Source organism: Paroedura picta, chromosome 1, assembly GCF_049243985.1.
Source record: "Paroedura picta isolate Pp20150507F chromosome 1, Ppicta_v3.0, whole genome shotgun sequence".
NCBI classification, from domain to species: Eukaryota; Metazoa; Chordata; class Lepidosauria; order Squamata; family Gekkonidae; genus Paroedura; species Paroedura picta.
The window spans coordinates 75,256,167-75,500,387 of record NC_135369.1 but is presented as its reverse complement, the minus strand read 5'-3'; the positions used below and the strand labels follow the sequence as shown (position 1 = coordinate 75,500,387).

General features: G+C 43.0%; 5 protein-coding genes and 1 long non-coding RNA gene across 11 annotated transcripts; 2 read left to right on the top strand and 4 right to left on the bottom strand.

Annotated features, from left to right (window-relative positions):
* Positions 1-8,991: 8,991 nt before the first annotated feature.
* On the bottom strand, positions 8,992-61,896 carry STRN (striatin). 3 transcript variants are annotated; one of them, XM_077343877.1, is made up of 19 exons: positions 61,360-61,896; positions 51,508-51,611; positions 45,661-45,734; positions 43,217-43,295; positions 40,256-40,423; positions 36,022-36,157; positions 34,985-35,120; positions 32,219-32,329; positions 29,038-29,124; positions 28,375-28,518; positions 25,707-25,843; positions 22,266-22,441; positions 20,215-20,262; positions 18,962-19,083; positions 18,393-18,560; positions 14,412-14,552; positions 13,186-13,293; positions 11,445-11,531; positions 8,992-11,347 (listed from the first exon to the last, which is right to left on the bottom strand). In XM_077343877.1, the coding sequence occupies exons 1-19, from the start codon at positions 61,651-61,653 to the stop codon at positions 11,178-11,180; spliced, it is 2,490 nt and encodes an 829-aa protein (XP_077199992.1). In that variant the 5' UTR covers positions 61,654-61,896; the 3' UTR covers positions 8,992-11,177. The 3 variants fall into 3 exon arrangements, with proteins under 3 accessions (XP_077199992.1, XP_077199999.1, XP_077200004.1); XM_077343884.1 differs by lacking the exon at positions 29,038-29,124 and having other exon boundaries at positions 61,360-61,894; XM_077343889.1 differs by lacking the exons at positions 29,038-29,124; positions 32,219-32,329.
* A 10,782-nt stretch (positions 61,897-72,678) lies between these two features.
* On the bottom strand, positions 72,679-134,753 carry HEATR5B (HEAT repeat containing 5B). Of its 3 annotated transcripts, none has more exons than XM_077343816.1 (36): positions 134,621-134,753; positions 133,105-133,262; positions 131,409-131,620; positions 128,287-128,395; positions 126,473-126,622; positions 125,531-125,702; positions 124,955-125,112; positions 124,079-124,328; positions 122,033-122,188; positions 121,157-121,407; positions 120,232-120,343; positions 119,115-119,267; positions 116,492-116,591; positions 115,690-115,799; positions 113,382-113,545; positions 112,256-112,431; positions 111,243-111,348; positions 108,495-108,685; positions 108,024-108,183; positions 104,531-104,720; positions 103,451-103,620; positions 100,993-101,137; positions 98,836-99,075; positions 97,084-97,335; positions 95,048-95,229; positions 94,320-94,388; positions 93,651-93,830; positions 90,042-90,282; positions 85,833-86,093; positions 85,540-85,667; positions 83,866-84,010; positions 82,464-82,733; positions 81,220-81,444; positions 79,593-79,744; positions 74,940-75,153; positions 72,679-73,199 (listed from the first exon to the last, which is right to left on the bottom strand). In XM_077343816.1, exons 2-36 carry the CDS (start codon positions 133,228-133,230, stop codon positions 72,895-72,897), a joined length of 6,225 nt encoding a protein of 2,074 aa, XP_077199931.1. In that variant the 5' UTR covers positions 133,231-133,262; positions 134,621-134,753; the 3' UTR covers positions 72,679-72,894. The 3 variants fall into 3 exon arrangements, with proteins under 3 accessions (XP_077199931.1, XP_077199943.1, XP_077199937.1); XM_077343828.1 differs by lacking the exon at positions 134,621-134,753 and adding an exon at positions 134,323-134,342; XM_077343822.1 differs by lacking the exon at positions 134,621-134,753 and adding an exon at positions 134,140-134,268.
* A 40-nt stretch (positions 134,754-134,793) lies between these two features.
* GPATCH11 (G-patch domain containing 11) lies at positions 134,794-151,412 on the top strand. Of its 2 annotated transcripts, XM_077343864.1 has the most exons (10): positions 134,794-135,034; positions 135,978-136,048; positions 136,538-136,764; positions 137,670-137,711; positions 137,810-137,930; positions 139,190-139,280; positions 143,406-143,510; positions 148,178-148,259; positions 149,768-149,842; positions 150,010-151,412. In XM_077343864.1, the coding sequence occupies exons 2-9, from the start codon at positions 135,999-136,001 to the stop codon at positions 149,821-149,823; spliced, it is 774 nt and encodes a 257-aa protein (XP_077199979.1). In that variant the 5' UTR covers positions 134,794-135,034; positions 135,978-135,998; the 3' UTR covers positions 149,824-149,842; positions 150,010-151,412. The 2 variants fall into 2 exon arrangements, with proteins under 2 accessions (XP_077199979.1, XP_077199971.1); XM_077343856.1 differs by having other exon boundaries at positions 149,768-150,024.
* LOC143823882 (interferon-induced, double-stranded RNA-activated protein kinase-like) lies at positions 147,215-234,519 on the bottom strand. The gene is made up of 24 exons (XM_077310618.1): positions 234,057-234,519; positions 232,110-232,228; positions 224,425-224,514; positions 221,170-221,296; positions 217,853-217,947; positions 215,859-216,015; positions 213,036-213,155; positions 194,968-195,108; positions 194,486-194,646; positions 189,692-189,831; positions 184,056-184,176; positions 182,291-182,505; positions 180,753-180,879; positions 178,797-178,870; positions 177,352-177,403; positions 175,307-175,341; positions 174,978-175,049; positions 172,189-172,308; positions 167,457-167,576; positions 163,411-163,591; positions 160,391-160,525; positions 156,749-156,847; positions 154,175-154,237; positions 147,215-154,084 (listed from the first exon to the last, which is right to left on the bottom strand). The coding sequence occupies exons 1-24, from the start codon at positions 234,253-234,255 to the stop codon at positions 153,974-153,976; spliced, it is 2,874 nt and encodes a 957-aa protein (XP_077166733.1). The 5' UTR covers positions 234,256-234,519; the 3' UTR covers positions 147,215-153,973.
* On the top strand, positions 195,173-198,927 carry LOC143840375 (uncharacterized). The gene is made up of 4 exons (XM_077343844.1): positions 195,173-197,170; positions 197,733-197,816; positions 197,996-198,079; positions 198,359-198,927. Exons 1-4 carry the CDS (start codon positions 196,549-196,551, stop codon positions 198,856-198,858), a joined length of 1,290 nt encoding a protein of 429 aa, XP_077199959.1. The 5' UTR covers positions 195,173-196,548; the 3' UTR covers positions 198,859-198,927.
* Positions 199,359-200,956, bottom strand: LOC143840391 (uncharacterized). Its single transcript, XR_013232165.1, has 3 exons — positions 199,816-200,956; positions 199,577-199,696; positions 199,359-199,445 (listed from the first exon to the last, which is right to left on the bottom strand). It is a non-coding gene; the product is annotated as an uncharacterized LOC143840391 (long non-coding RNA).
* Positions 234,520-244,221: the final 9,702 nt, after the last annotated feature.

Sequence of the window (244,221 nt, the reverse complement as noted above, 5' to 3'; positions counted from 1 at the left end):
GAACCAACTCTTCTTCTTCTAATGGAAATCCTCTTTTATGGAGATGCCATTGATGAAGCCCACTGTATCCAACATATGTACTCTAGCATCATGCCCTGTCTAGCAACCATTAGTCTTATTCGTCTAACTAGAGAAACAGCCAGGATTATTCTACCTTCTTTTACCGTTACAGTAGTTTTTACTATTTAACAGTGGGGATAGGCTAATGACTTTAAAAAACCCCAAACTCCTATGCTTTTACAGTCTACATTCCAATGACATTCTCAAGGCTGGTTGAATTGAGATTTAGATTCCACCATTCTTCCACATAAGCCTTCAAGTCAGCTTAAAAAAATAAAATACTTGAGCAAACTTGTGTTGACCTTCCACTCTAAAATGAATGCTCTCACCCTGCACCTGTCATACATGCCAGAAAGCCAATATGTCTGGAGGTGCAAAACAAGCTTTCCGTGGAAGTACCTGCCCAACTTCAGAATGAAGCAAGAACCTGTGCGCTGGGGAAGCAGGGCTAATCCTGTCCCACTTTTCCTCCACAGGCTGAATGTCCATTTTTATCTGTGTTTTAATGTTAAGGTTTAGATTCCACCATTCTTCTCCGTTAGCCTTCAAGACAGCGTAAAAAAAAAATATTTGAGCAAACTTGCATTCACCTTGTAATGAGAATATTCACAGCATGGGGAGGAGGTTCACAGGCTAATGAGACTGCCTCTTGCCAATGGCAGTCCTGGTCTAGATACTGAAACAACAGCATGCCCTCCAAGAAGGAAGTGCCTATTAAATCAAGCAGACTTAATGATAGAGACCAAAAGACTGAACCCCAGCATGTTTTTCAGCACCGGTTTTACCCCTAAAGCAAATACTTTTGAACAGATTTATAGGGATGAACATGAATTGGTTTACAAGCCAAAATCTGGCATGAGCATGGCCTGGTTTATAGCTCCTGAACTGATGTTTGGAGAAGGCAGGTTCCCTGAACATTTATCAGACTTTTGTATGGTTTGGCTGTTTGAGCTACTTAAAACAGCTGAACAGGATCCACTCATCAGTGAGTCATTTCACCTGTCCATTTTACTCCCCCCCCCCTCCCAAGCAGGAGGAAGTGACATGGACCAATGGAATGGCTCACAGCCATTTAAGCTTAACCACTTGGCCGGTCCACCTGTTAACTGTTAGAAGAGATGTTTATATCTAACTTTTAATTACTTCTTTCTTGATAGATTTCCATACTACACTGAAATATATGATGGATTTTTATGTCTATGATCTGGTTCACATGCATTATGGCAATATTATGGCCTAATCTGCATGCACAAAAGGGTCAGACAAACTGTCATATATCCTCCTATCAGCTCAACAATCCTGCCTGCTGCCAGTAATCAAGTGAACAAAGAACTAATGTTACTTGTGTATATATATAAACAGAGATTATTTAGTAATCTAAAAGAAAATACTTGGATACTATAAATTGCAGGTACTAAGGGAATTTCAAGTAAATCCATAGGCAAAATGTGTAATGGTGTTTGTAGTTTTGATGTACACTAAAAAAGAAAGAAAAAGGAACAGAGGGAGAGGCTCTTCAGCAATCCTTATCCTGTCAGTTTATCTCTACAAAGAGTTTGACAAAAGCCTTTTTGGACTTCATACAGCCCCAGGCATTAAAGGACAAGCCATACAAGGTATTAGGGCCAATTTTTAATGGAAGAATCTATGTGTATTATTTGCCCATTTCTAAACAGCCTGGACTTTTCTAGTATCCCGAGAAATGATCTGAATTTGTAATTCAGGAGCACCAACCAGCACAAACCAAGAATGATTTTTCTTGCAAGAGATACTGAGATCTGAGCACAGCCTCATCTATTTGACAAACCATTCTCAAAACAAGTGAATCATCTATTCCTCACATTGCTTAACTACTGAAGCCCTAATTCCACAAAAGCAACACACAGGGAACAAAATCATTCACAAGTCTGTAGAGCAATTGGTGGCTTGTAAAAGAAGATTACAGCTATCTTGACTTTCATATGGTGTCCATAGATTTCGTACACACATTTTGGGGGCAGGGGAAGAACACAAGAGGTGTTGAAAAATAGTATTTATTAGCACCGAATTTACATAAATACATAGTACAAAGGACATTTATTTGCTGCTGTAATATTTTGCAAAGCCGCTCTGTATATTGTTACTTCAGGAAGGTCCATTCAATTTTACTCAACATAGAATGCAGGAACTGTACACAGAAATCCCATTTTACTTCACAGCTGACCAGTAAAACTGCCTTCATTACTACCTTGGCATTTCCTCATTTAAACTGTGTATTTAAAAAGATTATCTATGTATACATAGGAATATTTTATTCATATTAGCAAGCAAGCAAACAAGTTTACTCAAGATATTTCACAAACCATTTTGCCGTGGGCTGCTTTTCAAAGTGGCCAGTTTTAGAGGTTTTAAAATGATCGCACACATTTCTCTGTGGGCATTTTTTCTGATGAATCCTACGAAGTTTGAGAAACATCAGAAGGAGCTATTTTAAGTTTTTTAACTATACATTGATTTCTTCAGATATACAAATAAGCATTGGATTATTAATAGCAGATCAACTATTGTTCAGTTAAATTATGGGATGAAGAATCTTTCTGGGGCTGAAACTACTAACACATACCAGCAACATTTGGTTGGATCTTGGGATGCTCTTCTCCCAAACAAGGAATCTTTTGCTAGGGCAAGACTCCCCAGTGAAGTCAGTCTTTGGATTTCAATCACAGCTTTATTAATTCTAATGTAATGGGAACATCACAGTACTCCTCCATACTCACTGCCCTCAAATGGCTTAACTTATTCTAGTCAAACTTTAGACGAGTCAATATATCAAATGATTCCCCCCCACCCAGAAGTTTTTTTAAATTATAGTTAATCATAACAAAGACTAACTGGATTAATCAATATCCTAATATTACCCATTAATTTTCCTGTCCCTAAACATTACAAGGCTGACTTTATTTAATTAAAAGGTTCTTTCCGCTCACACTCAGCACAGGGGGTTTCTCTCAGCTGATGACTATATAAAGACTAACATGCACCAGCACAGCATATCTAGACAAGTGCATTTTAATGTACTGAGGCAGTGGTCCCCAACCTTTATTAGGCTGGGGACCGGCAGGGCATCGGGCCGCGCCCGCGCGGGCCACGCCCACGCTTCGGGCCGCGCCCGCGCATCGAGCCGCACCCGGCCGCGCCCGCGAGCCGCGCCCGCGGATCGGGCCGCGCCCGCGAGCCACGCCCGCGGATCGGGCCGCGCGGGCGCGGCCTGCACGGGCGCAGCCCGGCCCCGATTCCTTCTCCCCGCCCTCCCGCAGTAAGTAGCTTCCCGGGCCGCAAGCTTGCGGCCTGGGAAGTTTTTTACTGCAGGGGGGGGTGGGGAGAGGGAGCTGCGGCCCGGCGCCATGGCCTTCGCGGCCCGGCGCCGGGCCGCGGCCCGCAGGTTGGGGACCACTGTACTGAGGTACCCCTAACCATTCACGCATCATAGAATGACCATGATACATCTCACCGTGTCCTTAAATTAACCCGGTCTATATTAACATTTCATTGCCTGCTTCCATCACAATCATCCCATGCACAACCATTCCTCCCAGTAAACATGTTACATTTACAACAGTCATGTGACCCTTGATGTACCTGATAAAGGCGCTTTGGTTCACAAAAATGTATGCCCACAATAAAATTAGTTTGTCTTTAAGGTGTCACAAGAGACTCTTTAGATACAACCCTAAGGAATGAGTTAAACCCTGACTTGTGAACATATGGTTTAGAACATATATATATATATATATATATATATATATATATATATATATATATATATATATATATATATATATATATATATATATATATATATATATATATATATATATATATATATATATATATATATATATATATATATATATATATATATATATATATATATATATATATATATATATATATATATATATATATATATATATATCTAACTTCTATTTGGTTTGATAGTACATTTTTAAGTGGCTTCACCTCCCTTTAAACAGTGCCTATATCCTTTTTTAGAATGGAAACACGGTTTCAAAATACAAGCGGTAAATAATAAAATGTGTTGCTTAAATTCAAATTGCTTACAGCACACTGGTGGTGGTGGGGTTATGGAAGCATGAATGATAAGAAATAGCTATCAGCACATAGCAAAACCCAAACTAGCTTATTAAAAACACTTCAGCCCAGCAACACATCCAAATATCTGTGAGAGCTGACCACATTTTCACACCAGATACAATGGAGTTGGACATTCTTAGCCATTCCTCATGGCTTCCCAGTTATTCAGCAAGACCATGAAGTCTTATGGAAATTATTATCAAGACCAAGTTAAAATATCTCGATGCAACTCCCTTTTCACTGTAACTACCCCAAACATATGACCGCAAAGTTATTCTGTGCTCTTTTCAGTTTGCTAAGATGCAGGGCTTCAGAGTGCCACTGACTGTAGTATAAGAGAACCTTTCAGTTAATTTGGACTGCTCAGTTACAAGACCCTACTTATTAACATGTTTTATCTGGTTTCAAAACTGTCCTGTCCTAGAATGGCATGGATGCAATGGCACCGAAACCCGTGTTTATCATAAACACCTGACTATGGCAGAAAATATTTTGGAAGGCACCCACTCAGAAATCCAATCACATTCAAAACATTAATTCCTAGAACAATTTTTTTAAAAAAGGTCTTGAAAGTCTGACCAGTAGTCTTTATATAATATCTTTGGTTGCTATTTATTAAGTTCTCCATGTAGGTAATGAGCATATTTGACTTGGCAAGAAGTTATTTCCCTTTCTTTAAAGAATTCCAACAAACCCAACTGTGCAACTCTTCTGTGCTTCGTGTGCTGGAGTCAGGGCATACATTGCTGCCAGACTTGGAGCAAGCCATGCGAGGACCCCTGCTTTCAAATCAAGCAACTGCATACAAAAATGCAGGATTTTAAGATCTTCCATTTCCAGGATCGAAGCACAATTTTTAAGTACCAAAGTTTACTACACCTCTATCACATGAGTCACAGAAAGAAATAATTCTTCTGTCGCATCACAGCATGCCTTTAAATCTGCTGATTCACTATCATCTCATCTAGCCAAATTCATTGCAAATAATCAAGCAGATTTGCATTAACTATGCAGCAGAAAATTGTTTTTTTTTCATTTGCCTCTTCTAGAGTCTTGTAAATAGCTGTAACCCAGCATATCTAGGTTTAATTGCAACTAACCAAGCCAATTTGCATTAACTGTGCAGCGGAAAATTGTTTTTTAGATCTGCCTCTTCTAGAGTCCTGTAAATAGCTTTAGCCCAGCGTATCTAGCTGCATTCTTCAGACTCATCTGTTAAGTGAGCCAAACAGATATGATGTTGGGAGGTCTGCAGTATCTTCCCAGCATATTTTTATCAGGTTAATAGAATGGCATGGATGCAAGGCCCCAAATCAGACTGGAGCTGCAATACAGAGGTAGAAAAGTTCAATCCTTTCACAGATTTGCTAATTACAGCTGTTGCTAGTAACCCCAAGCAGCAAAAAAATGGTAAATGGAATAACTGTCTTTTCTACCTAACACGGAGAGGTCAATTAATAAAACTATGTGGGGAGTAGAAGGGCTAAACTACTACTTCTTCCAGTGTTCCAGTCCTCCTAATCCTAATGTCCATCCCATGCAACATTGGTTTGCATCTGACAATACCCACTTAAGAAAAACTTAAGTAAAACAGACCTCACAGGGTTGGACTTCTGTTTCCCATGCAGCTCACGGCGTTCCCTGAAATACCCATAAGCATATACAAAATAATTTACAAGGCAGATTCTACAGCCAAGATTCAATTAGCTATTTAGGTTTGCCCTGACTCTGCAGCATTTTTCCCTTTGAATAATTCCCATCTCTTACCATTTTTTAAACTGTTTTGAAACACTTTTTGAAACAGACGGAAATTTCCAAAGCAGTTTTCAATCTGGTAGTAACCAAAGTAAGGGGCTGCTCTTCGAAAACTAACTTGTTATCATGGAAATAAAGTCAATGATCTTTGGATCCTCATTTAAATACCAGGTATCTGTGAACACAATGTTTACTAATTTGATGGGGAAAACCAGAAATAACCTCTCAAAGCCAAGGAGTAGCACAAGTTTAATAGCCTCTTCAACAAAGGAAGAAAAATAAAATGCTGTTGAATAAATTTTATTGACTTCAAATACTAATGGCAGAATGGCAGAGGGGGCACTGTGATAATGTAACTTTATGGTATTTAGTATCTGAATTAGCCAAATCTTATATATATATATATATATATATATATATATATATATATATATATATATATATATATATATATATATATATATATATATATATATATATATATATATATATATATATATATATATATATATATATATATATATATATATATATATATATATATATATATATATATATATATATATATATATATATATATATATATATATATATATATATATATATATATATATATATATATATATATATATATAATTAATATGGGGAATCCATACTAGGAATGCAGTACAAGGCTGGAGATAAACCAAAAATTATATATAAATAGCTCTGCTTCGATTAATATGCCAGGGTGAATATAAATGTAATAAGACAAGAGACAAGCGCACATAGTAAGGATGGCCTGGACACTCATGCACCATTGGAGATGCAGCAGGGTGAGGCCAAAAGGAGGATGAGGGTCCAGCTGCTGTACGGTCTGCTGTGTGGGCACGGGCAGCCAGGGGCAACACATGTCCCGTGCAAAGTCTGGGTGGGCAGAGAGGGCTGAGTAAGGCTCCCTATTTAAGGGGCTGCCCATGTGCTTGGCCCCCTCTTCCCCTCTTCCTGGCAGGTGGCAACGACACTTCAGCTCTCATTCGGCTTAGCACTCTGCAGTGATTTCTCCAAGTGGCTCGTTTGGCTGAGCTGGAGACTTCAGTGCAGGGTCCTGGGGTGCTCCCCTACAGGCACCGGGATCAGCAGTGGCTGATTCCATTGGTTATTGGGTCTTCCTCCTCATGGGAGTTGCCGGGAGCAGCCTCGTGCCAACGTCAGCTTGCACAGTCTAGGGATCCATTTCGGCTGCCTTTCCACAAAGCATGGAGAAGCCATGCTGCTGGGAACACAAGAACACATGGTAAAGCACTCCTAGTTTTTTTCCAGTTTGTACAGAGCTATCTTATACTAAAAAACAGCCAATAGGCTCTAGTGGGCAAACTTCCCACCCATGGTATCTGAAGTTCTTGAACTGAAGGCTGAATCCAGGCAAAGCGGATACTCTGCCACTGTACTATGACGACTTTAAGAACACAGGTGAGCCAATTTATTTTTGAACACATCACTAACTCCTAGACTATGAAAAGCCACTCTGTCAAGGGGGGAGTTTTAGGCTCCTTTCCCACAATGTTTTTTTAATTTGTGAGAAGTTTTATGAAACCTTTAGCAATGAAAACTTTACTACCCCTATCTGTATTCAAAGTGGGATGGTCCCAGGAGAATTATCACACGTAATTTTTCTGAATGTGTTGAGAGGCAAAGCCTCTTCAACATTTTTCAATCCATCTACATTTTTCACAAAAATGTATAAGAAAGATCATAAGAGGGGGCAAAGGTATGTTTTCACAGGTGAGGTTTCACATCTTTTAAATTGCTGTTACTTGCTTTTGAAATCTGTGCTGTCTGGAATATACCTTTGATTTGTTCTGCATTCTGTTCTGCATTGCTATTCACATGCAGTGCAAGATTACCTCAAAAGCACTTTCCAGTATCTCATGTGCAAATGGTCCAACATCTCCTGCAGTTTCTATGGAATGCTGTATAAGAGAAACCAGACACGGAACCATCCTTGGGCCATTTGCAGCTTGGGTGGCACTGCTAACACTGGCCCTGATAGTTCCCTGGTCTGCCAATGTAAACTAATTGGGATCGGCATCACCCATATAGCTTGTTGGTGTGACAAATAAATAGGTTCTTCTTTGCAGAAGTGCTCAGAGTTTTGGACCGTGATCCACCAAATGCCAAAATAATGTTATATTTCATTTCCAAGGGGCAGATATTTACAGAGAGTCTGAGAAAACAGAGGGAAGAGAATATTTATGCAGCAACTGTGGTGCAACCGTGTATGCACAATAATAGGCTGGACCCAGACTAAACTTCCCAGTAGCAGAATGGAACTTTCCTGCCTTTCCCCTCCCACTGCAGCTCACTGATCTCCACAAAATGCTGTTCCTGGGGCACAGAAGGTCCCAAGGAATTATATGAGGGCGTCTGAGGAATCAGTGAAAATGGCCAGTTCAATCAGAATCCAACCCAATGTTCCTTCTAAGCTCCTGAATACATATTTACTATTCAGAGACCAAAGTCCCAAGAGACAACTTGGATGTGTTCAGACTCCTTGAAGGTAGGACATCAGTCTGACAACAATTCTTTTCAATGAAGGCAGTTCACTAATCAGCTATGACTGAGTGACAGAGAAAAGGGGGGAAAGGTAGAATGAAGGTTCAGTAGTCTGGTTCAAGTGCTTATAAATGCACAAAAGAGATGCAACTCAATTTGGGTCAGGCAAGTAAAATTTAAAGTGATGTCTTCTGCATCTCTAACTGGTAAAGGAATCTCAGAGAAATATTATTACGTGTACAGTATGCCATCTACAGAATGGAAGCAGGATACCAAAGAGCACAAATACAGAGCCTACACAACTGCATGGTAAGGCTATTTTTTGATTTCCAAAAGGCACCTCAGCCTCTAGCTATTTGCCTCTTAATAGTAACTTCATTTGGAGTAAGAACTCGCTAATCAGGATGAAATAGCTTTCAATCCACATTTGAGTAGTAACTTCTTACATTCATACTTTAACCAAAATAAAAGTCTTAAAAACAAGCATGCTGACTTATTAAATGTACAGTGGTTTAAACATCAGCAACTATGTATTACATTGCTTAATCGAAGAGAACAATACTCAATACATTTTAATCTTTGTAATCACAAAGCTTCAAGAACTTTTAATACTAAAACATTAAAATTACCAATAGAATATTCCCTTAAATGTATTTTAATACATACTGTTTACAATCTATATCTATATATATATACCTATATATAATCTCTTTCTCTCTTTATATATATATATCTGTACATACACATAATATACACAATTTCAGGTATGTTTTTTCCAGGTAAACCATTGCAATACCCTTAAAAAAATAAAAGGACATCAAGAAGACAGGGGCATGTACAGAAAAAAGGTCACATATAGATAAATGCATATTTATGCAATTCAACTTTCCACTTTGACTCACAATATGTGGTAACATGATGCCTAAATATTTTAAGTTACTAGTATAATTTTACATCTAAAAGTATTGTTTTCATTTAAGGGAACATACTGCACATAAGTATCAAGGGGAGAAGATATCTATCAGCAGGTTCTTCACATATTATCGTGTTTTGAATGCAGCATGCAACGTCTTCAAACCAAAAGGAAACAATCATTTAGAGCTCCACAACAGAGCATCAAATGTTTTAATCTGAATTCTTCATTCCTGGTTGATGTTTCATTATGTTTCAGATAAATTTGTAGATGTCTAAATTCTTTTACACAAGTGATAAACTTTCAAGAGTGTAAAATTACTACTAAAAAGTGATTCCAGCTACCTATTCCTAACCCAGAAAGTCTCCTGAATTAAGTCATGATGTAGACTACCTTTCCCACCTGTGATCATTTCCATCTAGGGCTGCCATAACCTCACACAATTAATGACAAAGAACACAATCACATTAAAATTTCAGAGATATAAGTAGTTGCACAAAAATAAAACACAAATCTTTCCAGCATTCCAGTATTCTGGAGCAGTTTACACACCAGGTGGATGTAGTGGATTTTCCCTTCTCACTCACATATACACACTTGCACATACAATGGCATGCACCATTGTTTCTGAGGGTATAGTTCATGCTGCTGTGCAGTACAAGGGAAGCAACCATGTGGGCCAACTTGCTGGACTGGAACATTTTCCCCACTCAATCAGCAACCCACAGGGAGGATACAGATCAAGCAGGAAAATCCTATGTGCAAAGCTAAATCAAACAAGTAGTCCTTCACAGCAACAGCCTGGGAGAAGCTGACTCAACTCTGGGTCTATAGGGAACAGAGTGCTGAGCTCACGTGATAGTGATGCTTCATTCAAGACACAACAAAATTGTTGTTTAGATGCAGCTAACATGCTTTGCAAGAGCAAGGCCTTTTGCAGCCTGCATAGATATCCATGTTCTGTTTAAGAGGGGGAAAGTTCAAAATTTTACTAAGCTTCACTCTAAATGGACCAGATTATCAACATCTGAAATAAATCACATCTCTTGTAAACAACGCATGACCTTGGGTATCATAGGAAGCTGGATTATCGGCTAAGCTGTGGTCCCAGCCACTTCTCAAGACATTCTTCCAAAGGTTTAAATAAAACATACATTTTGTGCCTTTCCATATCTGCTTTTAATACAATATACTTAGGGGAACATATTACCACATTAATATTTTTAAATATTTAATTTCCTAAATCCAATCCACCTAGAGTTACAGCCAGCAGGCTAAAGTTAAATCAAGTATTATTTCATGTAGATCATCCAGAAGGAAAAAAACAAAAATGAGAAGATAGGATGATATTGATCTGGTGTATCCAGGAATCACATGAATCACCAGCATTTAACATTATTTAACTGAAGCTTGTGAATAAAATACTTCAGCTGAGGAATAGGCAGAGAAGCTATCTGCTTCCTTGTCAACAACTCTGCCCTGCTGATATAGTTAACACAAATTATTGGGGGGAGAGGTTGTCTCCTTTTGCCACAGGCCTGCCTGGACAAATCAACACTCCCAAAAAAATTTTTTTTAAAAAATGGTTCTGCTCTGGACTGTTTGAAATCATTTCCCAGTTGAGCTCATATAGCTACCCTTTAATTTAGAAAAGAGCACCTTGCAAAACAAAACAAAAACTAGACCATTACTAACATTCACTTGAATTAAAGGGCAAGACTGTTGCCCTTGTCTTTTGTACAGCTTTATATACACACAGCAGCTAGAAGGAAGTATTGCGTCATACAAAGACTTTAGCAAGAGCATCTGCTCCTCCACTGGCGATATAACATTTGGAGGGGTGAAATGCCACATCATGAATGGATTCGTCATATTTTTTGCGATGTGCCGTAAACTCTTGAATGCAAGTCTTGCTTTCGAGGTTCCATAAGCGTATTGAACAGTCATGGCCTAAGTTAGGGAGGGAAAAAATGGGACGGGGGTTAATATTTGTAGCCAACCTTAAACTTTTTAGGATATCTAAGGAACAAACACTAAATGTACTTACTGCCAGACATCAAGTACAAGCCATTTGGGTCAACCGCTAAACTTGTGACTGCATCCAAGTGCGCAACCATGGAATGGATCAGTTTTCCTTTGCAATTAAAGATGAAATGTGATGTTACAACCTGTTTTCACAAGTTAATGTGTTACAGAACTATCAAGAGATTATGGTAATGAGATATTTATGCTTAAAAAGTTAAACCAAGTCAGTTCTTCCTGTTGAGAAAGGTACTTCCAATTCTGATTCTTCTGGAAAGATCTGGCTTTATTTCTTTACCAGCCAGTGTCCTTTAAGCTGCATTTCCCAATATTTTGGATAACTAGGCAGCTTTTGCCTAGATTAAAAATGAAGGCACACTTCACTGTTAAACACTGTATACCAGGGGTAGTCAAACTGCGGCCCTCCAGATGTCCATGGACTACAATTCCCATGAGCCCCTGCCAGTGAATGTTGGCAGGGGCTCATGGGAATTGTAGTCCACAGACATCTGGAGGGCCACAGTTTGACTACCCCTGCTGTATACTGTCAACTACCTTAAGAAGTACACGGAGATATTGGAACAGCAGATAAGGTGTATCCCCCTCCCCAATTTTACCCACTCTTTTGCCTGGTGACAGTCAGGGATGGAGCAGTTCATTTGGTATAATGGAGTTGTTACTACAAGTCATCAGAAGCTTTTAGTTGTAGCGAAAGTGAAACTATGTCACCGCTCATATATTTAGCAGCTGTAAGGCCAGAGATAATGACTGGGGAAGGCACTGGCAAACCACCCCGTATTGAGTCTGCCATGAAAACGCTAGAGGGCATCACCCCAAGGGTCAGATATGACTCGGTGCTTGCACAGGGGATACCTTCACCTTTACCTTTAAGGCCAGAGAGCAAGGGAAACACAACACTACAAGGAGCTACCACACTCTGTTGGACCATGGTGGAGGCATTCAACAGGGTGGGTTATTTTTACCAAAGGATTCAGATACGAAGTTTGGGAGTTCATGTCCTAAACCATGTTACTGTCATTTTCAGTAAAATGCAGTAAAAATAATGGTGGTTTCTCATACACACCATAAGTAGGTAGAAAATGCATGCCTAATATGAGTTATGCCTATGTTGAATTATGAAGAGAATACACAACTCAGAGTTTATCATCATTAAAATAAAATAGGCGCCACTTCCCTGCACTGAGTTGCTGTTTTACAACCATGCCTTGAAAAATACATCATTTAAGTTACCCAGTGGCTCAGGTTTTAACAAAGCAGTCTTAATTGTTACAAAGTTTCCATTATGAAAAATTTAGCAAGAGATACTTATTCTGAAATATATTTATCAGAGTAATGCTGTTGTCTGCTGTCCAATTCATAAGTACTTGCAAATGCAGACAAAAGTTGGGGCATTAAGATCAAAGGTAAAGAACTTGTGGCAGATTTTCAAAAAGATACATGTAGAAAACCATCCATAGCCCCTGAGGGTGTCACATAGTAGAGAAGATTTAGAGAAGGAATTAGCTCTTCCAACCTCCTCTCTGGTCCTACATACTTTTTGCTTTTATTCGACAAAGATAAATATCAGGAATTGCTACGTGGGATACTATAGCCTTAATAAAAAATACTGCATGAACTGCACTGTTCAGCTGACAGATCCTTATTCCTCTTTATTTTACAAGTCAGAGAATCTGTAAAACCTAGTTTAAAGCACTTTCTATACTAGCTTTTTAAATATTATATAACCCTTAAAAGAAAATGCTTACCTGTATTATTATCATAGAATTTGATGTGTCTGTCCTCATGGGCAGTGATACTAACCGGAAGAGTTGGATGGCTGATTACTTTGTTTATTTGGCAAGAAGAGCTAGAAGCTAAGAAAAACACAATACAAAAAATGAAGCTCACAAATGTTGAGCTATAGGAGCTGATGACTAATGGATCAATCTAGCAAGCCAAGCTGGTTCCAAATACAAATTTCATTATTTATTTTATTTTTATATCGCCTTCCCTTGCTGCTCAGGATGGTTTACATTTGAACTTGTGATACTGAATGGAAATATAGAATTATAGATAAATACACATACATACATACATACGCTTACCTCAAAGTTCACTTCCAGCTAATGTGTTAAGGATAGAACTACTGCTAATGCCTAAATTGCATAAATGTGCAACATGGTCCCAGTTAAAGTGAGACACTGGTTTTTGTCTCTGTACAGCTGATTTATACACTGCAGAAAAGTGAAGAACATGACATTGATATGAGAGACCTATGCTTTCTGCTTTAGTGTGCACAGAAGGGATTTGTACACCCCACCTCCACATGCCTGCAGATAACTACTGGGGAAAACAGACACCATTATGGGCAAGATTACAAAGTCCTATTTCACACATTGTGGCCAAAGCATTAGCACATCTGCACTTCCCATTTTTCTGTAATATACAAACAAGCTCAGTCTCTCCTCCACCTGTGCATAATGGAGTCCTTCCACCAAGCCTTCAGTCGAGGCCAATAAACCAACTCCACCAATCACAGCCCCAGAGGCCCCTCCCACCACAAACGGTTATTGTTATTGTTATACTGTTATATTGATTTTGATATTGATTTTGTGAATTCTATGTGAATTTTCAAAAATGTTTTATGTAAACCGCCCAGAGCCGTAGGGAAGGGCGGTATAAAAATATAAACAAACAAAAAAAACAAACAAACTGTACCCTGTGGATGAAGAGCTGAACCATGGTGCAGCCAATAACACTATAGTGGAGTATAAAATCAGAATGTTCTACTGTTAATTGTTCTATCGTTACAAGTTATACCGTTAGTAATTGTTATATGTTCAAAAATCATGATTCTTTTTGTATTGTATCACTAACTTCAATGTAAACCGCCCTGATCCGCAATAGGAGGGTGGTATATAACTATAATAAAATAAATATCAATTATAACTCATAAATGCTTACACAACACAACAACATTCTGGATACCCACTAGTATCTATGTTAGATTCCAAGGTGAGAATCCGTTGTCTTGTTTCCATGTTAAAAATGCTTGTATTTCCACTGTTAAATGATGCTACCATGTGGCTTGGGTCACTGCTTACAAGGTCCACCGATGATGGAATTCCCATCTCTATACAAAAAAAGGTGTCAGAAAGTATTACACACAGCTCATTAGTTTGAGGTCTTCTCCTCCTATAATAAATAAAAAAAACATATACAAGATTAAAACATTACACTTTCTGCCAGCCGTGACCTCGATCAAGTCCCAGATGGGGGAGGTTTGGCAGGAGCAGGTCTTCCATCGACAGCTATTAGCCTCGACCATAAGCCCAGTGGAATGGCTCTGTCTTGCAGGCCCCGTGGAACTGATTTAGGTCCCACAGGGACCTGATCTCTCCTGGGAGCTCATTCCACCAGGACCTTTTTGGCCCTGGCCCAGGTTGAAGGCAATTTCACCTCTTTTGGGCCAGGGAACCTGAGCAGGTATCGTTGTGAAGATCTCAACACTTTTTAGGGCTTATAAGGGAAAAGGTGGTCCCAAACTGTTAAGGGCTTTAAATGTTAGAACCAGTACCTTGAACCTGATTTGGTCACCAATTTGGAGCCAATGCAGCTGGTTGAGCACTGGTGTTATATGTGCTCCATGATGAGTCCCTGTCGGGACTCTTGCAACTGTATTTTGGACCAGTTAGAGTTCCCGGAGCAGTCTCAAGGGCAGCCCCGCTTACAGTGAGTTGCAGATGTCTAGTATAGAGGTAACTGTCGCACGGATCACACTGGCTAGGTCCAGCTGTGAGAGGTACAGTGCAAGCTGTTTCGCCTGACACAAATGAAAAAACGTCAGGAGAGCTATCTTCATGATTAGGGCCTCCATTGTTAATGACGGATCCAGAGTCATGCCGACCTTTGACGGTAGGTACCAGTGTTAATTGTACTCAGTCAAATTCTGATACGGCTACCCTGTACCCTGTGGTATCATCCAGCTCAACCAGAGGACCTCCATCTGGACTCAACTTCAGCTGGCTCTGCTTAAGCCAATCCACCACAGCCTCCAGGCACCTGGTCAGATTGCCTGGGGGTGTTGATGGATGATTATCCATTAACAGCTGGATGTCATCTGCATACTGGTAACAACCCAGCCTGAAACTCCAGATCAACTGGCCAAGGGGGCACATACAGATATTGTTCCATACACTCACACACATACATGTGCTTTCTTGGTTGTGGGCTCCCCCCCCTCCCCCTGCAATGGCCTCAAGGTTCCTATGTTCCTATCATTTTGTGAACTATGTAAAATGGAGATTCAGGTGGGTAGCCATGTTGGTCTGATGCAGCAGAACAGAGTATGAGTCCATTGGCACTTTTAAGACCAACACAGTTTTATTCTGGGTGTAAACTTTTGTGTGCATGCACTCTTCTTCAGATACATCAAAACAGAAGTCACCAGCTATTACATATAAGTAGAGGGTGGGAAGAGCCAAAGTACATAACTTATTGATGCAATATTACTAAGATTGGATTAAGACAATTGGTAAGACCTGTTAATAGCAGATTAGCATACAGCATAATACAAGAGTTTATAAATGCGAGAACTGAGTGAGAAATGGATGTTCTGAAGGTTTCATTGTCCTGAAAGTTTTAATAACTTGTAATTTAGCAATCTCCTATTCTAGTCTGTTTTTGAAATTCCTTTGCAATAAATCAGCAACTTTGATGCCCGCCATTAAAGACTGAATTGTACTCTTACAGGGTTGAAGTGTACTCCTACAGGTTTTTCGGTTTTGTGATTCCTGATGCCAGATTTGTGTCCATGTTTCCTTTGGCATAGGGTCTGACCTGTTTGCCCTATGTAGAGTACTGAAGGGCATTGTTGGCATTTAATGGCATATACAATATTAGAAGATGAGCAAGTGAATGAGCCTGAGTTAATGTTGTTAGGTCTAGTAATTATGTTCACTGGGTGTATATGGCAGCACAGTTGGCATCTAAGTTTATTGCAAGCTCTGGTACAAATCTGTCCATGTACAAATTTGATATTGTATCATTGTGGATGAGTTGTTTAAAATGGGGGGGTGCAAGAAAAGGTGTCCCCCCCCGCAGTAGTTATGAAAGAGAAAGGTCATTACCCAGTAGCAGTTGTAAATCGCTGATGTTTTGAATTGTTTTGAGTTGACTTAGTGAATAAATGAACTGAAATTCATTTACAGGAAGGGTACTAGTGATGGTGATGAGCAAAAATAGCTTTAAAGCGGGGAGAGAAATTCATGGAGGAGAGGTCCATCAACAGCTACTAGCTATGGTGACTGAATGGAGCATCCATGTATCCCCCATGTTGTATGTAAACCGCCTTGAGCCATACGGAAGGGCGGTATAGAAATCAAATAAATAAATAAACAAATAAACAAATAAACAAATAAATAAATAAATGATAGCAGACATCTGTCTAAAAGTGCTGGGAGACACTCTATTCTCTGATTGTTTGGCCCTCCAGGCCAACGGTGTAAAATAGGATGCTGGACTAAATGGACCACTGGCCTGACCTAGCAATATCTTATGTTCTTAAATTTTTTCCATGGGTCCATGAGCATGTAGCCTTCACAGGCAGAAAGATCAAACATATTTTCTTTACAGCTAGATTCTAGTATAACATTTAAGTAGTTTTTATTGCCCTGTGATGTACAAGCAGCGGTTCAACCTTCAGGTAATCAAACAGAATCATGGGATTACTCCAGTGTAAGCAGTTTAAGTAGTGCACCGATAAAGACTAAAGGGAACAATTCACTTCCTCATGGCTACAATTTATTTCCAACCCTTGCCCACCAAAATCTCAGTAAGGTACCCAAAGGTACCCTTTGTTTGATAGAGTTGATAGGGACTGACTTTTTAATGTAAGTACTAAGAAAAAATTTCTAATTTGCTACTTATTTCACAAAAAGAAAAACATTAAAGGGTAAAAATACAGTCAATTGTCATGGAATTTTCTTTTGTATTTTTGTTGCAGAAAATTAATCTTTACCTAAATAATATTTTGGGAAAGGTCAGTAGAAATTAAATAAAATGCTTACCATATATACTCGCATATAAGCCAGCCAGCATATAAGTCAAGGCACCTAATCTCATCACAGAATGCTGGAAATACTTATTGACTCACATATAAGCCAAGGATGGTGTTTGGACAGTGGCTTTTTATATCATGTGTTCCTTCCCTTCTTCTTAGCCCGGTGTACTGTTTCCTCCACTTTTCATTCCTTCCTCTAGGGGTGTTTCCTCCTTCTGCTCTCTGTTCTCCCTCTGAGACAAAGGCTTCATAGCTTCCCTCAGCAGCAACACATGCTAGCCTCGTTAAGGTAGTGAGGGGGGAAGGTGGAGACTGTTCTTTCCCTTCCCTTTCACTGTCCCTCCCGGGCTTGCTGCATCTCCACTTCATTCCTGCCTCTGCTTCTTCAGGTAAGTATACTTGTCTCCCATCCCCGCCCTCTTGTCTTGTCTGGCAGCTGTTTTTTTAAATACCCGCATATAAGCCGAGGGGGACTTTTTCAGCTTTAAAAAAAGGGCAGAAAAATCCAGCTTATATGCAAGTATATACAGTACTTCTAATATTCCTAAGGATCAGAGTAAAGACACAGTTGAAGGACATGTGAGTGAGAGTACATGAGTTTGGTATACCCAAGTATTAATAAAGTTGTGTGTGTGTGCATGCATGCACGTACACCCTTTCCTCAACCAAAGAAATGGTAATATGTCTTACTCTGATCCTGCGAGACATTTTATAAAAATCAATGTTAACACTCTTAGAAATTGTGTGTTTTCTTAAGATTGATTGAGGTTGTGATAGTAGGAATCTATTTCTTTAATAAATAAGCTAAGAAGTAATGATCCACCTGAACTATGTCAAAAAACAGATATAAACAGAAATTCCAATAGCAACATTATTTTTAACAGCTCTAAGATTCAGACCGCGATTCTTTACCTTGATTATCATTAAATATGTTCAATGCTGGAGAGATCTCCAAAGCTTTCCATAACCGTATAGTGCCATCTGCTGAGCAGGAGAGCAAGCGCTGATGTGTTGCACTGTAAACCAAGCCCCACACTGCATCTGTGTGGCCTATAAACGCACCTCTTAAGACGGAGGGATCTGTGAACACACATTTTAAGAATGAAAGCAAGTATACCTAAACTTCTAAAAGTCACCTTGTGCTCTTCATTAACTTGAAAAATCCCAGTTTTCATTGTAGTAATTTTAAGATTCTGTTCTTGATAATATTCATCTTGCCTCCAAAATCATCCCATACATTTTGATCTTATTACATATCTTTTCCCCCATAATAGACTCTTGTCTGATCTCCAGCTGCTTCCAAACAACAGGACTGTCTCACATGGTCTCTTATGTGACATTTGCAACTCATCTAGTTCATATTACATTGTTTCCCTCCATACGCCTACTTTCGCTTTCATACTGAGTGCCACTGTATTCAACAAGTTATCACATATGTTTAATAAGCACAAGCAAAGCCTGACAAAAGAAGGGATACTCACCGTAGGAATCATATGGATCAATATTTGGATTTGTAGTATTCCAACCTTGGATGAGACCATCGGTTCCACCACTGAAACACTGCTCCCCAGTGCTACTCATTACCACACACAGAACTGGACTACTGCGGGAAGAAAGGTGCAAAAATGGCTTAATTGACAGATTTTATTGTTGTTGCCAGCTTGCCAACATCACAAATGCACATATGAAGCCATCGTTATATACATAATTTTTTCTAGATGCCTTAGAAAAGAAATGGCAGGCTGGTTCACAATACATTTTCTGGGCACAGAAACTGGGCTGGCTCACTGACATTTCTTTGTGAATCCCACAGAGAACACAGTGAAGGCAAAGTTTCCACACTCTCAAACTTCCTCTTATAGACACACTCTTATATGTCACTAATAAGAGTCACATCACTTGTCTAGGAGGCAAGTAACTTTAGAAAACCTGTGACTTGAGTGCTTTCTTCCAGATCCAAGGATATGCCAAAACTAACTGCTTCCCCCACACATCATCACCCTTCATAGTTTTTTGCCCAGCATCTAGCCACATGTTCTCAACCCTCTTAAACTGATTTACAATTTCTCTTTCACTGCTCTAATGTCATCCCTCTATTTTAATTCGCCTTGTGTCAAGCATCAACAGCAAATCCAGTCTTGATTCAAAAATGTTTACCCCACTGCCCTCTGTTCCTTACTGTATTTCTTTCCTCATTTACTTAGTTACTTTTGGCCTCCATTGTCAAAATTCCCTGCTGCAAACACTGGCATACCAGCTGTTACTTAAAGGTCTGAGAATCCTGACAGCCTCCTGTCCCATCTTGTATGTTTCTTTTGTTCCATTTCTTCAGCAAAGTGTTCTCTGAAAAGCTTATTCTGCCTGCTTAACAGTTCTCTTCTTGCTCATCCCTATCCTATTAATCTACTGAAAACAGTAAGTTTTCCAAGTAAGAATTATGCCTATATTCTGCATAGCACCTTGGAAAATGCGGGTCCTAAGCCATTATCAGGCAAAAATATCAACAATACAAGTCATCACAACTGGCTACTTCAGTTCAGTCTGTGGCCAGAACACAGCTTATTTTCACATCATTCCCAAAACCGTTTCAAGAAGCACTACAGTACCAGAGAAATGAAATCTGAACATCTGAACATTTGCAATAAAACACAATTCAGCTCATAAAAATGGTTGCCATACTCTTCCTTGAGTGTGTGGGGGGGACACTCCTTTTGTTCTTAAACATTTTACTTACTTATGTGCCCTGAAAGTGTATATAGGTTCAACATCGAGAGAAGCACTCCTAAATAAAAACAAAGAAATTAGGTTGTTCAAAGGTTTACAGGACATGAATCACTGATGAGTACTTGATAAGTACCTGAGCCTTCAGGGAGGGCAGTATATAAATATAATTAATTAATAAATAAAGTTTTTGAGGTAACTTGCAAATTGTCTTAAACTTCACACTAAAACTTTCTAAACTTTCAAATCTTTCTCCTTATCTAAGTACCAGCTTTACTTCACTCTCTTTCCTTTTTATGTATGGGTAATAAGATAATTATTCCTTAATCTTGTGTGTTAAATTCTGGTGATATTGATAGTTACTCAACTGAAAAAAAGCCCTTCTAAATAAGCACTAAAGAACAGTTACAAAATGGATGTGATCAACAACCAAATGCTTTGTCATGTAATAAGAAAATTAATGTGACTCTTAAGAAGTTGATTAATAGCATACGGTTCAATGGCTACCTATAATAAATGGTTTAACATTTTATTTTTAAAATAAACATTAACTAATAATCCACAAGACTTATTCCTCTTACTTACAGACTATGGGAAACACATTCCTTCTGCTCCTTATTTATTTGCTTCAATATGACCATTTACGCACTGGGAACTTCGGTGTCCCAGCTTCCGTGCAGGAGCCCAAATCGGGGGCGGATGAGTTGCACCGGGCCAAATGCTCCTCCTTGTGGGTGCAGGAAGAGGTGGGGCAACCTTCCACGAGTAAAACTCCAACCTGCAGCCCGGCATGAAACCTCCAGTGCGTAAATGGTCTATAAGTGTATATAATCACATGGGTTTACAAAGCTGCCAACATCTAACTTAGTATCTTGCATAGAAAGTCATCCTACACTAAACTGGCTGGTACTAATTCTAAAAAATATATGAATTCTGTATTTTGTGTTCTTAAAGCAGTAAGATAGGTTTTATGCACACATACAACGATATGGGCTAGATATCAGGAAAAAAAATTTCACAGTCAGAGTAGTTCAGCAGTGGAATAGGCTGCCTAAGGAGGTGGTGAGCTCCCCCTCACTGGCAGTCTTCAAGCAAAGGTTGAATACACACTTTTCTTGGATGCTTTAGGATGCTTAGGGCTGATCCTGCGTTGAGTAGGGGGTTGGACTAGATGGCCTGTATGGCCCCTTCCAGCTCTATGATTCTATGATTCTGTGATTTCAATTTCTCTAACAATATCCATGTTTCCTTTGGCAGTGAAAGGGACCGAATGGGACTTTCCCCTCAGCTTCAGGATTTCTGGAAAATGTATATGTACAGATTCAATTGAAGGAAAAAGGATAATGGGGGATCCTAAAAGGAAAAACAAAGGTGTGGAGATTTCTAAATTGTTTCCTGATCCTGCCATACTTCACAAGCCTCTTCACAAGAAGATTCTTTAGGATGTCTCTATTGCACCAGTTGAAGAAGAACTGAGAGGGAAAGTCCTGACCCTCCTACAGGGGTATTTACAATACAGTTACTCGCCTCCTGGTAGGTGGGGAAAGTGCCAAAGATCCTTTTCAGCTTAGCTTTTGAATCTTTCCACAGGTTCAACTTCCTGTTAGGGCAATACACAGATACCATAAAGAACCACCACGTTTCTCCAGTGGGAGATTAATCATCTCAGACACAGCCTACAGTTTTCATTTCAATGTTGCTGTTGTTAGGTGCAGAGTCGTGTCCGACCCATCGTGACCCCATGGACAATGATCCTCCAGGCCTTCCTATCCTCTACCATTCCTCAAAGTCCATTTAAGTTTGCACCAACTTCTTCAGTGACTCCATCCAGCCACCTCATTCTCTGTCGTCCCCTTCTTCTTTTGTCCTTAATCGCTCCCAGCATTAGGCTCTTCTCCAGGGAGTCCTTCCTTCTCATGAGGTGGCCAAAGTATTTCAGTTTCATCTTCAGAATCTGGCCTTCTAAGGAGCAGGCAGGGCTGATCTCCTCTAGGACTGACCTGTTTGTTCGCCTTGCAGTCCAATCTGCAAATTTCAATGTATCTTTACCCAAAATGAACTTACTTTTTTGCTGGAGAAGTTTTCTGTAGATTCCACATTTTTAATGTGTGGTCCTCTGATGCTGTAATTAACACTGGTTCAACTGGATGGAAAGCTAGACCTCTTATTCCATCAAAATGGCTTCTTAAGGTAAACTTGGGATTCCAAGTCTTCCTCAGGGCATCTTTATTGTTGGCTATCTGTTTTAACAAAAGCAGAAACCTATAAATTTGGGGAAGGGTGAGGGGAAAATATCAACCAATAATAACATATTTACGTTCCTGTTCATTAACAACTACTGTAACACTGGCTACTGGAAGAGAGTAAAATGGAGATGTGATATCTTCCACGCCCCATTTGATGCTATTTCTGCAGGGGTGGCCAAACTGTGGCTGTCTAGGTGTCCATGGACTACAATGCCCATGAGCCCATGCCAGCATGGCCATCGTAGTCCATGGGCATCTGGAGAGCCTCAGTTTGGCCACCCTGTATCACAGCAACACTACTGACATATAAGGTAACAAGCATAAAAGCAGCAAAAGTGCTGTACATACCAAACCTGCTTTCTAACTCTGAGGTTTATATAGCCACATGAGATATGAATTCAATTCAACATGCCTAATGAATAGTTGCAGATCACAGTTATGGGTTCTAACTTATTATCCTTCCTGCTGACCTCAGCCTCTCATAAAAGTTCCCTTGGCTTTGAAAGCTTAGATTTGCCCTTACTCTTTCTGGGACACCCTGTACATATGCTTGGTACTGAAAGTGCCAGTTGTCAGTCCTGCAATTTTCTCATCACCCACATCATTTCAAGGATGCTTATGTGTGTTCTCTCTTCATCCCACCTTCCTACTACACCATTTGCACAGAAGGTGGTTTCTTTAAATATCTACATGGTTGTTTGATTCTTTTCCCTTCTTAAAACACTCTTTGCCATGGTGCCTGTCAAAAGACTTCAGCTGTTCACACAGCTAGTAACCAGCAATAAGCCCCCTCACCGGCAACGAACCCACAGTAATGAGCAATCATTAAAATGGTCCCGTATTACAAAAGCCTGTGGGTCATTCTAGAACCTAAACAACTTTTTCTATAAATAAAGAAACTGTGTCAAGTGTTACTCTATATGCACACAAGAGCTTGCTGTATCTAACCAGGCAGTTTCCAATAGCGCAGGGATCAGCACAGCATAGGAAACCATTTAACAACTTATGGAGACAGTCTTCATAGGAAACAGAAATAAATTATGACTGTGAGAGTACTCACGGAAGTAATTCATTCTTAACACATAAGTGTGTTTTCTATTCTCTCTCTCACACACAGGAAACAAAGTTCAGGAAGACATGGAGACAAGGAATATAAGGATGGTCTTTAACTAGTTAGGTGCTCTACAACCTTTGCTCTTGCCCTCTCAACAATCCTGTAATTAGATCACTATTATTCCCAATAGGCATATTGCTTCACATAACGCATTATCACTGTGTGGAACTGGCTGCCACAGATGGCATGAGGGCCACCTCTCAGATGACTTTAAAAGGTGGTTTGCCTAAATTCTATGCTGGATAGGCCCATCAGTATGTACTAGATGTAATGCCTAGTGCTGACAGGCAACAGCAGCAGAAAGTTTTGCGCCTTCTGGAGCATTGGATCAGCCACAGGAAATGGAGATCTTTCCTGCATGCTCGCCTTACTCCTGATTTTCTTGATTTGTAGGCACTGGAATCGGTCTCGGCATGGTTCTTACACATGTCTAACCTCTGTGAACATTTTCACAGTTGTTGTTGTTATTATTATTATAATTTATTGGATTTGTTCCTGCCATTCCCGGCAAGCCATCTCATGGTGGGTTACATAATAAAACTCCACAAAACAATAAAATCCCATTAAAACCCCATTATAAAGTAAACAATTAAACAACATGGTTGAGTCATTTTCTCCTGCATATGCCTTTAATAATGAGGCACCCCCCCATATTTTTTAAAAGACCCTAAAATATTGATATGATATTATACTGATAGTTGAAGCATGTTCTCTGAATTTTGAAGTTTCTTTTTTTTTTAAGTAAGTCTCTAGGCTTTCCCCCATAGAGATATATGATAAAATGCCTATTTTCATAAAGGAAAAGGCTAAATAATATATATTTTAAAAAAGCTGGGGATTCAGAGAAACTTTACTGCTTAAACTTTACTTCATTACAACTATATGATGATATATCGATATTTTAGGGCTGTTTCAAAAAATAATAAAAACTGAAACCTCTTCTCTTGCAGAAGAAGGAGTGGTTTGAGAATAATGATAAACCAATCACTGAAAAACGGACTAGAGGTAGATGGGAGTGGGTGGGACAAGGAAAAACAACAGAATCATGATACACAAGGAAAAAGTTGATACAAAATTGACCACCAGAAAAAGACTGGGGTAAAAATGGTTTCAAAAGATTTTTAAAAACAAAACAAAACAGGTAATTAAAAAGAAACAGCAGCAAAACTAAAGATACAGAAATGTTTGTAGCATGGGGATGGACATAAGCCATGAATTTAAATTCGTCATAATGTTCTATCAATGGTTCAGGAACAAAAGTTCATGGGGGATCTATAGTCACAAACTTCTACAAACTTTTGAAATAGTTTACACCAGTTTGTGGATGGAGCAGAAAGCGGGGTTTTAAAAGAACTGTAAATTTCAGCATTATGCTCCCAATGAAAGCTACAAAAACACCTGAGTGGCAGGAATATGTTTTTGCGGGTTGTCTTGTGCAGTCCCTTTCAGTTGATAGGAGTTGCACAAGAGAGCCCAAAGCTGGACCATTGGGGAGACTTTCACTTGTGGGTTCAGCTCCATTGGGCTGTTTTGTGTAGCCTGGTTTAAAGGTGCCCAATGGTGGTTGGTACAAAGCCTGTTTCCTTTTAAGATTGCTAATATAGTCACTAGCCCAAGCACTTGTGCCTGTAACACCTGCTATCGTTGTAGATCAAGGTGTTAATAGGTTTGATTTTTCTATTCTGATAGAAAAGGGAGAAGAAAACAATGCTGCTGCCTTCTTCCTCACTGCAGCCCACAAACCTGCATAGGTCCCGTATCCTCACGAATCAACTTTCTCAGAGCTGGAAGTTGCTGGGGGGGGGGGGGGAGAAGAGGAATGGAAAGCTGGGAAGATTAATAATCTTTATCTAATCAAATTGCTGGATTGTTTATCGGCAGACAAGAAAAAGATCTCACTAAGCTCTTCCACCTTTCCTATTGACCTCAACATACAGAATCACTTAAACGTGTTGCATGTATAGAAAGGGCGTGTACAGATCTGTCCTCTCACCAAGTATAGAGGGTAAACACCTGCACATCAGAGCATGTAAATTGTATCTTTTAGAAACTACCTCATTAACATCACTTATCACAAGTCTCTGATGATAAGACATACGATTCTTAATAAACTGACAAGTAGAAATATTGTGAATTACAACTTACATCATACGTCAGTGAATCGGCCTCATTAGCTACTGTAAGACCTGCCAATTCTCCAAGACCAAGTTCACTTTCAAGAGCCTCATCTGCTCCCATAATGAAAGATTTTCCAGATGAAGGAGGGAATGTTAAAGCTTCCACTGAAAGAGAGAAAATATACATATTCCATAGTTCCCAGAGCTGTGTATTACATTGTTGCTTGCATACCATTTCTAGGAAATTCATTTTAGTAACCTCATCAAAAACGGTTTATTAAGAATGTAGGAACACATACTTGCCAAATATACATTTTTAAAATGCATGTGCCTCAGAACACTTGCAACACAATTAGGCAATAGTGTATAACTAAGTGCATAAACATCAGAGCAGAAACTTTTTAGGGCCATTACATTCTTGACCAGTAAGGGTCTTAGTCAAAAGTAAAAAAAACAAACAAAAAATTCTTACTAGGACAGCCCTGTCTATTTCCCTCCCTCTGAGGCAAGATTTTCCTTCTAATTTTACGTTTGTCAAGTCCCCACTGCTGGGTGACAGAGAGGTAGATTCAGGTTGGGAAACTCCCAGAAATTTGGAGATGGAGACTAGGAGGGACAGGGATCTTAGTGCCGTCCAATGCCATAGAATCATTCATCAAAATCATCCATTTTCTCCAGGGGAAATGATTTCTGTAGTCTGCAGATGAACTCTACTTCCAGGAGAACCCCAGATCCCACTGCAAAGCTGGCATTCCTAACCATTTTTCTTTCCTTTTACTGGCTGCGCTGTGCTAGTGATGCGTTTTCTTCTTTGCTGAAGAAAAATCACCTCGAGGTGACATTGTCAGAAGCCATTTTTCTTAAATGGCACGAGGCATTTTGAAATTCAAAAATAATAACAATATTTTATTTAAGTTAGAAAGATAGGTAAAGGTCAGGTGAAATCAAGGGTTGAAATTTCTGAAGTAAAACCAGTGTATACGCTGACTTTCATTCTTTCAGGCTAGAGAGTTTCTTAAGCTTTTCACAGGAACAAATCTTTATGTTGAGAAGCTTTTCTTCCAGTGTTTTCTCCGAACACTTTAGTACATATTCCTTGAGTAATCTCTAACTCCTGTGGTTTCCAGAAGGCTGGTACATCTTTTCAAGTACCCAAACCCCTTCTCTTGAAACACTAGTACTCATCTTGAGTTTTTAACAGACTCTTAAGGTCTCTAAAGACAGTTTCCAACCACACCAGACCAGGGTGTGTCTTCCGAGCTAACTTTCTATCTGAATGGGTAGGGACATTTTCTTATCACTTTGGCCCAAATGGGGGTCTTCATCTGTTCCACAAACTTCCCTGCCAGCTTTCTCCCAGTTCTCTGTGTTAAAACTGCTTTCAGTCAGGCCTGAATTCTGAAACTGTCAGTATTTGACTCTTTTCAGCTAGGGTTGAAATCAGAATGACAGTACTCAACTCAGTCAAGGCAGAAATCTGACTGGCTGCCTTCTCAGCATGCAGCTCTCAAATCGTTCTCTGCTCAGCTCATGCTTACTACTCAGATTCCTTGGAGCAGCCTGTCACTCAAGCCTCTCTCGCTCTGTGAAGAACTTTGCACAGTCCTTCAACTGTTTGTACAGCATTACTAAGCTTTAAAAAAAGTGTAGTCCATCATATTTGCATCAATAAAAATCAAAACATAACAGTTTAAACCAAAATTCTCATATCTTTCCTGCTTTTTCATTCCCCCACCTGCACCTGCCATAAAGTTTCTACTGAGAAGAAAAATTGGAAAAAAGTTATATTGGGGACTTGGGCTGCAGCAAGAAGAAATGAACAGAGCTCCCCCTCCCATCATCAGAGCAAAGTTTGTGAATAAATAGCCTTGGAAGAGAGGAGAGAGGGATACATTTTTTACAGATAGTTCTGAAATTCCTTCCCTCTTTCATACTGGTTGTTAAATTAAACTGTTTAATACAAGTTTCACTGTTAAATATGGTTATATTTGAATCAAGATGTTTATTGAACTGCATTGCTTTATGAGAGTTACAATGTAAACTGCCCTGAGCTGAAAGGGAGGGTGGTATATAAATTTAATTAATCAATCAATTAATTAAATAAATATATTTTATTAGAGGAATAGATTAGTACAAGGAAGGGACTATTTAACACTTTCTTCTCTCACCACCTGCCCACATACATTTTCACATTTTTATCTAGCAGCCTGAGAACAGCAATTTTTGGTGGGAAAGTAACACAAGTGTTCGGGCCTCCTGGGTGTTGTGGCTCACCAGCTTGTGGCTCCCCTCACCCCCATCATTCAAGGCTCCAGGCTCTCCTCCCACCCAGGTTGGGATGTGGCTGCCCATCCTTTCCTGGCTAGGATTTCAACCCGACCCCCTCCCGAGGCTGAGGATGGGAGCATTAGCCAATCCCTTTCCAGGACACTATGCTACAGCAACCTGAAAGCCATCATAATCACCAAAATTAGTGGGATATGTTGATTTAAAAAAGTGTTGCCTTTTATTGGTTATTAGCTGAACCAATGATCTTCAGCGCTCCTGAGGAGCTTCTATGAAAACCAACATGAAATACAAAGTGTCTCTTAAGGCCAAACAGAAATTATTCTGGGGAAGTTCATCTATGGCACTCCCATTTGTTTCCTTTTAAACTGCTGTGGCACAAGCTTTCTCCCCAGACATGCAGTACTGACCTTCATCTGTTCTGTTGATCTCATGTTCAATAAGTCGTGAAGTGCTTGGTCTCGTAGTTGGTACAACTGATGGCTGTAATGACGGCAGATCATCAACATCTCTCAAATTAGCAAGCATATCTTGTAGTTTTGACCTGTTGGGCCCTGGTTGAAACACAAAAAGTTGCAAAGGTTCATGTAAAATTTATTAAAGGTAATTCTGTATTAAACATGTTATTCTGACAACTATCAATGGACGCTATCTTTAGCAAACATGTGAAACCTTAAATAAAATGAATGAGCACTTCTGGCCAGCAGTAAACTAAGTTTATGGCATGAAATAAGATGCTTGAAAAAGGAAGTGATGAATGCAACTGAAATTCTGCACATACATTTCATGGACTTGCATGACAATGTAAAATACATCCAATTGACAGCAAACAATAAAACAAAATGGTTTTTACTTTTCCAAAACTTGCAAATACATGTGCATTACATTTTTGTACACAAGTTCTGAAACTTACACAATATTTGTGTGGTTATTTTAGCTTGGTTGTGCCACACTTTAAAGAATGACAATTACTTTAAAACAAAAACAAAAGCAAAACAAATCAAGCAAGAGTCACTATTTTGTTCTCCCTGAAGCTACATGTGGTGAAGAACCATGCCCTTCTCAACACTTACCTGCATTTTGCTCCATCACTTTCCCACATCCCTGCTTTGATTGTTTTATATAGGACTGAGGCTGAAACATATCTTCGGTAGTTTTTCCTGTTGTAAGTTTAATTAAGAATGGGAAAATGTCTTACCCACAGTCCATAACGGTTTGTCCTAGTCTAGTAAATAACAAAGCTATTCCTAAAGTGTAATCTAACATGGCTGTACTTCACACACTTCACAAGGACTTTTCATTACAGTCTTGCAAAATCAGATGTTTCCTGAAGTCAGAAACACTGCTTTATCCAAACCCTGCCAAAATGACAATAATTCTAAATCACAACCTGGCACAATTAATATTTGCTTCAAATAAGCTGCACAGGATTTTGCAAGACTGTATCACTGCCTGCAAAAACACACAAAATTCTATAGGCATGTGCATTCATCACTGATTAAATTCTACAGGCTTTACAGCACAATATTTAGGTTTAAACTCCACTTTGGATTTCACCTCTTAAACTTCTTATCTAACAAAGCCAACAAGTCAGTTTTAAATTCTTCTAGATTATATGGAATTAATGTATCTTCAAAAAGTGTTTGTCCTGAACAGATGCTTGATTTCAATAATGGCAAAAACGCTACTTGACTATTAGAATTCATGGGTCCAACAAGAATAGTAACTGTTCATAAAACAGTGTTTGGTGAAGTGGAGAGGGACAACAAACTCTAACCTTTAATTAACTGCCTTTATTGAAACATTTAAATCTCTAGTTGAGAAAGCTGTGTGAGGATGGTAATAAACAATCTAGCCATTCAAACAGCAATACTCAGTAAGTGATCAAAGAACTGAGTCACAGAGTCCCAAAGCACTCTGCCTTAGACCTGAAATATTTACTGTTCTAGTTTTATAACAAAGGCAAGAAGTCATTTTGTGCCCATGGCAGCCATTGGCACAACCTTCATACACGCCCATGTCTTTGTCTTGGTGAGTAACAAGTTGTGCAAAACTAGCACAGTCCACCATGTCACACCTCCCCGTTTTGCAGTCCTAGTCAAGGAACAGAGTGTGAGGTTTATACTGAGCCTTGGTGTCTTTAATGTGGTAGGACCCCAAGCTGTGCAGCCCTCTTGTATGCCCCAGGACCACAGCCTGCATGGCCACAAAATGCTGCCACCTATGCCATTTTCTACATACAGTCATATTCACGGCAAGCCATCAAGTGAAGCCCCAAACTGGGAAAGCCATATTGAGGAATATATGAAAGATGGATGAGGTATCATCTTTATCCAAAGTGGACAATAGGAATTAAATAAAGGGTCTTTTTCATCGATGTTAAGAACAGCTGAAGAAACAAGGATGACAGCACTGCCTTCATAAGCTCATGCCAGGACCATTAATACCCTTTCCAAAGTTGATAAGACTAGGCTAGGACCTGCAATAAGGATCTTCAAACAATATGCAGTGGAGCGTATAAAACAGATTAGGCCACAGTTGACTAGGTAAACTGGAAAAAGCCTCAGTATTTTAAAAACTGGGGCAGGGGTATGGGATCTGCTGACAACTGTTAATCCTAGGTACAGTTCCACAAAAGTGAGTTACACCCCAGTTATTGCTCTTAGGGCAAACAATATGAAGTGTTTCGGAAGAATGAATGGCAGTTATGTCTCTTCTGGCAACTTCCCACATCTCAGTCTTGAGGGATCATAAGAGATCCTACTCTTTATGGTCCTAGATAATATGAAGATCACCTTTTCACATATTTGTAAGAAAATAATGGATAATTCCTCCTAAGAGTTGAGCAACAATTTCTGCAACAATCTCCACTGTCTAGTGTGCCTTCTACCATTGGTTAGCTTTTAATATTCCTAACAATTGATTTTTTTTGTCATTGTTCCATGTTGGTATAGAAAGAGGTTCAACTATGAAAAATTATAATTTTAATAAAATTGCACTGTATAGCTTGTTACAGGTATAGCCTATGAAAAATGCTAAAACGTAGTATTTAATAAGATAATCATATACCCTATCATAGAGGAGAAAGCTTACATTTTTATCAACTTTGCAAACACATACAGTGATAGTTCTTTAAAATAAAGTAGCTTGCAATTACGCCTTAACAAATTTGAACTCTCTATCTTGATTATGTGCAGTGGTTTCATGAAACACCTGCAAATATTCTCTCAATATCTCTACTGTGTTTGAAATATAACACCTGAAATGTCCATATTAAATATAGAAAGAGCTCACATGACATGTTTTTAGAGTACAGCTTCCAAATAATAAACTTATATTTTAAGAGATGTAACACAGAAAAAAAGGTATGATACACAGGGCTGGAAAGGAAACTCCAAAATACTGAGCCAGTTGTTTCCCTGGCATCAGAATTGAACTTCAAAGTATTCTTTAAGAAGGGTAGACTGATTATACTAGTTGGCCTGATAAGATTAAAGTTTCCATTTCGAGCCCTGCATTCAAATTATGAGGACAGCATGGTTTGCATGTATCAAACATTAAATACAAACAGGGGTAGAAATTAATTTTATCAACTTCCACTACTGGTTAAAAATATGTCCAGACCAAAGATCCTCTGTGGCAGGTTGTATATACTGATTTACCTTGTCCCTGGAACTGCTCTTTATATGTTTTCATCATGCACATGCTTCCCCCAATAGAATGGCTTGGTTTTGCTTATGACATAGTGTGTCCAGAGAGCTGTACACATGTTCCAACCATTCCTCTGAGCCCCAGAAAGAGAGAGGGGGGGGGAGAGGAAGAGAAGAGGAGGAAGAAATGGAGGGGTCATCAGATTTCTCCAGTGGAATCAACAAAGTTTGTGATTTCGTGCAACTCTGCTTACTTTGTTCAGGGGGAATAATCTTGCAGTTCAAGCAAAACCTTCAGCTGGTTTGGACATACTTAAGCAGGAAGTGTATTTTTTGCTGTGATTTCCAAATATGTTTATTACTTTAAAGTATTAAAAAAACCATTATCCCACTTTATCCAACTGGATAAAAGCAGTACCCCCTTCAGCTAATCACTTTGTATCATTAATTTCCACCCCTTTTAAACTGGTGAACAACAGGAAAGCAGTCAGGAGCAGCAAAGTAAAAGAGTAAGTCGTTTGAGGAAAACATTGAAAGATAGATAATATTGGTGAAGTGAGAGAGGTGGGATTTATGACTTTAAGATGCAATGTTTTCCACTTACTCTTCACCCCCTTTTTTCCCTTGCGCTCCTTTTTGTATTGCTCCTTCAGTTTGGTTATTACTCCCTGGTCCACATTCCAGGCTTCAGGCATGAGACACTGGTCTTCCTTTTCTAGACAAAGTAAAACAAATGAAACATCCTCTTTATGTCATTTAATTTGTTTTGGAACTGAAAGAGGCAGCAGCAACTGATACATACATTTTATTACAGCTTAATAGCACTGCAGTTGAGACTACCTTTTCATCTCATTTGTTCAAAACCTTTAAGAAGATAATTATTTAGGGCTGCAGTTACTGAGCAGTTACAAATTCTGCCCCAGTTCAAGTCTGAGTGGAAAGTATTTCTTCGTTGGTTAATCTAAATTTGAATTACTTAAAGCCTATTATATTTTAGTCCTCCTTTCGTGCTACTTAAACATTTGAACAGACGCTTTGACTTTTATCTTGGAAAATAGACCTCAAAATGACTAAAAACTCAAAAGGAAGATGGGCATCCTGCTGTTTCAGAATTCAGTAGAAACAGCAAGTTTAGACATTTCTCCTGCGCAAGTACATGTGTCTTCTTTTGACTGTGACTTTTCAAGAATTGAAAGACATAATGCAAGGTATACATTACAGTTCAAATTATGATAATACAACCTTTGGCTACAAACAGCATAGGACACACAACTGCATTATCAGTTTACTTATGTTTCAAGATAACTGATCCCAAAGAACATTTTCTGTTTACCTGTTATCTATCTGACAAATCCAGATCATTCCAGTAATACCCAATTCCACAAACTGCAATTTATACAATTATATGACCTCTCAGACTGCATCCAAAGGTAGCTTCTCTCAATTACCATGGATCCAGAGCAAAATTAGAGTGAGTCCAATAGCACTTACTTGGCAGCTTTGATTCTCAGATGATTATATTCTAGGAACTATTTTCCAAGTACCATTTAGGATTTTTTAATGGTCTATAATGTGCAGGACAGTCAAAGTTCCGTAAGAGTATTTCTGCTTGCAACACTAGGAAGGGGGAAAGGCGCAGAATTTGACACTCCAGGCCCAGATGATGGGTTTCAACATTCTGGATAGCTGAGCACTGCTACCACCTCTCTTAAAGGCCTACAGAATGGCATTCTTCCTGCCCTCTACACAGGGAGGATCACAGAGTTGCCACTTTAGCAGCACACTACCTCAAATATTATGCAGAATGGTTTGGTATAAATCCCTTTTAACCTCTGTGTGCACATCTCATGTAATGACATATACTGACGAATTTGATTCTGAGCTTACTTCTTTTACAGATATTTATTTCAAAAACTAGTCTCTTCCAGGATCTTTAAATAAGCCTCTATTTATAGTATGAACCAAGCCTTTGTTCTGTTAATCCATATACATGCAAATATCATACGTTTCCTTCTTTCCATCACTGATCTCATGCACACTTACCTAGGAGTAAGGTGCACTGTGTTCAGTAAATAAGCACATTACCTAACTTTCAAGAGTTCATAAACCATAAAACTATGTTTTCAAGCTGAACGGAAGAAACATTCACATGGGTGCCAAATGCATGATCCGCACAAAAATAAATGGAGCTACAGACATGAGAGACCATAAAATGTTCAACAAGATGGAGGAGACAAATCCAAAGGATCAAGACAGTAAAGCAAATTATGATAATCAGGGAATATACGAGGTTAGAGCCACAGGGCCTCACAGAACTAATCTTCCCTGACTTTTCCCCTCCTGTTGCAAGTCCCCTGCACTCCTCAAAAACTGGCTCTTGAGAGGGAGGATTAGAGAGCTCTTAAAGAACATGGAAAGGGGCACTGATGACAATCTCCCTTTCCCTTTGGACAAGAACCATTCTGCTAAAAGGGGGAGGGACTTGTGTGCAGGGGACTAGATGACCCGGCAGATCGCTTCCAACTCTATGACTTTGATGGAGGAGGTACAGAGTTTATGATTACTCAGAATGAAGCAGGGTGGTGAACTAACTGATATGGCAACAGAAGCAGCAAGAGAAAATGACCAAGTGTCAGCTAGGCAAACAAAGGGCCGAGAACAAGCACTTCAAAGGGACTGGTTAAAAATGTCGGAAAACTGCTGCAGAGCAAAATTAAATGAGTGCAATAAAACACAAGTGCATGCAAAAGACTGCAAACTGCAGCAAACTGGTATGACAGACACTTAACAAAAAGGCATTAAAACAAATGCAGTTTGAATTTAATTTAAAATCTTCTATATTGGGCCCCTCTAGAAGAACACTACAGACCAAGTAACTGGCAATTATAAAAAGGAAGAAAAATAAGAAGTGTGCACACATTTTGTTGTTTGGCTCCAAAGAGCATGTTAGTCTGTTGGGAAACCTATGACAGAATTGTTTTCATTCTGACAGTTAGCATGTACTAAGGTACAACAGATATACAATGTTTTAATACTGGCCTAGGTTCCAAAAGCCACTATAACATCGTATGGTTAAAATGCTGCATCTGCTATACTACTTTTAAAAATGGCGATTTTGATATTAATTTCCAAAAGAATAAAGCCATCTTTTGTCCTCTGCAATCCTATGCCCTGCAACTAATACACAACTATAAAAAGTAGGTAATTTCCCCAGAAAAGCAGTTCTTCTAAATGGAAAATGGACAAAGGGGTAGGAGGTGGGGATGGCTGACAAAACTCTCCACCAAACCACAGAAATGTTTAGTAAAGATTTTTTAATCTTAGTAGAAGTGACAACAGGTTTTTAATGTGATTCTTTTAATTTCCTTACCCCAGTCAGTACCATCTCCTGAACTTCTGGATTCACCATCTCCTTCATCTGATGTACCCAAGAAATCAAACTCTTTCAAGGCTTCTTCTGTATCTCTGTCTTCACTGCTATCAGACAGCACCCTTTTCCTGACAATCTGAGGGACAAAAAATTAAATATAAAAATATTGTGTTATTTTTTAATCACAACACGCACAAAATACACGCAGGAAAAAGGGAGTCTGGAAAGATGTACATATTACTCTGCAGTTTAAATATATCTCAAAATATTAACAGATGTATAATCATTACAGCTCAGTGTAACTATATTCCCAGTAGCATAGAATTAGTGACTGAAATGTGCAAACATGAATCTCAGAAACTATGCCGAAGCCAGGCAGAATTTTCACGGGTCAGGAGGGGAGAAAACTCAGTGCAACTACATAGCTTCTTTCTATACTCTGGACAGTATAGGTGGTACAATACAGCTTTGGGGACAGCCTTAGGTACTGAAATGGCTGAAAGAATTAATTGTGTTATGGGAGGATCCCAGTTCAAATCTCACTTTCACCAAAGATGTATTAAGTAGCCTTAAGCATCTCTCTCAGTTTCAGTCCCCATTTGCAGCATGGGAAGCAATAACATTAGCCTACCTTGCAAGATTTAAGGATTACTGAGATATATGCAACCACCATTTAACAAGGCTACTGATTGTGGCAGCAAGGGGACTCTGCAAGTGAGATGTCTCGGGTGGCTGGAAGGGGGGGGGAAGGCCTACAACCCCGGATAGTCCCCACGTAGTGGCACAGGTTGGGGCAGGGGAAGAGTGGCTTTAGAGGGACTGGGCTGAATGTCCCCTTTACAGGGGGCCTGAACCCCAGCTCCAGGCCTCTTTTCCCAATTTAGCTAGATTGGCTTAGAAATACAATAAAGGCTTTTCATGTTTTTCTATAAACACATGTATCACATACATGTAGTCATATATGTATTTTGTCATATCAAGAACGTAAGGATCCCTTCACTGTAAGTCTTGTTTCACTATTAGAGGACTTAGCCCACCGTTGAAGTATCCATGATGGTTCTCTCTCTCCCATCAATATCATCATCATCATCTTCATCACTGAATTCAGCAGCAGCATTTTCAAGGAATTTAAATGTCTCTAGCAGTGAGGCAGAGTCTGTCAAATCTGGTTTCCTAAATAAACAAAATAAAAAGCAATACAATTTATTTTGACTCTGTTTGCTTCTGTTCATTTTTGCAAAGTCCAGGATTATCCACCCTAAATCAAAGATGAAATTATTAAACTCAATATTCACAACACAGAGATGCAAAAACTGCCACTAAAGGACATTTTATTACCTCTTCTATTTACCATGCTTTAGTTTTCACCAAATTGGTTCAACTATGGTAAACAGTACCAAAACCAGTCATGTTTGAAATCTGTTCATATTTGGGTAAAAAATCCCTCCACATCATCACAAGAACTCTACTTTTAAAATATAAAAATGTCTTATGGAATGACAAGTTTTTCAGCAGAGTAGCTAACAGTTCTGTAAGTCAACAGTAGTATAAACATTGTGATCTATAAATGGTATCCCACATTTTCTGTCTTAGCACTGGAAAATAATCTTTTTCCTGACATATTTTAATAGTGCAGTCTTAAGTAGAGTTGTGCCCTTCTAGAACCACTGACATCACTGTACATGTCCTGGTTTCTATATTATTATTTTGAAATAAAAAAAAGAAACACATTTGCTGGATTTCATCCTTCCCCCAAACATAACAGATATTTTTTCAAGCAACATAAAACTAAAGGTATGATGCAAATGCTCCTTAGAACATCACGGGATATCATCACTTACCTAATGAAGTTCATGTCTCAGATTAGGAAAACAAAGAAGCATAAAGGTACAAAATTCAGTGTAAGATTTATGTACATTATAGAACACTTTGCTGGATCCTGTATTCCAGTGCTTTGATTCTTAAGTGAGCGTAGGCAATTTAAACATTTTCCAAATAATCTTTTGCTTGATCAAAAATTACTAGGGACGACTCAACAAATATAATAAAGCTGAGCAAGTCATATGACTTGCGTGTTCAATACTATTTTCTTTAGTATAGTCTGGAAATGCATATTGGAGACTAAGCAGACAGGCCAGTTTTCTATACAAGGGTAAGTTATTAACAAAATGAAAGCAGGACCAGTTACCCGCAATGCCCTATGAGTCAGGGTCATTCTGGGGAATCTCTATGGAATCCTGTGAATTTCACTGCCACTCTTGATAGTAAACAAACTATTGTTTTCTGATGCGTATTAAGAACATAAAATGTTTTAGAAAACTGGACACATACACATACAATTAATATATTATTTTCTTTAGCTAACTAATGCCATATTATGGAAATGTTCGTACATAGCTGAAATTGTCTACATGTAATAGAACAATAAGATTTTCATCCCTGCCTTTGCCTTGCTAGCCCCACTGTGAATTAAAAACAATGTTTACATGGGATTTTTGCAATAGAATCCTATACACACAAGTATGACTTACAAAGAGTAAAGATCACACAGAACAACTTTATACATATTGCATACTGAGTTCATTATAATTTTAGACCTTTAAATCCCACTATCTTGGCCCATTCTATTCCTTAATGTGGCTTACAATGAAAACAAAAATATACAGTTTTTTCCAGGATCAAAGAAATAAGATACATATGAAGTTTGTCTCGTCCCTAATATGAGTGTCCTTTACAAGTTTTCAAGTATGTGTGAAGGGAGGGCATGAAGACAGCAGTCACTTAATAAAAACCAAGCAATTTCTCCAATGTGTACCTTGTACAAGGAACAGCCATTATCATATACCTACATTTCAACTCATAGAACCTGGGACAAATTACCTGTGTCAAAACCAGCATACTTCAATTATGCTCCTATTTCAAATTATTTTAGTTTGCAATTTGAAATAAAGTCAAAACTGGGGGAAGGGAGCTTCCATCATTTCCATGAAAATTATTCAGCTACTGGGGTGGGGTGGGGACTTTGAACAGGAAGATAAGTGTTCACAGTTTGGCTGTCTATCAGGCATCTATTCAGAGTGGAGGCAATGGACCTAACATTATCACACATCCAAAACTGATGGCCACATTGTATCATCACAAAGCCTGGTGAAGAAATGGAAAATCACTCTGTTTTTGAACTGGCAATATGATATTATATTCATGACATGGTCTCCAAACAGGCAGGGTAATCCCTAGGGAAAAGGAAGCTGCGTTAAAAACTGTACTAAAGCAGCAAGTAAAAGGGTTGCTAGTACAACCCAAAGCACACAAAAAGGTAAATATGAAAGGGTATTTCAAGACTTCCCCTGCTTTTTGTACCAGGAGGTTTGCTAGAGAATATTAATGTAAACTCAATTTGAACATTTTTTTATTTATTGAAACGCAACAGTTGGGAGGTGGCTTAGTTAAAACTGATTTTAAAATTAAGTTACTACTATTGGAAAATCTTATTTGAATAATTTTACCAATTTATATGAACCAAACTTTAAGTATACAACTTGAAATTCAATATGTTAATAGTATTAATCACAATCTGATTAAAATAAATGATACAGTATATCAAAAGACATTTAACAAGATTTCCTGTTTCACACAAAAACATTTATTGCCTAAAACAACCATCTTTTTCATATTGCTTCCATCAAGACATACACAGACAGCTTACAGCAATAATACTATCAGTATTTGACACAGGACTGCTCCACTCATAATCTGATTTTTAAAGAATTCAATGTTTTCAATGTACGTCAGATGTCAAACAATGCAGCCTTGAAGTATTTATTCCAATTTGCAAAGAGAAAAATAACATTAAAATAAAGAAGCAGGGGTTAAATTTAAAAAAAAACAACTGGTATACTAAGCAAGGCTATACCACACTGATGAGTCAGCTTTCACTCACTTCTCTTCTACCAATGACATTTAATATTAAAGATCATCCTTTACATAACATTCACAGCAAGCTCTGGAACGTCTAAATGTTAATAAAAGGTTAATTTTTAGTATCCCCTGCTGAGTTCATTCATGCTGAGTGATGGTACTTATCTTTTGTAAAACCTGTATGCTGATCTGAAGAACATTTCTTTCACTAAACATTATAAAACATGTGTGAGTGGGATTATATCTGAAAATTATCAAAATAATGTTTCCATTCATGGGCTCGAATCTTCCAGGATACATCCTAAGTCCACATGATCCTCCACTGCAAAAGTTTTCATTGGGATCTGTACATTAGCAAATACATTGGCTTGTGTAAAACAAATCTTGGGAAGAACAAATAACTCTTCCTTAAGGAAATATTATGCTACCTTTATATAGGGTTGCCAGGTCCTCGTAACTGCTGGTAGGGGATGGGGGTGCGCGTTCCAGGAGGGGGGAGTAGAGCGGCAAATTAACACGACCTGCTCAGCGACATTGGGAGGCAATGCTCCAGGTTTTGGGCAAAAACTCTATGGTAGAATTAGCTCTGAAGCATACCATTTTACCCAAAACCAAAATGTCATCCCCCAATATCACTTCCAAGTGACATCAGCACATCACATTAATTTGTGGGACTTGCTCAGTTTGGAAGGGCTTTGTTTGGGGAGGAAGGTGCACCCTAAAACTGTGGGACCCCTGTTCAGATCAGGGGATCTGGCAACCCTAGCTTTATATCACCATGGGGAGCTGTAAGCATTTTGCTCCTTTCAAATAAATTGTTTCCTGTTCAGTATTCTGGCACTTGCTGATTTATAGCCATTCTGCAAGTGTTTAAAAAATCTAATTCTCATCAATAGTGCTATCCTGAAGAAAAAGAAAAGAACTTCACAGAAGTGGAGTCCACAAATACAGAATTTTTCATGCACAAAATTCTTCACTCAACCATTACAATTTTTAATTTTCATGGTTGCACTTTATTTATTATAATGTGTACACTGGAGGGCACTAACAATCCTATTACATTCCAGGACACAGGACCTCATCTTAATAAAACCAAAAATTAACAGATACATCTATGGCCCAATTTCAGCTTAATGATTACATATCATGGAATGCTTTTTAAAGACAAAAGCATCCATCATGAATCGCTCCTTTATTCCTGGTATTTCTTACAAAGTTTCAAGAGAAAACAACAACAACCACACTCTCTCCAAATATATACTGGTATACATTACAGCCCTTTAAACTTTTACTTAATATAGAGCACATCACTTTTAAAAGCACAGTTTAGAACACATTGCCAGCAATACTTGCCCAATCATCACTTTTTCTTTAATCTCAGCCTCTGTTCCATTCACCATCGATTCTTGGTTTCTTTCATTTTCTCCGCCTGGCCCATCACCTGAGAGGCCCAGCAATGTCCGTACCCGTTTTGACTTCACATCCAATATTGTGTCAGTATATCCCACCTCTTGCAAATATCTGTACGAAGAGAAACCATGCCAGTTACCCAGGAGCTAATAACAGAGATGTTAACATTAATTGCTACAGTCTTCCCCGAACTGACGTACAGACCTAAAGTGAAATGCTAAGAAGAGCGAGGCTATGTGCTGATACAGCAGGCTTCCGAATCATCTTGTACCAGCTGCAGAGGGCACCCATCACTTTGCAGTGCCAGTCTCTACAGTCCCCAAGAAAAGCAAAGAGCTCAGCTGTCAGTTTACAAACAACACATTATTCATTGTATTTGCCAAAAGGCAAAACAATTCTCCAGGCATTTTCAGTTACCACAACATTATTTTATAAATACAATGGCTTTTACAGGGCATCCCTCATGGTAAGTTTACTAAGATCTATGCACACATTTTGGCTAATGATTATTTTATACTATAGTCCCTACTATCTCAGCTACCCATTGCACCACACTTCCATCTATTTATCCCAGTGTGCTATAGTGGTTATTCTCAGACTAGGGGGTATGATGCACTGTGGGAAACTTTGCGAATACTCCGCAAAAAAGTATTTTCCCTGGTTTCTGTATGTGGCACCATTCCCCCCCCCCCACAAGCCCCACTGTCATATTTTTGATTCTGCAGGGCACTCACCCCTCATCACAGTGAGCACACCTTTTCCATGTTGTTTCCTCGCAGCATTGTAAACTTGCTTTGCTATGACTTTTACTTTATGACAGTTACAGGGACACCTTTTTTTCCATGCATAAACATGACCATGTTTATACTCTCCTCTCCTGTGCTAATCTACACCAATGAGAGAACAGAAAGCCCTTTCTGTTTGTAGTCCCTGGTGCGACCCCTCCCACCTCTGCTAATACAACATTGCATCAGCAGAAAGTCATTCTGTCATTCCCTCAAAAGCATTTCAATCTCTAAGAGGAACAGTACACCTCAGACGGGGGAAGGTGATAACGTTTCCAAAGATACAGGTTGGCATTCAAAAGGCTGCATGCTCCTATGGGAATCAGGCTTGTGCACTAAGAACCCGATCCGGACGATTTGGCTTTGGCACCCATTAAAGTCAAAAGCGCCATTGACTATAATGGGCATTTCGGCTTTTGGGCCTTTCCTGGCGCCTGGGGAGGTGAGGGTTTAAGCTACAGCCTCCAAATGTTCAGGGTAGCTCTAAGAGGCTCTTCTCTGACTTCCCGCCAAATTTCAAAATGATTGGTCCAAGGGGTCCACTTCTACGGGCTCCCAAATAGGTTGCCCCCATCCACTCCATTATATCCAACGGGACGGATTCTCCATTGGATATAATAGAACAGTGGTTCTCAACCTGTGGGTTGGGACCCCATTTGGGGTCGCCTGGCCCCTTCCCCAGGGTCCTCAGGTTACTGGCCGCCATGGCAGCAGTAGCGGCGGGCAGCAAAGGTGTGTGGAGGAGGGTGGCAGGCGCACACTGCTGCTGAAACGCCACCAAAGAGGAGGTCACTGAGCAGGTAAGGTTGAGAACCGCTGTAATAGAGGGATGTGTCAGAGTGGCAATCAGGTGATGTTGCAGCCTGCCAATGGGTGTCCAGTACAATGGAGGAAGTACCCCTCCCTTTTGAGGATTTATTTATATATCTTAACACAGCCCGCGGCGCCACGGACTAAATAAAGCCGTAAGGGCTTTTTGGGAGGAGTTAGGGCGGGCTCTGTCCGGGATGAGGAAGGGTGCCGATTGGCCCCTTCCTCTGAACAGACCATCGGCCTGGCCAATTCCCGCCCTGGCGAAGGAAGCAACTGCGAGCTGCGCAGAGCGCGGCTGCCGTGGGCTCCCTGCCCGGTGGCCTGACGCGCCGAGAGGCACGTCAGCCCAGTCCCCGCCCAACAGAGCAGCGGCGCCACCGCCGCGAAAACCACGACCACAGGCACACCTGCCGAAGACGGAGGATACCCCGCCACCGCCACCAGCAGTGCGGCCCCCACCATGGATGACGAACACCCGGGTAGGCCACGGCACGGGGGGGGGGCCAGGACAAACAGCTAGTGCCCGCTGTATTGCAGCTTGTTATTGTTGTTATGTGCGAAGTCGTGACCGACCCATCGCGACCCCATGGACAATGATCCTCCAGGCCTTCCTGTCCTCTACCATTCCCCAGAGTCCATTGCAGCTACAGTGGGCTTAATTACTAGTATATTTATATATTTGTCATCATCATTGTTTAAAATGCGTAATCGTTTACTACAGTCTGGTATGCTGTTTGCAAGGTAACTTGGGCAAGCTGCACACATTTAACCAAGCTTGCCTGACTGCACTGTTGTGAAGATAAAATGGAGGAGGACAGAATCATGTACGAAGCCCTGAGCTCCTTGAAGGAAGGATAAAAATGTAGTAATCCCTATTAGCCTATAATAAGTATTTCACACAGATAGGAAAAAATTATCACAAGCAATCTTGGCTCAATTATTCATTTTCTACTCAAAGTTGTTTAAAACTTGACAAATCAAAGCAGGGATAAAATTTCCTATGAGTTAAGTTTTTAAAAAAAATTTCCAACAAGTTTAATTGTTTTTAGAAAATTAAATAGTTTTTGCTCAGTGAATTCCCCCCTTAATTCTACCTTTTGGTGCATGGTATAGAATTTACAGATGCATCTGAGCACCTGCAAAGAGAGATAAAGAAAAGCTGCCCTTCTGAGAAAAATGCTGATTTCTCTATATACACATTGTAAGTTGTGACATGTTTAGGGATACGCTTTGCTTTGAGCTAGCATGATGCAGAGGACTGGAAATAAGCATACTAGGGCAAATGATAGTTTGGGTGGACACTTACTGCCTGAGCAACTGGCGTCCCTGTTTCCATATTAGCTGGCTATTGGGTTGTGAATGGACTTCAGTTTCATTCCCTTCATCTACAAAATGAAAATAAGATTAAAGCAAGTGCGCGCGCACACACAAAAACACAACCAGGAGACTCAATTTTGTCAGATTTATGATCAAAAAAGCAATTAAGCATTCAGAAGTGTGAAAATCAAACTGAAGCAGACTGCAAAAGCTGTGGATCAAACTAGAGAAAGCAGTAGATCTATGAATGAAGTTCAATAACACTTCTATTGATGAATAGCAGCTTGGGGGAGAGAAAAGATTCAGAGCAGGAGTACAGCTTCAGGTGAGGGCTTCTTTCAGCCTCAATTAGCACCCATCAAGAGCTGCTCCTTGCCCCTTAAGAGGAAACATAAAGGTTGCTTATATGCTTCCACAAAAAAGTAAGTGAATATTGCCCTCCCCCCATTTTTTTTAATTTAGTTTCTATACTGCGCAACCCCAAGGGCTCAGGGCACCTGTGAGATGCATTCAATTAAAATTTGCCATATAATTCAACTAAATTTTAAATTACTCAAATTAATAAAAACATTACAAGCACTATTATTTGAAGCTTAGGAGTGTATTACCTTACTCAAAAGTACGGAGGGAATGCTAAGATAGAGTATTCCTATGGCCATTAGATGTTATTGAATATGTCCATCCGTATATGTCCACATGTGCATAGGGAGGCCAGTTACATTGCCCCAGCCACAGGCCTGGTGGAACGACTCTGCCTTGCAGGTACTGCAGAACTGCTTTTAAGTCCTGCAAGGTCCTGGTCTCCCTCTGGAGAGTGTTCAACCAGGCCAGAGAAAGCCCTGGCTCTGGTAGAGGCCAACTTTACCTCCTGGGACCAGGGACCTTAAAAGATTTAGTGTGCTAGAACACAGGCTTCTTCAAGGGGCACAGGGGGAAAGTACCACAACTGCAATCTGTTCCTGTCAGTGTTATGTATGGGTTGCAAAAATTTGATGAGATTCAAAAGCGGGTCGCCATCTGCCCCTTAAAGAATATTTTACACTACCCCTTGGTTGTCTTCCTTTTTGATTCTCTTTTTCTTAGGGTGATGTAGATTGTTCCATATTTCAGATAGAAAAAAGTGTTATCTTAATTTACATCTGCAGAGTTATATAAGATTACTGATGATTATTATTTTTCACTAAAAATTAATTGCAATCAGAACGCACAGGAGAATAAATGTAAACTGCACACAATAATCCAGAGCAGAATATATTTTAATTAGTTCAATCAGTTTATTGCTCCACCTAGTAAAAATCTTCATTAATAAAGGGGAAAATATGTTATTCAGCAATCAAAAAATTGTGGAGCTCTGGATATATACACTTGCACCTTGGGGAAAGGAGAACATGCCATTGTATTTTCCGAACAGAACTCTTCAACCTAGATTACAGGGTCACTATGTGTTACAGTGGACATGAGACCCAAATAAGAAGCAACTCACTGTGATACATTATGGGAAGCCTGAGGCTGGTTACAATTAATGTTATCAGTGGGAAATAAATATCAGTTTCAGAAGCCCAAAGTAAAATTTGGTATCCTGGATGCACCTATACATCCAGAGCAACACAACTTTCATTTAAACAGAAAGGGCACATTCGAAGAGAATTCTCAAGAGCAACATTTAAATGAAGCTGAAGGGTCACCTCACTTAGGCCTTCTTCTTGTTATCCTCCACAGTATAGCTGACACCCGTGCAGAGAGGAAGTCTTTTCCTTAAAGTTTGTTTTCTGATAAGAGCAAAAGGAATTACTACTGCTCTTCTTCTTAGCCACTAAATTAGTCACTAATTCATCCCTCTGTCTCGAAGAGAGTTTTATGACTAATTTTTTAAGCCCTTCCCACTGCTTTTTATACTTGTTTGCTATTTTATCGTACTTCGCTTTGAGTAACTTGTCTTATGCTTATTAAATGAAAACTACTAAAGATTATTCCATGGTTCCAGATTTATCTGAGGTTATTTTTAAAGGAAGTAAATTATATTTAGACATGGTGACTTTCTTTTTTCATGACCCCAGTCATCAGTGAGAAGTAACCTTCTTGCCCATTCAACAACCACTGAATGCTGTAATTATGTTTATGTATAAAAATAGCAGGCCAATTCAGATACAAACTAGTACTAGGATTTAAAAATTGGATGAGAGACAACAGCCAGATGTTCTCCTTCTTTCCAGCTTATGATTTCCCGTTCACATTTTGGATTCCATTATGAACCTAGGTTTAGCACTTGTGACTAGTTAAAATAAATAGCCATTTCTACACTTACAGTTAAGACTTAGTTTTAACCAGGATTTTAAGCCAAGATGTCAGCTGCCCAGCCTTAATTGTTTTGCTGTTCACACCTTTGCCTGACACAATCTCCTTTTCTCCTTTCCATGCAAAACTAATTCTTACCAGAATCATAGTTGGGAGGTTTCATGTCTCCCTGATTTAACTCTGTGCCATATTTTAACTTGTGGTATTTAGCTCTGAAAAAAGAGAGAAAAATCAGTCAGTGTAACTACATATTACTGGTTTCTCATTCAAATGACCACTGGTGGTGGTGGTGGGGAATTGTGCTCCTATTCTTTTCCAATACAAATTCTGTTGACTTCTTTCCACACATACCCTGCAAATATCCTCTCTACATGATTACTCTTCTAGCATAAAGAATAGTCTAAGCTATTTCATTATTACTTGGACATGCTTGGCTTTTATTCTACCACTGTTGGAAATGTATATTATCTCACAAGGCTGACTCCCACAAAAATGACCAGTTTGATTGCCAAACCTGAAATCTAAAGACCTGAGGAATCCAATCCAGCTGTTCACAGTAATCTTGCCAAAACATCCATAGAAAAACTAGGAGTTGCTGCCAGAGTAAAAGACATAAACAACAAACGCTGCCAGGAACAGCACTGAGGGAGATCCCGCTTCAAGGAAATGGTTGCACTCTCATACTGGTCTCAGGCAATTCAAAAGGCCTATATCTGTAACCGCTCCGGGAGCGGTATACATAATTGGCTAAGGGCTAAGTGGGCGGAGAGTGGGCAGGGCTGGTCCAGGTGAGGGCCCAATTGGAAGGCGTGAAGCACCTTCCAATTGGATCCTCACCAGGACAGACAAGAGTTCTATCCAGGGGAGTTGTATGGCCAGCCCTTACTAGCAACTTGTTTGTATTCTGGGGCACAAATAGACAGACATACCAGCATCAGTCCCGTGAGTCTGGAAAGTGCAGGAAGATCTAAATAAATAATATTTACAGCCTGAAACTGTAAATAGTGAACAAGTAAATGGCTGGAGAGACATGGGAACTGAAGTGACTTTTTTCAAGCTTGGCCTGGCAAATAAAAAACAGTATACAAAATCTTACTAAGGTCAAGACTGCTGTGCACAGAGAGACCTCCTCATAGGGTTGCCAGCTTCCATGTGAAGCTTTCTACCGTACCTCTCTCAAGGGGAATCTGCTATGAGGAGAGGAAGGGAAGACGAGTGGAAACTGCTTTGAGACACCTGAAGCCTGCTGGGTCACTGCGGACCATTCCCAGTTCTCTCAGACCTCTCACAGCCCCACATCCCACATAGGTCATCTATTGAGGGGGCACAAAGGGAAAAGGTGTTTGTAAACCCCTTTGAGACTCCTTTGGATAGTAAACAACAGAGTACAAAAAAAAACAGTTCTTCTTCTTCTAAGGAACAACCATGAAAGAAGCATGTGGGCACATAATATTTTATCAACAGTGAAAAAATGGAGACAGAAGGAGCAGGGTGGACATCTGTGTACTGTGACTACCCCATGTGTATTAAGGCAGGAGGACATTTCAATGTCTGTGGCCTAGTTCACACAAGAAGGGAAATGACGCAGAACTGGGAAGAATTGGTTGCCATGTAATCTCCCCCTATAAGAGTGTCTAATCTGATTTTCCCTTCACATATCTGAAGGCCTGGCTCTGGAAAGCTCATCCTTAACCACTATGCCATAATTCCCAAAGGTCAGTCCTCTCCCACACTCAACGAACATTCCAAACCACAGGTTATTGACACCCATATCTCCACACCCATGCCCTCATTTGTCACCGCAACCTCCCACACAACACACACATTCAACCCCATGCCCTTACAGACTGGACAACTCTTCCCCTTCCTCTTCCCACCGCCAAGCTCTAGCGCCCATTGCATTCCTGGATACAACGGGCTTTGCCCCTAGTATTACATGTTTCGTATTTTAAAAATATGACACTTGGACAGGCCATCAACAGGACATGCATGAAATTACATAATGAGCATTAAGAAATGTGCAACCCCCCTGAAATTAATTTTGCAATAAATAAAGATATTGGAGCTTGATGGGTGCTAAAGAGGTTACAATAATATTAATTCAGAATGCCTACTCTATGTAAATATTCCTATTCAGTCCTTGACTGTATCTTACATCAAAAAAGGAAAAATAGAAACAGCATTGTAGCAAGTCATGTGTACTGATACTTTTATTATATTTCATAATATTTATGATTTATTTTATTTAGATATGTATACCCCCATGTTCCTTCAAAAATAGAACCAAAGCAGCTCCACATATTATGCCAATAATTACAGGAGCAAACCAGATCACCCACAGGTAAGACAGGACTCCCTAACTTCAGCAGACCCCAAGTATGCAGAACAATATGTTTCCTAGAGACAGATCTTGGCTCCAAGAATCTGAGGTCAACTGAGCATGCTCTAAGACAGCTAGAATACTGAGCATCAGTTTCAGGGGGTGAAGACACCCAGATGGAGCTGAAGAAATTGTGTGAGTGGACAAGAATGTCGCAAATGAAGTCCAGTGTAGGTAAGCGTAAAGTGATGCATGCTGGAACAAAAAATCCCAACTTTATGTAATGCTAATAGAGTCTGAGTTTGCTGAGAAGAGACATTGTAGTCACAGTTAATAACTCAATGAAAATATCAACCCCATGTACTACAGCAGAGAAATGGGCAAACTCGGGAATAATTAGGAAAAGGATTGAAAATAAAACAGCCGAAACACCCCTGAACAGTTCTGTGGTGAGGCCTCTCTTGGAATACTGTGTGAAGTTCTGATCGCCATATCACAGAAAGGATTTTGCAGAGATGGAAAGAGTACAGCAAATGACAACCAAGATGATGAAGCATCTGCAACACCCTTCTGATGAGGAAATACTTTGTTTTATTCATTCTTCATTCATTCATCCATTTCATTTTTATACCTCCCTCCATTGCAGTTCAGGGCAGTTCACAGGGAACATCAAATCCAATATGACAGATACAATATGAATTCAGTTACTGCATCAATATTAACAACAATAATATCAACATTAAACATTTAATATTTAATTATTTGTTGTTTAACTATTAATATTTTGACCATAATTCCACAGATTGGTCAGATCAAGAAGGGGGTTCTGGAGGGCCCAATAGATGTTGTCAGTTCACTGGCCTCAACCAAATGCCTGGCAGAAGAGCTCCATCTTGCAGGCCCTGCAGAACTGTGACAGCTCTGGCAGGGCCTGGAGCTCCTCTGGGAGATTATCCCACCAAGTGGGGGCCAGGACACAGAACGACCTGGCCCTGGTTGAGGCCAGATGTGCTTCCTTGGGGCCAGGGATCACCAGCTAGTTGGAGTTGGCTGAGCAAAGGACTCTTTGAGGGGCATATGCAGAGATGTGGTCCCACAGGTACACTGGGCCGAGACCACACATGGCCTTAAAGGTAATTGCCAAGACCTTAAGCGTGATCTGAGATTCAACTGGTAACAGTGCGGCTATTGGACGTGGGCCCTCCAATGTGTTCCTCTAAGAACCCTGATTGCTGCGTTCTGAATCAGTTGTAGCTTCCAGAGCAGGAATAAGGGTAGGCTTGCGTAGGACAAGTCTAGAGGTGACCATTGTATGGATCACTGTGGCTAGGTGTTCCAGGGCTAAGTAGGGCACTAGTAGTTTGGCTGGGAGCAAGTGGAAAAACAGCAGCAACGCTACTTTTGTGACCTCTGCCTCCATAAACAGGGAGGCATCTCGGATCATACCCAAGTTCCTGGTGGAGTGGGCTACTAATAGTTGCACCCCATCCAGGCTGGGTGATGGCAATTCCTCGCTAGGACCCTTTCTGCCCAGCCACAGGAACTCCATCTTTGAAGGGTTGAGCTTCTGCCGACTCTGTCTGAGCCATCCCATCACTACTTCCAGACATCTGAAAAGATTTTTTCAGAAAAGATTTTTCAGTTATGTGAGGAGCAAATGTAAAGTAAAGGAGGCAATAGGCCCACTGTTGGGTGCGGATGGACAAACTCTAACGGATGATGCAGAGAAAGCAGAAATGCTCAGTGCCTATTTTACATCTGTTTTTTCCCACAGGTCAAAGGGTTTAGGCACATCTAGAGATGGCAGTAGCCAAGAGATAGTGTCTGGGTGGCAGGTTGACATGGACAGAGAGGAATTTAGCTGCACTGGATGAGTTCAAATCCCCTGGGCTGGATGAAATGAACCCGAGAGTGCTCAAAGAACTTTCCGGAGAACTTGCACAACCCTTGTCCATTATCTTCGGAACCTCTTTAAGGACTGGAGATGTCCCGGAGGACTGGAAGAGAGCAAACGTTATCCCAATCTTCAAAAAAGGGAGGAAAGGATGACTCGGGAAACTAGAGACCAGTGAGTCTGACCTCTGTTGTGGGGAAGATAATGGAGAAGATATTAAAGGGAGCAATCTGCAAACATCTGGAGGACAATTTGGTGATCCAAGGAAGTCAGCATGGATTTGTCTCCAACAGGTCCTGTCAGACCAACCTGGTTTCCATTGTTGACCAAGTAACAAGGTTGCTGGATCGTGGAAATTCGGTTGATGTCGTTTACTTGGATTTTAGTAAAGCTTTTGATAAGGTTCCCATGATGTTCTTATGGATAAGCTGAAGAACTGCAATCTGGATTTTCAGATAGTTAGGTGGATAGAGAATTGGTTAGAGAACCGCACTCAAAGAGTTGTTGTCAATGGTGTTTCATCAGACTGGAGGGAGGTGAGTAGCGGGGTACTTCAGGGCTCGGTGCTCGGTCAGGTACTTTTTAACATATTTATTAATTATCTAGATGAGGGGGTGGAGGGACTACTCATCAAGTTTGCAGGTGACACCAAATTGGGAGGACTGGCAAATACTCCAGAAGATAAGAGACAGAGTTCAACAAGATCTGAACACAATGGGAAAATGGGAAAATGAGAACAAGATGCAATTTAATAAAGATAAGTGTAAAGTTCTGCATCTGGGTCAGAAAAATGAAAAGCATGCCTACTGGATGGGGGATACGCTTCTAGGTAGCACTGTGTGTGAACGAGACCTTGGGGTACTTGTGGATTGTAAACTAAACATGAGCAGGCAGTGTGAATGCAGCGGTAAAAAAGGCAAATGCCATTTTGGGCTGTATCAACAGGGGCATCACATCAAAATCACAAGATGTCATAATCCCATTGTATACGGAACTGGTCAGACCACACCTGGAGTACTGTGTGCAGTTCTGGAGGCTTCACTTCAAGAAGTGAGTGATTTCCCACTCCTGCATCTTGCTTATTTTTCACCAGTGGTTTTTCAGAAGATTTAGAAACAACTTGGCAGATGTTGTTTCCACTTTATATAAGAGGTCTCACAGCCACTCTTGTTTGGTGTATAAATCATATAATTTCTGGGCAACCAGAATGGGTTCCTAAGTATATTTTTCCCTGTGTTCCCCCGTTGAGGGAGGAAATAGAAAGCTTAAAGCCAAGAGATATGTCTTAATTTACTGTTAAATGGATTACAGATTCTGCAGTGGCAATCATTGAAGAAGTATTTCAAAACAGGGGGAAATATACCTAGGAGCCTGTTCTGATTGCCCAGAAATTATATGATTTATACACTAAACAAGAGTGACTGTGAGACTTATCATTTTGGCCTGCTGATTTCGTTTTTCTCTTATCTGTAACATTCGGAAATCAACAGTGTAGCTTCTTTTCATTGAATCCACTTTATATAAGGCAAGGGCTTAAGGTAAGCCTCAAGAATAGTCAAAAGGTAAAATGCAAGTGTGTTTAGTGCACTAAGATCTATAAACAATGGCTTTTTTACACACTACTGCTACTAATTATGGCAGTACTTTCTTTTGAGGGAGAGGGAATGTAGAGAGAATATGGATTTGTGGGGCATGTTACTTTTCTAAAGTTGATAAGCAGTTCCTGTGATCATAATTAAACAGGAATAATCGCTGACTTCATGCACAGTACCTTTCTTGTTTAAGAGCATATTCCAGCATTTTTATTCTTCGCACTAGATCCTTCTTCAGATTCTCTTGCCCTTTTCTTTCCCCCTGAAGAAAGGCAATTTGGGCCTGAAAAAGAAATACATATAACTTTTTAAAACAACCCATATTCCTTTCCCACGACCATTTAATGTAAACACCTCTGATTTTTTAAAATATTTACAATATTATCCAAGATCTTAAGGCAAGGGAAGCCCAAAATCTATGCCATGATCTAACATTTGCAGGGAAAGTCTTCTGTGCTTGCACTTATGATAAAACTATCTTAACACAGTCTGCGGCGCCGCAGGCGCCGCGGACTAAATAAAGCCATAAAGGCTTAGTGGGAGGAGTTAGGGCGGGCTCGGTCCGGGATGAGGAAGGGTGCCGATTGGCCCCTTCCTCCGGACAGACCATTGGCCGGGCCAATCCGACCATCGGCCGGGCCAATCCAATTGGCCTGGCCAATTCCCACCCTGCTGACAAGGAAGCAACTGTGAGCCGCGCTCTGCGCGGCTCGCACTTACTCCCTTCCTGGCGGCCTGACATGTCAGGAGGCGCTAAGCGCCTCCCACGCGCCAGCCCGCTGGCAAGGGAGCCCCCAGCAGCCGCGCTCTGCGTGGCTACCGGAGGCTCCCTGCCCAGCGGCCTGATGCGGGGAGTGGCCCGAAGCGCCTCTCGCCGCGTCAGGCCGCCGGCAAGTCGGCCGACCCAGCAGCCCACCAACGCTCACCCAACCCAGCTGAGCTGCGATTGGCGGTGGCGGTGGCGCGATCGACGGCGGCGCCGTGATTGGAGGCGCCGGAAGAGCCGCCATCAGCGGAGGAAGCGGCACCGTGATTGCCGGCGGCGCCTGCCCAGCGAATGGCGGTGCCTGGGCCGCAATCGGCGGCGGGGCTATGCTTCACCGCGCCGCCAAAGCTGTGCTCAGCGGCAGCAGCAACCCGGCCGCCAGCGCCAGAGCCCCCAGCGCAAGTCACCCAACCCAGCAGGCCACCGACAGTCGCCCGACCCAGCAGAGCTGTGATCGGCGGCGGCAGCAGCGACGCGATCGGCGCCAGCGTCGTGATTGCCGGTGCCGCAATAGCTGCCATCAGCCGAGGAAGCGGCGCCGCAATCGCCGGCGGCGCCCGGCGGCACCCGGCCCGCAATTGGCGCCGAGCCCATGCTTCGCGGCGGCGCCAAAGCCGCCCTCAGCAGCAGCAGCAGCGACCCGGGATCCGTGGCGGCAGCGCAAGAGCCCCCAGCGCCCCCCACCCCGCCTGCACACAGACCCGCTCTGCTGGATCAGGTAGGCCGCAGCGAGGGGGGGCAGAGCTAACGGCTAGCGCCCACTGTATTAACACTACAGCGGGCTTATTTTCTAGTCTACAAATAAAATAAACAGAAGCTCAAATACTTCTGATTCATGAAAACTCATGCTATACTAAATTAAATTAGTCTTAAGAGACTGCTTCTGTTTAATTTCTCTGCAACCAACTTACACTGTTATTGCCCTGGATTTACCAACTACTATAATAGAATTTATAACAGTTAGAAATCAAGTAGCACATAAGCTTCTCATTGCAATAATGAAGAAGCCTTCCAAACACATATACTTTCTAACCAGAAATACCTGTGCATTTTTCCATTCAAAGATATCATTCATAGCAAGACGTCATCTGTCACAACTGGGAATTTAAGTAGCAGGGCTTTTTGCCTTGCTTTCTTTAGCTAGAGGAGGTTATGCCACACAAACATGGTTAATGTTATTACTCTGTATGTTGGCAGTCTGACCATATCTCTCTTGGTGGTTCCATCCACCCTAGCTTTCAATTTGCTTTCAGAATCAATTAAAAGTACTGATATTGACTTTTAAATTCCTGTATGGCCTCGGACCAGCATACCTTAAGAACCACCTTCTCCCATATGCACCTACTTGTTCACGCCAGTCATTCTTAGTGGCCCTGTTTTGTTTGTCCCATCATCTCAGGCCCACAATCAGACAATCATCTTGGGAGGCCCTGCTTTGGTAGCCCTGCTCTCTGAGGCTAGATAGGCAGCAGCCTGAGAAAGTCCTTCCTGGGTTATGACACCAAAACTTTGGGACTCCTACTGGGGGGAGGGATTCATTTGTCTTCCTCTATTGTGACTTCCACCAGGTGAAGGTGATTATTTTGGCACATCCCCAATAACAGTTGCTCAAATATTTCCCTGTTCATTGTCTTGGGGATTCTTGTTGGGTGAAAAAGTGGCATGAGCTCCCGGAAGAGCTGAGGGCCCTTTTGGAATTGCCAGCTTTCCACAGGGCCTGCAAGACGGAGCTCTTCCACCAGGCGTTTGGTTGAGGCCAGGGTAGACCCCCAGTGTTTCCATCGACCCCTTCCCAAAGTCTATTAAAGTCTACTAGAGTCTATTAGACCTGAACTCACCCATTCCTAGTGGAAGAAGACTCAGCCTCTGTCTGAACCGTCTGAATGAGGTGGGATGGCTTAGATTATTGGTATTTTTGACTACTTGCTTGTTTTATTGTACATTGGGGTTTTATTGTATTCTAATGTTTTATTCTGTGAACCGCTGCGGGTTCCAAGGAAATGAGGCGGTATTTAAATCGAAATAATAAATAAATAAGAATATTTTAAATAAATAAAATGTACTAAAAAAGTGAAGGCTTTGATGTACAGTAACATACCTCTGGTAATACAGAAACAGCACTCACTTTCTTTTACTTGAAAATTCCAGATACATTATTTGAATTAGTCAAAGCACAACACCCAAGAATATATAATATTTACTTAAACATCAACTGTTTGGATACCAGAGGCCTAAATTAAAATCAGACAGTAAAATATTTTAATACCAGAAATACAAGTCATACTTTTGAACATACCATAACCAATAGACCCATGGTCTCATCCTGTAATCACTCCTAGGGCAGTTTATGTGATTTGTTTTTACACAAACGCCCTATAAAATGTCACCAACATGTTCTGCAGAACTTTCTTGGCTAAAAGGTCAACATTCCAATCAGTTGTCACCATTTCTTTCTGAAGATGGGGAGGGGCTGATGTAGAAATAACTATATGTTTTTTTGTATGGGTGAAGCACATTCCTTAAAGCTCTTCAAGCCCAACCTTATTCAACAGCACCACATCGATATGAAATCCACCTCAACACAACTTTCAGTTTTAATACAGAAAGAAGTATTAATATTTTAGAATAAAAAATAAAGGTAGATAAAGATGACAAAACTAAATTAAACTGTAAAGGTGACTGTTTAGAGGTAGAAAAACCTAACATTTTTAATTCTGCTAGATCCTCAAAGCAAATCTGAAGTACCTAACCAGAGATCCGTTCCAGCAAGACAAACAAATAAAATTATTCGATCCTCAACCACAGTGGTTTCATTGTTCAGGGTCATCTATGCTACTTACAGAAAACAAAACAATTATCCCAGTCATCTATTAATGATGCACAGTCTGCCTTGTCCTATCCCAAGTACAGCTAACGCTGCTACCCAAACTGGCTCCAAAACAATCTGCCTGCATTGACAACAGATGTGAGGAAAGCAGTTGTGCTTCCATTTTGCAAAGGACAGATGCTTCCGTTCTGCAAGGTATAAACTTATTTGCAGCTAGCTAAGGGCATCAGGCAGGGTGCCTACAAGAAGCTATGGATTTTGGGAGATCTAAGAATATGCATTTTGAGAGAGCACTTTCTTTCATATGTTAGGTGTACAATTCTTGATACTGTCACAGTATGCTGTCCCTTGAAGAGAGCTTAAAAATGAGAAAAAACATGATCCTCATTAAGAATTAAATACTCAAAAATACTTTGAAAATGCTACATATAGTCCTACGTACCACAGGCCCAGAGACCCAATGAGTTTCCCAAAGTTCAAATGTCTCTGTGTGACTATTATTATTGTTGCTGTTGTTATTATTATTACTAGCTTCAAAGTCCATTACTAAGGACGGGCCTTGAAAGGGTCCCTTCCCCTAGCCCCCAGCCAGGCAGCTTAAGGTGGCTTTGGGCCGCACCTCACAGCAGGATCAAGTGGGGTGGGAAGGGCTGGCCAGCTTGTTAGCAGACCTGGGACAGAGCTCCTTAGCAGTCAGCAGGCCTGGAGGCCCTCATTAGCAGGCCCAGCCTAGCAGGCCAAGAGGCCCTCGTTAGCAGGCCCTCCACCACGACCCTTTGCCCAGGGCCCTCTCCCCTTACATGCTGCTGGCTCCAGGCACTGAGATGTGTCTGAGAGCAAAGAGGCTAGAGTCCAGGGACAGAGGGTGGGAGCTGCAGGGGCAGGGCCAATCAGATTGGCCCTATTCCAACTTGGAAAGCCAGACACATTCCACCCCCAGGCTGTTTCACAAATATATAGAGGAACCATGGATAAGGATTAAGATTTATTACTCACCACTCCCAAATAGCTCTTGGCGGGTTACAATTGTCCAATATAAAACCCAATAAACCCCCCAGATATAAAACAAAACACAACTCAACCAATATTAAAAGCAAAAGGATACGGTGGAAAAAGTCTAACTCCACCCATTAACCCCAATATAAATTCCTTGAGGGGTGGAAAGAGGGCACAGATGGAACCAACAAACCACCACTCACCGCTCTATCCTGGAAGGGGCCCATCTAGCACATAACTGTAAGACTAGGACAATGCCGTTTTACACTGGAACTCCCTAGTCCATTTGTTAAAAATATTTTTAACAGTTGCTTGCTAATACTGTTTATTTCTCTAGTCACACGGGGCATTTTTAACCTTCAAATATCATTAAAACAGAGATTCAAGCCCACCTCTTGGAAGGCTGTTACACAATCAGGGAATAATTCAACACCTCAGTTTCTGAAGGCATTAACCATCCTACACATACTTGTACTTCACTATATTCATTTCTCTTCCCCAATTAGGCTCCTAGTTTAGCCAAGTACATACAGACATATTCTTTCTCTAACTCATTCCCACACCCACTACATTTGGTTAATTGCAATCTCTAGCCATTTAAACAACATACAATTAAGAGCTAGTTAAGGGGAAAGTCACATGTCTAATAAGAGCCCAGTGTTTGTTACAAATGTGTATACATTACATGCACAGCCTGGAGCTGAACAGGAATATCAGAATGGTAATGACTGCAATAATTAATTATATGAGAGAATAATTGTGTCCTGAAGACCAGGTAGCCTGCAAACATGAAGTGAAGCTATACTGATCATTAAAGAAAATTTAAGTGACACAGGGAGAGCTCTATTCAGGTGCTTTATTCTGACTGCTTTGTTTTGGTTGAAATAATGTTTAAAATTAATAACAAGAAAAGTTCAAAAGAAAGGAAGTAGATTCAACTGCTCAGGGCACAGTAAGAACACAACAGCAAATCAATGCCTTGACAAAATTCATAATGAAATCCTGAACAGTTAAATTTCTCAACTTCTGCTAACTTGTTTTATTAGTGGTTAGCTAATTTTGTTCAGTGAATTTCTATGGCACCTATACAGCAAAGCCTACTGTACTAACTGCATGATGCTCATAACAGGGATGTTTTATGAAAACTTACTGAGCCTGACCCACTACTTACTCTGTAGTGCTGTTTCCTAAACTAGATATGTCTTCACACACATTTAATATCTTTAATCAAGAAAAATCAAACTGTATCTACATGCATGAAACATTGCTCCTTGCACAAGTCAGCCACAATGCTCTTCTATTCTGCTTTCTAAAGAGGAAATAGTTCTTTGCTTTGCTGTATGTAGCAGCTCACTAAGAACAGGTGAAGAACAGGTAAATCTTGCCTATCTCTGGTAATGAACAACATACAGTTAAGACTTGGTGATAAAGTATGCTTTTCATTTTGTTCCTACTGGGAAAATACTAGCAGCCAAGAATCTGAGTTTGTTAATCTAAAATTACTGTTCATCTGTGTAGCCAAAGGCTGTTTAAAACAAATACTGTTCCCAAAACACTGCCATCACAGTATGAGATGTCCCCCTACTCCCACAAACAGTACCTTTCTATTTAGAATACCATCTGCTTACTTGCAGTTTGAAGTGCTGCTATTCCTAGTCATAGAGGAAGAAAATGAACTTAGCGGTCACCTTTCCATCCCAATACACTTTCAAAAGAAAAAAAAAGATTATACAAGGTAAAGTGATTCCAGTGTAATTTTTTCAGAGTTATATCTACAGACAAAAGAGCATACTTCATGTAAAATGTTATTTACTTTTCCTACAATTCATCCATGGGTGGCAGTGCATTTGGATCTCCCTAAACTAAATTTTAAAAAAGAATCTACAGAGCTGCTGTTCTAGAAATACAGGTTTGAAGCTCACCTAGATTAGCCAATCTGCGTGTGGACTGTAACAGAGACTCTTTAAAAGAGACTCGGGGAAGGGGGGAGAGCACAGAATTTATTTCACACATTACACAGAAAATACAAAATCTTTAATGCCCAAAATCACCCTTCTTAAGTTATAACTGACAAAATCCAGGATGAATGCCACCATCCTTTCACAAGAATACACCATTCATTAATTCTTTCCATGTTATAAAGCATTCCTCCCTTATGGTCAGAAAAAACAACAACGTACTGTTGCTACAGAAAGGATCTTGGGCAAGACAAATAAGAGATGGAACTTAAACAAGGACAGGCATGATAGTCTACTGATGAAGTAGAAAGGTGTTAGGACTTTGGGAGGAATGTCCACTACAGGTTCGACTACAGCTTTATTAATCACATTATTCTAGCTTACCACTAGGTACACACAGATTCCAAATACAGTACAGAACTTATCAAAATAAGTAAGTTTAATTAACTTAAAAACTTCTAGGGCAATAAGGAGAAATTATAAACATCATAACTACTGCAGAAGCAAGGTTATTCCCTTTAAGCCCAGTTTTCAGACATGACCGTCATATTGCAGTAGCCATAGTAAACTTGACAGCCAACCCTTCCTCCATTCTTGCATGATATCCCAAAACTCTTTGGAAACAGCAGCATCTGATATGACTCTCCCTCCCTCTACAGTTGACTTACATAATGGTTACATTCATCCATATGTCACTAAACCAAATCTTCACTGAAGTTCTAATTTCAGGAAGAATAACAAAGAACTTGAAGATTTAAGTCTACTTGGTAGCTGAGTCTGTCTGAAGCAGCAGCACAAAATTTGAGTCCAATGACACCTTTAAAACCAACAAAGTTTTATGCAGGTTATAAACTTGCACACAAAAGCTTATACCTGGAATAAAACTTTGTTGGCCTTAAAGGTGCCACTGGACTTAGAGAACTACCAGTTAGTCATTTCATTCTGCATTATCCACCTTGAGTCTCAGCAAGAAATATTTCATGTTATAAATATTAATGAGATTCAGACCTTATATTAGTTTGGATAATGGTATGATTAATGCTATACTTATAGAATCATAGAGTTGGAAGGGGCCATACAGGCCATCTAGTCCAACCCCCTGCTCAAAGCATCCTAAAGCATCCAAGAAAAGTGTGTATCCAACCTTTGCTTGAAGACTGCCAGTGAGGGGGAGGTCACCACCTCCTTAGGCAGCCTATTCCACTGCTGAACTACTCTGACTGTGAAAATTGTTTTCCTGATATCTAGCCTATCCTTTTCTCTGCAGCCAATGGGAACAGCATCCTGCCCTACTTCACATGTAAAGTACAATTATATAACAGTGAACTATATAATTTAGACTTATATATTTAGTAGCCTTTTCCTAGTCTAAAAAGTTTCACCAGGGCTTTTGGTATTCTTCCCCCCCCCCCCCCAAACACTGGCTGGTTCAACTCTACGTATGAGTACCCAGAAGCATCACTGAATGTAAATAGAAATGATTCCCAAATATATATGCACTGGATTACTGCATAAACCTATTTAGGTTTAAGCTTGAAGATTCTCAGAATGCAATTTATATTAGACAACCACTATTTTCCAGATCAAGTATCTGTCCAGTGCTTTAAGTTCAACTTCTTCAATCAAAGATTTTTGAAAATCTAGAAAAACTGTCATGAGAAGCAGGGGAGGGACGGGAAAGTATTCAAGATTGACTAAAGGTTCATCTTATCAGTTCTGTGTAAATTCCACTTCTGCAGCAAAGTGGAAGAATAGCTCTTCTCCTGAGCTCAAGACTGTACATATGCCCAAACAGTGAACAAACTACTTAAACCAAGTACATTTATATGCACACCTGGTTGGTTGCTTCTTGTGCAACTGAGATACAGGAGTGGCCTCCCTATGCTGATACAGTTTATTATTTATAACTTAAAAGACTTTTCAGAAACTATTAAAACATGTAGTTGACATAATCCTTAAGATTATCCAAAAGCAATGAGGCTACTCTACTGTAAGAATAAAATCTATACTTGAAATCATAAATGCTGGTTAACTCTCCCCAATAATTTATTAAGCTTCGAGAAAATATTTGGTGTATTATTCGGTGAGTAACAATCTACTAAACATAGACTTTGTACTTCCTTCAGTTCACATAATTTGCCAACATGCAGTAATATCAAATAATAAGCACATACAAACGAGCAGCCCCACTTGTAAGAGGGCTGCCAGGGTATAGTGATTAGTTAGCATGTCAGTCTGGGATTTCAGAAACTGAGGTTCAAATCCCCATTCTGCTGCTAGATGACTTTGGGCCAGCCACATGCTCCTAGCCTGATCTACCTCACAAGGATGTTGTGAGGATACAACAAAGGAGAGAACAACATAAGCTACTTTGGGTCCCCACTGGGAATAAAGGTGGGACATGTGAAATAAAGAGATATAAACAATACCCACTACTAGCTAGATTTCTCACGCATTCCTTATATTCCCAAAAGTTTATTTTAACATTCACAACAGGCCTTAACTGAAATATTACCCATTTTCCACCATTCTGCAGTACTTTGATGTGACAAATAAACAGTAGGGCAGGACTATACAGCAGCAGGCCTTCAGTGTCAATGTCTTTCATTGAGTTCTATGTGGTAATACTGTTCTACTGGCATGAGTGATAGAGGGGAGATGGAAGTCTCACCTGTCAAACATGATACAAGTTTAGGCAGTGGGACCCTTATTGCATGGAAAGTGTCAAGATTGCTGAAACTATGTTAAATGTTCTGAAATATCTGGGGGGAAATAGCTGTATCATTATAATTGTTTCCAAAAATATGAGGATGAGAGACATCCACACCAGTCTCATAGCGATAAAAGCAACCAATTTCAACCATCCTCCCCCATCATCTCCCACCCCACACTTTCGGAAGGGAAGACAACACTCATGCTCCACTTTGAGAACGATGCAGAAACCACAGAGACCCTTCTGCTTTTCACACTCCATACACACACAGCCGGAGCAGGCATGGAAAATCCGAGTTGTCAAAGGTCTTCAGCTTGAATGGCTCTGCAGGGAGCAGCATCCTTTCTTATAGAAAGCAACAAAAGCCAGTCCCAAGCTTGAAAGGCCTCCCCACCTTACACCCCAGGAGAAATCTAACAGGTGACTAGGGCAAGAGAGTGGAGAAGGAGAGGCTCTCTGCACAGGCTCAGAGGCGCAGAACTGCACGCCCTGACTTTGATTCTCGACAGCTTACAGCCCGAAAATACTGCTGCCCTCTAAGGTGCTACTGGACGGGACCGATGAGAGAGCCCTGAGACTGGAAGGCGCCCCTGTGGCTCAGCCAGAACTCCGGGGGGGGGGGGGCGGAGGGAGACCGGTCGTGGAAACGGAGGAAAGGGCGAGGGATACTATGTGCGGCGACGGGAAGGGGGGGGGGGGCAGAGAAGTGCGCATCTACACGCGTCGGCTTGCGTGCACGCGTGTTGCGAGGCGGTGGGGAAGTGACGCTACCTGCAGCTCCGCCCGCTCTGCCTCCCACTCGGCTCTCTCGGCCTCGAAGCGGCCCCACTCGTGCTGCAGGAAATGCAGGATGCCAGGGACGCTGTACTGAGCCCGCGCCGCAGAGGCCGGCGCCGCCGCCGCCGCCGAGGCGCCCCCAGCAGCCGCCGCCGCTGCCGCCGCCGCCGCCGCCGCCTCCCCCGGCTCTAGTCCCGGGCCGGCTCCGGCCGGAGGCGGCGGCAGCAGCAGCGCGTTGTTGTTGTTGTTGTTGCTGAAGAAGACGCCGGGCCCCGCCTGCTCGTCCATGGCCGGAGCCGTCGTCGCGGCCGGAGCCCCCCAGCCCCGCCTGGGCAGCCCCCGCAGAGCAGCCGCCCCGAGCCCTCAGCCGCGCCTCGGTGGAAGCAGCTCCAGCCACGAACTGGGCGCGTCCTGCCTGCCTGCCTGCCTGCCTGCCTGCCGTCAGCGCCTGACAGCCTCCTCCTCGGCCGCTACCGAGCCTCGCTAGGGACAACTCAAAACCGCGCCTGCCATCGGCAGAGCCGGGGCAAGCTGGGAACTGTAGTTCCTCTTCCGCGGCACTTGCCGGATTCTGGGCGACGAGGGCGGAGGCTGGGGAGGCGCCCGAAGGAAAACCGCGCCTAGTCACTCACGTCACGCCCAGGCAGGTTATCATCCGCCCAAATCTCATGCCACAAAGAGATCCTCTAACGCGATCCGTCCCCTCCCTTTCTGGCTGCTGGGTGCTAACCTGGCACGGCGAGGAGATGAGCTCTTAGTGCAGCAGAGAAACTGGGCTCCAGGGGCTCGGTCCCCAGGACTCCTGGGTCGTGGCTGGACCAGAATATCAGCTAAGCGCTCTGCCTGAACGTTCCCAGCCATGTGAGCACACATGGTTTGGGGAAGGGATTTTAGCAGGATATAGTGCCAAAGATTTTACCTTCCATAGTACTCAATTTTATTTTATTTATTTTTTGAAATTTATTAGATTTTTATACCGCACTTCCATATGTCTCAGGGCGGTTTACATATAGCATCACAGGGGGATACATGGAACAGCCTAACATATAATGTAGTACGTTAACAATAATCTAACAGTGGTTCTGAATAACACAATTCCAGTGGTCTTCAACAACAACTATATAACAGGAATGGTAACTTAGCTAAGGCCACGGTCAGACTGGTTCAGGCCCTGGAGGGGGACCTGTGGATGTTAATTGAGTTTGGTCGGTCTCAGGCAAATGCCTGGTGGAGGAGGTCCCTTTTGCAAGCCCTGCGAAATTGTGGGAGTTCGGACAGGGCCCTGATCTCTTCAGGGAGCTTGTTACACCAGGTGGGGGCTAGGATAAAAAAAGCTCTGGCCCTTGTTGAGGACTGATATGCTTGTTTGGGGCCAGGGATCACCAGCCAGTTGGTAATAGCGTAGCGTAATGTTCTTTTGAGGGTATAGGCAGTCTCTCAGGTACACTGGGCCCAGAGTGCATATGGCCTTGAAGGTATGGCCGGAATTCAATTGGGAGTCAGCTGAGTTGTTGAAGTATAAGCCAGATGTGAGATCTTTACGGTATATTGGTGAGAATCCTGGCCACTGCGTTCTGAACTAATTGCAATTTCTGAGTCAAGGATAAGGGTAGGTCTGTGTAGAGTGAGTTGCAGAAGTCCAGTCTAGAGGTGACTGTCACATGGATCACTGTGGCTAGGTGTTCTGGTGCCAAGTAGAGCACTAGCAGCTTGGCTTGGCGAAGGTGGAAGAAGGCGTGTTGCACTGCTCTTGTGACCTGTGCCTTCATGGAGAGGGAGGCGTTTAGGATCACACCCTACTGCTAGACACACTCTGTCCAGGTTGGGTAAGTGTGCTTCCTCGCTTGGACCCTTACTACTCACCCACAGGACCTCCGTCTTTGAAGGGTTGAGCTTCACACGACTCTGGTTGAGCCATTTTGTCACTGCTTCCAGGCATCTGGCTAAGGTTTTTTTTGGAGGGGGGGGGAATCGGGGCCATCATCCATGAGGAGGAAGAGCTGGGTGTCATCTGCATATTGGTGGCAACCCAGCCCAAACCTCCGTACCAGCAAGAGGGCACATGAAGATGTTAAATAAAATAGGAGAGAGGACTGCTCCCCTTGGGACTTCACGTGAGCTGATGGTGGCTGGATACTCTTTCTCCTATTTCAACCCTCTATCCACGACCCCAGAGGAAGAAGATCAGCCATTTGAGGGCTACCTCCCGTACTGAGCTGTCGTTTGGAGATAGGGTTGCCAAGCTCCAAGGGGTGGTGGGAGATCTGCTGTTACATCTGTTCTCCAACCAATAGAGATCGGTTCACCTGGAGAAAATGCTCACTTTGGACGTTGGACTGTATGGCACTATACCTCATTGAAGTCCGTCCATTCCCGGAAGCTCACCAGCTTCATGCTCCCCCCCCCTCCCCAAATATCTATGTGTTTCACAACCTGTAGCTGGCACCCCTTGCTGGAGATCATTTGTCGTCTGGGGAGATCTCCAAGCCCCCTGTGGAAGTTGGCCACTTTAAGTAATAGCTAAAAAGGTAAAGGTATCCCCTGTGCAAGCACCGAGTCATGTCTGACCCTTGGGGTGATGCCCTCTAGCGTTTTCTTGGCAGACTCAATACGGGGTGGTTTGCCAGTGCCTTCCCCAGTCATTACCGTTTACCCCCAGCAGCAAGCTGGGTACTCATTTTACCAACCTCGGAAGGATGGAAGGCTGAGTCAACCTTGAGCCAGCTGCTGGGATCGAGCTCCCACCCTCATGGGCAGAGCTTTCAGACTGCATGTCTGTTGCCTTACCACTCTGCACCACAAGAGGCTCCTTCAAGTAATAGCTAGACAGGCTATTTGATCTTATTGTCTTGAGGGATTGCTACAGGTGTGGGCACAAGTACCTTCTATAACTGTATGTTACACAGTTATTTATATGCAATTTCTCTTTCTGGTTCTTTCAGGAACATAGGTTTACAGCCTTTCTATCCACACAGTAACTTGGTGAGGCAGATCAGGCTCAGAGTTAGTAATTTGCCCAAACGGATCCAGTGAGTTTTATGGTTAAGCAATTTGAATGTTGCCTGATGTCCTCATGTTATATACATACACAAATACATGAAAGGTTGTCTACACTGACTAGGGTTGTCAACAGGCCTGGAGAAAAATGTCCTCTCTCTTTAACAGAGGATGAATGGGATTGTATTTACTGCAGTGCTATGAAAACCTTCAGTTGGCCATTTTCACACAACAAATATTTATTATGAGAATAGGACACTTTTCTCCAAGGCTGTTGGCAACCTTATATTTGGAGATGTGCTTCATTACTTTAAAATACACGTAAGTGTAAATTCTTAGATAAGCAGCCATACCCACCCCTTCCTTGAGTTGTGCTCTAGGCCAGTGGTCCCCAACCTTTTTGAGGCTGGGGACCGGCAGGGCAACTGCCCGCCCGCGCATGCCGTGTGTGGCCGCGCCCGCGCATGCGTGGCCGCACATGCGCCATGCGCGGCCGAAATCGTGCATGTGCGGCACTTTCGGCTGTGCATGCGTGATGCGCGGGCGCGGCCCTGATTCCCTCTCCCCCCCCCCTCCCGCAGTAAGAAGCTTCCCGGGCCGCAAGCTTGCGGCCTGGGAAGTTTTTTACTGCGGGGGGGGGCAGGGAGAGGGAGCCGCGGCCCGGCGCCAAGGCCGGGCCGCGGCCCGCGGGTTGGGGACCACTGCTCTAGGCCATTGTAGAGTAGCTGTGAAATATTACTAAAGTGTCTCTTGGTCTCTTCTATTCCTTTTAATAAGATCCTTGTTTCCTTCAATATAATACTGTTTCTTGAGCACACAGCAATTTCTAAGCATATCTAGGAGTTCATGTTGCCTGGAGTTCAAGAAAAAATTCATTTTTTTTCAAATTCAAACTGAACTATATCTACATACAAAGCTTCAATAGCCGTAGTTCCTAAATGTCAGGATATATTTTCATATTACTTATGCACCATCAGATAACAGCTGCCAAGCGCATGGATGCTTGAAAAGCTTCCAGATACTCAGCTTTACTCTTTGTCTGCTAGAATGCAACTATTCTGGATAGAGATGGGCACGAATGTGGAAACCACAGTTCTGTTTGAGGTCTGTGATGTGCCCCATTTGAAAACCAAGGACCATTTTTACCCGCCTCATGAACAGGTTTGGTTTGTGAGGTGGTAGAATGACTGCCTGGTGTGCTAGAGACACCACACTCATGGGGGATCTCTGGTTGACTCTCCTCTGCCTGCTCTCCAAATTTGGTGAGGATTGGATAGCATTTTCCTGGAGGCACCTTTTGTGGGAGCATAACTCAGACCCCATAGACAAGACTAACCTCGATAAACAAATAGTCTGCCTTGGCACACAGCAACTTCATGGGCATTTCTGCACATTAGTAAAAATAGTGCCACTCCTGCGAAATGGCAAAGTGTGACATTATATTGCCCCCCCCAGCCCTCCTCACCTTTTTGCTGTCTCGCCTTTCTCTGCCTTCTTTTTGTGTGTGTTACCCTCCTCACCTGCTGCTGGAAGAGAGCAACGGACCTTATACGCATCACACTTCCGCCTGTCAATCAATTCAGGCAATCAATCCCCTCCCTCCATATTCTGATGCAGATTAAAGGTCCCGCAATGCCCATTAATTTTTTAAAATCATGCTTCTCTGTTGCAATGCATAGAATCATAGATGCATAGTGCATTTGAATGCCACCCCTAATGGGATCACAAGTAGGCCTGTACACAAAGAACCCGATTTGGCTGCTTTGGCTTTGGCACCCATGGAAGTCAATGGCGCCATAGACTATAATGGGAATGTCGGCATTGAGTTACAGCTTCCAAACTTTCAGGGTAGGGATACATAGAGGATATCCACACCCTTTAAATATAGTGTCATGCCAATAAAATGCAGTACTTGCCAAACTTTGAATCAGCCAGAGATCCCCTGCCCTTTTGGTTTCTCTAACTTGCACAGGATCCACTCTACACATTCCTGACCCTGTGCCAGTCAAAATGGTCATTTTGACAGGGACAAGTTCAGCAGTGTATAGAAGGGCTCCTGTGCAAGCTGGAGACATCCAAAAGCAGAGGACATCCCCTAAATCAGGGGTTGTCAAACTGCGGTAGTCAAACAGGGGCTCATGGGAATTGTAGTCCATGGACATCTGGAGGGCCGCAGTTTGACTACCCCTGTCCTAGATGCTCCTCTACATGCCTTCCAAGTTGTGGCTTTGAAGTTCTATAAACATTTTGATTGAAGGCAGATAGTCTTGTCTGGAAATGACCCCACCCACAAACCCGCACAAGCAGCTTGCAAGTTTGTGGAAAGTTTGTGCCCATCACCTTCACATAAACTTGTCTTCGCAAAGCACAGACCAACCAAAACGCATCACAAACTTTCATTTGTGCATTTCATTTGTGAGCAGTTTCATGTCAATCTCTAATTCTGAAGAGATGAATTAATGTTTAGGATAAAGCAAAAGATAGTGTTGCTAGGTAGCAAATAGATTTCACTAGATTGGCAGTCTGAGCACATAGCCTTTATTGCAGAGATATTTACCCTACAGGGAGTCATACTGTTCCTCAGCTATGCTGGCAGTTAAAAACAAACTCCAGTATCCTCTAGCACCACTCAATAATGCATGCTTCCTGAAGTTTGCAATGCAATAACAAGATTATTTACAAGCTATTTTGTACAGAATTCTGGGTACAATCCTATGCAATCCTATGCCTATTGATTTCATAGGCCACATGTGTACCTAGTCCTGGATAATGATGTGGTTAGCTATTCAGTCAAGTCTGAATCCTATGACTCTACTGTTGTCATGATTTTCGACCTTGCACCACTTCTTTTAGTTGTATAATGCTGTGGCTGGTGTCCATTTTGATTATATCTAACCACATTCTTTGTCAGCCTAGTTTCTTTTTACCACTGACCAATCCTACAATAATTGCTTTCACAGGGTTCTTAATCTGCGATGCTTGTGCTCCTAGACCTCTCAGCAGCGTTCGACACACATATATATCTATATATATATAACTCCCACCCATTCAGGAAACCCTTCAAATGCTGTCAAGGAACCCCAGGTCTAACAAAACCCTGGTTGAGAAAGGCTGCTGTAGGGTCTCAGGCAAGAAAAGGTCTTCTAAAAATCTGTGATTTTTTAAACTGGAGGCACATAGACTTGATCCTAAGATTAAACCAACCAAAAGCATGGTATTCTTTGATTAACTAAAATCAGAAAAAAGATAAAACTTTTTTTTTTTTAATTCCAGAGAGCTTTCTGATGGGATTTTCTGTATAGCTGATCTTTAAGACCCATTATGCACAGGGGTTTTAGCGCACATTCGGGGTGGAATGGCGGCGACTAAAATCACCGATAACGCACAGTGCTGGCTGCAACTGGCCGCAGCTTCGGTACATGCCGCCGAAAAAGCCGCGTTAGCAAAATGCAGAAAAAAGCGCAGCTTCCGGGTGCCCGGGGCGCAACCAGAAGCGGCGCCTGGATCGCCGCGTGCATAATTGGTTACTCTGGGTTTTGCCGCCGTCGCGCCCCGCCCCGTGCATAACTGGTGTGCGTCGCGTCTTCCCCCTCCGCGTTTTCCATGTGACCCGAAATCGCTGTTTCGGCAGCCGTGCATAATGGGCCTAACTGATAATCTCAGTCTGAATGTGAGCAAGGTCATGTCTACTACTGATTCTATCAGCATAGTGGTCTGTGCTATTTCATCAAGATGTTTGCAGGAACAAGGAGGCATCGGGTGGTACTTGGGATTGTTTAATTTATGGACCAGACTTGGACGATTGTTGTTGGAGACCAGTTGTCATTAGTGTGGGATTTGCCCTGTGCAGTTTCACAAAGCTGGGAGCTCATACTACCAGGTAGGGGTCAGGACTGAAAAATCCCTGGCCCTGGTCGAGGCCAGGCGTGCTTCTCTAGGGCCAGGAATGACCAATAAGGTGGTACCTGCAGAGTGTAAGGCTCTGCAGGGGGCATAGGGCAACAGGTATTCAGAGGACAGGTAGGGCACTAGTAGCCATGCTTAGGGCTAGCATCCTCCAGGTGAGGGTTGGAGATTTCCCAGAATTACAACTGATCTCAAGGTGACACATATCAGTTCCCCTAGAAAAAATGGCTGCTTTGGAGGGTGAATTCTATGGCATTATAATCTATGGCATATAACCTACTGAACTCCCCTACGACCCAGCAATTTCCCATTCTGGAATTGTTAACCCTACCCATGCTATTCAATCTCCATATAAAGCCCTGAGGGGGAAAATTACTTGTGGTTTTGGAACTGGCTGCCATCAGTCTTCTGACACACCTATTTCTATATTTCTTTATCAAATTGCCTGGTTGTGCAATGGAGGTCGAGCTACTACTTGACTGCTGAGCTGTATGGAATGGTGGTATAAAAATCTAAATAAATAAATGGCTAAGAATTAACAAGTGTAAAATGAATTCTGATAAGACATTGTGTTTTCCATATTTGGTGAGGTCCTGCTGACCCTTTCTGTCTGTCAAAAGCTCCGGGCGGGGAGAGGGAGCAGCGGCCTTCGCGGCCCCGTGGTTGGGGACCACTGCTTTAGGTGGGCTATGGCATTATATCCTGTTGTGGCCTCCCCTAACCCAAACCTTGCCATCCTCAGACTCTACCACAAAATCTCCAGGAATTTCCCAGCCCGGACCTGGCCACCATAGGTCTTAGTCCCAATGGAGTCCTCCTCACATACCAAAATAGGCTTGCCTCTTACTGAGAAAACCAAGCCGGAGATATTGTTTGCCTAGCTATAGCGACTGATGGAACCTGTGGCTTCAAGCCACAGGTACTTTATGTGTGTGTTTGTTTTTCAAATCCAATGTTATTTTCAATTTCATTTTTTTTCAAACCCAAGGAATTGTTTAGGTTTGTAGAAAGATTTGCCTTGCCCATACAACTCCAGTCACTGTATTTCAGGCTCCTCAGATGTAGCCAACTTGGCTATACAGATACTGTTTACCAGTTGGGGCAAAACTGAAGCTTGACGTAATGATTGCTAGAGGCTGGCAGAACTGGGTGGTGCAGACAGACTGGTCTGATCAGTTTGGAATAATAATTTGCATTTTCCCACCTTCAGTGTGTCATTCAATAAACCCTTGTTCTTCGAAACAGGCACCTACATTTACAGGCTCCTTTTCTGGAGCCTGAACACCAGAAACCCTTAGAGCTAAACTAGACTTCAAAAGAGCAGACCCATTTGTTTAAATCTGCCTGCCTCAATCAGTACCAGAAGGACCAATGTATGCAGCAAAAGTGGAGTTAAACCACATAAGGGGAGCTGCAGTCATTCCTGGAAATGGAACAGGGCTGCAAGAAAAATGCCCTGTCCTTTTAATAGAGGCTTAATGTATGGAAATGTACAGTTGAAGCTTTCATTACATGGAACTAAATAACATCTCATGAAACCTGTTAAAGGAACAGGGCACTTCCTCCCCCTCTCCCCCCCTCCAGGACTATTGGTAACCCTATTCACAGATCCTTGGTTCTTCCACTTCTAACTGGAGACAGTGGATAGCCTGGCAAACCTGTCATCTTATCTGTATACATGTTCTCTTCATATGTAAGTTGCATATTGAGGTGATGGTTATTAAACTGAGGGCCAAACTAGACACGATGGCACCTTCATGGATTTTAAAATGCTGTGAGGCCCTGATCTCTTGGGCACTCCTGTTCTCTGCATACCTGTTCAAGCATTGAAATACCTTTTAAGGTGCTTTCTGAATCTTGAATATCCTCATGTAAGTAAAGATCCCATTGAAGAAGTGATGTAAGGCCAGCAGGTACAGACCTACGTCTAATTCTGTCATGAGTCATGCTCCTTGCAGTAAATTTCTCTGCTATAAGGAACTGCTGCAACCACTGCCTCTGAGGATCCGTCTCCTACGTGAATTCCTTGAGAATTTTTATCTAAATAATAAAATTTTATAGCCTGTTTTCATAGCAGCACTCCACATATCAGCCTGTTCTTACTTCTTTGTTTCTGCTGCTGAGAACAAGTCACTGAAATTAGTCATAAAACATTTCCAGCATATTCAAAGGTGAAAATCGATTATATTTGTTTTTTTTAAACCTTTAGACGGATGATCTCATATTAAGTGTCTGAGGATTTAGAAGTCACTTCACATTATGTTAAGTTTCCATTTAAAAACCCAAAACTTGCTCAGCCAGTTTTTGCTATTAAGATCATTTGATAATTCCCACTCTGTTGCTGAAAACAACTCAGTCTTCTTTGACAACAGCCCTGCCCTGCAGAAAAATCCATAACTTACAGGGTTTGTGTTGTGTAAGTTACGAAGTCTGCAGAGTTCTCAACCAGTAACATGAAAAAGTCTAAGATTAGATGAAATTGATAAGTATTCAGACAACCACTTCACTGTTGGCACCAGAAAAATGTAGAGACAGGGCTATCAGTTAAAGACTGTGCAACAATTTCAAACAAGGAAAGCAAAATTGCCTTGGGAAACAGCAGCTCCTGTGGATCAGCGAAGCTGCCACTGGCTTTCTGAATGGCGGGTTGCAGACACTGAAGCATGTCCCCAAGACCTTAATAAAACTGCCTGCAGCTGCCTCCTGCAGATTGATAATGAGGGAGTCTAGCACACCTCCCTGGGGAGATTGTTGCATAATTGTGGGACTGCCTCAGAAAAGGCCCTCTCATGTGTACCAACCAAATTAGTGTCTTTAATTGGTGGAACAGTTAGAAGGGCATCTTCCTGCAATCTCAATTTCCAGGTGGGAACACGTGGGAATAGATCCCACGTCTAGTCTAGATGCAACCAGGGCATGGATCACAGTGGCTAGATCTGAAAGACCCATGAATGAGCACTTCTGATGCACGAGGCAGAACTGGCCCAACACACTTCAAGCCACAGCAACTACCTGGATTTCTAAGGTGACCCTTATGTCAAGCAGCACTCCCAAGATGTGAACCAGGCTTTTCAAGGGAAATATAATCCCATCCAAGAAGGGAAATTTGAAGTCTCTGATCTGCCCTTTCTACTAACTTAGATAATCTGTCTTGCCAGGATCAAGTTTCAGCTTGTTCACCCACTGATGGTCTGTTAAGTTTTTGTATCCTTTTTATTGGTTTGCAAGCTGCCTTGACTCTAAGGATATAAGGTGGGATATGAATATTTTAAATAAACTTTGTCCTTTGCAGTAGGTATTTTGGGACAGAGCAGAATCCCATTTAAATGCATAATGTGACACTGAAGGCAGCTTTTAATATTGTTTTCAAGATTGACCACTAGTGAATCCAAATTAAATATTACTTTTGATGCAAGAAAAGTATTAAGGGGAAAATACTATCTTGAAATGAAATAAAATGAACAGTAAAAGCAAACTGAACATTGCATCCCTTGCCTCATAAGTGTTAGAAAGCTCTCAAAAATATTTAAGAGGAAAGATCATGGGAAATGCTTAAAGCTCTCTGGGGTCAAGCCTCTATAAATACAAATCCATGGAAGCTAGAACTATCCATGTCTATTAGACTGGTCTCCTAATACGAACCTCCCTGTCCAGATGGTGGGGACAGGCCATGTACCACTGCTGTCAAGTGCAGGCTGTAAGCCTGGCATATTTTGTTGACTGTTTGAAAAGATAATCCCCTCTTTTGCTGACCATTCCATATATTGTGGTTTTGTCTCCCAAAAGCTGAAGTCATAATATATTTATAGGCTCCACAAAAATGTGTGATAATCTAACAAAATATGTGCATATTTTTCCCCTCCCAATTTTGCAGCATGCAGCGTGCTAGAGCTCTCAAGAACACTATGAGATGTTGCATAGGGGAGGAGCTGCAGTTCAAGAGGATTCTGGCAGAAATCAATCCTTCCTTTTTTGTGTAAACTCTTATGTTCAGCAAGAGATTATACAAGGGAAGGAGACGTGATGCAGCACTGCATTCCACTCTGCTCTCAAGAGTCTCTTGAACATGAGGAGCAGCCTTAGGAGGGCAGAGGAAGTGGTAGGAGATTCACTTTATAAAATCCTTCGGTTCATGGTTCTTGGGCTCCATTGTTTTTGCTTCAGACTATCTGTGGAATTTATCCTTAAGCATGCTGATATGGATTGGAAAACACAATAGGATTGATAAAATGTTCAGATTTCCCATTTAAATGGAAATGTGCACTACTTCACCTGAAGTTTCCTTTGTTAAGTGATAATGCAACTGATTTTCTCCCTTCCCTATGAGATGCATGAATCTATGTGCATGACGGAAATTTATGAACCGTCCTGAACATTCCTGTTACACAAAATACAACTGAAAGCACTTAATTACAGGAGATAGTTTAACACAGATACACCAACAAATCAAAGATATTCCATTTCATAAAAATCTATGTACATACAGGTAATATTACATCCCTTATAACACACAGATTTCAAGTCATACCACAAACCTAAGAACGTACATGGCTAGGGGTCAGCCTCTGACAAACACTAACAGAAAAGGGAAAGATTGATTTTATGCTTCATCCCTGATGGAACCAATCAGAAGAAGCTAGTTTTGAGTTTAATAGTTGGAGTGGAATGTACTGTGGGTGGCGGTTGCCTGGCAGCTGCCTTGGCTTTGCTCGCCTGACTTGCTCGAACTGCAGTTTCCAGCCGTGTTTTCAGTTCAGGGGCTGCTCCCATCACTGTCTTGAAGGCATGAGGGTATAGGGGCCCAATGCGTGTTAAGTCCTGGAGAGCAAACTCATGGAGCTCTTTTGATGCCATGGATGCAGAGGAAAAAGCATTTTCATTCAGCAAGTAAGAGATGAGAGTGGGAACAAGCAGGGCGAGCAATTGGACCCCTAGAACCAACAAAAACATAGTTTAAAAAAATTATTTTCAAACTGGAATTTTAATGCAGGGTTTCAGGGCTACTCCTGTTAGAAAAGAGTCACTATTCCATTTTTCCCACTGCAAATCTGAAAGATCCAATAGTAGAAGAACTATTTTTAGGATCTGCTCACAACTCCACACAGAGTTCAATTCCAGCAGAGCTGAACATTTCCTAAGGTACCGTTACCATGGGGACAGATACAGCATAAAACTGCATTTAGCAATATGTAACCAGTAGAAGAGGAGGTCATACCTTTAAGATATATTGGCAATAGCTAGGATAATTAGTTTTGCATACTACAAAGTGTTTAGCCTGCAATATCATAGTTTGGTTATCTACAGACATGTGTCCTGTTCAGAAGCGCTCAAAGGAGTGTAAGTTTTAATGGACAAATCAGTTGCATGCAAAATTAAAATGTACCTTAGCCTTCTATATGAAAATTAATGACCTCATACCACAAATTACTGGATGAGAGTGATAATCTGCAAATGTATTTTAGAAAATTAATTTCTGTGGAAACACACTGTTTTGCAATTGTCACATATTACGTGTTCTAGGGTTTATGGTTGAGGCCGGGGCTGATAACATAGATCTACACCCCCCCTCCCCGGGATTTGGGACCTGAAGTAAACATCATCAGGACCTCCTCTCCACCTGCCAGTAGTGGGGGGGGGGAAGTTGAGTTGCCAATCTCCGCCATGTTGGTAATGTTATTGTTGTCTTTTAATGGGGTTTTAATGGGGATTTTAGGATGCTGTAACCCACCACGAGCCGTAAGGGAGTGGCGGGAAAGAAATATAATAATAATAATAATAATAATAATAATAATAATAATAATAATAATAATAATGCATTCTGAATCTTGATATTTACTTATTTAACTTCTAGACCCCCCCCTCCTTGCACAGCATGCTCAGGGTTGCTTACAACATAAAATGTATACAGAGATTTAAAAAATGATCCATAAGTATAAAAAACAATACATAGACTAGTAGCTCTTCTAGTCAGTTTGGTGTAGTGGTTAGGAGTGCAGACTTCTAATCTGGCATGCCAGGTTTGATCCTGCACTCTCCCACATGCAGCCAGCTGGGTGACCTTGGACTCACCAGGCACTGATAAAACTGTTCTGAGCAAGCAGTGATATCAGGACTCTCTCAGCCTCATCTACCACACAGGGTTTCTGTTGTGAGAAGAGGAAGGGAAGGCGACCATAAGCTGCTTTGAGCCTCCTTCGGGGAGAGAAAAGCAGCATATAAGAACCAACTCTTCTCCTTCTTCTGTTATTAGTAATGGCTAAGGAGTGGCGCTCCAATAATTAAATTAGTGGGATTATATGGTTGATGTCTGGGGTACAGCTTCTTTTTGGATTAAAATTGGAGGCACACTTCACTCTTCATACTCAAAACGGCTCACCACATTTTCTCAATTAGTTCCCAGAAGGATGAGCAAGACATCCTCCTTGAACTGCAGGATGGCCCAATTAATATTGCCCCTTGGCTCACCCTCTTTCCCAGCTATGGAACAATTGTCAGCTGTAGTTAAGGAATTTCATGGAGCCTTTACTCTCTTTTAGAATGTCACTGGCCACATATTAGGAAATATTTGGGGAAGATCAATCAGTAGTGAATGGAAGAATCCCAACAAAAGGCCCTGGTGGATCTTAGTACATAATTTGAGAATTCGTGTTCTAGCAAAGCAGTATACTTACTATTTTGTTCATCACCAAGAGCGACCAGTGTTTCAAGAACCTTAATTCCTTCTTGGACTGCTAAAAGCTCTGTTTTGTTGCTTGGCCGTCTTTTTTCCACCCCTTTTAGTTTCTCAACCAAAATTGGTGCCAGTGAATGAATGTATGGGGTTGAGAGAGCACGATTAGTGTGTTGGAAGACAGAAAGTAGAAGTTGGTAGCATTTGGCTTGAACCTAATCACAATATATAACATTAATGTATTAGTTTAAGATTTACAATGAGACTATCAGACCATTTGGTAAATAAAGACTGAACAATTCTTCATGAAAGAGAAGACAAAGAAACACAAACTGATCCCTTTCTCTGTTTCTGCACTATGCCTAATGAGCAGAAAGCACCCAGTGCTGGAAGAATGTGCTCCTCGGTAGAGCACCCATGCCTGCTATGGATAGCATGCCACAAAAATGAAAGAGGCAGGATCTAAGTGAACATTACTCAGGACTAAATCAGAAAATGAGATATGATAGCAACAATAATATGTGTAGAAATTTCAAATTTTTACTGTTCACTCTGAATCTTGAATATAGTGGAATTTAAAACACTATTAAATGAAGCAACTCCAACCTTCTGTGTCTGTCTCTTTCACCTTAGTGAAGCAATGGTGGCCATAGTTGAAAGCTCTAGGATTATTTAGGATGGGTGAACCATCATCTCACTAAAGCATATTTACTATGCTCCTATTTGAACACACAGTTAAAATAGTTTTGTCAAGGCATCATCTCTCCCTGTATAAACCAACAGGGCAGCTCCTCTTCATCCTTTCTTGTAGAAGTTCAAGAACTGCTATAGTTCCATCTTGGGTTTTTCCAATTACATCATATATTGTTAGGGCATCTTTTACCTTTCTTTTACCTTTCTGTCATGAGTTACATCCAGGAGACCCCAGTCTCAGGTAGGAACATGCTTTCTCAGGGAATGAACGATAATCTGCTTAAATAGCCAGTTGAGCAGAGACAAGTTTCCTGCATGGATAAACCAATTGCTCAACCAGTTGCTCAACTGCCTGGAAACGGCAAGATGAGTGGCTATTTGCATGAGCTGAATTGGGTCATAGGTCTTAGATATGTAACTATTGGAGAAAAGGGTGCAGAGTGATCCATGTGGGATTTCACATTGCAAGAGGGCAATGGGAAACCAAGTCAGCTAAGTCAGGAATGGTTAAAAGTTCAGAATGCCTAGTCAGATGTGCTCAAGCCAGGACCAGGAATGGGGGAAGGGACAGAATGGTGTCTGGCTTTACCAGCTTCTATTTTCAATGTCCCAGCAGGTTTGTCTCGATCCTACCATAACACCAATGACTGTAAAATTCAGATTTGCCTGAAACTGCTGTTTCTGTCCTGAATCTTTTGGTAATTGATTATTGTTATTATTATAGCTGAACATTTTTACATTTTTGTTGTGAGCTACTTTGAGTCCCTTTGGGGGGAAGAAAACTATGCTATAAACAATTAAGTCAATAAATAAAATTCATATGCTGTTTCTCTGTATGCCTGAATTCAAGCTGCCTACTGCAACTGCTAATGACAGAAAGCAATGACAAGTAGTATATCCTGGTTGTAAAGAATGAATCAGACAGACAACACAGAGAACAAGCATAACAAGTCCTAAGAAATATCACGCCATGTTCACGGCATTCCAAAAACTAGAAAAGAATGGTTATGCCATTATCACTCTTGTAAATTTTGCCATGTAACTGCTATTAAGGAGACCAAATTATGAGTTCAGTGAATTAGTCAGGTAAAATTTATCTTATATGCCTGGACAGGCACTTTATTATTTTATTACGGTTCTATTCCACTGTTCCCAGTGCAGCTGGCTGACAGCAGATCATAACAAGATCAACATAAAACTCATTAAAGTGTTTTTAAAACCCCTCCCCACCTCACCTTTTACTCCCCCACCTGCCACCATCACCCCCCTCCCTGCCCCCCCCCACCATATACCCAGGGAGATGACAATATGGAATTTTAGAGGAGTGGCTAGATCTTCCTTTGGTTCGTCGTTTGGTTCGTTCCCACTCAGCTTCAACCTGGCAAAAGAGCTCCATTTTACAGGCCCTGCAGAACTTTCTCAGTTCCTGCAGGGCCCTCAGCTGTTCCAGATGCTCATTCCACCAGCCCAGAGCCAGGACCAAAAAAGCCCTGACCCTGATCAAGGCCAGGCAGATTTTGCATGGCCCAGGGATCTCCAGTCCATTAGCCATATCAGAACACAACTATGTGGGGCATGAGTTAGACGGTTCCTCAGATACCTTGAACTGGATCCGGAATTCCACCAGAAGCCAATGCAGCTGCCGTATCACTGGTCTTATGTGGACTCTCCACAGAGTCTGTGTAAGAACTCTGGCAGCTTACGGGCAATAAGAAGAGCTGAAACTTCTCATGCTGATGGAAAGGTATGATCTAGTAGGCATCACAGAAACTTGGTGGAATGATTCTCATGACTGGAATGTAATGGTGGATGGATATGAACTGTTCGAAAAAAAACAGAATAGATCGAAGAGGCGGCGGAGTGGCACTGTATGTGAGGAAAGGGCTTACCTGTCAGGAAATTCTAGTGAAGGAGAGTATATCTACAGTGGATAGCATCTGGGTGAAAATACAGGAGGGAAAAACAAACAGTGTGGTGGTTGGTGTCTGCTACCGACCGCCTGACCAACGAGAGGATGTGGATGCTGCACTTTGTGAGCAGTTTCAAAAAATATCCAAGCGGCAGGACCTTATCATCATGGGTGACTTTAATTTCCCAGATTTGTGCTGGGAAACAAACTCTGCAAGGCGTCCTCAGTTATGCAACTTTCTGACCTGCCTGGCTGACAATTTCATTTAGCAAATGATAGATGAATGCACAAGAGGTTCAGCATACTGGACTTAATACTGACTAACAGGCAAGAGTTGGTGGATAAGGTGAAGGAAGTGGGGACCGGAGAGTGCTCAAAGAACTTTCCGGAGAACTTGCACAACCCTTGTCCATCATCTTCAGGACCTCTTTAAGGACTGGAGATGTCCCGGAGGACTGGAAGAGAGCAAACGTTATCCCGATCTTCAAAAAAGGGAGGAAAGGATGACTCGGGAAACTACAGACCAGTGAGTCTGACCTCTGTTGTGGGGAAGATAATGGAGCAGATATTTAAGGGAGCAATCTGCAAACATCTGGAGGACAATTTGGTGATCCAAGGAAGTCAGCATGGATTTGTCTCCAACAGGTCCTGTCAGACCAACCTGGTTTCCATTTTTGACCAAGTGACAAGGTTGCTGGATCGTGGAAATTCGGTTGATGTCGTTTACTTAGATTTTAGTAAAGCTTTTGATAAGGTTCCCCATGATGTTCTGATGGATAAGCTGAAGGACTGCAATCTGGATTTACAGATAGTTAGGTGGATAGAGAATTGGTTAGAGAATCGCACACGAAGAGTTGTTGTCAATGGTGTTTCATCAGACTGGAGGGAGGTGAGTAGCGGGGTACCTCAGGGCTCGGTGCTCGGCCCAGTACTTTTTAACATATTTATTAATGATCTAGATGAGGGAGTGGAGGGACTACTCATCAAGTTTGCAGATGACACCAAATTGGGAGGATTGGCAAATACTCCAGAAGATAGAGACAGAGTTCAATGAGATCTGAACACAATGGAAAAATGGGCAAATGAGAACAAGATGGAATTTAATAAAGATAAGTGTAAAGTTCTGCATCTGGGTCAGAAAAATGAAAAGCATGCCTACTGGATGGGGATATACTTCTAGGTAACACTGTGTGTGTACGAGACCTTGGGGTACTTGTGGATTGTAAACTAAACATGAGCAGGCAGTGTGATGCAGCGGTAAAAAAGGCAAATGCCATTTTGGGCTGTATCAACAGGGGCATCACATCAAAATCACAAGATGTCATAGTCCCATTGTATACGGCACTGGTCAGACCACACCTGGAGTACTGTGTGCAGTTCTGGAGGCCTCACTTCAAGAAGGAGGCAGATAAAATTGAAAGGGTACAGAGGAGAGCGACAAGGATGATCTGGGGCCAAGGGACCAAGCCCTATGAAGATAGGTTGAGGGACTTGGGAATGTTCAGCCTGGAGAAAAGGAGGTTGAGAGGGGACATGATAGCCCTCTTTAAGTATTTGAAAGGTTGTCATTTGGAGGAGGGCAGGATGCTGTTCCCATTGGCTGCAGAGCAAAGGACACGCAGTAATGGGTTTAAACTACAAGTACAACGATATAGGCTAGATATCAGGAAAAAAATTTCAAAGTCAGAGTAGTTCAGCAGTGGAATAGGCTGCCTAAGGAGGTGGTGAGCTCCCCCTCACTGGCAGTCTTCAAGCAAAGGTTAGATGCACACTTTTCTTGGATGCTTGATCTGGAAACAGACTGGCAACCAATGCAGTTGCTTCAGCAATGGCTGGACATGGGTCTACCAAGATGATTTAGTGAGGACTTGAGCAGCCACATTCTGTACCAGCTGTAATTTCCGGGTCAAAGCCAAGGGTAGGCCCGTGTAGAGTGAGTTTCTAAGTTTTTAAGTGAACAATCTATCTTTTTAAGAAATTCAGAGTACATTCTTAATTACTGATGGAAAGTTACCTAGAAGGCAGTACATTCCTCACCTATGAAAAACTTACCCAAGGATCAGATGAGTTCAGTGCAATTTTGAATCTGCTCATGCAACCGTTCTGTAATGATTGCACTCCAATTATTTCTGTACTTGCAGACCAAAGGAAGAGTGCAATTGCTGTAAGCATGCTTACTTCATCCAAGACAGGCTTTGAGGCCTCTGGAGGAAAAAAACAAGGAAAATGGGCTAAGAGCTTATAATGAAAAGCTTTGAAATTTGTTTTCTAAGCAAATATTGCTGATCAATTTTCAGGTAGGAGGCTACTGAAGATGAACAGACATATGCAACTTTCCCCCTCAAAAATGGTACAATATTTTGTTGCACAGTCCTTCCAGTCAATAATTTTTTTGTAGTAGAAAATTGGAATGTGGCATGGAAATGGTTTGCATTACTATCGGAAAACTGGCTTCACATATATTAATTTATATTTTGAAAATTACACACCACATTAATCTAACACTTATTTCTCTGCTTTCTGGTCAAATTAGTCCTTCACAAAACAAGCAGCTGAATTGAACATATACAGGAATACATTTGCCATATATAGAAATGTGCAGTTTCTCAGGTCATCCAGCACAGAGTTTTTCAAAGCAGTGAGGAGGCCTCTGAAGTGTATAAAGCAGCAACATTACAACAAAGAAAATCTGAATACTTTGGTATGTTATTTAATCTATTACTGGTGAAGTTTTAGAAGTTCTGAACTAATGCCTTACTGCCATGATTAAACAGCTAATAGTGAACAAATGGAAATGAATCTTGACATGCTGTCTTGAAGGACACAGCGCTTCTCATTTTTGAGGGGCCCAACTGATACTCAGTGGCTCATTTTAGACCATAGAGACATTCTAGAGAGACACCAGTTGGTACAGAACATTGTAGCCTGGCTTCTACTGGGCACTGTGTTGAACGTACATTCTCCAAATACTTCATTTGTTACTGATCAGTTATTGGGTTTAGTTTAAGGTTCTGGTAATCATATACAAAGCCATTAATGGCCTCAAGTCTCACATATCTGTAGGACCACCTTTCCTGCTATGCCTTGTTGCAACACCATTGCTTATTTGAGCAAAGCCTTCTGAGGGTGCCACCCTGCAATCTGATAACATTGGCAATCACATGAGTCCCACATGGAACAGTCTGCCCGAGACTTATCAGGAAGGCCCCCACACTTCTGCCATTTTGTTGAATGTATAAAAAAGAAGTGTTCAGAAGGGCGTTTTTCCAAAGAGGTCAGGAATGTACGTAGTATAATGGAGCAGGACAGAAGCTCATTTTATAAGGGATAGTATTGAACTTCATTGTAATGTTTATTGTATATGTCACCTCCCTTTTTTATTGCAAGTCTTTACCTCTGTAACCCCTTACTTCATTACAGTGTCTGATGTTTGCACTCTTTTCTAGTTCTGTAACTTTAGTCTTTCTGCATTGTTTCTTGAAGGTCTTTGCTCTCTGCTTCAATGCTTTTTATATTTTGTATAATCTGCCTTGTGTCTCAGTTAGTAAGGCAGGCTACACATGAATATTATTGTTGCTGCTGTTATAAAAATCCACATTGCACATGAAATGGTTCTTCATAAGCAAACCATTAGTTCAGCTTTATTTTTAACTAGCTCAATTCACTGCAAACAAATTACCTGGTTGAGAGTATTCCAAGATGGAAGCCAGGGTGCTACGGATAAGATTTGTCCACTGTTTGTGAATTTCTTCATTCATGGCCATTGGAAGTGTTACAATGTTCTTCAGACCTTGAAGTGCGGCAGTGACTGGTGGTGGGACCTGATTCCCCATTACTTTTACAGCAGTTTCTTTCAACACTTGTGTTATGAGAAATAGGACCGTGGGTAATATTGTCATGCATCCTGAAATGTAAAATACTTCATGGCAATTGACTGAAAGAGTAGAGTGGTACACATAGACGTATCGGGGATGATGGGCTGTATATAAGCATACACTTGACTCTATTTGAGCAGCAGTTATCTGGTATTCTTCTGTTGGATAATCTGTATTGCTATGTATGCAGTACTACCTAACCAACAGAAGAGAACAGGATGACAGTTGAAGAGAACAGAAAGTACAGAATTCCAATGTATATCAGACCAATTTGTTCATATTTATTTTCTTTCCTGATTTTAAAAAGATAATGATGTGATATTTCAAAACTGTCACTTTCCTAGACACTGGGGCGAGGTAGAATACGTTTTACTGCCACCATGAAATATGTTCTTAAAAACTCTTAAAAATATATTTCCAGTTTATAAAATGACAGAAGTTACTCCCTGAAAGACAAGTAACTCCTATAGATCCCAGTTCTGTTAAATTATACAATTCTGTCCAAATTATGAGCATTGACTATTGGAATATTTGAAGATATCATGTGAAGGGAAGAAAACACTGAGGGACTGGAAATTGTCTGCCAGCAAGAATCTGTTGAGTTGAAACACAAAAGGCAGACTGGTGTGGCATGGCAGTAGATTATATTATTATTCTGGGAGTAGGAAGCATGCGTTGGCTTAAGGGTTGGCCACACCACTTTGGAAAGGGGTGATATTGCTGGATTGCTGGAATCCAGTAGTCTATTTAAGAACTACTACAAGCTTACCTGATTCTTTCAGAGAAGAAGAGGTTGGGTAGGAATCTAGGAACTATTTCATACTAGCTTTTAAGTGGATTTATGGATTCTTATGAAACATATTGTAGCAATTTTCTGTAGATTGTCAGCACCACCTCCCCAAACATACTCCATTTCGGGAGGGGGAGGAGGGAGGAGAGAGCCTGATTTCTATATTTGATGTTTTCATTTCACTGGTCAGTATTCTCCCCCCTCCCCCCCCAAAAAAAACACCTAATTGGCACATCTTAAGAAAAAAATTCACGTTACCAGCTGGAGAACACAGAGTGGGCAGGTCGGACAGAATGGCAACAGTGGCAGCCACAAGTCGAGCGCTTTCTTCTGGGAGCTGGGTTCTGTTTGAGAGATGAGTTGGAGAATCTGACATTTTTGTGCTCAGATGGGGCATGTGTCGTACTAGGATAAACATTAGCAGTTCCATGGCAGCAAATACAAGGGATTTTCCAGGCACAAGACCCCCACTTTCTCCTCCTTCGCCCAAGATAATGCTAGTGTCTTTTTCCTGTATATCTTCTTCATCTGAACAAAGAAACATTGGATAAATAATTTTTAAAAACTGAAAAATCAATTATAACATAGACACAATATACAGATGCAAGAAAATCATGTCTATTCAAAATGTAATTCAATGCCTGTATAGCTCGCATTTTATTTTTACAAACTTTATAAAAGCCAGAATAAAAAATTATAGCATACATATTATTAGCCAAGATACATTACCGCAAACAATTAAAATATTTCCTTTTTACATTTCTAAGAAATACAAGTTTTCATCCTTCCCCCAATCAATCCACTTGCATATTAGTCTATTTAAACTGCATTCAGACATCAAATGTAACCATGATTGAGGATAAATGTGCATGTGAAAAATCCAGGTAAGCAGATACCCTATTTCTCTCCCACAGCGGTATCAAAAACCAGAATTTAATCCACATTTAGAATTCTGGTTAGTGGGTAGTTATCTGCATGCTTGCTCCTGTGTATCTAGTCACCTATGTAAATCATGGATAAATCTGATTAGTGTCTCAGTTGCTTCATGGTGCACAAAGGGAGGGAAGACAAAATAGAGGGAGAAGCACTGTTTTACTTAACAACAATTATGTGTGACATCTGAACACAATCTAGAAAACATCAGAAGTGTGTCTACAATGTCATTTTTTCTGGGAAAGGAAGGGGCTGCAGGGGGCAGAGCAGAAGCATAGATGTTCTTCATTAGGTTCTGTCTGTTGCGTTTTATTGGTTTAAGCACACTGTTATGCTTGATGATTACTAGCATCTATTATGGCAGCTGCATTTCTGGGTAATTGACAAAGGGCAAGTTTTACAATAAATAAGAATATCATATGAACAGGAGTGTTTCAGCATCTTAGGACTAGAAGTACTTAATTTAATAGTTATTTATTAAAATATTTGTATCCTACCTTTCCTGTTGGCTTTATCTTATAATCTAGCATGAATATATTTGATCTGGAAATGCTACAGTGCAGGTCATAACTTATATATCAAGGTATCTTGTTCTCACATCAGCAAAATTACAAAATAGGAGACAGTTCTACTTAGTTTATTTTCATAAAAACTTTGCTCTAATATAATTAGTTCTTAAATTTGTAAATAGACTAGATAGTTTTTTAAAAAATCTGAATTATCTTACTCAATGTGTTTCTTTTGTCTTGCAAATGATCTTGAGCAGCTCTTACTATCTGCTGTACAACTCCAGTAACGAGTAGCTGGACTGAAGGAGGATTGCAGGTCAGCAGAAGACGATGGAGCACACTCAGAAGTTCAACGCCGAGAAGCTATTATCAACAAATGATTATTTGAAAGTCTTCAGAAACTATAAACCATAGACTTCCAGACAAATTTACAGCCCTGTTTTTCACTAACTCCATGAATATCACATTTAAGATGCATAAGAGATTCTCACATTACTGCATTCTTACAGAGACTAAGCTATTTAAAACAGACATCCCCAACCTTTCTGAGCCTGAAGGCATTTTTGGAACTGTGACAGAGGGTGGTATATGGAACCACAAAATAGTTGACACAGGAAGTAGAACTAAACACAAAATGACTGCTGCAGACGGCAGAGCCAACCACAAAATGTCAGAGATTGAGGTTATGTATAACTCAAATGGTAACTCTTCAATATTTTTTAAATTAACATTTTGTTTAACATATTTTCTTACATAAACACTTTACCTTCAGCCACAAAATTAAGCTCTGTCTGCTGTGCTGGCAGATGCTGCTGAAGCAACTTAAAAAAAACTGCACAACCAATGAGCTCTCCAATAGCCAATCAGAAGCCCTGCTGAGCAAAAGCTTACCTGGCCTGCCCACTTATTAAAAACACATGGCAGGTGCCAAGAAAGGTGTTGGCAGGTGTCATGATGCCCATAGAGACCACACAGGGAGCCCCAATTCAGAGCATCAGAGATCTGGTGCCCGAACAGTCAGAATTTTTTTCAATACCACTTGTAATGCAATTTTTAACAAAGTAAAGATAAAACGTGTGGATCTAATCATAAATAGGTAATGATACATTGAAACATGAGAGTTATCCGAGTAGGACAATTCTATAAACATTCATTAAAGTGTATTTAGACCAGAGAATCCACTAAAGGTAAAGGTATCCCCTGTGCAAGCACCGAGTCATGTCTGACCCTTGGGGTGACGCCCTCCAGCGTTTTCATGGCAGACTCAATACGGGGTGGTTTGCCAGTGCCTTCCCCAGTCATTACCGTTTACCCCCCAGCAAGCTGGGTACTCATTTTACCGACCTCGGAAGGATGGAAGGCTGAGTCAACCTTGAGCCGGCTGCTGGGATTGAACTCCCAGCCTCATGGGCAAAGCTTTCAGACGGCTGCCTTACCACTCTGTGCCACAAGAGGCTCAGAGAATCCACTAACACTTCTTAAAATTTGTATTTCAAGTTAAAAGAAAAACAGAACCTCCTGGGGAGGAGTGTTACATCTGAACAATTTAGACATGAGCACCACCATCAAACAAATCTCACTAATTATAGCCTTATATTCTTCATTTTCACTATTCTAATTTTGGTAAGATCATTTTACTCCATGCCTCTTCGACTGTTTGAGTCCCTTGAGCTAATATTTACTAACTTGCAAGTTCAAAGTGCAAGTTTTAGGCCTGGCTCTCTTAATTTCAGAATTCATTTTTAAACAGGGCAAAATGAGGGCTAGACTTTACACAAACATATTTCCCAAACACTTGTTTATTCAATGATTTAAACAGTTTCATTTAATATTCCAACAATACATTTCCAATTCTGCATGCTGTGCAGTTTGCACTGAGAACATTCAATTACCTGATCCTCTCCAATATGGATTCTGGCACAAGGGGAATCCAATAAAGTCTGGAGTGCTTGTAAACAGGATGTAACATGTTCGACAGGTTCTTCTGGTCGAGGAGAACAGAGGAACTGTATACTAACACCTAAAATGAAATTATTTCAAAATTTTAGACAAAACAAACCTCACTGAAAATTTAAATTGGCATGATTCTGGTTATCTAATGAACCAGTAGTCTTAATGTTTTATCTGATATTTGAATTTTTTTCTATAATTCCAGAATTCTGAAATAATGGCACACAAATATTACCCAAAATCAAATGCATTCTGTCTTTGTTTAGCTCTAACAAAGATTTGGTAGTAGGTGGTGTTCCAGGTGCTGGATTTAACATAATTGATGTTGCCCGTTTCTGTGGATTAGGTACTGTTGCTGACGCTTCGTCTGTTGATTCAGAGGCAATAAATCCTGTACTGTTCAACCACAATGCCACTGCATGTAGAATTGGAGCCCATGAATTTCGGTAATGAAGTCTAGCTGTATCAATGGTCTCTGGTGTATAAAATGCTCCACCTGTTAAGCCAAAATATTATATTTTTAACATGAGAGTGGCAGTACAACAAGGAAACAGCAACAGAAAGCATGCTTCCTTTTTCACTTGCAGCATTTTGCTAACATTCCTGAAATCCTAGAATTGCTGCTACACACATGTGTGCAAACCAGACCTAGGGGACAGCCATATAAAATTATACATATATGGTAGTTCACTATCATCATCAATATATTTAATTCTCACCATGGCCAAACCTGTGGATATCTAAATCCTGAAGCTGGAGCAATGAACAGAGAAGATAAATCTTCCCACAAACTTGGGGAGAGCCCTGCAGAAAAATCTGAAATCTTATAAATAAATTAAAATTTGGGATTAACCCACTAATAATAGAAGCAACACCTGTAGCTTTAAGAAATGTGCACTCTACAGTTGCTATTGTAGGGGTTGCTAGGCAACCAAAACAATATTGCCAGCTTTCAAACCTTGCTTTCTGTTAGTAAAAGGCAAAGCGAAAAGGCAAGACCCCTTCCAGGACTGTTTCAGTCTTTGAGGGGGGAATCTCTTCGTGGCCAGGCCTAGCAGTTACCATGTAACTTGCAGGACTCATTTGGACTGCCAACACTACTGTTCAATAGCAGACACGCTAAAAAAAAAAAGTTAAGTTTCAAAACCACTTTAGGCTGAGATGGACTTCAGCATTAAATTTCCATCCCATAAAAAATGGAAAACTAGCATAGAGAGCAGAGTTTCCACCCACCACTACCTCTCTTTGTTCATTGTACCAATTTTATATTTGCAGGAACTTTTTCCATGACCACCTGCAGCCTCAAGTAGTGCAGTGCATATTGTCTCTTTATTCATACTTCACTTTGTAAAATTATGAGCCTCTTGTGGCGCAGGGTGGTAATGCAGTAAACATCCTGTCTGAAGCTCTGACCATGAGGCTGGGAGTTCAATCCCAGCAGCTGGCTCAAGGTTGACTCAGCCTTCCATCCTTCCGAGGTCGGTAAAATGAGTACCCAGCTTGCTGGGGGGTAAAACGGTAATGACTGGGGAAGGCACTGGCAAACCACCCCGTATTGAGTCTGCCATGAAAACGCTGGAGGGCGTCACCCCAAGGGTCAGACATGACCCAGTGCTTGCACAGGGGATACCTTTACCTTTATGTAAAATTAGGCTTCAGAACTAGTATCTGTAACAATTCCAGAGAATGTTTTACATTTTGACTATATTTAAAATGTTGCTGTTGTTAGGTGCGAAGTCGTGTCCGACCCATCGCGACCCCATGGACAATGATCCATTCCTGTCCTCTACCATTCCCCGGAGTCCATTTAAGTTTGCACCTACTGCTTCAGTGACTCCATCCAGCCACCTCATTCTCTGTCGTCCCCTTCTTCTTTTGCCCTCGATCGCACCCAGCATTAGGCTCTTCTCCAGGGAGTCTTTCCTTCTCATGAGGTGGCCAAACTATTTGAGTTTCATCTTCAGGATCTGGCCTTCTAGGGAGCAGGCAGGGCTGATCTCCTCTAGAACTGACCGGTTTGTTCGCCTTGCAGTCCAAGGGACTCGCAAGAGTCTTCTCCAGCACCAGAGTTCAAAAGCCTCAATTCTTTGACGCTCGGCCTTCCTTATGGTCCAACTTTCGCAGCCATACATTGCAACTGGGAATACCATAGCCTTGACTAAACGCACTTTTGTTGGCAGGGTGACGTCTCTGCTTTTTAGGATGCTGTCTAGATTTGCAATAGCTTTCCTCCCCAGGAGCAAGCGTCTTTTAATTTCTTTGCTGCAGTACCCATCTGTAGTGATCTTGGAGCCCAGGAAAATAAAATCTGTCACTATCTCCATTTCTTCTCCATCTATTTTCCAGGAATTCAGAAGGCTGGATGCCATGATCTTTGTTTTCTTGATGTTGAGTTTCAAGCCAACTTTTGCACTCTCCTTTTTCATCCGCATCAACAGGCTCTTTAAGTCCTCTTCATTTTCTGCCATTAGAGTGGTATCATCTGCATATCTGAGGTTGTTGATATTTCTCCCTGCAATCTTGATCCCAATTTGTGACTCCTCTAATCCCGCCTTTCTCATGATGTGCTCCGCATACAAGTTAAATAGGCAAGGCGACAGTATACAGCCTTGCCAAACTCCTTTCTCAATTTTGAACCAATCAGTGATTCCATGTTCAGTTCTCACTGTTGCTTCTTGACCTATGTATAAGTTTCTCAAGAGACAAATAAGATGCTCTGGTATTCCCATCTCTTTAAGAACTTGCCACAATTTGTTGTGCTCCACCCAATCAAAGGCTTTAGCATAGTCAATGAAGCAGAAGTAGATGTTCTTCTGGAACTCCCTAGCTTTCTTCATGATCCAGCGTAAGTTGGTAATTTGATCTCTAGTTCCTCTGCCTCTTCGAAATCCTGCCTGTACTTCTGGAAGTTTGTTAATAAAATTACACAAATACATAACATGCTCCCATGCTGTAATATAACTGCTTGTTTCAAGGTGTTCTGCTGGGCTCTTTAAAAGGGCACAGTGTCCTTTCAGATGCAAAACTAGTCATAAGCTTACTTACTGCTGCTACACTGGCAAATTGTTCCGCCTTATGCAGAATACCACATTATTAACTAAATTAACATATTACTAAAGAAGATAGAGAAGTAATTTTGAGTATAGTGTTTATAATAAAGTAAGAGAGAGTCTTCTTATGCATTTTATGAGCTGAGGCTCAGTGGCAGACCATCAGCTTAGCATACAGAAAGTCCCAGGTTCAATCCCTGGCCTCTCCAGTTAAAAGATCTGGTAACACGTGATGTGAAAAATCATTCTTGAGACCTGGAGAGCAGCTGCCAGTCTGCAAAGACAATACTGACTTTGATGGTCCATGGGTTTGATTTGGTATAAGGCAACTGCATCTATTCATAATGCCTTTTTTGTTGTTTCTTTCTATAGTTGGGAGCATGTTATACATTTGTGTAATCTATTTTGAAAAATCTAATAAAAATCCATTGAGCTGTGTTGTATTGCCCAGCCAATGCTGCAAACATCAGTTCACTATGCATGAAACAGTTTCCCTTCTCCAGAGGAGTGAAGATGGAGACTTCTGCACTCACCCTTCTTCCACCCTGGGCGTTAAGAACATTAGGCTCATGAGATGCTAAGGGATGGTTTCTTTCATAATGAGAAGTAAATATGTAAAAGAAGGTGAGGCTTGACAATTCTGCCATTCCAGAATGTTCTATCTAAGCTTAGGGCAAGAATTGTGGCCTGCAAGCGGGGGGAGATACAGTAGAAAATTCTTCACAACAACATGACTCAGGGACTAAATAAGCAGTTTCTTGCTTGCCTGGTCCTGAACCTTAATCAGTCTAGCTTGATTGCTGAGGTTTGAAACTAGGTGAGCAAATCATAAGTGCTACAAAGCAAGAAAAGGTTACTTGGCCACAGTTTGGGGAAGGGTATTGCCAAATATATCCCAAAGCTAATTCTATCTCCCACTCTTCCAATATATAAGAGGTTCTGCCTTACTGGCGGTTTTAAGAGTTCGAGAACTTCTCTCCAAAGCAGTAACAGCATTTATTTAAAAAGGGATAATATCCTGGACTGTGGGGGAGGGAAGAAGATTCAGGTGGAGGGATGTGTGCCTCATGATACCAACCTTCCTGACTTTCCCTTTCAGGATATTAAAAGCTGTTGAGAAGTTGAGAAGTCCATTTTTCCCTCCCCTCTATATTCCCTTTCCCAAACTGAGAGTTACTGTCTGCCAGCATTCTGTTGCTCATAGAGAATGCTCAGGGGCTCGCTAAAATAAACCTTTTTAAATTTTAAAATTATTGTGTTTATGCATTCCTGGGGAATACCACCCTGCTGGGAATCCCCTTTTTGTTTCTATGCAGCCCATTTGGTTGCCCTATCCATCCAAGAAAGTCAGTATTATAGGGGGATTACAGTCTAAATAAAATCTCACAGTTTACCGTCTGGAGGAAGCTGACTTGCAAATTCTGCAGGTAAAGTCAGAAGAGCATAGTCCTTAAGTGCAGCTAGCCAGAGGCGGCTAAGGGTGGGCAGTTCTGGCTGCACAAGTGTGATTAAACTGTCTGGTGGGAGTTCATCTACTGTTCCATAATCATCATCTTCATCATCTCCTCCATTCTTCATTGACTTCTTTGGTTTAGTTTCTGCTTCTTTTTTAATCTTCATAGCTACAACGTACACCTTATAGACAAAGATTTATTTATTTAGAGATTTCTATAGTGCCCCTCTCAGACTTTGCCGTTTCGGGGCAGTGCACAACCGGTTAATAAACAATAAAACAGAAAAATACATAAAACAATTAATTTACAATAAAAATTTTACAACTTAACTATGTTAGCACCAACATAAAGTGCTGCAGTGACTTGGTGACTTCCAGGAGCAAGTTGGAGGGGAAAGGGTAGGGGGGGGGGGAGCAAGGGAGGGACAAGAGGAAGGCCCAGCATTTTATTTACTATTAGGGGCAAAGCCCGTTGTCTCCAAGAATACAACGGGCGCTAGAGCTTGGCAGTGGGAAGAGGAAGGGGAGGAGTTGTCCAGTCTGTAAGGGCACGGGGTTGTCACGTGTGTTGTGTGGGAGGTTGTGGTGGCATGGTGGCAAATGAGGCCATGGGTGTGGAGATATGGGTGTCAAGAACCTGTGGTGTGGAATGTTCGTTGATTGTGGGAGAGGACTGACCTTTGGGAATTGTGGCATAGTGGTTACAGATGAGCTTTCCAGAGCCATGTCCTCAGATATGTGAAGGGAAAAAATCAGACTGAAAACTCTTCTTAGGGGAAGATTACATGGCAACCAATTCCCCCCAGTTCTGCGTCATTTCCCTTCTTGTGTGAATTAGGCCACATTCACCGAAATGCCCCTCTGCCCTAATACACATGGGGTAGTCACAGTACACAGGTGTCCACCCTGTTCCTTCTGCCTCCCATATTTTCACTGTTGGTAAAATGTTATGTGCCCACATGCTTCTTTCATGGTTGCTCCTTAGAAGAACGGATTTTTGTACCCTATTGCTTACTACCCAAAGGAGTCTCAAAGCGGTTTACAAACACCTTTTCCATTTGTCTCTACACAATAGTCAACCTGTGAGGTATGTAGGGTTGTGAGAGATCTGAGAGAACTGGGAATGGGGCGCAGTGACCCAGCAGGCCTCAGGTGTCTCAAAGCATTTTCCAATCGTCGTCCCCTTCTCTCCCCATAGCAGACTTCCCATGAGGGAGGTGGGGTAGCGAGCCTCACAGGGAAGCTGGCAACCCTAAGAGGAAGACTGTCTGTGCACAGCAGTCTTGACCTTAGTAAGGTTTTTAATACTGTTTTTTTATTTGCCAGGCCAAGGTTATTTGCCAGTTACTATTTCAGTTACGATGTGTCTCCAGACATTTACTTGTTCTCTATTTAGTTTCAGGCTGTAAATATTTATTTAGATCTTCCTGCGCTTTCCAGACTCACAGGACTGATGCTGGTCTGCCTGTCTGCGCCCCAGAATACAAACAGTTGCTGGTAAGGGCTGGCCATAACCCATAGGCCAGGAGGGACACTCCTGCACCACTCCCTACCAACTGCAGGCAAAACTGGCTCATTTGAAGGCTGGACTCTGAGGCATTGTATGATTTTGAAGTCCCACCTCCAAACCTCCAAGAATATTTCCAACCCAGGGGTAGCCAACCTACAGGTGTGGCCTGGAGAGCTCCTGGAATTACAGCTCACCTGCAGAGTATAAAGATCAGCTCCCCAGGCAGAAAGGGCTACTTTGGACAGGGTTGTGGTAGAGAAGAAACATTTAAGGCTTCCCACACAGGTTGTTGTTGAATTGAAAGACTTGAGGCCTACTGCACAGGGTTGTTGTGCAGATGACACAGGAGACAAAAGAGCCAGCTTCCTCTGTAGAATAACGCTGTGCAGTGGCCTCAAATCTGCAGAGAGTTGCAAAGAAGAAAGACACATGGCTTGGCTGTGTCTAACCTCCGGTCAGAGCAGTATTTTAAGTGAGAAGGGACTTTTTTGTGGCCTCCCTGTCAGGCAACTGTTTGGCAGAAGGGGTAAGTCCCCCCCCCCAAAAGGAAGGTCCTCAGGCTCCCCTGCGTTGCTCTTGGAAAGGCCTCCCTCCCCTCAGTCAGGGGCTGTCAGAGGCTCCTTCGCAGCAGGCCTGAAGGGGGGGAGGGGGAGCACTCTGCAGCCTCCTGCCAGCTCTGTCAGGGTTCTGAGGCAATTTGCAGTTGGACATGACAGTTAGGACAGCCTTGGGGCGAAAAGGGCTGGCACAGCCTCTGTTCTCATCCCCCTTGGCAGCCCTGCTGACCTCCTCTCCCTGCGGTGGTCAGCAGACTGGCAGCCAGACTGGGCTGGGTGAATGGAATTTTGGTCTGTCCTGGTGAGGGGCCAATAGGAAGGCACTTTGCGTGCCTCCCCATTGGCTGCTTGGCCCTGGATGGACGCTCGGAGGGCCCAATCAGGAGCTGCTTCACAGCTCCTGATTGGGCCCTCTGAGTTTTTTTCCTGGACAGGGCCCGCCCTAACTCCTCCCCAGGTGGCCTTACTCTTTTATTTAATAGGACCCTGTCCTATTTAAAGATTTATTTCATTTATAATTTGACTTATACCCTGCTACTCCCATTGCTGACCCCTGGCAGGTATACAACCAAAAAGAAAGAAAAACCTATCCCAAGGCTACTAGCAATGTTTGCAGACTTTATACAGAATAAAGAAAAATAAGATAAAAGGTCTCTTCTTTCCGTGTGGCTTTATTGCAGGATCCAACCAAAATGGATTTCTAGATATCTCCCGTTTTCAAGGTAAATTTTCCTCAGTGGTTGTTCCTCTCACTTGTAAATGAATTGGTACTTCAATACCTCTATGAAAAGAAATTACTAGCATCCGTACACTGCAGAGCCAAAGGCCGGGGTATACTTTAAATAATTTCTTTTCATAGAGTTATTATTATTACTAGCATCTATCCTCTAGTCCTGGCTAGCCTCAACCACAGGCCCAACAGAAGAGCTCCGTCTCACAGGCCCTGCAGACCTTGACAAGTTCCTCCGTTTCATTTAGTCTGAGGAAGAGTGCTTGCACTTGAAAGCTCATGCCTTGAATAAATCTTGTTGGTCTTAAAGGTGCTACTGGACTCCGGTTTTTGTCATTCTTTGTGTAGTTTATTAATCCAAAGTATACGAGAAGTAATCAAATGGGGTCCCAAGTAAAGTTCCCATTTTTGACAGGAAACCTTCCTTAGTGATCACTTCCTCTGTATGGTGATTGCTTTATACAGTAAGTAAAGTTTGATTATTTATCAAAGTATCACTTGGGCTACAGCTCACAGTGTGCTGGGGTATATTCATATGTACATATGTGCTTCTTCTCTTTCCTTTATTTATTATTATCTCTGTGTATCCTGGAATGCCCATGTAAAGTGTCTGGCACTGCCTTGAATGTGGCATCTGATTACTTGCAAGTGTCTGAGTGCATTCCAGAGATTGTGTCAGTAAACACCAGGTTTAGTCTTAGATGCAACACTAGAAGAGTTTATTGTGCAAAAACAAAACTATAAAGGGCTTACCTCAGCCCAAGCTTTGAGTACTGCCAGTTTTTCCATGGTAGTAGCACTCTCTCTGTACAGCTGGCTAGAAGACCCCTTTCCTGTTTGCACTTTGTCCAGAGAAGAGACAAGCAGGTTGTGAACACGGCGGAGGTCATTTAAGTCACTTACCACTCCACTTCCTATCCAAGTACTACATACCTACGAAGAAATATAGCAAGTAACATACATATTAGAGATAACCACCCACACTGAGAACCAGTCATGCACTGAAAATAGGGTTCAAATCCCAAATTAGCCATAAAACTCACTAAGCAATCTTTAGTCAATCATTCTCTTTCAGCTTTACATATGTCTCAAGACTGATGTAACAATAACACTGTATAAGCTTAATAAATGGAACCCAAAAGGGTTATTCCATGAGTAGAGCACACTTTCACTTGTGCCAAAAGTCAACCCCCAATTTCTGCTCATGTAACACACTTTCTTTTTCTCTGTAGTCCCCCCCCCCCACACACACACCACTTTTGCCCCACTGCTTCTATGTGGGCAAAACTATGTAGACCCCCTCAGAAAATTTACAGAGAACAAAGTAAGTAAAAGAGGCAGAAGGTATTGGAGATGTCATCAGGTCATAAGAAAATTCTAAGATTCAGCAGGCCCAACAGAAATAATGCTATTTTTTTGTACCTGGCAGGCTTTTGCAGTAATATCTGAAGGGGTATCCTGTGAGAAAGCTGGCCTTAGAGCAGCCCCAACCTGTGGGGGGAAAAATGTGGCAATTCTTGCAAAAGAGGCTCATGAAACAAAAATTCAGACATTAATTAAACTTTGTGCCTGGAACATATGAAATATGTACAAGCTGTTCAAGTGTAGCAGTCTTTGTTTTTTTTTTACTGGAAGACAGATCTTATTACAGAAGCAAACATATCTATGGGGAGGTTCCATTACATTATGCAGGCTTAATTTTGAATTTGCTATTGTCTATATATTGATTTTCTTTTAATAATAGAAAGGGAACTAGCAAATAGAGACCAACATATTGTATGAGTGCCACAGGCATGGCCGCCCATTGTTCCACCTTCTGCAGTTTTCCATTTGTGACTTAGTATGCTCAGAATAGAGGAAAAGTTGTTGCTGCATTGGGATGAAGCAAGTAACACTGGCTGGGCAACTCAAAATTGTATACTCTTCTACATGGGATTCCCTACACTATAATAACTAAGGGAATGAAATAGATCTATGTAATCTTCGAAAGAGAAAACAGCTACCTTCCAGGAAAATCCTGACATATATAATAAAGACGTATAATAAAGAGCTCTGTGAATGCATGAAGAATTTCTATGTTCAATGCAATTTTCACAAGCGCCTATACCTGCAAATTTTGAACTAGGAGAAACACATTAAAGTAGTCTTACATTAGCCTGATATTGCTCTAGAATAACATGGCCTGGGAATTCTGGCTCAGGAACTGCTGCAAATTTCTTGATAATGTCTTCGAGTGCCTGGAGACCGGCCATTCGCAACTGGTTGCTGTGGTCAGTTGCAGCCATAAATGCCATGCGAATAAGATCAGAGAGATGAAGCACTAGAAGGTCATCTGAAACAGAAGCAAGACAAGCATTGATTACTTCAAAAACCATCCGATATTGCAGCCTGCTCCTACTACATCCATTTCATCTAGAAGAGCTACACTGTAACATGCATATCAGATACAGTCTCAGCAAACCTCCAATGAAAGCTGAAGGAAAGTATTAAAAATTATGAACTCTTGTGGGTTCTATCCATTTCTATCCTTAAAATGGGAAATAAGATTTTAGTAAAAGTAGAATTTTGTTCATGACCACAGCAAATCTAAATAGCAATTAGCTAAACCCAGTGCCTAGTGTCCACAATGGAGCATGTGATTACTTTAAAGATTCAGCCATTGGTTAGCTGGGATAAAAAGAGCAATTCACCCACAGTACTTTGGAAACAAAAGACTGATTCAGACTGCAAACAAATCTATTGAAAGAAGGGAAGGAGGAGAGAAAGATGAGAAAAGTTTAAAGAATTTCTATAAGCATATGGTTTTTGTTGCCCTTAAATTTCTTTTTAAATTGAGTTTAATTCAGTGTAAAATTGAATTGCCCTAGGATTCTTGTAAATGTTGCACTGACCATTCCCATGCAGTTCTGAAGGTGTAAATCAGCACAAATTTTAATATGAAACCTTTTAGAAAACCTCTAATAAAACACTGGTATATATATATTTACTTTAAAAGCATCTTTCTTCATAAGTAGCAACACAAAGATATTTGGGAGTTCTTTGAAATTATATATTCTGTCCAAATGAGTTGTTCAGGAGGCAGACCAGGAACACTAATCTATCCTAGTTCAAAATGCTGTCTATAATTGGTGAGGTGTACCACTAGTGGGTCCTTCTAGGAATCCAAAAGCTTTCATTAAAGATCAAAGGAAAAGCCTACAGGATCCATCTATTCCAGTATCCTGCTTCCCACACTAATTAGTCTGGTAATTCTGGCAAGCCCAAAAGAGTAACTGAAGGCCCTCTTCTGCTTCTTACCCAACAGCATTCTGACACTGTCTCTGAAGTTGGTGATTTCAGCTAGCAATCACAGCCAACAGCTGTTGAGCAAACATTCCTCAGTCTATTTATTTTCACCCAGCATGACCAAGAGATAAATTATAGTAAGGGATGCCAACCTCCAGGTGATAGCTGGAGATTTCCAAGTTGACATTAATCAGTTCACTTTGACACAATAGCCGCCTTGGAAGGTGGATGCCCTGTTATTATAATGTATTGAAGTTCCTCCCCTTCTCAGCCTCCATCCCCAAAATCTCCAGTTATTTCCCATCTCACAGCTAGTAACCTAAATTATAGTATGTGAGAAAATAATATTTCAGTAATAAAGAAAGCTGTCATAGTCTATGTCAGCTGAGGCCTCTGGGCAGCCAAAGCACAGCGTATTACAGTACTTTCATCTTGAAGTTACAAAGCATTCATTAAAATTCCCTTTGTACACCCTTGTTTGCCAATGTTTCCAGCACCACTGCTTCTCCAGACTAATGATCATCTTAAGCCATGTCTTAAATTCAGAATTACTGCTTGATGTCTCTATAACGAGGGAAAATCGCATACAAGTATTTCAAAGGAAGCAATAAACTGCATACCACACATGGGCAGGCTAATATTTCTCACTGGTAATGAAAGTAGCAAGACTGTAACCAAGAGACTAAAGTAGCTGATTCCTCTACTCTGATTGTGACAGTATCAATATGTCTATATATCCAACAAAAAAACTACCAGAAACCCAAGTGTGAATTAAACATTTGCTCAGATATGAAATGGACAGTGTGTCCTTGAACCTTCCAGCCTACATTACCACACCTGATTTTTGAACTGAGAAGCTGAGAAGCAAAGAAAAGCTAAACAAGAAATCACTGCTCCTTACTTTTTGGGTCTCTGAGTTTGGCAGATCGAGCTAGAGCAAGATCAAAGTGGGCTTTGTTTGCATTTTCACAGAGCATGATAATTCGGCACAGGCAATCAGCTGCAAATACTCGAGTAGCCCAGCGAGGAGCCACAGAAGGCTTTGATTTATCTTCTTCACCCAGGGTTGTAAACATCGTGTCATCATCCATTTCATCTTTTTTCTCTGATTCTTCATCTTTTTCACCTCCCAAAGGAGCGGCAGTGCTCACGTCTACAATATAGGAAATGCCATACATAAAGATGCTCTGATTTGAGAACAGTTTTGAGAAATTGTCCTTAAAGTGTACTTAATCGTCTTAGAGATGGAGTAACAATTATTAATAATAATTATTATATATTATATATAATAATACATTGTTAATAATAATTAAGCAACATACAAAAATCTGCTTCAAAACGAGGAAAACAAGAATTATGCAAGCTAGTTATAGTATTTACTTAAATGCAAGACAAATCTTTCCAAGTCACCCTCCCCAAAAAAAGAGTGTCAAAAAAAAAATCACATAGAAGCTGCAGTTTTTTTAGAATGATGGGGAGTCACTCTCAGGGTACTGTTAATTTTGAGTAACTGAAGTATTCTAAGTATTGTTACTTAGAATCATAGAGTTGGAAGGGGCCACACAGGCCATCTAGTCCAAAGGACTTAAAGCCTCTGCATTTACACCTCAGTTTGAAATAAGCCAAACTATAAGAGAAAGTTATGGCAAACATTCAGAACAACAGTATTGTGTAAGACAGAAATACTGTTATTTATTTAAAACCTTTCTGAGCCACCTTTCCCCCCAACGTGATTTCCCAAGGGGGCCTCCATGTCATGACCCTGGTATTCCTTGGAGGTCTCCTAGAAGAAGAAGTTGGTTCTTATATGCCGCTTTTCCCTACCTGAAGGAGGCTCAATGCGCCTTACAGTCGCCTTCCCATTCCTCTCCCCACAACAGACACCCTGTGGGGTGGGTGAGGCTGAGAGAGCCCTGATATCACTGCCCGGTCAGAACAGTTTTATCAGTGCCATTGCGAGCCCAATGTCACCCAGCTGGTTGCATGTGGGGGAGCGCAGAATTGAACTTGGCATGCCAGATTAGAAGTCCGCACTCCTAACCACTACACCAAACTGGCTCTCCTATCCAAATACTAGCCAGGGCCATCCTTGCTTAGCTTCCAAGAATTGATGAGATCAGGCTAGCCTGGGCTATCCAGGTCAGGGTATCTCCCTGAGACCGTTTACGCACTGGAGGTTTCATGCCGGGCTGCAGGCTGGAGTTTTAGTCATGCCCATGCAAGGAAGAGCTGAGCCTTCAAGTCCTGGCTCCTCCCCTGCCTACGGTGTCCCAGCAGGGACAGAAAATGCCCCATTTGGCTTTGCAGTGCTGCAAAACCAAACAGGGCATTGCTTTAACCTTCCCTTTCCCCCAGTCTTTTCAGCAGGTAAACAAGAAGCTAACTGCTGGGAGAACTTTCAGTGGCGAGCTAGCTCCCAACAGTTCAGGGAGGCCAAGGGGGAAAGAGGCACCCAAGGAGGACATCAGCTTGTAACCAGGAGCTCAGCACTGGTCAGAGGCAGCTGGAGAGACGGGAATGGGACACACATAAAAATGCAGAAGTATGCATGGTAAGTGAGAGGAAAGAGCCCACCCCTCTGCACAATTTTACTGTAAAAGGTTTCCATGGGTATGATGAACTCTATTCAGTCAGATCGCTTTCAGATACTCACCACTGGATGCTGCAAGGACATCTTTACATAACATTAACCAGTGAGAGAGTTTTTCCACTGCTAGAGATGAAAGCATATGTCCCAAGGTATCATGGATATCTGAGCACAGTTTTCTATCAGTCTCACGATCTAACATTCCAAAAAGCACTCCCTCGAGTCCAGTCTCAGTGATATTAATCCCCTGATGCCGACCATGCATATCCCTCCGTGAACCAATTCCTGGAGCAAAAGGATTGATATCTGAAAATCAAAAGGCATTTATTCTTAGCAGCAGGTAGTAATTTCTGACTTGTCAGGTAAGTACTATTAGCATACAACCCAAGGTCATCTTGTTTAATATAATCTTCAATATAATCCATGTAATACGTAGATTCATTGAGAACATAGCTACCCACTGAAAACAAGAATATTTTAGCAATAAGAAATGAACTGATCCTAGCTTCCAGTAATTTTATATAGATGATCCCCCCTTGAACTAAAACTAATGAAGACACTTTATCCAGGAACAGCATTTAGAGAAGTTTTGGGGGCAGTAACAGAAGGGAATCTTGCTTCATTGATAGAATTCTCTTTCAATTTGCATGGGGATCTAACTCAATGTAAGAAAATGCAGCTGCATTTATTTCAAGATTTCAGATGGGGATGAGGACTAAGAACTGAAGACACAGGTAGTATGGAAACCATCTAAATAAGTAACTGACAGAGCAATTTGAATAAAGTCTCCCCAAAATCCTACTCAGATTTATTCAGTAGACTTATTCTCAGGAAAAGGTTCTTAGGATTGCACTGTTAATGCATCATTCTGTCATGGAAGCTTGCTTAACACTTCTATTCATCCAAACTGATAGACATCACCACAAGCTATTTGCACAGAAGCTGTGTATTTTGACAAGCTACTGTCTATGACATTTAATGCACGGTGGCAGCTACCCCGCGCTGCCGCTGTGCCATTGTGGTAGGCCTTTTTATCACCGGGGACCACTCAACACCGGGGACCACTCAACGCCTTTTACTGAGGCCCGGTGGGGGGGGCGGTAGTTTACTCCTCTGCTCTCAACCACTGCCCTAACGCTCTCTGATCGCTATGGTAATGTTTAAACACCCCTTCAAAATAAGATACAGACACGCCACAACAATGAACATAAGGAACATTTTATTTTCATGGAAATTTTGACTCATGACAATGACAAATCAATGGGAACCCTGAGCTTGTTTCTCTGCAACGAGATAGTCCCATCTGGGAGTGATGGGAGACAATGACACCTGAAGTGTGTTGTAAAGGGCCGGGGGAGATGAAGTAAAGGGGGGGGGGAGAAGGCGTCCTTCGGGGCCCACCTCCAATTAGTCGAAGGACCACATGTAGGGCACGATGCCCCGCCATACCCCGTGTACGCACAGGGGCAGGGCATGCTGGGCTGCCCCAGTGTAGCGCGTATGTTTTACACCAGGGCCAGGAGGGCCGAATTGCTGCCGGCCGAGGTAAGCTGAAGCGGCGGGGGGGGGGGGGGAGAGTGGGGAGGGGCGGGGGGATTGGGGGGCAAGCCCCCTCAACATGCACTGGTGGGGACAGGGGGTCACCCCTGCCAGCTCCGCGGCTTCACAGAGCCCACAGGGCGTGCAATGTCCCTTCAGTGACACTGCAGGGCGGGGCTGGGTGGGCCAAAAGACCCACCGCTGGTGATTATGCACAGTACTAGCCCGCCTCAGCCCCTGCCAGCCCCCGACATACCCAGGAAGCTGTGGAAGTTCCCGCGTTTGCTTACCGCAGGCCTTCCGTAGCCCTGGGCTGGGACACGCCCGCGCTGGCAGCGAGCATTATTGGGGATTTTCCCCAAAGTGCTGCCACCACCAGCGTGGGCATTATGGCCCCTGCATAATGGGCCTATATTCAATCCCCCTCCTAAATTATGCCAAGGTCCCTCTAGAAGAAATCCTTCTCCAGTCTGCTATGAAGTCTGTCCAGGCATGTACTCAACAGCAAGATCATTCATCGCTTAACCAAGTGAGAAAATCCTATAAGGAACAAGTCTCCAGTTTCCATATTGTTAGAAAAGATGATACCTTTATGTATAGAATAGTTGAAAATCTATTGATGTTAAAACTGACACTGGTTATTTTTATTTGGCTCCAAAGACAACATATGTAAGCAAAACTTACTCATGCCATTATTTTCTTTATCCCCAGTATTTTTTGCTAAACTCATGGCATATTCACATACTTCTGCTGCTTCTCTTTGAGCAAGCTGCCTCAGACAAGCTACAGCAGCCCGACGAAGTAGCAAATGGGAACTGCACAAGTGAACCTACAAACCAGAGCCAAAAAGTCAAAATTGTAGCTTTAAAAAACCTGCTCAGCAAATTAATGTTTCTACTATTGAAAGCAATAAATGAAAAAGCAGTTCATATTTAAACACAAAGAAAGGAAACACACTGATTTGAAAATTCCTGCAAAAACTGTGTCAGGTACATGCCATGTGTGAAGGAGCTTCACAGTGGATCAACCCCATTCAAATTAAAGCAAAACACTCCACCACAAGATCTAGAATCAAGACTTTAAAAAAAAACAACAACCCTACAACTACACACAGAACTGCAATAACTAATATAAAACAGCCACTTTCTGGTTCTCACGTGGAAATCAATAGGGCTTTGAAATGGTTAACTCGTGCTGGACTGGAGCAATGTCCTACTGAAACCTGTTTACAGATGTGATTTTGACAAAACAAAGAAAGCTTATAGCTGTTATAAGAGGGAAACTATTCCGCACACACAGGAGACTATATTTGAAGCGCTAATAGGCATATCTTAATCAATGGCTAGAAGTGCAGCAGTTCCCTTCTGGCATCAAAGAATGGCTAGGATTTATAGGGCATAAGGCCCAGATGAGACATCATTACACTGTCAGCTGATTCAGATGATGGCATCAGCTGTCAGGAGCAGCGGCATGATGACAATTTTTGGAATCAAAGAGCTTCACAGTTCATAAAGAAAATGACTCTGAAAGCATCTGAGGTTCACATGTTGTGTCATTAAAGTTTCCTGCTTTTGAATACAAGATAGTTTCCAACATTTCTAAACATGCTTCTCAAACAGAAGCACTTTCATATTTTGTGGTAATCCCCATCCCACAAAGATATACATCTGAATATTTTTTTTCTTCTGAACAATTTAACAGTTATATCACTGACAGGCCAGTATTCTCCTCCACCCCCAGGTAGCACAGCACTATTTTAAAAACCAGTAAGCCTTTAGTTGCCGGGCTACGAAAAGTTATGTTGAAAACAGGTCTGCTTTTGCCATTTTAACATATGATGGAATTTAATTTCACGAAAGGTTGACGAGTACATAAGTATTGAAGGCTGGATCCAAAGTCAGCTTCCATCAGTGGAAGGGAGGGGGCATTTTGACCTATTTTTCACTGAAGACTCTCTCCATTTGTCCATCACAAAAGTTTCCTGAGGGTCACATCCCCCCAGAACAAAACTTTGGGAAACTCAGTGGACTGAAGTGAGAGAAGGGGATACCAGAATGTTCCACTCTGGTGACAAAAACACCTTCTGTTAGAGGACCTTTACATCAATTTTGTGAATGAGGTTAGCATGCATAGTGAGATAAAAAAAAATTATGTCCTTGTTGAGTCCAGTGTATGCCTTTTTCAGTCCTGTGATTTTTTAATGTCAGACTTGTGTCTGTTCATTCTTTGGAGAAGGGTTTGACCTGTTTCCTCTATGTAGAGAACAGAGGGGTATTGTTGGCATTTAATGGCATATATAAGGTCAAGTGACTGTGCCATTGGAATATATGTGGCAGCAAAACTAGCATCTGGGTTTGTTGCAAGCTCTAGTACCAGTGTCCCTGTTCACATTAGCTGCTACATAGTTGTGGGTGAGTTGTTTGAGATTGGGGGGTTGTCTATGTACAAGAAAAGGTTTTCCCCCCAGTACTTGGGAAAGAGAACTGCCATTATTGAGTAGAGGTTGTAAGTCACTGATGATGCGCTATACTGTCTTGAGTTGAGAGCTACATGTAACCAATAGTAGTGTTCTGTTATTGTCTCTTGTGGGTTTGTCTTCCAACAGGTTTTCTTTTGGTATCCAGAAGGATACACCTTGAATAAATCTTCGTTGCTCATAAAGGTGCTAATGGACTCTATTTTAATTGTTTATGCATTACAATTCTTAATATTGGAATTCTAAATTTTTGGATGCAGCTTGTTTATATGTGTTCAACACATTGTGAGTTGCCAACTATATGAAGTCTGCTACTATCAGTTTCCTTCTAGTGTCACAATGACTAATATTGTTATTTGCTAAAAAGAGAAAGATCCCAAAAAGCTCAACATGTAGACAGATGTGCTCAGGCAAATCATTAACCTGGTATAATAATAATAATAATAATGACTACATCTAGCACCTATGTATCAGCAGCCTGAACAGCCAAAGATCATCAGGAGACCACTGAGAAAGACAATGACAAACCACCTCTGCTCATCTCCTGCCTTGAAAACCCCATGAGGGGTTGCCATAAATTAGATGCAACTAGAAAACGCTTCATTATTACTACCAGCGTATCAATCTTGTAGAGTTGACAGAATAATGAACATATTTTATACTTACACAAAGACTGGGAACGAGACTAGAGAGGTTGACATGCCGTGGTGCAAACATGTGAAGCTGCTGAAGGCAGGAAATAGCCGCCGCCTGAACAAGTGAGTCTGAATGATCTTGTGTAATTGCACACCCCACTAAACACGATGAGCGGATAGTTGAAATGGTAGCTCCGTTGCCTTAAAGAAAAGGGAAACACAATCAATACAACCTTTGCACTTTTATACAGATTTATTATTCCAACATGTTACGTGAAAGGATTCACAAAATTGTCAGAAGTAAGGCACCGTTCAAAGTCCTTCTCCATTCAGCACTATATAGTGATCTGGGTCTCCCCATGTCACTAAATGGTCAGAAATCAGGTAGAGTTCTACAGTGAGAGTGCCCAATTAACACAACACCCACCAGAAGCTCCAGCATATTACTACTGGCTCCTCCTGTTGGACTAAAAGACTTCAGCTTCCAGTTGGAAAATTGATTGCCTTCCAAAAGGTGATGGTTCCTCTCTACTTCACTACCCAAAAGGTAGTGAAGTCCCATCAGACTCTCAGCTACTACAGAGACAGAATTAAAATATATAAACCCTAGCAGCCAGGGTGGAGTTCTGTGAGGTTGTGCAGGACTGTATACTAAACCAGACAGAGAACCCATTTTTGACTTAATTTGCACAACCTCTTACAATTATAAATTAAAACAATTTGGAAAATTCCACAACTACATGTAAGCATTCTCACAATATCTAGTATTTTCAGGGACAACCTAATGTCATACGGTATCAATGGCAAATAAAATACAGACAACCTTTTTATTAAGCACATATGGAATCAAGTTTAAAATAGCCATGTCCTGGAGGTGACCACCTCCAATCCAGATAATAAGTAGTACTATTCTGACATGAACACGGTGACATGGAGCAACTGAGCAGGTATAGAGTTTCTACATAACTGGAGTTTCAGATTACCTGTATCTCATTAAAGAATGTTCTACCAATGCCCATGAACACCAAAAACTGAAATACCTACGTGATGATACATGGACACAGCTGAATACAGGACTGTAATACTGATTCTTATTGCGGTCTCTTCTTACCTTGTAGCTCAGGGCCAACCGTTGTGATTATAGCACCAAGGCATCGGCCCAAACACTGGTGAACTTCTGTGTGTGATGGAGGCACAGTCAGAAGTAAGGTAAGAACTAAAGACAGAGTGGGTTCAACATATCCACGGTACATCGGTCCACTAGAGTCCACTATTAAAGCTAGTGAATGAAGCGACCAGGTCTAGAAGAAAAATGAATATTTCTTACCCACATTTTAACTTCTATGGCTGTGTCACAGTAGCATAAAAGGTTCTCATATTCTGCCATACAATCTCTCTAAGATTGGGAAACAAGTTGCTAAAGTTTTTGCCCCAAATATAATCATCAAAATGATCAATACAGAACAAGGATTCTCAATCAAGGCCTCCTGGGGCTCCATAAGAACTCCCTAGGGGCTCCCCTGACCGTTCTCCACATCCTTCCTTAATGGACTCGGCCAGAAGCTATTCCCTGCACTGCCATGAAAGCAGGAACCAGTTGCTCCCATTAACTTGGTGGTGGCCTTCTCACACCTGGAAAAGGGGGCAGAGCCTGGACATCTACTTCTGCCTAAAACCACCTCCTTTTTCTCTCCCCCCAGTCCTCCTCAGGCATGACAGGGAGGCATAGTAAGCTGATATCACTTCCAGATCGGTTCCAGGGCTCCTCGAAGCCTGAAAAATATTTCAGGGGTTCCTCCAAAAGGTTGAAAAAGGCTGCAATAGAGATACATGATTTAAAGCCCTCGGAAAATAAATGCTATAGGGAAAAAAGCAGAATTGTATTACCCTTTCAGCAATCACACCAGCCAACAGGTATGGTTGGAAGGAGGGGAACCTCTGTTATTATACATGCTAGGCACAGTGATTTGAAATTCTACCACGTAACTCACATTTTAAAACATAAAGGAATAATCTGGACTCTCCTTGGATCCCTCTTACCCTCCTCAAAACAGCTGGCTCATTTTTCAAACAACTACTGTTGTTGGCCTATTAAATGGACTGGGATAAAATTTAGTAACACAGACTAAAAGGGGGAATAATCTACCACAGCAAACAACTGCAGTTATTATCAAAGCCAACTAAAAGCACTGCAAATTCTAAGAGCTAATGAAACTTAATGTTAATATAGAGAGAAGAAAGATTGTTAACAGTATTGAGTTGGGCTCCTTGCAGGATCTAGGGGTGGAGTAAGGAACTCCATTAGAGTTCCTGGGGAAGAGGAGAAACAAGATACCATTAAACATGACAGAAAACACTTCAGAGTGTTTCTTATCAGGCATCTAGTCCCATAATTCTAGATATCAAAACAGTGGGCAGATATTCCACTGAATTCACTGGGATTGAAAAACACTTGTGTGTGATTGGGCTTCAGTGGGGAAGGACATAATTTCAGATTGTTCTGTTTTAACAACAGCTTTGGTTTGCTAGGTATTAAAGACTGACAAGCTGCTAATATAAAATCTGCTTTCAGTTAGTTTTAGAATTTAAATTACTGACTATTTTATTTGGACAGTTTGGATTTTATATTCTTGACTAGCTTCAAAGCCCGTTCCCAAGAACGGGCCTTGAAAGGGTTTGCTTCCCTGGCCCCCAGCCAGGCAGCTTAAGGTGGTTTTGGGCCGCAGCTTGCAGCTGGATCAAGTGGGGCAGGCGGGGCTGGCCAGCTCGTTAGCAGGCCCAGGACAGAGCTCCTAAGCAGGCCCAGCCTAGCAGGCTGGGAGGCCCTCATTAGCAGGCCCAGCCTAGCAGGCCAAGAGGTCCTTGTTAGCAAGCCCTGCTTAGCAGGCCACGAGGCCCTCCTTAGCAGGCCCTCTACCACAGCCCTTTGCCCAGGGACCTCTCCCCTTACCTGCTGCTGGCTCCAGGGACAGAGGCGCGTCTGAGAGCAAAGAAGCTAGAGTCCACGGACAGAGTTTGGGAGCTGCAGGGGCAGGGCCAATCAGGGTACAGCCAGCTTTGCTGGCTGCACCCTGATTGGCTGTATTCCAACTTGGACAGCCGGACACGTTCCACCCCACAGGCTGTTTCACAAATATATAGAGGAAACATGGATAAGGATAAAAGAACCCCTGTGCAACCAGCAGGCAGGTTCGTGACACTTGACTTGTGCTGGGTGTTATATATTTATTATTATTATTATTATTATTATTATTATTATATCCCGCCACTCCCCGTAGGCTCGTGGCGGGTCACAGCAGTCCTATCCCCATTAAAATACCCATTAAAAGACTTAAAAACAATCCCAACATGGTGGAACTTATTATTCCCACCCCTGCTATCAGAGCGGCAGGGAGGGTGGGGAGGAGATGCTAGGTCTGGGGGGGGGGGGAATGTTGGCACTCATTCGCTGACCCCGGCCTCAACCAAAAACCCGGCGGAAGAGCTCCGTCTTGCAGGCCCTGCGGAAAGCTGGTAAATCCTGCAGGGTCCGCAGCTCACCCGGGAGCTCGTTCCACCAGGTAGGGGCCAGGACCGAAAAGGCCCTGGCCCTGGTCGAGGCCAGGCGCACTTCTCTAGGGCCAGGAACGATCAGGAGATTCTCCCCCGCTGAGCGTAAAGCCCTGCGGGGGATATAGGGCGGTAGGCGGTCCCTCAGGTATGTGGGTCCCAACCCGCGTATAGCCTTAAAGGTCAAAACCAGAACCTTGAACCTGATCCGGGCAGCAATTGGCAACCAATGCAGCTGCCTCAGCACAGGCTGGATATGGGCCCTCCAAGGTGTACCAGTGAGGACCCGAGCAGCTGCGTTTTGCACTAGCTGGAGTTTCCGGATCAGAGACAAGGGTAGGCCGGCGTAGAGCGAGTTACAGAAATCTATTCTGGAGGTGACTGTCGCATTTACAAGCAGGGAATCCACAACAATTTGCAGGGGTCACCTCATTTCTCCTGTATTGCTTTCCCTACACTATTTTCTCTCTCTCCATCTGACAGCTCCGCTTTTTCTTTCCTCTTGCTCACCATCCTCTCCTTCTCCTTTCACCAACCAATCTTTCTTTTATATGTATCCAGTCTTCAGCTTTCTTTATCTAATTTACCACTACATCTCTCTCTCTCCAAGAATGGCAGAATGGTAATTCAAATCTGGGTCTTCCAGATTCTAACCACACTGGATTTCATGGAGTGGCTGCTACTCCACAGTACCAAGTAGCTGGCCTGGTAAGATGCATGAGTCAGATGGTTCCTGGTCCCAATGAATCCTGGTCTCTCAAAGACCAAAACAACTCCCCTCCCTCTGCCCTTTTCTGACAGAAACCAAATCTTGAAGGCTAACAGCACTGTTGTGGTTGCCTAGCAATGGCCACTAAGAGCATTCCTTTCTTAAAGACACAGGTGCAGTTTCTAATATGGGAGGATTAAGTTCCAATTTATTTATTTATTTAGATTTCAGATTTTTCTGCACTTTTCAAATTTGTGGAAAGATCTATGTTGTCTGTCCATGGCTCCAGTCTCTGGACTTAAGTATCCATAAATGGGGACACATGAAGAATTAGATACACTTTTACCTGGACTTCAGGTGAAGTTCCATCTTGTGCCAATGCCAACAGAATGCTAACACTGGTTTTCAGATGTTGTCCAGAACCTATTCCACCTACGTAACGGTGGAGACAGCCAAGAGCCAAGGAATGGCCTGTTCTTGATACAACATCTCTAGCAGATTTCAGCCTGTCAAGATATTTTTCAGTGAAGATAAAAAACAAAGTTTACTGTAAAACTATGATTAAGCTTTCCCAAACAGGGAAAATAGTTTAGAATGATTATAACTGTAAATAAAACTTGTGATTGCTTTAACATCTTTACAACCAAAATTAATAACTATATATCATTTTAAGATGTTCTTATGCTCCATTGAACACCACAAACAGAAAATTTTATAAGATGTAAAAATAGAACACTTGGGATCACAGTGGAAAACATTCTCTAAATAAACATGAAGCCTTATTTGGCAAAAAAAAAAAACCCACTCCCATACATACTTGTCAAAGCTGAACTGAGCCATTCGGGCAATGAAAGTTGCTTCTCCAACCACCTGTGCCATTCTGCCTAGAGCTTCTCCTGCAGCACATCTCAGAATGGGATTAGGATTGTCAAGTGCTCCCATAACTAGTGTCAAGGCAGACTTGCGAACTTCTTCTGGCCCCAATGTACTCTTATTCTCAGCTAAGCCCTTTAACAAGCAAGAAAAATGTAATGAAATTAGAAGTAATTTTCAAAGGGTGATATAACACACCAAAACTATTGTACCTCGAAATAAATTTACAACCACAGGAACATTTCAGACGTGGTCATGTTAAGACAAATGTCTTACAGGGCTGACTGCTAGTTATAAGCAGTGAATCCATAGAGGTTCCAACATGCCTTTTCTACTGTCTAACCATCAACCATCTAACCATCCACACAGCATCAGTTAGTTGTTTTATGTGAGAAATTAATTTTAGAGTTTTGGACTTAACAAAAACTTCATCTTGAATTAAAAGAAATATTTCTCTTAGCAGAGAAAAAGTAGGAGGAGGGAAGTTTATTAATCTTCAGCTTCACTCAACAAGACTCTATGCATGGTCAGATCCCCACCCCCCCCACTAAGGTGGCATCTAGCATGGAACAGAGAGAACAGAAATGCAGGGAAAGGAAGCTGGGAGCCCTAGTCCAAGTGGTGGCAGTGTATGACTCAAGAGAGAGAGAGAGAGGAATTCCCCTCTGATGTTAGGAAAGCTAAATGGGTGGCATATACCAGGCAAATCTCACTGGTGCCCAGATGCTTCAGAAGGCAGGATGAAAAAGGTCCTGCAAATCTACGTGGGGCTGTTATCACAGCCCACTGAAAGTTCAATGGCTAAAGATGCTATGGCAATCTCACCCTCTTCTCTCCCTCACGCACAACATTTTCCCTTTTTTCTTTTTCCGTTCTTGCTGAGAAGCCCCTATATCTATTTTCTTCTTATTTATTTGTCAATGGCTGTCCCACTCAGCCACTTTAATATGTATGTGTGTGCGTGCATATGCATCTTATGGTCCCATAAAGTATAATGGAGCAAAAAAAAATTAGGATTCCTGAATATTTACCAAATGTGAATACCACACTGATATTGGAATTCAGGAATACCAGGAAATAACGATTTTTTTTTCAAGTTCTATATACACAACCTCCAGAAATACTTCTTTGAGTTTTTTTGCATACCACACTAGTGCAGTCCTACTGCACTATTAGAGGTCCTTGCTATTTGACAGAATTGTGTTTTTTTCCAAATTTTGTAATCTGCTGTAGTACTCCTGGGAAAAAGGAAGAAAGGTTCAAAACATATACAGAGAAAAACAGAACCTTTCTAAGGCAATTGGTACAATAAATTTTATATATCAATAATTTTTTAAGGACCAACCAAGACGGTTTCTAGATATACTCCGTTTTCACAATTTTTCTTCAGTGGTTGATTCCTTATACTCTTATCAACCAATTTTTATATATAGGCCTATCTATATATAAAAATTGGTTGATAAGAGTATAATGAATCAACCACTGAAGAAAAATTGTGAAAACGGAGTATATCTAGAAACCGTCTTGGTTGGTCCTTAAAAAATTATTGATATATAAAATTTATTGTACCAATTGCTTTGGAAAGGTTGTTTTTCTCTGTAGTACTCCTGGGTGCAAGGTAACATCATATGTGGAGTCCATGGCATCTTAGTTCACAGGTCAAGTCACTATTTCCTTACACAAGTTCTTGTATTTATCAATCCAGACCCCAGAGGGTGTGATTCACTTCACCCACCTCAGGGTGACACTGCTTTACACAGAAGAACCACAATGATGCAACTTGCCTCTTACTTCTGCCTTTTTCTTCTCCTGCCAGTCTCCTCTCTTTTTCCCTTCCTCCATTTTTATCACCCCAGCTTCACACGTGGCCCTCTGCCATCTTTTTCTTCCCTTGCCTCAAAATATTTGGGCCCAGAAAGCCATTGTTCTTCTACCCAGGCTTGCTCACTGCCTCCATACCCTTTGAGCTTCCCTGGACCAGACTGCAAAGGCTGCTCTGTTGTTGAAGCTATTGCATCTTTCTGCCCTTGATCCCTTCCTGCTCCACCCAGGTGAGTCTTGTTGCCAGGCCCAAGGGCCTGCCCTGCCCAGATGTTGTTTCCAAGTAGCTTGCCACAAGTATCTTCAGTCTCTGAAAGAAAGGTAAGCTACAAATGAAGTCATTAACAAAATAGTAATTTGTTTTCATGGGTTGGGCTCACAGCCAGGAATATTCAAATACTATAAATTCTCTCTCCACCTCTTTTTTACTGCCATAACATTAATATTAATACTGAAATATATATGTATATATCTTGCAGAGCAGGATCTCATTTCCACAACAATGTTTTTCTTTAATGTAACTTGGTAACAGCATACATTTCAGCACTTAAATACTTTAGTGCTTTATAATTTAAGTTTTGAGAGCCCAGTGCAGACAGAAAAAAGAGCAACCTGAAATACACTGCGCTGTTGTGCAGTTACAATACTGTTAAGGGTAACATGCAGATTCTCTGAACTGCATTGGCACAATCATAATCATCAGGAAGAAATGTCACAATTTCAGTTCAGGTGGGTAGTCATGTTGGTCTAGAGAAATAGAACAAAATCCAGGGCCAAACTTTGATCTCAGTTTCAATGTTAGTCCATTCTAATTACACAGAGACAACAATTAGAAATGATTACAGCAGTATATTTATCAAAGCAGGCTCACCTTTAATGCACTGAGAACAGCCGTGAAGATATTAAGCTGCACAGCTTGCTGACGGACACCTTTTGCCTGCTTGACACATTCTGCAAAGTGATCCAGCATTTGTAGCCTGTAAAAACAGACAAACTGCAGGACATAATCATTGAAGGAGAGACTTGAGAAAACTCACATATGTAACTCAGTTGCCTTAGCATGCCCCACAACTGTGCCACAATATATAGTAATATAATGTATTTTCCTGTCATATGCAAAGAAGCATTCCACGTGGAGGATTTATGTTCAAATAGTATATAATGAAGCTTTCAGAAAAGACATCAAGCAAGCATTTGTTAACTGCTATCACTTAAACAGGATTCCCAATTCAATGTTGCTTATGCCCCCTGCAGGGCCCTTTGCTTTGGGGGTATGAATTTACTGGTGGTCCCAGGCCCCTGGGATGTTCGCCTGGCCTCAACTCAGGCCAGGGCCTTTCGGTCCGGGACTCAACCTGGTGGAATGAGCTCCTGGAAGAGCTGAGGGCCCTGTCGGAATTGTCCGCTTTCCGCAGCGCCTACAAGACGGAGCTCTTCCACCAGGCGTTTGGTTGAGGCCAGGGCAGACCCCCAGTGTTTTCATCAAGGACCCCTTCCCAATGTTTATCAAAGTCTACTAGCGTCTAGACCTGCACCCACTCGCTCCTAGTGGAAAGAAAACTCGGCCTCCATCTGAACCGTCTGAATGAGGTGGGATGGGATAGATTATTGGTGTTTTTGATCACTTGCTTGTTTTATTGTAAATTGGGGTTGGATGGGCTTTTATTGTATTTTAATGTTTTATTCTGTGAACCGCTGCGGGTTCCGGGGAAATGCGGTGGTATATAAATTGAAATAAATAAGTAAGTAAGTAAGTAAGTAAGTAAGTAAGTAAGTAAGTAAGTAAGTAAGTAAGTAAGTAAGTAAGTAAGTAAGTAAGTAAATAAATGTTGGTGAATTAAAGAAACAACGAGGCACCAGAGCATAAGCTTTATTATGACACACCTGTGTTTGTAGGAAACATGAGGAAAAACCACTCCAAAGAGAGCCACAGAGGCATCAATGACTGATACTCCCAAAGGAAGGGGACCAGGTACAGCTTCACCAGCAGGGATGCGTAAGTAAATGGAAGATGGATCATGCTCTAGAGCACCACTTCCAGAGGCACTGTTTGGCTGGAGCTGCAAAACATTAAAATGTTTGAAACAGGATTCCAATACCTTTCACACCTTTAACTTTACATATTGGTCCAAGAAAATCAAAAGAGTGGTTATGTGAATAGGCAACAGGCACTTTCAAACTTTTCTTGTTCAGAAGAACGCTGTAAATCCCCAAATAATTATATCTGCTGGCTGGAGCAACGGTGCAGTATTTCAAATCCCCCCCCCCCCAAAAAAAATACCCTAAACAAAAACCAAACAAATGTTTTTATATGATTCATGGGAAAGTTAACTGTTGCAATTATAAAATTACTAATACTGTATATCTTGACTTCTAAACTACATGATACAAGAATATGTAGATGAATAATCAGGCATTTTCACACACAATTTCCATGTAGAAGTATAAACAGGAAACATAAAACCATGATTAATATATATCCTAGTGTGGCACAGTCAGCAGATAGATAGGTCTATCAGCAGCTATTAGCCATGATGACTAAACAGAACCTGTAAATACCAGTGCCAAGAGACAATGTTGGGGGAAGACCTTGAATTTCGTGCTCTATTGGTCACAATGTAAGACACAATGCTAGACTAGATGGACCACTAGTGTGATCCAGCAGGGCTCTTACGAATTATGGAGGCAATCATATGAATGCCAGGAGAGAGAAAAAAAGTACATCCCTTGCCTGTTAATCAAAACATCTAGTTTATTAGTATAACTTCTTCATATGCCTGACAACACTCTTCTGTATTAAGACAATATGTGAAAGAATAAGGAATGTAAAGTTTTACCTTGAAAGCCACCTGGATTTTATAGTTCAGAGTCTGAAACTTCTGAATATGGGAATTAGTGGAACTGATCAATCTTAGGAGTATTCTGTTGGAATGCTGGTTTATTCATGTAAATTTTTAAAATGCAGAGACCTGAATACTGGGAAGTGTCAAAAGAAAAAGAAAAAAGGTACCTGATCCTCAATAGATTTATGATCTGTTTCCTGGAGCCAGGAGCCAAGAAGAACACTGTCATCATAATGACAAAGTGATCTAAGAAGGGATGTTGTAGTATTTGCAGAATTGTCAGTCAAAGTAAATTCTGCCACTAGCTCCCGGAGGAGGGCATTAAATGATCCTAGAGAAAAAGAAGTGTAATTTGAAAAAATATAGCTTTTTTTAACAGTACATCAGAGCTGTTCTACTACAATATCAATGTGGCACATACCTGAGGGACTGTGTGTCTGCTAATGTGCCCACAGTGCTCTTCACTCAGCAGGCACCTATCTGTTGGTGGTCCCTGGTCCCTTTTCAGTCACAGAATCATAGAATCAATCCTGGCCCCTCCCTGGTGGAATGAGCTCCTGGAAAAGCTGAGGGCCCTGACACAGCTCTCATAGTTCCACAGGGCCTATAAGATGGAGCTCTTCCGCTCGGCAATTGGTTGAGGTCAGGACAAGTAAGAACAAGGGCCCTTCCTCCCAACATCCAGGACATCGGGCCTGCTCCCCAAACCCCCAAGGCACATTAGGAGGTCTGTTGGGTTGGATGGGCAGGGTGCATTGGGAATTATTCACCGCTGGGGGGTGGGGCAGGATTGATGGGGTTTTATGATTTTATGTGGGGCTTTTATCTTGTAATCCACCGTGAGCCAGCTAGCCTGGGAATGGTGGATAATAAATGAAATAATAATAATAACACCAGCACCAACATGGTTCCTAGCATTGCATAGTGATCCAGGGTAATCTCACATTTGTCTCCTTGCAGTATTGAAAAGCCAACTTCATGAAGCTTTTGTGACTTGATGTATTGAGAGCACATTGTTCCTCACTTTAAGAAGCATGACAAAGCAAAAGGAGAAATGTATTTTGAACAATACAGTGTTTAGTGCTACAAAGTATTATCTAGAAGTTGAATTATTTAGCCAGATATAATCCTGAATACATATATCATTAAAAGCTTGTATAAAGTCAGTCATGTAAGCTCGCTCTCTCATAGGCCATTTACGCACTGGGAACTTCACTGCCCCAGCTTCCGTGCAGGAGCACAAATCAGGGGCGGATGAAGTGTTCCAGGCCAAATGCTTCCCCATGTGGGTACAGGAAGAGGTGGGGCAACCTGCCACGACTAAAACTCCAGCCTGTAGCCTGGCATGAAACCTCCAGTGCGTAAACACACACTCACACATTCTCTCTCTCTCTCTCTCTCTCTCTCTCTCTCTCTCTGTGTACATATATACACACAAACACACATGATGGGATCACTAAAAGACTCCCTGTACATCAGTGGTCCCCAACCTTTATTAGGCTGGGGACCGGCAGGGCATTGGGCCGCGCCTGCAGGGACCGCGCGGGCCGCGCCCGGCCACACCCGCGAATCGGGCTGCGCCCGCGGGCCGCACCCGCGAATCGGGCTGCGCCCGCAAGCTGCGCCCGGCCGCACCCGCGGATCGGGCCGCGCCCGCGAGCCGCACCCGTGGATCGGGCCACACCCGCGGGCCGCGCAGGCGCGGCCCGGCCCTGATTCCCTCTCCCCGCCCTCTCGCAGTAAGAAGCTTCCCGGACCGCAAGCTTGCGGCCTGGGAAGTTTTTTACTGCGGGGGGGGGGCGGGGAGAGGGAGCCGCGGCCCGGTGCCATGGCCTTTGCGGCCCGGCGCCGGGCCGCGGCCCGCAGGTTGGGGACCACTGCTGTACATTATCGAAATGGGCAGTGAAATACATATAAGAGAAGACACTTCCTCAAGTACTGAATTTAGTCCATAATCAGTAGTAACCAGTGGAATTGATGCAAACATCAGTTAATACTAGAAATTTACTTTGCTACTATATTTTGGAACAGCTTCTGCCATACAGACTAGTTGATAAATTATAACAAAATTTAGATTCAAGGCCAAACCATTCTTTTTCTGGGTACAGCTGATAAAACACCCACTGCAATACTGAACATTCAAGAGGAGGTTAGGATCTAAGAGAACTTCCTAACAATGAACCTGGTCTTCTGGGGGTAAATGAACCTTATCAAAAGGTCTCCATAATCAGGATTACTAACCACATCTAACTTTGCCCTGTATGGATTAATGACTGTTGAACAGAATGCGGAATGTGTGCATATGTGTACCTGTGGAAGAATTGTGATTAATGTTCCTTCAATAAAAGGCAACTAAGTTTTCTAGACACAGAAAATTCTATCATTTTTAAATAAGTAACAAAAAAAGTTACAGTCAGCTCCACATATTGATGCATACATTAAGAATGGTAGTCAACAATTTAATATATAATTTACCTTCATAAGTTTTGGGGGGTAACAATGCCAAAATATCATAAAGTCTTAATCGGACCATTGCTGCACTAGCCTTCAAATGAGCTCCATGGGCCTTGATTACGGAGGGAATGCTATGATGTTGAAAGGGAATGAAGATCAGTAGAAACTATTACTATTTAAACTGTTGAAATGCTACGTATTGATACATTAAGAATTAAAAAGTTTTCAAGTCAGAATTATTAATAATAAATTCAATATTGCAACAGAAGTTTGTCTTCTTATATCATCTTATACATTTTTAAACTATCATGTTCAGAATAGATAATTCAAAGTAAAAATAAAAATTTAAATTTTAAAGACAAAAACAAGAAATAAGTTGAAACATCAACACTCTCCTCGTTTTATATAAATATAATACATGAGCCTCTTGTGGCAAATGAGCCTCTTGTGGCGCAGAGTGGCAAGGCAGCGACATGCTGTCTGAAGCTGTCTGCCCATGAGGCAGTGAGTTCAATCCCAGCAGCCGGCTCAAGGTTGACTCAGCCTTCCATCCTTCCGAGGTCAGTAAAATGAGTACCCAGCTTGCTGGGGGGTAAATGGTAATGACTGGGGAAGGCACTGGCAAACCACCCCGCATTGAGTCTGCCATGAAAACACTAGAGGGCGTCACCCCAAGGGTCAGACATGACCCAGTGCTTACACAGGGGATACCTTTACCTTTAAATATAATACTTCTCTGGCTATTTTCCATACATAACTTTATGCAGAGAACAGATGATACTGAAAGGATAAGCCATAGTGGTACACAGAAAGACATACTTACTGAGACATCATTGTCATAGCACATTCAATAGGAGTCATCAACTTTCGTATAACATCTTCCGTTAGAAGTTCAGGACAGTGAGCAACAAAACTCCTCATAGCTAATAATAATAAATGTATCAATCAACATTTTACTCATGTTAGTCTAGTATGGATGACTAGTATGGATAACAAGCAACGTAATTCAAATGCTGAAAGAAATGCCAACCCTTTCCCAATTGAAAAAGTAATTTAACTTACAGTTCAGTTTGCCAACTAAAAAAATGAAACCATTACAGTTCTAAAACAGAAAACTATAAAGAAGGAAAGGACATACCGTATATACTCATGTATAAGCCAAGTTTTTCAGCACAGTATTCACACTGAAAAAGTCCTCCTCGGCTTATAAGCGGGTATATACGGTAATTGTTTTATTATACATAACGGGTGGCATCCTGCAATTCCTCAACTCACTGCAATTTCTGCCCACACAAGGCAAGAGAACTTGTACTGATTCTCTCCTGTGCAGTTTACCTCCAGAATCCTTAGGGGTTCCACTTCCCAAGGACAACAATTCCGTGGGGAATTTTTGGGGTGCTCTATGAGTGGTGAGACAGGAAAGTTCCATTTCTGTAAGTAGAAATCCTTCCACCCACAAAACTTGTATGCAGGATAATAACTATCATCTGGATTAGATATAGGACTCTATACAGATTCCAAGATCCCAAACTGAAAAAGAAAACTAAGCTAACAACATACAAAGTATAGTAAAATCAAATGCAAACTGGTCAAGCATATCAAGAAATACACTACAGCAAGAAAATAAAATCCTGTTCACTAGCACACATGATTGAAGAAAAAGTTTTGTTACATCAAATGTGGTTGAACTGTGTTCTAAAGCAAATAAGAAAACATGCTACTCTTAAACCACGTCCTTATGTATATTTACATAATTATTCCTGAATAACTTCTGAGTTAACATACATAGGACTGGGCTGCAGGACAAAGCTCTTGGTGCCACTTTTATTGCACTTTCACTTTGTTGTCCAGCAATCAAAATCCATTGTTATTATTTATTTATGTAGATTTTTATACCACCCTTCCATACGGCTCTGGGCAATTTACATAAAACGTTGTAGAACAGTTACATAGAACATAGAACAATATAACAGGTGACCATCATGACATAACATAAATCAAAGTATGCCAAGATCTGCTCATGTCATCAGCATGCTCTGCATTGTCAACTTGCCTAAACTCATTTAGCAATTTTTAAATTTAATTTATATGCTACTCTTTCACAAAGGCTCAAGTGACTTACAACAATTTATAATTTACAATGGTTACAACAATTTAAAACATTTAAAACTAACAGTTTACATTTAAAACCCTCCAAGTTCACTGTTATCTCTCTATCAGAGAGGAAGGGGAATAAAGTGCTTTGTTAGTACAGCTATAGAGTGCACATTCAGTTGTTTCCAACTGATTTTTTTTGTTTAAGTCTCACAGGGCCCTAATCTCGCTCAGAAGAGTGTTCCACCAGGCCAGCACCAGGGCTGAAAAGTTCCAGGCTCTAATTGAGGCCAGATTTATTTCCCTGGGGCTAAGGACCCTGAGCAGATTCTGTATGCTCAATTATAGTTGTCTATGAAGGGCATTGTGGAGAAGGCAATCCTGCAGCTAGGCTTGCAGTATTATCAGTAAGCCATTCTATACAGCATTTCTAATCTGTAACCCATTTTAAAAGCTTCACTTCTCTATCATTAATCACATTCTTAGAGGGAAAATGAACCAGTGTGAGTGGACCAAATTATCACTCCCTCAAATAAACAAAATTCTTAAGTTATCTCTATGCATTAGTGATCCTGAAAGTAAACACAAAATGAAATGATGCTGGAACCTTCATCTACGTCTGGCTTTCTCATCCAGGGTTTTGTGAAAGCCTGGGGTTTCTTGATGGCCATGGAAGAGTTTCCTGAATGGGTGGGATTTAATTAATATTCTATATATTTTTAGAAAATGTTAACCATTTGTTGACTGACTAGCTTCAAAGCCCGTTCCTAAGAACGAGCCTTGAAAGGGTCCCCTCCCCTGGCCAGGCAGTTTAAGGTGGTCTTGGGCGGCAGCTCACAGCCAGATCAAGTGGGGTGGGGGCTGGGCAGCTCATTAGCAGGGGACAGAGCTCCTTAGCAGTCAGCTAGTCAGTTCCTTAGCAGTCCTTAAAGAGCAGTCAGCAGGCCGGGAGGCCTTTGTCAGCAAGCCCAATCTAGCAGGCCAAGAGGCCCTCGTTAGCAAGCCCTCCGCCACGACCCTTTGCCCAGGACCGCTCCCCTTACCTGCTGCAGGCTGAGAGCCAAGACGCTAGAATCCAGGGACGGAGGGCGGGAGCTGCAGGGGCAGGGCCAATCAGGGCAAAGCTGGCTGCACCATGATTGGCCCTATTCCAACTTGGACAGCCAGACACGTCCCACCCCCTAGGCTGTTTCATGAATATATAGAGGAACAACAATGGTTAAGGATATGACCAACCATATTCTGCTCAATCATGCCACTTCTGAGGTTTCTTGAAGCCTGAAGAGTGTTTCAGGGGTTTCTCAATGGTATAAAAATTGGGAAAGGCCGAGCTATGTCTTTAAGATTCTTACCACAGAGAGCTCCCGCACGTCCTTCCAACGTTACTTGCCACGTAAAGGAATCTCCACGAGCCTTCTCTGCTTCCAGCTCTTTCAGGGAACGGGGGAAAACATTTCGCCACAGGAGCAACATCTTGGGAAGATGATAACGAACAACGGAAGGACCTGACCAAGGAGATCAATCACAGCCACATAGCCAAATCAATATACAATCCTTCTATAAACAGCCTTTTCAAAAGTTTGTATCTTAACTAATTCCCTATGCATTAAAAATTCTTTTAAAAGTACTGTTTTGCAGTCCCTTAAAAACTTGAAGAGGTTCCATTTTCACCTCTACAGGCAGCAAGTTACAACAGGTAAGAGCCATAGCTTAGACCATTCTGGACTTGGCATCCCAGGTTTAATATTCATTCTGTAGCATGAACAGCAGGTGTTCCTGGACTGAGGGCTCATATGGGGGCTCCTTTCATTTCAAAACAAATGGCCTCACATATTATATGCTCTATTTTCATTCATGTTTACTGGAAGACTCTAGATTTTTTTTAATGTGATGCAAGTCACTTTGAAACCTGTTGACTGATGGAAAAGTGAAACAAATATATTGCAGAATAATTGTTCAACCTTGCATGAAGTTCTAATATCAGGATTTAAGGGAAAATATTTTCCTGTAGGTAGGAAATTTCAATAGTAGTCTGTTCCACAAAATTAAAGGCACAAATACCAAAAGGTTTTCTTAAAGTTTAGGTTTAAAGCATTTGCCTGCTGTAGGGCTTATATTGCACAGTTTAAAATAAAACATAACAGAGGAAGATTTGTCTTTCCCCCAAATCAACTGTTACTTTAAGGAAACCAATAAAAGAAATATGATCACTTATTCTAACATCCATTTCAGTTATGTTGAATGTTAAAGTGCTGGCTGAGGATTTTTCTCAGTTACAAGTTTATGAATAGACTGCTCCATATGAATCTCAGCTGATTGCCTCTCAAGCATAAAAGCGCAACACAGGGACGAGTCATATACTCTCAGCTTAACCTACCTCACAGGGATATTGTGAGGAGAAGAGAATGATGTAACCTGTCCAATTATTTAAATAAGTAAACAGTGATAAAGACAGTCAGTTTCACACACCTAAAGTCATAAGCGCACCAAGCAAGAGCCACCCAGCCTGTGTTCGTTGCAAAGATAATCTACTGTTTTGTGCAGCTGTTCGTAACAGATCCTCAGCAATACTAACAACCATCTGAAAAGAAGAGAGAGAGACACACACAAAATATTAGAATTTAAATCTGAAAAAAACCTAATAAAAACAACAGGCTAGCTTAGCACATGGTTAGCTGACAAGACAAGCCTTCCTTCAACAGGAAGCCCTCATCATTCATTTCTTTCACTCTCACACTTAAACTTGCTTGATTGTTCTCCGTGTCTAAGCATGTAACCAAATGTTTTTTTTCAGAAGAATAAAACAAAATTCCTCAGTACTCTAATGCATATTTGTATAGTCTGGTCTATGACCGTACAATTAAATAATTTAATGCACATTTTCAAATAAAATGCCTTGAAAATTTATTTCCTAATGCCAACTATTCTCTGTGAATGTTATCTTGCCACACTAGCCTAAGCTGTTTCTTTGCATTATCAGATACCAACTGATCAGGATACTAAAAAAAAAACTTCTGAAATGATAAAAGGAAAATCATAACTATAAAATTCTCATAATATTGGCCATCATCCAAAGAAGTGGTGAGAACATGTAAGTAATATTCAAGAACCCAAATAACTTTCTTTGAAGTTTTTCCCCCCACTGCCTCATAGGAAACCACTGTTCAATTTTTAAGAAGTGGTGCTTACTGCAAACACCTCCAAAAACATCAAAGCTAAATTCGGAGTTCTTGCCTGTGTATATGCATTGTTTTGTTGGACCACAACTTCCATGAATTCTCAGACTGCTAATATTGCTTTATGATACTTTGTTTTGCTCTGCACATGCAAAAATGAAGCCAACTACCACTGAATACTCACAAGATTCTCATACTAGAAAACTGTTCAGTCTCACCTTTCCTTTTGCATGTGGAATACCTAAAGGACATTGATGTACTCCACCTAACAATGCAGCCATTGCAAAACTGTAACCACTAACAGCTTCTGGTGATGTCTTCAGATTGTTGAGCCTTTCTGCACACCGGTCCAGAAAAGGCGTCAACTGGAAAGGCAATGCCACTGCTACACAGCGTAAGCACCATGCTGCAGAAAGTCGAGCCGCCATACTTGGATGAAGAAGAACTGACGTAACCGTCTCGAGCAGCCCTAAAAATAACACAAACCAACAGCAGAATCTTAAGGAACTTCCAATGCACTTTGGTACAGGAAAATGGAGGCTTATTATGCCATGGAATCCTCTGTGGTAGCCATAGCAGGAAGCAATGAAGTATGCTGAAGCCAACCTACTCAATAAGACATACTTCAAAACTAATTCAGTTCTGCATTTTATCTTTCATCCCAACCAAAGCACAGAGACTGTGCATACCAGCTTTCCCTCCACTGAAGTTCACAGATAGTGCTTTAGTGACAATTACTTGGTGAAAGAACAAAGTTTGAGTCTTGTGGCACCTTTAAGACCAACAAAGTTTAATTATAGATATAAGCTTTTGTGTACTTCTATCCAGAATTAAAGATTGTGGGTCTTAGGGATGCCACTGGACTTAAACTTCATTCTGTTGCTTCAGACCAACACAGCTATCCACCTGTATCTGCTTTGTTAAAGTAACTGATTTCTTTTAAAATTGCATTTAAATCATTGTGGGTGTAAACTAGAAAATGTCAGACTTGCTTAAATGACCTAATGTCTTTTGCTGGACTGCACCTGGCATTTTACACTCAGTATAGGTTAACAAGAGTGAGCAGATAACTGATCTTGAACTTAACCCCTTACCTGTAGATGGTTCCTGAATCAGAGGAGATGCAGTGGCATTCAGGCTCTGCACTAGGCTACCAAGTTCCTGAAGGGCACAAACCATCACGTGCTGGCTGGCAGCAACATCAGCTGCTCCAGATTTATTTTCCATATTAGCATCATTCACAACAGCCTCTGTCAAGGAGCAAGGGAGTAGAGTGGGGACAGAAGAGACAAAGAAATACTTTACAACATTCTGAGATACATTACAAAGAATAAAAAGGGAGAAACCGGGGAGTGATTGAAGTATAATGGCTTAAAACAACTTAGTTGTGACTCATGAGTTTAATAGATGGACTTAGGCAAACTACCAAATTCAACAAGCTAACCCATCTGCCTTCGTCCTCCATTCTTGTAGTAGCATACATGGTTATCCCCTCCCTCATTTAGATATGTTTGCCTCATTTTCTTTTGTTCTATATACCATGTATCCACCTTCTTTGTATTCCCCAAGCAGAGATTTGAACCAGTTCACATCTGATACAAGTCTCACCACTATACCAGGCTATTGAGTCACTCTGCCAGCCTCAGTCTACATATCTGTACAGCAGAAATAGTAAATAAAGTGTATACCAGACTTAATGTATTTGTCTTTAAAATGCCTCAAGAATATTTATTGTTTTTTCTGCCAAAGATTAGCTTGGCTATCCCACTGGAGAAAGACAGCTAAAAGATTGTTTTTACTACCGGAAGTATTTGATATATCGATTAACAAAACACTGATTTTTATTAACCCTCCAAACAGCCTCTTAGCTAGAAGAACGAATGCGGAGTAAGGTTAAAAGACCATATTATTTATTTATTTAAAAACAAATTAAAAAATCCCATTAAAAGGACATAAAAATCCCATTACAATCATAACAAAATAACAGTATTAAAAGAACATGGCAGAAGATGTAATTTCACCCCACCCTACCACTCGAGGGGGGAGGAAGGAGGGTGATTTAAGATGTTAAGTGGTAACAAAGATGTTAAATAGCAATGAATAATGGAGGAGGAGACATTCAATCTTCCGCATCGACCCTGGCCTCAACCACAGAATTGGCAGAAGAGCTCCATTTTGCAGGCCCTGCGGAATGCCAAAAGATCCCGCAGCTCTCCTGGGAGCTCATTCCACCAGGACGGGGCCAGGACTGAGAAGGCCAGGCGTGCTTCCCTAGGGCCGTGAATGACCAATAGATTCTCACTCGCAGTGCGTAAATCCCTGCGGGGGGCATAGGGCAACAGGCGGTCCCGCAGATATGTGGGTCCCAACCTGCATAAGACCTTAAAGGTTAAAACCAAAACCTTGAACCAGATCTGGACAGCAACTGGCAACCAATGCAGCTGCCTCAGCACTGGCTGGATATGGGCCCTCCATGATGTTCCTGTGAAGATCCTAGCAGCTGCATTTTGTACCAGCTGGAGTCTCCAGATCAAGGACAAGGGTAGGCCCATGTAGAGCGAATTACAGAAATCTATTCTGGAGGTGACTGTCACATGGATCACTGAGGCCAGATGTTCAAAAGATAGATAGAGCACTATTAGCCGAGCTTCACAGAGATGGAAAATTGCCTGGCTAGCTAACTTCTTGACCTGTGCTTCCATGGTTAGTGAAGCATCCATTGTCACACCCAGATTCCTGGCCTGGAATACGATCATAAGTTGCGTCCCTGCCAAGGTGCGTAATTGCACTTCCTGGTCTGTTCCCCTACCTCCCAGCTACAGGACCTCCGTCTTGGAGGGGTTGAGTTTCAGGCGACTCTGCTCAAGCCATTCGGTTACTGCTTCTAAACATCTGACAAATGGTTCTGGGGGGGGGGGGGAATCCGGGTGGCTGTCCATGAGGAGATAGAGCTGGGTGTCATCTGCATATTGATGACTGCCCAGCCCAAAGCTCTGTATCAGTTGTGCCAGAGGGTGTATAAAGATGTTAAATAACGTGGGGGAGAGGACCGCGCCATGCAGGACCCCACAGGGGAGTCTATAATCATCCTACTAGAAAATTTGTGAATTGCAATTATTTACTTAAGTTCTTTCTCTTACCTACTGCCTTCATCTGTTTACCAATAGCCTGGCAAATGTCTTTAGCAGCAGCAATCTGTGCCTTTTCACCCAATAAACTACCTACAGTTGCTCTGAGGATAAAAGAGACACATCTTCGAGAATACACAGCTTCTACATGTGTCTGAGTTGCTCGGGGATGAGAAACCAGATCCAGTACATGAGACAAGAACGTAGCAAAATTGCGCTCCAACCACTGACCTCCTAGTGTTGTGACAAAGACAACATAGGCCTGCAAATATAAAATACATACACTATTAACACCAAATGGAGAATTTGTTCAGATTTCTTTAAAAGAATGATAAAACATAAGGAAAATAAATGAAAACTTAATGATCAAAAAGTTTCACAGCAAAAATCCTTCTTTCAGATATTAATTCACATTTTTAACCTATGTCATACTGCAAACAGATTTATAGGAAATCGTTGCAAACCTGCATGACATATGAGACAAAGCAAATCATAGTGCTTTTTGTGATAATTTACAGGAGTTTATCCTCTTTTAGAAATCCAAGTCCACTCAGGTAGGCCTCCGTTATACTGACTTCCATTTATTCCTTGGAGAAAACCAATTAGCATGTTGTTAAATAGGAGAACTGCACTGATTTAACTGAAATCAGTGGGTCACTTTTCCTGGCAGGTATCATGAATACATTGTAGTTGCAAGATACTTCCCAAATCGAGACAACTGTTTTACTGCAGGCAGTTTAAAACAAAAAGTTACAGTACCAAATGGTGAGTATATCACACCCACACATGAAAAGAATTCAGACTGGTATTGGAAGGGTTGTGATTAGATGGGCAAGTTTACTGAAAATGATTTTAAGAGTAAAATAAAGTTTTAAAAATTAAGCGCACCTGAGTAACTCCGACTCTTACTTCTCGACTGACAGATCCTCCTACTTTTAACATCTCACCACCACTTTTTAAGAATCCAGATCCTCCTCGCAGAAAGCCTGTGGCCATAAGTTCCAACACTTCTTCCAGTGTAGCCCGTTTCACATTCTGGCGCATTACTGCAACAACAACAAATTGGCCATTTAATATAAGCTGAAGACGTATTGTTTGGACTTGTATTATGATTTTAAGAAATACTATAGCAAGTGTTGTTACAATTGCTTCCAAAGAAAAAATAAATGTAAAATCTTGATATGACATTATTGATAATAAATTTATAAGATATAAATTGAATAAGTAAAATAAAAATAAATTCACAAAGAAAATTCTGTCTCATGTGGAAGCCAATTCCATTCATTTATCTACACAAGAAGAATTTCAGCTACTTGTAAGAATTTAGAAGGAAACATGAAAAATTCCCTAACAATCGTTTACATTTAGTTAGAAGTGTACCAATAGAGTTATCTTATAAAACCATATGATGCTGTGAAATCAAAGATGGGTCAATAATTTTACAGACAATATAATTTTTAATACCTGCTGCTTGCTTTGGTATTAATGCTGTGGCCATAACTGTTCCCAAAAGTTTGGATACTGCAACTCGTACACCATAATTTGAGTTTTCCAGAGCCTTAAAACAAAGAGTCGCCACATTTTCCAGTTCTGTCGTCCACATAAACACAGCTTCATTTTGTAATTCCAATAGGCACTATTTAAAAACAAAGAACTGCTGAACACTTCTTAAATGCTTAGCCATCTCTGAACATACCTAATACAATTGTTATGATTACCTGCTCAACCTGTAGCTGCAGATAACCTGGCTGACATAATTGCTTAATAAACTGAAATTGCTTAATAAACTCACAAGGTAACTAAACTTGTGCTGATAACAACTGCTATTAGGAAATCTGGGACTAGAGCCTATTACTGGATCATAAGATGGGGGGCCCAACTTCCTTTCCACCAATAGTTCTCAGCAATTGGCTCCCCTTCATTCCAGTAGCCCAGAACTCCACGCTTTCCCAGTTGTAGACAGATAACAATAAAAAGCAAAACTAGGGTTATCATAAATAATAAATCATTTTTAATGCTTAGAGGAAAAAGAGACACATTGTAATATTTTATTTTTGGCAAGCTGGGCAAGTCTCTCTTACTCGTTGTCATCTGAAATATCAGACCAAAAGGTTAATTTGTATGAGAGTGATACAATGCCAACCTAAATAGCTCTGCAGCAGTCCAAATGCTTGTTGAACATCATAGAAACATGCTGACTATAAATCCCACATCACACTACATCTTGTAAAGCTTTGTTGCGTCTAACAATAACTGCTGGGACAAGCATAGAAGTGCTAATCCCATCTATGGGGTCAGCAACAGCGGTACACCAATCATTCCAATCATTCAATACAAGAAAGATCTACACATACAAACAAACTAAGATTTATGTTGCTATAATGTCCAATAAATAAATCAACCTACTTTTGCTACTGCACATCGCACTGCCATAGATCTGTCTGTGAGGAGAGATCGGGCATTCTTATAAATATCACGGTGGCAGGAAGCTGCAGCACCACCCAGCCCACTCAGGACTTTCTGTAAACTCATCAATATTTCACTCCTGCCCTGTGACTGCAAAGGATGCAAAAAACAAAGCATTGATTATAAACAAGTTGCTGCATATTTTTGTAACACCGTCACATATTGATTTTTGTCTTATTTCAAAACACTGCGGTTTATAACACAGTGAAATGACATGCTTTGCATCTTCTTCATAATACATATTTTTCTTACCAGCGCATGACTGATAGTTCTCAGATAATGCCACGCTTTAGGAAAGACACATCAAGAATGAGCATTTAGTTTATGTGAGCAAAGAAGAGCTCAAATTTTTTTCTATAGTGTAAGAGGAAAAAAAGTCATAGGAATGGGATAACAGCAGAAACTACCATTCCCTTCCTCTACTGCAATTCTTCAGCCCTGCATGAAACCACTGGAGGCCAATTCCACTCCAGCTGCATAGGATAAGACTGCAGCTAATATGGTGCCAACCTTTGCCAGCATTATAGCACAGGACAGGGAGAATCAGTCCACAGCCTGGCCTTGAAGAGAGGCAAGGGAAAGAACTCTAACATTTGCCACTTCCGACTGCATTTTAAACATCATCAATAGTAACTTGACCATAGCCCAGTAGATGCTTCAGCTAACTTGTAAGCCATGCATACTGGCAATTAATTACTTGAATTACATTTAATTTACTATTCAAACCTATACAAACCTTCATTGGTTGAGTTGACTTACAATTTGATTTACTCAGGGCCTGCATTTTGCATGGCACTCTCTCCAGCTTGTTTTTATCCTAGCTGCATGCTCATTGCAATCATTTAATGGTTAAATTTTGTATAGATGGATTTCACTATTCATGATTTATTTATTTATATTTATAATTGGACTTATATGACCGCCACTCTCAGGGAACTGGCTCATAATGGTTTACATTTTCACAATACAAATCCATAACATAACAAACATTAACATTCCCTATTAAAACCTCAATTAAAAATATTCTAAAACTCATTCACAATTAATGGCAATATATAATTTGGTAAAAAAGAAGCATCCCACACGGGCCTGAGAATGGATCACCCACAAATGGCAAGGGTCTAGTGTAAGGCAATGCTTTCTTTTTATTCCTATTTATGTATTCTTATTAATATTTATGATGCTTATTAATAACATAAGACTGTTACCTATTTGCTTCTTCCTGATTCGTTTAAAAATATAATGCCCTCAGGACAACTAGGAAAGTAATTCCATTTCAATACAGAAATGTTTAATAAGCTTTAGAAAACCAACTAGGACACTCTGGAATGCATGATGGACATAACCAATGACCTTGGAAATGTGCAGAGGTACCAGCAAATGCGCACCCAGTCATCGCTTATACATTTCCATGGAGATGGTGTATGCAAAGAAAAGGTTTCTTTTGATGCTGCTCATCCATTATGGAAAAAATGAAACAGCCACTCAAAGAACGCAATATCAGTTTACACATCTAGCCGATAGCCCAGCACGCTATCCTAGAAGTTATCTGAGTAAATTATGATAATTAGTTACACAGGGAACAACAGAGAAACAGCCAATTCACACGGGAACATGAGTTTGGATGGATCAGAGCATTTCAAAGCCAATGGCAGCAGAAACTATTTCTGTCAGAACTTTGCCACAACTTCTGCCAGCTAAACATGGAAGGACAATGAAAAAATATCAACTTTTAGAACACTGTTTACACTCACCTCAGCACTTTTCAGAGACTTTAAAAGGTTGTTAACAGTTTCTGGAAAAGAACTGCCAAGCATTCTTCCCATTTTTTCATAAAATGCTCCAACACATGCCACAGCCGTGCTACAAAAAAGCAAAATAATCTCCAGCAATTTTTCACCAAGTAGATGCAAGTGTCAGACCAAAAGCTAAATGCTGGCTCTGCCTGGCTGAACATTTTATATAGTTCACTGGATTTCATGAGATTCTTTGAATTCCTAGTTTTCATTTTGGATACAGAACATTTAAAACAAAAGTCAGCAATTTATCAGTCAGTGATTCTCAGTGAGGAATCATCACCCTCACCAATCTCCAGTGCATGTTTCTCTCATAATTTCCATGTACTACTACTAATAATAATAATAATTATCACCATCATCATCATCCCTGCCCCAGGAGTGACACATATTTTGAAATGTATTTGGAAGTATACCAATGGCAGTTTGAAATATCCAAACAATCTTTAAACCGCCCGTGGCGCCATGGGCGCCACGGACTACATAAATGGTTAAGGGGCCTTGAGGTGGGATTTGTCCGTGATGAGGAAGGGTCCGGATTGGACCCTTCCTCACGACAGACAATCGGAGGGACCAATTGGCAGGCGCAAAGCGCCTGCCGATTGCTCCCTCCGATTCCCAGCCCCAGCAACTGCGAGCCGCACGCAGCGCAGCTCGCAGTTGCTCCCGGCCTGATGCGGCGAGAGGCGCAAAGCGCCTCTCGCCGCGTCAGGCTGCCGCCGCCGAGAGAACGCCGACCAAGCCAGCCACCGCCCATCGGACCGCCGCCGCTGAAACACCGACACTGAAGAAACACAGCCACTCACAGTAAGTGCCTAGCGCCCGCTGCATTTAGCTGCAGCGGGCTTGATTACTAGTTATGACATAATGAAGTAAATTGCAGCCTTCTGTGATTTCAGAATACTGTCCCCAACAAAATAGAAGTACATCATAAGAATACTGACATAAAAACTATGTGATTTAATAAAGGAAGCAAATTGACAGTGCCATCCTAAACAGAATTACCCCTACTAAACCAACTAGCTTCAGTAGACTCAGAAGAGAACGATTCTGCTTAAGATGGCTCTGTTACTAACTGGCTGTTAGAAGAGACTGCTACTGAGGATACATAAAGGGGGTTATAGCAATGACTGGTATTTATATTTTTCATTTATAACCTACGTTTCTGGCTGAGATTCAAGGAAGAAAACAAAATACAAAAAAGGGGGAGGAAAGAAAATAAAAATTCAACAAGAATTTTTCAACAAGGATTCAACAAGGCATACATTGTAGTAGGACCTGGATTACACAATCAAAACCAAACAAACAAAAAAACCCTATCAAAGGCATGAAATGTCATAATGCAGATAGTGAGTTATTGCAATCCTGCTGTGGCTTCCTGTACCAACTAGAGTTTCCAAACTGACTTTAAGGTCAGATCTGCATATAGTTCATCACAGCAATTTAGCCCTAAGGTAAATATAGAATGGATCCATGTGGTCAGATCAGCTGAGTCAAGGTAAGGAGCTATACCTGGAGTAAATTAAACTGAAATAATGCAGCAAGAATACTTGATCCAGTACAACTCCTAGCAAATGTCAGCTAGAGCCTATGAAAAGTGGGAAGTACAGTTTCAAGAACTTAATATTCCCAGTCAATACTACTTCCATTTTGTTAGGATTCAATTTCAACCAGAATAGTAAGGCATGAGTTCAGGATTTTTTACAACATTACCAGGTGATCTGGATAAAGAAATATAAAATTGGGTGTCATCTAATTAATGGTAACCTCCTCTAAAACCATGAATTGTTTCCGTTAAGGATTTTATATGGAGACTGAATAGCTTGGGCATAACCCCACAAGGGAAGTCCAAACTTATAACTGGCCTCCAACTGCAACCCTCTGAGACCTGTCCATAAAGAGCAATTTAGCCCAGTCCAAAACACATTCCTTAATCCCTACTTCTACCTCCAAGCAAGAGCCTCTTGTGGCGCAGAGTGGTAAGGCAGCAATATGCTGTCTGAAGCTGTCTGCCCATGAGGTTGGGAGTTCAATCCCAGCAGCCGGCTCAAGATTGACTCAGCCTTCCATCCTTCCGAGGTCGGTAAAATGAGTACCCAGCTTGCTGGGGGGTAAACGGTAATGACTGGGGAAGGCACTGGCAAACCACCCCGTATTGAGTCTGCCATGAAAACGCTAGAGGGCGTCACCCCAAGGGTCACACATGACTCGGTGCTTGCACAGGGGATACCTTTACCTTTTACCTCCAAGCATTTTAAAAAAGTATCACAGAAACATAACCTGGAAGGGACCTCAATGGTCGTCTGGTCCAAAACCCTGCACAATCCAGGAAATTCACAACTTTCCCACTCCCCCAGTGACTCCACCCCTCTATGCCCAGACCATATCAAAGGCTGCTGATTCATCCTAAAATACCAAAAACCTTGGTCCAGAAAAGCATAGTATAAAGCTATGAAGAAATCCTACATGATTCAATAAAATGTTTTCTCCAGTGTCTTCTCAAGACAGCTTGGTGTGGTGGTTAGGAGCGCTGATTTATAATCTGACAAGCCGGGTTTGATTCCCTGCTCCTCCACATGCATCCAGCTGGGTGACCTTGGGATTGTCACAGCCCTGATAGTACTGTTCTGACAGAGCAGTCCTGTCAGTGCTTTCTCAGCCCCACCTGAGAGTGTCTGTTGTGGAGAGAGGAAGTGAAGATGATCATATGCCACTTTGAGACTCCTTCGGGGAGTGAAAAGCTGGGTATAAAAACGAATTCTTCTTCAGAGATGGCACATGTGGCATACATTTCCTACATCACCGTTGTTGCCACTTGGGATCCAAGGCAGGCTACAGAGTCACTTTTCTACAGCCTCCCTTGAATCCTGCCAGGCAGCAAAAGAGGAAACCCACAATCATGTCACCTTGTCATTTATCACTACAAACATTCCCCAGATAACTCTAAATTGCACCCACTCCAGGCAACAATCATCAGAAGCAACAAGCTACCTTCTGAGGTATATGTGTTCTCACAAATTAATAATCTGACTAGGACTACTTTAATAAGAAAGTTCTTCTGTTTGCAACACATTACTTACAGTTTGGTTGGTAAGTAGGCAGAAGTATCATCTTTGTTTTTGATAATATCATTACACTTATCGAGTGTCTGAAATACAGTAAATGTGTCTCCGATGCTATAGAGAGCGGCTAGATTTTTAGCAAGTAATTTCCGAGTGGGTGGCCCAGGAGAACTGCTGATAAGACCAGTTAACTGTTCAACAAGCTTTTTTTGCTTTTCTTTAACATCCGTCTGTCAATAAAAATATGCAAGTTTATTTATATAGGCCGTCAAATCTCAAAGCTTAATTCTTTCAGTTGACTGATATACATATACATTTCTAGAATATTTTTGTTATGAGTATCCTGCCATGAATCATCTTTCACTGAGATAACCTTAAATCTGAGTTTGTTTTCTAGAAAGTATTCATTGTTGTTGTTAGGTGCAACGTCGTGTCCGACCCATCGCAACTCCATGGACAATGATCCTCCAGGCCTTCCTGTACTCTACCATTCCCAAGAGTCCATTTAAGTTTGCACCTACTGCTTCAGTTATTCTATCCAGCCACCTCATTCTCTGTCGTCCCCTTCTTCTTTTGCCCTCAATCGCTCCCAGCATTAGGCTCTTCTCCAGGGAGTGCTTCCTTCTCATGAGATGGCCAAAGTATTTGAATTTCATCTTCAGGATCTGGCCTCCTAAGGAGCAGTCAAGGCTGATCTCCTCTAGGACTGACCGGTTTGTTCGCCTTGTAGTCCAAGGGACTCGCAAGAGTCTTCTACAGCACCACAGTTCAAAAGACTCAATTCTTTGACGCTCGGCCTTCCTTATGGTCCAACTTTCACAGCCATACACTGCAACTGGGAAGACCATAGCCTTGACTAAATGCACTTTTGTTGGCAGGGTGATGTCTCTGCTTTTTAGGATGCTGTCTAGATTTGCCATAGCTTTCCTCCCCAGGAGCAAGCATCTTTTAATTTCTTTGCTGCAGTCCCCATCTGCAGTGATCTTGGAGCCCAGGAAAATAAAATCTGTCACTACCTCATAGAAACTCACAAAAAAAAACTTCTCCTCACATTACTTGAGGAAAAAGAAACTGAAGAGAACTTGAACCCGTGAGATATAACCCTGGCCCCTGCCTGGTAGAATGAGCTGGGAGCTCTGTCAGTTCCACAGGGCCTATAAGAGAGTGCTTCCACAAGGCTTTTGATTGAGGTTGGGCAGAGGGAAGATCTTGCCCTCCTCTGGATCAGTCTCTCATTGTAACATCAGCCCCGGGGGACTCAGTGGATCTGGCAGACTGAGTATGGGGTTGGCATTAAGATCTGAGGAGGTTATTGGACTGTATTGTTTGATATTGTTTTTACTGTATGTTTTATTATTACTGTGGTTGACCACCACAAAAATGCAGGGCCAAGATTAATAAATAAATAACTCAATTTCATATACCAATTACAAGACAGTAGACTTAATTACAGAGAGCAGTAGCACAGCTCTAAAGGTTTATACCGGTCACTCATTTTTTAAGGTTTGGGAATATGTAAAGTTTTTAGATCTAGGCACCAGAATGGATAAGATGAAGAAACTTTTTATCTTTTTTAATTTATACATGTCAGGACCTTCTGATTGTTGTTTAGCTACCCAAAGACTTTGTAAGTGAGGGGAGGTCTATAAGTCTAATAAATAAATAAGTATTCAAGAGAAATTACAAAAATAACAGCAATAAAAAGTCTATTTACCTTGTTAGCAGCTACAAGTACTTTGTCAAGGAACCGCAGCCATTCAAAGATGAAAACTGGCCTCTTCGCTTCGGTAATTTGAGCTAAAGCCTCTTCATTTAGTAGTAAACTATGTGCGAGTTCCATGGTTGGCTGTTCTGGTATACATGAATTTATTTCTGGTATGCAAAAATAAATAAATAAATATATAAATATAATACACACACACTATAGAACAGTGCCATCTAACAGAAGAACAGGTATTCTTTACACAAAATGGCTACAACTTGGAAAATATCTCTATCCTTATCCATTGTTCCTCTTAATATTTGTGAAACAGCCCTGGGGGTGGAGAGTGTCCTGGCTGTTGCTGGCCACACCCTGATTGGCCCTCCCTCTCCAGCTCCCACCCTCCTTCCCTGGATTCTAGCCACTTTGCTCTCAGATGCCTGAGAGAGACACACAGAGACAAAGAGAGCCCTGCCAAACCGCAAACGACCCCTGATTACCTGCTATGGCTCCTGCTGTGTGTGTGTGTGTGAGAGAGAGAGAGAGACCAAGTGTCCCCTGGGTCCTAGCGCCCATTGTATTCTTGGTTGCAATGGGCTTTCTTGCTAGTATGCAATACATACAAAACTGGCTCATGAACTACTGCACACTGGCCATGGGCATAGCATGAGAATGTATACCCCGGACTTAAGTCTTGGAAATCAGGAATGCATGCTTTGACTTATTCAGCAGTGATATAGGTGGGTGTTCTGAGTAGGTGCAGCATGTATTCACATCATTAGAAAAGCAAAGCACATTAATATGAGCTAGAGCTACATAGTTTTGTAAAGTGTCATTCCATCACAGCCAGCCTTTGGTAATCTCATAAGGTTTCCGGGCAAGAGAAAAACGCAGGTGGTTCGCTGTTGCCTGTGTCTGTGTAACAACCCTGGCCTTCCTCGGTGGCCCCCCATTGATGAGACTGGGGTAGCCTGGGCCAGCTAGGGCAAGGCAGCTATACACTGGCCCAGATTTCTTTACAGAAATAAATTCTGATGATGGGCATACCTGGACGGTCTAAAGTGCCATCAGTCTTGGAAGAGGGAGGCCCATCACCTAGTTCACATGCAGGGGACCTCAACCCCTAGTCTACACAAAGACTGCCAAGCAGCAGATATTAGGAAATAACTTTCTCTGCCGCAGACCACGGAGAGCGGCTGCCAGCGCTGGGCGAGGCGAGAGGTTACCAACCTCCAGGTGGGATCTGGAGATCTCTCGGAATTACATCTGATTCCCTGTGGCAGAGATCAGTCCCCACGGAGAAAATGGCTGCGCTGGAGAGAAGACATTACGGTCTGATGCCTACTCAGGTCCTTCGCGCCCTCGACCCAGCCTTCCTCAGCCGCCCAAGGCAGAGCTGGCAGCCCAACTTCGGCTCTTCCTCGGAGACCCCCGCAGTGGCCCCGGACCGAGTCACCCCACCCGGCGCGCCCCTGCCGCGGCTCCCAGCCCTTCCCCGAGGGCCGCCCAGCGGCGTCTCCAGACTCACCTCAGAGTGCCTCTCCACGCCCCCCCCCCCCCGGGGCCCTTCCACGGCAGCCAGAGGCGAATCCTTGACGCCGCTGCGCCCACCGGGCTCCTCCACAGACACCGGAGGAAGCCCCGACTCGGGCGCAGGCGCAGACGAGACTCCGGAAGCGAAGGAGAGGGTGCGCATGCGCCGTTCCCGGACTGGTCCGTGTGCGAAGAGGGAAAAGTCCCGCAGGTCAGCTGCTCGGAGCGTCGCTGGGAGAGGTTGAGGCCGGCCGGGGGCATTTGCCGTGGGAGCTCCGCCGGCTTCTGTCGCCTGTCCTTCCCAGGATTGCTGTCTGGAGGAGCAACCGAGAGGACAGTGCGTTGATTTCCAAAGCGGGAAACTGCCGTTGCAGCGTGCCTCGTTGAACTCCGTGGGGCTGATTTCCGAGTAAGCCGCACAGTGCTGGGGCTCAGATCTCCTGTTCTTGCAAGCCGGAATCTCCAGCGGGGTGGAGGATTGATTGACTTGTCGTGCGGCGCGTGTGCAGTGTAGCCAGGTGATCCGCGGACCGCCCCACAGCCAAGCAAGAGACGTTCGGAGGTGGCTTGTCGTCTCCCTGCCTCCGGGTCATGAACCCTTGGAGGAGTTCCTTCCCAATTCTAGCCAGGGCCGCCCCTGCTTAGCTTCCGAGATCTGGCAGGATCAGGCTGGCCTGGGCTATCCAGGTCAGGGATTGTGTGGTGGAGGTTCAGAGGTTATGCCAGTCATGGGCATACAGATAAGGAGGGGGCAGGTGTGAGTACCAGCCAGGGATTGAAAATAACCCAACAATATGTATTAGACATTATATTTGCTGCTGCATCTCGTAGGTGCACTAATGTCAGATGAAAGCACATAGTAACATTTATAGATGTAGGCCCCAGAGAAGTGATCCTGGCCTGAACAAGTGCCAGGTCCTTCTCCACCCTGGCAGCAGCCTGGTGAAGTGTGATCAGGGCCCTGCAGGGCATAAAACGGTTTTGTGGGGCCTCTCAGTCAGAGCTCTTCCACCAGGCCTGTCACTGAGGCCTATGGAAACATCAGCAATAACCAGCCTCCCTAAGGAGACAATAGCATCTGGACACCATGGAGTAAATTCCACCTCAGCACTTCCACCCATGGTGGTGGTGGTGAGTCTTTGGGGTTTTATGATAGAACAATTTTAATACTAATTTAATGTTTTAATATTTTAATCGCTTAACTACATCGTAAGCCGCCGTGAGCCCTCAGGGAAGGGTGGCATAGAAATAATAAAAAATAAACCTTGGAACTGTTAAAATATGCATGTGTTTGAAAATGAAGAGAACATATTTGCAATGCATTCTAAAATCTCGCAATATATCATTATTAGGGAAGAGAAGTTTTACTAAGCATGGAAGACACAGAAGAGGACTATATGTCTGATTCCTTTATTAATGTTGAGTAAGTAGATTATTTTCCTCAACTTGTTGTCATAATTGTCAGCACCTATTAGGTACGCTTGTTGACAGCTGAAATTATTTTTGAGGACTTCTGTAACTACCTTGTAGTTATTCAGATGCCCAGTGAAGGGCTGGTCAGAATTACAGTTGAGATTAGTGGTATTGCAACTAAAGACTATATTTGCACTGTATGTCGTTTTGCAGGATTTCTTTACCGGTGTCATCCTAGGAAGAGCTATGTATCCTTCTAAGCCCATTGACTTCAGTGAACTTAGAAGGGTGCAGCTCTGCTTAGGATGGCACTACAAATCAATGTTTAACAGTTTAGTCCTAAAAACATTTTTCATGAAATGAGCTCCAATCAAAAAATCAGATTTCTGCATGCATTTACTTTGGATTGCTCTCTTAGATTTTTCCTTGGTTCACTGAAATGGGTCTTGCCTTATATAGAGAGAAATCGCTATTTCATTTAACTGCTGTTCTTGTTTAGTCAGGACATCAGACCAGGAATGCCCATGCTGAGGCGCGTAAAAGAAACTTTTAAAAAAGAAGAAAAACAAAAAGAGGTCAACCAAAAAAACAGGCAAAAGAGTATAAAAGAACAGGAACAAGAGCAACGTGATACAGCTTTAAACATTGCTTTGGGAAACGAGAATAAAGGTTTTGCTATGCTTCGAAAGATGGGGTACAAAAGTGGTCAGCCTCTAGGCAAGAGTGGTGAGTTCGTCATCTACTTTCAAAATGTGACTTTCTGCAAGAATTTTTTTTTTTTTTTGCTTCTAAAAACTTCAGTGTACAGGTTATGTTTGCACAAGACCAGCTTCCTAACATTGGTACAGCTGCTAGAATAATGAAAATCCAACCCGACCCTTTGAATGGGATGGGGGGAGCATGCATCTGAACCCTAGTTAAAGAGCAAGCTTGAACATATATAGCAGACATACCATAAGAGCAGTCATGCTAGATCACATGGCTGGTCCATCTAGTCCACCATCCTGTTTCCAACATTGGCCAGTCAGATGCCAGTCAACCACTCAGATGCAGTGCTCATGGGCTGCTGACTGCTCCCCAGCATATGCATCATTTTATAGGCAGTTATATCATCCTTCACATCATAAAGCAGGAACTGCAACCCTATTATCATTTTGGCTGCTGTTTTCTGAATTTTTATTCCAGCCCTTCAATATACTATATGAAAGGCAGCAACCAGCATTGTAAATAATATCATAAATGTGGCTACATTAGAGTCTTGTGTAAGGGCATCACTGTACATTCAGTTCTATTCTCAGTCCCTTTCCTGATGAACCCTAGATCGATCAATCTACCATCTTTTCATTCAGAATCAGAAGCGAAATCATGTAAACTGTTGAAAAGTTATTTAATGTTACATCAGTGATAGAGAAAGTCTGGAATGAAGTGAGTTAATGAAAGACCATGGTTTAAATTCCTGTTCAGCCATGGTGCTCATTAAATAGCCTTGGTCTATTATTAGCCCTTGATCTGTCATAGGCTTATTCTAGAAATAAAACGAAGTAATCCAAAGTGAACAATTCTGAGTTTGTTGGAAGAAGTAGATCTAGAAGTCTGTTTCATGTTTAACTGGCTGCTCTAATTTTCTGCAGGAGAAGGGATTATTGAGCCTATTCCTTTGAACATGAACAAAGGTATGTGAGAAGTCTACTACCTCGTTCACTTAAAAATATATATATATGAATGTGATGTCTCTTAGCATGTTAACCTGTTCATTTTGCACTTCCAACAGGAAGAAGTGGGCTCGGCCATGAAGAACTGAAAAAACGGAAAGCTGAAGAGAAGATGGAAAATTACAGGAAAAAACTTCATATACAAAAACAAGCAGAAATACAGACGGCTGACCTTTTCAAGTAATATGCAAACAAGCACCATTCCCATGATTGTTTTAAAGAAATAAGTTTTTAATGCACATGTTGTTTCATGGATTCATTGGGAAGCAGGGTGATTAAACTAGAGAGTAATGTTCTGTAATTAAACAAATATAGGATGTTGATTATGACATGGATCAGTTCTGACAGTTCAAGGCTGCAATCCTACATGGAATTATTTCTGATGTTTAGGATCAGGTATACACAGCAAAAAAAAATAACAGTTTCTGTGTGTGTGTATAAATAATAATGCAATAAATTGTTTATCAAATAATAAGTCCTGTTTATTATCCAATCCTTGGGAAGCCAAAGGAAAATTCCTCAATAATACATGCTGAACAGGATTCTGGTACAAACAAAGCCTGTTTCATAACTTTCTTCAGTACCATTAGCATATGTCAAGACACAAGCCAATGTGAACCAGATTCCACTGAGAGCTATGTCCTGATACTTGCTAATGCTACTGAAGAAAGTTATGAAACAGTTTTTGTTTATACCAGAATCCTGTTCAGCATACATTATTGAGAAATTTTCCTCTGGTTTCCCAAGGATTGGATAATAAATGGGATTTATAATTTGATTAACAACTCATTGTGTTATTATTTACATATGCACACACAAATTGTTTTTTGCTGTTATCTCCATTGTATGAGCCTGTTGTTTTAGGATCAGGTATAAGCATGGTGGTTAGAAAAAAACCCTTAAATGTTGGTTTTACTGAGTAAAGACAGAACTGCATTTTAAGAAACCGAGAAGCTTCTCTCTCTATTCACAGAAAGTAGTTGTCTATCTGTGGAAGAAAACTCTATAAATAGGTATCAGAAATGTCATCCTAGCAGGCCACCTCTTTGTACAGGCCTGTTACGCATGGCCGCTGAAACGGCGGCATGGAGAACGCGGAAGAGGAAGATTATGCACGCGGCTACTCCGGAGCCGCTTCTGGTTGCGCCCTGGTCCCGGGAAGCTCCACTTCCGCATCTCGCTGACGTGGCTTTTTCGGCAGCATACGTTGACTCTGCGCCCGGTTGCCGCCTGCAGCGTGCATAATTGGTGATTTTAGCCGCTGCCATTCCACCCCGAATGCAGACCTTCCACTCTGTGTATAATGGGCCACACACAGCATTACTAAGTTGGCTGCATTCACTGTTCCTGAGCTCTGTATGCAATTTCTCCATTAATATTGATCACAGTTAAGTTTTTTTCCCATGTGATGTGTGTTAACTGCCTCTTAAAATCAACAGAATGAGAATGAAGACCAAACAGGAAGAAATGCAAGTGAAACGGGACCTGGAGAAAAGTCAGAAAGCCTGCCACCAATTAGATATGCAGAAAGTAAGTAGCCTGTTTGTTTGTTTGCACATCTGCAATGCAGCTGTTCATGGTGGGCAATGTATTTTGCACCTCCTTGCAACTAAGTCCACAAAAATATTTCCAGGCCTACATATTGTGACGTACTGCAAGTCACAAGTCAAATTCTGTAAGTCAGTTCTGACACATTGGTCAACTGAAACCTGGCAGTCTTCAAGCAAAGGTTGGATACACACTTTTCTTGGGTGCTTTAGGATGCTTAGGGCTGATCCTGCAGGGGGTTGGACTAGATGGCCTGTATGGCCCCTTCCAACTCTATGATTCTATGAAACAAAATAAACAATTATTTTCTGACATCACAAAATGCCCCTGCCTTGAGTCCATAAATGAATGGCTGTTCTTGTGCAATAAAGCAAGGTTGTACATTATGTGCAGTTTAGGCTTGGTTCATACATGCAGAAAAATGGAGCAGGCAAATCTTGACAAGAAAGGGAGACTGAATGAACGATCCACTTTAGGCTGAGATGGACTTCAGCATTAAATTTCCATCCCATAAAAAATGGAAAACTAGCATAGAGAGCAGAGTTTCCACCCACCACTACCTCTCTTTGTTCATTGTACCAATTTTATATTTGCAGGAACTTTTTCCATGACCACCTGCAGCCTCAAGTAGTGCAGTGCATATTGTCTCTTTATTCATACTTCACTTTGTAAAATTATGAGCCTCTTGTGGCGCAGGGTGGTAATGCAGTGAACATCCTGTCTGAAGCTCTGACCATGAGGCTGGGAGTTCAATCCCAGCAGCTGGCTCAAGGTTGACTCAGCCTTCCATCCTTCCGAGGTCGGTAAAATGAGTACCCAGCTTGCTGGGGGGTAAACGGTAATGACTGGGGAAGGCACTGGCAAACCACCCTGTACTGAGTCTGCCATGAAAACGCTGGAGGGTGTCACCCCAAGGGTCAGACATGACCCAGTGCTTGCACAGAGGATACCTTTACCTTTATGTAAAATTAGGCTTCAGAACTAGTATCTGTAACAATTCCAGAGAATGTTTTACATTTTGACTATATTTAAAATGTTGCTGTTGTTAGGTGCGAAGTCGTGTCCGACCCATCGCGACCCCATGGACAATGATCCTCCAGGCCTTCCTGTCCTCTACCATTCCCCGGAGTCCATTTAAGTTTGCACCTACTGCTTCAGTGACTCCATCCAGCCACCTCATTCTCTGTCGTCCCCTTCTTTTGCCCTCGATCGCTCCCAGCATTAGGCTCTTCTCCAGGGAGTCCTTCCTTCTCATGAGGTGGCCAAACTATTTGAGTTTCATCTTCAGGATCTGGCCTTCTAGGGAGCAGGCAGGGCTGATCTCCTCTAGGACTGACCGGTTTGTTCACCTTGCAGTCCAAGGGACTCGCAAGAGTCTTCTCCAGCACCAGAATTCAAAAGCCTCAATTCTTTGACGCTCAGCCTTCCTTATGGTCCAAGTTTCACAGCCATACATTGCAACTGGGAAGACCATAGCCTTGACTAAACGCACATTTGTTGGCAGGGTGATCTCTCTGCTTTTTAATATATAAGAACCAACTCTTCTTCTTCTTCTTCTTCTTTTAGGATGCTGTCTAGATTTGCCATAGCTTTCCTCCCCAGGAGCAAGCGTCTTTTAATTTCTTTGCTGCAGTCCCCATCTGCAGTGATCTTGGAGCCCAGGAAAATAAAATCTGTCACTATCTCCATTTCTTCCCCATCTATTTGCCAGGAATTCAGAGGGCCGAATGCTATGATCTTCGTTTTCTTGATGTTGAGTTTCAAGCCAACTTTTGCACTCTCCTCCTTCACCCGCATCAACAGGCTCTTTAGTTCCTCTTCACTTTCTGCCATTAGAGTGGTATCATCTGCATATCTGAGGTTGTTGATATTTCTCCCTGCAATCTTGATCCCAATTTGTGACTCCTCTAATCCCGCCTTTCTCATGATGTGCTCCGCATACAAGTTAAATAGGCAAGGCGACATTATACAGCCTTGCTGAACTCCTTTCTCAATTTTGAACCAATCAGTGATTCCATGTTCAGTTCTCGCTGTTGCTTCTTGACCTGCGTATAAGTTTCTCAAGAGACAAATAAGATATTCCCATCTCTTTAAGAACTTGCCACAATTTGTTGTGCTCCACACAATCAAAGGCTTTAGCATAGTCAATGAAGCAGAAGTAGATCTTCTTCTGGAACTCCCTAGCTTTCTCCATGATCCAGCGTATGTTGGCAATTTGATCTCTAGTTCCTCTGCCTCTTCGAAATCCTGCCTGTACTTCTGGAAGTTCTCGGTCCACATATTGCTGGAGCCTAGCTTGTAAAATTTTGAGCATAACTTTGCTCGCATGAGAAATTAGTGCAATGGTGCGGTACTTTGAACATTCTTTGGCATTGCCCTTTGGGATTGGAATGTAAACTGACCTTTTCTAATCCTGTGGCCATTGTTGAGTTTTCCAAATTTGCTGGCATGTTGAGTGTAGCACTTTTACTGCATCGTCTTTTATGATTTTGAATAGTTCAACTGGAATGCTGTCACCACCACAAGCTTTATTGTTGCTCAAACTTTCTAAGGCCCATTTGACCTCATATTCTAGGATGTCTGGCTCCAGGTCAGTAACTACCCCATTGCGGTTATCAGGGATGTTAAGCTCTCTCTTGTATAGTTCTTCTGTATAATTTTGCCACCTTGTTTTAATCTCTTCTGCTTCTGTGAGGTCCCTACCATTTTGGTCCCTTATCATACCCATCTTTGCATGAAACGTTCTCTTCATATCTCTAATTTTCTTGAAAAGATCTCTGGTCCTCCCCATTCTATTGTTTTCTTCTATTTGTTCGTACTGTTCATTTAAGAAGGCATTCTTATCTCTTCTAGCTTTTCTCTGGAATTCTGCATTCAGTTGGGTGTATCTTTCTCTTTCTCCCTTGCCTTTCACTTCCCTTCTCTCCTTAGCTATTTGTAAAGCTTCCTCAGACAGCCATTTTGATTTCTTGCATTTCTTTTTCTTTGGGATAGTTTTAGTTGCTACCTCTTGTACAATGTTGCGCACCTCCGTCCATAGTTCTTCAGGCATTCTGTCTATCAGATCTAATTCCTTAAATCTATTTGTCACCTCTACTGTATATTGGTTGGGGATATGATTTAGTTCATACCTGAGTGGCCTAGTGCTTTTCCCTACTTTCTTCAATTATATTTAAAATAGTATATTGCAAATATTCCTTGTTGCAGTTAACCATGCTGGATGTTTATTTAATTTTACTATTATTATGCACATTAATTTGCAGTCACTCAAGATCTTGGTTTTGCTAATTACTCTGGCCAAAGCAGGACAGAGGGTTACCACTTCACACCTTGCTACCAGATTATACCCAAAAGGGGAAAAGATAGAAACTGCTTACTTTGGAAGATGTAAATTTTTCTTTTGTGACCAAAAGGTCACCCCAAGGGGTAAAAGAGAAGGACAGAGGGTATTTAAACTTGGAACACAAGGAAGCTCTCTTAGCTTCTATCCTTTCTGATGGGCACAAGCCAAGATGAACAATTTTAAGCCAGGGATTCCAGCATTTTCATCATGCAAGGGACAATGGGAGTAAGGTCCAATCACAAAAACTAAGGTAAACCTGAACTTTGAACAACTACAACTTCAAGTAAAGCTAGTCTGTCTAGGATAAGTGCTGAGTTTAGGGAAAGGGAACTTAAATATTTTCACCTTTTGTTTCCTTGCTCAGCTTGGGTGGTTGGACAGAATATGTTTATTCATGTATTAAAATTCCTTACATCTTCAATGCTCTAAACCTGATCTCTGAAAAAACACAACACCAATTTGGTCTTGCAATATGTAGTGTGGTAATAGGGAGGAGAGGTGGGTAGACGCACCATGCTGGAGCACAGTAGCTCAGATTTGTGATAATTACTTCTGTGATTGGCTGTAGGAGGGTAGTGGGAAAGTATGGCCACCTGGCAGAGCCTTTAAACAGCAGTGCAGGTACAGAGCACTAGAGGTACGGCCATCACCAGGTGGAGATGAGAGAGCCACAGAGCTTTCCCATCCTTTCAGAGCCAAACAAAAGGAACATGAGAGGTTTGTTAAGCCTTTCCCCTTCAGACAGGCTTTTTATTCTTTTGAAGGGTCTGGAACTTCCCAGAGAGGTTTGGTTCTGGTTAAGACCAAGCAGGCGGAACGATGTGGAACAGCAGGACGAAGAAGAAGAAGAAGAGGAAGATGACTTAAGTGTAAGTTCAGATATTGTTTTAAGCAAGAATATTGTGCCAGTATACTTTACAGGACAAGATATTAATCCTTGAAGCTGCCTGAAGTCTGTCATATTTTATGGGTAATGGAACTTTTGGGAAATGTCTCCACTCATTGCGAGAAAAAGGTCATTCTCATTCTACATTTTGCCCCCTCTGAAGCAATGAGACCTAAACAGAAAATTAAAATTTTCCGGGTGCTTCTTTGATGCTGCATATGCAATAGGAAGGTACTGCAAGGCAAGCAGTTCTCAGCATGCAATTATGTGTGTGCCACTTGTGAAGGAAAATGTATTTGTTGTTTTTTTTTTGGTGATGTGAATTGTACAGCATGTATAGTCACACTTCATAATCATAGCTAGGATCACCATGCAATGTAGTGACATGCTCCCTGGCTGAATTGATTCATATGTTTTCATTTACTGAAGAATGGCAACACCTTGCTTCATTGTGTAACACCATCCCATTAGCTATACATGGTGCCTAGATACATGGGCTCACTTGATTGTACTCGTTGAAAGCATTGCCGAAAGTTACAAGGCAGAAAAAGTGGTACAAAAAAGAAGAGTTCCCTCCCACCCAAGCCTTTTCACATAAATTAAGAATAAATTGGAAAGCAAAAAACAAAAACACCCCGATTTCAGTGTGAAATTGAAAAACCAAAATGAAGTTCAGACTTAGAAGTTATAACTAGTTGCAAAATAAGTGGGTTGGAGTGGCAGATGATAAAGACAACTCTACTCCATCCTCTATATGGCAGCCTTTTAAATATTTGAAGATTGTTATCAAATCCCCTCTCAGTCTTCTCCTCTCCAGGCTAAACAGACCAAGCTCCCCCAACCTTTCTTCATACATCTTGGTCTCCAAACCCTTCACCATCTTTGCTGCCCTGCTCTGAACACGCGCGTTTGTCTACATCCCTCTTCAATTGGGGTGCCCAAAACTGAACACAGTACTCCCAGTGAGGCTTAACCAGAGCAGAGTAAAGCGGTATCATCACCTCCCGTGATCTGGACACGATACTCCATTTGATACAGCCCAAAATCCCATTTGCCTTCTTAGCCACAGAGTCACACTGCTGACTCATGTTCAATGTATTGTCTACTAAGACTCCTAGATCCTTTTCGCACATGCTACTGCCAAGACAAGTCTCCCCCATCCTATATTGGTGTATATGGTTTTTTCTACTTAAATGCAAAACTTTACACTTGTCCCTATTGAACTTCATTTTATTCAGTTTAGCCCACTTCTCGAGCCTATCAAGATCATCCTGTATTCTGTTGCTGTCTTCGGTTGTGTTTGCTACCCCTCCCAGTTTAGTATCATCTGCAAATTTAATAAGTATCCCCTCTAAACCCTCATCCAAATCATTTATAAATACGTTGAACAACACAGGCCCCAGGACAGATCATTGGGGTACTCCACTTGTCACTCTTTTCCAATAAGATGCTGAACCATTAACAAGTACCCGTTGGGTACGATCTGTCAACCAGTTATTGATCCACCTGACAGAATTAGGATCCATACCGCATTTTACCAACTTGTCAACAAGAATATCATGTGGAACCTCATGTGGAACTAATCTGGTTCCTTGGTCTTAAGAACAGGAAAGGAAAATAAATGGCTTCTGCAACCTCACCTTTCTCACCACTGCCTTTGTAGTTCTGACTTTGCTGGAGCGATCCTATTTGCTCTGCTCTCCTGCTTACTCTTACCAAGCCCTATAGGTGGGGTTCCTGATTGTTTTAGGCTCAGCCAGACATCCCTTTTATAATTCTTCTCATAGCCTCTACTGTTCAGCAGTCTAGAATGTTATAAGATGGCTGTGGGTAAGTTACTAGAATGTGTTACTGATGTGCTGGTGGATGAAATTCTAAAGAAAGCAAGCCCTGGGTTTCCTTGGTTGTTTTGCCAGAAATCTCATTGCCAGTTACTTCTCTGGGCCTTGGTGACACCTGCCTGGCTTATAGGGCTAACCCAGGAATACGTTCCAAAGAACCCCAGTGCCACCAGATTTTTTCAATTAAGAAATAGTGCCTTGCAAGTTTCTCTAGTAAACTTGAACTATATTATTTATTTATTAGCTAGTATGTTGTAACATAAATGGGTTCTTGGAATTCACCCAGTAATCTCCTTCAGAATAATTCTGAAAGAGCATTTATTTGAAATAAAGGTAAAGGTAAAGGTATCCCCTGTGCAAGCACCGAGTCATGTCTGACCCTTGGGGTGACGCCCTCTAGCGTTTTCATGGCAGACTCAGTACGGGGTGGTTTGCCAGTGCCTTCCCCAGTCATTACCGTTTACCCCCCAGCAAGCTGGGTACTCATTTTACCAACCTTGGATGGATGGAAGGCTGAGTCAACCTTGAGCCGGCTGCTGGGATTGAACTCCCAGCCTCATGGGCAAAGCTTTCAGACGGCTGCCTTACCACTCTGAGCCACAAGAGGCTCTTTTATTTATTATTTATTTATTTATTTAGATTTTTATACCGCCCTTCCATACAGCTCTGGGTGATTTACATAGAACACCATAGAGTAATTACATAGAAAATTATAACAGTATAACAATTATAATATGTCAACCAGAACAACATTTTAACAGGAACAATAACATAGGTCAGATTATTCGGTCATGAGAGGGGGTTTATTATTTTATTTGAAATAACTAATCAGAATATTGGATATTTATTATATTGTGAATTCTGCACTTTTTTCTTGGTTCAAGATCACTAATATAGACAATAGCCATCTTTGGATGACTTTATTAAACACTTTTGGGGAACCATTTAGCATTCTTTAGTCAGTTTATACTTTGTCTGTAAAACCTGATTGTGTTGCATGGTGTTGTACCAAGTACCAAGCCGTGATGAGAAGCAAATTGAACATTGTCATATTTGGAGTCAGAAAGTAGTTTGCTTATTTAGCTAGTATCCTTGGAATGCCCCTCACACTAAGAAGTATCTTTGTTTACTATGTCAAGTCATTGGCAATAATTTGTCCTTTCCTCCAGGTCCCTGCTCACTGCTCACAGAACAGTCTGGTCTAGGCTATGTGATAATATCCCTGATGTATGGCTCACAATAAGCTTCATATGAATTATGTGGGGCACAGAAATGACAAACAAATTGAGAGGTATATCCAATCACTGGAAGGCAAAATCCCAAAGCTTTGCACATATCGTGCGATCCAACTCAGTGGAGAGAACAATTACGTCTAGGATTGGTCATTGGTAAAAGGAAACCAAGTTGACTAAGAACACGGTGGTTAGATATGATCAAAATAAAAGAAGCGGTGCAAGATCAAAAAACATAAGTCAGACACAACTGAATGGCCAACATCATCATCATTATGCAACACTAGAGAGAACTGCAAACTGCTACACCATATGTTATTTGGCCTGAGGCTGTGGCTCAATAGTAGAGCATCAAGTTTGCATGCAGAAGGTCCCAGGTTCAAGCCTTCCATCTCCAGTTAAATGTTCAAGGCAGTATGCAATGTGAAAGATCTCTGCCTGAGACTGGAGAGCTGCTGCCAGTTTTAGATGGCAATACTGATCTTGATGGACCAATTCAGTATAATCCTAAATAAATATGAGGCGGCTTCATGCGTTTTGCCTTCTGAAGTGCAGGAAAAAAATAAATGCTGGAAATAGAAATTTATTATATGAACAGGAGGACTACCAGAAAGTTTGAATAGCAAGTTAAACTTTATAATACTGAAAGCTTTACAGGACTTTGTTTGTATATGTTCCAACAGCATTGGATATTAATTGTCAACAAAATTAGTAACGTTTAATCAAAGATATATCCTTGAAATTGAACATTTCTCTATGCAGGATTTTTCTCCTCCTATAGATTCTTACATAGAAATCTTCCTGCAAATTAAGTGAAACAAATGTATTTACTTTACTTGTAGCCCACCTTCCTCACTGAGACACAAATCAGATGACAAAATATATAGAAAACAATTTAGTCAGCCAACGCAAGACATCCAAAACCAATGGAACACATCCAGGATTACAGAAATTAGGAAACAATGAAAACAGGGAACTGCGTGATAAACAATGGCACTAAGGAGTTATAAACCATAAACAATGGCAGGCGTGCATTCCAAAAATTCAAGATGGTGCAATTAAAAACACATTAAAAGTACAGCGGACTACAATCCCATCACCTTATAAAAGGGCCCTGAACAGTTTTGATACTGAACTTCTGGTCCCTTAAAAAAAATGCTATCCCAAATAAGTCTGTTATACATATCCTTGCATTGAATTATTTTACTCCTTCCAAAACAAAATATTCCATGGATTGTTTCAAAATGGTGGTGGGGGGGAGGTGTATGTGAATTTCCTCTATGTCTTCACATATCTAGCTGGGTAGCAGAAAGTCGACTAATAAGAATGTCCTAACAGGAGAGTGTTCATATTTCTTTTAATGCCCTTTTTACAAGATGAATAGAAAGTAAATTACCATGTGATCAGACAAATAATCTATAGTGGCCAAACTTGCCACAAAGAGGGAACTCTTCCCATATTTAAATCATATGGGGCTGGGGTAATCATTATAGAATGTGATTTCTTTTTAGTATGTAATTAATCAGTTCTTTTGAGGTGTTATAGTTAAAGGAAATTTGTTTTTATATTTTGCACAGGCATCAGATAAATTACAAATTTTAACAGAATATTTAAGAGAACATTATCACTACTGCATCTGGTGTGGAACAGCCTATGAAGGTAAGAAAAATCCATTTTATTTAAAAATACGAAGAAAAATATACTGGTAGACAAGTTATCCTCTTGCTTTAGTACAGTGGTTCTCAACCTGGGGGTCAATCGACCCTTTTCTCAGGGGTTGCCAAGGCCGCCACCTTCCTAATGGCGCAAGGGTTGCACTCTCAAGCTGCTTCGGCGATCATGGAAGCTTGAGGCAGCCAGCGCCTGCATGCAGGGGCAGAGCTCTGCCCCTGCATGTGGGTGCCAGCTGGCACGCCGGCACCGACCCTCCACGCCGCTGGCCGCCTCGGGCCTCCATAATCGCCATCGTTTGCAACCCTACATCCCTCTTTGGGTCGTCAAGGCCACTGCCGCCACACCGGCAACCCAGAGGGGGTCGCACCATCAGGTAGATTGAGACCCACTGTTCTAATGGGATCAAAATTGAAGTCATAACATTCTAAAATGTATTTATCACTTGAAAATCAAAATGTGAGAGGGAATAAAAATCAGTTTACACTATTCTCCTCTCCTCCACTTTATCTTTGTAACAGCCCTGTGAGGTAGGTTAGATTGAAGGTATGTGACTGGCCCAAGGTTGTCTAGTAAGCCTCCTTGATGGAGTACAGGGGTAGTCAAACTGTGGCCCTCCAGATGTCCATGGACTACAATTTCCATGAGCCCCTGCCAGCATTTGACTACCCCTGGAGTAGGCATTCAAAACCTAGGACTCCCAGTTCCTAGTCTCATGCTTTAACTACTGCACAGTGACTGTCCAGTAACCCCTTGCAAGTAAGGTGATGTGCATGTAACTACTGCATTGGCTTGTCCTCTAAGGCAGTGGTCCCCAACCCTTTTATCACCGGGGACCACTCAACGCTTGAGGCCCGGTGGGGGGGGTAGTTTACTCCTCTACTCTCAACCACTGCCCTAATGCTCTCTGATCGCTATGGTAATGTTTAAACATCCCTTCAAAATAAGATACAGACATGCCACAACAATGAACATAAGGAACATTTTATTTTCATGGAAATTTTAACTCATGACAATGACAAATCAATGGGAACCCTGAGCTTGTTTCTCTGCAACGAGATAGTCCAATCTGGGAGTGATGGGAGACAATGACACCCGAAGTAAAGGGCCAGGGGGGGGGGGAGATGGCATCCTTCGCGGCCCACCTCCAATTAGTTGATGGACCACATGTGGTCTGCGGCCCACAGGTTGGGGATTGCTACTCTAAGGTCACCATAAACCTGTGTCTTATTTTTAGTTTTCTGAACCACTTGCAAGTTGCTATCATATAGATTTTTGCTCTTAGTTGTTTGTTGTACCACATCACAAACAGTATTTTCCTATTCTTGACAACACTGGAGAGTAAATGACAGCCACAGCCATTAATTCCAGCTAGCTGATCTGCTCTCCTGTGTTTTGGTTTTGGTCTGTTTTTCTTTTTCAAACCTTCAAAATATTTTGTTTTAGTCTAAATTTTCTTCTGCTATTTATATGATGTTTGTCTTTTTTATATTCAGATCAGGAAGACTTGTCTTCAAACTGCCCAGGAGCCACTTGTGCAGATCATGAATGATCTTCAAAGAGCAAACCAAGTAATTGAAATACTGCAACATCGATATGGACTAACTATAAGGCCTGCATACTTTTGAAAAAACAAAGATTTTGTGGGATTTTGTATATTTAAAATGGCGTTTTTGTTTCTGTGAAGTTTATACATTTTCCCCTGTTCCCTTTTTGTCTTTTTCATGTTACAATAAAGCATCTTTCCCTACAAGGCTAACCCAACTCATCAGGGTTGGAACACAGAAGTACAATAACGAGAGAGAACAGGCTGTACATCAGACAAGATGTATATCAGTTGCCAGGAATATAAAGGGTTCTGTCACACCCTTGAATCACCTAACCTCAGGGAGGACTCCCCCTCAAGGGAAGACAGCAGCAAAGTTCTACAGCAAAGGAAAATATGTGCTGGGGCCACAGAGACTTTGGGAAAAAATAGCCAGTACTGGCCTCCTTGAAAGAGACAGCCTCACAGGGCTGCAGGAACTGATAGTGGCCAACAGATGGGGGAAAGAAAACCCCACCCCTAAAATAGGCAGTAAATCACAGTCAAAAGACACAAGAAACCCATGTAGGCAGCCGGGAACGTAAATCTTTAAATAGATGAATAAACATGGAATAACTTTAATCTTCAGAACTTGCACCGGTTATAGGCTAAAGTTTTGTAAATCCTTCCTCAGTGATTATAATAAAACAAAAAGTAAACAAGCCAGAATCATACATCATACAGAGAGATGTAAGTCAGGCTTACAAGAACCTTTCAGGAATGTTCTTTGGGAAACCCTCTTGACTTGAGATAAAAGCTGTATTCTCTAATTATATTGCTGGAACACTCTTACATAGAGATTCTGCATACAATGATCCATGGAATGGTTACCTCCAGATTAGACTTCTGTAATTTGCTCTTTGCAGGGCTACCCTTAAGGCCACTACAGAAAGTCCAGCTGGTCCAGAATGCAGCAGCTTCACATCTAACAAGAGCCCCGTGGACAGCAAGTAACTGGTGCAAGCTATTTCATGTTCACTTATCTATTTTAAGAATTTACATCCCTGGCTGCCTACATGGGTTCCTTGTGACTTTTGACTGTGATTTACTGTGTACCACCATTTTTTGATGGCCTTTCCCCCATCTGTTGCCCATTCCCAGCTCCTGCAGCCCTGTGCGGCTGTGTCTTCTGAGGAGGCGAGTATTGGCTGTTTTTCTTCAAGCCTGCTTCTCTATGGCCTTCATGGGTTCCTTGAACTTTGATTCTGGAAAGAAGACCTCAGCGAAAGAAGACTGGAAGTAAAGCAGCTGGCTAGTGCTAGCAGGACACACTGGACGGGAAAGGAGATGAGCCAGCTAGGCTTGGAGTCTATATACTTTTGCGAGACCAAATCCTTTTAGGGGCCAGAAGGGCAACTTTTCTGGCCAAGATGGCAGCAAGTGACACCGCCCGTGAACTATTTTATGGCTAAATGCTGCAAGGAGGGCACAGGAGTTAAAAGGACTTGGAGCTCAGGTGAAACCATCCAGAGGTGATTTGTGAACTGGCATGACCGTTAAACTAGGAAACAACTATTGTAAGTTATTTAAGCAAATAAAAGTGAAACTTCAGCATCTCTCAAGTCAACTCTGAAGTCTCTCAAGGCATGTCTTTGACAACACAGCCTCTTGCCCATGACCAGTATACTTTGGGGTGTAATCATGTGCATATTTATGAGGGAAGTGGAGGCAATGGGTTGGATCTTATAGAGCTGCAGGATTGTGCAATTGAATACTAATGCGCACATGGACATGCGTTAATTAGAATCTCTCCTGAAGTCTGTATCCAACTATGGCAATCTAGCCTACTCCCCTCCCTTGTACAAAGGATTGTTCCTTGTTTTTTGCTGAGTAGCCCCAGTATCTAATTTCTTATTTTTGTTGGTCTATAGCTGTCCCACAGTTTTATGCTACTTTATTATATTTTGATGCTGGCCTAGTTCAATGACTTAAAGGAAAAGACAAAATCACTTGCCTTCTATTCTACTTCTGTAAAAAAAAAAAAAATTAATTTACACGTTTCCAGACAGCCAGCTTGGTGTCGTGGTTCGGAGTGCGGATTTCTAATCTGGTGAGCCAGTTCCCCACTCCTCCAGATGCAGCCAGCTGGGTGACCTTGGGCTTGTCACAGCAATAATAAAGCTATTCTGACCGAGCAATAATATCAGGGCTCTCTCAGCCTCACCTACCTCATAGGATGTCTGTTGTGGGAAGAGGAAAGGGAAGGCAACTGTAAGCTGCTTTGAGGCTCCTGGTAGAGAAAAGTGGCACATAAGAACCAGCTCTTCTTCTACGTATCACAATGAGGGAAAATAATTGTACTAAGCAGCTGAAGAAACAATGAATATCAAACATAAGTAAAACTGAATCAATTGAACAGCTAGTTTCTTTAAACGTTTCTTGTTAATTTTATCATAAGAATCATTGAAAAAGTTTGATATGCATTTTAAGCAAATCAGAAGCATGCAGGATTCTGTGTAGCTGAGCTGAGTAAAAAGAGTTCACCAAAATGTAATTTTTTAATTTTCCTTTTCCACAATGCCCATTTTCAGTCAAATCAGCTGTTCTCTAAACTGACTAAAAGCTCTCCTTGAAATTCAAAATGAGCAAGTATTGGGAACAGTTTTGCTATCACAAAAGATTCATCTATTTCATTTTAGCATACTAGGAGAACATCAGGAGTATTAAACTGAACAGAAGCACAGTTGCTGGATGAAAAACAAAGTAAATTGCCCAGAGTTTTTTTAGCTGTGGAAGTTGTACACCTCCAGCAACTACAGAGCAAAACAAATAAGAGGTTTAGGGTTGTGGGAAACCTCTTTTGCAAGTTGATTTTTCCCCTTTGGGGGAAAAAATTGTTCAGAAAATGTGATTGGTGATTGGATAGGCAGCATAGGGGTAATGCTGAACATTTTCCAACACTAGGAAACTACAAACTTTTGAGTACCCGAGGGCGTCATTTGAACTGGGATGCAAGAAACCTCTAGTCAGCATGCAGTGTTCACTCTCTGAACAACTAAGCAAGTTTCTTCAGAATGATGCAGAACAGAGTTGGACAGACTTTAGGCTTGGGAAATTACTCTTCTTTGTGCCAGGGCTACAGTTTGCCCAAGAGGTGTGGCCAATTATAAAAGGAATCCATCTGAAGTTAGAAAAGATCTCAATTATCTGTTCATCATGTAAGCCATACTTAAAGTACAATTCACATTTCAATGATTCGTAAAAATGCTGCACAAAAACTTGGTCAAAGGAAACCCATTAAAATTACAATTAATATCACAACTACAAGAAAAGCCATTACCCATTTTAACGTCCAGTTTTTAAGAAACAAGACTACAAATTTGCTAAGTAACTAGACTGGCTGCCATTAAAATAAGGGCCAGCACTCACAGGTTTGGAAGCTTTCTGGGAATCAGGAGGTAGGGGAAGACTTCTTCTAAGTACTATTGAAGGTACAGAGCAATGGATAGTGAGTATTCCCTGGGGCTCTGAGTCCACAATCTACCAGAAGACCTCGATCCACCAGCTGCCCACCCTCATGTACAATATAGTTTTAATCTACTTTTAAAATTTATCACAAAATTTATCTTTCAAGAATCAAGGGTTAAGCAAGTAGTATTCTAGCTCTGAGTAATGATGTAAAGTGTGGGAGAAATGGGCCAGATCGTCATCCTTTAAAAATGTTCTCCGTTTAGACAATACAGTTTCTCAACATGGGATTATAAACAATATGGTGGCACAGTAAAGGCAGTGTAATATCTAATCTTAAAAAAAAGAGGCAATGATATCAAATTTCCCTCATTACTGCCAGCTAACATCTAACAAGATGGTCTTGTCTCACTGAAATGCAGAGAAGCTAGTATGGCTCATTCATCAGTGGACAGAGGGGTCCATAGCCTGGAAGACATCACTGAGAATACTTCTTGCATAACCCTGATTATCTGACTTTGCAGACAGATTCAGCCTACAAAACCCAACAAATCAGGGCAATTTGGAAGAGGCAAAACCCTTCAAATTTAAAAGACCCTAGTTTTTGTTGCTTGTATGCCACATGTGCATTAGGATGACATGTCCAGACTTTAAATATAGCAAATAAACCTTTAGACCAAAGTACTGTGCTTATGTACTCAGCAGTTAGCTAACAAGTGTGCCGGTAATCCTGTGCGCCTTGATTTAAATCTTTCAAGATTTCCGCTGATGATGGTCTTTCATGCGGTTCTTCTGAAAGCATTTTTTTAATTAGAGCTGCCTGTAAACAAAGAAAACAATAGTATTAGTAAGAAAAATTATAACAGGGAATAGCAAGAAAGCCCATGAAAGAGTTTTTACTGTACTATACCTCAAATGGAAACTCCTTATTGAATGTTTGTGGAAATATGCATTTTTTAATGTTAGTCCACTCCTGGAAAACAAATCACACAGATTAAGTAGAATTTATGAAAAAGAAGTTGAAAAAGGTTTCAACTGCCTAAACTGAAAATGAATCTTGAGATAAACTGTCTGCCAATTTCCCCATACTAGGCCCAGTGCAAGCCACTCCTTTTTCATAATCTCACAAAGCAGAAGCAAATGTGCATAGGTAATACAATCTCTTTGCATACCTTAATGCCCAAGAAATGGCGTAGGCGGCTATATAACGTACATCAGTTATTTATTTACAGTATTTATAGTCTGCCTTTCTCACTTGAGTATGTACTCAAGCTGGAGTACATAGAATGAGTCAATACAATTAACAAGATGGGGCATTCAATAAACCAGGGGTAGTCAAACTGCGGCCCTCCAGATGTCCATGAACTACAATGCCAGCGAATGCTGGCAGGGGCTTCTGGGAATTGTAGTTCATGGACATCTGGAGGGCCGCAGTTTGACTACCCCTGCAATAAACAATGCAACAGGATTAGGTTTGTTGAACTAACCAGAAGTCTAAATACAAACATAAGCAAAGCATAAGTATGAAAATGACACATTAAATGATGCTATATTCCACAGTAGGATCCTAGTTTCAGCAATCTACACACAGTAGTATATACCACAGTTTCTACTAATTTTTGCAAGTAATTTTGTGAATCATTTAGTACAGTGTAGTTCTATTGCTTAGAGACTGGGCAATAACTGGTCACATCCTTTTCTGTCAGGATGGTTTAAGTAATGAACACTCTTTTTTCAGCGGCCAAGTGAGGGTGCCTTAAATTTAATCAGTATGAAAAGCCTATCAAGGCAAAAGATCTTGAAATCTTTGGGCAATGGATAGCATGCAAGCACCGAGTCATGTCTGACCCTTGGGGTGATGCCCTCTAGCGTTTTCATGGCAGACTCAATACGGGGTGGTTTGCCAGTGCCTTCCCCAGTCATTACCATTTACCCCCCAGCAAGCTGGGTACTCATTTTATCGACCTCAGAAGGATGGAAGGCTGAGTCAACCTTGAGCCAGCTGCTGGGATCGAACTCCCAGCCTCATGGTCAGGGCTTCAGACAGCATGTTGGCTGCCTTACCACCCTGTGCCACAAGAGCCTCTTGGATACCATGGTATGAGCCAGTAAAATGTGCGTTTTATTGTCCTTTTTTCAGTTTCAAGAGTCATCATGAACACAAAGAGCAGTGATGCAAAAGATGTGCCTTGGAGATTGGAATTCAAGAAGAAAAGTTGATTTTATATGACACTTTTATCTACCCGAAGGAGGCTCAAAGCAGCTTACAATCCCCTTCCCTTTCCTCTCCCCACAGCAGACACCCTGTGGGGTAGGTGAGGCTGAGAGAGCCCTGATATTACTGCTCGGTTAGAACAGCTTTATCAGTGCCGTGGCGAGCCCAAGGTCACCCAGCTGGCTGCATGTGGGGGGGCACGGAATTGAACCAGGCTTGCCGGATTAGAAGTCCACACTCCTAACCACTACACCAAGCTATATCATCATATGTTTTATATAACAGTGGGTCATTAACTACAAAAAAATGTGTAGTGTGTGTATGGGGGGGGGGTGTCCAGAGTCTCATTTCTCTAAATGCATATCTAAGTGCATATCCCTAAATGAGAAAACGCTTCCAAGCCACCCCGAAAGCTGAGATTTTATATCCAAACAGCCCAGAATTGGGAATGTGTTATTCATGTCTTAACAGACACAAAGGTCCCAGCACAGAATATGTACTTGTACAGTAAAATATTGGGATGTAAGAACAATGGCAAACACAAACAGAGTTGCCTCTTCACTTGAATCAGACCATGATTTAAGAGAGGGGTACTTTAGTAACAGATGGAATGAGCATCTAATTTGAAGAATTCAGGGTCAGAATTCTATATCACACTCTGGTGCAATTGTGAACACCACTGTTCTATGGGAGGAGCCTCTGTGGTGACCCAAGAGATCTGGAAGGTATCAATACTGGAAGAGCATATACACTTCCTGTGTACACTGATGGCGTCAAAGAAGAAGAAGAAGAGTTGGTTCTTACATGCTGCTTTTCTCTACACAAAGAAGTCTCAAAGCAGCTTACAATCCCCTTCCCTTTCCACTCCCCACAACAGACACCCTGTGTGGGAGGTGAGGCTGAAAGAGCCCTGATATTACTGCTCAGTCAGCACAGTTTTATCAGTGCTGTGGAGAGCCCAAGGTCATCCAGCTGGCTCCTTGTGGGAAGCGCAGAATCAAACCTGGCATGCCAGATTAGAAGTCCGCACTCCTAACCACTACACCACTGTCGGGCAGTTTCCTGTGAATCATCAACAGAACACTTTTCTCCATGAGTAAAAGCACCAGAACAGCAGAGGTACTGGTGCAACTTAACTCCAAGATGTCTCCAGACAAATTTCTCCCACTGCATGTATTTGTGGAGCTCTGTCTTGGAATGCTTTTCCTATGCATTTACCTTAAGTAATACATGCAGGCAAAAATTAAGAAGAGCTTTCTGATAACTTACCTTGCCTTTTTCACTGTATGTTTCGAATATGTAAAGCATTTCAAACAAAATTAATCCTAATGGAAAGATATCGACTTCTTGTCCATATATACTCCCCGCCTGCAGAGAGCAAAAAATGAGTGCATCACATGTACATTTCTATGTCTTAAGAATCTGTTTCAACAGGACATTTTTATAGCGCTTATTCCTATTTTTTAATTATTTTTGTTATATACAAAGTGTTTACAAAAAAGTTGAAGAAAAGAAATGAAAAACCAGCTAGGAAAGCAAATATCTTTAAACCGCTCCGCAGAGGGGTAAGAATAAAGCCCTAAGGGCTGTGTGGGCGGAGAAAGGGCGGGGACAGTCCGGGATAAAAACTCTAGAGGGGCCAATCGGGAGCCGCCAGGCTCCCGATTGGCCCCTTGGTCCTGGACTGACAGCGGAGGAGTCAATTGGGAGCTGCAGGCTCCCGTTTGGCTCCACCGGCCCCTCTCTGCATTTTGAGACAGTTGGGTGGCGTGCAGCGCCTCCCGATTGTTACACTCCTGCCCCTCGCCTCTGCCGCCACTCTGAAGGCACGGGAGCACAATCGAACACTCTCTTGAGGAGACTGCCCTTCTACTCGCTGGTAAGCGCCACTACACCCCCGAGGCCCTGAGTGAGCAAGAAACCCTCATAGGACACACATCCCTGCCGCTCGCCCCCCATGCCGCTCGCCCAACGCGTGCGTAGATCCCCACCCCAAACCCACGGCAGGAGCCCATGGCTGCAGGAGCCGACATGAGGCCCATGGGCCTCCACGGAGCTTCCCCCCCTCTCCCTCCCCCAGACAGACCTGCAGTTATAAAGCTCTGCTGCTCAGGTCTGCATGGGAGACAGGGAGAAGGGCCAGGCAAGCCTGGCTGCCTGCCAACATAGCTGGTGCTGGCAGACACAGAAGCAGTGGGCTGGAAGACAGACAAACAAGCTTGCGATCCCCGGACAGCAAAGCAAACAAGAAGGGGAGGGAGGGGCACGGGAGGAACGATGGGAGACACATAGAAACAGAGGCCTGGAAGACAGGGAGCTGGAAGGGCTGCTTGGAGGGCTGCTCAGACCCCCGAGGCGACAGGGCAAGAGGTGGAGGAATAGACAGAGAGAGACAGCAATACCCAGAATGCACATAGACAGCCAGGCAAACAAGAAAGGACGGGGGACACATAGAAACAGCGGCCTGGAAGGGCTCCTTGGAGGGCTGCTCAGATTGGGGGCAGGGCTGAGACTGCCGAGGCCACAGGGCAGGAGGTGGAGGGATACACACAGAGAGAGACAACAATTGAGACAGAAGGCACACAGACATTGAGGAAAACAAGAGGAATGAGGAGGGGGGGGGAGTCAGGAAGGTGGGAGGGAAAGGAGGAGGAACATAACAGACAGAGAGCCCATGGAATGGGCAGACAGAGGTGGCCACAGGTGGGAACAGACAGACAGGAAACAGAGAACACGCAAGACAGGTGGGTGGGGGGGGGGTGTTAGGAGTCCAGGGAAAGGGGGCAAGGAGGGAGGGAAGGAAGGAGGAACATGGGGGGAGTGGGGCAGAGAACAGGATGGCCAAAATACCCCTGGACAGACAGACAGTGACACCATCGGAAGACAGCTGGATGGCGGGTACAGAGTGAGGTACTATCGGGATGGATGGGTTGATGGGTGTAAGCGCCAAGGACACACAGACAGAGAGCCCATGCAATGGCCAGACTGAGCTCACCACAGGCAGGAACAGTCTGAGACAGAGAACATGAAAGACAGGAGTGGGGGAAGGGAGGAGTGCAGGGGTGGAGGGAGGGTGCAGGGAAGGGAGGAAGGACGGACAAGCGGACGGATGGACAGGGCCCGACAGCCATGGCCACCCCCTCCCTTTACTCTCTCCAACACTGATCCCTCTGCTGCCACCAGAAGCCGAATTCCTGCTTGCGGGAACCATCGCCACTCCTGTGAGTACTTCCACCTGTCTTACACAACACAAACACCTGTGCTCCTACTCTGACCAGAACAGCACTCTACATGATGCTTCTCCCAAGACCCCTGGCCTGAAAATGGCCTTCATACACAACGCCACACTACACCTGCTACAATATCCTGCCCCGAGACAAACCCCCCCACCCCATCAACTATAGCATGATGCCTGACCCATCTTACAGGTCTCTTTTGACCTACTACTTCTCTATGTCGGTTACAAGAACATTTGTGAGACTTTCACATAACATACAGCCTGTGGATCATGCACACCTGTCCTTGCGTTGCTGCCCTACCCCTTGCAAATTACTCCCATTCCCCTCCCCTTCTCCAACCCTCTCCTATTAACCGGTACCTACCAAACCCCATGGGAACACTAACCCATACACTGCCACGCTACACAAGTCACTCTACTCCTGCTTTTTCCCCTTCTGCAGATTGACTCACCTGCACTACTGCTTCACACCTCCTTCTGCTTTGCTGCTACAACCTGCTCCACTGTGGTTTGCGATCCCTCAAGACTGCACCCTTGGGGAGTTTTGATCCCCACCTATCCCCATCCTTTGACAATCCTTCCCTGCCCTGTCCCAAACCATGCTTGCTAACCCAACTACCCTTTTCCCTTGCACCTCTCCATACCTCCTGCCATGGTTTTCCCCAACCGCACCAAACTTGCCTCCTTTATGCACACCCTCCCCCCTCTCACCACAAGCACAATGCCTCATCCTCCCCCCCCCCCACAGCTGCATGCCTGCCTCCCAGCCTTTCCAACTTCTACCCAGCCTCCAGACAATACACAACCTTTCAACACCACCAGTTTAATCCCTCCTTTACAAAACACTACTGCACATTCCCAGCAACTGTATCTTCACTTCCCTGCACCTCTCCCATCCACTCTGCTATATACTAGCTATCTTTCTTAAGAAAGTCCAAGTAATAATTTGTTCGTCATGCTTATTCCTATTGACCTGACAGAAATGAAAGCTGACGTGAGATGCAAGTTTGTCTAAATATCACATTTGTATTGTTTCCCAAATCATTGGAAACTTGTATCAAACCAACAATTTGGCTCCTACCTATCTACAGGACCGCTTATCTGTTTATGCCCTACAGGGGTCTCTGCTTTGCGGGTATGAATCTACTGGGGCATCCACCTGACCTCGATCCGGGCCAGGGCATTTTCTGCCCTGGCCACAACCTGGCGGAATGAGCTCCTGGAAGAGCTAAGGGCCCTGTCAGAGTTGTCAGCTTTCCACAGGGCTTGCAAGATGGAGCTTTTTCGCCAGGCGTATTGTTGAGGGCAGGGCGGGGTCTTGGTGTTACCATCAGAGGATCTCTTAATGAGACTATCTTAGGATCCTCACTCCCAGTGAGAGAGCTACTGACCCACATGCTGAACTGGGGGGGGGGGGGGAATAGGTATTTTACTCACCACCTTGGTTATGTATTAAGAGGTACTTTTAGAGGGGGTTATTGTGTTTTTACTGACTTTTGTAAACCACTGCGAGTCATTTGAGAGCTGCGGTATATGAATGAATGAATGAATGAATGAATGAATGAATGAATGAATGAATGAATGAATGAATGAAAGAAAGAAATTGTGCGGCCATAAGACTCCAACAGGATATATCAATGCATGTACACAAATTAGTTTTTTTTAAAAATTACCTGCTCAGGGGCCATATATGATAATGTCCCTCTGTTTTCTGTTCTTTGAACTGATGGATCATCTACACATGTTGTCACCAATCCAAAATCACTTATCTTTATTTTATCTTCTTTAGATAGTAGTATATTTAGAGGCTATAAAGCAAGAAATTAGGGGGGAAATTTAAAAATTCTATTACCAGTTATACATGGTTACATGTTACAAAGGCTGTGAGCCAGCACAATAGACAGACATAAAACCAGGATATGCACATATATGGTTTATTGCTGGACTCATATATGCACTTCCCTTCACTTCTCCCCTTTTGTATAGGGAACCTAGTTAGAAACTGTCCATGATGAATAACATTAGAAATTAACAATGTACTGCAGATGATATAATTTCCAGCAGTCTCCCAACTCAACCCAAACTTGACAACTCCTAGGCATACCAGGCACCATAGAAGACAAAAAGTCCCATACAACTCAGGGTTTTAGGCTATCATCAAGGGACTTTCAAAATCTCCCAAAGCATGCTTTTAACTATTAAGATCCACAACTTTAAAGGGATGAACCGTCTTAATGAGCCATAAACCTCTAACGCAGTGGTCCCCAACCTTTCCGAGGCTGGGGACCGGCAGGGCATCGGGCCGCGCCCCCGCGGACCGCGCCCCCGCGGGCCATGCCCCCGCGGGCCATGCCCGCGGATCGGGCCGCGCCCGCGGGCCGCGCCCACGGATCGGGCCGCGCCCACGCCGCGCCCGTGGGCCGCGCCCACGCCGCGCCCGCGGATCGGGCCGCACCCGAGCCGCGCCCGCGAGCCGCGCCCGGGCCGCGCCCGCGGGCCGCGCCCGCGGATCGGGCCGAGCAGGCGTTGCCCGCACAGGCGCGGCCCGGCCCTGATTCCCTCTCCCCGCCTCCCGCAGTAAGAAGCTTCCCGGGCCGCAAGCTTGCGGCCTGAGAAGTTTTTTACTGCGGGGGCGGGGCGGGGAGAGGGAGCCGCGGCCCGGTGCCATGGCCTTTGCGGCCCGGCACCGGGCCGCAGCCCGCAGGTTGGGGACCACTGCTCTAATGTATATAGAATCCTTTTCACTAAGGAGGAATCTTTACAAAGGATTTTTTGATGACAAAGGAAAAGGCATAGTATCTGAGGCCGAACCAGAGCAAAGTGATGATGGAAGCATAAATGCAGCGCTTAGGCCACCCAGAGCTCTTCCACTGGGGCAATGAGAGTTGGTGCACATGCTGATCCTGCTGAGGAGGAGGAAGGTGGCGAGATAACACTACCCCCCCATTGCTTTCTGAGGCTTGCCCAAGGAAAATGGATTGCTTTTTGAGTGCCAGACATCATGACAGATTTGTTCTGCCCCCCTCCCACCTTGCCAATAGCAGGGATCCCCTTCTCTGTCTGTGTGTTGTAGAGTTTGGTTGGCCTCCAGGTCCCCCTTGGAGGCTGGTATCCCTTGACTCCTGGTGGTGCTGCGAGAGTCCCCCACCCCTCACATTGTCAGGCATCCCCTCCTTTCCAGGGGAACACAAGTGAGCTCTGTGTAGACTGTTGTGATTTCAGTGGATCTCCAGTTCTCACCTAGAGGCTGGCACCTAAGTATTGCTGGAGTTGCTAGCCACAGCCCTCCCCTGCAGCTCTGGCATGCATCCCTTTTCTCCAGGGGAGGTGATGGGAAATGCTCTCTGTGTGAAGATGAGCTGCTATTCCTTTTTGTTTCCATCACCTCCTGCCTGGAGGGTGGCATCTGCATGCTATACCTGAGAGTGAGAGTTCCCTCCCTACTTTGGAAATGTTCAGGTTTCCACTGTCTCCGTGGCCTACGCTGGGGGGGGGGGGTTGAGGAGGAGGATCCAAAATTTCAGGGTAGCTTACTTCTCTGAGTCCTGCACCCAAGTTTCAAAAAGATGTAACCAGGATGTCCAATTCTAGGGGCTTCCCATCTTACCCCCATTATATCAAATGATGAGAAAACATGGACTTTCTGTTCTAATCACAAATTCTCACCTTTGGAAGTAATGGCCCATTATGTCCTATGATGAAGATCATAATAGAGAGTCTATTTTTTCTCATTGGATATAATAGAGATAGGATGGGGGCACCCTCTTTGGGAGCCCCTAGATTTGGACCCCCTGGTCCAATCTTTTTGAAACTTGGGAGGGCATAAGAAAAGAGGCTCCCGAAGCTACCCTGCAAGCCTCTAATTCAAATCCCCACCCCTCCCAGGCCACAAGAAATACAGAAACAGGATAATTCCCTTTAAAATTGGTAGCCGTGTTGGTCTGAAGTAACACAATAAAATCAGAGTCCAGTAGTACCTTTAAGAGCAACAAAGATTTATTTAATTCCCATTAAAGTTAATTGCGCCATTGACTTTAATGGCCAAACGGCTTCAGAGATGTCTGAAGTGATTCGGCCTTTTAACAGGTGAAATTGGATTCTACCAAACCTGAAACGGTCCGAAGTTTTTTGGGGTGCATATGCCTATTATGGATCAGACATACTTATTAACAGCAAAACCATGAACACTTAAGAGCTGACTGAAAGATTAAATAGAGATAATTCTTTGTTTGTACCCTGCTTTTTACTGCCCAAAGAAGTCCCAAAGTGGCTTACAATTGCCTTCCCTTTCTCTCCCCACAACAGTCACCCTGACCGTTTCTACACTAGGCATAGCGTCCAGATTTGCATTTTTAAAGGGTCAAGTTTTTTGTCCGTTTCTGCACTGAAATGTGCCTTGTCAGGCACAGACCCAAACTGCCCTCATGTTTGCCCCGTGACAAAGGAACCCCCAGAAATCTGGTTTTCAATTCTGAAGTGGGTCTAACAGGATCTAATTTGGGACTGTTCAATACAGAAATGCGCACATTCGGATTTTTTCCATGCCCGCCATTTCGAGTGTTTGGGCATGCCTCTTTCCTTATACCGCCCTCCCCAAAATTAAATTTAGTAATACCCAACAAGAGCCTCTGGAATGGGCAAACGAAACTATAATGAAGAATAACAATTTGTGACCAGATACCTATTTACTTACCTTGAGATCTCTATGAATTAATTTTTCTAAATGAATATATGCCACCCCTTCCACTATTTGCTGGAATTTCATTAAAGAGTCATTCTTGGACTTTTTTGTCCCTCTTTTTTGTTCTATCCATTTAGCCAGTGTACCCTTCTCACAAAATTCCATTTCTATAAAGAGACAGTCACACAGTGATCTGTAAAAATTAAGAACACGGCACAATATTAAAATGGGCAGCATATAATTCCTTAATGTAAAAAAGCAGCAGGTTACAATATACCAGTTTAGCTATAGCAAATTTCACTTGAATTAAGCAGACCATAGGTTATTTGAGTTAAACTCTGAACAGATTAGCCACACTTTTGAATTCTGCCTATACCTAAACTTAAGCCAATGCCAGACAGCTTAGTTTAGCAGAAAAACGCCAGAAGTACAGCAAACATAACCATGCGCACAAACCTGACCTGTTGCCAGGGTTTCACATACACTGCTCTGGCTCCTTCTGATTAAGGCTGTCCAGTATTATTCCAAACAGTCCAGTACTTCTGCAGGCAGCCTCAGGAAATATATGTCCAATATTTTTAGGATTGAGAAGGAACTGAACCTGGGAAGGATAGCCACAAGGCAGAAGCAGCAAAAGGAGGCAAAGTCTGTCATCTGCTGAGACCTGGGCAGGTTGCAAAAGCAGGGCTGCACCTCCCTCCCCACTGTATTTGTGAGTGAATGCAGGTCTCACTGGAGGCTGGGAGCAGCCAGCCACTCTCTTTATTCCAACATACTGACAATGCAGCTACTCCTGCTGCATGCTGAGAAATACGTATCTCTCTCATGCAGCAGCTTCATAACTTGATGCAGCTTCTGTCTGTTGTCTACCAGAGCCATGGAATATTTTTGCTTGAAGAAAAGAATAATAGAATCATAGAATCATAGAGTTGGAAGGGGCCATACAGGCCATCTAGTCCAACCCCCTGCTCAATGCAGGATCAGCCCTAAGCATCCTAAAGCATCCAAGAAAAGTGTGTATCCAACCTTTGCTTGAAGACTGCCAGTGAGGGGGAGCTCACCACCTCCTTAGGCAGCCTATTCCACTGCTGAACTACTCTGACTGTGAATCTAGCCTAAAAGAAATTGAAACAGTCCCACTGCTGTAACCATAAAGGGCTACCTTGGAGCTTTCCAGTGCCTCCGGATGCATGCAATCTACCTGTATGGACAGGTTCCTTCCACGGTGGGAAAAGTTTGGGCAGCAGACTTTTCCAGCAAGAACAGGCCATTGGTTGGGAGAAGGGATCCAACTGCACCCAGCCCGCTGCTGGGGAGGGAGTGGTATGGAAAATGGGACAGCAAAGACTTAGGGGGGTGAGATGGAACAAGAGCAATGGGCTGCAATCCTCAGGAAACAAATTTCTATGAGGAGCCAATTCTAGCCCCTCTTAGCCCCTCTAACCAGTCTCTGGAGAAGGGGTCTTTTATTGTACCATATTTGAGTGGGGGGGGGGAAGGGAGAGAGAAAGACACCTGCATTCAAGTTTGTTTTAAAAATGTGGCATAAGAGCCCTGATAGTCTGATATCTAGATTAGGAATTGTCAGTTTAAGAATTTTTAGAACACCTCACTGGACACCATCTGGGAGTTCTCATTACAATCCCTTGTGGATTTTTCAAAGGCTAAAAGTTTCAAGGAGGTGATTTGGATCAGGGCCAGTGCTTTGAAAGGAGTTTTTGTTTTAAAGAAAAAATCCTCTCCTTTGATTTCCATTCTCCTAATTTTAATCCTTCACCAATATAACCACTAAGTTTAGGATTGACCTTAATAATGTATTTATATGTATATATATATCTTCTTTAACCGCTCTGCGGTTAAAAATAAAAGACTAAGGGCTCCCAGGGAGGAGCCTGTCTGTGATGGGGAAGGCAGAGGATTCGCCTCCTGCCCCCCAACTGACCAGCGGAGAGCCCTCCGCTGCCCCCTCCGCTGCTGCGCCCGCCTCCTCAACCACCCACCTCCCGACGTCGCCTGCCTTCCCCTGCCGCCCACCATTACCAGCCCGCCAGCCACCGAGCCACCTAGCCAGCCACCAACCCTACCCTTTCTCCGTGGCCGATTCCCCGCCTCGTGTGCTATGCCACCCCCCGGCTCCCTCGCCCGCCCCATACTGCCTCACCTCCGCCAAGGCTCCCCACCACGCCTGGCCCCCCAACCACCGCCCATCCCCGCTGTCTTCCACCACCCTGTGCCGCCTTCCCCGCCCCCTATTCTAACCCCCCAGCATCCTTTCCACTTCCTCCTCTCCGCCCACCCCCAACAAGCCGCCGTGCCGCCGCCACGCTCTGCGCCCCTTCTGCCCTCCGGCTGCTTCGCCTCGCCGACTTCGCCCGCTGTCCCTGCACCCGCTGCCACCACCCCGCCCCACAGACGACTCCCCCCAAACACCAGCGCACCAGCGCACCGCCGCCCACACCCCCCTCTCCCCACTCCGACATCCCTGACGCTGCCCGGAACACGCCCCGCCCACCCGCCCACCGCTACAGCCCGAGCACGCTACCAGCACACACCACGGTTACTCCTCTGCAATCCATCCACGGCGCCCCACCCCATTACCACCCCCATTACTACCTGCCATACCCACCCGCCTTCTTTAACCCCCCCCAAAACTGCCGCTTGTCTCTGCACAACCAGCCACCCAGCCACCCACCCGCCCATTGCTACTGCACCCTCCCCCTCCTCTGGCCCCCCACCTTTTCCTCCATCTCCCCCCTCCCCTTCCTTCCTCCCACCATTCCATTGCCCCTCCCTTCCTTCCTACCTCCTTCGTCCCTTCCTTACTCTTCTTTTCTCACTCTTCCTCCCTCTCTTTCTCTCTTCATCCCTTTCTTCCTTTCTCTCTTTCTCCATTCCTCTATTTCTCCCTTACTTCTACCCCTCCCCTCACCCACATTCCTAGCGTCCGCTGTATTTGACTACAGCGGGCTTAATGTCTAGTGTGTGTGTGTGTATATATATATATATATGTATGTATGTATGTATGTATGTGTGTGTGTGTGTGTGTGTGTATGTATGTATGTATATGTATATATATATATATGTATGTATGTATGTGTGTGTGTGTGTGTGTGTGTATGGATGTACTTAAAATAATGTATTTTATTGTATGTTGGGAGTCACCCTGAGCATACAACATTAAATCTATATGAAAAATGAATAATTTCTAGACCAAAAAGTACAATTCTGCTGATGAAATACTGGGTTAGGAAAGCCTAAGATTAAGAAAAGGGCTATATCCAAATTATGTGCACACACAAAGTTGTTCATCCCTCATTCACTGCAGTAGTGTACACTATGCTCATGAATGAGGAGCACGTGTATAATAGGAGGCAGCCCCACTAATTTGAAAATTCACCAGCCATCTCTATACAGGTCACCCTGTGAGATAGGTGAGGCTGAGAGCTTTGAAAGGAATGCTTTGTGAGAACAGCTCTATCAGGACTGTGATTAGTCCAAGGTCACCCAGCTAGCTGCATGTGAAGGAATGGGGAATCAACCCTGGTTTGCTAGATCAGAAGCTGCCGCTCTTAACCCCTTCAGTAATCTCTGGTACGACTCTTCACCGTCCTTAAAACATTATAACATCCCCAATTTAGAATGAGTTGTGTCAGTTGAAGAATGAATACATCACAATGACAATTTCCCAACTTTGGTCTCTCTCCTCTGGGGGACTATATACTATTTCATGTCTAAACTAATTCTATAATTCCCCTACCTTTCCAGGTGATGCTTAACAGCTTACCATTTGTTGGGCTATTGAGAGGAAAGGTTTTTATGAACTCCCCCGTATTACAGTTACTGGTAGACATGAGATCATAAAGTTTTCGACTAACAGGAAAAAGTAAGGCCCCATTACAAATCATGGGGGAGGGAAATCCCATTTTCTCCCTTCTCACAGTCAGAATTTTATGAACAATGTCTTACCACCTGCCATGGATGGAGATTGCTGTTGCCTCAGAATACTTTTCAACATTGGCAAAGAAGAGAGGTCAAAGATCATTATGCCACCGATTTACCTTTTCTCATCCATGGTGTCTTTCCCAATCCAGCAATCATAATACCGGACAATGTTTATATGATCAAGTTTTGCTAAAGCTTCCACTTCACGTTCTGCCGCTGGTAGTTCTTTTTCTTCACTGGTTGAGAAAAAAAAAGACTTATTACAAACTTTCAAAATGGCTAACCTAAAATTGTAACAGGTATTCTAAAATCTATTTGTAGGATTAGATACAAATCAAATCAAAGTCAAATCCAATCACAGCCATAGACCTGCACAGGTCTTAACTAGAATTAGATATACTAAAAAAAATATTTAGATAATTGTAAAAAAAAATTAAAATCAATATTTAACCAAACCAATATTTTTAGTTACACAGGATTGAACTGGTGTCATCTGACAGGGAGGCCGATTCTGTTCAAGGGGGTGGCAGGTTACAGTGCATGAGCAATAGGGTTGTGAGTGTCCTGCATAGTGCAGCGGGTTGGACTAGATGGGCCAGGAGATCCCTTCCAACTCTGTTATTCTATGATTCTATCAATCAAAAGAAAAAATTCTAATCTGAAACTTCAATAAGATAGCATTCCATTTATTTGTTCATAGAATCATAGAATAATAGAGTGAGTTACAGAAATCTAGTCTGGAGATGACCGTTGCATGGATCACTGTAGCTAAGTGATCAGAAGACATGCAGGGCGCTAGTTACCGGGCTTGGCGAAGATGGAAAAATGCCTGGCCCGCTACTCTCTTGACCTGCACCTCCATAGTCAGGATGGCGTTGATGGTCACGCCCAAATTCTGGCCTGGGGTGCGATGTTATGTTGCGTCCCTGTCAGGGTGGGCAAACGCACTTCCTGATCCCGCCCCCTGCTTCCCGGCCACAGGACCTCCGTCTTAGAGGGGCTGAGGTTCAGGTGACTCTGCTCGAACCATTCTGTCACTGCTTCCAAACATCTGGCGAATGGTTCATGGGGGGGGAGTCCGGGCAGCTGTCCATTAGGAGATAGAGCTGGGTGTCCTCAGCATACTGATGGCAACCCAGCCCAAACTCTGCACCAGCTGGGCCATAAAGATGTTGAAAAAAGTGGGGGAGAGAACCGCGCCCTGAGGTACCCCACAAGGGAGTCTGTAAGAACACGAGAACTCATCCCCCACTGCAACACTCTGGGTCCGGTTCTGGAGAAAGGAGCGTATCCAGCTCAAGGCTGTGCCCCCTATCCCCTTGCCAGCTAGGCGGTGGACCAATATCTCATAATCCACAATATCGAAGGCTGCTGAGAGGTTTAAGAGAACCAGCACGTCTGACCCGCCTCTATCCAGCTGGTGACAGAGGTCATCCAGCAGGGTGACCTACACCGTCTCCACCCCAGATGGAAGCCAGACTGGTATGGATCAAGTGCTGACGTTTCCTCCAAGAAATCCAGGAGCTGGTCCGCCGCGGCCCTTTCCAACACCTTGACCAGGAACGCCAAGTGAGAAACTGGGCGGTAGTTGGCAGGATCCTGTGGGTCCAGCGTTGTTTTTTTCAAGAGAGGGCGAACCACTGCAGCCTCTCAGGGAACTCCCCAGAACCCAGGGAACAGTTGATAATATCCCTAAGTTGGCCTCCTATCCTCTGGCCACCTCCTTTGAGGAACAGGAAGGACAGGGATCAAGGGGGCAAGTGGTCGCCCTGACCAACCCCAGCAACTTGTCCACTTTAGAAGAAGAGAGCCACCTGAAGTCATCAAACCTCACTGCCAAAGGCAGTGTATTAATCGTAGCAGGAAGGTCTTGGCAGAGCAACAATGCTTTATCTGCAAAATAGCTTGCTAATGCCTTACAGCCAAGTTCCAATTGACTAAGATTATGGCGCCCCTCAAGGGATCGAACTACCCTAAATAATTCGGCTGGACAAGAGCTTGCAGACGCGATTTCCATGGCAAAAAGCTCTCTCTTTGCCACTTTCACCGCCATCTCATACGCCCTCATAAGCGTGCGATAAGATGTTCTTACAGCTTCATCACAAGTCTTCCGCCACACTCGCTCTAGTTGTCGCACCTCCCTCTTCTTCTCACGGAGCTCCCCCATATACCAGGGTGCCCGTTTGAGTCGAGGGCAGAGACGACATTTAGGGGCAATCTCATCTATAGCAGCCGTTAGACGGGACTGCCAGTCCTCCACTAAGTCCGCCGGTGAGTCGCCAGGAGGCATCGGGTCCCGCAGAGCGTTGCGGAAACCAATTGGATACATAAGTCTCTGCAGGTGGGCAAAAATATGCCTGCCCCCCAACAGGGGAAGGGGTGGTATCCTGAGCCGGGCCCGGAGGGCATAGTGGTCTGACCACGGCACAGCCAAAGCTGCATCTAGATCCACCTCTACCTCAGCACCAAAAATCAAGTCGAGTGTGTGGCCGGCATGATGGGTGGGCCCAGCAACAAATTGTGAGAGCCCCAATGTTGCCATAGATAACACCAGGTCCCCACCTAAGCCTGAACAGGGCATGTCCGCATGGACATTGAAGTCACCCAGGATTAGAAGCCTGGGGAACTGCAACGCCCAGGCGGCCGCTGCCTCCAGGAGGCGAAGCAGGGCGTCTAGCAGCGCGTTGGGCAGATAGTATTCCAGCCAGACAGCCAAGCTCTCGACCGAGTCCCACCCAATACCTCCCAAAATCTAGTCCAACCCCCTGCACTATGCAGGACACTCACATCCCAATCGCTTATCTACTGTAACCTGCCACCCCTTTCCCTTCACAGAATCAGCCTCTCTGTCAGATGGCTATCTAGCCTCTGTTTAAAAATTTCCAAAGATGGAGAACCCATCGCCTCCCGAGGAAGCCAGTTCCACTGAGGAACCGCTCTGTCAGGAACTTCTTCCGGATGTTTAGATGGAATTTCTTTTGAATTAATTTCATCCCATTTGTTCTGGTCTGTCCCTCTGGGACAAGAGAGAACAATTCTGCTCCATCCTCCATATGGCACCCTTTTAAATACTTGAAGATGGTTATCAGATCCCCTCTCAGTTGTCTCCTCTCTAGGCTAAACAGACCAAGCTCCCCCAACCCTTCTTCATATGTCTTGGTCTCCAAACCCCTCACCATCTTTGTTGCCCTCCTCTGGACATGTTCCAGTTTGTCAACATCCCATTCAATTGGGGTGCCCAAAACTGAACACAGTACTCCAAGTGAGGCTGAACCAGAGCAGAGTAAAGCGGTACCATCACCTCCCGTGATCTGGACACGATACTCTTGTTTGATTCAGCCCCAAATCTCATTTGCCTTTTTAGCCACTGAGTCTCACTGCTGACTCATGTTCAATGTATGGTCTACTAAGACTCCTAGATCCTTTTCGCACATGCTACTGCCAAGACAAGTCTCCCCCATCTTATATTGGTGTATTTGGTTTTTCCTACCTAAATGCAGAACTTTACATTTCTGTAATTCTGTAATTTCTATTGAACTTCATTTTATTCAGTTTAGCCCACTTCTCGAGCCTATCAAGATCATCCTGTATTCTGTTGCTGTCTTCAGTTGTGTTTGCTACCCCTCCCAGTTTAGTATCGTCTGCAAATTTAATAAATATCCCCTCTAATCCCTCATCCAAATCATTTATAAATATGTTGAACAACACAGGCCCCAAGCCAGATCCTTGGGGTACTTCACTTGTCACTCTTTTCCAAGAAGATGCTGAACCATTAACAAGTACCCTCTGGGTACAATTTGTCAACCAGTTATTGATCCACCTGACAGGATTTGGATCCATACCACATTTTACCAACTTGTCAACAAGAATATCATGTGGAACCTTATCAAAAGATTTACTGAAATCCAGATAAACTACGTTCACGGCATTCCCCTGATCCAGCACGGTAGTCACTTTCTCAGAAAAAGAAATAAGGTTGGTCTGACATCTTGTTCTTGCAAAACCCGTGCTGAGTCTTAGAAATCACAGCTCTTAGTTCCAGCTGCTCAAGGACTGAGTGTTTGATTATTTGTTCCAAACTTTTGCCAGCTACAGATGTTCCTTGCTGTCAAATGAAATACTCTTATATGCTAAGAGATACAAACCATTTAAACCGCTATGGCTTTTACCTCTAACAGTGTGATTGCTACACTATAGTTGTTATCAAATCAGTGTTGGAGCAGATAAAACATCTGCCCATGTGATTCATCTTGACAACATGTAACATGAAAGTCACTGGGCTATTACTTAAGCACTCTGGTGTGGATCTACAGGTTGCTTTATGCCCGTGCAAGTCACCTCTGCCACTTGTCACCAATTTCATTCTCCTGTCAAAGGTTACTGAGGTCTCTGCTAAAAAGGAAAGCTGGCAAAAAATGCCTCTCCTTCCCCTGGCAGTTTACACCAGTGGAAAAATATCTCTGGATCCAATGCACTTTCAGGAAAAAGCAAGCAGATAAAAGATCTTATCTTTCTTATCTAACTTATCTTGGTTTGAGACCCTAGAGTCAACAGCATCCGTGCCACTACAAGCACCTATAAAAAGGCTCTTAGAAGAAAAACAATGCTAGTACGTTTTCTCTTCAAAATTTTAACTGTGTCTCTGCTATAATACTTGCCAAAGATAAATCGTTATTTGTGAGAATTTCAGTTTTATATATCCCCAAAAATAGATAATGCACAACCAAGAAACTGAAGAGTAATAGCATGTATCAGTGAAAGTACAACCCAATTATACTAAATGGATAGAATAAGACATACTTTCAAGATCCAATACACCTTAATAAAAGTCAACGTAGGATAACTTACAAACAGAGTTTCACTCGTTTGATAGCACACACTCTCTTATCAATTGCATGCTTCGCCTTGAAAACACTCCCAAATCCACCAGAATCAATTTTCTCTATATCAACAAACTGCTGAAGAAACCTGTTTTAAGAAATGAAAATGATGGTCAGTATTTTATAAGGCAATTCTAGATCCAAACCAGCCAAGACTGTATATATTAGAAGGCAGAGATCATTTACATTGCCTTGCATGTTGAAGGACCCAATGCCCTTCTTTCACATTCTAATGCTTAGTTCAGATTATTATGACATTACACATATCTAATTTCATTAAAGTCAATGAGCTTACAAGACTGTAAATTTGCTTAGAATTGCACTGTTAAGAGAGGTCCAGTCATATATGCACCTTTTTAAAAATTCAGTTACAAACAACACACTACAATAAATTCATTTCTTTTTTTATGACAATAATCTTAACACAAGACCGTGGCGACTAAATAAAACAGTAAGCCCTTGGGAGGCAGGATGTGTCCGGGATGAGGAAGGGTGCCGATTGGCCCCTTCTTCCGGACAGACTATTGGAGGGACCAATCGGTAGGCACTTTGCGCCTGCCGATTGGTCCCTCCGATTCCCCGCCGGAGCAACTGCGAGCCGCGCTGGCCCCATGACGCTGGCCCCACCCGCTCTTCAACACCCGGCCCATCGACTGTCTCCGTGCCCTCCAGCCCGCCACCATTTACTCCCTCGCCGCCTCACAGGTAAGTCGCGGTCCAGGGGGGCCCAAGGACAAGCAGCCCTCACAGCCCTCCCCATGCCCAGCCTCCCCTCCGGGGACTCGCCCTGCAACGCTGCTGAGCCACCCCACCAACCTCCAGAGCCCCGCTAGCGCCCGCTGTATTTGCGCTGCAGCGGGCTTATTTGCTAGTTTCCAATATTGCAGTTTGAACACGTGTACCCAAATTATTTCTGTTTGAAAATGACCCAAACCATTGCTACATGCCAAAACAAACAAAGAGCAAGCTACCCTGGGGCATGGACATTTACCTAAATTCTGGTGGCTCTCAACAGTAAATTCATACCTTATGCAGAAATCTGTTTCCCACAGGTAATGCAGAAAGAATAACCTTCATATATTGTTGAGTATGCAGTCCTATCTAGGACCATGCTTAAGGTCCAAGATAGGACTGAGAATCACAGCCTCTGGTTCATGGCTAGCTGGCTTCCCCACAGGAGCCAGTGGATATAAACAGCCTAAGTCACAAACTGTTGGTCAGCTCATGACGGGATCCTTCAGGGATCCAATCGGTTTAAGCCTAGTCTATCCAACCACCCACAGCCACAGGTAGATCCATTGTTCTACTACTTTATATATTGTGGGAATTGGGGATTAAAATCAGTGAAGTCTTGGTGCTATTTGCATCATATGTCTTCGTCAATAAAGAGCTGCGACAATTCTAGTGTCTGTGAGTTCCTGGACTCATGGATCTAAAACTAGCAATGACGATTGGATCGCAACAATACGCACCCTGCCGTAGTAAGCAACCATCACCTGAAATCCCTGCTGCTGTGGAGCCCTGCCTTCCAAGGGGGGGGGGACAAACTGCCAAAATCACTTTCAACTCAATGCCCAACCTCCAGGAAAGGAACTGTCCAACCAAATGAACACTGTGCCCGTATAGCAGACTCAATCTTGCGGAAATCGACATGACCACCCAGGCCCACCTAGAACCAGCCAAGTAGGAGATTTATGTACAGATGATCAAGTGCCATTTTGATGCCAATTCATTCCATCATGGACCAACAGATCCAGCACAACACATTCTTGAATGTGTGTGGCATGGCTGCCTTTGAGCTCAACTGTGCCCACTAGTCTCAAGACCGTCTCCTTCAGGTCATCACAAAACTGGACGTATATCTCAGCCTGAAGCCTGGAATCATTGCCAGCCAACAAACATTCTACAAACGTGTGCAGAACAAGGGCGAATTCATTACTGAGTTTGTGGTGGCCATTGCTAATGTCTATTTGCCGCTGACCCCGGCTTAGTGAAATGAGCGCTTGAGTGAGATCAGGGCCCTGCCAGAACTTCAACAGTTCCACAGGGCCTGTAAAATGGAGCTCTTCCATCAAGTCTTGGTTGAGATCAGCACAGATATAATCAAGTAATCATGGCTTCCCCCTGCACACACACTCCCTGTTCCCACTGTTCTATTAGGAACTACTTTTATAAGTCGTGGGTGGCTGTCTGGTGGTCGAGATATTAATCCTAGTTATATTGATAGTCAGGTTTTGTATCAAATTATGTTTTACTGTTTTAATGTACTTCCAGTTGTATTTTTAACTGTTATTAGGTGTCCCGAAACCACTAGTGAGGGGTGGGATACAAATCAAATCAATTAACCACTCATCATCATGAGCATGGGAGAAATAAAAATGGATTGTTTCAGGCTGTTTAGGGTGTCAGCCAGTTACTTACACCACAAGATGTAACTCAGTTTTGTAGACCACATTCCAAGGTCTAGTACAGCAGAAACAATGTTATGATTTGAACAAAATCCATTATCTATAATCAAGGGAATCGTTACTTGTATGGGATCAATTAAGCAGACAAGGAGGGTCCACTTACACAAACACCAAGCTACAGACATCCACATGACACATTCAGAGTTGTCCTGGCCACTGAAAGAGAGAAGCCTATACCCGACCTGGAAATTTGGGGGTTCCCCATTTTCTGACAAATTTACATTTTTCTAAATTGAATCTCACCTTACTGTTTTTTAACCTTGAATATTCAACAGAAGTTTCTTCTTACCTCTCATTGATAGTGTATTGGCTTTCCCTTTGATGCAGCTTTGAAAATGTGGGTGCCAGCAGTGTGTCTTTCCTTAGGAACAAAAAAAGTTACATTTAAACCTTATACTCTTATGCAGCAAACATAGATGCACACTAGCATTACATTTCGGAGTTGTTCATTTTCACCAGCTGATAACCAACTAAGGAACAAAGACTATGATACAGATCTCAAAAGATTCACATTTCCTATCTGGTTAATTTTTATTCTCCCCTTCCTTCAAAGAGTTTCCGGAGAACATACATAGTTTCCCCTTCCCAGTTTATTCTCACAACCACCATGAGATATACCTTTTAGGTTTCACAGCAGGATCTCTGGGACTTGCCTATATTAACATAAAAAGGGAAATGCATTTCAGAATAACAATAATACTTTGGCACCAAACACTTGGATTCAAATGATTCTCCCCAGATCATAAAGCAGCTAACCTTGAGTCAAGGATTAAATCCTTGATTTCTCCACCAGAAAATTACCAGTTAAATGTTAAAAGTTCCACATTGCTCAATGGAACAATAATAGACAGAATCCTTCTCCTAATCAGATTATTCAATGGCTGCTATGTGATTCCGAGGGTTCCTGCACTTCCTAAGTCTCAGCAAGCAGCCAGGCAAGGAAGATACCAATAGTGCAATCCTAAGAAGATCTGAAGTCAGTGAGTTTAAAAGGACTTAATTCAGTCTCCTCTATACTTCTAGACCAGGGCTCGCCAACCCCCAGTTTGCGGCCCGGTACTGGGCCATGAAGGCCTCGGCACCGGGCCACCAGCAACCACGCCTGCCTCTTCTCCCCCCCCCCCCCCGCTGCGAGAAGCTTGCCAGGCCCCGAGCGAAGCAGCCGCCAAAGCAGCCGCTTCACTCGCGTCCCGGCTAGCTTCCTGCTCTGAGAGTGGGGGGAAGAGGCAGGCGCGGCCTCCGGCATGCCAGCGGACGCAAACGCGCATGCGCAGAGCTGCCTTGCATGCGCATTAATGCCCCCTGCTGGCGGAAAAGCACATGTGTGGCTACTCTGTGCATACACGTTAACGCCACCTGCCTGCAAAACCGCGCGTGTGAGCGGCCGGGCCGGCAGCTCTCCCTCAACCTCGGAGGTGGTCCTCAACCAGAAAAATGTTGGGGACCGCTATTCTAGACTATCTGCCTCACTGCAACCTGTTGTTTCCCATAGCTTGTTCCTGGCCTGCTGTGATGGACAGTCAGGTTCCAAGTGCTGAAGTGGCAGAGTCAGTAAGTGAAGGGTTACATTATTCAGAGGCAGAGAGGTCAAAGCACTCCGATTGGCCAGTAACAACTACAAGGCAAGTGATATTAGAGCTGTTTGCTGGAGGGAAGAGTTTTAGTTCAGAGTCTGACAGAACAGCTGAAATGACATCTTTTCTGAGAATTTTTATCAGACTAAACATTTTTTGACTAATAGTCTGGAATCAGCTGATAAGCAGTTCTACTACACAGTTGGGAGAATTGGGAATGGGAATTTGGACAGTGAAGTGATACTTCCAATTCAGGCCAAAGGAGATGGAAGAAATTTTCTAGGGAGAGAAGGATCCCTTCCCAGTTAAAAAGGGAAAATCAGTGGTATTTACTTATACCTGTGTGAGAAGAAACTTGATTCAGACACCTCAGAGATTAGAGGGAGGCTGGTTTTTCTAGGGAAGAAAATTTGGGCAACTATCAGAGAGAACCAACCTTCAAAGACAACCAGGGATGTTTAGAGGAACTCAAAAGATAAGAGAGGGGAAAAAAAGAAATGTTTTGATAAACACAGAAACAAAAACCACTCAGTGTAAACAAAACTCAGAAACTAAGTAAAAACTTATAAACCTATCTAAAGCCTGTAATTAAGAATGACAAAATGTATAATTACAAAGCTTTATTTCCTTATTCCATCTACCCTTTTTCCTCTATGTTAAATAAAATTGTTTGTTTTGTTTGAGGTTAAGGTAATCTCTGCTATTCTGAAAAGGTTTAAGAAAAGAGGGTTCTTACACGTTCCCATAAAGTTCCAGACAAAGTTGCTGTCAGCAGCAAGGTGTGACAGAGCTTTATTAACTTCAAGGGAACCATAGTACAAGGGCAACTCAGGGAACAAAAGCTTTATTTTTGGAGGGAAAATTCACCTCCGAGTGGGGAAGTATGTGGGATTTCATCTTACCTACACAATTTCTGGTTCTATAACTTTGTAAATACAGAGGACACCAGTCTAGTTTTCATACACTAATTGTGTCTTCCTAGGACAAGAATTGTAATTTCAGAATGCAAATGCAAAAATAAGTAACTGAGAGTGTTCGATGTAAGCGGTTTTCATATCATACCATGATAGAGGGAGAAACTTTACTTACTTGCACAACACAAACTTTAGTAGCCTTAGATTTTGATTCAGAATCCATACCACTGTAAAGCAAATAAATACATTTCATTATCTATTTTTTTAAATTTCATTTACTGAGTTCTATGTATGCTTCTTTAATATAAAAAATGCAGAAAATATGCTGCTAGATTCATTGTTTCTTAAAAAGACCTGAAAGATAAACATCTTGATTAAAATTTAAAATGGCATCAGTATTTTTAATCATGGCACATGCTGTCTAAAGAACTGGACTTCTGCAGACTAGGGAGCCATATATTTCTGCTCTGGTTCGGCCTCACTTGGAGTTCAGTTTGGGGCTCCATGGTGGAAGAAGGGTGTAGACAAACTGGAGCATGTGCAACAAAGATGGTGAGGGGTTTGGAGACCAAAACATATGAGGAAAGATTGGGGGACCTTGGGTCTGTTTAGATCAGTGATTCTCAACCTTCCTAATGCTGCAACTCTTTATGCGTTTCTCATGTAGGGGTGACCCCCAACCATAAAATTATGCAAGTGTTCTTTCACAGAAATTAAACCGAAACTGACGAATGGCGTGAAGATCCATTGTTCATGATTGCATATAAATAGCTTTTTTTCCCGGGGTTTCTCTTTTCCGCTGCTTCACAGACAAATGCTGTATCTTGATCTACCCCGCATGGCTGTTTTGTGGATCAACCATGAACTGAACTGGACTCATTTACAAACGGAACCAGGCCCTGCAAACTCCAATGAAAGGACCACAGTCCCATTAACCAGGGTTTGCAGAAAGCCCGAAAAAACAGCTCAGCTTAAATGGACTGCAGAAGACAGTTCAAAAGAGCCGCTTGGTTGGGAGCTCCTCCTTGCCACATAGATGTTTCTCAAGCTGTCTTCTGCAGTGCCTCTAAACTTTTAAAGAAGCATAAAAGACAGCCTGAAAGAGTTGCATGGTGGGAGTGCCTCACCACCATGTAACTGCTTTTCAGGCAGTCTTCTGCAGTCTTTTTAAAGTTTAAACGGACCACACAAGACAGCCTGAAACAGCAGAGTGACAGGGAAGCTCCCTGCCATTCAGCAGTTTTGGTGGCTTTCGTGAGAAACAAAAAACAGTGTTTTAAAGGGTCCTTAAGCCCGTTTTCTGCTCCATCCCCATGATGAACTGCTCTAAAAGTTTATGAAAGATCCTGCCGGTGAAACCATCACAAACTTCTGTTCCCAAGCCACAAAGAGAGCAAAATTCTTCACGAATTATGCTTCATGGTTTGGTTCATGCCCGTCACTAATGCAGACCCAGCAGTTCATGAGGATCTATGTTCCCCCTCCTGGCAGAGGCACCTGACACACCAACAACACAACCATGCTTGGTCATCTGGAGGCAGCTGCAGTACAACAGAGGCAGTCAGACAAATCTCTATCTACAATGCTACTCTGGCTAGTTTCATTATGTGTATAACTTACTTCCTAGATGCCACTTCTGAAGTTTCCTGGGAACCATCGAGCGACATGTTTATAGAAGCAGCACTGTGTTCGGGCTGGAAAATATGGATTAATCCAGTAACAACAAATCAAATGGAAGGAAATTCATTCACTAAGCAGTAGTACACCGGTTATTCTGACAGCAAACAAAGTCAAGTTATGAATGCAATTTTCACCTAGAAGCCTAGATTGACTGAGCTTTTGTGACATCATCACACTTTCTCAATCAAAAGGAAAATAAAAGTATAAGTGCCTTCCCATAAGCAGTACTAACTGGGAAATAAGAACAGAGGATGTCTACCCTAGTCCTAAGGTGGTCAGTGCCATGTTGGACTTTGAAGGACCATGATTTCCTAGGGGCAGACTGATCCTCCATAGGCCAAGTCTACCAACCATAGGTAATAACAGCTCTTTAAGCCATGGACCAGTCTGGGACAATCCTCCCTTCAAGGTCATCCCAACCTCCTGCCTCCCAAAAGGATTCCTAAATCCAATACTTTGAGAAGTGGAAACACAGAAATTGAGAACTGTCAGAGAGGAGGGCTTTTATGATATACAATATTGCTGATTCAATACTGAATGTACCAGGTATTTAACTGGGTCAGCAATATCCAACTTCACACCCCTACAATGGTCTGAGAGTACCTTTGGCTAAGAAAAGGCTGGACCCAAACCCGGGAGGGTTATTTGCAGCTAGGTTTTCATGCCTTATTTTTAAATCCCTTTTAAAATGTTTACCTTTTAGTTTAATATTCCACTAGTCAAACTGAGGCTTTTGAGTATGCCATTTCTGTCCAGAAAGTAAGCCTATTCTGAGAAATTCATAAGAAATACAAGACAATGTAAAACATGACCTGTATCACAGATTTGTTCCCAGACTGGCAGCATGTATTTCTTTCAGCCAGGAACATATTTATTTATTTTTGGACTTGTATAACTCCACTCTCAAGAGACTCACAGCATTTCACAGTAAAACAGTAAAACAATACAACCCCTAAAAATCCCCTTAACATATTAAAAAGATGGCAGCACATTAGACTTCAACTCCCCACCCCCCGTCCAGCTTACAGTCAAGGAGCTCTTTCAACTTGGATACAAAGTATGTGAAATAAGTTTGTTTTAAATTTGCATGATCTTAACCATTGGCCTTAGGAGCGTCTTGTGGCACAGAGTGGTAAGGCAGCAGACATGCAGTCTGAAAGCTCTGCCCATGAGGCTGGGAGTTCAATCCCAGCAGCCGGCTCAAGGTTGACTCAGCCTTCCATCCTTCCGAGGTCGGTAAAATGAGTACCCAGCTTGCTGGGGGGTAAACGGTAATGACTGGGGAAGGCACTGGCAAACCACCCCGTATTGAGTCTGCCATGAAAACGCTGGAGGGCGTCACCCCAAGGGTCAGACATGACTCGTTGCTTGCACGCACAGGGGATACCTTTACCTTTACTTTTAACCATTGGCCTATATATAAAATTAAAAGGGCCATGTAGGTGGCCCTGTCCAGGCCCGGACACAGGGTCAGCGGGCCAATCCAGATGCGGCCCCTGGAGCGCCCACCTCCAAGAGCTGGCCACGCCAGCCACACATCATGCAGGCCCTCCGGTCAGGAGGCCACATGCCCAGGTAATCCGCAGCCTTTCCAGGGGGGGAAAGGAGCCAGGATGGCTTCCCCGTGGCCTGCAGAGAACACCCGGCGCTCAAGGCACCGGATGTGATCTGTGGGCCGCGGGGAAGCCGCGACCTCGCCAGGGAGGAAGGGGCCAGGGATAGCTTGCCTGCAGCCTGCAGAGCACACCCAATGCCTCTCAGAGGTGCCGGGTATGCTATGCAGGCCGTGGGAGAGCAGCCACGGGTCGGGGGGGGGGGGAGGCCTTTCAAAGGCCATTTTTAAGAACAGGCTTTGAAACTAGTACAATAATAATTAATGATTCTATCATTACTCACTCTGAAAGCTCGTTGGGCCATTAAATTTTCATATGCTTGCTTGGCTGCTTCAAATTTTGCTGCTTGCTTTTTCTCTCCTGTACCTTCACCATAAATTTGATTATCAATCTCACAGACACAGAAAAAGCTAGGAGTGGAAGGAAAAGAACAGTGATCACTGAATGGCTTTCAACAAAGTGTGGGCTCAAGCTCCCAGTGCATCATGTGGGTACCTCTCAACCTGGTACTATCACAAAGAGCCAGGTGTACTAATCTAGAGTATGACACAAGGAAGATTTAAGGACATGAAAAGACTACTGGAAAGGAGTAACCGCACAAGATCAATAATTAGCTTAAAAATTGCCATCAGTTTTCATTTAATAGCTAGAAAAGCAAATTTCTAGCACCAATACATGACTGACAATATGTATTCAAAATTCAGGTCCGGTCCACCATACATTACCTAATTTACATGATCACTATTGCTATATGGGGACTCTTCATGCCTGTGAACTAAAGTGTCAATTGCCAGCACCACTGGCAGGGAAATTAACAAGGATGGAGATAGTTTCCATGTAGGGAATTGTGCTATGTGTTTAATTGCTGACATGAACATACGGAAACAGCAGAGTGGCTGTAAAGTAACATGGCATTCCAACCCTCAGCGCCAGTCCAAATGACATTCCCTTGTGATTCTCACACAATAAAATAGCCTTACATTCCCAACATCCAGTGCACATTTGTAACCCACAAGCACCACTAGATTTTACTGGTATGTATTTAATAAGATTTTTAGGCAGTTGCACAGGTGAACTTAAATTATGCTTAAATGAAAGTTGACCTGAACTTAGGGAAGCTGCCCTTTCCTTTTTGACTCCACGTTAATTGTGTTATGGGATCTCAAATCCCTTCTTTGCCATGTTATTTCCCCCGCCTATGGAAAATTATATGATACAAACACAGAGCTGCCATGTCCAACACGGCAGCCCCATCAAGGTCAATGTATACTATGCCAACACAGCTACAACTCTTATTCCCCAGTCCCCGTGATATGGTGCCGGAGCAGGGAAATGAGCACCTAATCAATATCAGAATTTTGGAAAGAGAGAGAGGAGGAATAACCATTACAAATAGCATCAGACCTGGCCACAAAAAGCTTGTCTTCTTAATAAGACAACACCTGTCTTCTTGATAAAACCAGGGCACAAAAGGGATAAACTGCCATAGAATTCCCATGCTTGGCAAACTGTCAGTCAATAATATATATATTTAAAGAAAGTACTTTGCATGCTGCTCTGATTTATAGACCTTAATAACTATCTGCTCATTTGTTTAGAATTTTGTAAAACTATTATAATAGGCTCCAATCCCAAATTCTTTATTATGTTTGAGACAACAGAATATTTAGAACTGAAAAGAAATTCTTGGTACTAAACTGAATGCATCAATATTTACACATTACTAACATTAATTTATAAAGAGTCCGCTGTCCCATCCCTGTAACCCTCTCCCCCCCACCACCACCCACACACATCCATCCCAGGGTTTTGATAGCTCACTTTGGCTTATGGTCTTCTCCAATTTTATTTTTCAAAGGATACTGAACAACTACTTTATTCTTTAGTGCATATTCATTGAGCAAGGAAATATAGTTATGACAAGGTGAAGATGTAACATCCGGGAGACTTGCAGCATCCTGTGGAGATTGTGGAGTTGGTAAAGTTGAGTGTGGAGCTGACCCTGGCTGCTGCAGTGATGCTGGAGTTGAACGCGCCTGGAAAAAAGAAACACACAAATTAACCTACTTTGTAGCAGAATCTGTCTGCTGACTCCAAGAGCTAAACTGAATTCTCCCCTTGCTAACTGTAGGAATAGGCCAAATCTCTCAGCCATTTGGCCATGGGGCTGACACTCCTCAACATTATACTCTGTTTTACAATGAGCTACATTTTTCTTTTGTCCATGCTGAAAAACCAAAAACAGAAAGAGAAGGTCTTAAGTCTGTAGATACTGTAGAAACATATCTGGAAATGTTTTCAATATTTTTATTTCATTCTAAAGAATGTGCCAAGTACGTTTTCAGTAGCTGCAATATTGGACACTGATCAGACAGCAGATTTGCATATCCCAGTTCCATATTTGTTCTCCTCATGCAGAAATCTGCGAGCTCACAAGAGGCCACTTCCATACTTCTTTCTGCTTCTCTCAGCATTCTGTGGTTTGAGCCATCATCAAAACTTTTTTTTACTCTATATAACGCAACAAACGAGTACGTATGTGCATATATACTGTTAACCTTATCCATGGTTCTTCCTCATTATATTTGTAAAACTGGCCTCGGAGAGGAGCAAGTCCGGCCATCCAAGTTGAAATAGGGCCAATCGGGGTGCAGTCAGCTTTGATTGGGCCCACCCCTGCGGCTCCCGCCGTCCCTCACAGAGCGCTCACCCTCACCTCACAGAAACATCTGGCTGCTGGAGCCATTGTGTCTGCAAGCCTCCGCTGCTCCACCCACGCACTTGCCGGGCCCCAGGTAAGTGGCTGCAGTGCCGGGGGGGGAGGGAGATCCCTTCCCTGTGGCCAGGCAGGTGCTTTGGCTGCCTCGAAGATGTGGCAAGAGCACTTGGCAGGCCCCAGGGAAGCCGCGGCAGCAGTGGGGGAGGAAGGTCCCTTCCCTGGAGCCCACCAATCAGCGGCAAGAGCGCTTGCCGGGCCCCAGGGATACGGATGTGGCGCGCTTGCTCGCAGGGGCCTGGGGGGGGGGCCTTTCAAAGCCCGTTCTTATGAATGGGCTTTGCAGCTAGTATGGTAATAATCTAGAAAACAATATATATGCACACTGTATCTGAAACCCTGAAAGAACTTAACAGAGTCATTTGATTAGTATTTTGTCAAATTTCTGGTGCTCTTTTTTGTATGGTACAGATGCTTTAAGTTAAGGTGTTTGTTTTTTTACTATAAGCCACCTTGGGTCCTTCTTGACAGGAGAAAGGTGATGTGAAATAAATAGGGGCTAATGTTTATGACAAGTACCTAGAAAACCCAGGTTCAAATGTCCACCCTGCCTGGAAAGTTGTAGGGTACCATTTGGTTAGCCATATGCTCTCAGCCTAACCTAACATTGCAGACTTCTTGTGAGGATAATACAGAGGGGTGGAGAATGATTTAAGCCAGTTTAGGTCCCTATTGGAGAGAAAGACAGAGTATACATGAAGTTTATAAATAAATGCTTAGTGCTTAAATGGCTATTGCTGTTGTCTGGCTTAACTGTTTTCTCAAACATCAGCAATATCCCAGTGTCTGCACTCTACACAATCCTCTTACCTCCTCTTCCTGGTGTATAGTGTCCCAAGCTAATTTTGCTGCACGATTTTTTGCCTCCTTCTTGGATTTACCTTTCGCTGGGGTATATTCTCTTTCTTCTATTACAACCATTACAGTGAAGCTGCAATAATGAAAATAATTTAAAGCCAAACAAAAAACTTTAAATATCCCTGAATAATCTTGGTTTCCGTAAATCTCCATTTCTGAATGTTGATAAGACATGTACTGAAATATAAATATGTATTGAAATATATTTAAATGCACACTACCAAATATTTTTTCTTCCAAGAGGTGTGAAAGGAAGGAATCAAGTACAGAGACTATCGGCCAACAGTATCTGGTCATGTTGTACCATACATAAATGCTTTTTTAAGCAGTGAAAATTAGGGAATGAGTGCAACTACATATAACAAACAGATGGAATATGTGACAAATAATCTGTGACAGAGCTATCACAGTTCTGCAGCGACTGCAAGATGGAGCTCTTCTGCCAGGCATTTAGTTGAGTTCGGGCTAAGGAAGATCTGGGTCCCTCCTTTAGAGGCCCTCCAGATGCCCATCTATCTGGGCCAGTGGCCTCTCCCAATGTTAGTGGCGTAAACTGGGTTTGGACTGGTGGGTTGGGAGGGAACAGATGGGATTATGCTACTAATAGTGTATTTTATTTTATTCTGTTTTTATGGGTTTTACTGTAAACCACCTTGAAGCCGTGTGGCCAGGAGTCGTGGTTAATAAAATGTAATATAATATAAAGATTATATTATAGAAATACAATTTAAATAAATGAATAAATAATGAATGGTGACTAGAATGCAGTGGTTTCTTCAGAATGGCCATTAGAATGCATCAAGTCATAAGTGTTTTACTTTCTTTCCCTTTCTTCTTTCTCTATTCCTCTGACCTTCAGGTCTTGAGTAGTATCAATCAACCCCAACTAGGAAAAAGAGAGAGGAACAATTCAAGCCAGAGAAGGCAGACTATACCATATTGGAGAAGAAGTCTTATCACTCTCATGACCTGAATAAGAAAATTCAGCTAACAAATATTTGCTGCCCTAGAATCCATAAAATTTTAGTAACTAAAATATCTAGGAGAAGCTCACTTCAACATCATATAAGTGGTTTGATTTATTTCTCTCTAAAATCCTTAAACAACAGAAATTCAAATATTTTAGGATCCCACAGATTTGACACAAACTAGTCATAAGTGATATCATACAATATGGACTGTAGAGATGCCTCCACATGACCTTACACAATGCTATAAACAACCTCAGACCAATAAGTTAAGGTGACCAGATTGTCCCACTTTTGAAGGGACATCTGGGGGTACCTGGCAAATTGTACTTATGTTGAAATTAAAAAGATATATATTACAATACTTTTTTGCATTCTATGAAACTTTTTGTTAGTGCTCCATATAGACCAAATATTTAATCAAGAACACACACACCCCCCCCAGTCATTGGTGTCCCGCTTTGCCAATGTTAAAATCTGGTCACCTTACAATAAGTGGAATAGAACTATGCTAAATAAAAGCCTGAAATAAATACAGTAGAAAAGTTCAAAAGTAGCTGTCTGCATGAAGCCTCATGAGTTCCAGAAGGCTACTGGGGATTAGACAATTTAACAGGATCTATACATTTGAACTGTCAATTTGAAGGATTATTTTCTTCAATCTAGCCATTTGTGGAACAGTCAGTTTAATACATTATAATGTATATCTGAAAATTCATTTCACTGATATAATGATTTGGTATAATTCTTTTCAATTAATCCAACTCCCTTCAAATAATCAAAGTATTATTTTCTGATATACATGCAACTGGCCAAGAAATACTCTTGGTGCTTATTAAGCCAAAACAGGTGGTTTTGTTTGCAAATGAAACACATCAAATCTCCAGCTACTGAACAATTTTACAAAGCAGGAAATGCACATGCATTATTGGCCACAGAAGCAAAAGGTAACATTCCTTTCCTAAAGACTGAACTCATAGAAAGACGCAAGGAATACTCTGACATTCTAGAAGACTCTGGAGAAGGTAGAGGGATAAAATGCTGCAAAGGGAGCCCCACTTCTCAACGGCCTGCCAGCTGGCACCCACTTTATCATTCAAGACAGGAAGGAATTACTAAAGAAAGTACAGTATTTGCTGGCGTATAAGACTACTTTTTCCTCCTGAAAAACATGCCTCTAAGTGGGGGGGTCGTCCTATACGCCGGGTGCACTTCAGTTGGGATAGACATAGCTGCCCATAGTACTGTAATGTATTGTAACAAACTCTATATTTTGAGTGGAAATGTTGGGAGGTCATCTTATTCGCCCAGTCGTCGTATACGCCGGCAAATACGGTATACTAAAGTGTATCAAACCTGTACAATGCAGGCCTTGCTCACACGGTCCTGAAACTACCCAGATCTGCCTATCATCAGATTGCTTTTAATCCCACCTTTCCTCTAAGGCAGTGGTCCCCAACGTTTTTACCACCGGGAACCGGTCAACGCGTGACAATTTTAGTGAGGCCCGGGGGGGGGTAGTCTTTTGCCGAGGGACGTCACACCTGCCTGAGCCCCTGCTCTGCTTGCTTTCCCGCCGGCGCCCCTGACTTCTTGCTGCCTGCTGGGGGGTGCTGCCAGGGGGAGCCCCAGCCACGGCGGCCGCCGGACAGCACTAAAGATGAGCCAGCGGCAGAGTGACAGGGAGTTGTTTGCCAAGGTGGGGGGGGGGGGAGTATCCTAAATATGTTTAGTGCCAGCCAAAGTGTATCCTCCTCCCTACCACATTCAAATGGCTGACCTGCAGTAGAGTTTGCACCAAGCCCTCCAGTGATGAAGGTATTGGAAATGAATCTTGAAGGTATCCAAGCAGCATGTATAAGCCAAGCCCTACACACAAACATGTGACTTTTTTAACGACAATAACTCAGAAGGTTGTCAGTAGCAAAAGAGCAGAGTGACTATAGGAAGTATTGAACTCTTTCTTCACATGCCACTTTTCTGCTCAATCTCCCTCCCCAAAGATTTAAAAAGATGCAGAAATCAGCATGTGTACAATGTATAGTATGATGCAAAGTGTATAGAATCATAGAGTTGGAAGGGGCCACACAGGCCATCTAGTCCAACCCCCTGCTCAATGCAGGATCAGCCGAAAGCATCCTAAAGCATCCAAGAAAAGTGTGTATCCAGCCTTTGCTTGAAGACTGCCAGTGAGGGGGAGCTCACCACCTCCTTAGGGGGACTGCCAGTGAGGGGGAGCTCACCAGCCTATTCCACTGCTGAACTACTCTGACTGTGAAAATTTTTTTCCTGATATCTAGCCTATATCATTGTACTTGTAGTTTAAACCCATTACTGGGTGTCCTCTCCTCTGCAGCCAATGGAAACAGCATCCTGCCCTCCTTCAAGTGACAACCTCTCAAATACTTAAAGAGGGCTATCATGTCCCCTCTCAACCTCCTTTTCTCCAGGCTGAGCATTCCCAAGTCCCTCAACCTATCTTCATAGGGCTTGGTCCCTTGACCCCAGATCATCCTTGTCGCTCTCCTCTGTACCCTTTCAATTTTATCTACGTCCTACGTCTTTATCTACATCTATGCATCAGAAATCACGTAGAATTTTGTCAAAAAACTGTGTGCCTTAAACAAAGTGCACTGCTGTGAGCAATAACTCCTTTAAGTATAAGACGTGGCAACCTGAGTCGAATTGCAGTAGCCTGAGAGGATACATTATACCAGTTCTCCAAGATTTGCTGGCTGCTAATTTGCTCTGGGTATGAGGTACTGCCATGGTTTTGGCCTTTAAAGCCTTACTGAAGAAACTGGTATGGGGGGACAGGGAGGTCCTAACCTGGGACCTACCTTCAGGAAGGGGAAAATACAAAGGAAACTGCATTTCCAAAGCAACTTAGAAAATGTGTCACCATTTAGCCTAAAAACTGGATTTGAGATAAGGGACATGATTAGACCTGTTTCTCCAAACTCAGTCCTGTTTGAAGTCTGAGACTGATAACTCTAAGCCAGTGGTTCTCAACCTGGGGGTCGGTACTTCTTTGGGGGTCGAATGACCCTTTCACAGGGGTTGCGGCAGGGCAAGAAGCTTGGCCAGGGTGGAAGTGGGCGCCATCCACACAACAGCCTTGCAGGGTAGATCGAGATAAAGTATTTGTCTGTCTGGAACGACGGAAAAGAACAAGATCGGTATAGTGGGACAAGAGGCAGAACTGAACTGAGAAACCCCGGGAAAAGCCCAATTTATATACAATCATGAACATTGGATCTTCACGCCACTGGTCAGTTTCGCTTTAATTTCTGTGAAAAAGCACTTAACTTTATGGTTGGGAGTCACCACAACAGGAGGAATTGTATTAAAGAGTCGTGGCATCAGGAAGGTTGAGAACCACTGATCTAAGCAGATACTGAATGAAGTGAGGGTGTCAATTCACGCAGAGAGTCGTGTACAGCAGGTACTAAACACAGCTGGGAAAATATATGGGGCTTTCACACATTTCCCCACTCATCAGACATTGGGCCTTTAGCTTTAACACATCTTGCCTTGCTATGTTTTATTTAAAATGTTTATAAACTCACCTGTCTTCCAAGAACTGGGATGCATGGCAATTAAAGTTCAAACACACAAGGTCAAATACAAATAAAAACAAACAATAATCAGTAACTAAATGAACTAGAGTCTCATTGATTAATGAAATTAATCAGACAAATTAATAAAAATTAAAGTAGCCAAATTATTTTTAATCTGCCCTTCCCCAAAGGCTCAGGGTAGGTAACAACATATATATAAAAATCATAACTGTCACATAACACATAACTGTCACATTCAAACATTCATTTGCACATATTCTATAATTGGATTATTTTAAAACTGCTTTAATTTCCTACTGGGGTAGTGCAGGTGTCAAGTACGGTAAAAGCATGGCTGATGTTTCGGGCAGGGAGGCCAGAATTTCGGTGTCATTTCTGGTTTCATCTGTAGATCTGGCAGAATAGCTCTGTTTTACAGGCCCTGTGGAACTGCCCCAAGTCCTGCAGAGCTCTGACCTCTCCAGAAAGAGCGTTCCACCCTACTCAGTTTGACATCCTTGGAAACAGGGATATTGAGCAGATTCTGCTCACTTGATCTGACCCTCCTTTTGAGGGTGTAAAGGAGGAGGTGGTCCAGCAGGTATGAAGGTCTCAGACCACTTAGGGCTTTACAGGTCGTGACCAAAACCTTGAACCTGATCCAGTCATCAATCTGGAGCCAGTGCAGTTGGGAGAGGACAAGTCAAATACGTGCTCTCCATTGGGTCCCGGTACGGACCCTCGCCACTGCATTCAGGACCAGTTGAAGTTTCCAGAACAGTTTCAAGGGCAACCCTGCATAGAGCAAGTTGCAGTAGTCCAGACTGGAGATAACTGTTGCCCAGATCACTATGGCAAGGTCAGATGCTGACAGGTTGCTCTATCACAGCCATATACCATATACCCCAACCCAAAGTGGTTATGTACCCCCATTTTTGCTAGCTCAAAAATGAGCTATCAATTTTTCCAATTCTTTCCATTATCAGAGTGGCTGAGGATTCCTAGTAACTTTTTTCACATAACATGCCCCAATCCCTCTTGATAGCCTTTGAAAACTTACGTATGATCATGAGCCGGGCCTTCAATATTGACATCTTTATATTCCAATTTTAAGCGTTTTTTCTGACAATATTCGTGAAGATTAGATATATAGTTGCGTGGCACGGCTTGATTGACTGCCATTATTGTATGCCTATGAAGCTGAAAGAAATTGATAAAAATATGTTGCTTCTTTAATTAGCATGTTTCAGTTATGTTGAAATACAAAATTCCAGAACAAAGGTTACTCTAGATTTTTGGTGATCTAAGACAAGATAAACCAGAAGGCTATCCACTCCTTCATTTCTATCACTGTCTCCTTTCTTTAGGAAGTTCATTTCAAGCACAATAGCCACCAATAGTGTGCTAAGGGCAGGGTAGTGGAAGCAGTCTGCCCTGGTACAGGCACTAAAGAGGTACATGGTCTGTAGAGGATTTTAAAATACTAATATTTCATAGAATCATAGGGATATCCAAGGTCATTTAGTCCAACCCCCTGAAGAATGCAGGAAATGCACAAATACCTGCCCATCCACAGTGACCCCAATTCCATGTCCAGATGATGCCACTCCAAAACAAACCCAGAATCCCTAGTCAACTGGTCTGGAGGAAATTCGCCTTCTGACTCCAAAGTGGAGATCAGCATTTTGCTGGTCATGCAAGAAAGGGCCACAAGAGCCAAACTCAGAAACAATGCCTTCTGCCCACCCAATAAAAATCTGCCTAGAAGGCAGAGCCATGGCACTTGGATAGCTCGAATACTTCGAGCTCCTGTTCCACTGAGGGTCAATCGCTGCTGTGATTGACAGAATCGGGTTTTGGGTACGCCAACCCACCCACAATCTTCTCAGGAATTCCTTGTGAATCTCTGGGGCCTCTCTGTTCCGCAGGGAAATTAATCTCCCACTGGAACGTAAGCTCAGTGTGCACAGGGTCCAGCAAGCGCCGTCCGCCATCTTAAAATCTTTTCCTCCTTTTCCTTCTTTTTCAACTCTGCAATCTACAAAGCTTATTTTAATCATCAAAGCTAATTGGGTACCTCCCTGCAAGACCTTCGACTCACCACAACTCCGGAGTGAAAACATCTGGCAGACATCAGATCGAGCCTACAAACAGTGAGTGGGGCTTCCCCCGGCACCCTCTTCCCTGGAATAAACTCTTGGCGTGGAAAGTTGCTTTCTTTAATTCAAGCAAGCTAGAGTGACAGGAAGATAAGTGAATCTACTTTGATCTTCTATTACGATTCATTGCAAATGAATGTTTAGAACAGAGGGGGTGGACATCTGCCAAATTCCAAGATATTAAGTCATTAATCAACGCAGAGATGCAAGTGCTCTTCCGCTTCTCCGTCTCTACTTTTTCCCACGTTTCTGGCTCTGCTTGAAGCCACCTCAATATGAGGCAGGCTAATTTTCTTTTCTAAGTAGAAGAAGGACTTAAATTAACTCAAACTAATAAGTAACAGCTCTTATTGCATCTGTTTTGGTCTTCGGAGATAAGAGAGATAAGAGCCGTGGATGGAAAGATCTCGCGAGAACTAAGTTCCAGAGACATTGTTTTAACATCAAAACAGACTGTTGCCTTCATTAGGACTCTGTAGGACCTCTACTGGTTATTTGCAAAATTGCAAATATATTTTGGAAACAACATATGCAAAATTGCCTAAGTCTAACAAAATTCTAAGCCTGGAACATGTTTACGCTTAAAGAATTTGCATATCTTCTAAAGAAACAAACCCAAGACCTGAAAGAATTTACAGATGGCTTGCTTAAAAATATGCTCATGGAGTTTAAAGGCATTAAGGAAGAAGTTTCCAACAGGAATGATGAACCAACAGTAGTGGCTGATGATAGCTCTAAACAAGGTGGAAAATTACCAGCAGAAGAGGAATCTGAAATTATGGAGATGGAAAAGGGGATGTCAGAGTCTTGCAGCTCAGATAAGGACACCCTACCTAAGAAGATATACAGCCACTCCAAAGCAACAGTACACAAGAATCAATTAAAAGACATATGGATCTGCGGTGAAAGCAATCGACTGAAAGGAGCTTCTTGGAAAAACATCCATACTGATATTGGAGTCCAGGAGGTACAACTGTTTCAAGATTTATCAATGTATACTCCGAGGGAAAGACTACAACTGTACTCTCCAAGCCAAAGACCAACTGGACAGAACATTATTCAATGGGAGCCACAAGACGTAACAAGCCTCGATATGAGACCCCCTTAAGAAGCTTGGGGAACGGAAATGTGACACAGTGGTTGAAATTCTTTTCCTCTTTTCCCTCCTTTCCGTAGCTATATAGGTAATATAACTAGTTAAGAAGTTAATCTGGGGTCTAAGATTTTCTAAGTAAGCTGAATTTGTATTATTAAATCTAATTTTGTAGTGTCTACCAACCCAAAATTAAAGCATAACTAAAAGGAGACACCTAATGGAATGGGTTTATACTAATTTGAATTATCTAATATATCTCTGTAGTGACTTTCAGCCTAAACTTAAAGCATAACTAAAAGGAGGTTCCTAACTGAGGAGGTGTAAATGTAACTAACGAAGAATTTATTCTACTATATTTGTTTCTCTTCTTTCCGTACAACTAAGCAGGCTTGTATTTTTTCCTTTTTCCTTTTCCCTAGTGGAAATGTGGAGGGCTTTAGGATCACGCTAAGTATAAACTGTATATGATTGTTAAAATTGTTAAAAACTATGTTAACAAATGCTGAAATGATGGTAACAAAGTAGACTTCTCTATTTAAATGTGGTGCAAACGTGAAAAAGTCTATAAAAAGTCTATAAGCTTTGGGTAAAAGTCTATAATATTGTAGCCAGTCCTATAATCTTAAATGAAGAGAAGAGGGTTTTTAAGATTGAAATGGGGAACTAAAGTGTTCTTCCGTAGTGCCTCCCAACCCACACACAGAGCTTCTTCTTCTACGCGACGGCAGCAAGACTAGAATTGGCCAAGAAATGGAAAACGCAAGAACTACCCCCGACAGAAGACTGGCTGAATAAACTAGCTGATTTTGCCAAGATGGCCAAACTGACACTATTAGTTAACGGAAGAATAGAAGAGGCCTTTCAAGAACAATGAGCCTCTTGTGGCGCAGAGTGGTAAGGCAACCGTCTGAAAGCTTTGCCCATGAGGCTGGGAGTTCAATCCCAGCAGCCGGCTCAAGGTTGACTCAGCCTTCCATCCTTCCGAAGTCGGTAAAATGAGTACCCAGCTTGCTGGGGGGTAAACGGTAATGACTGGGGAAGGCACTGGCAAACCACCCCGTATTGAGTCTGCCATGAAAACGCTGGAGGGCGTCACCCCAAGGGTCAGACATGACTCGGTGCTTGCACAGGGGATACCTTTACCTTTACCTTTTCAAGAACAATGGGGCCCTTACCTGAACTATTTAAGGAAACAATACAAAGGGGATTAAAACGGGGAACTAAGTGTATCAAATGAAGAGTATAACCCTCCCTTTCTGTATTAATAATGTAGATTGCATGTATTTCACTGTTTTTAACTCTGGATAATAAAATAAAAATTCTCTATAAAAAAAAAAATCTGCCTAAGTTTACAGAATCAGCATTTCGGTTAGGTGGTTACCTCGTCCTTAGTTTTCCCTCCCTGGCTTTAAAAAACATGGTTAATTAGGCTTCTTTGTATCGAGTATGGAGGGGGTCAGAGAGGATGGGACTGCCACTGCTGAGCACCCCAGGCAAACTGGGAGACAGCACTTCCACCTTTGGGATCTTTAGCAGTGACTCAGCAGCTGGAAACAGTTAGGAGCCAAAGAATGTCCCCAGACTGGAACTGTCAATCAAGCAGAAGGGATGGATGGACCTGAGTGGGCAGGGCTTCCACCAAAAGGTTATGAGCCAGGAGTGAAGCAGAAAAATAGAAAAGGATCTGCTTTGGGTGTCAAATATGGCAGGAACACCACTGGTGGTCACACACCTATCTCAATGGTAAATTGCCTCAAAAACGCAAAGAAGAATGCAGAACACATTTGCCATTCTTTCTGCACATTTCGTTTCAGAAATCTCTACGGCAATATTGTTTTTAGGCCATCACATTGACTTAGAGTGACCCATAGGATTTCCATGGCAAGAGACAATCACGAATAGTTTGACACCGCCTGCCTCTCTGCAGCAACCCCCAAGGAGATCCTTGGTGATCTCCCATCCAAATACCAGCCAGGGTCCCTGCTGCTCAGCTTCCAAGATGTGACAAGATCGGGCTAGTCTGGGCCACCCAGGACTTCAGTGAATTCTAATGAAGCCCTTTCAAGACAAGGGGCATGAGTGGCTCCCCTTAGATGCAATATAGGCCTTCAGGCAGCTCCTGCTGTTTCTGGAGAATGTGCTTGTCATTCATTTTGACTACCTCCCTGCCTGGCCTGCTGTTTAAACAGCTGAAGAGGTGCATCTCTTTTCAGTGTGTTCCCATGCATATTGCTTCAAACGAAATCCAGTGAAAGTTACTCCCAAGTAAACATGACCAGGATTGCAGCCTGAAATATTTCAATGGACCGAAATCCAAAGGGGCTACTTATTCCCACGGAAGCATATATAGGGACAGGCTGCAGAGAGAAAAATCCAGAAACTTCCCCCTGTGCGCAAGTGCTAGGGAAACGATCGGGAGCCGCGAGTTGGAGTTCTGTGTTTCTGTAGCTTGCGTGAAAGCCATTTTGTACCCCGTTCCCCTGCCCCCAGCCCGTCACGGATCGCCATCCTGGCCATGGCCCGCTGCCCCCGCCCGCCACGGGCTCCCCTGCAGACCGGCCATCTCCGGCCCAAACAGACCCAGCCCTCTGCGACTTACTGCCAAAGCCGGGAACTTGCTTGCTTGGCCTCCAAAGCAATTTCGCTTGACGCGTCTCTCCTCGGCTGCTGAGCGCCCCGGGAACAAGGTTTCGTTTCCCCGCGGCTGGCTCCACGGCGCCTCTCCTTCGGGAAAGCTCCGCTCCCTCCTTCCGTTGCGTCAAGCGGCGGCAGCGGAAAATTGAAACCGAAAGTAGGAAATTGTCCGAGGGGGAGGGGGCGCCTCGTCGGTTTCGCTGGATGGTTGGAGGCGCTGCTGAAGATTAAATGGGAGCTCAGCGGCGCTTTGATACGCGCGCATTAGCTTTAGCAGGGACTGTCTTCGTTCAGAGCGCGCCTCCCCGGAGGCATGAAACCTAGCGCCATTGCGCGCGCGCACCCAGGAAGGGGCAAGCATCAGAACAGGGGGAGGCGGGGAGGGGTCGTTTGAAACGAAGCGCAACACGGCGGCCGCCCCAGTGGGTGAGGAGGACCACTTCCAACTTTGGCCAGCCGGGTAAACAAGCACGAGCACAAAAGCAGACGTCATCCACGGAAGGAGAAAGTGAAAGTCGTGTTTGAGGATGGCGGGGTTGGAGCGGGTATGACTCCGTAGCGCTGTAGTGCAAGCCTGGTTGCACGTACCTGAGACGGGATTCAGGACACAATGGGGATTTTGACTGCCCATTAGTCTCCCTTCCTGAACTGACAGAGGCAATCTCAGGGGCATTTCCCACGGCTTAAAAATAGCACAATGGTTGCTGATTGAAAACGCTACTAATTTGCCATAACGCACGACGTCGTAAACAATCTGCAACAATCCTGAAACCGACCCGCAAAAAGCGCTTCGTTGTAGCGCTTCTAGGGGAATCCAGAAAACTGGATTCACCCTCCGGATAGCGATACACTCCTGCAACCAATCTGCAACAGTAGCGCTAAAGACCTGTGCGTTACCATTGTTGCGGGTTCTTCAAAGTCCCTCCTCCCGAGCCTGTCCTCCAAACTTCCGGCGAACTGTTCGCCATTTTTTTTTTCTCCGAGCGAGCGGGGATCTACGAGGCAACGGGACAGCGACTGGCTTTCAAGCACGATCACTTTCGGAAATTCTGCCCGGACACCACAAGAGTTTTTCACAAGCACAGTGGCACACACCGTCACGTTCCCAAAATTTGCCCAAAGCTTAAAACCCCGTCTACCATCGGCCAGTCCTAGCGGAGTCAACGTACAGGGAGCATTTTAAAAAATTTTCCTCTGAGCGTGCCAACGAACATTCGCCGCTCGCAGTCTCCTGCTTAGCTTAGAGGGGTTCAATAGACATGATTCGTGGTGATTTCATGAGGGGCGGCTTATGTGTAGTGGGTCTTTGTGTGGTTCCCAGTGCGTGCTTGTGCTTGGGTGCGGACAACCCCTTCCATTGGCGGCTAGACCTCCGGCAAGCGGAGTTGCCGTCCCCCGTTCATTTTAAAAAATTTTCCTCTGAGCGTGCCAACGAACGGTCGCCGCTCGCAGTCTCCTGCTTAGCTTACAGGGGTTCAATAGACATGATTCGAGGTGATATCATGAGGGGCGGCTTATGTGTAGTGGGTCTTTGTGTGGTTCCCAGTGCGTGCTTGTGCTTGGGTGCGGACAACCCCTTCCATTGGCGGCTAGACCTCCGGCAAGCGGAGTCGCCGTCCCCCGTTCATTTTAAAAAACATTCCTCTGAGCGTGCCAACGAACGTACGCCAGTTACATGTCATGTTTGGTTGATTTATGCTGTGGCTGGTGAATATTATTGGGGAACTGCCGAGTACTGCCGCACTTGCTCTCGGTTGAACACCGGCATGCGTTTGTGTAATGGCGGACATTTTCCTAAAATGGCTCCCGCTGCATGTTCAAACTGCTCTTCTCGCGTGTAAACGAATACGCGCATGCGTTAAGTCAAACAACAAGGGCGCCAATCTGGCCATTAGGAGCAGATCCTGTTCCCGCGCGAGGAGTTTTGAACGTGACATGTGACCTGATGTGGCCAATGTGCGTGTCCCCTGCTGCCCTCCACCAATCAGGAGCCGGCTAGTCCCTTTGTCTTTGTGTGCGGGAAGGTATATGATCCGTTGCACCCTGCACCTCCCACCACCATTTTGCTCAGCTACTAGCAAAAGCAACATGGAATCGTCTTCTCAAGCCTCGTCCGTCCCTGCAACCGGCCGTGGCCCAACTTGGAGGGACGCGGAGATCAGGGACCTGATCGGGATTTTCTCGGAGGAGAAAATCCAGGACGCGTTCCAGTCCTCCCACAGGAATAGGGAGGTTTTTGAACAAGTGGCTATTAAGATGCGCGCCCTGGGCCACAACAGGACCGGCCTTGAATGCCGGTCGAAGACCAAGACAATGAGGGCAGAGTACATGCGTGCCGTGAACCATAATAAGGGTTCCGGCAACGAAAAGGTAACCTGCCCCTACTTCGAGGAGCAGCGCCAGCTGTACGGGGACGGGGAAGGATCCGGCAGGCCGAAGCGCGTCGGCCGGAGCCTTAAGGTGGTTCGGAAGCCGGCTGCCCCGGTCGAGGAACCACCCGCTGAGGAGGATCCCGGCGAGGGAACCTCCTCCAGCTTTCGCCCTCCACCCCCCGTCCAGCAACGAGCCGCGGAATCGGTAACGCTGGACCTGATCGCCATCGCTCCTGGGGAGCCAGAGGAGGCTCCTGAGCAAACGCCCCTTGCCTCCGGTAAGTGATTTTCTTTTTATTTTATATTTCCTTTTGAGCAAATGTGTGTTCTGACGTTTGGGCATCGTTTTCTCGTGTGTTCGTTGCAACGCATAAGACGGTAGGCTGTGGAGTGCTTGCTGTGGTTACTATTTGAAACGGTTTTAATTTTATAATTTTATAATTTAATTTTTAAAAGATTTTAAAAGAAGGTAGGCTGTGGAGTGCTTGCTGTGGTTACTATTTGAAACGGTTTTAATTTTATAATTTTATAATTTAATTTTTAAAAGATTTTAAAAGAAGGTAGGCTGTGGAGTGCTTGCTGTGGTTACTATTTGAAACGGTTTTAATTTTATAATTTTATAATTTAATTTTTAAAAGATTTATTAAGATGGTTGGCTGTGGAGTGCTTGATGTGGTTAGTATTTGAAACGGTCATGTTTAACCAACAGCCCCAAAATATTTGCAGCATGCCTCGCCCATAGGCCTTCTGCAGTACTTTGGCTCACAACTTTGGGAGCTTGCTTTGTGGTTCATGGTGTATGCTTGCTCGTTTTTCACTATTTTCTGCTCTTGTCCACAGAGACACAGTTGCCAGGGACGGGGCCCCTAGAGTCTCCAGCAGCACCTGACGTGGATAGTGATTCGGGGGCATCAACTAACATTGGTAAGTATTAGTAAAAATAGGGGGGGGGGCTGTTTTAACTGCTTTGTGCTTTTCTGTTTGTGCAGGGCAGCAGCACTGCTAAGAGAAAGAAGAGAGTCCCTCTGCGTTGCTGGTGTAGGCTTTGAAGCTGGCTTTGCCACCCTTTGGTCCTAGATCTGTTTTTTTTCCTTTTTTTGCAGATTTCATACCCGGAACACAGGAGGAGGAACAGCCTAGGGTGCTTGGACCTCCTGCCCGGCGCAGGCGGATACAGATTCAAGATGGTGAGCGTGCATGACCTGTTCCTTTCGAGCCATAGCTGCAGGACAATGTCGCTAGGCACTAACCATGTGCTCCCTTTTAATTGTTGAGAGTCCTGCTGTGAAAGTAGGCAAAAGTAAAAGCACACCATGGGCAAACAAACAATAGCCATGTGCTCGCCGGGGATTGTTTAAATTCTTGGCAGGAAAACACGGGGACAAAAAAGAACACCATGTCCACCATGGTGTGTTTTGACTTTTTTGATGTTACTAACAGTTTTGTTTCTCATTTTTTGCCAACAGAGGTTCTTTCAGATGAGGAGGAGGAACCACCCCTGGCTCCAGGCAGCCCACCACCTAGAGGTGCGCTCCCAGCAGAGGAGAGGCTTACGAGGGAACGCGGCAGGCTGAGGCGCGTCTCCGTCTTGACAAGCGTGGGAGAGAGGCTCCTTGAGCACTGCTATGAGGAGTCACGGCGTGCCGCGGCCGCTGACCAAGCCATGCTCACACTCATTGCCCAGGAGGGGAGAAAATTGAGGGCAGTCCTTAGAGAGACAAACCAAATCCTACGCGAAGGCGTGGAGGAGGTGCGTCTGATAAGGAGACTCATGGAGAGGGCTGTAGCGGTCATGGAAAGGGCCTACCCTCCACAAATCGCCCCCCCACCACCACCCACACCAACACCACCACTTCCAGCACCCACCCCACCGACTCCCTCTCAGAATGCCTCCACCCAAACAAGAAGGAGGACTATTCTCGGAAAGAGAAAAATAAAACCAGCAGACAAGTACTCCCCCTCCTAGTTTTGCCCACTTTTTCTATTTCATGTTATCTGTGTTTTGTTGTTTGTTGAATAAAGTTTATATTTTTGACTCTGTCTCTGTGTACCCTACTGTAGAATCTGCAAGGCTGAAAGCGGCCTCTCTAGTGATTGTGTATATTGTGGTACTGCTGTGTGGGTTGGAGGTTGGAGGGGTGTTAGTTCAAGGAGTTTTAGGAGTGTGGTGTGGGGTTAAATATGTGCGAGTTTAAGAAGTCACACTGGAGTCTTGTTATAAAATTTGCAATAACATTTTATTTTAAAAAACATTTTAACAGGGGAAAAACATTAGGGAATGAAACTTGGAGCCCCACCAGCACCACCACCCCCCACCCCCCTGGAAAACCAATTTTTTTTAACAAAAGTATACATTTAACAGGGGAAAAACATTAGGGAATGAAACTTGGAGCCCCCCCCCCAACCCCTACCCCAAAACACAAACAGGAAACAAAACTCAGGTCCCACCGCTCCCCTCCCCAGCCCCTTCCATCGCCCTAACTCTCCTGCACAGCCGTCCCACGGTCCCCCTAACTTTGCGCCGGAAGAGCTCTTCGTCCTCCTTCTTCTTAACTGTGGGGAGGGAGAAAAAGTACACATTAGTACCACACATATTTTCAAATTTCTTTAGTTTACATGCATACACTTTTAAGTGGCCTTAGCCACAGTGTGAGAAGAGTTGGGCAGTGGGGAACATAACCTACGCTCTTCCGCCTCCCTCTGTTGCCTGTGCTGCTCAATCTCCCCTTTCAGCTCCGCCACTTGAGCCTCCAGGGAAGTAACTCTGGCCTCCATGGCACGCAGCCTTGCCTCCACAGTTTCAGCTATAGAAATCAAACAAAGAATTTGATCACACTCCAAAAGGAAGCATCACATCAGGCTCCCATATGGCTCCGTGTGGGTACACACACATGGGTCTCCCTCACAGACATAAAACTCTCACCTGCAGCCTGTCCCGAGGTGGAAGGTCCCTCTTCCTCCCCCTCCTCACGCTCAGGTGCTGTTGCCAGCTTGGATGGGGATTGTGTGGCTGGGCAAAGAAAAAGACAAATCATAATTAAAAGCACACAAAACAGAGATGAAACACAGCTGGTGGACACACCACAGTTAGAGTCTAAGCGCATAACCAAAGTGGTTCTACAGTACTGGCTGGCTAAGTCTGAGGGGGTTGACAGCATCTAAATACTTTCTCGAATTTCATTGGGGACAGTAGGGGAAAGAGGCAGCTAGTCATTCCATGCATGTTTAAGGGCAAAACACAACGAGGGCAGCACTCACCCATATGCCTCCTCATGTCCAGGGGGGGCTTCCCAGCCTTCTCCCATATTTTCACCATCTGGTCGTGGAAGACCGTCCTCCCACTTGGCTGCGGGATCCCCCCCCACTGTTCCAGACTGTTTAGGAAGTCCAGCTTAAGGCGCTTGAATTTTGTCCGGACCTGCTCCCAGGTCCGGACATAGCCCCTCTCCCTCAGCTTTGAAGCCAACACCAGGTAGGCACCCTTGGTGTGGCAATGGGTGCTGGCCATTAGGCGGCCAACACTTTTTGATTGTAGCACAAGCTCCAGAAGTGCCTCAGCCTCGGCGCGCTGCCAGAAGGAGCCCTTCCGTGGCTTCGGCATCTTCGGAATGACGGTTAGGGAACGAACGTGCGTTGCTCCGATCGACCACCCCGTTTTTTAAATGTATCAAAGCTGCCCACCAATAAAATTATTCCTTGGAACATGAGTGGATTGATCCTCCGGTTTGACAGGGGTCGCCAATACTTCCTGGCTACCCGCCTCCCCGAACTTTCCCCATTCAGCGCTTCCGTATTGTGTTTGTCAATTTCAGTGGGGAGTTAGCATTTAGGGCTGTCAAAGTGCTTTTGGACCAGAGAATCCCCGTTTTTTTGCTGGCAAAGTACACAAACCGCACAAGACAAGGTTAAACAAAGAACACAAAACTTTATTCAACAACAGAGTAGGAAAAACAATTAAACACGCCTCCTGTTTCTGTAGATGTGGGTGGCTATGGCGTCCCGAACCTTGCACCCCTCAGCATATATCCTTTTTCTCCTTGCTTCAGGGATGTCCTGTGTATCCTGAAGGACTACAGGTTCAGGTTCGTCCTCAGGGAAGGGGATGTTATGTCCCTTGTCCTCGCATATGTTGTGCAAAATCACACATGCGATTATCAGCGGAGTCACATTGTCAATATGTACATGGAGTCGTGACATTAAACAACGGAACCGTGACTTCAAACGTCCAAAGGCACGCTCCACTACATTCCTTGCCCGGGAGTGACTGAGGTTGTAGTGGCTCTGCACGTCCGTCCTTGGCCGCTTGTAGGGAGTCATGAGCCAGCGTCGTAATGGGTAGGCTCCGTCCCCGAGGACCAACGCCGGCACACGCACGCCCTCAATGGTGGCGGTGGGGTTTCCTGGAACAAAGACCCCTTCGTCCATGGCTTTCCTGAGGTTGGATTCCCTGAAAACAAGGGCATCATGCCTCCTGCCACTCCACCCCACCTCGGCATCGATAAACCGGCCGGAGAAGTCCACTGTTCCTTGCAGGAGAACAGAGCAAAAGTCCTTCCTGTTCCCGTACTCTTTTATGCTTCCCCCGGGGGCACGGATAGGGATGTGGCTTCCATCGACGGCCGCAAAACAATGCGGGAATCCAAGCCTGGCAAACCCGTCCATACTCTGGAATAAGGGAAAGAAAAGAATATAAGCCATGGCATGTCAGCGTGGGGTGTATCGCGTCTTCGTTGCTGACCTGTCAAACAAGAAAAAAAATTTAAAGGGCAAAGGGGATAGAATGACACTCACCGCTCCAAGCCGGTCTCCGAGGCACACGACTTTGCTGAACAATTCCGCCTCCATGGCGAGGCAGAACTCCTTAAGGATATCGCCAACCGTAGTGACTCCGAGTCCGAATTGCTGGGCTACTGTCCGGAAGTACTGAGGGGTGGCCAAGTACCACAATGCGGCAGCCACCCTTTTTTCAACTGGAACGGGGCGCCGCATGCCAGTGACTTGCCTCTCCATGCGTCCACGTAGAGCCTCCACGAGTTCAAAAAATGTCCCCCTCGACATCCTGAAGTTGGCAATCCAGTGGTCATCATCCCAGCGAGTCCACACAAAATTCTCCCACCAGTCAGAGGATCGTTCGTCCACCCAGAACTGTCTGGGGAACCGGACCTCTGCCAGAGCTTGCCAGCGTTTCTTGGCCGCCATGGTTACCCTTACAGAACGTCTTCTGCTGCTGGTCAGCGTTCCGGCCACCCGTTCTCGGTACTCCGCGATAGCAGACGTCCGACGCGACAAGGCGGTATTCATGCGCTGGACCACCGCGAGCATGTAAGCCAGCAATTGAAAAATAAGCCTCTCCATTGCAACGTTGACCTGTGCTGCGGGCAGTAGGCTACGCAAACAAAAGAGTGAGGCCGACCGCGTGTCTGCCCAGGTGCATATAAGCAGGTAACCTGTGGGCGTGTACTGTGGGCGGGGATTAACCAATCAAACATGTCAATGCATCTGGTTCCTAGAAAACAATAGAAAACACGTTCCAAGGGCGCCAATGATTGGACGATAACGCGTTGCTACGGGGTTTCCTGGGTTTTTTAAAAAAAAAGGGAACCCCGACAAGTTCGGCTTTAGGGTCGAGGTCAAAGGTGTGCCTGCAGTTTGATTGACGGGCACGGGAGGCCAGAAGCGCTAAAAAGGGACCTCCTTTGTAGCGATAAGACGGAGAACCGGAAGCCTGTGGGTTACGAAAGTGGCGAGAAGTGAAAGTGCCAAATTCCGCAAAAACCGCAGCTGTGCGTTACGGGCACGGCTAGTTACATTTCGCTACTTGAAGTAGCGCTTTCACAAACGGCAACCAAATAGCAACTTTGAGCTCTGTGCGAAATGGCCCTCAGATTTTGCATCCAGAATCCCTTTCGGCCTTGAGGCTCGCCTAGTTTACTGCCCTTTAGGCACCACGCTAAAACACAGCATGCTGGTTGTTTCTTTAACCACAGAATCTTAGATTTGGTAAGGACCTCCAGGGTTATGTAGTCCAACTCCCTGCACAGTGCAGAAACTGACAACTACCTGCCTACCCACAGTCAACTCAAATCCATGCCCAAGTGATTCCCCCCACACACCAAAAATCTCCAGGATTAAGCGTGGTATGGAGGGAATTCATCTCCCATCCCACAGTGGTGATCAGCAATTCCATGGGTATTCAAGGAAGAGACAAACACTGGAACGTCCCTTCCTGCCCACCCACTCACAATCCGCATAAGTTAATAACCTCTGCTTTAAAACTTCCAAAGAAGGAGAACCCACCACCTCCCGAGGAAGCCGGTTCCAATGAGGAACAGGTAGCAGATGGCTATGTGGCTGTGTCAAACCCTAACCCTCACTCAAGATGGTGAAGGTAGCATATATCTTGATGGCATACTTCCTGATGGGCGGCCCAGCCAGACCTTCCTCCTACACTGGCATCGACTGTAGACCTGGTGGAAGAGCTCCATATTACAGGCCCTGCAAAAAGCTGACAAATCCTACAGGGCCCGTAGCACTCCTGGGAGCTCATTCCACCAGGTAGGGGCCAGGATCCCCATACAGATAGGAGCTGGCTGGCCATGATATACTTTGACTTGGATTATTGTAATGTATTTTGATATTAGATTAGTTTGTAAGTATAATAGAATGTAGGCTTAATTATATTATAATGGAATGTATGTACTGTTGGCGTTGCTGTGAAGCGGAAGCCGTTGTAGTGGTTTGTCACTTCGATGTGACAGATGAACACAAGCAACACAGGTTTGTAGGTTTCTTAACCTTTTATGTACAGAATATTTACATGTTATCCAGCAGAGTGCTGCGCGCACAATGGCATTTCAGAGAGACAGAGACAGCTTCCCCATCACTCCTTATATACACAACCTATGTACATGCAACCTTCTCTAGTATTGCATCAGCTTTCTATCCAGCCAATAGAAGCATTTGTGCTGTGTCATTCCTGTCCACCTGACACTTCTCACATGATCAGTACCTGTCAGTTAGATCAGTTCGATCAACTTCACGCTGTTAGCTGTCACTTGGTACATTATACCAACACCCCTCCTCAGATAACAGAGTAAAGTTCTAACATGTTACTAAACAGTTCATGTTTGTTTATACATACAGGCTTTGTATACCAGAGCATCTTATTTGTCTCTTGAGAAATTTATATGCAGGTCAAGAAGCAACAGTGAGAACTGAACATGGAATCACTGACTGGTTCAAAATTGAGAAAGGAGTTCGGCAAGGCTGTATACTGTCGCCTTGCCTATTTAACTTGTATGCAGAGCACATCATGAGAAATGCGGGATTAGAGGAGTCACAAATTGGGATCAAGATTGCAGGGAGAAATATCAACAACCTCAGATATGCAGATGATACCACTCTAATGGCAGAAAGTGAAGAGGAACTAAAGAGCCTGTTGATGCGGGTGAAGGAGGAGAGTGCCAAAGTTGGCTTGAAACTCAACATCAAGAAAACAAAGATCATGGCATCCGGCCCTCTCAAATCCTGGCAAATAGAAGGGGAAGAAATGGAGATAGTGACAGATTTTATTTTCCTGGGCTCCAAGATCACTGCAGATGGGGACTGCAGCAAAGAAATTAAAAGACGCTTGCTCCTGGGGAGGAAAGCTATGGCAAATCTAGACAGCATCCTAAAAAGCAGAGACATCACCCTGCCAACAAAAGTGCGTTTAGTCAAGGCTATGGTCTTCCCAGTTGCAATGTATGGCTGCGAAAGTTGGACCATAAGGAAGGCCGAGCGTCAAAGAATTGAGGCTTTTGAACTCTGGTGCTGGAGAAGACTCCTGCGAGTCCCTTGGACTGCAAGGCGAACAAACCAGTCAGTCCTAGAGGAGATCAGCCCTGACTGCTCTTTAGAAGGCCAGATCCTGAAGATGAAACTCAAATATTTTGGCCACCTCATGAGAAGGAAGGACTCCCTGGAGAAGAGCCTAATGCTGGGAGAGATCGAGGGCAAAAGAAGAAGGGGACGACAGAGAATGAGGTGGATGGATGGAGTCACTGAAGCAGTAGGTGCGAACTTAAATGGACTCCGGGGAATGGTGGAGGACAGGAAGGCCTGGAGGATCATTGTCCATGGGGTCGCGATGGGTCGGACACGACTTCGCACATAACAACAACAACAACAGGCTTTGTGAATACATCAGATACATTCTCATCAGTTCTGCAATTTTTGTGAAAAACCTCTCGCCACAAGCCTAGCTTTTGCCTGTGAAGAACCGTCGGCCTTTTGCTTCAGACGATAAACCCATTTACAAGATATAGGCTTTTTTCCTTCAGGTAACTCTGCCTCTGTGAATACTTCGTTGTTTACCAGTGAGTCAAATTCCGCCTGCATGGCTCCTAGCCAGGCGCCCCTTTCTGGTTCTGCAAAACCCAGAATTTCCTTGAAACTCTCTGGCTCCTGTGTGCCAACAAAGTTTATCACTGGAGTTCCCAGAGTCTCATACTGCAAGCGGTTTGGTGGAACCCCTGCAGTCTTTCTAAGAGTTGCTCTGACACTTGGCTTAGTCTCTGAGCTTGCCTGCATCTGCTGAGATGGAACAGGCACTTGACCTCCCTGGTCATTGTGATTTGTTTCACCAGCATCTGGAGTAACTGGCAGCATAGCCATTTCAGGACTCTGTATGTGAGACCAGTTATTCTGCTCATTGAATGAAGCAGAACGGCTGAACCTCACTCCAGTTTGTCCCTCTTGAAAACGATATGCCTTCATTCCAGACTGATAGCCAATGAATTTCAGAAACTTTGACCGTGGCCCTGCCTTAGTTCTCTTTGCTTTGGGAATGGACACCCAAGCCCCAGACCCAAACACTCGCAAGTAGTTCAACTTAGGCAGTTTTCCATACAATAGGAAGTATGGAATGTGATTAACAGAACTCGACCACACACGGTTACATACATAACAGGCCGCACTGACAGCCTCTGCCCACAGACACGTAGACGACCTTGTGTCTTTTAACATACACCACATGACTGTCTGCAGTCTGCCTATATGTCTTTCAGCCACTCCATTTTCAGTGGGACACCCAGGATTTGCTATCCTATGGCTGATGCCATTTTTCTCCAGCCACTGCTCAAAATCATGAGAAATAAACTCACCCCCAAAATCTGTTTGTATGGAGGACAGTTGACACCCCAACTGCTTTTGTGTTTTAAGACACCAGGTTTTAAATAGCTTGAATGTGTCTGACTTGTGCCTCATAGTTAGTGTCCAGCAGAACCTGCTATAATCGTCCACTATACAAAGCATGTACTGCCGTCCTGAGACACTAGATGGCATCTTTCCCATAAGATCCATGTGTATTAGCTCAAGAGGTCTATGTGTTACTCTTGTGCTTCTTTTAGCCACTGGATACGCCTTGGCTTTTACTTCCTTACACACCTGGCAATCCAAATAATTTGTACACTCCGAGATGTCACCAACCCCAAGAATATCTAAGGTTTTTTTCAATGCTGAGTATCCTATATGCCCAGCCCTTCGGTGCAATAAATGTATACAATTATTGTGAATGGGAGTGTTATCAACAACCTGTGCACTTTCTGAAGTCTCCTTCAACAGATACACACCATCAGACAAACACCCCTGCACCAACTCCTTTCCTTCTTTCCAAATTGAACACCCCTTATTAGTGAATATGACATTAAACATTTCACTTGTTAAGACAGACACACTTAGGAGATTGGAACGAAGTGAGGGAACACACATTACATTCTTGAAAGTACAATTAAGGTGTGGGAGATATAGTGAACCCATACAGACAACTTCTATTGTTTGCCCATCAGCCAGCCGCACTTCCTTTAGCTGGGATGTCTGAATGTCTGTCAGCAGCCTCTGGTCATTGCAGAAGATCCCTGTAGCTCCGCTGTCGATTACCCAGTCCCCTCCTGAGGGTAATGCTGTGTTCACGAGCTTGATCGTAGCAGTACCCATTATCCTTTGGGCACTATTTGTAACATCCTTCACCGATTGGGAATTAGCTTTTGAACAGAAACGAGCAATGTGCCCCGTTGACTGACAAATCCAGCACTTTCTCACTCTCCCAAACACCTTCTCCTGCTTTTGGAAATTGCTTGCATGCTTGCCCTTAGGTTTAACATAGACAGCAGCCACCTGGGAGCCGGAATATTCTTTACATTCCACAGACGAAGTCGATTTTCCTTTGGCCATATGCCCAGACACAGATAAGACTCCCTTGGCAACTTGCCTGGACTCAAAATCTTGTAGTCGCCCAGTGACTTGGCTCCATTCCAAATCACGTGCTTCATAGCCCTCCAGGCTGGAAACGACTGGTTCAAACTCAGGTAACAGAGATGAAAGCAGAATGAAAATGCGATCCAATTTCGAGGTATCTTTTCCTCTAAGCTCCAAATTACGAAAGCACTCACCCAGAGCATCAATATGTGATCTCACAGACTGACCTGGCAGCATCTGAGTTCTATACAACCTCCTTGACAGAGATATCAGCGTACCGGCCGAGTCCTGGAGATAAACATTGCTCAGAGCAGTCCATGCCTCGCTCGCAGAGTCAGCATTGTAGATATGCAGCAATTGTTGATCATTCACAGCTAACACAATTGTAGCAAGAGCCCTCTTATCAGCCACCTCTTCCTGTGAACTCGGTTTGGGAGGGGGATTCTCCACATACCTCCAGAGCCCTTCTCTGGTTAGATAACGCTTCATCCGCAGAGCCCACACATTGTAGTTTTCCGAGTTGAGCTTCTCCACGGGGATAGCAGCTGTGCTCATCATCGCAGCTGGAGAACTCATCAACACGTCTCTCTTCCCGCCTGCCTCCGTACCTTCAGCACCGGCAGATAACTGCTTCTCCTCAGCAGACATCCAAGCACTCAGGATAACACCACTGCCACAAACTCACCACTGCAACCACTGCAACCTCTGGGCCCATAACCCTGTTGGCGTTGCTGTGAAGCGGAAGCCGTTGTAGTGGTTTGTCACTTCGATGTGACAGATGAACACAAGCAACACAGGTTTGTAGGTTTCTTAACCTTTTATGTACAGAATATTTACATGTTATCCAGCAGAGTGCTGCGCGCACAATGGCATTTCAGAGAGACAGAGACAGCTTCCCCATCACTCCTAATATACACAACCTATGTACATGCAACCTTCTCTAGTATTGCATCAGCTTTCTATCCAGCCAATAGAAGCATTTGTGCTGTGTCATTCCTGTCCACCTGACACTTCTCACATGATCAGTACCTGTCAGTTAGATCAGTTTGATCAACTTCACGCTGTTAGCTGTCACTTGGTACATTATACCAACATGTACATATACTGGTTAACTCAGAGTTTATACTTGTAGGTTTTGAAAGCTTGAAGCTGCTTGGCAATTACTGCAAAAATTAATGAGAAATAGAGGTATGGAAACTGTACTTTAATAGTCTTTATACTAAATATAATGACTGTACTCTAATAGGTTACAATTGTGATATTATTATTATTATTATTATTATTATTATTATTATTCATAATAATAATGTTGCTTGCCACAGTCACCTTGAAAGAACTAACCTTGCCTGGGTTGTTGGTTCTGCACCAGCCTAGGGTCCATGGTAGGGGGGGGGGAGTGGCCATCCTTGTCCAAGAGGCTTTCTCCTACAGGGCTCTCCCGGTACCAGTGATTGCTGGAATGGAGTGTGTTGGTATTGGGTGAGACTCGGTTGAGGGCTTGGCCATCTGGTTGCTGTACCACTTGCCAAATGCGTCTCCAGATGTTCTGTTGAGCCTTCTGGAGGCGGTGGCTGCATGGGCATTGCTGTTTCCCCAGCTTATTGTATTGGGGGACTTCAACATCCATGTGGATATGCCATCTTTGGGTTCAGACTCGGACCTAGTGTTGGCCATGGCGACAGTGGGGGTGTTTCCGCACAAGGACCAGTGTTGCCAATTGGTTTCACAAAGCAGAAACACTATTTTTAAAAGTGCAATCTCGGCGTTACGCACACCTGCCTTTGTAGTGGAATCCAGTAGCGTTTCAATCGTTTCCCACAGGTTTCCAGTATCGCAAAAATAGCTAGAAAGGAAGCGATTTTTTCTGTGCTTTGTCCCGCCCCTGGCCGTCAATCAAACGAACAGCCAATGGGCGGTTGTTATCATGCTCTCGAAAAGCCCCTTTCCCTTTAAAAACAGGGTTAAAAAAAAAAAGAAACACATTGCAACGAATATGCCTTGATTCCTCCTAACGTAGAGATCCATCTAGCTGGCACGGGTGCAATTTTCGGCCAAAAATAAAGGGAACTTGTAAACGGGGCTGTGTTGTGCTTGGAGACTTAGGGGAGCTTTAAACCACTTCTGTGGAGGACTGTAGCCGGAGAAGCCTCGCTGGGTGAATGAAGCTTTGCTGATTCGTTGCTTTCTGCTCACTCCGAGAAAAAAAATGGCGATCGTTTCACCGGAAGTTCGGAGGAGAGAGCCAGGGGGAGGGACTTTGTTGGAACCGCAACAATGGGAACGCACAGGTCTTTTTCGCTAGTGTTGCAGATTGTTTGCAAGAGTGTAGCGCTTTTCGGAGGGTGAATCCACTTTTCCCGATTTCCCTTTAAGTGCTACAACTAATCGCTTTTTGTGGAACTGTTTCAGGAGTGTTGCAGATTGTGTGCGACGTCTTGCGAAACTGCAAATTAGTAGCATTTACAAATTGCAAGTCTTCTGCTACATTAAAGTCGTGCGGAATGGACCAGGGGCTCTCACTATTTGCCAGTTTGGTGTAGTGGTTAGGAGTGTGGACTTCTAATCTGGCATGCCAGGTTCGATTCTGCGCTCCCCCACATGCAACCAGCTGGGTGACCTTGGGCTCGCCACGGCACTGATAAAACTGTTCTGACCGGGCAGTGATATCAGCGCTCTCTCAGCCTCACCCACTCCACAGGGTGTCTGTTGCGGGGAGAGGAATGGGAAGGCAACTGTAAGCCGCTTTGAGCCTCCTTCGGGTAGGGAAAAGCGGCATATAAGAACCAACTCTTCTTCTTCTTCTATTTGTTGCTGGGCCTACTCATCACACCAGACACACCCTTGATCTGATCTTTGGAACCAAGGTAGAGATAGATCTGGTGATGACATCATAAGTTCTACATCTGGGTCAGAAAAATGAAAAAGTTCTACATCTGGGTCAGAAAAATGAAAAACATGCCTACTGGATTTGAGATACGCTTCTAGGTAACACTGTGTGTGAACGAGTCCTGGGGATACTTGTGGATTGTAAGCTAAACACGAGCAGGCAGTGTGATGCAGCTGTAAAAAAAGCAAATGCCATTTTGGGCTGTATCAACAGGGGCATCACATCATGTCATAGTCCCATTGTATACGGCACTAGTCAGACCACACCTGGAGTACTGTGTGCAGTTCTGGAAACCTCACTTCAAGAAGGACGCAGATAAAATTGAAAGGGTATAGAGGAGAGCGACGAGGATGATCTGGGGCCAGGGGACCAAGCCCTATGAAGATAGGTTGAGGGAGTTGGGAATGTTCAGCCTGGAGAAAAGGAGGTTGAGAGGGGACATGATAGCCCTCTTTAAGTATTTGAAAGGTTGTCACTTGAAGGAGGGCAGGATGCTGTTTCCGTTGGCTGCAGAGGAAAGGATACGCAGTAATGGGTTTAAACTACAAGTACAATGATATAGGCTATATATCAGGGAAAAAATTTTCACAGTCAGAGTAGTTCAGCAGTGGAATAGGCTGCCTAAGGAGGTGGTGAGCTCCCCCTCACTGGCAGTCTTCAAGCAAAGGCTGGATACACACTTTTCTTGGATGCTTTAGGATGCTTAGGGCTGATCCTGCATTGAGCAGGGGGTTGGACTAGATGGCCTGTATAGCCCCTTCCAACTCTATGATTCTATGATCAATCATTCTATGGTCAGACCACTATGCTCTGCAGGCTCAGCTCAAATTGCCACCCCTTCTCTATTTGGGAGTATTTTAGCCCGCCTACAGAGACTTATGGATCCGATTGCATTCCGGAATGCTCTGTGAGACCCGATGCCTCCAGGTGACTCATTGATGGCCTTGGTGGAGGACTGGCAGTTCTGCCTTTTAGCAGCCATAGATGAGATTGCCCCCAGACGTCCTCTCCCCCCTCGACCCAAACAGGCTCCTCAGTATACCAGGGAGCTTTGGGAGAGGAAAAGGGAAGTGAGACCACTAGAGCGAGTGTGGTGGGAAACTTGTGACAAAGCAGCAAGAACATCTTATTGCACGCTTATGAGGGTGTATGAGATGGCAGTGAAAGTGGCGAAACAGGATTTTTTTGCTACCGCAATTGCATCTGCGAGCTCTCACTGAGCACAATTATTCAGGGTACTTCGGACACTCACCGCCCTCAAAGAGGGGTGCCAAAATATTAGTAAATTGGATCATATCTGTGAGGGATTATCAAGCTTTTTTGCAAATAAAGTCTTGTTGCTCCGCCACAACCGTCCTGCCATGGTTGATACAAATAGGGAACTGGGGGCCTGTTGGCTACCTTTGGAGGTTATGTTTGATGGCTTCAGGTGGCTCTTTATACCTAGACAAGTTGGTATGGGTGGTGAGGGCTACCACCTGCTCCTTGGATCCCTGTCCGTCTTGGCTACTCAAAGGGGGTGGCCAGCGGATAGGAGGCCAGCTTCGGGAAATTATTAATCTCTCCCTGTGTATTGGGGAGTTCCCCGAGTGGCTGAAGGAGTCAGTGGTTCGCCCTCTCCTTACGAAACCATCACAAACCAAAGTGTTGGATGGAATGCAAAAACTGCCCCAGATCTGGCCAGCTGACTCATCCCCCTCCCCAGCTGCCACTGCCACCTCCAGCACCATCACTCTCCAACACCTCTGCAGCTTGATGATCCAGGCAATGAGACTCCTTGCCTCAGTCAAAGCTGGAGGGGCAGAAGAGCACCAGAAGTACATGCACATAAGCTCTCTGCTTGTGCTCTCTTTGGCAATCTCTCTGTCACTCAATTCAGGGACTTTGCCAGCAAGACATGGGCAGGGCCCCTTAAACTGTGGAGTCCATAGTACGTGCTACAATTGCTATATGGATAAACGAGTACTGAATAGAGTTCAGTGGGACCTGAACATGCTGGAAAAGAGGGCAAATGAAAATGATGCAATTCAGTAGGGAGAAATGCATAGTTCTACATCTGGGTCACAAAAATTAGAAGCAAGCATACTGGATGGGAGATATACCACTGGGTAGCAGTGAGTGTGAATGAGATCTTGGGGAACATGTGGACTGTAAGCTAAATATGAGCAGACAGTGTGATGCAGTGGTAAAGAAGGTGAATGCAGCCTTGGGCTGCATCAACAGAGGCAGCGCATCAAAATCACAAGGTATCATAGTCCCATTGTATACGGCACTGGTCAGACCACACCTGGAGTACTGTGTGCAGTTCTGGAGGCCTCACTTCAAAAAGAATGTGGACAAAATTTGGAGGGTACAGAGGAGAGTGATGAGGATGATCCGGGGCCTGGGGCCCAAGCCAAGGGACTTCAACCTGGAGAAGAGGTGGTTGAGAGGGAACATGATAGTTCCTTTTAAGTATTTGAAAGGTTGTCACTTAGAGGAAGGCAGAGAGGGGTTCCTGTTGGCAGGAGAGGATAGGACCCGTAGTAATGGGTTTAAACTGTGTGTAGAATGGTATTGGCTAAATATCAGGAAAACAGTTTTCACAGTCAGAATAGTTCAGATGTGGAATCAGTGACCAAAGGAGATGGTGAGCATCTCTTCTGTACACTAGGTACAGCAAGATTAATAAGTAGGATTTGTAGAGGTTAAAATTAGTTTTGTACCTTTACAGTAGGCTATGGATTCACAAAGAAAAAAAACCCAGAAAATGGTGCTCCAGATTTCTTTCGTGACACATTCATGTGAGCATCTAAATTCCTCCCATTTAAAGTATTAATAATTTGGGCTCGTGACTTTGAAACAAACAAAACAGTTTATCTCTGTGTTACTTTTTCTGCGCTTAGCCATCTTTGCCACTTTAATTACAGTATTAGAAAATGGGTAACTAAGAAGCATGATACCATGCTTTTGCAGTGTCATTCTGAGCAGATTTGCATTCTTAGGAAGGCCCTGGTGATGTTGCAGAATTTAAAATGTGCAGTGTTTGTCATATTTTAGCATAGCACCTAGTTTGGTGCCTGCTAAACACTCTTCAAATTTTGCATCCACTTCCTTGCTCTGATCTTCAGTGAACAACGTCTTCCAGTCACCCACTGCACCTGTATAGGAACAAAGACAAGACGTGGGCTTTTTAAAATTCAAGATTAAGAGATAAATCACAGTTACAGATCATCATCCAAGCAAGATAGAGATGATGGTTCAAGTGAGGAGGTAGATGGTACCTCAGATAGGTGGGGCCCAGACCACAGATAGCCTTAAAGATCAATACCAAAACCTTGAACTTGATCTGGGCTGCAACTGGCAACCAATGCAGCTGCCTCAGTACCGCCTGGATATGGGCCCTCCAACGTGTGCCTATAGGGACCCTAGCAGCAACATTCTGTCCCAGCTGCAATTACCAGGTCAGGAACAAGGGCAGGCCTGTGTAGAGCGAGTTACAGAAATTGCAGAAAAATGCAAAACTGTACAGTGGAAATAGTAACACTCTAAACAGCCCCCACTAACAGCTGGGGTGGCTAGGAGAGGGGTGTGACAACCAACCACGCCAATGGACTGGTGTGGGAACATATCGTCCAGGAGGGAGCCCCATCTGATCTTCTACTAGCACTAGCACTGGCCTCAACCATAGACCTGGTGGAAGAGCTCCATTTTGCAGGCCCTGCAGAAAGCAGAGAACTCTCCCAGGGCCCACAGCTCCTCCAGGAGCTCATTCCACCAGCTAGGGGCCAGGACAGAAAAGGCCCTGGCCCTGGTTGAGGCCAGGCATACCTCTCTGGGACCAGGAATGATCAACAAGTTGGAAACCACAGAGCGCAAAGCCCTGCAGGGACATAGGACAACAAGCAGTCCCTCAGATATGTGGGTCCAGGGAAACCAATGCAGCTGCCTCAACACAGGCTGGATGTGGGCCCTCCAAGGTGTTCTGGTGAGGACACTAGCAGCTGCACTTTGTACCAGCTATAATTTCTGGGTTAAAGACAAAGGCAGGCCTGCGTAGAGCAAGTTACAGAAATCAATTCTGGAGGTGACTGTCACATGGATCACCATAGTTAGATGTTCATGGGACAGGTAGGATGCTAGTAGCCGAGCCTGGTGAAGATGGAAGAATGCCTGGTGGACTACTGTCTTGACCTGCGCCTCCATAGTCAGCGAGGCATCCAAGACCACATCCAAATTCCTGGCTTGGGGCATGATGGTAAGTTGCGTCCTGGCCAAGGGGGATAAGTGCGCTTCCTGTTCTACCCCCTTCCCACCCAGTCATAGGACCTCCGTCTTGGAGGTGTTGAGTTTCAGGTGACTCTGCTCAAGCCATCCAGCCACTGCTTCCAAACATCTGACGAATGGTTTAGAGAGGGAGTCAGGCAGCCATCCATGAGGAGAGAGAACTGGGTGTCATCGGCATTTTGATGGCAGCCCAGTCCAAAACTCTGGACCAGCTGGGCCAGAGTGTACATGAAGATATTAAAAAGAGTGGGGGAGTGCATTGTCCTCTGCAGAACTCCACAAGGAAGCCGACAGGGACGCGACAACTCATCCCTCACAGCCACCCTTTGTGACTGGTTATGGAGAAAGGAGTGTAGTCAACTAAGGGCTGCGGCCCGTATCCCTGTCCTGGAGATGTACATTGAATGTGGCCAACAGATCCAACATAACAAGGATGGCCGACCCACCCCAATCCAGCTGGTGCTGGCGATCATCCAGCAAGGAGACCAATGCCGTTTCCACCCCGTGGCCAGGATGGAAGCCCGATCAAGAGCCTATCTCAGACATACTTCAGATTCTTCCCATGGATTCCCAAAGGGCTGTTGCAAGGCCTCAACCAGGTACCAGAACATAATGATACACTTGGACCCAGCTCAAAGGCCTATGTACATACACACACATAGTGAAGTTAGCCTTTGAGTGAAATTTACTGCTTGAGTGGATAGTAATTGAAAAAGTTGATAAATAATACCTTAGGGCCAAGCTACAGGTTATATGCGAAATGTAGACCAACAATTCCATACTTAGCTTTCCCGTTCTCTGCAACGTTTAACAGAACTTTGCAGAGTTAACATCACAACATTCTGCACCCCTGGCCACATCACTGGTAGAAGGTAGGAAACTGCAGAATACCTGTCATTTCATGGCCCAGCCAAGTTCATTTCAGCAGCAGCCATGTGCCATGCCTGCATACAATATCTACCTTGGTCTTGTGTGCTCATTTACAATGAGAGTTGTTCAAACTGTCTAGGATAATTCTCTGTTTTGGTTATAGCATTAGAAAATGTTATGGTAACAACCAACAAGTCAGTTCTGACTAGTGAAGAAAATGTTAAGGGATTTTTACTTATGCTATAGCAGTAGCAGTGGAAAAGAGCCTCTTGTGGCACAGAGTGGTAAGGCAGCAGAAATGCTGTCTGAAGCGATGTCCATGAGGCTGAGTGTTTGATCCCAGCAGCCGGCTCAAGGTTGACTCAGCCTTCCATCCTTCTGAGGTCAGTGAAATGAGTACCCAGCTTGCTGGGTAATGACTGGGGTAATGACTGGGGAAGGCATTGGCAAACCACCCCGTATTGAGTCTGCCATGAAAATACTAGAGGGCATCACCACAAGGGTCAGACATGACTCGGTGCTTGCACAGGGGATACCTTTACCTTTTATAGCAGTGGAAGACTGAACTTGGATTAAAATAAATGTTTACTAAACATTATCAGGGTACAACTCGCACTTTTTCATCTAGCTGCTGATGCCTTCACAAAATGTCACTTGAAATAACACTTCACTACTATGTTGGTTTTTGGAATGACATAAAATAGTACCTTTCCTGAAAAGGATGGGAGCAAATGAACCATGGGTTTCATGGGATAAGTTGCTCATTTCTTTAAATGTGGCTTTTTCTGTAATAGACTGAATTGTCTCATCAGGCAAGGAAAACCCATAAAACTCTGCTATTTGTTTCACTTCTTCATAAAGGTTCTACAAAATAACAATACAGTAAACACGGTAAATTAGTTATTATTTCATAAATCTTTGCTACATTTTTGCAACCTATTAAATATTAAACTTCCCTAAAGCCTAAGGATAAGTAAAGGCACAATAAAGGTAAGCTGCTTAAACTTAGGTTAACAGGAGCATCATATACACCGGTGGTCCCCAGCCATGGCCCGGTGCCGGGCCGCAAAGACCCCAGCACTGGGCCACGGCTCCCTCTCCCCGCCCCCCCCCCATAGAAGGAAAATTCCCAGGCAGCAAGCAAATCGTCCGCAAAAGCAGCCAATTAGCTTGAGGCCCGTCAAGCTTCTTTTTGTGGGAGGGGGGAAGAGGGAAGCAGGGCCTCGCATGCACAATGCGCATGCACGGCCGGTCCACGCATGCACGTTTGTGCCATGCGCAGCCGCAAACCCGCATGGTGCAAACGCGGACTGGCCGCACATGCGCAGCATGCACAGCCACGAGATCGGCCTCCCCACCACCGCGGCCTTAAAAAGGTTGCAGACCGCTGATATACACTACAGCAGTAGATAGTTCTCATCACAAAATATTTTGATTGCAAAGCATTAACATTTAACTTTTTATGCATTTCTGCCACTTATATTTACTGATATCCACGTATTTTCTATTCCATGCAGTCTAAAATGTACATTTCCATAGGATATGATCCAGAGATCCATCATTATCCTTGGCAGATATATACCTTTGCTACCTTCCTGTCCCCTGAGTAGTCCCTCCTGAACCCAGAAAGGTATTCCCAAATCTGCAGAACTGACGTGGACTAATTAGCTATGGAGATTTATTAATTCATTTATTGGACTTATATCTCATCACTTTCCCGGGACTTGTGGCGGCTTATATATAAAATAGTAAAAACCCCACTAAAACCCCAATAAAAACTAAGCAACACCTTAAAAGCTTAACACAAGATAGCGGCATAGTCCTCAGTCCTCCCCAATCTTCAACTAAGGGGTAGTTGAGGAGTGGAAGGAGGGAGAAATTGCCATGATCATAACTGTACTGATGAAAAGAGGAGGAAGCAATAGTTTCCCCCTTTTCTACATCCTTACTGCAACCTTCTCCACTAACTCACATGGCTATTAGTCCAATGTGACATGTATCACATGATTCAACCACATGACCCAAATTCATAATCCATTAAAAATCTCTTTGTAAGTGGGGGGAAAAAGTTGTTTGGTTTTTTATTACTGAGAGATTTTGCAGCACCAATACTGGTAAGTCTAAATAAACCTAAAGTCCCATCAAAAGTGCATTATTATTTTTTCCCTGCTATTGCAAAATTTCATCCAAAATATAAATTAACATGGTGTCTTGAGACAACATTGACAACGTATATAATAAAACAATGACTTTACTGGTTTAATGTTAGTCAATTACTGGGTGAACACAACTTTTACAATCTTCCCAAAGATAATAAAATGGGATTTTGCTTTGAAAATGTATGAATATCGCAAACTATCAAACAATGTAGAATAAAATTTAAGATTATCCATTAAGAATGTCTTAAGGAGGTGGTGAGCTCCCCCTCACTGGCAGTCTTCAAGCAAAGGTTGGATACACACTTTTCTTGGATACTTTAGGATGCTCTGGGCTGATCCTGCGTTGAGCAGGGGGTTGGACTAGATGGCCTGTATGGCCCCTTCCAACTCTATGGTTCTATGATTCTATGATTCTGTGATTCTTCTTCAAAATTGGAATGCAAAATTAGTTCTTAAAGACTGTTTAAAAGTTAACCCTTGATGAGCTGAACTGATCAGAAAGCTAAGTAGGAAAAATTATTTTAGTTTATTAGAATGCTTACTTCTTTCATGTCTTCATATGTGATGATCTTGATATTTTCATCATCTATGTGTTTGTCCCAAACAAGAGCATGGTCAAAATAGGACTTGAAACAAACTGAAATGAAACCAACATATGTCAAAAGTCAGAGAAAACTACACTACACCATTTGATTCAGTTTATGGCACATGCTAAGCATATTCATTTTCATAACATATAAAAATCAATTAATACAAATTAATGTGATAACTGGATAGTGAAGAAATGGTTGAATTTATCCTGTATAAATCAGTTATAAATATGAACTCAATCTTGGCCACACAAGGAAATCAACTTGCTAAAGTGTTGCACAGCATGAGAACATTATTAAACAGGTCTACTAAGAATTCAGTAGGCCTTACTCCCCAAAAAATGTTCTTAAAATTGTATTGTCAGAGGGCAATCCTATACAGGAGTAAGTCCCATTTTCTTTGATGGCTTTCATTCCCAGAAAAATATTAGGATTGCCTTAATACATTCCACATTATAAGAAGCTGAAGATGGATATTTTATATTCTTCTAGAGATTATGGGAGCAATTTCACAATGCTATGCTACTCATTCTCAGGATTACAAGTATCAGATGTGTCACCAATAAAGATAATTACAAAAAGGGAAGAAATGCCCTACTCCAGACCACTTTGAGGGGTGCTTTAATTATTCTTAATTCTCTTCCGGGAAGCATGCCTGGCCTCAACAGGGTCATGGCTTTTTCAGTCCCCTACCTAGTGGAATTAACTCCCTGAAGAGCTGAGGGCCCTGTTGGAGCTTTCTGGGTTCCACAGGGCCTGTAAGATGGAGCTCTTCCACCAGGCTTTTGGTTGAGGCTGGGCTGCATATCTGTTCCACTATATATTTCTGGTAAGGCCTTGGAGAAGGAGCGTGTCTCATGGCTTAAATGCCACTCAGTGCTTAACACCCAAGGAGGCTGTCTTGCCCCAAGTACCTCCTCCTCCAACTGGCTTTCCTGTCTGTCCAGCAGCCAGCTAATCGCCTTCCGTACCCCACCCCTGATCACCCCTCCTCCTTCCAAGGCTCAGAGGCTGCAGATCCCTGCCATGAGAGATCTGCCCTTGCCAGTGAGTTCCATAACAGCTGCCTCCAGCCTTTCCAGGTCCTGTGAGGAGGGGGAGGCCATTCACAGAGTTCTTCCACTCCGCCGCCTTAATCTAGTGTTTGTTGTATTCCTGAATGCAATGGGCTTGGCCCCTAGTTGGGCTATAAAATCGGGCCCTCCCCTGCCCTTGTGGCATCTGGATCCCCCTGGGGCCATCCATCGCCCCAGTTTATATCTGTTGACACTGTTGGGAATAGGTGAATGAGGAAATGGCTCTATTAGAAATTGTTATGCCTGCAATCTTTGTCTTTTTAAGGGTGTTATTTTATTGTAGTATCGGCAGAGAGGTAATCTTTTATTGTTGTGAAATACCACAAGCCGGCTGATCTGGGAGTTGGTGGTATAAAAATTAATAATAAATAATATTGGTGATCAAAATTTGTTAGCCTTTTGACCACAAGTATAAAATGACTTGGTCCATAACCACCTTCTCCCAAAGTATATACATGCAAAATAGCATTGTAGACACAGTGAAAGTTTGCATGCTATTTCTCCACACAGATGTCCCCATATTCAGTCAAAGTGAAACACTTCGAAATCCTGTTGATTTCAGCAAAAAGGTTTTGTTTTGTTCTCATTACTACTGAAATCAGATTCAGGTGGGCAGCCATGTTCGGCTGAAGTAGCAGAACAAACTTCAAGTCCAATGGGACCTTTACGACAACAAAGTTTTATTTAAAGTGTGAACTTTCGTGTGCATGCACACTTCCTCAGATAAGGAAAGGGAAATTACTAGACGACGTATATAAGGAGAGTAAATTAGCAGTAAATTAGTAAACAGCATCATGAAAATATCCCACAAATATGCAGTATAATGAAGATCATTATAATCATGAAAATATCCCACAAATATGCAGTATAATGAAGATGTCTAGCAGATTTAAAAGCCCTGAAAATAACAAGCTGAATTTATAACAGCCTTTCTCAACTTTTTTTTACTGTTGAGAAACTTCTGAAACATTCTTCAGGCTTTGAGAAACCCCAGCAGTGGTGCGATCATGCAGAAAATGGTTGGGAAGCATAGCTGTGTACATACCCACCAGGGGCCCCTCCTCTTCCCACCCCCTCCAGGCCCATCATTGGCCAATTCAAGGGGGGGGGCTCAACATGACCATATATGGTCATACCAGCAGAAAAGTGCTTGACAAATTTTTTAAAATTAATTATCTCCTACCCATTCAGGAAACACTTCCAGGGCCATCAAAAAACCCGAGGGTTTCATGAAACTCTGTTTGAGAAAGCCTGGTTCAACCTCTGGGTTCAACTCCAGTTTGAAAAACATAGTAGAGGGAATAAAACTGCCAAAAGGCAGTTGTGTTCCCAGTTGTACAGCAGAGTTATTAAAAGAGACCTATTACTAGCGATGTACATGCCCACCCAGCATCTATTCATCTATCCATCCATCTCTACTCAAGCATGAAGACATCCTCACAAGTCAGAGGCTGTGCTGAGTTAGGTCTCCTCTCCTACAACTAGAGAATTAGATCCTAATTTTCCATTCAAAATTAACATTACATACTACCATTCATTACATGACATTACAATCCACTTGCATGGACTGAACTCTGGCTGTATTTAAAATCCCTGTCAATGAAAGGTTATTAGCTGAAACAGTCCTGGTTGCATGAACTAAACTGTGGGTAACTGACCAAGACTGATTAACCTTGAAATGAAAGACTGACAAAATACGGGCTGCTTCCACATGAAGTACAGCAACAACAACAACACAAAAGTCCCCCTGCTATGATATCATCAGTCAGCAGTATAGAACTGCTGTCATCCCTGCTGTGTGCCACCCTCCCCCTTCTCATCTCATGTAGAAGGGCTGGCATGACAACAGTCTGCTTTTCCTCCTTCCATTGAGCCACGGAACAAGTTACACTGTAGTGCAGCTGTGAAGGGGGGGGGAACCCAAAGAGCTGGAGGGAGGAAATGCTGAGATTAGCTCCTGCATTCTGGTTTCCATTCCTTCTGTCTGGGTTGGCTGCAAGCAGAAGGGCCAGTCGGACATCACTTCTTGGTCAACTAAAATCGGTTGAAGTTGAACTCCAACATATTATAGCATTTCAACGTATTGCAGTAATTCAAGACCTTAAATTGTGCCTAGTCTTTATCTTCCCCAAATTACACGCAAAACTGGACAGAATTCAGGAATAAACTGCTAGAGTTGCTAACAAAATATACCTTGACTACTCATGAATTTTTGAAAGAATTCATCCCATGAAGGTATAGTTGGAAGCAAAGGATTCTTGTTGTAGAAATGGAAGTAGGATACAGCTGCATCTTTGGGATTTCGAAATATCACCAATATCTGTTAAAACAAGAACATGTTGCATTTTGCAGTTTAAATCAAACAATAATGTTCCAGATTATGTGAACCTGCCAATGCCTCATTCTCCTCTCTCACTTAAATGTTTTGGATTTCTCACACTTACTTCTGGGGAAATGCCACAACCAGAGACAAGAAGCTTAAGTGGCATGGATTTGTGTTCATGTAGCATGTCCCCCTAGGCAAATTCTGCTTCATATTCAGGATCCAGTCGATTGCCAAATCAGGGTCCAAAGAGAATTCTCCCCAGGAGACTCCTGACTATGGGGAAGGAGGCAGGGAGCAGGACCTGCCTTCTTCAACATACTGTGCTTTAACTTTGGTAGCTTGGTTATTAAACTTGGTTTTACCTTTTTAATGTTGAATTAATTAATTAATGTTAAAAGGTTTAAAAGGTAAAAGGTTAAAAGGTACGCATTACTCAGCCCACATGGTGAACATGTGGACTGTCAATGGACATGCTATGTGTGGTCCGGGTCCATGTTGGTATACATGTGCCTGATTTGGCTCAGGTGCACCTGTGAGGTGAAGGACTTCAGCATTCTCCCCACATGGTCTTCCTTTCCCAAAACGCCCCACAAATAGGGTTGCCAATTTTGGATTGAGAATGCCTGGAGATTTGGGGTGGAGCCAGGGCTAGGCAGAACAGAGGGATCTCAGCAAGGTGAAATGCCACCCTCCAAAGCAACCATTTCCTCCAGAGAAATTGATCTAGATTGTCTGGAGATTAACTGCCATTCCAGAAGAGCTTCAGGCCCCACCTGGAAGTTGACAACCATGTGCCATGGACCCACTGCTTGCTGGTTGATTGAACTTCCATGTGTGTACTTTTCCACTCTATGTAACTTTCCACTAACAAGGAAAATACCAGCTTCCTGGGGCTGTTTCAGGTCAGGAAAATGGCATGGAAGGAAGAATGAAGCTGTCCTGTAGTCTGCATGCAAGACCAGTCAGGAGACCTCTGGGACAGTGCCCTCAAGACTTGGGGGGCATTGACAGGAACTGGCAGCCAGGAGCAGGAACTCAAGCCAAGGAGCTGGAACACAGGCTTGTGCCTAGTGAACCAGTTGATACAGCAAGACAGCCTTCCCGTCCTCAGCCTAAATAGGCTAGGGGGTTATCAGGACCAGCTGCACTGCTGGACTCTGTTGTGCTTTAACAGCTGTTCTGTGCTTTGGCCAAGATCTTGTGAAGAAGTACTATCCTCAGCCATCTGCTCAAGATCTACTGGAAGGTTATGTACAGCCAGTCAGGCACTTTGTTCCACTTCAGCCTGGGCCTTCTTCTGCTGGCTCAGTTCAGAGTCCTGCTTGATGGGGTCCTAGCAGCTGACTTTAGGCCAGGAGTGGGGAGGCTTCTCTGGCATTGTGGCTTCTGGCGCTGCTGTTATGTCCTTAGCAGGTTCTGGTACATTCCTGGCAGGCACCTATGAAATGCTAGTCCTTTCATGGTACCTCAGGTCCTCATCAGTCACCAATCTTTGCTCCTCAAGTTTATTCACTGAGGATTTGCTGAGCTGGCCAGAGGGTTCTTGACAGAAGCCTCTGCTCATGTGATACTGTCCTGATCTGAATGAGGCCCATGCACATCTGTAAAGGAATTTTTTCATCGTGGACCACACATAGCAGTATGACTCTTAAGTCCACATGGTGAATACATTTCCTCCATGTGGACTGTGTAATTGGTCCAGAGATATGGCAAACCCATCACCTGAGGGCACCTCAGCTCCAGAGCCATTGTTTGTGCAGAGATAACATGAAAGGAAACATCACTCCCACTAGCTCTACTGAATTTGCAAGAGATGCAACTTTTGCAAAAGTTATCATGTTATAAAATCTGCATTATTTCAATATCCAGTTTTCCTAATTACTACTATGAGGTAGTGTTATTGTAGGAATATGCAAGATCTACAGTGTATGTAATTGAGCGGAATATAAAGGATAACCTGCAGGGGGCATCAGAGGAGATGTATCTTAGAATAGGAACTTCCTAGAATTTTTTAATACTCTAATGCGGGGGTCATCAACCCCTGGTCAGCGGCCCGCTGCCAGGCCACAAGAGCCTCAGCAGCGGGCAGCAGCTCCCTCTCTCTGCCCCCCCCCCCAGCGAGCTTCTTGCTGCAGGAGGGCAGGGAGAGGGAAGTGCGGCTGCCAGCACGCAGCCCTGCGCAAACGCACACGCACACGCACTGCAGTTTTGCGCATGTGCGGAGCTGCCGCGCGTGTGCATTTGTGCCTCGCCAGGAGCGCAAACACGCATGTGCGGCAGCTCCGCATGCGCAAAACTGCCACGCACATTTCCACCCCCCGGTGGATGCAAATGCCCATGTGCGTCAGCTTGCGCATCTGTGCGGGCTTGCTGCGCATGCGCGGCGCCTCTGGGTCGCCCTCTTCCCCCCACCCCTTGGCAACGGGCTGCAACCAAAAATGGTTGCGGACCGCTGCTCTAATGTTCCGAATGGTTCAGCAAGAGACTTCTTGCTCCTTTGAATACACTTCTTCCCTGCTTGCCTCCAGAACAGCTAAACAGAGGATTGACTGCTGATAGGTCTCTTCTCGCTCCTTCCTATACATAATTGTTTCTCTTCTAAGTAAATCTATTTTACTGTTTTAAGCAGCTTGGTGCTTCCCATCTTAGAATAGGCATACTGACTGATTGATTGTATTTATAGGACCGCCCTTCTCAGCACATCTGTCTTAGTGTGGTATACAACAATTTAAAAACAATAGACAATAAAGCAATACGATTAATTTAAATTAGTAGTTAAAAACGATCACAGATGGCAGTCGATGTCTTCCATTCACAAATGGATGTTCTAGGTGTTCCGAGGGAGGGGGTGGCCTTCTGGGGGTATTTATAGCTTGGCATTAACTAAATGCCTGGTGGAAATGAGCTCTGACCTGGCCCATGTCTCCTCTGGGAGCCCATTCCACCAGGTGGTAACCAGGACTGAAAAGGCCCTGGTTCTGGTCAAGGACAGGCGGACTTCTTTGGGGCCAGGGATCACCAACCTGTTTGAACTGGCAAAGTGTAATGTTCTTCAGGAGGTATATTGAAACTCTGCCAAATGTTATTATACAATAAGAGTAGTAGTAATAATGGTTACTTACCTTTGTCTTTTTCTCAAAGAAAGACTTGGGAATATCATCATAATACAGGTGGGTAGCAAAAATACGTGGCGAGGGGTGGTTTTTCAAATTCTAAAATCAAATTTATATTAAATTAATATCACTGTTGTAATTTTAAGACTCTTGCATCAGGGAAAGTTTCCTCACCCAAGCTTGATAGCATTGCTGTTACTGTAACTGATCATTGGGATCCAATCTATAGGTTTCTTCAGTGGCAGAAATACATGAGTATTAGCGGCTAGATTTTTAAAATTTTGGAATGACAACAAATGGTAGTAGTACTAGAGAGCCAGTTTGGTGTAGTGGTTAGGAGTGCGGACTTCTAATCTGGTGAGTCGGGTTCGATTCTGCATTCCCCCACATGCAGCCAACTGGGTGACCTTGGACTTGCCACGGCACTGATAAAGCTGTTCTGACCAAGCAGTGACATCAGGGTTCTCGCAGCATCATCCACCTCACAGAGTGTCTGTTGTGGGGAGAGGAAAGGGAAGGCGACTGTAAGCCGCTTTGAGACTCCTTCAGGTAGAGAAAAGCGGCATATAAGAACCAACTCTTCCTCTTCTTCTACTAACACAGGAAGTGGCATTAATACTCATCTTTGCTTATTCCTTGCATCAATACCTTTGCAAATATACTGAGCCTAAACACCTCAATCCTTCAATTAATTTTGTTTGAGATGCTAGAGGTTCAGTGCTCAGATAGAGTTTCCATGTCTGCTAGAATTGCTCCATTCACTTCTATCAGCATAATCTTTGAAAATGAAGATTCAGTCCTCACTGAAATTCTCCAGCACAAGATGGACCCAGTTGCTCAATATGTCTCTGTTTCCTCTTGACTTGAGTTATCTGTGAGCACAAGAAGTGATCAGAGCAGAAGGTGGGTGACCTTTATGGGAACTGACCCATGTTTGTGTGGCACTAAGGCTGGGAGAAATCCCATTCTCCTGGATTGTCATGGTTTCGCATCCAGAAATGAAAACATGGCCAGTATGTTAGTGCCTATATATTGGCAAAATAGGTTCTGGTCAGCAGCTGCTGCCAAACCCAAAGATTCAGAGTGGTTAAGGCCTTATAAACCATACAGAAGGGAGACCTGAAAAGGACCTGTTCCATCTGTCCATGCATGTGAAACTGTGGAGGAAGGACAGCATCCTCTCGATGCATATGCCCATTTGAATCTCTCAAAGGGAAGGAAGATCAAATGCACACAATCTGTCAGTTCTAAATATGTTAGTATGTTTTCCCTGTTTCATTTCTCTTATTATTCAGCAAACTCATCCTGTAATGTGTATTTACTCCAAAGTTTTGCCAGCAGAGTAAAGCTTTTTTAGTTAAGAGAAAGTGATTGCCTTGGTCCCAATCCACAATCCTCACCAGGGCTCAAGTTATGAAAGCAGCTCTAAACTGGTCAGGAGGATAGGGATCAGAAGATGGTGGTGGCAATCTATCAAAGGGAAAGGCTCTGAACCCCACTTAAGTGGGGGTTGGAAAGCACAGAGGGATTCCTGTTGGATCAAGTGGGTTCCCTCACCATGATGATGTCCTCCCTAGCTACTAAGCAGGGCTGGACTTCACCTGTTTGCTCAAGGGCTGTTTGCCTGAGCAGGGAGTGAGGAGGGCCTGTGAGATGATGAATAGAAAGCATTACAGCAGGCTCACAAGGGCCCCCTCATGGAAGTTTCCATGTCCCCAGTTCTTTTACTGTGAGAGATTGGTCCAGGCTTGGTCCAGGCTTGATTGTTGAATTGCCAGGGTAGATGGCTAAGTTGACTCATTGGCTTATACTGGCCACAGGCTAGTCAATGTTTCTGTGCTCTTTAATATATTATTGGAAACTGAACCCTGTTAAGAATATGAGATTTTACCTTAAAATGCACCACTGAAGAAGTGGTGTGTTTATAATCAGGTGTTTATAATCAGGTTATAATCAGTATACCTACCACCATCGTAAAAGGGAGGGAGGAATTGTGGTAGGGGTTCAAGCCCATCCCCAAGTTACATCCATGCTACAGAGAGCATCAATTAAAGGAATATATTCAGTACTAGAAATGAAGCCTGCTGTAGAAAAAAATACAGCGGACGCTAGAGGGCAGTAGGTGAGTGTGGGAGGTCCCCCCCGGGCCCCTGCCCCCACTGGGAGGGAGGTGCAATGAAAGGTCAACAGGGCAGGGGGGAAGAGTCCGCTGGGAGGGTGTGGGGGGGTGAGTTGCGAGGGGGGGCAGGAGAAGATTGCGGGGTAGAGAAGGGTGGGTGGCTGGGTGTTTGGTGGTGGGAAAGGAGCGGCAGAGCGCGGGCGCGGCGCAGAGAGAGACAGATAGAAGGGATAGAGAGAGAGACAAAGGAAGGAATGTAGGAAGCCGAGAGTAAAGGGGATGGAGCAGGGAGGGAGGAGGGGGGAGACGAAGGGTCCACTGGGTGCCCTGAACCCTCCCCCCCAGGGCCGCATGGCAGGTTAGGTGGGGCGGCTGCCTACCTGCCTTGTCGGCGGACAGCCACGTAATGGTGGCTGTCGGCCGAAGGTGGCCCAGGTTGGGGGGTGGGTAGGTTTGGAGGCGCTTCATGCCTCCCGACTCATCAATCCAGGGGCAAGGGGCCAATTGTTGCCCCTCCCATCATCATCATCATCATCATCATCATCATCATTATTATTATTATTATTATTATTTAATTTTTAGACCGCCCTTCTCCAAATAGGTCTCAGGGCGGTTTACAACATAAATAGTTAAAACACAACACTTCCGGCTAAGATGTCGTTCTGAGAGGGTTGCAGGGCATCTGCTCTGCTATCTCTGAAGCCTGACAGGCGTCAATCGCACAAGCAATTGGCAGAAAAGAGGAGGGGTACGCAAACCCCACCTCACCTTTCTACCCAGGAAGTTCTTGGGGCCGTCTCCAATCCGTTAGGGAGTATATCTCCCTGGATTATAGGCTGTCAGTGTTTCAGGTCCAGAGGACGACTGCCATTTTCTATCTCGGACTTTCTTTTCTCTCTTTAATCTTAAAGTATCTGCTTCAACCCTATACGACGATTTACTGCAAATGAACATTGTGAACTGAGGGGAGGACATCAGCTGAGTTCCAAAACATCATTTACTGCAAGTATCTCTCATTTTTTTTTTCTCCGTCTCTCTTCCTGCATCAAAGCCCTTTGTTTCCCCCCTCCTTTTATTCTGCTCTGCCCGAAGCCACCAACAGTAGAAGAGAAATCTGAAATTCTGGAGACGGAAAAGGGGATGTCAGAGTTCTGCAGCCGAGATAAGGATGCCCTTTTTAAAAAGACATACAGCCATCTCAAAGCAACAGTGTACAAACATCAATCAAAAGATATATGGATCTGTAGTGAAAGTAACTGATTTAAAGGAGCTCTTTGGGAAAAAAATTGTGTTGATACTGGAGTCCAGGAGGTGCAACGGCCTCAAGATTTATCGATGCATATTCTGTGGGAAAGAGTAAAGGTAAAGGTAAAGGTATCCCCTGTGCAAGCACCGAGTCATGTCTGACCCTTGGGGTGACGCCCTCTAGCGTTTTCATGGCAGACTCAATACGGGGTGGTTTGCCAGTGCCTTCCCCAGTCATGACCGTTTACCCCCCAGCAAGCTGGGTACTCATTTTACCGACCTCGGAAGGATGGAAGGCTGAGTCAACCTTGAGCCGACTGCTGGGATTGAACTCCCAGCCTTATGGGCAAAGCTTTCAGACGGCTGCCTTACCACTCTGCGGGAAAGAGTACAACTGCACTTTCTACGCCAAAGGCCAATGGGACAGAATATAAGTCTACGGGAACGACAAGATGTAGCAAGCCTCGAGATGAGACCCCCTTAAGAAGACCGAAAGCTCATATTGTTCTATGTTTAATGTAAATCATTTAATCTAAACCTGGAAACTTACTATTCTCTGTATTAATAACATATACTGTATTCTATATTTCTATATTTCTATTTTTATGAAAAAGGGGGAGCAGTGTTTCTTTCTCTCTTGTTTCTTTTCTTTTGTAGGCATATAGGTAATATAATCGTTAGTGTTGGAAATATAAAACAGGGTTTTCCCCCCTTATTTTTTATTTTTTCTTTATTAGTGTATTGTTATAGGGCCAAAGCTCACACTGATCTGTAGAAAACGTTTAATGTTAAGCTCTCAACTTAAATCTGAAAATATACCTGTCAGGATGGCTCTTAGAATGGGTCAAGTATAAATTGTTTTGTAGATGTATCTGTATTAAGGATAAGGAGAAGCTATGAAATCTCCTTTCCCTTCATTAGAGTATTGATACAGGGCCAAAACCCATACTGTTCTACAAGAAATGTTTAATGTTAAGCATCTAACTTAAACCTAGAAATATCTGTCAGGATAGCTCTTAGATTGTATCAAGCAGTTAACGTGAGGTCTACGATCTCTCAAATAAGTTGATTAATAACAACTTCTCTTTTGTATATCTAAATAGGCCTTTTTTAATGTAGTGGAAATGTGGATGGCTCTTAGACTCAGTTTTGGGCAAAAGTTCATATCATTGTGTAGTTAATGTGGGGTCGTATATTTTCAAATGGTGATTATATTTTATATTTTACAGTTCTTTGTATTAATAACTCGTATTGCATTTTATATTTCTATCTTTATGAAAATAAAAAAAGACTTGTATATAAAAAAATAGTTAAAACACAATAAAATCCCCATAAAAACCCCAATTAACATCAACAAAAGTTACATATAACATATAAGCGGCAGTGGTCACAATTCTAATATTAGTTACCTGAGTTCCCCCCAAGTTCAGCCTAGTGTGGAGAATAATATTCAGAAGAGGGTGGCACCAATACAATAGATCTAACAATGATCTCGATGTTAGAGATCTCAATATTGGAGGGGATCCTCTGATGGATTAGTGGGAGAGGTGCCCTGGCCTCAACCATATGCCTGGCGGAAGAGCTCCATCTTGCAGGCCCTGCAGAAAGCTGGTAGATCCTGCAGGGCCCTTAGCTCTTCTGGGAGCTCATTCCACCAGGTTGGGGCCAGGACTGAAAAGGCCCTGGCCCGGGTCGAGGCCAGGCCAACATCCCGTGGGCCCGGGACAACCAGTAAATTCATACCCGCAGAGCGGAGTGCCCTGCGGGGGGCATAAGCAACCAAGCGGTCCCACAGGTAGACGGGACCCAGGCCACGTATAGCCTTAAAGGTAAATACCAACACCTTGAATCTGATTCGGAAACAGACTGGTAACCAGTGCAGATGACGAAGCACCAGCTGAATGTGGGCCCTCAAAGGTGTTCTAGTGAGAATCGAGCCCTCCCCCACACCCCTTACTTTTTTATTCATACCGTTCCCGCGGAGCAGTGTAAAGTTGAAAGAATCTGGTAAGACGTAGTTGCTGTGATATTACCACTATGACTAAATCGTTCTGAGACACTCACAAAGGAATAATGCAATTCTAAACACTAAACTCACTGGTTTAGGTTTACATTTTAAGTAGCTGCTATTAGGTTAAAGAGGAGTAGCACAGTTGCAAGAGGAGAGAGATACAACCAGCGCGCCAAGTACCAGATTCCAATCTCTAATCATCTGTTCTGTTAAAGGAACTTGGCCAAGAGAACTAAGGAATTAATGTGGTGTGAGAAAGGATTACAGAGGAAGATCAAGGTAGTTCTACTTTCTCATATTTGCTCTAACATCTTATTTATTTGTTTGTTAGTTTTTTTAATGTGTATGCTGCCCTCCCCGAAGGCTCAGGGTAGTTTACATAAAACAGGAATGATACAGATAACTCGGGTTTTCACACCCTTTAAATGTAGCATCATGCCAGTAAAATGCAAGCTGAATATTCCGGCCCCTCCACATAATGTCTCCCACATCCAACCTCTGGCCTGCTGAGTGCTCGCTACATCCTCCATTTTAAAGAGCTTCTCTAGGAATCCCAACAAGTGAATTCACCACCCTAAAAAGTGCTAGTGATCAGAGAGCAACCTGCAGGCAACCAGCAGAAGGAAGGTATGGAGGCTCAAACATGCTCAAGTCGTCCGCAGCGTCCGGCCCTTGATCCCGCCTTTTAAAAAATGGCAAACTAGCTGGAGCAAGGAATAGGAGGACATTTGTATAGGTGATGCCAGAAATAAATAATATTTAATTCAAGAAAGTGTGCCTCTCGAATGTTCCCCCCCACACACACACAAATCAGGAACAATATTAATTTACTCATTTATCAAAGAACTCAACCACTTTGGCTTCATCACCCATGGAAGTCAATGGCACCATAGACTATAATAGGAATGTTGGCATTCCTGCCTCTCCTGGGGCCTTGGGGGGGGGGGGTGAGATACAGCCTCCAAACTTTCATGGTAGCTCCAGGAGGCTCTTCCCTGACTCCCCTCCAAATTTCAAAATGATTGGTCCAAGGGGTCCATGTCTAGGAGTTCCCAAAGAGGGTGCCCCCATCCTTCTATTATAGCCAATGGAGAGTCGACTTTTACTCCATTATATCCAATGGAGAGTCATCTTTTACTCCATTATATCCAATGGAGAGTTGACTTTTACTCCATTATATCCAATGGAGAGTCGACTATTACTCTATTATATCCATGGAGAGTCGACTTTTACTCTATTATATCCATGGAGAGTCATTGTCATGTATTCCGTTTGGGTAATAAAATAAATATGGAGGATACCTGGCTTGATGATAGTACATGTGAAAGGGACTTAATTCTGGGAGGCAATAAAATGAATATGAGACAATGGTATGATACAGGAGCTAAGAAGACTAATGCAGTATTAAGCTGCATTGCTAGGAGCATAGAATCTAGAGCAAGGGAAGTTATAATACCACTCTCTTCTGCATTGGTTAGACCTAATTTGAAATATTCTGTCCAGTTGGAACATGTTTAGAGAAGGACAATTAGGATGGTAGAGGGGTTGGAATCCATGCCTTATGAGGAAAGGTTGAGAGAGTTGGGTACGTGTAAGCTTGGAGAAGAAGGTGATAAGAAGGGCTGATATGAAGAGGGGGCAAAATTGTTTACTGCAGCTTCAGAGACAAGGACTAGGAGCAATGGATTAAAAGTTATGGGAAGGGAGGTTCCACTTAAATATTAGAAAGCATTTTATGATATTAAGGGCTGTTCATAGATGGATTGTGCTGCCTCAAAGGATGGTGGAGTTCACTAGAACATTTTAGGAGGAGATAGGATGAGCACCTATCAGGAATGTATGACTTTTTAAGTCCCCAAGAAAGTGGGGTGCTGGACTGGATGATCCTTTGTGGTATCCTCCAGATCTGTTCTGGAGAAAGAAATTTAAAAAGAAAAATGGCAAGACATGTGTTAGTTGTCAGGGAAAGTCTAGGTTAATTCACTGGCAGCCAGGCTAGATGATTTAATCAAAGTACAAACATTTTATATTTCTAACTCTCCATGACAATCTCTGTGTGTATGTGTATAGTGTTTATATGATAGATTAGAATTGGTTCCAGAGTTCAAGGAATAAATGTTTGTACAGTTGCATAGCGTACCTGTAAAGTGTCATATTCCCATGTGGAATATTGTAAATTAAAACTTTTTACAGTGCAATCCTATGCAGACTTACTCCCTCACACTGAAATTGATGGGTGTTGACTGGAATAACTCTGCATAGGGTTGTACAACATAACACTGATTGTTTCCTAAACTAAGTGTTTGAATTCATACTGACCTGAACTTTTTCTGGTGGACCAAATTCAAGCATTTGGAAGCGGCCAAGCAATGGTAAATCCTTGTTATCTGGAATAGCAGTTACCATTTCATTCAGAATGTGTAGTGTCCAATTAGTGCCTGTAACAGAAAAGGGAATAGAGTCACCGGGGGATTCCAGGGACACAGATAACTTGGGACATATTTACATGAAACATGTAGGCTTTAAGCACACCTAACTGTCTGGATCTGTGGCTACAGGCATAAAGATTACCACTTTCTTTCATAGAGTTGCCAGCCTCCAGGTGGGAACTGAAGACCTCCAGGTGACAAAGATAAGCTCCCCTGGAGAAAATGGCTTCTTTCAGAGATGGCATTATACCCTGCTGGGGTCCTCTGCTATCCTTTCCAGGATCCAGCCCCAATTCTCCAGGCATGTTAGCAACCCAATCAGTTCCCCTGAAGGAAATGGTGGCTTCAAAGAGCATGCTGCAGTGCATCCCATACAGTATGGGAGAAGTTGTACTTTTCCCCAGACTCCACATTCCAATCTCCAGGAATATCCTGAGTTTCATGTCTTCCAGGCTTTCAAAAGCACCAAGAACACAGAACACCTCTGCCCCAGACAAAGTGTCCCATCTATATCTTGTGGCTGATAGCCATGGATGGACCTCTGCTTCATATGTTTATCTAATCCCCTCTTGAAGCTGTCTATGCTTGTAGCTGCTGCCACTTCCTGTGGCAGTGAATTACACATGTTAATTAGAATCATAGAATCAAAGAGTTGGAAGGGGCCATACAGGCCATCTAGTCCAACCCCCTGCTCAACGCAGGATCAGCCCTAAGCATTCAAGAAAAGTGTGTATCCAACCTTTGCTTGAACACTGCCAGTGAGGGGGAGATCACCACCTCCTTAGGCAGCCTATTCCACTGCTGAACTACTCTGACTGTGAAAGTTTTCCTGATAATCTAGCCTATATCGTTGTACTTGTAGTTTAAACCCATTACTGCGTGTCCTTTCCTCAGCAGCCAAGGGGAACAGCATCCTGCCCTCCTCCAAATGACAACCTTTCAAATACTTAAAGAGGACTATCATGTCCCCTCTCAACCTCCTTTTCTCCAGGCTGAACATTCCCAAGTCCCTCAACCTATCTTCATAGGGCTTGGTCCCTTGGCCCCAGATCATCCTCGTCGCTCTCCTCAGTACCCTTTCAATTTTATCTATGTCCTTCTTGAAGTGAGGCCTCCAGAACTGCACACAGTACTCCAAGTGTGGTCTGACCAGTGCCGTATACAATGGGACTATGACATCTTGTGATTTTGATGTGATGCCCCTGTTGATACAGCCCAAAATGGCATTCACCTTTTTTACCGCAAAATTACTCTTTGGGTGAAAGATTCATTCAAGTGGGTCACTGTGTTAGTTTGAAGCACCAGAACAAAGTTTGAGTCCAGTGGCACCTTCATGACCAACAAAGTTTTACTCTGCAATTATGCTTTCATGATTTCATTTGCATGCATGCGTCATCAGATAAATGGAAGCAGATTTTACCAACTATTACATATAGTTGTGCATATATGGTGGGGTTAGTTGCCAGGAAGGGTTAATTTGGGTGAAATTCATTGCAAAAGTAAACAGTGAAAAAATAATAAAACATATAATAAAGTAGAAAATACTTCTTCTGAAAGGGATTTGTGGAGACTGCTGCCTAACAAACTCATTTACATTGTCACTAAAACAAACTAACAAACAAACCGAAAAAATGTTGGAGAGCATGTTCATAGTACTTTTCTTTTTTCATTGTGCATCTCAGCCTGCTGGGATTGCCCATGGCAGAAGCAGGTAAACTGGAGCCCATAACAGGTTTTTTTTTAGAAATCCATTTGCACATCTGTTATCCGTGGTCAGAGCCATATGAAGCTAAGGCCCTTCCCTTTTTAATATTCATCCTCAGAAACAGACACTTACCACATTTTGGATAAGCGACAATGAGGACATCATCCTTTCTGGCTTCCAGGCCCTCCAGCGCTTCAAAGGTCTCAGTACTGCAAAGGAGTCCAGGATACAGCACTCCTTTGTAAGTCATCAACAGTTCATCATTCTTTTTTTTGCTTGCAGCAAGAATTTCCTCTAAATAATCACCGAGAGTGTTCTTTTTGTTGGCCATGGTTGACTCTAGCTGCTGCCTCCGTCTAGTCCTGTTCCCTTTTAAAGGAAGGAAAGGACTTGCCTACAGCTTAGGGGTGAAAGGGGACTCCAGTCCTTGCTGTCCTCTCTTTCTCAAGGAAGGATATTGCCAACAACAAACTTGCATCACGCAAGCTCCCTCAGCAGACTTTGATTTACGATCAGACTTGTAAACGTATCTGGTTTCAACAACTCTGGGAAATTAAGAGTTACTTAACCTTTCTCCTGGCTGGGCGGTCCTGTCGCTGAAGGGGAAAAGATCAACTAGAGGCTGTCACGCTAGAGCTAGAGGCCCTCCGAGGTTGGGGGTAGGAGACTGAAATCATCTCAGTGCCATGACTGACAGGGATATGCACCTGCAACTTTCCCTCTTCCATGGCAACTCTGGGACACTAATGTTTAAAATCATAAGTACCTGTGAGTTTTTAAAGTGACAAGTAAATTATGAAAACTTGGGGCAGTTAGTCATTATCTTGTTGTTGTTGGCCAGAGATTATCCTTTTGTTGAGAGGACAGCGCAGTAGCAGGAGTGGCTTCAGCCTTTCCCCTTCTAGCTACCTGTGGAAATATGTGATACCTCATATTTTTGTTTTTCTATCCACCCAGGAAAGTGACCAGTATCACAGTCTTAAGACACTCTGTACACGGACCAAGGCGTTGCTTGCTTAAGTCCTGGCAAGGACAACAGCAGCGTGTGTATTTGTGTGTGCGTGTGTGCATCTCATACCGTCAGTGCAATAAAAAGGGCCTGTTGATCAGAAAATGGAACGCAAATAGAAAGGTGAAGGCAGATTATTCTGATGGACAATCCAGCCAAAACAACTTTGCCATCAGAACTGGTGTTCACTAGAAAATATTATGCAACAGAAGCAGAATTTCTACATTCAAATATTCTGTATCCCCTGTTCTCATTCTGTAAAAGTACTTGATGTGCTCTGAAATGGGGAAAGTTTGAGATTACCCACAATGGCTGATAAAAATGATGGAACTGGCTGAGATAGCCAAACTCACTCCATTAATTCATTGCTAAGTAGAAATCTGTTCTAGACTTTTTACACATTATAGGGGGAAGTAATCTGTCGATACATAGTTGTGAAGATTAAGAGGGGGAAAAGGATTTCATCTTTTTAATATAATAGAGAAACTTATATATATATATATTCATCATAGATAATATCAGAAGACTGTTTATATATCTTTTCTTTCTTCTCCTTTTCTTTTTCTTTCTTTGTCTTTTTATTATCTTTTAATTCTTATTAGCTTTGTTCTGTTCACATAACTCTTTCTTGTGGTCTAAGGCAGCGGTCCACAAACTTTTTTGGGTCGCGGACCGTTGGGTGGGAGAGCGATCCGGGCACCGCGCATGCGCAGAAGCCCCCGCACAAACGTGCATGCGCTGCAGTTTCGCTCCTGGTGGGGCCGCAAACGCGCTTGCGGAGGCAGGTGCGTTTGTGGCCGCACATGTGCATTTGTGACCCCACCAGGCACAAATGCGCATGCGCTGACCTGCTGCACATGCACGTTTGCACCGCCGGCATGCCGGTGGCCGCACTTCCCTCACCCCCCATTCCTGCAGAAAGAAGCTTGCCAGGCCGCTTTGGCAGCCGATTTGTTCGTGGCCTGGCAAGATTCTCTGCAGAAGAAAAAAAATGACACAGGGAAGTTGGTCCCAAAAGAGCTTGTGCATCAAATAAAAAAAATACATGAAATTATATAACTTTTCATTGGAGGTGGGTAAAGGTGATGCCCTTACGGGTCAAGCCAATAACCTGAGGTCTCCACCCTTTGACCACCCCCCGGACCACCCATTGCCAATTTGCAAAGTCACCGGAAAGGCCCAAAAAGGCAATTTTCCGTTCCTCCCAGCCCTCCGCTCAGTGGTTTAGTATCAACAATTCCAGTTACTTCCACTGGCCTTGGAAATAGTGCAGCTTAACACATCAACATAGGCCATACTGGCAATATTTCAAGAGATAGTCAAGTACATCCATCTCACAAACAAGGCCATTTTGATTAGGAACTAGTTCCAAAAGCCAAGTTACAGAGAAGAAAAAAAATTACAGGATATTACAGAACTTTGCACTGTCACAAACAATGTTTTAACGACTGAATTGGGCACCTTAGGAAGTTGCAGCATTTCATAGCACAACAAAAGTGAGAAGTTCAACCCCTGCTCCATCAGTAGCATATAACGTATGAATGAGCTGAGGGAGACTTGTGAAACTGGTTCATATCCAGTTTTCTTACTCTATTCCATGATGTTAAAGTGAAGGTATATCATTTCCAATTAACTGAAAGACTGAAATATGTTTAGTGCAGTTGAAGTTAACTTTATTGGTGTGTTTATATATATATTATATGTGTGTGTGTGTGTGTGTGTGTGTGTGTGATTGTTAAGCCACATAGTTTTCTTTTTTGAGTATTGCCTCATCCCATCTGATTTCCCTTTGTTTTGTCCTGACCAGAATTTGACACACCTGTAGGATTGATGGAAATGTGCAATTCATTGCTGTCTTACAGTAAGAGCAGGGAACCCAGGTGCAACCTGTGCAGCAGTCTATGAGCGACAGTTTGATTTGGAGGTTGATTTCCCATTTGGTTCACAGCCAATTGTTTTCCTTCCCTATCATCTTTTATGAAATAAAATAGACCTTGCTTTATTGCACTATACAGATGAGTCAAAAGTAACTTTTATATAGTTAGGATTTCCTAACAATATAATTGGGGTATTTTTCACCTTCTTTAAAGCTGTTGATAGTTATATATGACAAAATTCTGGTTCTCACAATTAAAAATACTATGTTTACAAATGTAATAGGATTAATGGTGTTAAACTGCCCATACAGAGAAATAATTCTAATGGTAACCTTATACATCAAATTGACAAACATCATACCACCATCTAGTTAATCTCAGGAAACTGGTTTGATTTATCATGTTAGTTCCCAGCAGATCAACAAATTGTGTAACAGGAGATTAATGAATAACAGGCTTAAACAAGGAAACCAATCCTACCCTGAATTCAGATAGATTATATAATTTCATTCTCAGGATTTTTTTAAAGTTCCCTTTAGAATAAATAGACATTTGTAAACCAGTTCCATTGAAGTATCTGAATTTAAACATTTATCCAAATGTACATGTGAAATAACTGCAACTTCCTGGTTGGTTCTGCAGTCATAATTGCTAACATTAATTAAAATCTCAGCTCCACACATTAATGTGCATCCTAATTAAAGCAGAAAATTTTACTATGGCATTGAGGTTATCTGGTCTGACCAGCCAACCAGGGGGGGATGGGAGGGTAGGATTGACAGATCGAGTTTTGGAAACTCCTGGACTTCAAAAAGGTACAATGTCATGGATTCCACTCTCCAAAACATCCATGTTCTCCAGGGGAACTGATCTCTATAGTCTGGAGATGAGCTAAAATTCCAGGGTAGTCCAAGTTCCACCTGAAAGCTCACATCCCTATATAGCATAATCAACTTGGCAATAAATAATTGTTAATTACCATTAAGACATAACTAATGTTTTTGAAACATAAATCTGGATATTTGTCCCTAATTCTTCAATCTTCCTACTTTGCTTACTAGCCTGATAATGCCTCATTGATAACACAATGATAATACTCTGATCAAAGTGTGACTTTGTCAGGGTTCTTTCCCCTCTCCTTTTCACGGCCTTTTTCTAGATGGTGATAGTTATAAATTAGAAATTCTTGTTACCACAATAATTTTTTTAATCCATTTTAGCTTTACAACAAAGGCTAAGACCTAGATGATAGTTATTTCTGTCCAAAGGTCATAGTTTACAAACATCCATTTAAAAAAAAAGCTTTACCACTGTAATTTGACATCTAGTGGCCATATCAGTCAGCCAGTGCATCTTGTAAAAGCTTGTCTTCATATGCTAGATATGACCAGTATGGTAAGGTAGGTGACCTCTGCCTGGAGAGCTGTGACTGAAAGGAAGCCAAGGTAGCTGGCAACTCTTGCCATTGCTTTGAGTCAGGGGAAGGGATCTGCAACAATCCCTTTACACATTCCCTACAACTGGTCAGTTTCTTTCAGTAGGTCACAAGGAAAAGCCTGGGCATAGTATGTGTGTGATTGCAGGCACGTTATGGCAACCTCAGCAAGCAGCTTTCAATGCATGTGAAAAGAAGAGGTATTTTACCGTTGCCTGTCTGTGAAAAGTTTTCCTTAGAGGTTTACCTTTCAAGTACCAGTCTCGCTTAGCTTCTAAGAAATGATGAGATCGGGCTATAGCATGCTGCCTTCCATACCACTCCCCACCCCCCGGGGCACTATACACTACTTTTAAAAGGTTTTTTTAAGTATGAAATCTGGACATATCCTGTCTTAATTATGGCTTGTCTTCCCTGATTTGTTCCAGACTGTATTTTTCAAGACTTTCCCATCTCTGCTGCAGTGGCATCAAACATATAGCCCATAAGGTGCACCCAGCTCACCAAGGGCACTCGTACCCCATTGAGAGCACAGTCGGGATCAGGAAGCCCGGGAGAGCACCAACCTGCTGCCACCTGCCATAAAAACAGCAGACAAAAAATGGCGTCTCAGCTTGTCACTCTGCACCGCTGGGCAACACTGTGGGTTACCAGATGAAACCATGATGAGTGTCATACCATGGACGAGAATGCTGGAAGGGAAGGGAGCATGTGAAGGGCGGGCACTACTCAAACAAGAGCTATTGCATGCTCAATCAATGACTATTCCAGAAATACGAAAACACTGCAGGAGCTCTAAGAAGCCTATTTGGATGAACAGAGAACTTCAAGAGGAACTAAGAAAGAAAAGGAAAATGTTCAGGAAATGGAGGGAAGGACAGAGCTCTAAAGAAGTGTACCTACAGGTTACTAGGCACTGTAGATCAATCATCAGAAAGGCCAAAGCTGAGAGTGAGCTAAGATTGGCCAGGGAAGCCCATTGTAACAAGAAAAGATTTTTCAGTTATGTGAGGAGCAAACGTAAAGTCAAGGAGGCAATAGGCCCATTGTTGGGTGCAGATGGACAAACTCTAACAAAAGATGCAGAGAAAGCAGAAAGGCTTAGTGCCTATTTTACATCAGTTTTTTCCCACAGGTCAAAGTGTTTAGGCACATCTAGAGATGGCTGTAGCCAAAGGATAGTGTCTGGGTGGCAGGTTAACATGGATAGAGAGGTGGTCGAGAGGCATTTAGCTGCACTGGATGAGTTCAAATCCCCTGGTCCAGATGAAATGCACCCGAGAGTACTCAAAGAACTTTCCAGAGAACTTGCACAGCCCTTGTCCATCATCTTCGGAACCTCTTTAAGGACTGGAGATGTCCCGGAGGACTGGAAAAGAGCAAACGTTATTCCGATCTTCAAAAAAGGGAGGAAGGATGACCCAGGAAACTACAGACCAGTGAGTCTGACCTCTGTTGTGGGGAAGATAATGGAGCAGATATTAAAGGGAGCGATCTGCAAACATCTGGAGGACAATTTGGTGATCCAAGGAAGTCAGCATGGATTTGTCTCCAACAGATCCTGCCAGACCAACCTAGTTTCCTTTTTTGACCAAGTAACAGGTTTGCTGGATCGGGGAAATTCGGTTGATGTCATTTACTTGGATTTTAGTAAAGCTTTTGACAAGGTTCCCCATGATGTTCTGATGGATAAATTGAAGGACTGCAATCTGGATTTTCAGATCGTTAGGTGGATAGGGAATTGGTTAGAGAACCGCACTCAAAGAGTTGTTGTCAATGGTGTTTCATCAGACTGGAGAGAGGTGAGTAGCGGGGTACCTCAGGGCTCGGTGCTCGGCCCGGTACTTTTTAACATATTTATTAATGATCTAGATGAGGGGGTGGAGGGACTACTCATCAAGTTTGCAGATGACACCAAATTGGGAGGACTGGCAAATACTCCGGAAGATAGAGACAGAGTTCAACGAGATCTGAACACAATGGAAAAATGGGCAAATGAGAACAAGATGCAATTTAATAAAGATAAGTGTAAAGTTCTGCATCTGGGTCAGAAAAATGAAAAGCATGCCGACTGGATGGGGGATACGCTTCTAGGTAGCACTGTGTGTGAACGAGACCTTGGGGTACTTGTGGATTGTAAACTAAACATGAGCAGGCAGTGTGATGCAGCAGTAAAAAAGGCAAATGCCATTTTGGGCTGTATCAACAGAGGCATCACATCAAAATCACAAGATGTCATAGTCCCATTGTATACGGCACTGGTCAGACCACACCTGGAGTACTGTGGAGTACCCCATAGCCAAGAAGCTATCATCTAGGTCACCCTGTCACTCTGCTTGGACCACCACTCGGTTAACTCAGCTTGGATTACGGTAGTGAGGATGCAGTGGTGGAGGTGGGAGTCCAGCGTGCTTCCTCAAAATCTTCTGAGGCAAGATGGAGGAAGAGAGGAAACAAAGCAAGAGGCAAATCACAGCTGTTCTTGGCTGCTGAGACTGGGTGTATGGGGTGCATCTGATGAAAAGGAAGGAAGATGACTTGTCTCCTAACTTGCAAGGAAGATGATCTAACTAATTTTCGCAGAAATGTACCTTTTATGGTATCCCTTGGGGGAAAAAGATAGTCTTGCATATGATTAAAATACATTTATTGAGGCTTTTGTGGATCCCCTGTTAACCAATTGCTTTCACTCCTAGGAATCAATTGCTTTTGTATTTTGAGTAAAAAATATAATTAACTGGTTATGTCTGTGTCATTTATAATGTTTATACTTCCAGTACCTGATATTACATTTTATAGCACACATGGCCTGGCAAAGTAACATGTATATTAGATCTGGCCCTTGTAACAAATGACACCTCCGGCCTATAGGGTCACCATGTCAGCTGCACTTTGATGGCACTTTGACTACCACCAACATCTCGTGAAATGAGATCTGACTCACAAAAGCTTACATTTTTGTTTGTCTTTAAGGTGTTACTGAACTTCTGTTTGATTATCCCAGACAGAGTTACACCCTTCTAGGTCCCCTGAAGTTAATGGGTTCAGAAGGGTGTGACTCTACTTAGGATGGTGCTGCATATCAGTCTCAGTGTGATAAATTTATTATTATAAATGGTGTCATTCATGATACAATCTTAAGTAGAATTACCCCCTTCTGAGCCCATCGATTCAGTGGACTAAAAGGGTGTAACTCTTTTACAATTACACTGTCAATACACCGATAAATAATACCCACTGTCACAGAGCCGTTGATCTACTGTTTTTAACATTGCTATTAGTAAATTTTATATCTAAAACAAAGTTATCCTTAAATGAAATCTTCTATTCCAAAACTGCAGCCTATGTTTGGGACATCTTTATGTTTATAAATGGCTGTTTTCAATGTGGAATGATTTGTTTAAAATATGAACAACTTGTTTATAAGATTTGTTTATAAAGGTATGTAAATGTTCTGAAATGTTTTCTGTAAACCGCCCAGAGCTGTAAGGAAAGGCGGCATAAAAATCTAAATAAATAAATAAACAATAAATAAATAAGAATAATTTAAAATAAAACTATAGTCTCAGCTTACTGACACATAAAAAACCATAAGATTGCTACAGCAAACAACTTGCTCCTAATTTAGATGCAAACTACATCTCAAGAGGCAGTAAATAAAGGAAGTAGTCCAAGGGAGAAATCTAAATAATTCCGTCAGGTGGATCAATAACTGGTTGGCAGATTGTACCCAAAGGGTACTTGTTAATGGTTCAGCAGCCTTTTGAAGAAGAGTGACAAGTGGAGTTCTCCAGGAATCTGTCCTGGGGTCTGTGTTATTCAACATATTTATAAATAACTTGTCCGTGAATACCATTGCTCCTATTAAAACAGACTATCAAGATATAGGGAGGAAGCTCAAGCAAATGGGGGCACACGTGGTATTCTCTTCAACGTTGCCTGTCAAGTGAAGAGGAATGCGTCGGGAGAGGAAGATAATGGAGGTGAATCAGTGGCTGCGTAGTTGGTGCCGGCAGGAGAGATTTGGTTTCTGGGACCATGGGATAGGCTTTCTTGAGGAAGGCCTACTGGCACCTGATGGACTGCACTTATTGAAACTGGGGAAGAATGTGCTTGGCAGGAAACTGGGGAGATTCATCAGGAGAGCTTTAAACTAAAGCCACAAGGGGAAGGAGACGATCAACATAGGGAGTGTAAGGAAGGAGAACGATCGGAGGCAGCCCAACCGGCAAGGCCAGCTCATAGGGAACCAAAAGTAAAAGGATTCAGATGTCTTTATACTAACGCCCAAAGCATGGGCAATAAGAAGGAAGAGCTGGAACTTCTCATGCTGATGGAAAGGTATGATCTAGTGGGCATCACAGAAACTTGGTGGAATGATTCTCATGACTGGAATGTAATGGTGGATGGATATGAACTGTTCAGAAAAAACAGAACAGATGGAACAGGTGGAGGAGTGGCACTGTATGTGAGGAAAGGGCTTACCTGTCAGGAAATTATAGTGAATGAGAGTATATCTACAGTGGAAAGCATCTGGATGAAAATAAGTGAGGGGAAAACAAATAGTATGGTGGTTGGTGTCTGCTACCGACTGCCTGACCAACAAGAGGATGTGGATGCTGCACTTTGTGAGCAGCTCGAGAAAATATCCAAGCGGCAGGACCTTGTCATCATGGGTGACTTCAATTTCCCAGATGTGTGCTGGGAAACAAACTCTGCAAAGCGTCCTGAGGCATGCAACTTTCTGACCTGCCTGGCTGACAATTTCATTTATCAAATGGTAGATGAACCCACAAGAGGTTCAGCCATACTGGACTTAATACTGACCAACAGGCAAGAGTTGGTGGATGAGGTGAAGGAGGTGGGGACCCTAGAGGGAAGTGACCATGTCTTCATAGAATTCCATTTGAGATGGGGAGCCAAGGAAGCTTGTAGCCAGACACGGATGTTGGATTTTCGTAGGACAAACTTTAATAAACTCAGAGACATGATGAGTGTCATACCATGGACGAGAATGCTGTAAGGGAAGGGAGCATGTGAAGGGTGGGCACTACTCAAGAGCTATTGCATGCTCAAACAATGACTATCCCAGAAAGATGAAAACACTGCAGGAGCTCTAAGAAGCCTATTTGGATGAACAGAGAACTTCAAGAGGAACTAAGAAAGAAAAGGAAAATGTTCAGGAAATGGAGGGAAGGGCTCTAAAGAAGAGTACCTACAAGTTACTAGGCACTGTAGATCAATCATCAGAAAGGCCAAAGCTGAGAGTGAGCTAAGATTGGCCAGGGAAGCCCACTGTAACAAGAAAAGATTTTTCAGTTATGTGAGGAGCAAACGAAAAGTAAAGGAGGCAATAGGCCCACTGTTGGGTGCAGCTGGACAAACTCTAATGGAGGATGCAGAGAAAGCAGAAAGGCTCAGCACCTATTTTACATCTGTTTTTTATGCAAACATCTGGAGGACAATTTGGTGATCCAAGGATTTGTCTCCAACAGGTCCTGTCAGACCAACCTGGTTTCCTTTTTTGACCAAGTAACAGGTTTGCTGGATCATGGAAATTCGGTGGATGTCGTATACTTGGATTTTAGTAAAGCTTTTGATAAGGTTCCCCATGATGTTCTGATGGATAAATTGAAGGATTGCAATCTGGATTTTCAGATAGTTAGGTGGATAGGAAATTGGTTAGAGAACTGCACTCAAAGAGTTGTTGTCAATGGTGTTTCATCAAACTGGAGGGAGGTGAGTAGCGGGGTACCTCAGGGTTCGGGGCTCGGTCCAGTACTTTTTAACATATTTATTAATGATCTAGAAGAGGGGGTAGAGGGACTACTCATCAAGTTGCAGATAACACCAAATTGGGAGGACTGGCAAATACTCCAGAAGATAGAGACAGAGTTCAACGAGATCTGAACACAATGGAAAAATGGGCAAATGAGAACCAGATGCAAATTAATAAAGATAAATGTAGAGTTCTGC

What these genes read in the sequence shown, in the direction of transcription:
- STRN (XM_077343877.1), bottom strand. Translation starts at nt 61,653, where the DNA reads ATGGACGAGCAGGCGGGGCCCGGCGTCTTCTTCAGCAACAACAACAAC. An exon ending in AAAGAAAAAGTGATGATTGG is followed by an intron (nt 36,158 to 40,255) that starts GCAAGTATTGCT and finishes TTGTTTATTTAG; the next exon opens with GAAACCAGATTTGACAGACT. An exon ending in TGATCCATATGATTCCTACG is followed by an intron (nt 18,561 to 18,961) that starts GTGAGTATCCCT and finishes GTGTGTTCACAG; the next exon opens with ATCCCTCCGTCTTAAGAGGT.
- LOC143823882 (XM_077310618.1), bottom strand. Translation starts at nt 234,255, where the DNA reads ATGGCCAACAAAAAGAACACTCTCGGTGATTATTTAGAGGAAATTCTT. An exon ending in AAACGAGTGAAACTCTGTTT is followed by an intron (nt 167,577 to 172,188) that starts GTAAGTTATCCT and finishes TTTCTCAACCAG; the next exon opens with TGAAGAAAAAGAACTACCAG. An exon ending in CATATATGGCCCCTGAGCAG is followed by an intron (nt 156,848 to 160,390) that starts GTAATTTTTAAA and finishes TGCTCTCTGCAG; the next exon opens with GCGGGGAGTATATATGGACA.
- GPATCH11 (XM_077343864.1), top strand. Translation starts at nt 135,999, where the DNA reads ATGGAAGACACAGAAGAGGACTATATGTCTGATTCCTTTATTAATGTT. An exon ending in ACCAATTAGATATGCAGAAA is followed by an intron (nt 139,281 to 143,405) that starts GTAAGTAGCCTG and finishes ATTCTTTTGAAG; the next exon opens with GGTCTGGAACTTCCCAGAGA. An exon ending in AAGAGGAAGATGACTTAAGT is followed by an intron (nt 143,511 to 148,177) that starts GTAAGTTCAGAT and finishes TATTTTGCACAG; the next exon opens with GCATCAGATAAATTACAAAT.
- LOC143840375 (XM_077343844.1), top strand. Translation starts at nt 196,549, where the DNA reads ATGATCCGTTGCACCCTGCACCTCCCACCACCATTTTGCTCAGCTACT. An exon ending in GCAAACGCCCCTTGCCTCCG is followed by an intron (nt 197,171 to 197,732) that starts GTAAGTGATTTT and finishes TCTTGTCCACAG; the next exon opens with AGACACAGTTGCCAGGGACG. An exon ending in GGGGGCATCAACTAACATTG is followed by an intron (nt 197,817 to 197,995) that starts GTAAGTATTAGT and finishes CTTTTTTTGCAG; the next exon opens with ATTTCATACCCGGAACACAG.
- HEATR5B (XM_077343816.1), bottom strand. Translation starts at nt 133,230, where the DNA reads ATGGAACTCGCACATAGTTTACTACTAAATGAAGAGGCTTTAGCTCAA. An exon ending in GCCTACTTACCAACCAAACT is followed by an intron (nt 128,396 to 131,408) that starts GTAAGTAATGTG and finishes GCTTTTTTGTAG; the next exon opens with CACGGCTGTGGCATGTGTTG. An exon ending in TTACTGCAAAAGCCTGCCAG is followed by an intron (nt 93,831 to 94,319) that starts GTACAAAAAAAT and finishes ATTTCTTCGTAG; the next exon opens with GTATGTAGTACTTGGATAGG.